Source organism: Aegilops tauschii, chromosome 3 (genome assembly GCF_002575655.3).
Source record: "Aegilops tauschii subsp. strangulata cultivar AL8/78 chromosome 3, Aet v6.0, whole genome shotgun sequence".
Classification (NCBI taxonomy): Eukaryota; Viridiplantae; Streptophyta; class Magnoliopsida; order Poales; family Poaceae; genus Aegilops; species Aegilops tauschii.
Window position 1 is genome coordinate 196,537,373 of NC_053037.3, and position 288,358 is coordinate 196,825,730.

At 46.2% G+C, this 288,358-nt stretch overlaps 1 protein-coding gene, 1 long non-coding RNA gene and 1 pseudogene across 2 annotated transcripts; 1 reads left to right on the plus strand and 2 right to left on the minus strand.

Moving 5' to 3' along the window:
• Positions 1–121,062: 121,062 nt before the first annotated feature.
• LOC141020967 (uncharacterized) lies at positions 121,063–121,657 on the minus strand. The gene is made up of 2 exons (XR_012180963.1): positions 121,505–121,657; positions 121,063–121,413 (listed from the first exon to the last, which is right to left on the minus strand). It is a non-coding gene; the product is annotated as an uncharacterized lncRNA (long non-coding RNA).
• A 330-nt stretch (positions 121,658–121,987) lies between these two features.
• Positions 121,988–125,993, plus strand: LOC109762590 (pto-interacting protein 1). Its single transcript, XM_020321459.4, has 8 exons — positions 121,988–122,262; positions 122,772–122,862; positions 123,781–124,031; positions 124,118–124,244; positions 124,468–124,741; positions 124,825–124,957; positions 125,032–125,118; positions 125,588–125,993. Exons 2-8 carry the CDS (start codon positions 122,778–122,780, stop codon positions 125,729–125,731), a joined length of 1,101 nt encoding a protein of 366 aa, XP_020177048.1. The 5' UTR covers positions 121,988–122,262; positions 122,772–122,777; the 3' UTR covers positions 125,732–125,993.
• A 104-nt stretch (positions 125,994–126,097) lies between these two features.
• Positions 126,098–240,947, minus strand: LOC109778341 (probable receptor-like protein kinase At5g18500; annotated as a pseudogene).
• Between the last annotated feature and the right edge of the window lie 47,411 nt (positions 240,948–288,358).

Genomic DNA, 288,358 nt, shown 5'->3' on the forward strand with positions numbered 1-288,358 from the left:
AAGTGACCAGCAATAACGTCCACCTCTCATCGATAAGCCGCCATAAGTGGATCATTGGAATCCCAAGTACCAGAAACTTCTTGAGCCACTAAATCTGAGTCGCCACAGCACTATACCCTCCTTAAGTTCATCTCCTTAGCCATCCGAAGACCGTGGAGTAAAGCCTCATATTCAGCTGCATTGTTAGTGCAAGGGAACATCAAATGGAGAACATAACAAAATTTATCACCTCGAGGGGAAGCTAGCAGAACTCCAGCCCCCGAGCCCTCCAATTGCCTGTACCCATCAAAGTGAATAGTCCAATACGCGTTGTCTGGCTTTTCCTCGGGCATCTGCAGCTCTGTCCAGTCATTGATGAAATCCACCAGCGCTTGAGACTTGATGGCCATGCGAGGCATATACTTCAAACCATGAGGTCCAAGTTCAATGGCCCACTTGGCTATCCGACCTGTGGCTTCTCTGTTCTGAATAATATCCCCCAACGGAGCAGAACTGACCACAGTGATGGGATGACCCTGAAAATATTGGTTAAGCTTCCGACTTGCCATGAAAATGCCATACACGAGCTTCTGCCAATGCAGATATCTCTGCTTGGACTCAATAAGCACCTCCCTGATATAATAAACCGGCCGTTGAACCGGATATTCCTTGCCTGCCTCCTTTCGCTCCACCACAATAGCCACGCTGACAGCCCGGGCATTGGCAGCCACATATAACAGCAATGGCTCTTTATCAACAGGGGCAGCAAGAACAGGTGGCTCGGCTAACTGCTTCTTCAACTCCTCCAATGTTGCATCAGTGGCATCACTCCAGACAAAGTTGTCTATCTTTTTCATCATCTGATACAGAGGGATAGATTTCTCTCCCAACCGGCTTATGAACCGGCTCAGCGTCGCAATACGACCCGCCAGACGTTGAACATCATTGATACACGCCGGTTTCGGTCTGGAACGACACCTATGGGATCACAAGTATCCCTAGTATAGTTGTCGGGGCGCGGGGTTGCGAGAAGAGCAGGGCTAGTAGACAGCACAAAGATTGTTTACCCAAGTTCGGGCCGCGAGGTTGCGTAAAACCCTAGTCCTGCTTTGGTGGGTGTATTTCAGAGAGTTCTTGAGCTCTCGAACTAGCTGTGGTCAGGGCGTGGTTCGAAAGAGCCGAATCCTTCTCCAGTATGCCATGGGCCTCCTTTTATAGTCGAAAGGGGCTACCATAGTGGCACACAGGAGGTGGAAAGGCGTACAGTGCCCTGAGCTTATCGCTCGTATTACAGGACAAGACACATTTAATGCGTAGCTTAGGTGTCCCCTTGCTTTATTGGGGACAGGGGCGAGGCCCGTCCCGTCCGTCGCCGCTCCTCCTTGCTTTGACACGCGCCCTGGCCAGCGATGCATGCGGCGCCATGTAGGCAGGCGGGAAGCTGAGGTGGCGCGGTGGTGGAGCCTTCACGAAGATCTGCATGCCGCCACGCAGGCGCTCGATGAGTTGGCCTAGGAGCTGCATGTTGCCACGCAGGTACCAGCCCAGCTGGTTGGGCTGGCATCTGCATGTGAACGGCGGTGGAAGCTTGGTTGGCGCAGGCCTGGCGGTGGCCCCGCTGGCGTCCTTGGAGAGGGCCTTGCCGGGTGGCCTGGCAAGGGTCTTGCCATGTGGCTCGGCAAGGGTCTTGCCGCGGCGCGTTGTCGTCCCCGGCAAGGACCTTGCCGGGGGTCTGGTGGCCTTCATCGGCAAGGATCTTTCCGAGGATCGTCGTCTTCTAATCTTCATCTGATCTTGAATATGTCTTCACAAAGATCTGCATGCCACCACAGAGGTGCCTTCCCGAGCCCTGGCCCCATGTGGATGATGGTGTTGGGGACCGTGGGCTCAAGGGTGGCTCGCTCTGTTGGTGTGGGGCGAGCTGCCCCGGCAAGGGTCTTGCCGGGGGAACCTGCTTCGTCCCTCTGCTGTTTGTTGTATTGGCCTTGGTGTTGCTCTGGTTATCTTGGGCTTTGGTCTAACCTTGGCTCACCTCCCCTGTTCTGCTTGGCGTTACCGTGGGCACAGCTTCGACTGCCCATGCATAGGTATTGGGGTACAAAAACGCACCCCTCTTTTTGTACACCGACAGGAGCCCTCGGGCCTGGGCCACACATAAGCGCGACACGTTGTTGGGCCAGGCCCAAAACAGTGCGCGGGCAGGCAGGGCGGTTTTTACCGCAGTAAGACATTTCGCACGCTACGCTTCCCACGATCTGCGTGCGCGGCGCGGCGTGGAGGGGTGTGCGTGACGTGGGCGGCATGTGTGGGGCGGTTCCTGCACGCATGCGTCACATCGCAGTAAATGGGCAGCGCGACCCGCGGCTTCCCCATAAAAAGGGATAACCGCGGGCGCACTGTTCCTTTTACCCTTCGCGCAACCCCAATCTCAGAAACCTCCGTCTGCCTTCCTCTTCTTCTTCAAGCTTTGTTCCTGCTCGCTGCCATTGCGCTTCCACTGCCCTCTGTCCTGCCCTCCTCCCCCAGCCGCCAACAACAACAACAACAACAACAAAGCCTTTAGTCCCAAACAAGTTGGGGTAGGCTAGAGGTGAAACCCATAAGATCTCGCAACCAACTCATGGCTCTGGCACATGGATAGCAAGCTTCCACGCACCCCTGTCCATACCTAGCTCTTTGGTGATACTCCAATCCTTGAGGTCTCTCTTAACGGACTCCTCCCATGTCAAATTCGGTCTACCCCGCCCTCTCTTGACATTCTCCACACGCTTTAGCCGTCCGCTATGCACCGGAGCTTCTGGAGGCCTGCGCTGAATATACCCAAACCATTTCAGACGATGTTGGACAAGCTTCTCCTCAATTGGTGCTACCCCAACTCTATCTCGTATATCATCATTCCGGACTCGATCCTTCCTCGTGTGGCCACACATCCATCTCAACATACGCATCTCCGCCACACCTAACTGTTGAACATGTCGCCTTTTAGTCGGCCAACACTCCGCGCCATACAACATTGCGGGTCGAACTGCCGTCCTGTAGAACTTGCCTTTTAGCTTTTGTGGCACTCTCTTCTCATAGAGAATGCCAGAAGCTTGGCGCCACTTCATCCATCCGGATTTGATTCGATGGTTCACATCTTCATCAATACCCCCATCCTCCTGCAACATTTGGCGGAGAGTGCGCTGGCGGTGCAGCGGACGCAGTCCGCCTTCTTCCCCTCGACAGTTGACGTGTTCGAGCTTCGGGACTCCTTCAGGCCCCTGTGGGGAATGAAGACGGGGGGGGGGGGGGATTCGGGGCATCCGACCACGTGTGTCATCCCCGCCGACTGCGCCGAGGCTGCCCCAAATCGGTACCCCTTCTTTGTTGATTATTTTCCCGCGGGCTCTGTCCTCCCTTCTCCGATTTCTTCAGCGACGTCATGCATACCTTTGGCTTCCGCCTCCTGGATTTTACTCCGAATGCGGTGGCGTGCATGGCCCTTTTCGCGCATCTCTGCGAGGGCTTCGCCGGGGTGCACCCCAACACGGCGCTCTTCCGCCATTACTTCTCCCCTCGGATCCAACCAGGGGGCGCCATCTCTGGTTGCATCGCCTGGGTCTCAAGATCCAAGGGAGCGTATCCGGAGGGCGCCATGAAGGAGAGGTGGGAAGAATGGCGGGGCCGGTGGTGCTGGATCGAGGAGAAGGACCCGCCGGCGTTCTGCGAAGTTCGCCGGGCGCCGCCGGTCCACAGAAGCGATTGGAGCGACGTTGATGCTGATGACGAGTAGCTCACGGTCGCCACCACCAGGATCCTCCGGCTCACCGAGGCCGGCCTCACCCTTGAGATGATCGGGGCGGACTTCATCCACCGCCGGATCGCTCCACTGCATAACAAGGGGAGGCCATCCTGGCTCTTCACGAACCCCGCCAACATCATGCGGCTTCGTCCCGGCCTCGGCCACAATTTCACAGTGATGGGGCACGCCCATTTCTGCCAGCGGCCCTTCCAGCTTGACGTGGGCCACGACGGCGAGGTCGAGCGGACCGGCAAGGTCGCGAGGGCCGCTGCGAAGGCCGGCAAGGTCCTCAAGGAGCCTCTGTTCAAGCTGCCGACTAGGGTGGTCCCGTTGTGCAACAACTCGCGCCGGTCCAATATCATTGCCATGATGCCGGACTGCAATGCGCATGGCGCTGACCCGAGCTGGAAGGAGCCGGAGGACGCCGAGGTGCAGCAGCTCTTTGACACCCTGCATGAGGGGTACGTCAACGCCGACGCCGAGCGGCTGCTTGTCCAAGACACCACCCAGGCGGAGCTGGACTACATCGCCACCAGGGCGAGGGAGGCACAGTTTGCCAGGGAGGCCGGCAGCGCCGGCGGTGTGGAGGACAAGGCCGCGATGGCCGCGGAGGAGGAGGAGCTCGCCCGGTGGGCAGCGGCCGCCGGGGGAGCCAGCAGTGCCGGCACCGAGGCTCCTCTGGTTCAAGATGTGACCGACGAGTCATCGTCGGAGGAGGCCGAGACCGCATGCCCGACGCCGGCCGTGGGGAGAGGGCGAGTCCTGCGGCGGGCCAGTTCCAGCGAGCCGGTCCGGTCCGGCAGGGCTACGCGGCCACAACTGACCTTGGAGGGGTCCGGGCGCCACACGAGGGCCGCAGCGGCAAAGAAGCCGGCGAAGTCCGCGGTGAAGAAGAAGACAGCCGCCCCTTCTTTGTCCACGCGTGCCCAGATGCCACCTCCTTCTCCTCCTCCGGCGGATGTTGATACGGAGGCTACTTTCCATTATGGATCCCTCAGCCCGATGAGGAAGAGGAAAACAGCAGAGGAGGAGGCGGACGACGAGTAAGTATCTAGTTCCTTTTCGTTATCTCTGCCTCCTCAATCTGTGTTGCTCGTCTTGACTTGTCTTCATCTTTGCAGGGATGTGGAGACGCTGGCCCAGAGAGTGAAGAGGCCAAGGTCTCGGCGGGTGGCCATCCCCAGTTGGTACTTTGGGGGCGCCATTGGTGGTGTTGAGCAGCCCCGACAGCAGCCCCCAGCATAGCCCCCAGCGTACGTTCATCACTCTTCCCCCGTCGACATGTGTCAGGGGCACAACACTTTGGTGCTGACCTTGCCAGGTATGCAGGAGGAGAGCAGCAGCAGGAGGAGCCACAGAGGGCTACTCCCAACACGCCGCCCCCACGACCACTCCGCTCGGAGGGGCGTCCCCGGCATGGGCGCCAGGCACCGGGCCCACGCACATGGAGGAGGAGGAGGAGAACTTGGGCGCCGGCGGCTTTGCCTCGACGCCAAATGTTGGCGGGGAGGGGACTTCCATTTTCCAGCCGGGTACCGGCACAGTCTCTTGCCACCATGCAGTACGGCGGGGACTGGGACGGCTCCAACGTCCATATGGACCACATCGAGTTCCTCCGCAAGACGCGGCGGTTGCCCGGCGTGGACCAGGTGCGGGTCCGTCTCGCGCCTGCGAAGGAGATCACGCCGGAGCCGGAGGAAGGCGAGCGGGTAGTCTTCCGCTCGCATTTCCTGCGTGGCATTGGCTTGTCGGCGAGCGCTTTCTTCCGCTCCTTCCTCGACTTCTATCAACTCCAGCTGCACCACCTCACCCCGAACACGGTGGTGCTGCTGTCCGCCTTCGTCACCTTGTGCGAAGGCTTCCTTGGTGTTCTCCCCACCCTCGAGCTCTGGGGGGAGTTCTTCCAATCTAAGCTGGGCACCCGCATGCAGGGCGTGCCGGCCCAGAGCGGCGCCTTCATCGCGATGCGGAGGCCGGCGGCCGACAACCCCTTCCCCGTCATCACATTAATCCAGTCGGTGAAGCGCTGGCATAAGTCATATTTCTACGTGAAGAATGTCGCCCCACAAGGCGACTACGTCAACTTGCCGGCTTACGTAGCTGGCCCACCGGCTGTGAGGCGGCCCCAATGGTCCTATCGGGCCGTGACGCTGACGCCGGCTGGAGCCGCGGCCGTCGCCCGACTCCGGGTGATGATCCAGTCGGAGGGCCTGACTGGGTCCGACTTGCTGGCCGCGTTTGTTGCACGCCGGGTGCTTCCGCTTCAGAGCCGCCCTCAACTGATCTGTCAGATGAGCGGCCAGCTCGATTCGAGTTGGATGTGCACCAAGGACATGCCGCACGACGAGGTGGCCCACATGGTGAATTACCTTGCGAACTGCAAGCTCTCCGCAGACTTGCGGTTTGGCAAGGAGCCATATTCCCGTGCACATCCTCCGCCCACGGTATGTTCTCTTTTTCCTTTTCTTTTCTTAGTTTTGTCGCCGAAATCCTTCTGGCCGTCTCTGACCAGTCGGCACGCCTTGGCAGAGCCCTCTCCTTTGACCTGTAGCCAGGTCGGAGGCGGAGCGCCGATTCCTCCCCGACTGGGCGGAGCATGACCTGGAGGACCACGACTTGGGGGCGGCCGCCATGGATGACAACACCGAGGCGGGTGGCGGCGAAGCAGGCGGCTCCGGGCTTGGAGCCAGTTTCGACGACTGGCCGGATAACGACGAGGCGGAAATCTTCCCACGCCGCCAGCCGGCATCCGGCCACGGCGCGGGTTCCTCCGCCGCGCCGCCTGCTCAGGGTGGCGGGCAGAAGCGCCGTGCCGCGTCGGGCTTGTCCGGGAGCCGGCCGAAGAAGCCCAAGGGCGGGGCAGCGGCGACCAGGCGGAATGAGGCGGCGGCGAAGGCGGCGCGCTTCCGCAAGGTGGTAAAGCAGCCGCAGATGGTGTCGGCGTAAGTGTATATTCCTTTGTACATTCTTTCTTCTTTTCTTGGTGATTTCTGAATCCTTGCCCTTTCTCAAAAAATCAGGGCTCCGCTTTCGCTCGAGCGGGTTGCTGCCGCCTCCGTCGTTGGATCGCCGGGAGGATCCGGGAGCACCCGCCGCGTGGAACCCCGCGCCGAGCTTCAAGCGGCGACGGAGCGAAACGCGCGGGAGGCGAGGGAGGAGCTGGAGGCGGAGGAGTTGAGGGCGGCTGCCGCCAAGGCGGCATAGGAGGAGGAGGCGGCGAAGGCGCGCGCCGACGCAGCGGCCAAGGCCCAAGCGGAGGCTGCGGCTGTGGCAACAGCGAAGGGGGCCTTGCTCGTCACCCCTCTGCATGTCGCGGCGCCCGAGGTCCCGGAGCCCCCGCCAGAGGAAGCCGGCGGCGACCAGCCGGGATTGGAGAGGGAAGACGACGTCATTGTCCCAAAGAGGGAGGCGACACCGGCCCCGCCGACTGGGGCGGCTCAAGGCGCCCGGCCTAACGTGCCGCCTGCGCAATCGGCTGGGGGCGAGCCGGCCGCGAGGATGGACCTGGTGGTCTGGTCGCCATCGCGCCAGCGCACGGGGAAGGCCGCATTGGACCCGCAGAAAGCCGCGGGCCCCAGTTCGTCGGCCCAGGACGTGGAGGCGGCCAGCGCCAGCTCGGGGTGGACGCCGGTTGGAGGGACGGCTGTGGTGAATGTGGCAGCGCAGGACGTCCGGAACCGGCTTCAGTCCCAGGCTGCGGCGCTGAGGAAATACAATGACGAGTTCCTTGCGACGCGGGCGGCCATTCGGGTTAGTCTTCCTATTTTTGCTTTTTTTATCTTGGTTTCTTCCGTGGGGGCGCGTCAGCGCACCCACTGGGTGTAGTCCCTGAGTTCCGAGTCGGCTGCTGAGCAGTCGGCTTGGAACTTCTTAGCGGGCTTTGTTTTGCTATCTTGTTCTCATTCGCTCCTCTGCCTGACTTTGTAGGACTACCACAACCTCCGTGCGGCTGCCTTCAACTCCCAGGCTCGAGAGCTGACCCAGAAGAATGCTGACCTATCTGAGAGCCGGGGTAAGTGCTTCATCTTTTATCTTACGTGGGGGTGCGTCAGCGCACCCACTGGGTGTAGTCCCTGAGATTCGGGCCGACTGCTGAGCAGTCGGGTCGGATCTTCCTTGACGACTTCTTCCTTATTGCTTCTTTCTTTTGTGTTATCCCTGTAGCGGCCAACGCCAGTCTGAGGGAGCAGCTGGGCGGGGCTCAGGCCGCCCTCCGTGTTAAGCAGGCCGAGTTTGATGCCTTGGCACAGGAGCGTGACCGCCTGGCCAAGAGGTTGGCCGACCAGGAGAAGAGCCACAAGGCGGCCCTGAAGGCAGTGCAGGACAGCGAGGCTGCCCTCCAAGCCGAGTATGAGACAGAGGCGGCCAGCTGGGCCCAAGCGAAGCAGACACTGATCAACGGCTATGGCTAGATCGAAGACTTGGTTGACGGTAGGCCGCCTTCTTTTTCGTCCTTACTTGCCGCTTGCCGTTTGGCTCATTTTCTGACTTGGTGTTTTTCTCTTCTTTCTCTTTCTTTCTTGCGCAGAGTACTTCCCTGGCTACTCTACCGCCGCCAACCAGGTCGTCGAGGCCCACCGCGAGGCAGGAAGGCAGGCTGGCGCCGAGATCGCGCCGAACGCTTGCCGGTCGCTGGAGGAGCAGCTTTTGGCGATTCAGGCCCGCCTCCAGCCGGCTCATCGCATGCTCCGCCGGCTTCATCGTGTTGGGGTGCAGGTGTTGGCCGCTCTCTGGCCTGGTGAGGTGATTCCCCGCACCCCCAGTCGGACTGCCGACTGGCTGGAGGTGGCGGTCGGCCGCTTCGAGGCCTGGAAGGCTTCTGCGGCTCGGTCCGGCGCCAGGCGGGCGCTGGAGTTCGCCAAGGCCTGGTATCCCGAGGTGAGTCAGGACCAGCTGGCCACCTGGCGGTAGGAGGCCGACACGGAGCTAGAGCTGGCGTGGCCGGCTATCATTCAGCGGGCTTCGGCGATTGCCGACTACACCGACACCAGCGCCTTCGCTCCTGAGGTGGACGACAACGGCGTTGCCCAGCCGGAGGAGTGGTTCGGGCTGAACCCGGCAGACGGCGAGGACTCGGCGGAGGAGATCGACTCCAGCGACGAGGGCGAGGAGGAGGTGGAGGGTGAAGACGCCGCGCCAGATGGTGGAGCGGCCGGTCAGCCTCAGCTTGACCGTGCCTCCAGCAACAAGGCACGCGCGGGCGCACCGCCTGCAGCCGGCGATGATCAAGCCGAGACCCGCCAGCCGGCCACTCCTCCAGCCGGCGGCGCCGTCTCGACCGACCAGCCCGGCTCCCCTGCTGCGCCCTTAGTCTAGTCTGCTGCCTCTACTTTCCTGTTTCACCATTCTTGGAACAGTATTTTGTTAAGTTTGCACAATTCCACCCACTGGGGGTGTATTCGAACTATATTGACTGCGGCCTGTTGGGGGCCTTATGTGTAAATATAATTATGCATGCGTTTGGCTTTCCCTTGTCCTTTGCTTTTCATCCTTCGGCTGTTTCCTTTGCCACCCTCCCTTGGTTGCCGCCTTCCCAGCCGGACAACTGCTCTACAATCTGTGGCTGGGGAAGTGCTTGGGAGGGCAAGTACTCTAGCTTTGTTGGATTACAGCGAAGTGATTGGGAGGCCGGCCAGCCGGCTGTTTTGACAGCCGGTAAGCGTGGTTGGAGGCCGTCTTTGCGTTATATAAGTTCGTTGGTCCTTAGCCGTTTTTCGTGTGGGCATGCTTTCTGCCTTTGGCTCTTGCCAGTCGGACAGTCGGTTCTTCGAGCTGCGACTTTCGACAAGAGAGGGCTCGGGTGCCGGCACACTACTTGTCTGACTTCTGGTAGAACTTTTAATATAACTTAAGGCGGCCAGTCCCCGGGCGGACTAGTCAAACCCGGTGCCAGACAAAAAATCAAATGTAATAATACATTCATGAGTATGACACTCGTCATTCATAGATAAAGGAGGGCAGTTCCTGAGTGTGCCTCGGGGGGCCCGTTTGTCTCATATTTAATAAAAACGGTAGCATGATACATACTGCTTTCAACTGTAAAATCTTCTCAGGAGGTTTGCGTTCCATGGTCGCTCCGACTCCTTGTCGGAATCATCCCTCTTGCGTGCTCTTGGTTTTTGTGCGTCGATCAAGTAGTAGGAGTCATTGCCTAGTGCCTTGCTGATGACGAAAGGGCCTTCCCAAGGGGCCGAGAGCTTGTGCTAGCCGGTTGTTCGCTGGATCAGCCGAAGCACAAGGTCGCCCTCTTGGAAGGATCTTGGCTTGACCTTCCGGTTGTGGTAACGGCGCAAACCCTGCTCGAGATGGCGGACTGGCTGAGTGCTAACAGCCGGCCTTCTTCCAGCAGGTCGACACCGTCCTCTCGCGCTTCCTTAGCCTCCACCTCTGTGTACATGGTGACCCGAGGCGAGTCGAACTCGATGTCAGTCGGGATGACAGCCTCACCACCATATGCAAGGAAGAACGGAGTGAAGCCGGTTGACTTGTTTGGGGTAGTACGCAGACTCCAGAGGACAGCCGGCAGCTCGTCGAGCCAGCAGCCGGCCGAGCGCTCCAGTGGTACGACCAGGCGGGGCTTGATACCGGAGAGGATGAGGCCGTTTGCTCGCTCGACCTGGCCGTTTGACTGTGGGTGGGCAACGGACGCTAAGTCCAGTCGGATGCCTTGTGTCGCGTAGAAACGTGCCAGTGTTGCTTTGGCAAAGTTTGTGCCGTTGTCAGTGATGCTGCTGTGCGGCACGCCATACCGAGTAGTGATGTCGGCAATAAATGTCACGGCGGTCGGCCCGTTCAGCTTCTTGATCGGCTTCGCTTCGATCCACTTGGTAAATTTGTCGATGGCGACAAGCAGATGTGTCAAGCCGCCGCGGGTTGTCTTGAATGGGCCCACCATGTCTAGCCCCCAAATGACAAAGGGCCAGGTAAGGGGGATGGTCTTGAGTGCGGAAGCCGGCAGGTATTATTTGGAACTGAAGACTTGGCATCCTTTGCAGCATTTGACTATCTCTTTGGCATCTTCCAAAGCAGTCGGCCAGAAGAAACCGTGGCGGAAGGCTTTGGCCACAAGTGATCTTAAGGCTGCGTGGTGGCCGCATTCGCCTTGGTGGATATCCTTGAGGAATTCTACACCCCTTTCTGGCTCGACGCAGCGCTGGAAGACCCCAGTGACGCTGCGCTTGACAAGTTCTCTGTTTATTATTGCATATGCTCTGGCTCGGCGTTGCATTAGTCTTGCCGAGATCTCATCAGTCGGTAGCTCTCTGTTGACTAGGAAGTTGAGGATGGGCTGGGCCCATGATGGAGCTGTGACTTCTTCTACTGTTAGTACGGCCACTATGACTCGGGTGGGTGGGTTGGGTGGTGGAGGGTTGGAGTCGGCCACCGCTTCTTGTGTCGCTGCAATCCCCGGGCCGGCTGTTGTAGTCTCCGGGCCGGGTTCTGAAGTCCCCGAGCCGGGTGCGACTACGGCAGTCCCCGGGCCGCTTGTTGAAGTCCCCGAGCCTCCTGCTGGGTTCCTCCTGTCGGATCCGGCTGCATCGGGGGCGGGTGGTACGAAGATAGAGTCCGATTCTGGAGACGGCTTGATAGATGGTTTGAGGAGGCGCTGGAGAGAGACACCGGTTGGTATAGCCTGTCGGGTGGAGCCGATCCGTGCCAGAGCATCTGCTTGGTCGTTGTCGGCCCGTGGCACGTGAAGGAACTCGCACCCTTCGAAGTACCCATTGATCTGCTGGACGAGGAATCGATAGCTCGTCATGTTTGCATCCTTGGCGTCCCAGTCGCCAGATGACTGCTGGACCACCAAGTCAGAGTCGCCATAACACAGGATACGGCGTATGCCGAGCTCTTTGGCTAGCCGGAGCCCGTGTATGAGCGCCTCGTATTCAGCCAGGTTGTTGGAGGCGGCAAAGTGGATTTGCAGCGTGTATCTGAGCTTGTTGCCTTTGGGAGAGGTGAGGACGATGCTGGCTCCCAAGCCGGTGCGCATCTTGGACCCATCGAAGTGCATCCGCCAATGAGTAGAGTCGGGAGCCGGCGGTAGGTACTGGGTCTCGGCCCAGTCGACGAGGAAGTCGGCCAATGCTTGGGACTTGATGGTGGTGCGGGGCTGGTAGAAGATTGTGTAAGGTGCAAGCGCAATGGCCCATTTAGCCACCCGGCCGGATGCATCCCGGCTGCCTATGATCTCGGAAAGCGGGGCGGTGCATACGACCATGATGGGATGCTCTTGAAAGTAGGGCTTCAGCTTCTTGGTGGCGAAGTACACTCCATAGCACATCTTCTGGTAGTGTGGGTAGTTTTGCTTTGAGCTGGATAGTACTTCGCTTAGATAATATACCGGCCTCTGGACTAGCTGGGCTCGGCCTTCTTCTGGGCGCTGGACAACGACGACTGTACTGACCACTCGGCTAGTTGCGGCAATGTAGAGGAGCATGGGCTCCTTCTCAGTCGGCGCCGCCAGGACAGGTGGAGTGGTCAGCATCTTCTTCAACTCATGGAAGGCTTGGTCTGCTTGGTCATTCCACTCGAAATGAGTGGATTTCTTCATGAGTCGGTACAGGGGGAGAGCCCTCTGTCCTAGCCAGCTGATAAAGCGGTTTAGGCAGGCCAGGCACCCGGTGAACTTATGTACGTCTCGCAACTTGGTGGGAATCTCCATTCTCTCAATGGCCTTGATCTTCACAGGGTTGCACTCAATGCCGCGTTTGGAGACCAGAAAGCCTAGAAGCTGGCCGGCTGGTACTCCGAACACGCATTTCTCGGGGTTGAGCTTGATCTGGAATCGGCGCAAGTTGGCAAATGTTTCTTTGAGGTCTTCCAGCAGGGTGCCGCGCTTTTCTGTCTTCACCACAATATCGTCTACGTAGACGTGGGCATTTCTGCCGAGTTGCTTGAGGAGGAATTTCTACATGCAACGCTGAAAAGTGGCACCGGCATTCCTCAAGCCGAATGTCACAGTCAGGTAACAGAAAGCTCCGAATGGTGTGATGAAGGTGGTCTTCAGGCGGTCTGCTGGGTCCAACTTAATCTGGTGGTATCCTGTGTAGGCATCCAAGAAACTCAACAACTCGCATCCGGCTGTGGAGTCTATTACTTGATCAATCCGTGGCAGAGCAAACAGATCTTTGGGGCAGGCCTTGTTGAGGCGAGTGTAGTCTATACACATACGCCATTTGTTGTTCTTCTTCAACACCAAGACTGGGTTGGCAAGCCACTCTGGGAAAAACACTTCCATAATAAAGCCGGCGGCAAGGAGCCTGGCTATCTCTTCTCCAATGATTCATCTCTTCTCTTCGGACAGTCGGCGGAGAGGCTGCTTGACCGGCTTTGCGTCCACTCAGACGTGTAACTTGTGCTCGACGAAATCCTTCGGAACACCCGGCATGTCCTTTGGGGACCATGCAAAGATGTCTCGATTCTCACGGAGGAAGTCGACGAGCTCGCCTTCCTATTTACTGTCCAGGTTCGCACCAATGACTGCAAACCTCTCCGGGTTCTCCGGGTCCAGAGGTATTTTCTTCGTCTCCTTGGCCGGCTGGAAGGAGCCCTGCGCATCATATTCCTTGGGGTTGGGGGACAAAGCCGGCTGTTTGCCGGCCATGACCACAACTCGCTCCAGCATCTTCTTCTCTTCTGCCACTATGAGGGACTCGGCCAGCCGGCTGCTGGCTGCCGCGCACTCGATGGACTTTTTGTAGTCGCCGGCTACAGTGATGATCCCCTTCGAGCTCGGCATCTTCATCTTCAGGTAGGCGTAGTGGGGCACAGCCATGAACTTGGCCAGAGCAGGTTGGCCAAGCAAGGCGTGGTAAGGGCTTTCCAGATCCACTACCTCGAACCAGATTGCTTCTCGGCGAAAGTGATCCTTGTCTCCGAAGAGAACATCCATCTTGATCTTGCCGATCAGGGAACAGGACAGGCCGGGTACGATGCCATGGAAAACGGTCCGACTTGGCATGAGCTGCTTCGCCTTGAGGTTCAACTTCTCCATCGTGTCGCGGTACAGTATGTTGATACTGCTTCCGCCATCAATCAGAACGCGGGAGAATCGGGCAGCCCGCCTCTCTGTTGCGAGGGTGACATCCAACACCAATGCGTAGGAGCCAGGGGACGGCATCACCTCTGGGTGATCGCCTCGGCTCCAATTGATAGGCCTTTCGGACCAATGCATGAACTCGGGGCTGCTGGAGGCGACTGCGTTGACCTCTTGGTGCTGTCGGCGCCGGCTGCGCTTGTCTTCAACCTGGCTCGTGAAGACGACGTAGGCGGCGTGCTCATCAGGGAACTCATCTTGAATGGCTCCGATGGCTGGTCGAGCAGCCGGCTGCTGGGGGGCTGGAGGCGGCGGGCCGGGAGGCGGAGGCGGCACCAGCCCCTCGCCCTTGGAGATCCGGGTGAGCCAGTGGCACTTTCGGGTCGTGTGGTTGGATGGCTTCGCACCACTGTGGAACTTGTAGGGGGCATCGAGAGTCTGCTCGTAGGAGAATGCCGGCTGCCAAGCCGGCCTGCCGCCCTTCTTCTTGGGAGCGGGCCGCTCTTCGGGCTGCTCGTCTTCGACTGTGGCCACCTGCCGATTGGTGGAATGCGGCATAGGGGCCTTGCGCTTCTGGTCGTTCTGGTAGGGGCGCCGATTGGAGTCGCCAGCCGGCGTCTTAGGAGCCGGAGCGAGCACCTTCCCAGAGGCGTCCACTCGGAGCTCGGTCTTCATCGAGGAGTCGGCTGTGGCGTACTTGTTTGCAATGACCAGCAGCTCGTCGAGGGTAGCCGGCTCATCGCAGAGGAGTCGGTGCTTGAGGAGGGTGCCCTCTCGGCATCCGGCGGTGAAGTATTCGATGGCGTGCACCTCGTGCACCCCTTCGCAGGAGTTGCGGAGCTCGGCCCACCGCGTGAGGTAGTCGCGGGTCGATTCACTGGGCCCTTGGACGCATAAGGAGAGCTGGCGGGGCTTGGGAGGCCGCTTGTACATGCTGGTGAAGTTGCGGACAAAGACTTCCGTGAAGTCCAGCCAGCTGTTGACGCAGTAGGGCTTGAGGCTGTTGAGCCAGGTGCGTGCCATGCCTTGCAGCATGAGAGGGACGTACTTCACTGCTACGCGCCTGTTGCCATTCGCTATACTGACGGCGGTAGAGTAGTCGATGAGCCAATCTTCCGGCTTCACAGAGCCGTTGTAATTGGGCGTGTCTCTGGGGAGCGAGAACCCTTTGGGGAAGGGCTCGTCGCGGATGCAAGGGCCAAAGCATGGCGGGCCGACATCGTCTTCTTCTTCTAGCGCCAGGGATCGAGCTAGGCGGTCGATCCGGTGGCGGGCATCGTTCTCGCCGACTCCCTCGCGGCGGCCTAGTCGGCCACTGAGAGTCGGATGCGTGACAGGCGGCGGGGTGGGACATCTCTCTCCACGAGGCGGCGGAGGAGGCGGATTGCCTTGGCGCTCCATCGCTCGAGGGCGGCCTTCCGCGTCGCGCTCGATGGTGATTCGAGTCCGGCTGCAGCTAGCAGCCGGCTCCTTGTCCTTCCTTGCGCGGGCGCCGCTCGCAGTCGGCGACCGGGATGTCGCGGCGTGCTCTCGGCGCGGGGGAGGATTCTCAGCGTTGGCGCCGGCTTCATGCTGTTCTGCGGCCGCATCGATCAGCTGCTGGATGCGCCTTGTCATGTAGGGGAGCTCATCAGCCCCCAGCCCATTCAGCTCTTCTGCTGCCGCCTGAGCAGCTCGTAGATTTTCGAGCGGTGTGGCGTAAACTGGGCGGTCCGCCCCTAGCATGCTGGCGATGGCCACGCCGTGCTTCTTGACGAGGCCGACTCAGTTCGGCCCGTCGTGAGGCGGCGTACCAAAAGCGGCGCAGTCGACTTCGCGCTGGTGGGCCTCAGTGAGGCGTCTCATGGAGGCTATCTTCTGGCCCTCCGCGATGAGGGCGAGATGACGTGCCTCCAGGGTCTCGGCGTCGACATGGGCCGGGATGGGGACGGACAAGTCATGCATCGCCGCCTGTAGGGCGTCGTGGGCGCTCTTGCCCGAGTCGGCGACGTGGCTGATGACCAGCACCTCAGTGACAGTGCTGCTGCCGCTGTCAGCTCGAGGGAGAGGGTCGTCAAAGACTACCACGTCGGAGGGGTAGGCGTCGAACGATGCCGTGTCGGAGTCGACAAGCATTGGGTCGGTGGAGCCGACCGACTCCAAGTCTACAGCAAGCTCGCTGGAGACGTGAAGCTGGTCGAGGAGGCTGACGAGGCGGCTCTCGGGGTAGTCCGTGCCCGCGTCGGAAGCGGGCTCGTCGGAGATGCGAGTCTCGCCAAGAAGATCGGCGAGGCAGCTTGCCGCGTAGGCGTCGTCGACGCCTTGCAGCGCGTTGGGGCAAGCGCCGTCGGGCGTAGCAGGCTGGCTACGCTCGCGGGGGAGAAAAAGGGTTCCCGTCCAGAACAGGTCTCTGGACGACGGTGCATCTGGCCCCACGGTGGGCGCCAATTGTCGGGTGGTAGGTACGACATATGCCAACGGGTGGCTTATCATTGTGGGAGCGAGTAAAACATCGCCGGTGCCTGGAAACGGGATGAGGCGAAGACATGCACGCCGGCGGATCTTACCCAGGTTTGGGGCTCTCCGTGGAGATAACACCCCTAGTCCTGCTCTGCGGGGTCTCCGCATGATCACTAGATCAATACAAGTTGCTACAAGCGCTCCTTGAGCTGTTTGGATAGAGGAAGAGGAAGGGCGAGGCTAACTCTCCTTTTCTCTCTAGGTGGTGTGTGGAATTCTATTAGATCCACCCTTTGCATGGGTGCCCTGGGGGGTTTATATAGGCCTACCCCCAGGGGTACAATGGTAATCCGGCTGGGCGCAGGTCCCCACCGTCAGTGTCTAGGCTCGCCGGCTTCTCTGCTGGTGATTGGGGCCCGCCGACTGGTGGGTCCCGCCTGCTGCCGGCCTCTTGGCCGGCAGGCCGGCCCCACCGCTTGGGGGCTTTGTCGGTGGTTGGTTACTGTTGCCTCGCCTATGATGACGAGGGCTTCGTCGAGGTAAGCGTGGCTACAGTGTCGCCGCCTTGCAAGCTCTCACTGTAGCCTTACCTCGTCTTGTCCCCTTAATGAGGCGCAAGCTTCGAGGGAGGGAGGTAGCCGGCTATTGGAAGCCGGCCACACCCTTGGCCGACTAGGGGAGGCCAGGCCGCCTTCGGATGTCTCTCTGCCGAAGGGGCCCGCCGCCCACGGGCCGTACTGGCGCCTGTCGTGGGTGACATCGAGGCCAACATGGCTACAGTGCCACGCCGGACGGGGGATGGCTGGCCCGTACGGCACCCTGTGGCCATGCCTGTTCCGGGATTCGGGGGTAGTGAGCTGTACGGCGGCCACACCCCATCCTATCGCCGCCATGTGAGTACAGTCTTAGTGGGTGCAGTCTTGGCCGGCTTCTGGGAGCTGGCTTTCCTCGCGGCCGGCTCCTAGGAGCCGGCTTTCTTTATGGCCGGCTTCTGGGAGTCGGTCCTCTCAGGGCCGGCTCCCTGGAGTCGGCTGTCTCGTATCTTTCTTGGAGAAGGTTTCTGAGGCTGGGTCGCCCTCTGGGAGTCGGCTCTCGGCCGGGGGAAGGCGATCCTACGCTTTGTATGCTTGAAGGCTCGAACGGCCTGGTAATTTTTCGAAGAGCTAGGGGGAGTCGGTTAGGCTACCCGTGGCCATTTACTCCGACACGTGGGCTCAAGGGTGGCTCGCTCTGTTGGTGTGGGGCGAGCTGCCCCGGCAAGGGTCTTGCCGGGGGAACCTGCTTCATCCCTCTGCTCTTTGTGGTTTTGGCCTTGGTGTTGCTCTGGTTATCTTGGGCTTCAGTCTTACCTTCGCTCACCTCCCCTGTTCTGCTTGGCGTGACCGTGGGCGCGGCTCCGACTGCCCGTGCACAGGTATTGGGGTACAAAAACGCACCCCTCTTTTTGTACATCGACAGCCGGTTTAGCCAGAGAAGTAATGGCTTTGATCTTCTCCAGATTAGCTTCAGTGCCCGTGTTAGACACCAGAAAGCCCAAGAGCTTGCCTGCCGGTAAACCAAAGACACACTTGGCCGGGCTCAGCATCATCTTATAGACCCGGAGGTTATCAAAGGTTTACTTCAAATCATCTACCAATGTTTCCTTCTTCCTGGATTTTACCACAATATCATCCACATAAGCATGAACATTGCGCCCAATCTGATTATGAAGACAATTCTGCACACATCGCTGATAAGTCGCCTGGGCACTCTTGAGCCCAAAAGGCATAGACACATAGCAGAAGGCTCCAAAGGGGGTTGTAAAAGCTATTTTCTCCTGGTCCTTAACTGCCATCTTGATCTGACGATAACCAGAATAAGCATCCAAAAAACTCAACAGCTCACAACCCGCCGTAGCATCAATAATCTGATCAATATGAGGGAGAGCAAAAGGATTAGTCAAACAAGCTTTGCTTAAATCTGTGTAGTCCACAGACATGCGCCAAGTGCCATTCTTCTTAAGTACTAGCACCGGGTTAGCCAACCACTCAGGATGAAACACTTCAACAATGAACCCAGCCGCCAAGAGCTGGGCTACCTCCTCAGCAATGGCTTTACGCCTTTCGTCATTGAAACAACGAAGAAACTACTTGACTGGTTTAAACTTAGGATCAATATTGAGAGTGTGCTCAGCGAGTTCCCTCGGTACACCTAGCATGTCAGAACGTTTCCATGCAAAGATGTCCCGGTTCTCACGGCTGAACTCGATGAGCATGCTTTCCTATTTCGGATCCAGATTAGCGCTCATGCTAAACTGCTTGGATGAATCACTAGGAACGAAATCAACTAGCTTAGCCTCGTCAGCCGATTTAAACTTCAAGGCCAGATCATGCTTCGTAGTGGGCTTTTTCAAAGAAGTCATATCCGCCAGATCAACATTGTCCTTATAAAACTTTAACTCCTCTGTTGCACAAACCGACTCAGCATAAGCTGCATCGCCCTCTTCACACTCCAAAGCTATCTTCTGGCTCCCATGTACTGTAATGGTCCCCTTGTGCCCCGGCATCTTGAGCTGCAGATAAACATAACAGGGTCTGGCCATGAACTTAGCATAAGCCGGCCATCCAAATAGAGCATGATAAGGGCTCTTAATTTTCACCACTTCAAAGGTCAAGGTCTCTGACCTAGAGTCATGGTCATCTCCAAAAGCCACTTCCAGAGCTATCTTACCAACTCAGTATGCTGATTTACCAGGCACCACGCCATGGAAAACAGTGTTCGACGGTTTAAGATTTTTATCTGTCAACCCCATGCGACGAAAAGTCTCATAATAGAGAATATTGATGCTGCTCCCTCCGTCCATGAGTACCTTGGTGAACTTATACCCTCCAACCTGAGGTGCCACCACCAACGCCAGGTGACCCGGATTATCAACCCGGGGCGGGTTATCTTCCCGACTCCATACGATGGCCTGTTCAGACCAGCATAAATAACGAGGAACTGTCGGTTCAACGGAGTTCACTGCCCTCTTATGAAGCTTTTGGCCACGCTTGCATAAGCTAGTGGTGAAGACATGATACTGTCCACTATTCAACTGCTTCGGGTTGCTCTGATAACCCGACTGTTGCTGCTGTTGACTCCCCTGATTATTCTGCTAGTTGTAACCACTTTGGTTGCCATGACCCGCCTGATTTCCTTGGAACCCGGAGTTAGAGCCGCCGTAACCCGGTCCATAAGAGCTGGACCGTGAACCGCCGCCTGGCCCATGACTGTCTTGAAAAAGATTTGAAGTTTTGAACTCCTTCATGATGAAACAATCCTTCCAGAGGTGGCCAGATGGTCTTTCTCGCGTACCATACGTTGGGCAGGGCTGATTCAACAGATGCTCAAGATTAATGCCTGACCCTCCAGTCTATGGGGGCGGTTTACCCTTACGACGCTGGCCATTATTCTGCGTATTAGCGTTAGCTACGAACTCCAAGCTATTATCAGCCTCGCGTTTACCGTTACCTCCCTGATTCGTCAGGTTATGCTGCTGTCCTCTGGTGCTGCTGCTCTTCTTTACCTTTCCCAGCTTTTCATCATCAGACTCGGGGTCCTTGCTAGCATCAGAGTCAGCATACTTAACCAAAGCTGCCATGAGGGTCCCCATGTCATTGCAGTGACGTTTGAGCATCCCAACTTCTGCTTTAGGGGTATGAACCGGCAATTGTTCTCCAGCATCAACACTGCTGAGTCGGCATTGATGCGAACTGACGAGTGCAGAATTGTTGAGACCCGGCGCACCCAATGGGTTGTTGACTCACCTTCCTCCTAGACACAGGAGGCTAAATCCACAATTGACATAGGCTGCTTGCATGTATCCTTGAAATTCTGGATAAACCCGGCTTTTAACTCGGCCCATGACCCAATGGAGTTGGCAGGGAGCCCCTTTAACCAAGTACGGGCCATCCCTTCCAACATCAGGGGGAAATATTTAGCACATGCTGCATCACTAACATCTAGCAAATCCATGGCCATCTCATAACTCTCGATCCATGCTTCGGGAGGTAAATTGGCTGTATAGTTAGGAAACTTACGGGGACCCTTGAAATCCTTGGGCAGACGCTCATTACGTAGAGCCGGCACTAAACACGGCACGCCCAAATTCCAGAAGGTTACACCTGGCTCCACCGAAGTTGTCGGACGAACTGGAGAAGGTTGACGGGCTGCATACTGCGCCTCTAACTCGGCCTCTCGACAGGCTCTACCTTGATCCACTACGTTCTGTGCATCGGCACCACCGCCCGCCGGGTTATGCCCACCCGGCGGGTTACGGTTCCGCGCACTGCTTGACACAGCCGGTTCATCCATATGCCTGCTGTAACTCCGGCTTGGGCGAGGAGTGGAATGAATTCTGTCACGACTGTAAGAATAAGTCTGCTGCTGAACCAAAGCTGTCTGAAGGAGCTCTCTAGCCCTCCGTGTTTCAACCGCCGTCAGAGACGCACGGCAAAGGTGCTTACCAAATGTTTCCTTACCAAATTCCACTTACCAAAGGCGCTTCACTACCCGGCAACGGCGCCAGAAAATAGCCTCGATGACCCACAAGTATAGGGGATCAATTCTAGCTCTTTTCGATAAGTAAGAGTGTCGAACCCAACGAGGAGCAGAAGGAAATGACAAGTAGTTTTCAGTAAGGTAATGTCTGCAAGTGCTGAAATTGTAAGTAGCGGAGTAGTTCGATAGCAAGATAATTTGTAATGAGCAAGTAACGATAGTAGTAACAAAAGTTCAGCAAGGTAGCCCAATCCTTTTGAGGCAAAGGACATGCCAAAATGGTCTCTTATGATAAGCAAAGCGTTCTTGAGGTTACACGGGAATTTCATCTAGTCACTTTCATCATGTTGGTTTAATTCGTGTTCGGTACTTTGATAATTTGATATGTGGGTGGACCGGTGCTTAGGTGCTGTTCTTAGTTGAAAAAAACTCCTACTTATGATTAACCCTCCCACAAGCATCCGCAACTACGATAAAATTATTAAGAATAAATTCTAACCATAGCATTAAACTTTTGGATCCAATCGGTCCCTTACGGAATAGTGCATAAACTGGGGTTTAAGCTTCTGTCACTCTCGCAACCCATCATCTAATTGCTACTCCATAATGCATTCCCTTAGGCCCAAATATGGCGAAGTGTCATGTAGTGCACGTTCACATGACACCACTAAGGGAATCATAACATACATACTATCAAAATATCGAACACATATCAAATTCAGATGATTACTTGCAACATGATTTCTCCCGTGACCTCAAGAACGAAAGTAACTACTCACAAATGATAATCATGCTCAAGATCAGAGGGGTATTAAATAGCATATTGGATTTGAACATATAATCTTCCACGAAATAAACCATACAGTAATCAACTACAAGATGTAATCAACACTACTAGTCACCCACAAGCACCAATCTATAGTTCCAGTAACAAGATTCAACACAAGAGATGAACTAGGGCTTGAGAAGAGATCGTGATGTTGAAGATGTTGATGGAGATTGCCCTCCCGAAGATGGGAGAGTTGTTGGTGATGATGATGACGATGATTTTCCCTTTCGGGAGGGAAGTTCCCCCAGTGGAATCGCTCTGCCGGAGGGCAAAAGTGCTCCTGCCCAAGTTCCGCCTCGAGACGGTGGCGCTCCATCCCAAAAGTCCTCTCCTTATTTTTTTCTAGGTCAAAATGACCTATATACCAGAAGATGGGCACCGGAGGTGGGCCTGGGTGAGCACAACCCACCAGGGCGCGCCTGGGCTGCCTGGCGCGCCCAGGTAGGTTGTGCCCACCTGGTGGGCCCCCTCTGGTAGTTATTTGCTCCAATATTCCATAAAAAATCTCCGTGAAGTTTCAGCTTGTTTGGAGTTGTGCAGAATAGGTGGCCTGATGTAGCTTTTCCATGTCTAGATTTCCAGCTACCGGAATTCAACCTCTTGGTGTGTACCTTGCAAATTATGAGAGAAAAGGCATTAGAATTACTCCAAAAAGCATTATTATGGATAAAAACATCATAAATAACAGTAAGAAAACATGATGCAAAATGGATGTATCAGTAATATTTGTTTGAACCTCTCTGATATCCATGTTCAGCGGATCAGCGCGAGCCTTTGTAGCTGATGAGCTGAATTTCATTTCTAATATTAGTTTGAACCTTGTAATCTTTGAATTTGAGCCATATAACTCTGGAATTTGAACCTTGTAATATTTTGAGCTTTTGTGGTACAATCGTTGAAATGGCATCATATGAGACTCGTATATTGGTAGCACTATTTTGACCTTAATGTGCAATGTTCTAAGATTTTATTAACCATTCTCGAATCTGTTTACCTTGTCAATTTCATAGCACACGATCTATATAGCTAACTTAACTGCGATCTTTGACATTATTGCACACAGTTGGTTTCTTCAACTGTGTGCCCTGTAGAGCGCAGAATTAATTATCGCACTCGAGTGTCCATCATCACCCTTCTTTGCAACTTTGACCTCATCACCCACGGGTAAACTTATGATCGAAGTCATTCCACACACTTTGTTTTTACAAAGCTTTTTGCCAATAAACACCCATGATTTGTCCCTCTTCTAGCCGACGCGTGGCCAAACTAGCCGGGCGGGAAGCTTGCACGGTAAACTGCACGGTAGCGCGGTAATAGGCTCACCGATGATACATTTGGCGCCTCTTCGAGCCCACGCGTGGTCAAACGAAACGCTTGCCACTGGTGCACGTCGGTCCTGAACAAACGGTTTTTAACCCCTTTCCTCGACGGCATTTGGAACCGTCGCCAAGTGAGTGTGGGCGATACGGGGGTCCTTCCCACATGACCCAGAAACCGTCAGGGATAGGGAGCCTTGATGCATACAGTTGTCCCTATATAACTGTTTCTGATATCTCGAATATCCCGAACGCTTCATCCTTGCTAGTCGTTTGTGCTTATATTGCCATCACAGCCGGAGTTTTGTGGTTTTACCTAAAACCAGGCAGATTCTATGCACGGGAGCTTTCCAGGCAGATTCCAGGCAAGGGAGATTTACGATGCCTGGCACATCACAAACAGTTCATGATATAAACTGTGTACGATAGGTAGACAATCACACAAATTTAGTTTTCCCGCACCGTATGTGATAGTGTCTGACATAACACACGCTTTGCGAACGACAAGTATGTGCATGCTTGCACACGTTTCCTCTCTGTGAACCGTCTCGGATTATGGTGTATATTGCAAACGTTTGTGTTTTACCCACCGTGTGTGCCGTAATGACCCGCATAACGTAATTTCGCCCTAATTTAATTGCTGCTATTTAAAATTGTACCTAATTTAAACTTGAAAGTAGGCTATACCTTTATTCATATCCATCAGGTTCGAATAACCAATGCATTATTCGATTCACAGGTACATATGTTTAAGAATTACATAAGCACCAAAGAAAGAATGATGTACCAGGGTTCTATACTTGTACTATTACAGATGGTAAAGAAAGAGACATTCCAGTTGCTGAACAAGGTGAAGCGGAATGGTCCTATTGTGCTCTCCTGGATGCAGAAGGCATGCGGGACTCTAGTCCAACCCCTTGTGATGGTCGGCCGCCAATCATGTAGTTTGAGAGGTAATCTTGAGTAAACTGCTTCAGGATCCACTACAAAAGAAAAAAGATTCAGATATTGTCATCTAACACAACTCATTACAGGCAGTAAAAAGAAGGCTACAGGGTTCTTACTTACCATCCTGCAGTTCACTGTTGTCTTGCATAAAGTGTAAACAAATAGTTTGATTGACATCTTTTGACCCATTTTAATAACAATCTTTATTAGTTTCCTCACTTGATGCTGGTACATGAATTTCTCATTGCCCCATACGCATAAAGGGTTGAAGTGTGGATCTTTGGCAATTATATATGTACCTAAAAGCACCAAGTTAATATTAGAAGCTAAACAACAATTGAAAAATGATGTAGTACAACACTCCATCCATCCCATTATATAAGATTTTATTACATGTATATCTAGACATCATCAGAACATTAATGTAACACTCTTCCTTGTTGCTATGTAGCCTGGGATTACATACTTAGTCATTCCGTAAAATGCATGTTGCTAAAGAACAATTGAAAAACGAAAAGGCATGTTAACTGCAATATCCTTAGCAGCAACCAAATATCGTAATTCATAGTGGTATTGTTGAAACTGTTATTGATGAAATTGAACTGCATGGAAAATAGTGGCACATATAGAGCATCACATTGTGAAGAACTGAAATAAACAAGTCATAAGGACATCTCTAGGCGATCCTTAAAAAGTTAAAGGACTAAAACCCTTAGTGGATATATATATACTCCAGCAATTTTTGGCCTTTTCTTGTCGATCCCCTAAACTTAAGGTTGTAAACTTCAATTTGATCAAGTTCAAAGCAGGTTCAACCGAAAGTAGCATGTATTCAAACATAAACATAGATAGTTTTGCCTAACCGAACATAAAACATAAATTTACACTAAGCTAAACTACTTTCGGTCGAAGTAGAGGTCGAGCCAATCCTTCCTCGTCATGTACGGAGTGCCGCGAGCCGGGTCCGGGCCAGTACCATCGTCGGGGTCGTTGGGGAAGGCACTCCTCCATTTGTCGACGTCGCTCTCCTCGTCTTCGGGCCCCACCTCGACACCCTCCGTGCCGACGTCGCCGCCGCCTTCGACCTCCTCATCAGCGGAGAGCGCGATAACCTCGTCGCCCTCCACACCGTCGTCCTCGCCGCCTTCGACCTCGTCATCGGAGGAGAGCGCGATAACCTCGCCGCCCTCCACGCTGGCAAAGATCGCCCGCTCCGCCTCCACGAGCTCCGGGTGTTGCCGGCGGAGCTCTTGCATGTAGGCCTCGTCGGCGGCCTTGGCCTCGAGGCACTCCCACGCCTCGCGGTGCTCCCGTGCCATAGCCGAGCTCACCACCCCTGGCTCCAGTGGAACGAGGTGGACCAGACATGTGCCGAAGGGGAAATTGAGCCTAGCCGCCGCACCGTGGTAGCGGACCTGCCAGCGGTCGTACTCCATGGCCGCGAGCTAGGCCGTGTGGAGGCTACCGAGCCACCGGTGGGTGTGGGTCTCTCGATCTGTAATCTCGGCGACCCACGTCCCCCACCGGCACTGCCGGACCCCGAGGTAGGACTTCGTCGGCTGCCGGGTCTGAGGGAGGACGGGGAAGTCCACGAGCCGGCGTAGGGGCGCGGTGGCGGGCGGATCGGGGGACCGACGACGGCGGATCGGGCCCGCGGAGGACGACGGGGACACCTCGACAACCACCTCGCCGGCGTCGGGCGAAATGGCCGCGATAAACCTATTTTTCGCCATTGGCTCCTCGAGCTCCCTGGCACACAGGCAGTGGTTGAGGATGGAGGCGCCGGCGATGGCGGCGACCTACCAATGGTTTCGAGGGTTGTCTGTGTCTGTGTGAGCGGAGGTTTTGGGATGTGTGTGGAAGGGGGTGCAAGGTTGTGTTTGAGGAAATACTGCGGCAACTGAAAATTTTACTAGGCGGGAGTAACAAGGTGGGGTTACTGAAAATTTGGATCAAGGGCGAGCATATATTTTTGAGATTGCAAGGGATGCAGAGGCGGGAGTAAAATGCCGGGGCTACTGAAAATTTAAATCAAGGGACTGAAGCAGAGAGGGAGTGACAGACATCGCACACGGTCCGCACAGACTAATCGTGTGCTATCAAACATTAATACCTTCCATGTGGTAGATATTTTCGAGATTGCGAGGGATGCAGAGGCGGGAGTTTTTGGGGAGTGAGCTAGTGTGCTTGACATGCCGGCTGTGGACTGTAGCCGATGCACGTTCTCGCATAAGCCATAGGCATATTATACACCGACGGTGCTTCAAGATATTTTGTACTACATCTCACACGGTTGGTGATAATAAACTGTGTGGGATCTACTTGATTTGAATTACAAAATGGGGTCACAGCGGCAATGGACGATGTTTGAATTGCTAGACCTTTTATCTGCAGTGAACATGCAACTATATGTGTGTCATGAAAGAATTGGAATTATTCAGGGTTTGTTTGGACATTTTATACAATAAACTAGTTTTCTAGCCATTTCACGTGCACAACTCAAAATTAAACTACATGCACATACTCCGGTGCATACAAATTGGTTGAAAAATCAAATATGTGACCTTCAGTGCATGCTTAGGTCCCATGCAAGAAATGGGAATGAATTTTTCGGGGTTCGTTTGGCCTTTTTAATACATTAACTGGGTTTTCTAGGCATTTTATGTGCATAATTCAAATTTGAACTACAAGCACATGCTCCAATGCACCAAAGTTGGTTGAAAAATCACATGTGTGTCCTTGGGTGAATTTCTGGGTCCCATGCAAGAGAAGGGAATGAAATTCAAACACGAGGGCACTGTTGATTGCCGGCAAAATGTTGAGATGTGTGGTTTTTAAATTCTAGTAAATCCAAAACTCGTCTGGAATTCATGAAACTTGGCATGCTATCATGGAGCGGCATCAACATGCGTGGTAAAAAAATTGTCCCATTCGGGGCAGTTCGGGCATATGCTTCTCACAAACCAGAGCTTCTCACAACAAGCATGATGGTTTCGATAGGGAACGTCCCACCTTTGGGGACGAAACGATGTCCATTGCCTCTTATTGCTTTCAAATTTTTTCCCGTGTCAACATAGAACAACAGGAGTGTTGTGTCAATTTTCGGGATTTTTCGGGGTTCGTTTGGACATTTTTATGCATTAACTATGTTTTCAATGCATTTATGTGCATAATTCAAATTTAAACTACATGCACATGTTCCAGTGCATATAAATTGGTTTAAAAATCAAATCTGTGTCCTTGCGTGCAGGCTTAGGTCCCATGCAAGAAATGGGAATGAATTTCAAACACCAGGCGACCTTTGATTGCCGGCAAAACATTGAGATGCCTGGTTTTTAAATTCTAGTAAATCCAAAACTCGTCTGAAATTCATGAAACTTGGCATGCTATCATGGAGCGGCATAAACATGCCGTGGTAAAAAAATGTCCCATTTGGGGCAAGTTTGGGTATATGCTTCTCACAAACGAGAGCTTCTCAAAACAAGCCCGATGGTTTCGGCAGGGAACGTACGTCCCACCTTTGGGGACAAAACGATATCCATTGCCTCTTATTGCTTTCAAAAAAATTCTCATGTCAACATAGAACAACAAGAGTGTTGTGTCAATTTTTGGGATTTTTCGGGGTTCATTTGGACATTTTTATGCATTAACTGAGTTTTCTAGGCATTTTATGTGCATAATTCAAATTTGAACTACATGCACATGCTCCCGTGCATATCAATTGGTTGAAAATTCACATGTGTGTCCTTGGGTGCATGCTTAGGTCCCATGCAAGAGACAGGAATGAATTTCAAACACCAGGGCACTGTTGATTGCCGGCAAAATGTTGAGATACCTGGTTTTTAAATTCTGGTAAATCCAAATCTCGTATGAAATTCATGAAACTTGGCATGCTATCATGGAGCGGCATCAACATGCCATGGTGAAAATTTTGTCCCATTTGGGACAGGTTTGGGTATAAGCTTCTCACAAACCATAGCGTCTCACAACAAGCATGATGATTTTGATAGGGAATGTACTACCTTTGGCGACGGGACGATATCCATTGCCTCTTATTGATTTCAAAAAAATTCTAGTGTCAACATAGAACAACAGGAGTGTTGTGTTTAATCTTGAAATTTTTCGGGGTTCGTTTGGCCTTTTTTATACATTAACTGGGTTTTGTAGGCATTTTATGTGCATATTTCAAATTTGAACTACAAGCACATGCTCCAATGCACCAAAGTTGGTTGAAAAATCACATGTGTGTCCTAGGGTGAATTTCTGGGTCCCATGCAAGAGATTGGAATGAAATTCAAATACCAGGGCACTATTGATTGCCGGCAAAATGTTGAGATGCCTGGTTTTTAAATTCTAGTAAATCCAAAACTCGTCTGAAATTCATGAAACTTGGCATGCTATCATGGAGCGGCATCAACATCGTGTGGTAAAAAATTTGTCCCATTTGGGGCAGGTTCGGGTATAAGCTTCTCACAAACTAGAGCTTCTCACAACAAGCCTGATGGTTTCGGTAGGGAACATACGTCCCATCTTTGGGGACGAAATGATATCCATTGCCTCTTATTGCTTTCAAAACATTTCTCGTGTCAACATAGAACAACGGGAGTGTTGTGTCAATTTTTGGGATTTTTCGGGGTTCATTTGGACATTTTTATGCATTAACTGAGTTTTCTAGGCATTTTATGTGCATAATTTAAATTTGAACTACATGCACATGTTCTAGTGCATATAAAAATAGCTGCCACTTTAATATCTCATAGGTTTGTAGAATTCAAACCGTGTGCATTCTTTTAACCATTCACATGACGCCATGTGTCCTGGTTTTAATGGCCATAGGAGGGGCCGTGCGGACAGCTGATTGACCTTGACTGAACAGGAGGCGTGCGAGCGCAGTTCGATGCACAGGCTGGCCGAGAGGCGTGCAAGCTGTCCTCCAATGCGCATGCTCACCGGGAAGCGTGCAAGCTGTACGCTGTGCAGGCTCACGTGGAAACGAGCCCTTTGACTTACATGGCCGCCCGCCTTCATCTCCATTAATGGCGCCCGAGCCGTTGTTTAATACGGGCGGCCTTACTATTCGCCTCCCATTCCCCTCCCTCCCGCAGACCTCCACCAGCGCCATGGTGCAGAACGATCATCTGCCACTGGTCCTCAAGTTTGGTGAAGTCAACTCCGAGCCGAAGGAGATAGAAAATAAGGAGGAATGGGGCCTCATGGACATGGCCCAGAATGAGTTGGCCGTGGCGGTTGCTGCCCCCTCTCCCGTCCCAGCTCCCATCCTCGCGCCCGCGCCAGCGACCATCCCCGTAACATTGACGGGCTAGTCACCGAGCACTATCGCAGAGCTGGAAGCCGCGGGCGTCAGCGAGGTCTCCGCGGACCCCCACGAGCTCGTGTACATGCCAGCACTAGCGCCCGTGCCCGTGCGTGCCCCTCCATCCACCATGGTGCCGGCCCCCGTCCGTTTAGCTGCACCCGCCGCGCCCGTGCCTGTGCCTGATCGCGCGACGACATGATGTTTGATTTGAAAGTGAAGAACATTTTGTGCTGCCTTGAAGACTTCAACAACGGCGTCCCGGAGGACGACAACGACAATGACGGCGCGGCACGCCGTCTCCGCCGTCGCCGGAAATAGTTTTTTTGGTGTTTAATACTGTATCTCGAATTCTCGATCATAAGAATATAATTTCGCAGTGTGACTGAATGAAAGATATGGTTTGAACGAACTTGCGTTTTTCTCTCTTAATGTATAGACTTATCAAACGATTATCCTTTGAGAAAAACATCAATTTTTTAAATATAAAACACTCATCGCAAACGTTTTAGTTAGAACACCCGGATGCAAACCGATAGCTTCCCCAGGAAGCCAAGGGAAAATGTGTCGAGCAGGATTTCTGCATCCCTTAGACGCAAACGGTTGTTTTGCATGACCCGTGTGCAACCACGTACAAACAATTGGGTAAGATTTGCATATCTATCATTTTGGGTATGTTGCCATTTGTCAAACTGGAAAGATTGACATTTGTTTATCTAGTAACATTGCCATTTGTCAACCTTGTAACACTGTGATTTGTCAAAATATGCAGCTAAAAATCACTAGCACTATCTAATTTTTGCAACTAAAATCACTAGCACTGTTCATATGGACACCACTAGCAGGCGTGAGTTGATGGATGCATGTGCAAATGTACCATTGATTACATATAACAAGTCATCAGCCCAGAACGACAACGAGGATACACGTTGGATAATAGATCATTTCCAACAAAACATTCTAGTAAAGTTTTTCTCACACAACAAATAACAAAGAGGTGAAATGAACTTCAGCTCAACCACTCGTCGGCGTTGGAAACGCTTGCTTTGAACCAGAAGTGATTCTCTGAGAAGGGCCAGCTACTGTCAATCTCGAGACCAACGCAGGACTGATCATCCAGGCTGAAGTGGCCTATGTCAGGACCCATATTGGGACGGTAGGTAAGCATAGCAATGTCTGGGGTATAGAGACAGTTGCTTCTCATAAATGGTAGTAACATTGTGCCAACAGTAGCTGGATCGCCTTCCACCATCATTGGATAGTTTTGTCCAAGGAAGAGCGAGTTTCCTCCAAGACTTTCAATACTGAACCAGGGAGAAGGTGTTGGCGCTAGTACACTAGTGTCCATCCCGAATACCCTGCAACAGATGTTGGAATAGGTCCGGAGAGTGCGACCATGCGAGACAACACCTGCTGCCTTAGTAACAACAGTAGTGCCCTGTATAAAAACAAGAAGAGGTGATCCATCGGAATAAGTTGCCAAGCGCCACTGAGTATATGGGTCCAGCTCGTCCTCATGCTCGTGATCATCAGCATCGTCATCTCCCCCTTGGTTATAAATTTTTTCAAGTATAGGTGGTGGAATGTTCACAGGACCTTGGAAACACAAGGAGGTTAATTAATTCGTAAAGGGAAACTAGCTAACCCGCATGCATGTGGATGAAACAATTATAATTACGATGGAAGACAAACGTACCGAAAGCATGATGATTCCATGCAAAAACAGTGCCACGAGTGGTGGCAGCAAACACAAGACCCTCATATTGAATTGCATCACAGTACTCATCCGTGTACAGAAATTGATTTTTGAGCAATATCCATCGAGGCGTGGAAGTAAGGAAGGCAACAAGCTTGTCGAAGATAGCAACAACTTCATAGTTCGAGTAATCCCAATAGCGGTTGGGAACTCGACAAATTGCTATCTTCCGTAGAGAACAGTCACCATGATCGTATTTGAACTCACGTAGAATACCGGTGTACTCAACCTCTAGGCAGTTGTCTGAGATTTTTGGAAGTGGAACCCGGTGACGAGTGTACACATTCACAAGTTCCCACTCGCAGTTGTACCCAATATAAACAACCCAATCTCCATTTGCGCCTGCCCAAGCCTTGCCCTCAAGCGATGGCATCTTAACATCATACGTATCATTATCAAGCGGCATCAACTTGCACAAGGCGAGGCTTCCCTCATCCCCGCGCCAATCAGCAGGGTCACAGCGAAGAAGATAGGGGAGATCAAATTGCTCCTGGACCCTTGGGTTCCTTGTAATGATGTTATTAGTTGAGTCGAGAATGGTCTTAAACGAACCTGCCATGCTAGCCGAGGTGATGACGTCGCACCGATCAATGAGTTCCTCCAGCACGTCATCTTTTAGATCGGGGCAAGAATAACGGGGTCGTTTTCGGCCTATTGCCTCCATGGAGAAGATGATCGAACAATGGAAGAAGGAAGGGTGAAGGCAAATGGAGGGAGGAAGAGCATGCGACAGCAGTTCCAAATCAAGAGGGAAAGGCGAAGAGGCGGTGGACGGTTTCCACGGTACACGAAGAGGCACCTGGGGAGCGAACGGTTGCCACAGAGGTCACACACTGACGACAAGGGCCGAGTGAACCGCATGTGTATATCGCACACACCTTGATCTGACTGACCGTTTCTTTTGTGTTGCCTAATCACAAACAGTTCATCCGAGTGAACCGTATGTTGTATATCGCACACACCTTCATCTGGCTGCCCGTTTCTTTTGTGTTGCCTAATCACAAACAGTTCATCCGAGTGAACCGTATGCTATGTATCGCACACCCCTTCATCTGGCTGCCCGTTTCTTTTGTTCCTCCTCATCACAAACAGTTAATTGAACTGAACCGTATGCCCTTCATTGCACACGCAACTAAAACCTGAACCGTGTTTGATGCATCCGTCATCGCAAACGTTTTATACATTTCTGACGGTTTTCATACAGCACCGTTTGTGATTATTGCATCGCACATAGTTGCTCGAAGGGTGTCTGATCGTAGTGTCGCGTTAGCAGCATCCTGCAGTAATGTGCGGTGTGGTGTTGTCAAGCACGCATTGGAAACCTCCGCTATGAACGCCGTGACAAGACGTGACGATTACAGGCCGGCCGGCCCCCATTTATTACAGCAGACATTTCACCCTTGTGTCTTCGATCGCGCCCCACCATTGCAAGAAGCACACCCACCATGACAAATTCTTAGAGGGTATCCTGCTGTAACATCCCAAAATTCTAAATTTTGGAATGTTATATTAAATAAATAGTTTTGATTGTTTGCTTGATTGTGGTGTGGTTGCTTGTGTGAAATTGAGTGAAATTTGAAACTTTTTGAAAGTTGAATGAGAGGGAATCAAATGACTTTCCCGAACTTTTATTATCTCCATGAATTCAAATTCTTTTCATCACAAAACCCTAGAGAGAATATTACATGACTTCTTCCATTTAAAATGAAACGGGTTTTTGAAAATATTTGAATTTCATTTGGAAATATTTCAAATTCAGAAACTTTATGCAACTCAATGAGTTTCATGAGAGAAGATAAAATGACTTCTTCAAATGTTAAGAAAGAGAGTTGGAAGTTTCAAATCATCAAATTTAGAGTCCCTTTGGAATTATTTTTCAATTTGGAGTTATTTGGTTTTATTCAAATTATTTTTCTCCAAAAACAATATATAGGGAAAATAGGGTAAAATGATTCCCCACATTAGAAAATTGGAGAGAAACGAGTTTGAAATCATTTTGGTATTTTGAAAATATTTTATTTGGTTTTTAAATAAACCAGTAGCACTGTTTGCTTTATATAAATTTTTGTGGAATTTATTTAATGCTAGAAAAATGTCATGTTGTAGAAAATCTTTTTCTGAAAATTTTGATATATAATATGCCTATATTATATTTTTATTTCTTTTTTTAATTCTTTTGTCTGTCTGTGTTTTAAAAAAAGTTTCGGGGCGACCGAACTGGGCCGCGCCCAGCCCAGCCAGCCCGCCCGCTCGTCCCCGAGCTCGGGAAAGAGTCCCGAGCGATCCCGCACCACTGCCGTGTCGCGGCCGGACTCCGCCGTCTCCTCTACTTGCCCCCTCCTCCACATCACCTTGCCGCCTCCCCTGGCCTTTAAATAGTCACGCCCCCACAACCTCTCCTCCTCGCATCGCATCTCGCCGCCCCGCGCCGTCGAGTCGCACCGTCGTCGCCCTCGCCTCGCCGGCCGCCCTCCCCGCTTCGACGATCGGAGTGCCGCCCCGATCGGATCCACCGCCGCCGCCGTCCGAAGCTGCCATCGTCGAGGAACCGCCGCTGCCGGTCGACTGGCAAAAACCGCCTCTGACCGGTTTGATCCGAGATCTTTTTTAAAATAAACCGTTTTGTTTTTATTATTTAGCGAGCGTTGTCTGTTTAGGAAGTTTTAGTGAATGTTTTCGTTCTGTAGATTTGTTTAGCGAACGTTCATTCGATATATTTTTCTTTTTCTGTTTATTTTCGGCCAGGGAGCTATCTGTAAATATTTTTCTTCGCAGTTTAGCCCGTGATCTTTAATCGCTCGCGACTTTTTACTCGTTTGTCCAAATCCAATGAAACCAACGCCAACTTCTTCGACATGATCCCATCTATCCAGTAAACCAACTCAAATATATTTTTGAAAGTTTTAAAATTTGAATTTATTCAGATCTGATTTAAACTTGTTTTAGTTATAATTCGAGTTTCTTAACTCCGTTTTAATTGATTCTTTTTGCAAATCAAAGCTCTTGACATGTACCTTCTGTTAAGCTCAAAATCACATAATTTTGCTGTTGTTAAAAATATGTTTATGTCCGTGAGTTTTATTTGATGGTTTTGAAATTTTCTGAACTATTTTCTGCGTTCTTTTGGATCTTTGAGTGATTGCTTATGTGTGGTTATAATTGATTTCTTATGATAGATTGAACGGAGTGTGACGAGTAGAACTATCAGGAATTATGAGTGCGAAGAATCTTCATCAACAATACAAGGCAAGTTCACACTTTGATCATATTTTTCATACCCAGTTTTACTTGCATTAGTTTCACCCTCAAAGATTGCATGAGTAGGATTGGGAATATGTGGGTATTGCTATGTAGTTGACGAGGTAGGAACCTATTACCGATCACCCTGGGAATATACGTTATGCTCATATTGCTTAGCCATGCTCATAGACGGGGATTGATATGTGAGATTCATGATAGATGCGAGAGATAATAACTAAGGAAACTTAAGGTGGCTACTTTAATACACATCTGGGTGGATTGGTTGGCTTACCCTGGAGCACCCAGTGGTTTGCCCGGGCACCTGGAGAACCCAGTGCTTGCCCAAGGGGATCCCGGAGTACCCGTGTGATCACCCTATGGAATGCCACCCAGGATCAAAGGGATCATAAGATTATTCATGCTAGGAACTTCCGTGTGCAGCCACAAGCCATTATGGGCTCTGGCATAGTTGAGTATGTTGTGTGACCTCTTTCAGTGGTAGGCTAGCAGATGTAGGGGAAAGTAGGTGGTATTGTCTACCCAGAGTAAAGAGTTAATGCTTCAAAAAGACTGTGTCTCGATCATCCGTTTCTCAAACATCATGTAGTGCGAGAAATTCAACAGAGGAGATCGAGTCTTGTGGGGAAAAGTGCGCAAACCTCTGCAGAGTGTACAAACTAATCATGATTAGCCGTGTCCCCGGTTATGGACAATTTTGTGTATCTGGTATTTGAATTATTGGTTGATCTCATCAGGTTACTTAATTAATGTATTGGGTTATTAATAATTTTGGGATTGAGTTGGAGGAACCTTCTCAATAACGACATCAACTTGGTAGAAAAATAAAATGTATTCCTTTGTTATAGGAAAAAATTGGCTTTATGCAAAATTAAACTTAGAGCCTCCACCCGCCAGATATGCATGTAGTGATAGCTATTATTCATCATTGCACTATGGTGTGAATTTGCCAGTACATTCAATGTACTGACATACATGGCTGCAACGTCTCATGTTGCAGGAATCTTACGACGAGTAAGTGATACGTTAGGGTTACGATGTCTACACTCAACTTTGCCGTTGGTGTTGTTGGGACTCCACAATCTTGTTGTTACTTCCGCTATATGGATTGAGGTAATAGTATTTACGTTACTTTATACATGTGATTTACCTCTGTTATAAATCCTCAAGTACTGTGTGTGTCAGCATACCGATCCAGGGATGGCACTTAAGCACAGAGACTTGATCCATTTGGGTCGGGTCGCTATAAGATGGTACCAGAGCACATGTTGACTATAGGACGCACTACAAAAAAATACACGTTCGTGATGATACGTGTTTGTCACAGTAGGTCGCGTTTTTTGTCATGCATGTACATCCATGGCAATTTTATGAAAGAATCAAGGTAGTCATACATGTGCTATCGTAGAAGTGTTCCATGACATTACCAAAATTATCATCATGGAAGTGTCCACTTCCATGACGATAAATCGCGCGTCACAGAAGTGCTTTCGTCAAGGGTGACTGACACATGGCATCCACCGTAACGGAACGCCGTTAAGCTATCGGGTCTGATTTTGGATCCGATAACCAGCTAACAGCCCCGACCAATGGGGATTTTCCATGTGTAAAATCATCATTGGCTGGAGGAAACACGTGTCGGCTCACCGTTGGGACAGATGGCATCCACTCATTGGACCGAAGTTGCCTATGATACATCGAATCGTGGCACGGCCGAACAAAGGCCCATTCCTGTAAAAAGGCCGGCCCGTTTGACTTGGTCAAAAGGTGGCGGGCCGGCCCATGGAAAGCATGTTAACGGCTTGTTCGCATATAGCCCATTTATAGCCCGCTAACCCAGGGCCCGTTACGACCTATCCGAATTAGGCCCAGTAGCGTCATCTGGGCCGTCCAATATGATTCCAGCCCATTTTAAGTTCCGGCCCATGTATGGCCCATGACGTCTTTCGGCCCATATGAGGCCCTTTGTAACTCTTGGCCCATTAACGGCCCGTGGTGAAACTGGCACGTAATGAACAGTGCATCACTTTATACCCATTAACGGCTCCTTAATCCATTGGGTTGTTTGCAACCCATGTTATCTTTCGACCTTCTCAGGGCCCATTTATTCTTGGGCTCATTTCTAGCATTCGGTTACTTACAGCCCGTTACTGCCATTTTCTGCTTGTGGGCCAATTCAGTCTGTGGTTACAGTCGGCCCATTTGTGGCCCGTTAATACGTTGGGCCGTTTTCATAGCGTCATCAAATACGGCCTATTAACGACGACCAGTTATGGTCGGCCCATGAACGGACGACTCCAACTCTAGCCCATTTACGTCCATAATGCGGTCTATTTTTGGCCCATGTTTGGCCAATCGATCATACAGCCCGTATAAGGCCCATTGATGATACGGCCCATAGAAGGCCCATTGTTTCTACGGCCCGCAGAAGGCCCATTGTTTCTACGGCCCGTAGAAGGCCCATTGTTTCTACGGAGCGTAGAAGGCCCATTGTTTCTACGGACCGTAGGAGGCCCAGTGTCACTACACTAAATATGTAGCCCATGGTTATTGTGGCCTAGTTTTAAAAAATAGGTTATTGTAGCCACTAGCAGACCGCGGAAAAAGAACTGCACTGACTACGCTAGGCTATCACGGCTATTACACATATTACATCCACTGGGCATCAAAGTTCGCCACCAGTGCAAGTAAATGCGCCGACAAAAGAATATACAAAACTGAGAGCACTTCAGAAGGCACTAGGCCTGGCAAGGTTGGGCCCCCCAAACAGTCGAACAAGCTGATTAGACCTTAGTTGTGTCAATGATAGATGCATCACCCGTAGCTGTATGGCATGATGGTGCGCAAGGCAGTCCTCTGACATCTTCATTACATCTTTGACTTGAAGTCAGAGCTGAGCTGAAGCAAGCCTTTCCGCTTTAAGTTGAGACTGAATAAGTTGAACTGATTGAGGCAGCGACTGCACAGAGGTTGCCTCACACCTGCTGGTGAGTAGCTTCAACTCACTATCTTCATCAAGACAGGACCTTGGGGTCATCTCGCTATCCTCAAGATGGTTTGGCTGACTATCTTCCCTAAAGTTTTTCCTGACATAAAAGATACGACTCTGAAAGAGAAACAAGGAGACACGTAACATGTTTCACAATTATATAAGCAAATAAATGGATCTGTTCTGCATAAGGAACATGTTTTTACAACTACAATTTGAAACTGGTAGTTGTTACAAACATCCAATAAGATGTAAACAGCAAAGCAAACATCAGTGGAGGAAATGATGCCTATCCAAATCTATACTAGAACAAAGTTTGAAGGCTTGAGAAGGATGAACTTACATTACATGTTAACACGGGCTTGACAAAGCCCTTCTCCATGTTGATGGAAGGATAATTCAATAAATTCCCCAAAGAAAAATATTTATAAGCGTTGCCATTATTCTACATTTTGCAAAGATTAAATATAGATCAAATAATATTGGAAGAAACAGAGGATAATGAAGCTCAGGTGCAGACTGATGATACATAATCAAATAGCAATTAATTAAGTACAACATTACAGGGCAAAAGGGAGAGAGGTACTGACAAGAGCAATGCAGAGCCCAGTATTGTTGTGAGATCGTATGATCCTTTGAGCAAGGAGATTCATCTGAAATTAGTTTTCATACAATAGAGAAGGTAAGGCACATGCAGAAATATAGGAGTTCAAATTTTGAATTGATATCATAGACAGTACCTGACGCTGGGCTCCCAGCAGTTCTAATAGGGGTTTGGCCACTCGAGTAGGGCTAAAGTGTGGTACAGTTGGGCCTATGTTTTCTGTGGCTGCTGATCTATCTGATTTAACAGGTATCACTACCTTTTCCAAATACCTAGTTTGTACTCCTTGAGGACCTGCACTCACCCTCTTCCTTTTGGACATCTATTACGAAAGAACAATATTTGACTGGAAAAAACATAGTATGACAACACATGGAATAGGTACAAAAAATGGATAGGTATGGCATATACTCATATATGATGCTTAAACTAAGCAGATGGTGTAACAAAGTAGAAGTAATGCAAGAGGTCAGATGCAAAATATGTGCGACCAATACAACCTTGCCAAGTTAGAGCAAGCACCTTGATGGGTGAATAAGATAGGCCATCCTCCACCATGCCAATTTTGTTAGCCAGTGGATTGTTCCGCAATATTCCTCTTGTGCGTCCATTCTCATATTCATTTTGATAATGTTCAATATCTGACATGCTTGAAAACATAAAAACAAGTGAGATTATCTTTGTAATGCAGAAGTGATTCTAATCCAATACTGCCTCCATGTAAACCCCTTTGTGCTATCTCTGCAATTCTTTTAAGAGATGCCATGCATGCTGTAATTTGGTTTGTGCACTAATATAATGTGGCCTACTACTCAAAATATGAGAGCTCCAGAAGTGATGACACTTCGTAGATGACAGCTTCAACATATAGTAAAGAAGAACAAGTTGACCTGACCTGACAGATTCAAAATACACTAAGGGAGAACAACTCGACCTGACCAGTCGACCGCAAGAGAAGAGGATCATCTTAAAGAAGAGCAAACAGATTGAAGATATTACAAGTCTTTCAATACAATGTCGGTTGGCCACCCATGATGAACTAGAGGGCACAGAGAAATACTATTCTTTCCGGTCTCTCCATATGTGGCTCACATGCATTCCGAAACTAAAGTAGGAACATTTAGCTGACCAATTAAACATCTCTCAGTTGTACTAATATCAGCATAATATCATATATGAATTTGTACAACTAAGCTTGTTTAGCTCGATGGGTGGAGCAGTGCTATTATGACACGAACCACGTAGGCTGATCGTGGTCATCATAAAATGGGGAAACTAGAAGCATGATGAGTACAGTGTTGACCATGGCAGTGGGTTGGCAGATCTGAAGCTGCAAACCACGCAAAGGGTAGTTAGCAACCGATGTTTTCTTTGAAATAACAACTAAGATTTTGTATGGACAAGAAAGTACAGTCAACAAGTAACAAAGAAATGCAATTCTGTTGTCTCTCTATATGTCGCGACATGCATTTGGAAACTCAAGTGGGACATTTAGCTAACCAATTAAATGTGTCTGTTAACTAATATCGGTATCATATCACAATCATATTTGAACAACTAAGCTTTCGAATTTTGAGTGTTGTGTTGTTTAGCTTGAAGGGTGGAGTAATGTTAGTACGACAGAAAGCACCTATGCAAATCATAGTAGAATAGATAAAAGGGGAAAACCCTAAGCATCAAGAGAAAAATTAGGAAAGTGGAACTAGCTGGACCAGTGGGTGGCGCACATTCTTTTCGAAACGAATATAGGAACATTAGGTGACCAATTAAACGTTCTCTGTTTTAGTGATATGAGCATCATATCAGATTCGTATTTCAACATGTAAGATTTGGGTTGAGGTCTTGAGGAGCAATGCTAGCACGACACGAAGCACCTACAATGATGGTAGTGAACATAAAGGGGGGAAACCATAAAATTTACGAGTATAGTGCCCGTGCCATGGCGGATCTGAAGGTGCAAACCGGACAAAGCTAATTCGCAACCAATGTTTGCTTTCAACTAGCCACTACAATTTGGTACGGACAAGAAAAGTACAGTAAACAAATTATGATCTATTTTCTAGGTGAGATCAATAACTTAAGCACATATGGAAGAGTACCACCTCTCTTGCGACGCCGTGTAGGCCTCTACTGATACGTTCAGGGTGCTGCGGGTGCGATGGTTGTCTGTGGCGGGGAAGAAGACTTTAGACAGCTGACGGCTGGGTCGGGGGATAAATCCTGTTGTCGTGGACGAGGCGGTCATAGGAGCGGCAACGGCAAGGTGGAAAACGGCGCCGATGAAGCGAGAGGACGCGATGAAAGGATTCTGGTCCAGCGCCGTCGATGAGAGACGTCCATCTCTTGCAGTGGAAGACGGGGTAGGGGTAGCGGCTCTGGCAAGGTGGAGGATGGGGTGGCGGACGGAGGAGGGTGGCAGTGGGGAGGTTGTCATGGCGTCGACGGTGTATGAATGGGTAAATGGAGGGGAGGGGGATCTCAAACTTTGGGACGCGCTTCTCTAAAATGTGGGAAAGTTACGAACTTATCCCCCGTTTAAAATTTTGGTCATCGCGTCGGTTGGGGATAGGACGGTAATATCGCATCTCCCAAATATTTGCCGGTAACTATTTCGGGCGAGGAGAGGGTGTTTGGCCGCCCACGGTTGGCGCCCACGGTGTATGAATGGGGCTGACAGGTAGGGCGGTTGTGTCACGTCTGAGGGAAGTTACACATCTGCCCCTATTTAAAATATTAGCCTACATCGATTTCGGACGATGAGAGTTTGTTTTGCCGCCCACCGTGTATGAATGGGGAAATGGAGGGAGAGACACATGTCTTTCGGACGAGCTTGAATCAAATGTGTTTTGCCGCCCACGTTTGGCGCCCACCATGTCTGAATGGGCTCAGAGGCCGTCGTGTCACGTCTGATTGAAGTTACTAGTCTACCCCTATCGACAGCAGTGTAAATCCGGTCGATAAGGATGTAAGTGTCAGGGGTAGACAGTAATTTCCATCTCGCGAACACTTGCTTCAGGAAGCCCACAAATTATAGTGGGTGTTTAGCCGCTTCGTTCAAAACTTGGGAGAATTAGCATTCACGTTTGCCCTGGGCCCTGGCAAACTAAATTCAAATCCAATTTGTATTCGATTACAAATATCCATAGATAATTCTATATTTTGTTATTTATTTCTTCAAAACCACAACAAAGATTTATTCCACCTTTATATATGATTATGATTTAGAAATGCCGTGATCTTCGAATTCAGTAGGTTGGATACACTTTGAGTCAAATAGTTATTTCATCCAATACAATATGCTCACACGAAAAATAGTTCAGCTTATGTCAATCATTACAACACATGGACAACATAGGGGGTCTTACAACATAATCCATTCAGAGACATGACACAACATGCAAGTACAATAATCTAATGACAATTTGGACTGGTATCTCAAGAAGAACCGGGAGTACCCTGGGCTTCAGATAGCAGAAACAGCAGGACCTCCTCCGTCTTCAAATGCAACATTCTTACTTCCTCCAATTCTTGGGTTGCTTGCATAATGCGTGCCGCTAATTCCATAATTTCCAGCCTACCTCATTCATGGCAGCCACAACATCTCCTTCTGCCTCTAGTAGAGCCTCAAGAACTATAATATCTATGCTCAGACTATTCTCCGGCGGTGTTGCCTCTTAACTGCAACCATCTGGTAACATGGATGGCGCACTGCTTCCAAGAATAGATTCTGGGGTTGTACATTGTGTCCTAGTGTAAACGGCATCCTGAAAGGTTTCCGCTGGACATAAGTAAGAGATAGTTATCGCATGATCCAGGCAGTAAGCTTACATGGTAAACGACATATGAATTATTGCCGAGCTTGGAAAGCTCAATTTAAATGGTTCGAAGCAGCATCAGCCGAAAATAAAATAAAATGGTAAGATGAAAGTTGAAAGGGAGTGTACCACCGCTATATTTGAGTTGCCAAGGCATCTAAGCAGTTGAAATAATCTGAGAAAGCACTTAACAGTGTGGCCTCATATAAACTACGAAGACAATCTTGTGATGGAGTTCAGAGGAAAAGTTAATGGCTCAAATGAACTAGGCATGCATTTCTTTACGATAGTACAGTAGGCACTGCTGACCTATTGGCCAACTCAGGTATGGCGTAACAACAAACAAGCATTCAAATCAAGCAATACAGCAAAGCAGACAACTGAACTATTTGTAATTCTGTAGGATTACAGGTTGAGGGCACAAGCCAAGAAAGCAGCCCACTCGCATTACATTTCACATGTACTAAAACACACTGGCTTACCATATGTTGCTGTGAAGCCTTGTTGTTGTTGCAATGTTCTTTGAAGATATCGTCAGCATCCCGTGGTTGCAAGTCTAGTTGTTGTAGTTTATTCTGCACCCTCTATTTAGGTAAAATTAATTTTAATCGCATGCACTGGTCCGAATTGATCATCAATGGTTCGTCTAAACTAATGAAAGAAGGGTGTGTGCATACACGACAATATATCTTCTTCCCTCTATTTTTATGCTTGTTCGAGGTGCCAGCCCCAAAAGAACAAATATTTTGCTTGATGGGGTTGGCAGCTCCATAAATAATAGAAGCATCAAATTAGTCATGCAACTTGGGAAGATCAAGAACACACAAACAAGTAATGAATAGAGGCTTGGAGCAGTGATGTAATAGCTAGCATCAGAAAATGTAGGGTAAAACGAACAAAAGCAGCGGAACCACATGCTAGTTTGCTGATGTGTAATTAAGCATAGAGAACATTAAGCAGTCTGATGGAACCAACAGGTGGCTTGAGAACAACACCATTATCATAAATATAGCATTCAAGAAGTAAAATAGTAGGTAGTGATATCTAGGAAGTACAGTAATACTTAGGACAAAACTAAAGCATATTAACTATATGTGCACTGGTATGTAATTTAGCACATGTAACATGTTCACTGCCAGAAGTATGGCCCTACGGGTGCAAGCAGAATAATGCGTCTCATGAAAAACTGAATGATGCCCTGAAGAAATTCAAAGGTGCGGTGCTTATGCTAAGAAAGTGAACGTAGGCGCCGGCCGTTGGACAATAGTACCTGATTCTCGGCGGCGTATGGGTACCGTTGTCATACTTGATAGCTAAGGATCGTCGATGGTGCTCGTGTTGCGGTTGAGTTAGGGCCGGCTGTCGCCGTTGCTGAAGCGGCTCCGGTGCTATGGTTGCGGCGCCTGTCGACATACAAGAAAGCTCATCTGTGGTAAGTGAACAGTTGCACGATAAAGAGAAAAACCGAAGGAGTACAAATCGAAATAACCTGATGAGGCTGCGGCGTCGATAAAGCAGGGCCGGTGGAGTTGAATATGGCGTCCGTGGAGCGGGTCCGGTGCATGCACGACCGGTTTTTCAATAATATAATTATTGAGAGACCAATCCCCTTTACAGACCAGTAAGGAAGAATTCCTTCTCACTGGTAGACAATATCATGGTCACAGAAAAAAAATACCAGGAGTACTGAATATAATACAAAGTTGAGCGGAAACTGCCCAACAATTTATTACATGCACGCCGATAAAACAAGACGGCGGATAGGGTGGCATAACTACTAACTCACGATAATAACGGTGGTGGGAATATCACTGCGAAGTGAGTGATATGACTCCTGAAGACTACAGCTCTTCGAGCGTCGGAGTGAGGCTCGAGGAGACTTATAACGGGTGGCGGAAGCGTATATAATACAAGTGACCAATATCCGGGATCGCGCAGGACTGACTGGGACTCCTCTAGGCGTCGAACGCGCTATCAAACTCTTCATCCAAGAGATCGCCTTCGTCAACATCTGGCCAATTCAACAAGCCAGGTGAGTACTATGAAAGTACTCGCAAGACAGTTCGGACATAAGATATAACAAATGTAAACATGAAGCATATGAACAAGTTAACCAGTGCGTTCAGACATAGAGATAATAAATACTGGGTGCCAAGCGAGGGTCTGAATGACTCCTCGAGCAGAAACTGCAGAATAGTAGTACTGGTGCCAAACGAGGGTCTGAATGACTCCTCGAGAGGAAAATGCAAGAATAATAATACTTGTGCCAAACGAGGGTCTGAATGACTCCTCGAGAGGAAAATGAAAGAATAATAATACTTGTGCCAAACGAGGGTCTGAATGACTCCTCGAGAGGAAATTGCAGAATAATAATATTGGTGCCAAACGAGTGTCTGAATGACTCCTCGAGAGGAAACTGCAGGAATAATAATAATGCCACAGTCGGACGTCTGAGCGACATCACATAAAGGGCTTATAACAGAAAATAAAAGACGAACATGCCACAGTCGGACGTCTGAGCGACATCACATAAAGGGCTTATAACAGAAAATAAAAGACGAACATGCCACAGTCGGACGTCTGAGCGACATCACATAAAGGGCTTATATTGTAGCTCAAAAATTCATTAGCTCGAGAGTATAAATTATCACAAGTACGAGACAAATATAAGGTTAGTCCATCCCCAGAAATAATAATTAAACTGGGTTTACCACTTGAGTTTGTTCACCGGGGACAAGTTTTCCACGCAGATAGATATGGACATACTGATTACACTACTTGATCATGGATACGATGACTTGGAAGGATTTGACTCTGCAGAGTTTGTACTTAACCACAGCCAACGGATTTCAGTAGTCACGGGGACTAGTTCCGTTTATGGTGTTTTAGAAGAAACACGTCTAACCAGTACACACCCATTCAACAATTCCGAAGCCAGGGATCACCCTTGGCAACGTTCAAGAAAAACCTTGAGACGGGGAGGCTACAACCTCGCGTAGCATGGGATCAAATTTCTATACGCGCGCTCTAAGGGGGTGCCCCCCCTCTCGGTCCCAACCGGAAACACCCATGCCCCCTGACCGGATGACTGGCATTAATCCTGGGCCAAGGTACCATCATCCCGGCCCCTCTATTTGGTGTGTACACGGAAAGAGGTTACCAACTTACTAAACCGCATCCTGGCAAATGAAACATGTGGCAGCACGGAGGGGAAAAGAACGATAACGTGACTTCGTCCACGTTAACGTCGGAATTTGTCGGATGACGCAAGGCTGGCATGCTACAACAGTACCACCTTGCTGCCCTTCATGTCACCACATGATTTGGCCATCTCTCACCAGAGATCATCGCGACTTCGGAAAAATGCGGGTAGTTGCCTCACAAGCAACGGGGAACTCACCGATACTCATATGCCACGCACAAACTTTCACGCAAACATGCAAAACACCTGTCGTATCAAAGGTTCAAACATGCTTGCCTGGTTCGGAGAAGTCGGAGTCTAGCTCGACGAAGTTCGCGGCTCCGTCACCTCTTCCGGAACCTACGGCAATAACGAAAACGGGCACTAACGTGAAAACCAACGCGTGCACAGAAGTTCTCCAAAAAATTCCCAAATAAATCTCATAAAAACTAGACAAAATTTTAAGACTGTCAGAAAAAGAATCACTCAAAAATCCCTTTTTATTAAAAAGTTATAAAGGTTTCTGTCCAGGGACCTATCTGTAATGAAACAGAAAAGTTCCAGGGTTTTAACTGAGAAAACAGAAAACGGTTCGATTGGAAATGCGCAAGCTCAAGAGGGAAAGCCTATTTGCCCGAAGGCGCCAACAGAAAACGGTTCGCGAGTGGAAACAGAAGAGAGGCTGACAGGGGGTCCCACGTGTCAGGTTCGAAAACCTCGCCGGCGCCCGAAGACTGCGGTGGACGCCGACGTCGAACCACGGCGAGTCAGGGAGATCGGAGGGTACCAAGAGCTTCAACGTGTCCTTCCGCGTCGGTGGGTGGTGGACTCGACCAACGGGGAGCACCACGTCGGCGGCGACACTTTCTCCGGCGGACGGCGGCTCGGGTGGTGGTGGAGAACTCCGGTGGAGGGCTGCAAACTTCGAATTGAAGTGCGGGTCAGAAGGAGGGATGCATAGTGAAGCTACTTGCAAGAGATGGGAGGCAGAGGCGCACGCATGGGAGCGAATCGAGCTGGATCCCGTGGCGGGTCGCGGCGGCCGGAGTCGAGGAAGGAGACCTCCTCGAGGCTCTTCTAGTGGCTAGGCGTGCTCTAGGTGGAGTGCAGGGATGGTGTGGGTTCGAGTCGAAGCTCGGGGCCTCTATTTATAGGCGGATCGACGGGGTGGCCGTGAACGGAGAATCTCCGGCGAGCAATTACGGCGATGCAGTGGATTGGCAGGAGGTTTCAGTGGCCAGGCAGCATCAGTGGAGGTTACTGGTGTCGTTCCTCCGCTAATCCCGGCTGGTCTTGGCGTAACGGCGCCGGTCCACGGTGGGGTGGCCGCACGGGCACGTCGGCGGCAGAGAGCGCGCTCCGCGCCCTGCGGTTCACGACGAAGATGGCAGCGCGTTCTGGGGAGTGGAAGGCCACGCGGCGAGCTCCGGTGGCTTGGGCGGCGCTGGGTGGTGCCGTCGGCGCTGCGCCTCTCTCTGGCGGCCGCAAAGCCGCCGCTGGCGTCGGTCACGGGGCGGCGCACCTTCTGCTGCTCGTCGCCGACGTCCGCAAGGTGCCAGGCGTTCGTGCGGAGCAGGAACAAGGAGGAGGGGACGAGGAGCAAGGTGCCAACGCGGCACTGTCGAGATCGACAACATGTTCTGAAGAAAACGACAGTAGGGCGCTGAACTGAATTTCTAAATCTCTGAACTTGACATTGACATAGCACTGCAGGTGTTCAACAGAATGATTAGGCAAGCAGATTTTTTTTTCTGGAGCTGGTACTTGGTGAGGTGACCACTCAATGCACCCAGAGGCTGCCTGATTTTACTTGGAATTTTTGGAAAAGGATTTGAATGAATTTCACCAAATTTGACAAATCTGGTCCAAACTTGCAGCAAGTGTAGTTTGAAAATTTTGAACTGAAGGCCAGTGGATCTTCATGGATCTTGGTTGAGGGTTCAAATGACTAGGGAGGGGAATTGGTTTGGGGGCAAAAATCCACATAGAAAGTGGGGTTCCTTTGTAAATCACCAATGGCTAGAATAGAAGACAGAAATTTGTTTGAATAAGTTTTGAATGGAAAGAATTATATGGAGAGGTACAACTTGCTGGAGTTGATGCAAAACATGATCCAAAGATGAGGGAAGGTTTAGCAGAGTGGATTTGCACTAAGGCCATGGCAAGAAAGAAATGTTGAAAGTGGCAAAGGATTATTCCAAAAGCCATAGTGCATTTTCAAGGAGATTTTCAAAAGCCATTTTTCTCAAGTGAAAAGCATTTTGTCTTGAGTTAAAACAAAAAGGCAAGGACCTCCAATACCAAAAGCAAGTCTTGGGTGAATCCAAATAAAACTCTTGTCATGAGAAAAATATTTGAAAGGGAGAGTTCTTTTGAAGAAAAAATTTAAATCACCTCCCTCAAGTCAAATAAAATCTTTTGAAAAATCCAAATAAAAATTTGGGTGTCACAGTGCAGTGGACGAAGGCTTCAACGGGCGCGTTGTACAGTGCTTTCCGTGAGGCGGATCTGTTGTGGCGGACGAGGGCTTGTATGAAGGGCCAGCGAAGGGGCGGACGAGGGAGTCAGTGAAGGGCCTACACTGGTGGACGAGGGCGCCAGTTAAGCAGATCCGGTGCGGTGGACCATGATGGCGGTCAAGGAGATCTGGAGCGGTGGACAAGCCAGTCGCTGAAGCGGCTCCAGTGAAGTGGTGAGTTGGTAGTTGGGGTTCCAAGGTGCGGAAGGTAGATCCGTCGGTGTGTGAGGTCCACCGCTGCGGCAGAGGACTAGATTCGGCGGCTTGCCGTGGTTGGGGGGTCAGGGAGGGGAAGGGGAGGGGCTCTAGGGAAGAATGTTGGGGGCAAAGAGGGGAAAACAATGGAGTTACAAAAGCAGCCCTTTTTCGTTCGTGTGGCAGGGGTAAAACAGCAATATCGCAGGGCTAAACTTTCGGGCGCGAGATATTTCGATGTGAGCGGGATGTTTGAAAGATTTTGGTGCCTGAAATTATATTCTGCTCTTGTACGGCCGACTATGATATCATGGCCAAGAATTTGTTTGTTTTGCACGCAAAAAAAGTGCAAGTTTTGAAAATCAATGTCTCCAACTCGAAACTTAGATTGTCCATTCAATTCAAATATGGATCATGGAGCTACTACAAGCAAATACCATCATACGGTCCAATTCAAATGAAATTCCAAACGTGTTTATCCTAAATATGATGACAAAAGCAAAAATGTGTATGTGTATGAATAAAGTGGATGATTATGAAGTTTGAACATGCCCGTATGTGTATATCTCTAGGTTTGATATATGAATTTGAAAACACGAAATCCCGGCTTAAAAAATGTACCTCTGTTTAAATGAATTACAAAAGCTAATGATGGAGTCGAATTCCAAAATTCCAATCTCAGGTTTGTAATTCTGGTACATCAAGGTATATCACGCATGTTCAAAAGTATCGTTATCTCATAGTCCAAACTGTGAAACAAATTGATCAACCATGAGTGCACACACTATTGACCATGTATATCTCAATTACGCTAAAGTCCCTCAAATATAGACACCTCACACAAATTTAGTTAGTCCCCTGCAATACAGGAATGATCCTCTGTCCGGCTTTTCTTTCCGAACACCGGACAGTGTCTCAGGGGCTACTGTCTATATGGGGATGTTCTCTTTTTGCATCGCTTACCTCAAAACCTGTCAGCATGCTGCTGCAGGCTTCGGTTAGTCCACTCTTGGCAAACTGAACCCTTTCAATCACCGTGCCCATAAGAACACGATGCTCATCCACAATGGAAGCGCCTCGTAGCGCTTCCAGCATATCATCTGGTGCCCCTGGTTGGACAGGGGTCACCGGTGGAATAGGCATACCCCCTTCTTTCGAAGGAGGTGGCGTGCCGGATTCCGGAGCCGTATTGGTCTCCGAAATCAAGTCCGGTTAAGGGCCGAACTCAGTACGACCCTCCTTCCCAGTCTCCCGGGGGATTGGTTCCCCCTGGTGTCCGGCGATAGGGGGTTCACCTTCGGGTGCTTCTCGAGACTCTCCCTGGCCTGGGAAGGTCCGTTGGGAGAGCACCTCATCGTCCCCTTTGGCCTTGGGAGAGTAAGCTGCTGGCGGTGTCTCGCTGGCCATCTCCCTTGGGTCCAACGAACCTCTTGATGAGGATCGCTGGGAGCTGTCGTGCGCCGTACTGTAATAACATGACTGATCACGTCAATACGACAAGGAGGAAAGGTCAGATCTATGGGCATGTACGAGTCTTAGCACTTACGATGCGGCCCGGGGCTTAGTGCGGGAGCATCGCTCCGGACTGCTGCTAACGTCCCACGCGGTGTTGACCGCAAGGGCGCTCTTCCCCTTCTTGGGCGTTCCCGCCTCCAGATTCGTGGAAGCGTCCTCTTCTTCTTTCCCTCCTCGGGGGGAGGGTTGTTCTCCTCCTCCTCCTCCCCTTCCTCATCGTTGTCCTCAGGGACGGACGAATGAGTCTCTTCGTCTTCGGACGTCACGCCCAAAGCACCCTTGACACGGGAGCCGCTTTTGGCCCCCTTGGCCTTCTTCTCCGGCGCCTTATAGGGTGCCGGCACCAGCATCTTTGCTAAACGCGGGATGACTGGTTCTTCAGGCAGCGGGGTCAGACACTGGATCTGCTTCGCCCTCTCCATCCAGTCCTGAAGAAGCAATGATAAAAGCTCAGACATCATCCTCGAAACAGGCAAGTAGGGGAGGCGTTAAAAAATAACATACCTCGCCGGCGAGATGGTTAATGTCGTGTCCGCGGCCTGAATCTGTGACCGGCGGCTTCTCGTTGCCCTTAAAGAGCAACTTCCAGGCGCCTTTGTGAGTGGTCTCGAAGAGCCTCTTCAGAGTATGGTGCTTCTTCGGATTAAACTTCCATAGAGGGGGGCTTCGGCTTTGACACGGAAGAGTCCGGTGAACTAGCATCACCTGGATTATATCGACAAGTTTGACATCCTTGTCCACCATGCTTTGAACGCGCGTCTGCAGCGCTATCAGCTCGTCTGACGAACACCAGTTCGGGCTCTTCTCGACCCATGAGGTGAGCCGCATTGGGGCACCGGGGTTGAATTCGGCAGCCGCGGCCCAGTTGGTGCCATGGGGTTCTGTAATGTAGAACCATTCTTTCTGCCATTCCTTGACAGTCTCCACGAAAGTGCCTTTCGGCCAGGAGACATTGGACAGCTTACTCACCATGGCCCCTTCGCACTCCGCGTGCTGTCCATCCACCACCTTCGGCTTCACGTTGAAGACCTTGAGCCACGCCTGAAGTGGGGTTGAATGCGGAGGAAGGCCTCACACACGACAAGGAACGCCGAGATGTTGAGGAAAGAGTTCGGAGATAGATCATGAAAGTCTATCCCGTAGTAGTACATCAGCCCGCGGACGAAAGGGTGGAGAGGAAACCCTAGCCCACGAAAGAAATGAGGGATAAATACCACCCTCTTGTTGGGCTTCGGCGTGGGGACGATTTGCCCCTGGGCTGGAAGGCGGTCGGCGATTTCCTTCGCCAAGTACTCGGCCGCCCGAAGCTCAGTAATATCCTTCTCCTTAACGGAGGAGGCCATCCACTTGCCCTGACCTCCGGATCTGGACATGGTTGAGTGCTAGCTTGAGTGGGAAGAAGAGGAGAACTTGGGCACTAGAGCTCAAGATCGGAAGGGCGGAGAAAGAAGGTGTGGGAGAAGAAGGGAATCCTTATCCCCTTATAAAGGCAGTGAATATTGAACGCCTCCCCATTTGCCTTGAAACTCGCCTATTCCCAAGGCCTGTGCAAATGACACGGTTGGGTTACCCACGCCCGTATTGATGAGAATCCCGCGATAAGGGGACACGATCTCTGCTTTGACAAGACGTGCCAATGGCAACCGCGTTTCGGAACATGGAACGGCAGAACAAAACGGTCCGAAATTATGACCGGGCAGACGTGATGTCACGTGGTAAAAAGTTGTTAGCTGATTGGACCCGTGGAATATTGTATTCTCTCCGCGGTTGTGTGTGGTGTGTGTTATAGGTCCGGATACAATCATCACGTCCGAAGACTATCTTGGAATTTGGAAAGAAGGGAACCCGCCTTGCAATGCCGAAGACAAGTCTGTGCACCGGACTCCTCGTCATTGAAGCCAGGTTCAGGGGCTACTGAGGGAGTCCTAGACTAAGGGGTCCTCGGGCGTCCGGTCTGTTAGCCATGGGCTGGACTGATGGGCTATGAAGATACAAGGACCGAAGACTGCATCCGTGTCCGGATAGGACTCTCCTTGGCGTGGAAGGCAAGCTTGGCGACCAAATATGTAGATTCTTTTCCTTTGTAACCGACCTTGTGTAACCCTAGATCTCCCCGGTGTCTATATAAACCGGAGGACTTAGTCCGGAAACGGAGAGAGGCTCAGTACCATAGTCATACAGGCTAGACTTCTAGGGTTTAGCCATTACGATCTCATGGTAGATAATCTCTTGTAATACTCATATTCATCAAGATCAATCAAGCAGGAAGTAGGGTATTACCTCCATAGAGAGGCCCGAACCTGGGTAAACATCGTGTCCCCTCTCTCCTGTTACCATCGACCTTAGACGCACAGTTCGGGACCCCCTACCCGAGATCCGGCGGTTTTGACACTGACATCGGGGCTGGGAGACCTTGGACGACGATCCTCTGGGAGAAATCGCATGCCGCTCCGACATCCTCACCGCCGCAAGACTTGGTGCTTCCTGCACCAACTTTTTAAGACGGTGCTTAAACATGCTTGGGAAAAGGCCATGCTTGTTGGTCTTCCATGCGTCCTCGAGGAGAAGGTTCTTCCGTGGGACAATCCTTCGAACAGTCCACCGCTCGCTGGCCATGGTTGCATGTTGACTCCGCTAGAGTTGCCGACATTGAGAGGTAGTCGGATTTTGTCCGATGAGCAGGTCAGTAATGGAGTTTGATCATGTAGTACTTAGTTATTCAATTTCCATCCCATAATTTCTCCGCAGCCCACCGTCTTATATATAGGTCTGGGTCGGTGCCAATGAAGATTGTCTTGCATACCTTTGGCCGGATACCACCATCATTTTGCACAACATCCACAGCAGTGCGGCCGTTCCGGTAGACCCCTTCTCCACCATTGGGATCGGCCTTCCGGACTAGCTGGGCTTGAATACGTATGATGATGCCTACATGAGATTGAAGAAGATAGCAATTGCGGACCCACCGACAAAGTGACGCCGCTACGATGATTACTATCTCATCGTGGTGTTCGACATAAGGATTGCCATCAATGCAAGAGGCAGTAACGGCAGAGGCTGGCGCATGCTGGCGGCGGCAGATTTGTACCCCTACACGTTCGAAGACGCCGTGCACCATCTAGGCCGCATCTTTGCGGTGACAAGCCAGGGGACTTGTTTCATATGGTTGCTATCCAACGGTACGAGAGATTACAAACGGAATGCACAAACCATCATTTGCATCCCTAACGGTACTCCATTATTTTGCAGGGACCAGTCATCCCCCGATCAAAATAAGATCGCCGATCCTGGATGTGCATTTGCATCCGCGATTCGGTCTAACCTGGAACATTGTAGATGACTTTGGCATATTGGGATCAACTATCTTAGCAGTCGTTACCCATGGTACCACTGATGTGCAACATGGTCACACAATCTACCACGATCGGACCGTCACCATCTACCCAGGTATTCCATTTTTTAACCCTCTCGCCTTCTCATTCATTGTTGTACTAGTACTCTACTTACTAGTACTAGTAGGAGTACTTTTTACCTTGGAGGACGCGTATAGCTAGCTAGGCCCTTGAAGACTTGAACCCACTAGCTGCCACCATTTTTGTTTTTCCATGTCTTACTATCTCATCCATGTAGCCAAGAGTGGCTATATATAATAAGCCGGTTATTTTACTTCCTCTATACCGGAGTAGTACTATTTTCTGCACAGTATTACTGACCGCCATATTTCAGCACAACATTATTATGCATGGACCTTGACTATGTACGCCACCATGTGTCCAGATCTGAGATGCCGCGTGTACCAGATGAACGGCGCCGAGTTCGACCCCCGTGATGCTACGTGGGTTCCGAGGAACACTCTTGGAGAGTACTCACTTTTCATTGGGGACAGGTACCCCATTGTGAAGTGGATGCCACCTTCCATGCACGACACGGAAGGCCTGCCGTTCATGAAGCATGGTTGTGTCTTCAGTGCGCACCACCGGATGAACGACATGCTGGGACACGCTATCCCTGATTTATGCCGCGTCAGCTTGGATGAGTCTCCATCGTGTGGAACCGGACTAGAAAGCCGCAACAATGATTCCCGTTGCCCACCACTATGGATCGTGCCATCCATGAAGGACACCTGGGACTGGAACCTGGAGGAGGACATGTACCCCATCTATAACGTGTAAGTGGAGTACGGTAAATTGTGAACGGTAGCGCTATGAATATGTGTAGACTAGTCGTGCACAAATTTATCACATGAATTGGAGATGAACTTGTGTGGCATACTGGCATTTTTCCTTTAGAATTTATTACTAGTAACTTGTGTGGTTGTTGCACGGGCTCCAACACACTCTTTGAGAAAAAAGGTGGCACAACTTTGGATATACGTGACGTGGCGGCATCATACAGTAGCATCGTTCGCTATAGTTGTAGTACACTCCTACTAGGACAACAACTCCTATAAAACCTTGTGCTTGGCTCTTTGCCTCTTCGGGAGGTTCAATAGTTCGTACTCGTGTGAACCTTGCACTTGGCTCTTCCCCTCTTCGGAAGGTCTAACAATGATGATACTACAGTACAATATGCTTCTGGCAATCTGACACCGATTGAACTGTTGCACGTCCACCGCGAGGGCAAGGGTGAGGGAGAGGGAGAGGGCGCTATAGTCAAAACCCTCTCCTCGTCCTGCGAACCACCGCGCGCTTGGGCGAGGGAGAGGCGTAGTAAGCAAGCTTCTCCTCGTTCGGCGAGTTGACGGCACACATCAAAGCAGTACTAGTACTAGTCCATATTGCGTCCTTTCCGGTTAATATGGCTTAATTTGAAGCGAGAAAAATACACTGGCGGTCAACGTATGTAACAATACGCTCTTTACAATCACTATATATAGTTTTGCGGTGATTATACGATCACTAGCTCATCGTAGAGCACCATAATGCACCCTACTGACCGGCCACATAGTCGACGTGGCACTTTGTTGACTGGTTAAATTGTCACCTGGTTTCTGGGTCCCACCTGTCAGTTGGCAGAGCAAAGAAATCAACTAAAAAACAAAGAGTGTAGTACATCTACACTTCCGATGCATTTAGCCTTTAATCTAAATCGATATTTATTAACTAATCACCAACTTGTGCTCTAGGTATAGGCTACATGTCTATCCTTTATTACAGCATGCAACGACCTTCATTTAATCTTCTTCTCTCAATGGTCTCATGCACACATAAGTCTGCTACTTTTGGGCGTTAATTATCCCTTGGTCAATGTGTAAATCTCTAAATGTACAGTCTTTCACGGACGTAGGGAGTAGGTTGAGCACTTGAGCATGAGCGTGTGAGTTGCGTCATGTGCTGTGTGCCGCATGGGTGCGTGAGTGTTGCGTGCGTCCATGTGTACGTGTGAGTGTTGCATGTTGCATGCATGCATGCATGGGGCTTACTCCCTCCCATTGACATGTTCATATTTCAAGCTTCCTCTGTTCCCTCCATATGGTGATACTCCCTCTGTTCCCAAATACGGAGTAAAATCCTCCCTCTGTTCCCAAATAAGGAGTATTTGTCTTTCTAGAGATTTCAACAAGTGACTACGTACGGAGCAAAATGAGTGAAGTGAGCGTAGATGCATAGGGATAATGTAGAAAGGAAGTCTTCACAATCCATTATTCCCCATCTCGTTCAGAGAGAACTATTCAACTAGTCTTTGCAATGAAGTGACAATACATGTTGCAGCAGATGGGACACTTAATTAATAAGCTGAGCCAGCGTGTTGGTGTTACTAAATCAGCCTTACCCAGTACTTCCATCATGTTTGCCAGTAGAGCACGCTTCTGTCCTCCATTAACTGACATATGGGCCCTCTTGTGGTTGACCCACATGTCATCAGTGTAACTATTTACACTCCGAAGGACAGTATATCCTGGTGGTAGTACTAGTAGAATTGAGATTTAATGCACTTTATTCCCTGTCTTCCACTCTTCTTCCTCCTCTCTTCTTCTTCCTCCTCTCTTCCCCATCGTCGGCCGCACACCATTTCCCCCCGCTCACTGCTCACCTGCCCGTGCTATCTTCCTTGGTAGCTCGCGCGTACCATATCCCCCCGCTCACTGCTCGGCACACGAGGAGAAGCTTCTTCGCTCGCCCGCCCGAATCCACTTCCCCGCTGGCTCGCAGGCACCGAAAACCCCAATGGCAGAACCGACTGACATGTAGAGCCGTGATTGGAATTCCCTCCCCGATGTTCTCTTGGAGCAGATCTGTAATCGTATGGACCTACTCAGCACCGTCCGTTTGGCCGCATGCTCGGTGTCTTTGTACCATCTACTCGTCTGCAACCGGCCGGCTCTTTTCAAGACACCCTGCTTGCTGATGCCCGATCCTCGCAGGTGGCCCAGACACCGACTTGACGATCCTACGTTGGTTGTCGTGGTGCCCCTAGACATGCTACCACTACCCGTCCACATGTCCTTCATGCGCGGCCACTACTAGGCGGGCATGAAGGCCAACTGGATCGTCCTTATCCACCAATCCGGTGGTCCGTGGCGTCTCGTGGATATCTACACCCAGCGAGAGATCACCCTTCCATCGTTGGATACTGCCGCCATCGAGCCTCGCGGCCCGCCGGACACTCCTGCCTACTACGCACGAGACGCGTCAAGCTTTTGGCTCAACCTCTGTTTGCTGAAAGTTGTAATATGTGAAGTGCCCACGCCATCAGAAGACTACATGGATTACAAGCTCATTGCCTTGTTCAACATGGGATTAGTCTATCTGGAATCTGGTCGCCATACATGGTTATGGCTCATCATCAATCCTGTTGAGGCAACATTTCTGTCTGATGCTATAGTGCACGATGGCATCGCTTACGCGTTCGACGCACAGATTGGCTGCATATACTGGTGGAATCAATCGTCGTGTAATTGTTCTATCTCATCTCATCTTTACCTTATGAATACGACTGCCTGTTCATTGTTACAAGTTTAGAATAGATAGTATGTCTATAACCACATCATTGCTATATGTTCCTCTCATTTCCTAGATTTTTATGACCACACATGTTATTGTTAGAGTATGGCCGGACACCACCGAAGATGGCCGGACACCACCGAAGATGTTGGCCTCGACTGTAATCATCCGGACACCACGGTAAGTATTCGATCTCCGCACACCCTTTATTCGAGTATCTCTTGGTAAGATATTGAACAATCCGTCCCTTCACAGGACTGGATAAAGAAAGCGGTGTTGATCTGGTGTCCGGCGCCCCTTCCCGAAGACTCTGCGAGCGCCCTACTAATGAGGATGCTGACTCCGACACCGTACCAGGTGTCTGCAGAGGAGGGCGAGGGCAGGGAGGCCGGAGGTGGTCTCTGCCCCAAGGATAAGTCAGACATTATGTTCGGGGAAACCGAAACCCTCTTGCCCGAGGGCAAGGTGCAGAGGAGGCCTTCCATGGCAAGAAGAGGGCCGCTTCTGAAGGTCAGGAGGGGAAACCTTCCAAGAAAGGGAAAACGCCATCGACGGGCAGCTTGAGCCGGGCAAGCGATGTTGACGTGGAGCTTTATGATGAGGATAAACCTCTGGCCAAACCGTAAGTGTAGCAGGGTACTTTAATCATACATCCTTCCTTTCTTATTACTGAAGTAATCCTCCCACATACGTATGTCTTCGCAGGTTAACGCCTGGGGTTTCCCAATCGTCCTCCTCCTCGGGAGACCTTCTTCCCAAGATGATGGAGCGTGACACGCCTTCTCCGGCCCCCTCGCCCAACATGGCGGATGATTCTGAGGTATCGTCCCGGGGGGCTCCTCCTGGTCGACAAGTAGTGCAGGAAACGAAGCGGGCATTACCCGAAGGTGGTGCCTCTGTCACTCAGGGTTCGGGAATCAAGCGTGGCGGCCCCACCCTATCCGGTTTAGAGCCGGAGACGATCCCGGGGGCGAGTGGGCGGATTTCTTCAAAGGAATACCGTACTCCGGCGGCGGCTTCTGAAGACCTAGAAGTGCCGGAAATGCTGACGGACATGCTGCGACAAGCGTCCATTTTGGAGGAACACCGTGCCTTGATGGTTATGGTAGTCAAAAAGGTTCTATCTGCGAAGAGCTGGTTGAACGAGGCCTTCACGAGCCTCCTAACGGGTTTTGAGGTTTGTGATGTAGTTTTGCCAATTGAATAATATTGACAGAATGCACCTGTTGTATATGTAGTAGCCCTTGAGACTTGGATTGCCTTCCGACGGAAGCGATCGGAGGATCAAAAAGATATGCTCAGTTGCTAACCTTGATTTAACTTGGAATACAGGCTGCCTGCCCTCCTGCGGCTACCCGAAATACGGAAGTGGCCGAACTGCAGCTAAACCTGGATATTGCGGAAGATGACATTGCATTGATCAACAAGCGTCTTGACGACTCGCAAGGTATATATGTCGAGCATTCCTTACACCAATGTGCTTGTAATGTAGGCCTAACGCCGAAAAGCGTTTATATGAAATGTGCATGATTGCAGATGGTGCTGCCGCCGTTGAAGCTCTTCGGGCGGAGCTAGCCCGGGCCAAGGAGCAGGCCCAGCATAGTGATGCAGCTGTCGAGAAGGCATCGGCTGATCTAAGAGCCGAACAAGCAGCTCGGCGCCAAAGTGAGGAGAAAATATCCGCACTGGCGCTTGAATTGAAGAATACTGCCAGCCGCTGTGAATTCCTTGAGAAGGAGAATATAGCCAAAATGGCTGAGCTTGATAGGTCCGTACGAGAGGCGAGTGAAGCTCGGTATGAATCTAGGGCAGCTCGTGAAGAGATTCGGCAGGCTAAGGAGATAGCGGCCGGTAAGCCCTTTTTGCTTCAGACCAAGTTTGGCGATCTGGACTATGCTTTTGGACTTGCCGAAGAGTTCTTCTGATGTGGCACAATTTTACCACGCACAAGAGGCGTATGCAACGGAGAAGCTTTTCTGGTCACAATTCAGCGCGTCGAAGCGCCCTCTGTTGCTCAATGAACAGATGTCCAAGTGGGCTGAGCTTCATAGGATATCTGGCGACGCCATGAAGAACGTCATAATCCGGTTGTGGCCAAGTGAGCCTATTCTGAGTAGTTATTTTGGCCTGGTGCGGCGGCTTGTTGACGCAGTGCCACATATCGATGTTGTGAAGCGGTCGGCGTGCATTGAGGGTGCACGGATGGCCTTTGCCCGAGTCAAAACATTTTGGGGAAAGATGAAGGCCATTGATGTTGCAGCGAGTAGTCCACCCAAGGGCCAGGACCGTAATGAGCCGGAGCACTATTTTGAAGACGTCTTAGATGCCGCCCGCTTGATAGAGGGTCAATGCTAGAAAGATATAATGTTCGAGTGATTTATATAATGATGTAATAGACAACTTTATAGTTAATCTATTTATAGTTTGCTCAAAAGCTTGAATTCCTCCTCTGTGGCCGTTTTAGTATAATCTGAAAGTTTTCCAGTCATCGGCTTCAGCCCCCTCGTAGGAAGTACGGGGGTGTTTGGAAAAGCATTTAATCACTCTTTATCCAATGTCTTGGTCCATAAAGGAGGTGATAATGCGGCGAACCAGGCAATCGGAGTATAGGGTGTTAACACTTTCACTTAGCCATAGGAGTTTTATGGTGGGGCTACGACATAGCCCCTGGTATGTATACAACACATAGTGCTTTACATATGTTGATCTGAAAAAGATCCCTCGTGTGACACAGAGAATCACTAAAGATTCGAATAAGTCGTCAAGTGGTTGACCAACTCTCGCTGCATCATGACAGTCAGTTTTTGGCTTTCTCTACTGAGGTGCTCATCTGGTCTAAGCCAGGGCACAATCGCAGTAGTTCTCCCTTTACTACCCTAGCCGATAGAGCGGATCGTAGGGTAGCAAGCACAGGAGCCGGGCAACCCAACTATTGACCAAAGACAAATTCGGAGCAGATGCATATAAGGCCAAGCTTGTGACGCCGAAGTACGCTATAGAGTTGTTCGGACTTTTACTGGCGGCTCGTTTGTTCCCATACTGGACCCCTGGCAAGTTATGCCGAGGCGCGTCTTGTAAGGCAGCCGTCACGGCCGGACTCATTGTAGAAAGAGCATAAAAGATTAGTTCGGATAAAGTTTACTGGGAGCGGAGCAATATGCCAATGATAAATATATATATAAAGAGTAAAAACCACAACCCAGCTATTTGACATGCTCGGGGTTGGGAACAGAGGAAAAGGGCATGGTACAGGCTCAAAAGAAAGAGTGCGGTCTACAAAAGCTTATTTTGGAACTCCTGTCATATGTCTGCGCCGCCCGTCCTCGGGGAGGGGAATCCTTAACGGGAGTGGCCTCGTAGGTGAGTGTGCGGATCCGAACTTCGAGAGAGTCCGATGTAGATGCTGTCCTGATGGTCACCTGTTTTTAAGAAATGATACAGAAAAATGAGAAAGACGGATAAGAACGTTACGGGGATTCTTGCAGGGTTGTCCATATTGTGCTTCCGCCGATGCCCATGGTATCTTGACTGCATAGTGATGTACGCGTGGTGTGAACTTTGCCAGTACAGTAACTGGGTGGCGGAAGCCGAACTGCTATTTTCGTTCTGGGAGTGGTCGAACTTCAGAGGGAAAGTGTTTCTGGCCCCTGGTGTTCGGTGATACGTCTCCGTCGTATCTACTTTTCCAAACACTTTTTCCCTTGTTTTGGACTCTAACTTGCATGATTTGAATGGAACTAACCCGGACTGACGCTGTTTTCAGCAGAATTGCCATGGTGTTATTTATGTGCAGAAACAAAAGTTCTCGGAATGACCTAAAACTCCACGGAGATTATTTTTGGAGATAATAAAAAATATTGGCGAAAGAATCAAGGCCAGGGGGCCCAAACCCTGTCCACGAGGGTGGGTGGCGCGCCTGCCGCCCTGGGCGCGCCCCCTGCCTCGTGGGCCCCCTGGAGCTCCACCGACCTCAACTCCAACTCTATATATTCGTGTTCGGGGAGAAAAAGATTCATCGCGTTTTACGATACAGAGCCGCCGCCACGCCCTAAACAATCCATCGCCGTAGTCATCATCAACCTTCCTCCATCACCAATTTCATGATGCTCACCGCCATGCGTGAGTAATTCCATCGTAGGCTTGTTGGACGGTGATGGGTTGGATGAGATTTATCATGTAATCGAGTTAGTTTTGTTAGGGTTTGATCCCTAGTATCCACTATGTTCTGAGATTGATGTTGTTATGACTTTGCTATGCTTAATGCTTGTCACTAGGGCCCGAGTGCCATGATTTCAGATCTGAACCTATTATGTTTTCATGAATATATGTGAGTTCTTGATCCTATCTTGCATGTCTATAGTCACCTACTATGTGTTATGATCCGGCAACCCCGAAGTGACAATAATCGGGACCACTCCCGGTGATGACCATAGTTTGAGGAGTTCATGTATTCACTATGTGTTAATGCTTTGGTCCGGTACTCTATTAAAAGGAGGCCTTAATATCCCTTAGTTTCCATTAGGACCCCGCTTCCACGGGAGGGTAGGACAAAAGATGTCATGCAAATTCTTTTCCATAAGCACGTATGACTATATTCGGAATACATGCCTACATTACATTGATGAATTGGAGCTAGTTCTGTGTCACCCTATGTTATGACTGTTACATGATGAACCGCATCCGGCATAATTCTCCATCACCGATCCAATGCCTACGAGCTTTTCACATATTGTTCTTTGCTTATTTACTTTACCGTTGCTACTGTTACAATTACTATGAAACCCAAAAATATTACCTTTGCTATCATTACCGTTACTTCCATACTACTTTTCTACTAAATACTTTGCTGCAGATACTAAGTTATCCAGGTGTGGTTGAATTGACAACTCAACTGCTAATACTTGAGAATATTCTTTGGCTCCCCTTGTGTCGAATCAATAAATTTGGGTTGAATACTCTACCCTCGAAAACTGTTGCGATCCCCTATACTTGTGGGTTATCAAGACTATTTTCTGGCGCCGTTGCCGGGGAGCATACCTCTATTCTTTGAGTCACTTGGGATTTATATCTTCTGGTCACTAAGAAGAACTTGAAAGACGAGAAAACAAAAATTTATCCCTCTACTACGAGGGGAGGTAAGGAACTGCCATCTAGCTCTGCACTTGATTCACCTTCTATTTTGAGTAAGCTTGCGACACCTAAACCTGCTTCTGCTATTCATTCTGATATGTTGCATGTTATTGATGATGCCACTTCTGCTATGCATGATACTTATGATGAAACTACTTCTATGCTTGATACTACTGTGCCACTTGGTGAATTTCTTGATGAACAACTTGCTAGGGCTAGAGAGAATGAAATTATTGAAACTGATAATATTGATGAAAGTGATGATGAAGGCTCTCCCAATAAATACGAATTTCCTGTTGTGCCTGAGGGCTATGTTATGGATGAAGAAACTAAAAGAGACTTTCTTGCTTGCAATGATAGAAGTGATCTTAAGAAATTATTAGCTAAGCTTAAACAAAAAACTTTGAATGCTAGGATGAAATATGATCCTGCTTATGCTACTTCACCTATCTTTGTTACTGATAAGGATTATGAATTCTCTATTGATCCTGATATAATTACTTTGGTTGAATCTGATTCTCTTTATGGCTATGAATCTGAAACTGTTGTGGCACATCTTACTAAATTAAATGATATAGCCACCCTGTTCACTAATGATGAGAGAACTCGCTACTTTTATATCCTTAAAATATTTTCATTCTCATTAAAGGGTGATGCTAAGATATGGTTTAATTCTCTTGATCCTGGTTGTGTGCGTAGTCCCCAGGATATGATTTATTACTTCTCTGCTAAATATTTCCCTGCTCATAAGAAACAAGCTGCTTTAAGGGAAATATATAATTTTGTGCAAATTGAAGAAGAGAGTCTCCCACAAGCTTGGGGGAGGCTTCTCCAATTACTTAATGCTTTGCCTAATCATCCTCTTAAGAAAAATGAAATACTTGATATCTTTTATAATGTACTAACCGATGCTTTCAGAGATTACCTGCAGAGTTGTGCTGGTTCTGTTTTCAGGGAAAGAACAGCGGATGAAGCTGAAATTCGATTGAATAATATGTTGACCAATGAAAATAATTGGACACTTCCTGAGGCAACTCCTGAGCCTATTCCTAAACCAACTCCGAAGAAGAGGGGTGTTCTATTTCTCAGTCCTGAAGATATGCAAGAGGCAAAGAAATCTACGAAAGAAAAGGGTATTAAAGCTGAAGATGTTAAGAATTTACCTCCTATTGAAGAAATACATGGTCTTAATTTACCGCCTGTTGAAGAAATATATGATCTTAATCCCTCAACTATTGAAGAAACACATGGTCTTGATAACGCGACACAGGTAGTAAAGGTAAATTCTCTCTATAGATATGATAAAGGTAAAATCCCTCCTACCAAGTTTGCTAGCCAATGTTTGGATGAGTTTGATAACTTTATGGTTAAGCAAGAAGATTTTAATGCTTATTTTGGTAGACAATTAAAACAAAATGCTTATATGATTGAACACTTGGGCGATTATATGTCTAGAGTTAAAGGTGAACTTAAACTCATTTGTAAACATGCTTCTATGGTTACCACTCAAGTAGAACAAGTACTTAAGGCTCAAAATGATTTGCTCAATGAATTGAATAGTAAGAATAATGACTATGATGTTAGAGTGGCTACTAGAACTGGTAAAATGACTCAGGAACCTTTGTATCATGAAGGCCATCTAAGAGAATTGAGCAAGATTCTCAGAGAAATAATATTGATGCACCTAGTCCTTCTAAGAAGAAGAAAAAGGAAAATGATAGGACTTTGCATGCTTCTAGTGAACCTATTGCTGAACCACCTAAGAATCCTAATGATATTTCTATCTCTGATGCTGAAACACAGTCTGGTAATGAACATGAACCTAGTGATAATGTTAATGATGATGTTCATGTTGATGCTCAACCCAGCAATGATAATGATGTAGAAATTGAACCTGCTGTTGATCCTGATAACCCACAATCAAAGAATCAACGTTATGAGAAGAGAGACTTTGTTGCAAGGAAACACGGTAAAGAAAGAGAACCATGGGTTGAGAAACCCATGCCTTTTCCTCCCAAACCATCCAAGAAAAACGATGATGAGGATTTTGAGCGCTTTGCTGAAATGATTAGACCTATCTTTTTGCGTATGCGATTAACTGATATGCTCAAAATGAATCCTTATGCTAAGTACATGAAAGAAATTGTTACTAAAAAAGAAAGATACCGGAAGCTGAAATTTCCACCATGCTTGCTAATTATACTTTTAAGGGTGGAATACCTAAGAAACTTGGAGATCCAGGAGTACCCACTATACCATGCTCCATTAAAAGAAACTATGTTACAACTGCTTTATGTGATCTTGGAGCCGGTGTTAGTGTTATGCCCCTCTCTTTATATCGTAGACTTGATTTGAATAAGTTGACACCTACTTAAATATCTTTGCAAATGGCTAATAAATCAACTGCTATACCTGTCGGTATTTGTGAGGATGTACCTGTTGTGGTTGCAAATGTTACTATTTTAACGGACTTTTTTATTCTTGATATTCTCGAGGACGATATTATGTCTATTATTCTTGGGAGACCCTTTTTGAATACTGCAGGGGTTGTTATTGATTGCAACAAAGGGAACGTCACTTTTCATGTTAATGGTAATGAGCATACGGTACACTTTCCGAGGAAACAACCTCAAGTTCACAGTATCAACTCTATTGGAAAAATTCCATCGATTATTTTTGGGGGTTTTGAATTTCCTCTTCCTACTGTCAAAAAGAGATATGATATTCTTATTATTGGGGATGTGCATATCCCCGTTAAGGTAACATAGTGTTATTCGAAATTTCTCCGGTTCCATGTTAGTCGGAATGAGTTTGTTAACAAGACTTGATCAACCTTGTTAGTGGATTCCTTTTGATGAGCATGAGATGGATGAAACTAGAAAGCAGAACCTTCTGTACCCTCCTTTTACTTTCTGTTATTTAGTTGAAATAAAGTAAAAATAGTATTTTCTGTCTGTTTTCTGAATTATCCGTGCAATATAAAAATACCCCGAATTAGAAGTTCTCGAAATGCCCTGTCAATTTAATATGATTTTTTCTGGAATATTTGGGAATATTTGGCACTAAGAACACAGCAGCGGGAGCTAGCACCTGGCCACGAGGGTCCAGGGCATGCCCACCCCCTGGGCGCGCCCCCTGCCTCGTGGGCCCACGGTGGCCCCCATCCACTTATTCCTGCACCCACACACTTCTTCTTCCTCCCAAAAAAATCACCATCCAGCTCAAGCACGAGTTCTAGCTCATTTTGCTGCAATTTTTGATCTCCTTGCTCAAAGCACCTCTCACAAAACTGCTTTGGGGGGATTGTTCCTTGGTATGTGACTCCTCCATTGGTCCAATTAGTTTTTGTTCTAGTGCTTTATTGATTGCAAATTTGTGCTGCCTAGGTGACCATGTTCTTGAGCTTGCATGTCAAATTTATATGGTTCCAAGTAGTTCTAATGCATGATATAGGCTCTAGGCACTTGTAGGAGTAGTTGCTATCAATTTTGTTGAGCTTGGTTCACTTTTATTTGAAGTTATTAAAAAATTTAGAAATTTTCAGAAAACGATGAAGAGATTTTTGAGGGGCTCATCCAGCCGAAGCTCAAAGGAAAAGCAAAGTGAAGAAGCAGAGAGGCCCAAATATAATCTGCCTCGCACCATAGAGGTTCGGCCGCGTGAATGGCCTTCCGATGATTTCTTGAGAGCAGCCGGGATTTATGATGATTTTTATGAATTGGCTGAGAATGCAGGCCTCACCGACTTCCTCCGCGACCAATGCGAACAGTATCTCTTACTCATCAATACTTTTGTGCCAAACTTCTACTATTATCCTAAGGAATCACCTCCTTCAGTAGAGTTCCATTTATATGATGTGGTTAAGAAGATGTCACTATATGAATTTTGCAGGGTTTGCAAAGTACCTTTCGAGGGTAGCTTAGAGGAACCACATCGTAAAGATGTGGATGGGTTTATTGATACTTTTACTGTGGGGGAAACTAGGAAGGTTTCCGATGCAAGAATCACTAGCATACATTTTCCTGTTTTACGCTACTTTGCAATATTTGCTAGTTGTTGCTTAATTGGTCGCGGAAACTGTGGAAACCTTAGTGTTCCTGATATTATTATTTTGTTCCATGGTTTATTCCGTGATGACTCTGTTAGTATGGGTGGTATTATTGCCAAATGGTTAAGTCTGAACCGTACAAAGGGCCCCATCTTTGGAGGTGTATATGCTTCACGCCTTGCTGCATACTATAACATACCTATTAGGCACTATGAAAAACAAGAAAAATTGATGCCTACTGTTTATTTAGATTATAAGAGTATGGTAGCGCATGATTTTATTGTTAAGAATAGGGAAACGGAGCTTAAATACAAATTGTTCTTTGATAAACATCACTCTGAGACTATTACCTTGCCTGCTCCTTCCTTGTTTGATTTATCTGCAGGTCAGTATCTCGTTCCGCTGGCGGCCATTCACGCCTACCGGAACCCTACGTCAGCGACAGAGCCAGAGCCGGAACCACAATTTGATCCTCCACGACAGTCTAATTACCAGTGGGATCTGGAGATGATTGCCAACCAGTGGCAATCAGAGTCTTCCTCATCTCAGTACGACCCCAACTACAACTTTGGATATCTACTAGGCCATCCGTGGCAATAAACCAACTTAGGCCAAAAGCCTAAGCTTGGGGGAGTACGTATTTCTCACCGACATTACATTCATGTTTGCACACTCATTGCTAGATGTCGGTGCTCATACTTTTTCACTATAATATCCATGCTAGTTTATTCTCTTTTTATACTTTCTTCTTGTGTGTTTGATAAACCTTAAAAAACCAAAAAATTAGTAATAGTTTTTAGCTAGTTTATTTTCTTGTTGTAGTAGTAATAATTAGAAGAAAACCCAAAAAGATTTCCCATTCTTCTTTTGCTTGTTGGGAGCTTTGCCATGTAAATAGTTTTATTTCTTTTCTTTTCTTTGGGGGTCGATAGGAGAAGACCATGATGAAATTGTTTGTAACATCCCAAATTTTTAATTTGGAATGTATTACAATTATTAGCTAAGCATCTATGCATTTTGTTTGAATTGAGTGGCATTTGAAATTTCAGAGGCATTTGAGTTTCATTGGAATTTGAATTTGAATTTGGCAATTGAAATTTATTTCAAAAATACCTGACAAATACTTGTGCAAAAGTATGAGAGGAGCAAACATGACACTCCAAAAAAAATGTCAGAAGAAAATATTGCCAAAAGGTTTGAATTCAAATTTGAATTTTATTTGGAATTTACAGAAAATATTTTTTTTAGTTTCTATTTTGCCTCCGGAAAAATGTTGACGTTGTAGGATTTATTTTTCTGATTTTATTGATATATATTTTCTATATAAAAATAATATAGGTTTCTCCATAATTTGTTTTCTCTCTCTGCCTTAATTCAAAAAAAAGGGAAAAGCCCCCGAGCTGGCCAGGCCGACAGCCCAGCCAGCGAGGCCGCAGTCCAGCAACGGCCGAGCTGGCCTGCCCCAGCGACCCGACCCGAAATTGGTCATGTCTCTGTGTAGCTGTACCATCCCAAGATCATGCTGGCACACACAGTACATTGATGAAAAGATTCAAAGTTCAACCACACCTGAATTTATTACACGATTCTCATATCGAGTCTTTATTACATCATAATAAATTCGGCCGAAGGCCAACTCATGAGAAATAAACTAAATAAAGTTGCGGAAGCATAGACGAATAGCGAGTCCATCCGACTCCATAGGGCAATCGCCAAGCGTGGATCGTAGCCTCACTCTTGGTCGGAAAACTCCTCTGCAACATAAGACGTTGCAGCCGTGTAGGTCAGCATTTTGAATATGCCGGCAAGTCATAGAGAGAACGACAATAATAATGCTAACAGTATATGCAATTTGGCTGTGGGGATCTAAGTTTCATTGTTTTGCGAAAAAGCCGGTTTTTCCCTACAACAAGGACTTGTTTGCAATTACGACAAAATGTTGGTAGTTATTATGATGGTTCCGCCAACCAATGTCTCATTCCCAATTATTAAATAACCCCCTCAATTAATTTATTAAGTTCAGTGTTGAGATATCCGAAATACTCCAAGTTCCAGAGGCTCAAATTGTCCGTAAGAGAAATTGGTTGGCGGAACCATCTCAATAACTACCAACATTTTGTAGTAATTGCAAAAAAGTCCTTGTTGTAGGGAAAAACCGGTTTTTTCACAAAACAATGAAACTTAGAGCCCCACAGCCAAATTGCATATAGTGTTAGCATCATTATTGTTGTTCTCTCTATGACTTGCCGGCATATTCAAAATGCTGACCTACACGACTGCAACATCTTATGTTGCAGAGGAGTTTTCCGACCAAGAGTGAGGCTATGATCCACGCTTGGCGATTGCCCTATCGAGTCGGATGGACTCGCTATTCGTCTATGCTTTCGCAGCTTTATTTAGTTTATTTCTCATGAGTTGGCCTTCGGCCGAATTTATTATGATGTAATAAAGACTCGATAAGAGAATCGTGTAATAAATTCAGGTGTGATTGAACTTTGAAACTTTTCATCAATGTACTGTGTGTGCCAGCATGATCTTGGGATGGTACAGCTACACAGAGACTTGACCGATTTTGGGACGAGTCGCTACAGAGATGGTATTCAGAGCACACGCTGACCATTGGACGTAACCCCTAGGATCGGAAAGCCATAGGAAGAGACTATTTTATTTTATGTCCTTATCATTCCGTAATTCTTCCCTGTTCATTACTGACTTCTCATCCGATTTTCAACATTCTAGATGGCCGCCGAGTTCACCCCAGTTCTGCTACCGGAGTTTTGCAAGCCAGATGAGACGATGCTTCTCGGCAAGAAGCTGGTTCAGATCGTGAAGAAGCTGAAGATTGCTCTGCCCTCAATCACTGGGAAGCCTATCAATGCACTTCCGACGGATACCCGCTACAGGATTAAGGTGCACATTCCAGGGAGGACCTTTGGAGGACATTCAGAGCCCATTGACTTTGAGTTTACCGATTTCACTTGGATCCTCAGAAGAGACATGGCGATTTATCGTGCACTTGGACATCTCCGAGAAGAGTACAGGGCCGAGCTCGACCCATCAGACCTCGCCATAATTTCTTGCAGAGCTAGGAATGGAGATATCATCCGTACCATAGAGGACGACTCCATTCTTTCATATGTCCAAGACTTGGAGAGTCTCATCAGGAACCGGGAAATCCAGACGCGCCGAAACTCGAAGGTACACAGGAGGCTGTTGTTCCGTGAACTGGAACTGGAGGAGAAGGCACGTGCGGACTTCCTTGAACATGAAGAAGAAGTCAAGGATTTTATGGATAGAATCAAGTACTGGGATAAATATATTGCCACACTGGAGGAGAAGATGGACCTGGGAGAAGACCTTTTTCCTAGTGGAGATGATGGACCCCTCATGAGCAATGACCAGGATTATGAGGGGAGCTCCACCGAAGGAAGCCGCAAGAGGAGACGCCGCACCAGAGGACAACGCACCAGATGACGCCGCACCAGAGGACGCAAGGATAATTGATGAAGACATTTAGTCGACCGCCATGTTATATAAATTTTTTCTCGTCGATCAGTTAGGCCGTTATTTTTGATTAGTCGCGAGATTTTGTAATCCGAGATGGAACCTTGTTTGAGATGAATGAATGAATGATTGGTGTGATTATGATTGTGCATTCATATGGGTAGTGCTATTTTCTCATTAGACCCTTGTTCTATTCTAATTTCTCATCCACTCCAAAACACCAGATGCCTCCGAGACGTGACCCCGGTTTCAACTTTCCGCCAGAGCTCACCCAGCTGATCCAGCAGCAGAATGCCCTGATGCAGATGCTCATCCAGAACCGGAACAACAACAACAACAACAATCCACCGCCACCACCCCCTGTTGACAACTTGACCCGCTTCCTAAGGCTGAATCCGCCAATTTTCTCTAGCAGCACTGAGCCGATTGTGGCCGATGATTGGCTCCACAAGGTCGGAAGGGAGTTAGCCACTGCTGGGTGCACAGATGCAGAGAAGGTGCACTTTGTGACATCAGCTTGATGGACCTGCAGCCTCTTGGTGGGAGAACTACACCGCTACTTATCCGGTCGCCACCATGACATGGGATCAATTCCAGCGGGCTTTCCGCACCGCTCATGTCTCAGCTGGAGCCATGAGTCTGAAGAAGCGTGAGTTCCGCAACTTACGCCAGGGGAACCGTACTGTGGGGCAGTATGTGGATGAGTTCAGCAAATTATCTCGCTATGCCCCAGATGATGTGGCCACAGATGCCGCAAAGCAAGAGAAGTTTCTCGAGGGACTCAATGATGAGCTAGGAATGCAGCTAATGGTGGCTACCTTCAACAACTACCAGGAGCTGGTAGACAAGGCCACCATACTTGAAGGCAAGTAGCAGCAGATTGATAGCCGCAAGCGGAAATATGGCCAGGGAAAGTACAACTCCAGAGCTCAGCAGAAGCCCCGCTATGCCCCATACTCGGGAGGACATACCCATCACACCCATGGAGGACATAATCATGGAGGACATAACCATGGAGGGAATGGGAACAATCGCAACCACGGCAACAACTCCAAGTCAGGCAATGGAGGCAATGGCAACCAACACCGCCCTGCTCCGGCTCAGAAGGATCTGAGTCATATCACCTGTTTCAAGTGCCAGAAGACAGGACACTATGCCACCGATTGTCCGGAGGCCAAGCAGAGGAATGGAAACGGCAACGGCAATGAAAGCTCAGCAAAGAAGCCCAACCCTTTTCCTCGTGCTCAGGTGAATCATCTTGACGTGGAGGACGTCTATGATCAGCCAGACACTGTGATTGGTAAGTTTTTATTAAATTCACATCCGGTATTGGTACTCTTTGATTCCGGTGCAACGCATTCATTCATATCAACGGTAGTTGTGGAAAAGTACGGGTTGCCCACTAGAACCCTTAGAACCCCGCTTCACGTCACTTCCCCAGGAGGAGAGATGACGGCAGGCTTAGGCTGTCATTCGACCCTTAGCATTGGAAATCATGATTTTCCCGCAGACCTCATAGTATTGGAATCCCAGGGATTGGACGTAATCCTAGGCATGGATTGGTTGACCAAGTTTGAAGGAAACATCGACTGTGCCCGCAAGACGATTTTGCTCACCACCCCGGAGCAGAAGAGGATCAAGTATGTATCCAGACGCACACCGATGAAGAATCGGGTGAATTTCCTCACGGGTGTTGTTCAGGAGGAAGTGCCCGTAGTGCAAGATTTTCCCGATGTGTTTCCAGAGGAATTACCAGGAATGCCACCAGATAGAGACATTGAGTTTTTGATTGAGTTATTGGCTGGCACAGCCCCAATATCCAAGAGACCCTATCGGATGCCCCCGAATGATTTGGAAGAGATCAAGAAGCAAATTAAGGAGCTGTTGGAGAAGGGATATATTCTGCCAAGCTCGTCACCTTGGGGAGCCCCAGTTCTTTTGGTAGAGAAGAAGGATAGAACCCTGAGAATGGTTGTGGATTATCGTTCATTGAACGATGTGACCATCAAGAACAAGTACCCTCTGCCGATGATTAATGATTTATTTGATCAGCTAGTTGGAGCCAAGGTATTCTCCAAGATCGATCTTCGATCAGGGTATCATCAGTTGAAGATTCGTGAACAGGATATACCCAAAACAGCTTTCACCACCAGGTATGGTTTATATGAGTATACCGTCATGTCATACGGATTGACTAATGCCCCTGCGTATTTCATGAGCATGATGAACAAGGTATTTATGGAATATCTGGACAAGTTTGTCGTGGTGTTCATCGATGACATTGGTTTTCTCCAAGAGCGAGGAAGAGCATAAGGAACATCTGCGTCTAGTTCTGGAGAAACTCCGAGAACATCAGTTATATGCCAAGTTCAGCAAATGTGAATTTTGGCTGAAGGAAGCCGGATTCCTCGGACATGTTATTTTAGGGGAAGGAATAGCAGTCGACCCCACCAAGGTCGAATCGGTCACCAACTGGCAGTCCCCCACCTCAGTCAAGGAGATCCGCAGTTTTCTCGGACTCGCAGGATATTATCGGAGGTTTATTGAGAATTTCTCCAAGATTGCCAAGCCCATGACTGAGCTGTTGAAGAAGGAAGCCAAGTACATTTGGACCGAGGATTGTGAAGCCAGTTTTCAAGAACTGAAGAAACGTCTGGTATAGCCCCAGTGCTCATTTTGCTGGACATACACAAGGATTACCAGGTATATTGTGATGCTTCTCGTCAAGGACTCGGAGGAATGCTCATCCAGGCAGGAAAAGTTGTAGCTTATACCTCCAGACAGCTACGACCTCACGAGATGAATTATGCCACACACGATTTGGAGTTAGCAGCCGTAGTGCACGCACTCAAGACCTGGAGCCATTTCCTTGTCGGAAACAGTTGTGATGTTTACACGGGTCATAAGAGCCTGAAGTATATTTTCACGCAGAAGGAATTGAACCTCAGGCAGAGGAGATGGCTTGAATTGATCAAGGACTATGACATGAGATTGCATTATCACCCAGGGAAGGCAAATGTTGTAGCAGATGCCTTGAGCCGTAAAAGTTATGTGAACACCCTCATAGGTGGAGGATTACCTCAGGAATTAGCCGACGATCTCAGAGAGCTCTGACTGGAGATAGTACCGAGAGGATTTGTCGCCACCTTGGATATATAGTCCACTCTGACCGAAAGAATCCGTGAAGCCCACAAGACAGACAAGGAAATTGCAGAGATAAAGGAAAAGATGAGTAACGGAAAGGCTAAAGGTTTTCATGAAGATGAGCACGGAACTTTATGGTTTGAGGATCGCATATATGTGCCTAATGACCCAGAGGTCAGGAAGTTAATTCTTCAGGAGGCCCAAGATTCACCGTACTCGATTCACCTAGGCAACACCAAGATGTATGTGGATTTGGAGGGAGGTTTCTGGTGGACAGGTATGAAGAAGGATATTGCCGAGTACGTAGCAGTATGCGATGTTTGTCAACGAGTAAAGGTGGAACATCAGAAGCCGGCAGGGTACTTCAACCTTTGCCGATACCCGAGTGGAAATGGGAAAAACTTGGAATGGATTTTATCACAGGATTACCGAGGACCCGTTCAGGTTATGATTCTATTTGGGTAGTGGTTGATCGCGTGACCAAGGTAGCTCATTTCATTCCCGTGAAGACCACATATACCAGAGCTAAGTTAGCCAAGATATACATGACCAGGATCGTATGTCTGCATGGAGTTCCGAGGAGTATCGTGTCAGATAGAGGAACGCAATTTACCTCAAAGTTTTGGAATCAGTTGCATGAAACATTGGGTACGAGGCTGGAGTTCAGTACAGCTTTTCATCCGCAGACAGATGGACAGACCGAGAGAGTCAACCAGATTCTGGAGGACATGTTGAGAGCTTGAGCTCTAGACTATGGATCTAGCTGGGATGTCAATCTGCCATACGCAGAGTTCTCGTACAACAACAGCTATCAGACCAGTCTGAAGATGGCCCCTTTCGAAGCTCTATACGGAAGGAGGTGTAGAACACCATTGCTGTGGGATGGTGTTGGAGACCGAAAAATTTTTGGTCCCGATCTTATCAGAAACTCCGAAGAGAAGGTCAAGCTGATTCAAGATAGACTCAAGATAGCCCAGTCGAGACAAAAGAGTTACGCAGATAGTAAACGCAAGGAGATAACGTATGAAGTTGGAGACCGAGCATATCTCCGTGTGTCCCCACTTCGAGGAATCAAGAGGTTCGGTGTTAAAGGAAAGTTAGCACCCCGGTTTATAGGCCCATACAAAATCCTCGAACATAGAGGAGAAGTTGCATACAAGATGGAATTGCCAGAAGGATTGTCAGGAGTTCACGATGTCTTCCATGTTTCCCAGCTGAAGAAATGCCATGCTGAGATGGCCGATATTCCTTTGAGAGACACAGTGCCCCTAGAGGCCATACAGCTTGACAGTGATCTGACTTACGAGGAGAAACCCATCAGAATTCTCGAGACTGCGAACAGGGTTACCCGCAGCAAGATCATCAAGTTTTGCAAGGTTCTGTGGAGTCATCATTCCGAGGAGGAAGCCACCTGGGAGCGAGAAGAAGTTCTCCGCCGAGACCACCCGCACCTATTTGCTAGCCAACCCGAATCTCGAGGGCGAGATTCATCTTAAGGTGGGTAGGTTTGTAACATCCCAAACTTTTAGTTTGGAATGTTTTACAATTATTAGCTAAGCATCTATGCATTTTGTTTGAATTGAGTGGCATTTGAAATTTCAGAGGCATTTGAGTTTTATTGGAATTTGAATTTGAATTTGGCAATTGAAATTTATTTCAAAAATACCTGACAAATACTTGTGCAAAAGTATGAGAGGAGCAAACATGACACTCCAAAAAAATGTCAGAAGAAAATATTGCCAAAAGGTTTGAATTCAAATTTGAATTTTATTTGGAATTACAAAAAATATTTTTTTTAGTTTCTGTTTGCCTCTGGAAAAATGTTCACATTGTAGGATTTATTTTTCTGATTTTATTGATATATATTTTATATATATAAATAATATAGGTTTCTCCATAATTAGTTTTCTCTCTCTGCCTTAATTCAAAAAAAAAGGGAAAAGCCCCCGAGCTGGCCAGGCTGACAACCCAGCAACCGAGGCCGCAGCCCATCAACGGCCGAGCCGGCCTGCCCCAACGCCCAACGCCCGAGCCGCCTTCGCTTCGGTCGCCCGTTCGCTCCCCTCTCTCTCCCCCTCACTGACCCGCGAGGCCCGCCCTCTCTCTTTCCCCTCGCCCACGCTATGCCGCTCCGGAGCACGCCCGAGCGCCGCCGCGGTTCCGATCTTCCTGGGATCGTGATCCCGAGTCGACCCCTCGCCCACACTTATGACCTATATAAACCCCTCGGCCTCCTCTTCCGAACCCCCCAAAAACCGTACCCCAACTCCCACCATAGCTCGCGCCCTCGCCGTCCCGATCTCGCCCCAGCCACCGTAGTTCACCGCCGTTTGGTTTCACCGGTGAGCATCCCCAACCTCTCTAACCTCTGCTATCGGTCTATCCCAACCTCACAAACCTTTTTGACATGTTTTTTGTTCGTCTTCGTCATCTACAGAGGCCACCCCCAACCCCGCACGCTCCACCGGAGCACCGAGCTCCACCACCTCGTCTTCGTCGTCTCCGCCGTCCCGGCCATCCCCTCAACTCACCGTCCACAGAAAATCGGACGCCCCCGAACTCCCGCATCACCTGGACATCCTCGTCGACGACCGGAGCCCTACCACCCACCGGCCTCTTCTTCCCTCCCATGCCAGGCTCTTCTCTGTAAGCACGAGCGCACCTCCTCTGTTCGCTCATTTTCTTTCGAACCGTTAAGTTAGATTAGATCGATATGTAGATCGTTTTATTTTCATTAGATCGGTTTTAGTTACAGGTTTTTTTAGCGGTTTAGTGCGGTTCAGATCAAACCAGTAGATCAGTTTTAGTCTTAAAAAACAAACGCACGTGTACGTCCTGTTAAGTTGCGCCTGGGCGCTGTTTAGTTTCAGATCGCGCACCCCATAAGCCCAGTAGCGCCCGTTAGTTTTTTTCCTGTTATTTTAGTTTCTGTTTTTAAAACAGAATAGTTCTGTTCTTGTAAAATCTATATCTTTTAGGTTATTTAATATTTTTAGTTGATTCTTTTTGCTCTAGTTTGGAAATTTCCTATAGTTTCTGTAGAAAATAGATTCGGCCATGTTTAAGTTTATAAAAATAGTTTTATATTAGTTTTAGTCAGATTAGTATTTCTGCTATAAATTGAGTTAGGATTATTTTTGTCACTGCTTTGTTTTGACCTTGCCTAGCAGTAGGAATTTATTTGGGTATTTTTAGTCTTTATTAAAAATAGTTTTTATGCGAAAACAAGCTTTTCTAGTTTTTTTTAGCTTGCTACTGTTTTCTGTTGTTCTAGTTATTATAAAATTTTATTTTACCTCGATTATAATTTATTTTAGATTAGTTTCTATTGTTACAGAGGGTGCACTTTTATTTACAGAAAAGAAAATGTTTATTTTATTTTCTTGCTAGTTGTTGGCTTGGAGTTCTTCGAGTTTTCTTTGGTTTTGGTTTGATTGTTTTCGTGTGATTTATGTTAGAATGCTGTTATGTTAAGTGATTGTATGTTTGTATGCTTATAAGATTATTGTTTTCTTCGATAGAATTTCCGGAGTGCGAAGCCTGCTATTTCGAGTCGCTAGCTTTCGAAGACCGTCAGCCAGGCAAGTCATTTGATCATGTTTTACAATACCTATGATTTTGTTGCATTAGAATTATTCCTCCCACCATGCATGCAGTAGGAGAATTTTAAGTTATGTTCTTGAGTAGTATCATGAGGTAGGATGAACCCAATTCCCCTTGTTACCATTGCCCGGGACGATGTAGTTCATTTTGCTATGCTCGTAGACGGGGTTGGTTGAGAGATTCATAAGAGAGATGTGAGAGTCAAGATGATGACAACCCCATGACTTCAAGCTCAAGATGGACTTCACATTCACTACTGGGTGGAGGACGGTTGACGGGCACCCTGGAGAAACCAGCGGATGGCCGGGATGCATGGAGAAGCGCCATGACATCTTGCGGAAAGCTTCACCCAGCCATGAAGAGACGGATGGATACCCCATTGACCGGAAGCTTACATGTGCAGCCGCAAGCCATTATGGGCTCTGGCTTGGTCGACCCTAGGTGTGACTCTGGCCGGACGGTGCTACGAGATGTAGAAGAATGGTAGGATTGGATGGGCACCGGCAGTGGCCCAGAGGAACTCTTCGGAAGACCATGTTTCGTTCGTCCCATCTTCAAACACCAGGCAGTGCGAAGACTAAAAACGGAGGGAACGATTCTTGCGGGTAAAGTGCACAAACCTCTCCAGAGTGAAGACCTAATCGATTAGCTGTGTCCTCGTTTATGGACAATTTGAGCCTCTGGAACTTGGAGTATTTTGGATATCTCAACACTGAACTTAATAAATTAATTGAGGGGGTTATTTAATAATTGGGAATGAGACATTGGTTGGCGGAACCATCTCAATAACTACCAACATTTTGTAGTAATTTCAAACAAGTCCTTGTTGTAGGGAAAAACCGGCTTTTTCGCAAAACAATGAAACTTAGAGCCCCACAACCAAATTGCATATAGTGTTAGCATTATTATTGTTGTTCTCTCTCTATGACTTGCCGGCATATTCAAAATGCTGACCTACACGGATGCAACGTCTTATGTTGCAGAGGAGTTTTCCGACCAAGAGTGAGGCTACGATCCACGCTTGGCGATTGCCCGATGGAGTCGGATGGACTCGCTATTCGTCTACGCTTCCGCAGCTTTATTTAGTTTATTTCTCATGAGTTGGCCTTCGGCCGAATTTATTATGATGTAATAAAGACTAGATATGAGAATCATGTAATAAATTCAGGTGTGATTGAACTTTGAATCTTTTCATCAATGTACTGTGTCTGCCAGCATGATCTTGGGATGGTACAGCTACACAGAGACTTGTCCGATTTCGGGTCGGGTTGCTACATTGTTGAAGTGGCTCTTATATGCATTATTGTTGATTTAACCAAGAGCCCATACTGTCTTGTCTTCTCCTGTTTATTGAATGCTTGCAGATTCCAGTTTAGTCCAATGCAAGTGCACTATTATTATTATTCACATCGTTCGGTCGTGCAAGTGAAAGGCAATAATGACGATATATGATGGACTGATTGAGATGAGAGAAGCTGGTATGAACTCGACCTCTCTTGTTTTTGTAAATATGATTAGTTCATCGTTCCTGATTCAGCCTATTATGAATAAACATGTTTGCAATGACAATTAGAGATTATAGTTACTTATGCCATGCTTAATTAGCTAGGAGTTTATAATGGTTTACCTTGCGTTCCAACATGCTATTAAAATGGTTGTGATGTGGTATGATAGGATGGTATCCTCCTTTGAATGATTCAAGTGACTTGACTTGGCACATGTTCATACATGTAGTTGAAACAAATCAACATAGCCTTCACGATATTTATGTTCATGGTGGATTATATCCTACTCATGTTTGCACTCAATGTTTATTAATTTCAATGCATGTTCATGACTGTTGTCGCTCTCTAGTTGGTCGCTTCCCAGTCTTTTTCTAGCCTTCACCTGTACTAAGCGGGAATACTGCTTGTGCATCCAATCCCTTAAACCCCAAAGTTATGGTATATGAGTCCACTACCTTCCTATATGCGCTATCTACCTGCCGTTCCAAGTAAATTTGTATGTGCCAAACTCTAAACCTTCAAATGAAATTCTGTTTTGTATGCTCGAATAGCTCATGTATCAACTAGGGCTGTCCGTATCTTCCATGTTAGGCGGGTTATTCTCAAGAGGAGTGGACTCCGCTCCTCACTCGCGAGAAAATGGCTGGTCATCGGGATGCCCAGTCCCATGCTTTATGCAAATCAAATCAAATTAATTGCAAACGAAACTCCCCCGGGACTCCTGTTAGTTGGAGGCACTCGTTGTTTCGAGCAAGCCATGGATTGATGCTTGTTGGTGGAGGGGGAGTATAAACTTTACCATTCTGTTTGGGAACCGCCTATAATGTGTGTAGCATGGAAGATACCGCCATCTCTTGGTTGTTGTGTTGACAATGAAAGTATGCCGCTCAAAATATTATTTATCTCTGCTTTAAAATCGAGCTCTGGCACCTCTACAAATCCCTGCTTCCCTTTGCAAAGGGCCTATCTATTTACTTTTATGTTGAGTCATCACCCTCTTATTAAAAAGCACCAGCTGGAGAGCACCGCTGTCATTTGCATTCGTTACTATTAATTTATATTGGGTATGACTATGACTGGATCTCTTTTACCATGAATTACAATGTCTAGTCAGTCCTTGATCTTTAAAGGTGCGCTGCATTTATGTTTTGCGGTCTCAGAAAGGGCTAGCGAGATACCATCTTGTTATATCATATCATGATTGTTTTGAGAAAGTGTTGTCATCCGAGATTTATTATTATTTCTCGCTAGTTGATTATGCCATTGACATGAGTAAACATGAGACCTAAATGTTATTGTGAATATGGTTAGTCATAATCTTTGCTGAAAACTTGAATGCTGGCTTTACATATTTACAACAACAAGAGCAAACAGAGTTTGTAAAAGTTTTTCTTTATCACTTTCAGTTTATCAACTGAATTGCTTGAGGACAAGCAAAGGTTTAAGCTTGGGGGAGTTGATACGTCTCCGTCGTATCTACTTTTCCAAACACTTTTGTCCTTGTTTTGGACTCTAACTTGCATGATTTGAATGGAACTAACCCGGACTGACGCTGTTTTCAGCAGAATTGCCATGGTGTTATTTATGTGCCATGGTGTTATTTATGTGCAGAAACAAAAGTTCTCTGAATGACCTGAAACTCCACGGAGATTATTTTTGGAAATAATAAAAAATATTGGCGAAAGAATCAAGGCCAGGGGCCCACACCCTGTCCATGAGGGTGGGGGCGCGCCTGCCCCCTGGAAGCGCCCCCTGCCTCATGGGCCCCTGGAGCTCCACCGACCTCAACTCCAACTCTATATATTCGTGCTCGGGGAGAAAAAAATCAGAGAAAAAGATTCATCGCGTTTTACGATACGGAGCCGCCGCCAAGCCCTAAACTCTCTCGGGAGGGCTGATCTGGAGTCCGTTCGGGGCTCCGGAGAGGGGAATCCGTCGCCGTCGTCATCATCAACGATTCTCCATCACCAATTTCATGATGCTCACCGCCGTGCGTGAGTAATTCCATCGTAGGCTTGCTGGACGGTGATGAGTTGGATGAGATTTATCATGTAATTGAGTTAGTTTTGTTAGGGTTTGATCCCTAGTATCCACTATGTTCTGAGATTGATGTTGCTATGACTTTGCTATGCTTAATGCTTGTCACTAGGGCCTGAGTGCCATGATTTCAGATCTGAACCTATTATGTTTTCATGAATATATGTGAGTTCTTGATCCTATCTTGCAAGTCTATAGTCACCTACTATGTGTTATGATCCGGCAACCCCGATGTGACAATAATCGGGACCACTCCCGGTGATGACCATAGTTTGAGGAGTTCATGTATTCACTATGTGTTAATGCTTTGGCCCGGTACTCTATTAAAAGGAGGCCTTAATATCCCTTAGTTTCCATTAGGACCCCGCTGCCACGGGAGGGTAGGACAAAAGATGTCATGCAAGTTCTTTTCCATAAGCACGTATGACTATATTCGGAGTACATTCCTACATTACATTGATGAATTGGAGCTAGTTCTGTGTCACACTATGTTATGACTATTACATGATGAACCGCATCCGACATAATTCTCCATCACCGATCCAATGCCTACGAGCTTTTCACATATTGTTCTTTGCTTATTTACTTTACCGTTGCTACTGTTACAATTACTACAAAACCCAAAAATATTACTTTTGCTATCGTTACCGTTACTTCCATACTACTTTGCTACTAAATACTTTGCTGCAGATACTAAGTTATCCAGGTGTGGTTGAATTGACAACTCAACTGCTAATACTTGAGAATATTCTTTGGCTCCCCTTGTGTCGAATCAATAAATTTGGGTTGAATACTCTACCCTCGAAAACTGTTGCGATCCCCTATACTTGTGGGTTATCATTCGGCTAGGAAGCCGATCCGTCGTCTCTATCGCCTGGTGGCCTCCTCCCCTTGTGATCGGTGTTGAGCTTGCCTGCCTGCTTGAGGACCCAACAGTTTCTGTTGGTATGATTAGCTGGCCTATCAGGGTGACCGTGAATCTGATAAGGTCGGTCCAATATCCTGTCAAGGGTGGATGGTCCATCCTGGTTTGCCTCTAGTGGCTTCTTCTGTTAACCGAGCTTCGGATTGTGAAATCCGGCGTTCACTGTTGTGTCGCATGTATTACTGCAACTGTTGTGTTCGGTTCGTCGTGGCTTACCGCTGCCGTCTCGAATTTCGGAAGTGCCCGGGTCGCTGGCGTTTTGCTTTTACGAGCGATTCAGTTGTCTTCTCCCGCACAAAAGCGAGTCATTAGAGCGGTAAGGGCTTTCATGGACTTGGGTCCTTCCTGGCCGAGGTGACGCGCTAGCCATTCATCCCGGACGCCATGTTTGAAGGTTGCGAGGGCTTCTGTGTCCGGACTGTCGACAATTTGGTTCTTTTTGACTAAGAACCTAGTCCAGAGCTCCCTGGCTGACTCGCCGGGCTTCTGGAAAATATGACTTAAGTCATCGGCATCTAGAGGTTGGACATATGTTCCTTGGAAGGTGTCTCGAAAGGCGTCTTCCAAGTCTTCCCAGCTACCAATATAATTTGTCTGGTAAACTGTTTAGCCAGTAGCGAGCTGGGCCCTTACGCTTGAGAGGTATGTATTTAATGGCATGAAGGTCGTCTCTGCGAGCAATGTGAATATGGAGGAGGTAATCCTCAATCCGTACCGCGGGTTCTGTTGTTCCATCGTCTGATTCGATGTTAATGGGTTTGAACCCGTCTACGAATTCGTGCTCCATTACCTCGTCGGTGAAGCAGAGAGGGTGTGCGGCTCCTCTATGTTGGGCCACACTGTGAAGCACCTCCGGCGGACTCCGCTTACGGAGTTCGGACCGGGCGTGGTCGGCTCTGTAGTGTCCGAATGGGTGACCATCATAGTCGGTCGGGGTGAATCTCCGTGATCTGTACATCGATCTTGTGCGCCCTGCTCTATCCTCCGGGTCATGGTTGATGTCGCGAGTGTTCCCTCGAGCTGTTTTGCTCTTGATTTGACGGCCGGATGGGTTGGTATGTTGCTCTGTTTGGGCTGCTGCTTTGTCTGGACCGAACTGTGGCCGGCCCGCCGCATTGTTCGATGGTGGTGTGGGCTCCAGCGCCCTGCCATGTATTGAGGGATCCACCTACCCTTTGGGTGGCTTTTGTCTGGGCTACTAAGGCCATATTCTACGACGGCCAAGACCTCGGTCCATCTATCATTGAGCAAATCTTGGCTTGCTTAAAGTTGCAGCTGCTTCTTCCTTAAGCTCCTTGAAGTGGCTATAAGCCGGCGTTTGAAACGCTCGTGCTTGAGAGGTTCCTTAGGCACGATAAAATCCTCGCTGCTGAGGATTAATAACCCACAAGTATAGGGGATAAATTGTAGCCTCTTTCGATAAGTAAGAGTGTAGAACCCAACGGGGAGCTAAAGGTAGAACAAATATTCCCTCAAGTTATCGACCACCGATACAACTCTACGCATGCTTGACATTCGCTTTACCTAGAACAAGTATGAAACTAGAAGTACTTTGTAGGTGTTGTTGGATAGGTTAGCAAGGAAATAAAGAGCACGTAAATAAAAAGTATGGGCTGTTTAGATAAAGATACAACTAAATTAGTTTTATTAAAGAGCTTTTTGTCACAAGAAAGTTATTTGTCCCTAGGCAATCGATAACTAGACCGGTAATCATTATTGCAATTTTATTTGAGGGAGAGGTATAAGCTAACATACTTTCTCTACTTGGATCATATGCACTTATGATTGGAACTCTAGCAAGCATCCACAAGTACTAAATATCATTAAGGTAAAACCCAACCATAGCATTAAAGTATCAAGTCCTCTTTATCCCATACGCAACAACCCCCTTACTCGGGTTTGTGTTTCAGTCACTCACGCAACCCACTATAAGCAAAGCTTGAACGTATTGCAACACCCTACAACGGGAATCCCTCACGCTTGCGCGACACGGAGAGCACCATAGGACAACACCAATAATAAAACATGCAACTCAAACCAATCTTGATCATCAAATAACCCATAGGACAAAACAGATCTACTCAAACATCATAGGATAGCCATACATCATTGGGAAATAATATATAGCGTTGAGCACCATGTTTAAGTAGAGATTACAGCGGGTAAGAGAGAGGTTACACCGCTGCATAGAGGGGGGAAGAGTTGGTGATGATGGCGGTGAAGTTGTTGGTGAAGATGGCGGTGATGATGATGGCCCCCGGTGGCACTCCGGCGCCACCGGAAGCGAGGGGGAGAGAGCCCCCCTCCTTCTTCTTCTTCCTTGACCTCCTCCCTAGATGGGAGAAGGGTTTCCCCTCTGGTCCATGGTCTCCATGGCGTGGGAGGTGCGAGAGCCCCTCCGAGATTGGATATGTCTCTCTGTCTCTCTCTGGTTCTGCGTTCCCAGATTCTGCCCTGGCACCGTTTCTTTTATATCCGGAGATCCATAACTCCGATTGGGCTGAAACCTTCGCCGTGTTTTTTTTACCAAAAATTAGCTTTCTTGCGGCGGAAGGAGGGCATCAACCGCCTTACGGGTGGCCCACGAGGGTCAGGGGCGCGCCCCCTGCCTCGTGGCCACCTCGGGCACCGTCTCCCGTTGATTCTTCTTCCGGAATTTTCAAAATATTCCAAAAATAAGCTCCGTCTGTTTTTATCCCGTTTGGATTCCATTTGATATGGATATTCCGCGAAACATAAAACATGCAACAAACAGGAACTGGCTCTGGGCACTGGATCAATATGTTAGTCCCAAAAATAGTATAAAAAAATTGCCAAAAGTATATGAAAGTTGAATAATATTGGCATGCAACAATCAAAAATTATAGATACGATGGAGACGTATCAAGGATCTCCACTTCCTCGGAGGGTGGGAGATAATTGCTGTCCTCAGAGTCTCCATATGTGGCTTGTTCATCAGGGCTGTCTTGCCTGCTTTGCTGTTCCTCCTGTTCGGATTCTACCTCAACAGGGTCTTCATTGTCCGGAGTGTTGTGTTTTCTGGTGCTAGCAGTGTTTTCTCTTGGGCGATGTGGCTTGGAGCGGCGCCGTGGGCGCCGGTGTTCGGACTGTGTACCAGGAGGTTTATTCTCCACTGGATCCTTCTCATCATCGGGTGTGTCTATCATACACACATCATACGAGGAAGTGGCCATCCCGTGTCTAGCAGGTAGCGAGCTCTGGCCCGGCCCCTCATCGTCGTCCATACCGGCGATGCCTTCGGAGCGGGGGTCAGGCGTGTTGGTTGGGTCTTCGACGGTGGCTATAAAGTGGGTGGCGGGTGGGAAGCAAAATTCTCCATCATCCGCTGTAAGTTCGAACCGAACATAGTTCGGCGACGAGCCATCTGCCAGGGATAGATTTTTTAATGAGTTTAGTAGGTCACCCATGGGCGAGTGTTGGAAGACATCAGAGTGTTGGAAGGTATCCGCGGGCTCGCAGGGTTCGGAACCCGATGCCGGAGAAGAGTCCGGGGTTCCGTTGATGCAGATGTCGTACGCAGTGGAATCTGCGAGCGGCTCCAACGCCGCAGAATCGGTAGCCCCCGCGATGGGGTTAAGCTTCCCATCTTCGGGGACTCGATCTGCTCCGGATCTAAGGCCAGAGTTGTTGCAGGAGCTCTCTCCTGGATGTGGCCTGATGACAGGTTTAAGTCATGTCCATCGGGTCAGCGGGGAGCGATTCCCGCGGTCTCGAATCCGTTGAAGATCAAGTCTCCACGGATGTCCGCAGCGTAGTTCAAGCTTCCGAATCTGACCTGATGGCCAGGGGCGTAGCTGTCGATCTGCTCCAGATGGCCAAGCGAGTTGGCCCGCAGTACGAAGCTGCCGAACACGAAGATCTGTCCGGGGAGAAAGGTTTCTCCCTGGACAGCGTCATCATCGACGATTGAAGGGGCCATCAAACCTTTTGACGATGGCACAGTGGAACTCTCAATGTAAGCACCAATGTCGGTGTCAAAACCGGCGGATCTCGAGTAGGGAGTCCCGAACTGTCCATATAGGATCGACGGTAACAGGAGACGGGAGACACGATGTTTACCCACGTTCGGACCCTCTCTATGGAGGTAATTGTTGGGGAACGTAGTAATTTCAAAAAATATCCTACGCACACACAGGATCATGGTGATGCATAGCAACGAGAGGGGAGAGTGTGTCCACGTACCCTCGTAGACCGAAAGCGGAAGCGTTATAACAACGTGGTTGATGTAGTCGTACGTCTTCACGATCCGACCGATCCAAGTACCGAACGCACGGCACCTCCGAGTTCACCACACGTTCAGCTCGATGACGTCCCACGAACTCCGATCCAGCAGAGCTTCAAGGGAGAGTTCCGTCAGCACGATGGCAAGATGATGGTGATGATGATGCTACCGAAGTAGGGCTTCGCCTAAGCACCGCTATGATATGACCGAGGTGGAATATGGTGGAGGGGTTCACCGCACACGGCTAGGGAAGATCAACAGATCAACTTGTGTGTCTATGGGGTGCCCCTTGGCCATGTATATAAAGGAGTGGAGGAGGGGAGGGGCCGGCCCTCTCTATGGCGCGCCCTAGGGGAGTCCTACTCCCACCGGGAGTAGGATTCCCCCTTTCCTAGTAGAACTAGGAGCCCTTCCAAGTATTAGGAGTAGGAGATAAGGAAAGTGAAAAGAGAAGAGAAGGAAGGAGGGGGCGCCGCCCCTCCCCTAGTCCAATTCGGACTAAGCCTTGGGGGCGCGCAGCCTCCTCTCTCTCTCTTTCCCCTAAAGCCCAATAAGGCCCATATACTCCCCGGCGAATTCCCGTAACTCTCCGGTACTACGAAAAATACCCGAATCACACGGAAGCTTTCCGATGTCCGAATATAGTCGTCCAATATATCGATATTTACGTCTCGACCATTTCGAGACTCCTCGTCATGTCCCCGATCTCATCCGGGACCCCGAACTACCTTCGGTACATCAAAACACAAAACTCATAATACCGATCGTCACCGAACTTTAAGCGTGCGGACCCTACGGGTTCGAGAACCATGTAGACTTGACCGATACACGTCTCCGGTCAATAACCAATAGCGGAACCTGGATGCTCATATTGGCTCCCACATATTCTACGAAGATCTTTATCGGTCAAACCGCATAACAACATACGTTGTTCCCTTTGTCATCGGTATGTTACTTGCCCGAGATTCGATCGTCAGTATCTCAATACCTAGTTCAATCTCGTTACCGGCAAGTCTCTTTACTCGTTCCGTAATACATCATCCCGCAACTAACTCATTAGTTACAATGCTTGCAAGGCTTATAGTGATGTGTATTACCGAGTGGGCCCAGAGATACCTCTCCGACAACCGGAGTGACAAATCCTAATCTCGAAATACGCCAACTCAACAAGTACCTTCGGAGACACCTGTAGAGCACCTTTATAATCACCCAGTTACGTTGTGACGTTTGGTAGCACACAAAGTGTTCCTCCGGCAAATGGGAGTTGCATAATCTCATAGTCATAGGAACATGTATAAGTCATGAAGAAAGCAATAGCAACATACTAAACGATCAAGTGCTAAGCTAACGGAATGGGTCAAGTCAATCACATCATTCTCCTAATGATGTGATCCCGTTAATCAAATGACAACTCATGTCTATGTCTAGGAAACATAACCATCTTTGATCAACGAGCTAGTCAGGTACAGGCATACTAGTGACACTCTGTTTGTCTTTGTATTCACACATGTATCATGTTTCCGGTTAATACAATTCTAGCATGAATAATAAACATTTATCATAATATAAGGAAATAAATAATAACTTTATTATTGCCTCTAGGGCATATTTCCTTCAGTCTCCCGCTTGCACTAGAGTCAACAATCTAGAGCACATCGCCATGTGATTTAACATCAATAGTTCACATCACCATGTGATTAACACCCATAGTTCACATCGTCATGTGACCAACTCCCAAAGGGTTTACTAGAGTCAATAATCTAGTTCACATCGCTATGTGATTAACACCCAAAGAGTACTAAGGTGTGATCATGTTTTGCTTGTGAGAGAAGTTTAGTCAACGGGTCTGCCATATTCAGATCCGTATGTATTTTGCAAATTTCTATGTCTACAATGCTCTGCACTGAGCTACTTTAGCTAATTGCTCCCACTTTCAATATGTATCCAGATTAAGATTTAGAGTCATCTGGATCAGTGCCAAAACTTGTATCGACGTAACCCTTTACGACGAACCTTTTGTCACCTCCATAATCGAGAAACATATCCTTATTCCACTAAGGATAATTTTGACCGCTGTTCAGTGATCTACTCCTAGATCACTATTGTACTCCCTTGCCAAAATTAGTGTAGGGTATACAATAGATCTGGTACATAGCATGGCATACTTTATAGAACCTATGGCTGAGGCATAGGGAATGACTTTCATTCTCTTTCTATCTTCTGTCGTGGTCGGGCTTTGAGTCTTACTCAATTTCACACCTTGTAACACTGGCAAGAACTCTTTCTTTGACTGTTCCATTTTGAACTACTTCAAAATCTTGTCAAGGTATGTACTCATTGAAAAAATTTATCAAGCGTCTTGATCTATCTCTATAGATCTTGATGCTCAATATGTAAGCAGCTTTACTGAGGTATTTCTTTGAAAAACTCCTTTCAAACACTCCCTTATGCTTTGCAGAATAATTCTACATTATTTCCGATCAACAATATGTCATTCACATATACTTATCAGAAATGTTGTAGTGCTCCCACTCACTTTCTTGTAAATACAGGCTTGACCGCAAGTCTGTATAAAACTATATGCTTTGATCAATTTAGCAAAGCGTATATTCCAACTCCGAGATGCTTGCACCAGTCCATCGATGGATCGCTGGAGCTTGCATATTTTGTTAGCACCTTTAGGATTGACAAAACCTTCTTGTTGCATCATATACAACTCTTCTTTAATAAATCCATTAAGGAATGTAGTTTTGTTTATCCATTTGCCAGATTTCATAAAATGTGGCAATTGCTAACATGATTCGGACAGACTTAAGCATAGATACGAGTGAGAAACTCTCATCGTAGTCAACACCTTGAACTTGTCAAAAACCTTTTTGCGACAATTCTAGCTTTGTAGATAGTAACACTACTATCAGCGTTCGTCTTCCTCTTGAAGATCCATTTAATCTCAATGGCTCACCAATCATCGGGCAAATCAATCAAAGTCCATACTTTGTTCTCATACATGGATCCCATCTCAGATTTCATGGCCTCAAGCCATTTTGCGGAATCTGGGCTCATCATCGCTTCCTCATAGTTCGTAGGTTCGTCATGGTCAAGTAACATGACCTCCAGAACAGGATTACTGTACCACTCTGGTGCGGATCTTACTCTGGTTGACCTACGAGGTTCGGTAGTAACTTGATCTAAAGTTACATGATCATCATCATTAGCTTCCTCACTAATTGGTGTAGGAGTCACAGGAACAGATTCTGTGATGAACTACTTTTCTAATAAGGGAGCAGGTACAGTTACCTCATCAAGTTTTACTTTCCTCCCACTCACTTCTTTCGAGAGAAACTCCTTCTCTACAAAGGATCCATTCTTAGCAACGAATATCTTGCCTTCGGATTTGTGATAGAAGGTGTACCAAACAGTCTCCTTTGGGTATCCTATGAAGACACATTTCTCCGATTTGGGTTTGAGCTTATCAGGATGAACCTTTTTCACATAAGCATCGCAACCCCAGACTTTAAGAAACGACAACTTTGGTTTTTTGCCAAACCACAGTTCATATGGTGTCGTCTCAACGGATTTAGATGGTGCCCTATTTAACGTGAATGCAGCTGTCTCTAATGCATAACCCCAAAACAATAGTGGTAAATCGGTAAGAGACATCATAGATTGCACCATATCTAATAAAGTATGGTTATGACGTTCGGACACACCATTATGATGTGGTGTTTCCAGGTGGCATGAGTTTGTGAAACTATTTCACATTGTTTTAATTGAAGACCAAACTCATAACTCAAATATTCGTCTCTGTGATCAGATCGTTGAAACTTTATTTTCTTGTTATGATGATTCTCCACTTCACTCTGCAATTCTTTGAACTTTTCAAATGTTTCAGACTTGTGCTTCATTAAGTAGATATACTCATATCTGCTCAAATCATCTGTGAAGGTCAGAAAATAACGATACCCGTCACGAGCATCAACACTTATTGGACCGCATACATCGGCATGTATTATTACGAACAAGTCAGTAGCTCGTTCCATTGTTCCGAAGAACAGAGTTTTAGTCATCTTGCCTAAAAGGCACGGTTCGCAAGTATCAAATGATTCATAACCAAGTGATTCCAAAAGTCCATCTTTATGGAGTTTTCTTCATGCGCTTTACACCGATATGACCCAAACGGCAGTGCCACAAATAAGTTGCACTATCATTATCAACTTTGCATCTTTTGGCATCAATATTATGAATATGTGTATCACTAAGATCGAGATCCAACAAACTATTTTCATTGGGTGTATGACCATCGAACGTTTTATTCATGTAAACAGAACAACGATTATTCTCTAACTTTAAATGAATAACCGTATTGCAATAAACATGATCAAATCATATTCATGCTCAACGCAAACAGCAAATAACACTTATTTAGGTTCAACACTAATCCCGAAAGTATAGGGAGTGTGCGATGACGATCATATCAATCTTGGAACTATTTCCAACACACATCATCACCCCGCCCTTAACTAGTTTTTGTTCATTCTGCAACTCCCGTTTCGAGTTACTACTCTTAGCAACTGAACCAGTATCAAATGCCGAGGGGTTGCTATAAACACTAGTAGAGTACACATCAATAACATGTATATCCAATATACCTTTGTTCACTTTGCCATCCTTCTTATTCACCAAGTATCTAGGGGCAGTTCCACTTCTAGTGACCAGTCCCTTTGCAGTAGAAGCACTTTAGTCTCAGGCTTAGGTCCAGACTTGGGCTTCTTCACTTGAGCAGCAACTTTCTTGCCATTCTTCTTGAGGTTCCCCTTCTTCCCTTTGCCCTGTTCTTAAAACTAGTGGTCTTGTCAACCATCAACACTTAATATTTTTCTTTATTTCTACCTTCGTCGATTTTAGCATCACGAAGAGCTTGGGAATCGTTTCCGTTATCCCTTGCATATTATAGTTCATCACGAAGTTCAAGTAACTTGGTGATAGTGACTAGAGAACTATGTCAAACACTATCTTATCTGGAAGATTAACTCCCACTTGATTCAAGTGATTGTAGTACTTAGACATTCTGAGCACATGCTCACTAGATGAGCAATTCTCCTCCATCTTGTAGGCAAAGTACTGTCAGAGGTCTCATACCTCTCGACACGGGCATGAGTATGAAATACCAAGTTCAACTATTGGAACATCTTATATGCTCCGTGGCGTTCAAAACATTTTTGATGTCCTGGTTCTAAGCCGTAAAGCATGGTGCACTAAACTATCAAGTAGTCATCATACCGAGCTTTTGTCAAAACGTTCATAACGTCTGCATCTGCTCCTGCAATAGGTTTGTCACCTAGCGGTGCATCAAGGACATAATTCTTCTGTGCAGCAATGAGGATAATCCTCAGATCACGGATCCAATCCGCATCATTGCTACTAACATCTTTCAACTTAGTTTTCTCTAGGAACATATCAAAAATAAAACAGTGTAGCTAAACGCGAGCTATTGATCTACAACATAGATATGCAAATACTATCAGGACCAAGTTCATGATAAATTAAAGTTCAATTAATCATATTACTTCAGAACTCCCACTTAGATAGACATCCCTCTAGTCATCTAAGTGACCACGTGATCCAAAGCAACTAAACCATGTCCGATCATCACGTGAGATGGAGTAGTTTTCAATGGTGAACATCACTACGTTGATCATATCTACTATATGATTCACGCTCGACCTTTCGGTCTCCAGTGTTCCGAGGCCATATCTACATATGCTAGGCTCGTCAAGTTTAACCTGAGTATTCCGCGTGTGCAACTGTTTTGCACCCGTTGTATTTGAACGTAGAGCTTATCACACCCGATCATCATGTGGTGTCTCAGCACAAAGAACTTTCGCAACGGTGCATATTTAGGGAGAACACTTATACCTTGAAATTTAGTGAGAGATCATCTTATAATGCTATCGTCGATCTAAGCAAAATAAGATGCATAAAAGATAAACATCACATGCAATCAACATAAGTGATATGATATGGCCATCATCATCTTGTGCTTGTGATCTCCATCTCCGAAGCACCGTCATGATCACCATCGTCACCGGCACGAGACCTTGATCTCCATCGTAGCATCGTTGTCGTCTCGCCAACTATTGCTTCTACGACTATTGCTACCGCTTAGTGATAAAGTAAAGCAATTACAGGGCGATTGCATTGCATACAATAAAGCGACAACCATATGGCTCCTGCCAGTTGCCGATAACTCGGTTACAAAACATGATCATCCCATCCAATAAAATATAGCATCATGTCTTGACCATATCACATCACAACATGCCCTTCAAAAACAAGTTAGACGTCCTCTACTTTGTTGTTGCAAGTTTTACGTGGCTGCTACGGGCTGAGCAAGAACCGTTCTTACCTACGCATCAAAACCACAATGATAGTTCGTCAAGTTAGTGTTGTTTTAACCTTCTCAAGGACTGGGCGTAGCCACACTCGGTTCAACTAAAGTTGTAGAAACTGACACCCACCAGCCACCTGTGTGCAAAGCACGTCGGTAGAACCAGTCTTGCGTAAGCATACGCGTAATGTCGGTCTGGGCCGCTTCATCCAACAATACCGACGAACCAAAGTATGACATGTTGGAAGCAGTATGACTTGTATCGCCCACAACTCACTTGTGTTCTACTCGTGCATATAACATCTACGCATAAAACCTGGCTCGGATGCCACTGTTGGGGAACGTAGTAATTTCAAAAATTATCCTACGCACACACAGGATCATGGTGATGCATAGCAACGAGAGGGGAGAGTGTGTCCACATACCCTCGTAGACCGAAAACGGAAGCATTATAACAACGCGGTTGATGTAGTCGTACGTCTTCACGATCCGACCGATCCAAGTACCGAACGCACGGCACCTCCGAGTTCAGCACACGTTCAGCTCGATGACGTCCCACGAACTCCGATCTAGCAGAGCTTCGAGGGAGAGTTCCGTCAACACGACGGCGTGATGACGGTGATGATGATGCTACCGACGCAGGGCTTCACCTAAGCACTGCTACGATATGACCGAGGTGGAATATGGTGGAGGGGGGCACCAAACACGGCTGGGAAAGATCAACAGATCAACTTGTGTGTCTATGGGGTGCCCCTTGGCCACGTATATAAACGAGTGGAGGAGGGGAGGGGCCGGCCCTCTCTATGGCGCGCCCTAGGGGAGTCCTACTCCCACCGGGAGTAGGATTCCCCCTTTCCTAGTAGAACTAGGAGCCCTTCCAAGTAGTAGGAGTAGGAGATAAGGAAAGTGAAAAGAGAAGAGAAGGAAGGAGGGGGCGCCGCCCCTCCCCTAGTCCAATTTGGACTAAGCCTTGGGGGGCGCGCAGCCTCCTCTCTCTCTTTCCCCTAAAGCCCAATAAGGCCCATATACTCCCCGGCGAATTCCCGTAACTCTCCGGTACTCCGAAAATACCCGAATCACTCGGAACCTTTCCGATATCCTAATATAGTCATCCAATATATCGATCTTTACGTCTCGACCATTTCGAGACTCCTTGTCATGTCCCCGATCTCATCCGGGGCTCTGAACTACCTTCGGTACATCAAAACACAAAACTCATAATACCGATCGTCACCGAACTTTAAGCGTGCGGACCCTATGGGTTCGAGAACTATGTAGACATGACCGAGACACGTCTCCGGTCAATAACCAATAGCGGAACCTGGATTCTCATATTGGCTCCCACATATTCTAGGAAGATCTTTATCGGTCAAACCGCATAACAACATACGTTGTTCCCTTTGTCATAGGTATGTTACTTGCCCGAGATTCGATCGTCGGTATCTCAATACCTAGGTCAATCTCGTTACCGGCAAGCCTCTTTACTTGTTCTGTAATACATCATCCCGCAACTAACTCATTAGTTACAATGCTTGCAAGGCTTATAGTGATGTGTATTACCGAGTGGGCCCAGAGATACCTCTCCGACAATCGGAGTGGCAAATCCTAATCTCAAAATACGCCAACTCAACAAGTACCTTCGGAGACACCTGTAGAGCACCTTTATAATCACCCTGTTACGTTGTGATGTTTGGTAGCACACAAAGTGTTCCTCCGGTAAATGGGAGTTGCATAATTTCATAGTCATAGGAACATGTATAAGTCATGAAGAAAGCAATAGCAACATACTAAACGATCAAGTGCTAAGCTAACGGAATGGGTCAAGTCAATCACATCATTCTCCTAATGATGTGATCCCGTTGATCAAATGACAACTCATGTCTATGGCTAGGAAACATAACCATCTTTGATCAACGAGCTAGTCAGGTAGAGGCATACTAGTGACACTCTGTTTGTCTATGAATTCACACATGTATCATGTTTCCGATTAATACAATTCTAGCATGAATAATAAACATTTATGATGATATAAGGAAATAAATAATAACTTTATTATTGCCTCTAGGGCTTATTTCCTTCAGTAATACCCTACTTCCTGATTGATTGATCTTGATGAATATGAGTGTTACAAGAGTTGATCTACCACAAGATCGTAATGGCTAAACCCTAGAAGTCTAGCCTATGTGAATATATGGTAATGAATGTGTCCTATCCGGACTATGCTCTCCGGTTTATATAGACACCGGAGAGATATAGGGTTACATGGAGTCGGTTACATAAGAAGGAATCTTCACAGCTGGTCGCCTAGCTTGCCTTCCACGCCAAGGAAAGTCCAATCCGGACATGAGCATGGTCTTCGGTCTTCATGTCTTCACAGCCCATCAGTCCGGCCCATGGATAGCAGGTCGGACGCCCGAGGACCCCTTAGTCCAGGACTCCCTCAATCATCTTATAATGCTACCATCAAACAAAGCAGAATAAGATGCATATAGGATAAACATCACATGCAATCAATATAAGTGATATGATATAGCCATCATCATCTTGTGCCTTTGATCTCCATCTCCAAAGCACCGTCATGATCACCATCGTCACCGGCGCGACACCTTGATCTCCATCGTAGCATCGTTCTCGTCTCGCCAAGTATTGCTTCTATGACTATCGCTACCGCTTAGTGATAAAGTAAAGCAATTACAGGGCGAGTGCATTTCATACAATAAAGCCACAACCATATGGCTCCTGCCAGTTGCCGATAACTCCGTTACAAAACAAGATAATGTCATACAATAAAATATAGCATTATGTCTTGACCATATCACATCACAACATGCCCTGCAAAAACAAGTTAGACGTCCTCTACTTTGTTGTTGCAAGTTTTACGTGGCTGCTATGGGCTGAGCAAGAACCATTCTTACCTACGCATCAAAACCACAACGGTAGTTCGTCAAGTTAGTGCTGTTTTAACCTTCTCAAGGACCGGGCGTAGTCACACTCGGTTCAACTAAAGTTGGAGAAACTGACACCCGCCAGCCACCTGTGTGCAAAGCACGTCGGTAGAACCAGGCTCGCGTAAGCGTACGCGTAATGTCGGTCCGGGCCGCTTCATCCAACAATACCGCCGAACCAAAGTATGACATGCTGGTAAGCAGTATGACTTGTATCGCCCACAACTCACTTGTGTTCTACTCGTGCATATAACATCTACGCATAAACCTGGCTGGGATGCCACTGTTGGGGAACGTAGTAATTTCAAAAAAATTCCTATGCACACGTAAGATCATGGTGATGCATAGCAACGAGAGGGGAGAGTGTTGTCTACGTACCCTCGTAGACCATAAGCGGAAGCGTTTATAAACGTGGTTGATGTAGTCGTACACCTTCACGATCCGTCCCGATCAAGTACCGAACGTACGGCACCTCGGCGTTCAGCACACATTCAGCTCGATGACGTCCTCGCCTTCTTGATCCAGCAAGAGGGGCGAAGTAGTAGATGTGTTCCGGCAGCACGACAGCGTGGTGACGGTGTTGGTGAAGAACAATCTTCGCAGGGCATCGCCTAAGCACTACGAAAACTATGACGGAGGATAAACTAGAGGGGATAGGGTTGCCGGCACACGGCTTGGTTTTCTTGATATCTCTTGGGTGCTAGCCCTACCCCTCTATTTATATGTTGAGCCTTGGGGTCGAAACTTGGAGTAAAAGCCTCCACAAAGTGGGTTTCACCACGGAAGGCAAGAGTCCTTCTCGGACTCCAGGACCAGACGCCAGGGTTCCCGCCGTCTGGACCCAGACGCCAGGGACCCTGGCGTCTGGCCCCTAGACTCTGCAAAACTTCCTTTTGCACTTTCGAACAACCTTGTGGGCTTTCCCCTTTGGCCCAAATAAAGTGTTCTCATACCAAAACATTTCGGGAAACATCTGGAACCCCTTCCGGTGAATTCCGGAACCCTTCCGGAGACCAAACACTATTATCCCATATATCAATCTTTATCTCCGGACCATTCCGGAGTTCCTCGTCATGTCCGTGATCTTATCCGTAACTCCGAACAACATTCGGTCACCAACATACATAACTCATATAATACTATATCGTCAACGAACGTTAAGCGTACGGACCCTACGGGTTCGAGAACTATGTAGACATGGCCGAGACACTTCTCTGGTCAATAACCAATAGCGGAACCTGGATGCCCACATTGGCTCCTACATATTATACGAAGATCTTTATTGGTCGAACCGCATAACAACATACGTTGTTCCCTTTGTCATCGGTATGTTACTTGCCCGAGATTCGGTCGTCGGTATCTCAATACCTAGTTTAATCTCGTTACCGGCAAGTCTCTTTACTCGTTCCATAATGCAACATCCCGCAACTAACTCATTAGTCACATTGCTTGCAAGGCTTATAGTGATGTGCATTACCGAGAGGGCCCAGAAATACCTCTCCGACAATTGGAGTGACAAATCCTAATCTCGATCTATGCCAACTCAACAAGTACCATCGGAGACACCTGTAGAGCACCTTTATAATCACCCAGTTACATTGTGTCGTTTGGTAGCACACAAAGTGTTCCTCCGGTATTCGGGAGTTGCATAATCTCATAGTCATAGGAACATGTATAAGTCATGAAGAAAGCAATAGCAATATACTAAACGATCAAATGCTAAGCTAACGGAATGGGTCAAGTCAATCACATCATTCTCTAATGATGTGATCCCGTTAATCAAATGACAACTCATGTCTATGGTTAGGAAACATAACCATCTTTGATTCAACGAGCTAGTCAAGTAGAGGCATACTAGTGACACTCTGTTTGTCTTTGTATTCACACATGTACTAAGTTTCCAGTTAATACAATTCTAGCATGAATAATAAACATTTATCATGTTATAAGGAAATATAAATAACAACTTTATTATTACCTCTAGGGCATATTTCCTTTAGGTAGAGGATGTACCAAACCATCAATGGATGGCAAAGAGTAACCACTTGGGAAGAATTTAAGTTGACTCTGCTAAAGTCTCGTCTTGTGTCCCAGAAATTGAAGCCTTATGGAAATGATATGAAGAAACCTTGTGCATGCAAGCTCTATGGAGAAATAGGACACAACCATAAAGAACACAAGGATGAAAGCCCTCATTCTGAAGAATGTCACCCAGCTAAAGAATGCCCAACTAGGCAGATTACTTGTTTCTTGTGTGAAGGGACTACCCACTACCCTGCTCAGTATCACATTTACCCCATGGTACAAAGAACCATCCAGCAGAAGAAAGAAGCAATGAACGGAGCCCTCATGGAAATTTTAGCAGAACCTGTGATGAAGGAAGGGGTGAGGGAGTCCTGGACTAAGGGGTCCTCGGGCGTCCGACCTGCTATCCATGGGCCGGACTGATGGGCTGTGAAGACATGAAGACTGAAGACCATACTCGTGTTCGGATTTGACTTTCCTTGGCGTGGAAGGCAAGCTAGGCGACCAGCTGTGAAGATTCCTTCTTATGTAACCGACTCCATGTAACCCTAGATCTCTCTGGTGTCTATATAAACCAGAGAGCATAGTCCGGATAGGACACATTCATTACCATATACACATAGGCTAGACTTCTAGGGTTTAGCCATTACGATCTCGTGGTAGATCAACTCTTGTAATCATATTCATCAAGATCAATCAAGCAGGAAGAAGGGTATTACCTCCATAGAGAGGGCCCGAACCTGGGTAAACATCGTGTCCCCCGTCTCCTGTTACCATCGATCCTAGACGCACAGTTCGGGACCCCCTACCCGAGATCCGCCGGTTTTGACACCGACATTGGTGCTTTCATTGAGAGTTCCACTGTGCCGTGGGCCCCTTCAATCGTCGATGATGACGCTGTCCAAGGAGAAACCTTTCTTCCCCGAAAAATCTTCGTGTTCGGCGGCTTCGTACTTGGGCTAACTCGCTTGGCCATCTGGAGTAGATCGACAGCTATGCCCCTGGCCATCAAGTCAGATTCGGAAGCTTGAACTACATTGCGGACATCCGTGGAGACTTGATCTTCGACGGATTCGAGACCGCGGCAATCGCTCCCCGCTGCTACGATGGACATGGCTTAAACCTGTCATCAGGCCGCATCCAGGGAGAGCTCCTGCAGCAACTCTGGCCTTAGATCCAGAGCAGATCAAGTCCCCCGAAGATGGGAAGCTCAACCCCATCACGGGGGCTACCGATTCTGCGGTGTTGGAGCCGCTCGCAGATTCCACTGCGTACGGCATTGGCATCAACGGAACCCCGGACTCTTCTCTGGCATCGGGTTCCGAACCCTGTGAGCCCGCGGATACCGAACTCGATCGGTTATCGATCTTCAAGTTCAGCGCCGCAGATGTCTTCCAACACTCGCCCATGGGCAACCTACTAAACTCATTAAAAAACCTATCCCTGGCAGATGGCTCGCCGCCGAACTATGTTCGGTTCGAACTTACGGCGGATGATGGAGAATTTTGCTTCCCACCCACCACCCACTTTATAGCCACCGTCGAAGATCCAACCAACACGCCTGACCCCCGCTCCGAAGAAATCGCCGGTATGGACGACGATGAGGGGCAGGGCCAGAGCTCTCTACCCGCTAGACATGGGATTGCCACTTCCTGGTATGATGTGTGTATGATAAACACACCCGATGATGAGAAGGATCCAGTCGAGAATAAACCTCCTGGTACATAGTCCGAACACCGGCGCCCACGGCGCTGCTCCAAGCCACATCGCCTAAGAGAAAAAACTCCTAGCACCAGAAAAGACAACACTCTGGACAATGAAGACCCTGTTGAGGTAGAATCCGAACAGGAGGAACAGCAAAGCGGGAAAGACAGCCCTGATGAACAGGCCACATATGGAGACTCGGAGGACAACAATTTTCTCCCAGCCTCCGAGGAAGAGGAGATCCTCGGCAGCGAGGATTTTATCGTGCCTAAGGAACCTCTCGAGCAGGAGCGTTTCAAACGACGGCATATAGCCACTGCAAGGAGCTTAAGGAAGAAGCAGCTGCAACTTCAGCAAGCCAAGATTTGCTCAATGATAGATGGACCGAGGTTTTGGCTGTCGGTGTCAAAACCGACGGATCTCGGGTAGGGGGTCCCGAACTGTGCATCTAGGATCGATGGTAACAGGAGACGGGGGACACAATGTTTACCCAAGGGTCGGGCCCTCTCTATGGAGGTAATACCCTACTTCTTGCTTGATTGATCTTGATGAATATGAGTGTTACAAGAGTTGATCTACCACAAGATCGTAATGGCTAAACCCTAGAAGTCTAGCCTATGTGAATATGGTAATGAATCTGTCCTATCCGGACTATGCTCTCCGGTTTATATAGACACCTGAGAGATCTAGGGTTACATGAGGTCGATTACACAGGAGGAAATCTTCATAATAGGTCGCCTAGTTTGCCTTCCACGCTAAGTAGAGTCCAATCCGGACACGGGTATTATTTTTGGCCTTCGTATCTTCACAGCCCATTAGTCCGGCCCATGGATAACAGGCCGGACGCCCGAGGACCCCTTAGTCCAGGACTCCCTCAGTAGCCCCTAAACCTGGCTTCAATGACGAGGAGTCCGGCGTGCAGATTGTCTTCGGCATTGCAAGGCGGGTTCCCCTTCTCCTGAACTCCAAGATGTCTTCGCACGCAACAATTGTATCCGGACCTATTACACACCATGCACAACCGCAAAGAGAATATATATATTTTACACGAGTCCCATTTGCTAACAGCTTTCTGCATTACGTCCGTTCGGTCACAATTTCGAACCGTTTGTCCCACGTTTCAAGATGCGGTTGCTATTGGCACGTCTTGTCTAAGCAGAGATCATGTCCCCTTATTGCGGGATTCTCATCAATGCGGGCATGGGTAACCCAATCGTGCCGTTTGCACAGCCTTTGGGAATAGGCGAATCTTAAGGCGAGCGAGGAGGCATTTAATGTTTGCTGCCTTTATAAGAGGATAAGGATCCCCTCTTCCTCTTCTCATGCTTTCTCTCCGTCTCCGCCTTCCCGACCTCGAGCTCCAGCGCCCAAGTTTCCATCTCCTTTCCACTCAAGCAACCATGTCCGGATCCGGTGGTCAGGGCAAGTGGATGGTCTCCTCCGTCAAGGAGGAGGACATTACTGAGCTCCGGGCAGCCAGATATTTGGCGAAGGGAATTGCCCACCACTTGCCAGCCGAGGGACAAATTGTCCCCATGCCGGAGCCCAACGAGAGGGTAGTATTCCTCCCTCATTTATTCCGCGGGCTTGGGTTTCCACTCCACCCTTTCGTCCGCGGGCTAATGTATTACTACGGGGTAGATTTCCATGATCTGTCCCCAAATTCCTTCCTCAACACCTCGGCGTTTATCGTCGTGTGTGAGGCCTTCCTCCGCATCCAACCCCACTTTGGGCTGTGGCTCAAAGTCTTCAACGTGAAGCCGAAGGTGGTGGATGGCCAGCACGCGGAGTGCGGAGGGGCAATGGTGAGTAAATTGTCCAACGTCTCTTGGCCCAAATGCACCTTTGTGGATACGGTAAAGGAGTGGTGAAGCAGTGGTTCTACATCACAAAACCATGCGGCACAACCTGGGCCGCAGCTGCCGAATTCCGCTCCGGCGCTCCTGTTCGACTCACCTCTTGGGTCGAGAAGAATCCGGACTAGTGTTCCCCTGACGAGCTGATAGCACTGCAGACGCGTGTTCATAGCATGGTAACCAAGAGCGTCAAGCTCGTGGATGTGATCCAGGTGATGTTAGTTCGCCGGATCCTTCCGTGCCAGCTCTGAAGCCGCCCGCTGTGGGAGTTCAGTCCGAAGAAGCACCAGACCCTGGTGAGTCTCTTTGAGACTATGCACGAAGGCGCATGGAAATTGCTCTTCAAGGGCAATGAGAAACCACCGGCCACGGATTCAGACCGTGGTAACGATTGTACACACCCTGCCAGCAAGGTATGTTATTTCGACCGTATCCTCAACCTAATTGTTTCGAGGATGATGTCTGAGCTTTTGTTATTGCTCTTTCAGGACTGGATGGAGAGGCTGAAGCAGATCCAGTGTTCGGCTCCGCTGCCTGAAGAACCAGTCATCCCGCGTCTGGCGAAGATGCTGGTGCCAATGCCATATAAGGCGCCGGAGAAGAAGGCCAAGAAGAAGGCAAAGGGAACCAAGAGTGGCCTCCGCCGCAAGGGTACTTCGGACGTGGCGTCCAAAGACGACGAAACTCATTCCTCTGTCCCTGAGGACAATGACGGGGAAGAGGAGGAGGAGGAAGAAAACAATCCTCCCCCTGAGGAGAGGAAGAAGAAGAGGGCAGCTCCGGCGCATCTGGAGGCGGAGACGCCCAAAAAGGGGAAGGGCGTTCCGGCGGTCAACACCGCGTGGGACGTCGACAGTAGTCTGGAATGACGCCCCCGCACTAAGCCCCAGGCCGCATCGTAAGTGATATGGCTTATTTATGCGCGCATCCAGCCCTTTCTCTCCATTATCTTGATGTAGTTAACTGTACCATTGCAGTCCGGCCCGCGACCTAATCCAGCGATCCTCGTCTGGAAGTTCGTTGGCTTCGTCGGAGATGGCGAGCCAGTCGCCACCGCCTGCTTATTCCCCCGGGGCCGGGGACGATACCGAAGTGCTGTCCCGGAGGGCTGATCTGAACCGGGGGGAGCCCAGGACGCTGTCCGGGAGGCGCCACGAGGCGAAGCCTCCACTGCCGGACACATGGAGGAAACGATCCCCATGGGGACTGGTGAAGAGGGCCGCACCCAGCTTGGCCCTCAGCCGAATACGATTCCGGAGACCCATATGGCTCCAGAGTCGGGCGGGCAGCCCTCTTCGAAGGAGGGGGTGCGCCGGATAACCTAATGGAGGCGCTACAAGGCGCCTCCGTTATGGACGAGCACCGTGTTCTTATGAGCGCGGTGATCGAGAAGGTTCAGTCCGCCAAGAGTGGACTGAACGAAGCCTGCAGCAACCTGTTGACAAGTTTCGAGGTAAGTGACAGAGAAAAAAAACCTATAGTCAGTAGCCCCTGAGACATTGTCCGATGCTCGGTAAGAGGAACCGGACGGAGGATTAGTCCTCTAGTGTAGGAGACTAACGTGATATGTGTGCATGAACACGCGTCGCTGTTGGCCGCGACCTCACATGCTGCCAAAGTCTCTGAACTGAAGCAGAGGCTGGAGCGGACCAAGAACGAGCTCGACGAGGTTAGAGTGCGGCTGGAGGAGAAGCAAGGTAAGTAACGTCTTGCTGTGTGTTCGGAAAGCGGAGACGTTGTGTATTGACTGTAATGTCGAAATGTATGCAGGGGCCGCGACCAAGGTCGAGGCCCTGAGGAAGGCCCTGGGCGAGGCCGAGGAGAAGGCTGTCCAACAGCAAGCCGCCCGTAAGAAGCTCAAGGCCCGTGTCAAGGAAATCCAGCAGGAGCTCCAAGATGCAATGAAAAAATGTGAGACCTTGGGGAATGATGCATCAGCTCAGGAGGCCGAACTCACCAAGGCTCGTCAGGGCGCGGAAACCGGGTGGAATGAGGCCCAGGCCGTCATCCAGGAGATCCGAGAGGCCAGGAAGATCACGGCGGGTAAGGCTTTTAAGATGCAAAGCAAGTATGCGGAGAGGCAGTACCTTTTACTAACCCGGGTTGGGAGTTCCCCAGGAGCTTTTGCGGATCTACCACGCAGCGTATCAGACGCTGCAGCGTTCTACCGAGCCGAAGGAGGAGGTTCTACGGAGAAGCTATTCTGGTCGCAGTATGCGACGCCAGAGCATCCCGTGTCCTTCACCGATCAGCTGAAGCAGCTGGTGGAGCTGCACAGGGTGGCAGAACTAGCCATGAAGGATTTGACAATCCGGCAGCTACTTCGGACTCGTGAGGCGGCTGGTGGAAGCCTGTCCGTGGCTGGACGTCGTCAAGCACTCTGCATGTATTGAAGACGCCCGTATGGCCTTCGCTCGCTGCAAGATGTGGTGGGCAAAGATGAACGCTGTTGAAGTGGCCAGCGGGCCGCCAGAGGGCAAGGAGCACCGCACACCCGAGAAATATTTTGCGGATGTCATAGAAGGGTCTCGACTTGTGGCAGCTCAATATTCGCAGGACGTTATTTTCGAATGAATACATTCGTGTTGTCCTTTGCCTTGTGTTATAAAGACGAAGCTTTGTTTTGTAATGTAATTTCGTTATGCTTTAAATTGTTTCCTCCTGTGCGGCCGTGTTATATGCAATCTGAGGGTTGGCCAGTCATCGGCTTCTGCCCTCAAGTAATTAGTACGGAGGTGTTCGGGATGGGATCTAAACAATCTTGATCCAATTATATGGTCCTTGGAGGAATTTTTTAGCGCAACGAACAAGGCAATCAGACTATACGGCTTAAACACCCTCACTTAGCCATAGGAGTTTTATAATTAAGCAAGTGCGCAGCCCCGGTCCAAGCCAGGGTGCTGTCAGCATCTGATCGGGAAGTGCCGATCCTTCGCGTGATGCGGAAAATATCTCCAACGATTTTGTAACCCTCGAGCAGCTGACCGGCTCTCGCTGTATCATGACAGTCAGTTTTCGGCTTTCTCTACTAAGGTGCTCATCCGGTCAAGGCCAGGGCAAAATCACAGTAGTTCTCCCTTTACTACCCGAGCCGATAGAGCGGAGCGTAGGATAGCAAGCACAGGAGCCGGGCAACCCAACTATTGACCAAAGACATGATTCAGAGCCAATGCATATAATGCTAAATTCGGGGTGCCGAACTTATATATAAGAAGTGTTCGGACTTTGCTACCTATTGCGGGGTGATAGGCAGCCCCTGGCGAATATGAAACGTACAAAAGAGTACCCGATGTAGCTAATAAGAAGATCGAAATGAAATGGAGTAAGGGGCAAAAGCCACAAAAACTGGGCCGCACATCATTTTTATTATAGCTGAATGGATACGTCAAGGCGTATCTTATACAAATAGTGCGATAAGAACCCGGACTATTTAACATGCCGGGATCAAGAGGGAGCAGCGTGCGGGTCCTGGGAAATAAGTAAAAATACCGTCAAGAAGAACGTATGGAGGTTACCCTGCACACCTATGATGCATGCCCCCTTTGTATGCCGATCCTTCAAAGGGGCTGGTGATCAGGCTCGCGGGAAAAGGAACCTGAAACAGAAAGGAAAAAGTGTGTCCAGGGTCGGTCTAGCCAAACTGTAGATCCCGGGTTAGCTCATGCCTCCGTCGATGTCCATGGAATTTCGAGTGTGTAATTATGTACGCGTGGTACGAATGCCACTACTTCATCGGGACTGGGACGAAGGCCAAATTGCTAGTCAAGCTCTTGACGAGCCTTGCTGTCCTTCTGCAGTGTAGTTCGGAACTTCTTGATGGTGTCCAGGGGCTCGGCAGCCGCACTATGGTGCTGCTTGAGAAGGCCGCTCTGTACCTCTGCTGCTAGGGCGGCGGTGTGCTCCTCTGTTCGGAGGGAGCGTTCCGTGTTGCCATTGACTGTTATGACGCCGCGTGGGCCGGGCATCTTGAACTTGAGATAAGCGTAGTGTGGCACTGCGTTGAATCTAGCAAACGTTGTTCGTCCGAGCAGTGTGTGGTAGCCGCTGCGGAATGGGCGATGTCAAAGATTAACTCCTCACTTCGGAAATTGTCCGGAGAACCGAAGACCACTTCCAGCGTGATTGAGCCCGTACAGCGGGCCTCGACGCCTGGTATGACTCCTTTGAAGGTAGTCTTTGTTGGTTTGATTCGTGAGGGGTCAATGCCCATCTTTCGCACCGTGTCTTGATAGAGCAGGTTGAGGCTGCTACCACCGTCCATCAGGACTCGTGTTAGGTGAAACCCGTCAATAATTGGGTCCAGGACTAGTGCGGCTGAACCGCCGTGGCGGATGCTAGTTGGGTGGTCTCGTCGAATGAAGGTGATCGGGAATGACGACCACGGATTGAACTTTGGGGCGACTGGCTCTACCGCATAGACGTCCCTGAGTGCTCGCTTGTGCTCCCTTTTGGGGATGTGTGTAGCGTATATCATGTTCACCATTTTGACTTGAGGGGAAAATTTCTTCAGCCCTCCAGTGTTCGGCTGCCGGGGCTCTTCGTCCTCGTCCTCACTTTGTGCCATTTTCTTTGTTTTCGGCATTTAACTTGCCAGCCTGCTTGAAAACCCAACAATCCCTGTTGGTATGATTGGCTTCCTTATCCGGGGTGCCATGTATTTGGCACAGACGGTCGAGTATGCGGTCTAGGCTGGAAGGTCCTTCATTGTTTCTTTTGTAGGGCTTCTTCCGTTGGCCGGACTTGGAGCCACTGAATCCGGCGTTGACTATGGTGTCATCGGTGTTGTTATCATTGCTTCGGCGTTTGTGCCTATTGCGCCGAAGCTTGCCAGTGCTATTCTTGGCCTCAGAGGGCCTATCTCGCTGGCTATGTTGTTACTACGGGCCAGCCAACTGTCCTCTCCCGCACAAAAGCGGGTCATGAGTGCCGTGAGGGATGCCGTGGACTTCGGCTTTTCTTGGACGAGGTGGCATGCTAGCCATTCGTCACGGATGCTATGTTTGAAGGCTACTAAGGCCTCGGTGTCCGGACAGTCAACGATCTGGTTCTTTTTTGTTAGGAACCTAGTCCTGAATTTTCTGGCTGATTCTCCAGGTTGTTGAACTATGTGGCTTAAGTCATCGGCGTCTGGTGGCCGGACATAAGTTCCTTGGAAGTTGTCCAGGAAAGCTTCCTCCAAGTCCTCCCAGCTGCCGATAGAATTTTCAGGCAGGCTGTTAAGCCAGTGCCGAGCTGGCCCTTTGAGCTTTAGTCGGAGGTATTTAATGGCGTGGAGGTCGTCTCCTCGAGCCATATGTATGTGGAGAATGAAATCCTCAATCCATACCGCGGGATCGGTTGTGTTGTCGTATGATTCGATGTTGACGGGCTTGAACCCCTCGGGGAACTCATGGTCCAGTATTCATCTGTGAAGCAGAGAGGGTGTGCGGTGCCTCTATATCGGGCCGCGTCGTGGCGTAGCTCTGATGGAGTTCGTCTGCGGTGTTCGGTTCGGGCACGGTTAGATTTATCATGTCCGAATATGTAGCCTTCCTCGTGCCTCGAGGTACACCCTCACGATCCGTAGATCAATCTTGTGTGTCCTGGTCTATCATCCAGGATTTGCCGGAGGTCGTATGTGTGACCCCGAACTCTTTCGTCTCTATTTTTACGAGGCGGTGGGGCAGGCTGTTGTTCGGCCTGAGTTGCCGCTTTGTCCCGGCCGCGGGGTGGCCGGTCAGCCGCCCTGTCTCGACCACGCGGTGGTCGTTCCACATTACGCGAGGGAGATGTGTGCTCTGGTGCTTCCTCGTCGAATTGAGGTAGCAGTCTGCATTTCGGGTAGCTCTTAGCTGGGCGCTTTAGGCCGTATTCTTTGGCAGTCAGGACATCAGTCCATCTGTCTACGAGCAGATCTTGTTCGGCTTGAAGCTGCTACTGTTTCTTTTTCAGGCTCATTGCAGTGGCTATGAGCTGAAGCTTAAAGTGTTCCTGCTCCACAGGGTCCTCTGGCACGATGAAGTCTTCGTTGCTGAGGCTTGTCTCGTCCTTGGAGGGTGGATGGTAACTATCGTCTTCCGAGTTATCTTCTGTGGCCTGTTCATCAGGGTTGTTTTTCATGTTGTCATGTACCTCATGTTCGGATGCCGCACCGACGGGGTCTTCATTGTTTTCGGCAGCCCCCGGAGTGCTATTTTCTCCAGTACCAGTGTTGCCATCCTTTGAGCGACGAGGCTTAGAACGGCGTTCGGGGCACTGACGCTTGGACTGCGTCTCAGAGGGTTTGTTCTTATCCGGCTCTTCTTTGTCATCGCCAGATCCTTTGGGTGTATCAACCTTGTACACGTCGTACGAGGAGGTGGCTGTCCAACGTCCGGTGAATGGCGGGTCTTTGCCTTGCTCCATATCGGCATCGTCGTCCATACCGTCGATGTCTTCGGAGCCATAGTCAAGCACGTCGGTTAAGTCGTCGACAGTGGCTATGAAGTGGGTGGCGGGTGGGAAGCAAAATTCCTCGTCATCCGTCTCTAGCTCGACCCGAACATAGTTCGGCTGTGAGTCCTCATCCAAGGATAAGTTCTTTAAAGAATTTAGTATGTCACCAAAAGGTGAGTGCTGGAAGAAGTCTGCCGCGCCGAATTCGAAAATCGACAACCGATCCAGCTCGGTGTCCGCGGGCACGTCTGATCTGGAACGTGCAGCCGAAAACGAGTCCGGAGTTCCATTGGCGCGAATATTGTAGGATGTCGAGTCTATGTGTGGCTCCAACGCCGTGGACTTTGTGGCCTCGGAGGGCACGATCTGCTTCGGTTCTGAGGCTGTTGCAGCAACAGGATCCGTCTCCAGGGTGTGCTCCGATGACAGATTTAAGTCATGTTCATCGGAGAAAGGGGGAGCGATCGCCGCGGTTTCAAATCCCTCGAAGATCAAGTCTCCACGGATATCCGCGACGTAGTTCAAGCTTCCGAACCTGACCTGGTGGCCAGGGGCATAACTATCGATCTGCTCCAGATGGCCAAGCGAGTTGGCCCGCAGTGCGAAGCCGCCGAACACAAAAACCTATCCGGGGAGGAAGGTCCCTCCCTGGACAGCGTCATTATTGACAATTGAAGAAGTCATCAAACCTTTCGTCGACGGCACAGTGGAACTCTCAATGAAAGCACCAATGTCGGTGTCAAAACCGGCGGATCTCGGGTAGGGGGTCCCGAACTGTGCGTCTAGGATCGATGGTAACAGGAGATGGGGGACACAATGTTTACCCAGGTTTAGGCCCTTGATCTTGGTGAATATGAGTGTTACAAGAGTTGATCTACCACGAGATCGTAATGGCTAAACCCTAGAAGTCTAGCCTATGTGAATATGGTAATGAATCTGTCCTATCCGGACTATGCTCTCCGGTTTATATAGACACCGGAGAGATCTAGGGTTACATGAGGTCGGTTACAAAGGAGGAAATCTTCATAATAGGTCGCCTAGCTTGCCTTCCACGCTAAGTAGAGTCCAATCCGGACACGGGTATTATTTTCAGCCTTCGTATCTTCACAGCCCAGCAGTCCGGCCCATGGATAACAGGCCGGACGCCCGAGGACCCCTTAGTCCAGGACTCCCTCATTGGCCGCCGAAGAATACGGCCTTAGTAGCCCAGACAAAAAGCCACCTAAAGGGTAGGTGGCTCCCTCAATACGATGGCAGGGCACTGGACCCCACACCACCATCGAACAATGCGGCGGGTCGGCCACAGTTCGGTCCAGACAAAGCAGCAGCCCAAACAGAGCAACATACCAACCCATCCGGCCGTCAAATCAAGAGCAAAACATCTCGAGGGAACACTCGTGACATCAACCAAGACCCGGAGGATAGAGCAGGGCAGACAAGATCGATGTACAGATCACGTAGATATACCCCGACCAACTATGATGGTCACCCATTCGGACACTACAGAGCCGACCACACCCGGTCCGAACTCCGTAAGCGGAGTCCGCCGGAGGTGCTTCACAGTGTGGCCCAACATAGAGGAGCCGCACACCCTCTCTGCTTCACCGACGAGGTAATGGAGCACGAATTCCCAGACGGGTTCAAACCAATTAACATCAAATCATACGATGGAACAACAGATCCCGCGGTATGGATTGAGGATTACCTCCTCCATATTCACATGGCTCGCGGAGACGACCTTCATGCCATTAAATACATACCTCTCAAGCTTAAGGGGCCAGCTCGCTACTGGCGAAACAGTTTACCAGAAAATTCTATTGGTAGCTGGGAAGACTTGGAAGACGCCTTTCGAGACAACTTCCAAGGAACATATGTCCGGCCTCTAGATGCCGATGACTTAAGTCATATTGTCCAGAAGCCCGACGAGTCAGTCAGGGAGCTCTAGACTAGGTTCTTAGTCAAAAAGAACCAAATTGTCGACTGTCCGGACGCAGAAGCCCTCACAGCCTTCAAACATGGCGTCTGGGATGAATGGCTAGTGCGTCACCTCGACCAGGAAGGACCCAAGTCCATGACATCCCTTACCGCTCTAATGACTCGCTTTTGTGCGGGAGAAGACAACTGGCTCGCTCGTAAAACTAATAGCGCCAGCGACCCGGGCACTTCCAAAATTCGAGACGGCAACGGTAAGCCACGACGAACCAAACACAACAGTCGCAGTAATACATGCGACACAGCGGTGAACGACGGATTTCACAATCCGAAGCCCGGTCAACGGAAGAAGCCACTAAAGGCAAACCAGGATGGACCATCCACCCTTGACAGGATATTGGACCGACCTTGTCAGATTCACGGTCACCCTGATAGGCCAGCTACTCATACCAACAGAAACTGTTGGGTCCTCAAGCAGGCAGGCAAGCTCAACGCCGATCACAAGGGGAGGAGGCCACCAGGCGATAGAGATGACGGATTGGCTCGCCAGCCAAACACCGGGGCCAGAAACACTTTCCCTCTGAAGTTCGACCACTTCCAGAACGGAAATAGCAGTTCGGTTTCCGCCGCCCACCAACTGTACTGGCAAAGTTCACACCACGCGTACATCACTATACACTCAAGATACCATGGGCATCGGCGGAAGCACAATATGGAAAACCCTGCAAGAATCCCCGTAACGTTCTTATCCGTCTTTCTTATTTTTCTGTATCATTTCTTAAAAACAGGTGACCATCAGGACAGCATCTACATCGGACTCTCTCGAAGTTCGGATCCGCACACTCACCTACGGGGCCACTCCCGTTAAGGATTCCCCTCCCCGAGGACGGGTGGCGCAGACGTGCGACAGGAGGTCCAAAATAAGCTTTTGTAGACTGCACTCTTTCTTTTGAGCCTGTACCATGCCCTTTTCCTCTGTTCCCAACCCCGAGCATGTCAAATAGCTGGGTTGTGGTTTTTACTCTTTATATATATATTTATCATTGGCATATTTTAAGGCGGCGTAACGGCTGCCTTACAAGACGCGCCTCGGCATAACTTGCCAGGGGCCTGATATGGGAACAAACGAGCCGCCAGTAAAAGTCCGAACAGCTCTATAGCGTACTTCGGCATCGCAAGTTTGGCCTTATATGCATCAGCTCCGAATCATTGTCTGGTCAATAGTTGGGTTGCCCGGCTCCTGTGCTTGCTACCCTACGTTCCGCTCTATCGTCTAGGGTAGTAAAGGGAGAAATACTGCGATTGTGCCCTGGCCTAGACCGGATGAGCACCACAGTAGAGAAGCCGAAAACTGACTGTCATGATGCGGCGAGAGCTGGTCAACCACTTGAAGACTTATTCGAATCTTTACTGATTCTCTGTGTCACACGAGGGATCTTTTTTAGATCAACATATGTAAAGCACTATGCATCGTATACATACCAGGGGCTATGTCGTAGCCCCACCATAAAACTCCTATGGCTAAGTGAAAGTGTTAACGCCCTATAGTCCGATTGCCTGGTTTGCCGCATTATCACCTCCTTTACGGACCAAGACGTTGGATAAAGAGTGATTAAATGCTTTTCCGAACACACCCGTACTTCCTACGAGGGGGCTGAAGCCGACGACTGGAAAACTTTCAGATTATACTAAAACGGCCATAGAGGAGGAATTCAAGCCTTTGAGCAAAATATAAATAGATTAACTATAAAGTTGTCTGTTACATCATTATATAAATCACTCGAACATTATATCTTTCGAGCATTGACCCTCTATCAAGCGGGTGGCATCTAAGACATCTTCAAAATAGTGCTCCGGCTCATTACAGTCCCGGCCCTTGGGTGGACTCCTCGCCGCAACATCAATGGCCTTCATCTTTCCCCAAAAGTTTTGACTCGGGCAAAGGCCATCCGTGCACCCTCAATGCACGCCGACCGCTTCACAGCGTCGATATGTGGCACCGTGTCAACATGCCGCCGCACCAGGCCAAAATAACTACTCAAAATAGGCTCACTTGGCCACAACCGGATCATGACGTTCTTCATGGCGTCGCCAGATATCCTATGAAGCTCGGCCCACTGGGACATCTGTTCATTGAGCAACAGAGGGCGTTTCGACGTGCCGAATTGTGACCAGAAAAGCCTCTCCGTTGCATACCCCTCTTGTGCGTGGTAAAATTGCGCCGCATCGGAAGAACTCTTCGACAAGTCCAAAAATTCAGCCGGAGAACTCCAGACCTGGTTTAGCTGAGCATAGTCCGGATCGCCAAACTTGGTCTGAGCAAAAAGGGCTTACCGGCCGCTATCTTCTTAGCCTGCCGAATCTCTTCACGAGCTGCCCTAGATTCAGACTGAGCTTCACTCGCCTCTCGTACGGCCTTATCAACCTCAGCCATTTTGGCTTTATTCTCCTTCTCAAGGAATTTACAGCGGCTGGAAGCATTCTTCAATTCAAGCGGCAGTGCGGATATTTTTCTCCTCACTTTGGCGCCGAGCTGCTTGTTCGGCTCTTAGATCAGCCGATGCCTTCTCGACAGCCACATCACTACGCCGGGCATGCTCCTTGGCCCGTGCTAGCTCCGCCCGAAGAGCTTCAACGACGGCAGCACCGTCTGCAATCATGCACATTTCATATAAACCCTTTTCGGCATCAGGCCTACATTACAAGCACATTGGTGTAAGGAATGCTCGACATATATACCTTGCGAGTCGTCAAGACTCCTGTTGATCAATGCAATGTCATCTTCCACAATATCCAGCTTTCGCTGCAGTTCAGCCACTTTCGTATTTCGGGTAGCTGCAGGAGGGGAGGCAGCCTGTATTCCAAGTTAAATCAAGGTTAGCAACTGAGCATATCTTTTTGATCCTCTGATCGCTTCCGTCGGAAGGCAATCCAAGTCTCAGGGGCTACTGCATATACAACAGGTGCATTCTGTCAATATTATTCAATTGGCAAAACTACATCACAAACCTCAAAACCCCTTAGGAGGCTCGTGAAGGCCTCGTTCAACCCGCTCTTCGCGGATAGAACCTTTTCGACCACCGTAACCATCAAGGCATGGTGTTCCTTTGAAACAGACGCTTGTCGCAGCATGTCCGTCAGCATTTTCGGCGCTTATGGGTCTTCGGAAGCCGCCGCCGGAGTACGGTATTCCTTTGAAGAAATCCGCCCACTCGCCCCCGGGATCATCTCCGGCTCTAAACTGGATAGGGCGGGGCCGCCACGCTTGATTGCCGAAGCCTGAGTGACAGAGGCACCACCTTCGGGTAATGCCCTCTTCGTTTCCTGCACTACTTGTCAACCAGGAGGAGCCCCCCAGGACGATACCTCAGAATCATCCGCCCTATTGGGCAAGGGGGGCGGAGAAGGCATGTCACTCTCCATCATCTCTGGAAGAAGGTCTCCCGAGGAGGAGGACGATTGGGAAACCCCAGGCGTTAACCTGCGAGGACATACGTATGTCGGAGGATTGCTTCAGTAATAATAAAGGAAGGAGGTATGGTTAAAGTACCCTGCTGCACTTACGGTTTGGCCAGAGGTTTACCCTCAATAGAAAGCTCCACGTCAACATCACTTGCCCGGCCCAAGCTGCCCGTTGATGGCATTTTCCCTTTCTTGGAATGTTTCCCCTCCTGACCTTCAGAAGCGGCCCTCTTCTTGCCATGGAAGGCCTCCTCTACACCTTTGCCCTCGGGCAAGAGGGTTTCGGTTTCCCCGAACACAACGTCTGATTTATCCTTGGGGCAGAGACCACCTCTGGCCTCCTTGTTCTTGCCCTCCTCCGCAGACACCTGGTACGGTGTCGGAGTCAGCATCCTCGTTAGTAGGGCGTTCACAGAGTCTTCGGGAAGGGGCGCCGGACACCAGATCAACACCGCTTTCTTTCTCCAGTCCTGTGAAGGGACGGATTGTTCAATATATTACCAAGAGATACTCGAATAAAGGGTGTGCGGAGATCGAATACTTACCGCGGTGTCCGGATGATTGCAGTCGAGGCCAACATCTTCGGTGGTGTCTGGCCATTGCTCTCGTTCCCCGAAATATAATTTCCACATTCCCTCGTGCGTAGTGCCGAGTAAGTGCTGAAGAGTCCACCGTCCTTTGGATTAAACTCCCACATACGGAGAGGCCGCCACTGACATGGCAGGGTCCGGCGGACTAGCATTACTTGAACGCCGTTCACAAGACCGATGCCCTTCTCGGTAAGGCTTCAGACGCGACCTTGCAGAGTCTGCACTTCATTGACGGATCCCCAGTCCAGTCCCTTATTGATCCATGAAGCAAGCTGAATTGTAGGGCCGGGTCGGAACGCAGGCGTAGCCGCCCACTTGGAGCCACGCGGCTCGTAGATATAAAACCACCCCTGCTGCCATAGGTCGGAAGACTTGGCGAAAGATCCTTCAAACCAAACCGCGCTGGCAAGCTTGCCTATTGTGACGCTGCCGCACTCTGCCTGCTCCTCCTCTGTCACCTACGGCCTCACGTCAAAGGTCTTGAGCCACAAACCAAAGTGCGAAGGAGACCGGAGGAAGGCCTCACATGTGACGATAAATGTCGAGATGAGGAGAATAGAGTCGGGGGCAAGATCGTGAAAGTCTAGCCCATAGTAAAACATGAGCCCCCGGACGAAGGGGTTAAGCGTGAACCCTAACCCATGGAGGAAGTGGGACACAAACACTACCCTCTCGCCGGATTTGGGGGTAGGAACGACCTGCCCCTGTGCAGGAAGCCGATGGAGGATTTCCGTGGTCAGATACCTCGCTGCGCGGAGCTTCGCAATATCCTCCTCTGTGACAGAAGAAGCCACCCACCGGCCTGGACAGCTAGATACGGACATGATTGGGGCTGGTGGCGATGGGAACTTGGGGTGCCTAGGGTTGAGGAAGAAGCGAGCGCAAAGGAAGAAGACGAGTCTGGGACCCTATATAAAGACCCCAAGTACTAAGCGTATCCACCTCGGTCTCGAAACTTACCAATCTCCAGAGAGTTCTACCCGGGGGACGGTTGGGTTACCCATGCTTGCATTAATGAAAATCCCGTGAATAAGGGAACACGATCTCTGTCTTGGCAAGACAAGCCAGTAAAACCGCGTCCCGAGACGTGGGGCGACGCGCCAGCCAACGGTTGGAAATAGTAACCGAGCAGGCGTGATGTCATAAACAGTTACCAATAAATTAGGCTCGTATATTTTCTGCAACTATATATACAGGTCCGGATATATCTACTACATCCGAAGACTATCTTGGAGTTCGGAGAAAGGGGAACCCGCCTTGCAATGCCGAAGACAATCTGCGCGGCGGAATCCTCGTCATTAAAGCCAGGTTCAGGGGCTACTGAGGGAGTCTTGGACTAAGGGGTCCTCGGGCGTCCGGCCTGCTATCCATGGGCCGAACTGATGGGCTGTGAAGACATGAAGACTGAAGACCATACTCGTGTCCGGATTGGACTTTCCTTGGCGTGGAAGGCAAGCTAGGCGACCAGCTGTGAAGATTCCTTCTTGTGTAACCGACTCCATGTAACCCTAGATCTCTCCGGTGTCTATATAAACCGGAGAGCATAGTCCGGATAGGACACATTCATTACCATATACACATGGGCTAGACTTCTAGGGTTTAGCCATTACGATCTCGTGGTAGATCAACTCTTGTAACACTCATATTCATCAAGATCAATCAAGCAGGAAGTAGGGTATTACCTCCATAGAGAGGGCCCGAACCTGGGTAAACATCGTGTCCCCCGTCTCCTATTACCATCGATCCTAGACGCACAGTTCGGGACCCCCTACCCCAGATCCGCTGGTTTTGACACGGACAAGGGGTGGAGGACACACCCAAACAAGACCCAATTAAACCCTACACCAAGTCATGCTATTCATGTGGAGAAGAAGGACACATCTCCCAAAATTGTCTGAAGGGGGGTCTAGTAGCATTCCCGATAGTGGAAGTAGAGTATGACCCACAGGAAATAGAAGCCCTGATTTCCACGGAAAAGTCCAGGAAGAGAAATAGATTGGATTCCAGGAACAACCCAATTTCTACAAAGAAGAACCTGAGTCATATCACATGTTTCAGGTGCAAAGTTTTAGGGCACTACTTCGGCGGTTGCCCAAAAAGGAGGCCGAGGACCCAAGGAGGCTATGTAATCACCAGGAAACCTCAACACTGGTCAGAAGTAATATGTTTTCGTTGAAATGAAGCAGGGCACTTTGCCAAAGATTGTCTCAAAGAGAAGGAGACTTGTGCTAAATAGTTGTGTCGAAAAAGAAATATAGTAGTAGTAGTGGGAACAATTCTTTTATATTGAGGTGTTGAGTTGAGGCATGTAATGGAAGTGCAGGAGATTATATTTGAGAATCAATAAAGTTAGCATCATTGGTACTGATTTGAATATTATGAGTTGTTACTCTATGAAGAAAAAAAATTGACCATTTTCGAGGATATGAGAAATATGGTCTATGGTTGAATTTGTGCATTTCAAGGGTGGTAGTACCCTGTGAGGAAACTTGACCCTTGGAAAAGATAATGGTATTCCACGAAATGGATTTCGGACAAAATAAGTATGAGTTTTGACTCGATATGTGGGATACCCCAAGAGTTTGAAGGGATGAAGTACTGTTGGATATAAAGGAGGTATAATGTTGGTAGTATGGAGCAATTGTAACTCCATGATGAGTCTGAGTAATCACGTCTTAGTTTGGTACCAATAGAAGGAAGGGAGACAGTAGAATTGGATGGATTTAAGAATGCTAGGAATCTGGATGTTGGAATAATGATCAGTTGCCCCCGATGATGAGTTCAAGGTTTACAAATGATGAGATGTGCCATAACCCACAGGCCCCAGGACCTGCCAAGAAGCAAGCACACTCTTGCTGAAGGAAAAACCCTGGAAGAAGATTACAACTTTATCCACACACGATCTTATAGGAGTAACGTAAAACCTGAGAGTTGTGAAGGAACGATAGAAGTTTGTTTGGCTTGCGGAATCAATGGATTTATCCGAACTTAGTTCATCGACAAGAGAAATTCTGCAATGCTTGTGAGGATGACCGAGTGTTAGAATGCGAGATTCGCTAAACCATATACAAGGTAATGATTTGGGTGCGGGATGGATTGATCACCATACCGACTTACTCCTACTATTCGCCTTGCTATATGGGATGGTAAATCTGAGTGACTAATCCATAGTAGAGACACGACGATCAAAACCTTGTTTAAACCTTAGAATGGTATCACGATTTCCCTTGTACCAGGCAGTTGTTGCCAACCGTAGGTCATACGGTGAGAATGAAGCCCAGGCCCGTTTTCTGCAGGGACCTAGTTAAATTGTTGACCGCCATGAGATATCGATAGTTGTTTAGTATTGGCGCCAGACCAGTTAGCTAAGAAGACCCAGTCCCGGAAGAACCCTACCAAGATGAAAGGACACAAAAATTGAGGAAAAGGTTATGCCACTACCGGAAGAGGCAGAGAAGGAATTATCCTGAAAATCTGAGAAGATCAACCCTGTCATCAATAGTGATGGAGTATATGAGTTTCGATGGAACCGTAACCATGCTTCTAAGGGTGGTAGCACCCCAAACCCCCTGTGACGATCGATGGATTTTGAGGAGACCCCCGAACCTAACCTATTTCTTTCTAGCCTCTCCGAATCTCCAGGGCGAGATTCATTTTAAGGGTGGTAGGTTTGTAACACCCCAAAATTCTAAATTTTGGAATGTTATATTAAATAAATAGTTTTGATTGTCTGTTTGACTGTGGTGTGGTTGCTTGTGTGAAATTGAGTGAAATTTGAAACTTTTTGAAAGTTGAATGAGAAGGAATGAAATGACTTTCCCAAACTTTCATCTTCCTTTTATGATCTCCCTTAATTCAAATTCTTTTCATCACAAAACCCTAGAGAGAAGATGACATGACTTCTTCCATTTAAAATGAGAAGGGTTTTTGAAAATATTTGAATTTCATTTGGAAATATTTCAAATTCAGAAACTTTATGCAACTCAATGAGTTTCATGAGAGAAGATAAAGTGACTTCTTCAAATGTTAAGAAAGAGAGTTGGAAGTTTCAAATAATCAAATTTAGAGTCCCTTTGGAATTATTTTTCAATTTGGAGTTATTTGGTTTTATTCAAATTATTTTTCTCCAAAAATAAAATATACAGAAAATAGGGTAAAATGATTCCCCACATTAGAAATTTGGAGAGAAATGAGTTTGAAATCATTTTGGTATTTTCAAAATATTTTATTTGGTTTTTAAAAAAACCAGTAGCACTGCTTGCTTTATTTAAAATTTTGTGGAATTTATTTGACGCTAGAAAAATGTTCATGTTGTAGAAAATCTTTTTCTAAAATTTTTGATATATAATATGCCTATATTATATTTTTATTTCTTTTTTTTTATTCTTTTGTCTGTCTGTGTTTAAAAAAAGTTTCGGGCCGACCGAACTGGGCCGCACCCAGCCCAGCCAGCCCGCCCGCTCGTCCCCGAGCTCGGGACAGAGTCCCGAGCGATCCAGCGCCGCTGCCGTGTCGCGGCCGGACTCCGCCGCCGCCTCGACTTGCCCCCTCCTCCACGTCACCTCGCCGCCTCCCCTCGCCTTTAAATAGCCGCGCCCCCGCCGCCTCTCCTCCTCGCTTCGCATCTCGCCGCCCCGCGCCGCACATTGCCCCGATGCCGCACAGCCGCGCCGTACTTCGCCCCGCCGTCCAAAGCTGCCGTCATCAATGAACCGCCGCTGCCGGTCGACTGGTAAAAACCGCCTCCGACCAGTCCGATCCCAGATCGGTTTTTTTAAATAAATTGTTTTGTTTTTATTATTTAGCGAACATTGTCTGTTTAGGAAGTTTTAGTGAACATTTTCCTTCTGTAGATCTGTTTAGCGAACGTTCGTTTGATAGATTTTTCTTTTTCTGTTTATTTTCAGCCAGGGACCTATCTGTAAATATTTTTCTTCGTAGTTTAGCCCGTGATCTTTAATCCCTCGCAACTTTTTACTCGTTTGTCCAAATCCAACGAAACCAACGCCAACTTCTTTGTCATGATCCCATCTATCCAGTAAACCAACTCAAATATATTTTTGAAAGTTTTAAAATTTGAATTTATTCAGATATGATTTAAACTTGTTTTAGTTATAATTCGAGTTTCTTAACTCCATTTTAATTGATTCTTTTTGCAAATCAAAGCTCTTGACATGTACCTTCTGTTAAGATCAAAATCACATAATTTTGCTGCTATTAAAAATATGTTTATGTCCGTTAGTTTAGTTGATGGTTTTGAAGTTTTCTGAAGTATTTTCTGCGTTCTTTTGGATCTTTGAGTGATTGCTTATGTGTGGTTATAATTGATTTCTTACGATAGATTGAACGGAGTGTGACGAGTAGAACTATCAGGAATTATGAGTGCGAAGAATCTTCATCAACAGTACAAGGAAAGTTCACACTTTGATCATATTTTTCATACCCAGTTTTACTTGCATTAGTTTCACCCTCAAAGATTGCATGTGTAGGATTGGGAATATGTGGGTATTGCTATGTAGTTGATGAGGTAGGAACCTATTACCTTTGATCACCCCGGGAATATACGTTATGCTCATATTGCTTAGCCATGCTCGTAGACGGGGATTGGTATGTGAGATTCATGAAAGATGCGAGAGATAATAACTAAGGGAAACTTAAGGTGGCTACTTTAATACACATCTGGGTGGATTGGTTGGGGCACCCTAGAGCACCCAGTGGTTTGCCCGGGCACCTAGAGAACCCAGTGCTTGCCCAAGGGGATCCCGGAGTACCCGTGTGATCACCCTATGGAATGCCACCCAGGCTCAAAGGGATCATAAGATTATTCATGCTAGAAACTTCCGTGTGCAGCCACAAGCCATTATGGGCTCTGGCATAGTTGAGTATGTTGTGTGACCTGTTTCAATGGTAGGCTAGTAGATGTAGGGGAAAGTAGGTGGTACTGTCTACCCAAAATAAAGAGTTAATGCTTCGGAAAGCTGTGTCTCGATCATCTGTTTCTAAAACATCATGTAGTGCGAGAAATTCAACGGAGGAGATCGAGTCTTGTGGGGAAAAGTGCGCAAACCTCTGCAGAGTGTACAAACTAATCATGATTAGCCGTGTCCCCGGTTATGGACAACTTTGAGTATCTGATATTTGAATTATTGGTTGGTCTCATCACGTTACTTAATTAATGTATTGGGTTATTAATAATTTTGGGATTGGGTTGGAGGAACCTTCTCAATAACGACATCAACTTGGTAGAAAAATAAAATTTATTCCTTTGTTGTAGGGAAAAATTGGCTTTATGCAAAATTAAACTTAGAGCCTCGACCCGCCAAATATTCATGTAGTGATAGCTATTATTCATCATTGCTCTATGGTGTGAATTTGCCAGTACATTCAATGTACTAACCCTACATGGCTGCAACGTCTCATGTTGCAGGAATCTTACAACGAGTAAGTGATACGTTAGGGTTACGATGTCTACACTCAACTTTGCCGTTGGTGTTGTTGGGACTCCACAACCTTGTTGTTACTTCCGCTATATGGATTGAGGTAATATTATTTACGTTACTTTATACATGTGATTTACCTCTGTTATAAATCCTCGAGTACTATGTGTGTCAGCATACCGATCCAGGGATGACACTTCAGCACAGAGACTTGATCCATTTGGGTCGGGTCGCTACACCTGCGTGGCTCCAATGGCGCTCCGAGTGGCTGCCGACGACGAGCAGTAGTTCACCATGCATGCCGTGGTGGACACCCACAAAAGGTTCATGGAGCTCTCAGTGGTGTACACCAACAACCCGGTCTGGGTGGAGCACTCCATCCACATCATGGAGCTATTGCGTGCCGAGGAGAAGTACAAGGTGGTCGGGTTCGACCTCGAGTACACCCGCGCTCATGTCGGGTCTCGTCCCAAGGTCATCGTCGCCCAGATGTGCGTGCGCAACCACGTCCTTGTCTACCACTACTGCCTGGCCACAAGGCCTTGCGAGCGTTTAGCCAGGTTTGTCAACAACCCCCACTACATGTTCGCTATGGTGGAAATCACCAACGATGTAAAGGTGCTCGAGAATTCGGGCATCGCGTGCCAGAATCTTGTCGACATCCAGGGCCAATACAAGATCTGGGGAAGCAAGGAGCATGAGAAGGACTCACTGGTTCACCACGCCGAGGCCATCATCGACCCCTACTACAGAGACATGAAGTATTCCTGCAACAAGGACAAGTGTGTCTGGCACTCGGCCTGGATGGAGAAACTCGACAAAGCTCACGTCGTGTACGCAGCCAACGAGGCGTACACGAGCTACGATATGTACAGACGGATCGTTGACATGAGGAAGTGCCTCCTTCCCCAAAACGGCCAGGGATCAAGCCAGAAGCAGAGCAATGGCAAGCGTCGCCGCAACAATAAGTAGATGATTAGATCCTCGTTTCTCCTAGTTTAGTATGCATGTAATTGCTTACTTTGGTGTGTGGAAATGTTATGTGTGTAGTCACGTGTGTAATTGTATACTTAATTTGGTTTTGCAATGTTGTCTTTTTAAATATATATGTTGATGCTCTGTAGACATAGCAAATCACATCGCACACGGACTAAACAATGGAACCTGTCGGTGATGATTTCATCAATCACTGACAATTGTATACCAGCAATCGTTTGCTCACAACACAGTCGGCTTGTTAACAGGAATCGTCTGTGTTGTTATTGGTCTTCCCACACATTTCCGATTACAGACCTGTTTGCTGCGTATCACACACATCTTGTTAAGTTGAACCGTTTCTGTTCTCTTGGCTCAACGCAAACAATTCATCCGAGTTAACTGTATGTCGTATATCACACACACCTTCATTTGGCTGCCCATTTCTGATGTTCCGCCTCATCACAAACAGTTCATCCGAGTGAACTGTATGCCATATATCGCACACGCCTGCATCTGGCTGCCCGTTTATGTTCTTCTTCCTCATCGCAAACAGTTAATTGAACTAAATCGTATGCCCTGCATCGCACACGCAACTAAAATGGGAACCATGTTTGATGGCTCCAGCATCGCAAATGTTTGCATCTTTTTTCACAGTTATTCTACATCATTGCTTGCGATTAATGCATCACACACAGTTACGTCAAAGGGTCTCTGATCGTAGTATCGCGTTAGCAGCATCCTGCAGTAGTGTGGGTTCTTCCTCCTTTTTTTCCCAGGCTTGCCAACTTGCTTCTTATATTTGGGTGGTGCCATTGGAGGGCCATTTGTTTTTGGCCACACTCTAGGATCACTCTAGGACCATTGAAAGCCTAAATGTTGTAGCACTTGTTTACCACATCTTCTGGCTTAATCCTCTCATACCTTAGACATGCCACTCCATGTCTACATGGAATTCCACACAGCTGTTAAGCCCTACATGAGCACTCTTCCTTTTGTCTGTTCACTTCCATGTATCAGTATATTCCACTTCAACTATGGCAATTGCAATGGGAAAGATACAATCATTGGGATCAACTCCAACAGTTGTCAACATCACTCCACCATACTTGTTCTTAATGTGGCACCCATCAATGCATATAATTGGCATGCAAGCAAGTAAGAAACCTCTCTTGCATGCATCCAATGACATGTAACAATTCTCAAAAAACTCCATCTTTTGCATTCACAAACATTGTACTTCCAGGATTTGACCTTCTAACTTTAGCTGCAAAGTCCCAAAGTAAATTGTACTGTTCTAGTTCATCTCCATTTATTTGCTTCAGTGAAATTTTTCTTGCTCTTGCTAGATTGCTTCTAGTAGGAAGCACATTGTAGTCCAACTGAACAAGCTTGGCAAAGTTCTGCAAGGACATCTTCTCATATGTTCTGAATGTCTCCACATACTTGGTAGCCAGATATCTTGTTGTGAATTGCTTCAGTGCCCACTCTCTTCACATGTATGTTGTCCCACATACTTCTTCACAACTCAAGATTTTGTCCTGCTATCAGGTGCAGCAAATAAGAACCAGGGACAATCACCAACACAGCCTGCCCTTACTATCTGTTTATTATTTTTTATGTACTGCATTTGCACTCTTTGTTTCACAATGTACTCTTGAATTGTTGCCCTCAGTTCCGTCACAGTCAAGAACACCATGCCTATGTGAAATTTCACTTCTTTCATGTTCTCTGGCCTCCACCTTTTGAGCTCCATTTTCTTCTTCCTTTTTTCCTTCCTTGAGCATCAACTACTTCCACTTCCTCTGCTGAATCACTCTCTTCAAGCTCCGAATCTTCTAACTCTTGCAACTCATCAGATTCATAGTCATTGTCCTGCTCCCATTTGGATTTCTTCTTTTTCTTCTGCTCAAATTTGCCATCCACCCATTCTTCATAAAGATCATCATCATCTTTACCTACTTCATTGTCAGAGTCAACCCAGTTTGAATCCCACTCACTGTCATCACTGTCACTGTCTTTTTCATTGGGTATTTCTTCTTCTACCACAAGCTTTCTCCTGCTTCTTCTGAGCTCATGGCTAACACTTTGTGCCATTGGTGGAACACTGTTACTGCCTACATTGTTGTTGCCTGCATGACACTGGTTGAGATTGCCTTTCTGAGCTTTAACATTAAACCTAGGACTGCCCCTAATTCCAGTATTAAATTGATGAGACTTAGGGCTTAGTACAGGAGGAAGATCAGATGTACCACTAACATGAATGTCATCAATTACATTGTCAAATGTCATATCTTTATGATCGACAAACAACTGAAAATACTAAAATTTTGGGACAACTGTTGTCATGTGTAATGTGTCAGTATCGCAGTCCACAATCCAAAGACCATCAGCTAGATTCTTTCCAGGGAGCAACTAATACAAAGTGAAGTTCGATTGGTCACTATACACTAATTGTTGCATAAAATCAGTGAGCCTGAGAGGAGACCATGTATCTACTTCACATCCATTGAACACAGCATCTTTGCCATCAACATATGATTTGGACTTGCCAAATCCGCAAAAAAAACATCATAGTTTATTTCTACACTGAAAAGCTCCTCTTGTGGTCCTAGATTTCAAGGATTCGGTCATTGATTCAGACTAAATGAGAAGAAGGGGAACGAAATGGTAGGATTGGGATTAGGGTTACGAGCACTTACCATATCGCGGAGGAGGATCTCCGGTCGCCGCAGATGTGGCGCCATCCTAGCGCCTCCGTCGCCGGACGATAGCCGGCAACGACCCCTCTTCTTACTGGAGTAGCGTCGCCGCCGTCGATCCCCTTTTTTCGCTAGAGAGGGAGAGGAGAGGGGGGGGGAGAGGAACGGACCGCGAATGAAAGGGAATTAGGGTTAGAGGGTTCTTCTGCAAATATTCACGGTCGGTCGTTATCCCGCCTGGGCCCTCTGCTGTCGACGTGGCCTGGTCAAAGCGCCACGCAAGCTGGTTAGCGGGGGGCAGACGGGATTAGGACCTCGGATGAACAACTTAAAAAGATTTGAGACTCAGATATGCATTTTGAAAGAATTGGGACCCAATCAACTCTTTTAGAAAAGAATTAAGACCGCACTTGCATTTTTTTACTCAAAAAACATATGTGTGGTATGTAAATAACCATGCACATGGATGATGGCAAGAATAGCAGGGGGCGGTGGGTTTTTCAATTGGCGGGTGGTGGCGGAAAGGGGCTCCGTTAGAGGAGAGAGGATATTGATCGAGTAATAAAAAGGAAACGGCCGGACAAATCAAACAAAAACCAACAAGCAAGGAGAGAGAGGGTGGCAACGCAGCAACCAACTGGGGAAGGGGAAGGGCGAGGAAGACCGCGTCGTGTTCCTCGTCCCGTCTCCTCTCCTCTCCACCCCCTTCGCATTGCTCCTGACTTCCGATTAGATCAAGAAAAAAGGAGGAAGGGAAGGTATCCGCCTCCGCTCTTCTCCTTCTTTTGCTCGCGTGCTCGTGCCGGTGGATTCTTTTTCGTCTCCCATCTCATGCACCACTGCCCTTCGATTCAGGATTTGTTTGTTTTTTTCTTTCTCGAATGTGCCAATTTTTGCTTGCGCGATCAGCCCATGATGTGGCCGGCCAACACAAATAATGAGATGATATAACCGTCGAGTTGGTGAAACGGCGCAAACAAATACTCCTAATCCCCAAGAACGGGTCCAATTTTTGTTTACCGGTTTCATCATTCATCTTTTTTAGTATGATGATCATTCATCCCATCGCAAATGCTGCCAGCGTTCATATTTACACCATTGATGGATGGCGATTTCTCTATTCGTCTTCCCCTAGGACAAGAGTAAAGAAAATAAATTCCGTTCTGGAAGCAATACCAATATGTTTTGCTTGGCTGGAAGGATCTAATGCCGGATTCACGCAATCTATTTCGCACATCCGTTTTGTTGATTTTTTTTTTAATTCTAGGAAGCGATGGGGTGCTTTTCCTGCTGCGGAGCCGATGATGTTGGCAAGAAAAAGAAGCGCGATGATCCTTATGTTCCGGTCCCTGCCCCAGGTTGTTACTTACTCCCATCTTTGCTTCATCACATATTTCTCATGGTCGCAAAGATTGCTCTGTAGTGATTCGCACTATGAATCCAGTTTGGTTCTTCGATTGTAGATTTCATAGGTAAGTGTAGAGCTAATTGAGCAATGGAAAGGAATAGTGTCTTATTCATCGTCCTATGGGCAGATGCATGATGTAACTCTAAATGTGCAAACAATTCTTTCCCATAATAAATACAATTAGCAGCTTCCAGCTAGTTTATTTAGCTGTCTCCAGAAAAATAATAATTCCACTTTCGGCCATGCAACTGTGAAAATATTGACATTATGCATCGCATTTAGCAACGCAAATCCACAAACTGACAGGTTGAACCAGATTCAGTATAGGATTTCAGCTGTAAAATTTGTTGAATTTTGTAAAACCTGCTACCCGTAAATTTGCCTGCAAGCGATAGCAGAACAAGTGCTTACCAAGGGTGCTTGATATACTCAACTGGCTACATAATTTTGTACACTCCCAAGTGCTTCTGGAGCAAAGTTGACAAGATCACGGGAAGTTTCATATGGCAGAAAGACGACCAAGAGAAGGCTTCGGGTGGACACACCTTGGTTAACTGGAAAACTGTGTGTCGCCCAAAGAAGTTGGGGGGACTCGGCATTGCCGAACTTCATAGATTTGGGAGAGCTTTGCATCTTAGTTGGCCATGGCGGCAATGGACCGACCCTGGCCGGGAACCCAAGTGGGAACAACAACGTGCACTGAGCTGCCCCCTTTTTTTATTCGATGCAAATCTAAACATCTGTGAATCAACAAATTTTGGAAGTGCACCTTGTTTGTTAAAATGTGCATCTTCTGCACCAAATGGCACCACTGAAAGCAATACTTTCCTGAGTACTTTAATTTATTACCTATTTATTTTGAATGCAGGGGGTAACTATGGTTATAACCGGGGGCCAGCACCAACCAATGCCATCCGTACCAGTAGAAGCCAGCCAATTGAAGTACCAGCCATTCCCCTAGACGAAATTAAGGAAATAACCAAGAACTTCAGCAGTGATGCTGTTATAGGAGAGGGTTCATACGCAAGAGTTTTCCTTGGTGTACTGAAGGATGGCAAGAAATCTGCAGTGAAGAGGCTTGACTCCAGCAAACAGCCTGACCAAGAATTCCTTGTGCAGGTTCAAGGCTTCTTTCCTTCCAAGATAATCTCTCTTCATGTAGGTGTCCCCTACGGGCTGCCGTTTGACTTTCATTTCTTTTGCAGGTCTCGGCTGTTTCAAGACTCAAGCATGACAATGTGATCCAACTTCTCGGGTACTGTGCTTTAGGGAGCACCCGTATTCTTGCTTATGAGTATGCAACAAGGGGCTCCTTGCATGATGTTCTCCATGGTGAGGAACAATTTAAGACTTCTAATTTCGTAAATTATTACGGCATGTTTGTTTGGGCCTTTTAGCTTGATGCATTTATTAAAGAAGATTTCAGCCCCTATTGAGTAACAATACTCACGATGGGATCAGATACCATTTATAGCTGACCTCATTTCTGTCAGTAATATAGAGCCATTCAAGACTATAGCAAAGATGATGAATCTACGGCTCGTGGTCATTACAGGTAAAAAGGGCGTCAAGGGATCCCAACCAGGACCAGTCCTATCCTGGATGCAGCGGGCGAGGATCGCTGTAAGCGCCGCAAGAGGGCTCGAATTCCTCCACGAGAAGGCAGAGCCACCTGTCGTCCACCGTGATATCAAGTCCAGCAACATACTGCTCTTTGACAACGATGTTGCAAAAATAGGAGATTTCGATGTGTCTAATCAGGCCCCTGACATGGCTGCACGCCTTCATTCTACACGTGTTCTTGGCACCTTTGGTTATCATGCTCCTGAGTATGCAGTCAAATAGTTTGAGTGCTTATAGATTGAGATGGGCAAATTGACATGTCCTCTTATACGTGTCGTTTACTTCTCAGGTATGCAATGACTGGGCAGCTAAGCGCAAAGAGCGATGTATATAGCTTTGGAGTGGTGTTGTTGGAGCTTTTAACTGGCCGCAAACCAGTTGATCATACACTTCCCCGTGGCCAGCAGAGCCTTGTGACATGGGTATAGAGCCTTTTCAGATTCTACACTGGTTCCTGACAAGATGAAAAATAAAATCAAGTGTTTGGTATGTGCAGGCTACACCAAGGCTAAGTGAAGACAAGGTGCGGCAATGTGTAGATCCAAAGCTTGGTGTGGATTACCCTCCAAAGGCTGTCGCCAAGGTAAAAACAAAAGAAAAAATTAAGAACACGATGATACTATATGTATATCAAGCAATGCAAACTTTGATGTTTAACTATAGTTTACAGCTGTTGTTAAATATAATTTTGTTCCAATTACATCGTACACAGAGAAGCTTGTTTAAAACACATGTCCTTGTGAAACCACAACAAAGCTTTGTTATGCTGGAAGTAGACCTGAAACGCATTATTTTGTTCCATATTCACCGTAATGCACATTGATTATTGTTATAACAAGGAACCTTTCTCTTGTGGTTGACAAAGTAGTACACCCAATTAAATTGTCAAAACGTCTTACATCTAGAAAACGGAGGTAGTATGTTGTACTCCCTTCGTCTCATAATGTAAGATGTTTTTTGACACTACACTAGTGTCAAAAAAGTCTTACATTATGGGACAGAGGGAGTAATTAGCAGTGAGAGTGAGACTGACCATATGTTGTGGCAAACAGATGGCTGCAGTGGCTGCCCTGTGCGTGCAATACGAGGCAGATTTCCGGCCAAACATGAGCATCGTCGTCAAGACTCTGGCCCCGCTGCTGAACACCCGGACAAGCAACCGACCTGCCGGCTCGGCCGCCGTCGCCGTCGAGTGATCTCCAACCGACTGCATTCGCACGATTGCGAAGATCTGGTGATGCTTAGGGCGTTTTGCCCTGGCTTTTGCGGCGTGGTGTTGTACATGTCAACATGTGTGGTGATGTGAGGTGAGGTTTGGTGTGGTCTGGTGTGGTGGGATCTCATTTTCTTCCTCCTTGATGGGGGCTCGCGCTGTTGTACGTTAGGCAGGCAGGCATGGTGGCCTCTCGACCTCTCCTAGTGAGCAAAGCAATGGACGATGTGCTTCTTGCTTGGTCACTCTTTGCCTTCCTTGAAATGCCAGCAATTTGGGATGGCTATTTGAAAAAAGGACGGACAACAACTTTGCATTAAATTCACACACAAGAGTGCCACTAATGATCCTACAACTGTACTGTACACAGCACTGTTAACAACTTACAGCAGCACATCGTCAAGACAACCGGTGTAGGTACAGATAAATTGATAAGTAGTAGAAACCAATAGCCCCTACAAATAAATCGTACATAAAAATGTTACAACCATCCAGAAACAACACGAAATGCTAGTTTTCTCATCAGCCCTTTCGTAGTCAAAGCTCCCATCGTTGCTAGTTTGTTGGAGAAATGTGAATGCTTGCGTGCTCATTTGGAAGATGATGCTCTGCTCCTGCTCGGTTTGGAATCTGGGTTGTCACTCTTGTCAGAGTCGGAGTTGTCCCGTTGCGAGTCCATTTCGGTGCTCCCCCCGGGGTTACGCCTCGATCTTCTGTCCTGCTCACATCATTTTTCTGCTTTCAGTATCATAATCAATCAATGGTCAACATATCCTTTATAGCACTAAGATTTATAGCACTAAGAGCAACTCCACTCGTTTAAAAAAAAAGAGCAACTCCAACGGGGCGACCCAAACGACGGCGTTTTTGTCCGCTTTTCGTCCGTTTGGGTTGGCCGTCCGCTCGGCGTCCGCCCCGTTTGAGATTTGGGTCGGCTGTGCGGCCAACGCGCCGACCCATTTCATGTCCGCACACTATTTTTTTTTAAAAGGCCCGCGACCATAGCTCATGCCAGCGGCCATGTCGTTGCCCGAAAGTTCATGCCGACACCATGCCAGCGCCGGCATACAAATGCCAGTTTCAGAAAACACTGCACAATTCGGCTGGCACACATGCTAGCACAAAAAAAAGGGGCGGTAGTTCGACCACACCATCACAGCTGTGGTCATGCCAGCACACTTGCCGGCATACAAAAAAGGATGGCGCTCGCCGCCATTGGTCACTCGTCGTCGAATTTGAGCATGTCGGCCTGCATCTTCTCGAACCACAGCCTCTTCCTTGGCAACACGGTGTTGAGATCCACCTTCATGATCTCCGCCCCGGTCATCATGCTCGCGAGAGCCACTTCTTTCCCCTTGGTCTTGGCGTTGGCGGCCTCGATCTCTAGCATCTTGGCTTGCTTCTCCGTCTCCATCTCATGCATCTTGGCTTGTTTCTCCGCGTCCATCTCAAGCCTCCTCCTTTGGATCTCCATGAAGGCGTTCATTTGTTCTTCTTTGTATCACCGGCGCTCCTCCTTCCTTGAGTCCTTCTTAGTCATCATGCCCTCCACGCTTGCGATCAAGGCGTTGGTGTTGGGAAACGTTGCATGGAAAACAAAAACAAATTCTACGCACACGCAAGATCTATCCATGGAGATGCATAGCTACAAGAGGGGAGAGCATCTTCATACCCTTGAACATCGCTAAGCGGAAGCATTTATCAACGCGGTTGATGTAGTCGTACACCTTCACGATCCGCCCCGATCAAGTACCGAACGTACGGCACCTCCGCGTTCAGCACATGTTCAGCTCGATGACGTCCTCGCCTTCTTGATCCAGCAAGAGGGGCGAAGTAGTAGATGAGTTCCGGCAGCACGAAGGCGTGGTGACGGTTGGTGATGAAGAGAAATCTCCGCAGGGCTTCGCCAAGCACTACAGAAACTAGACGGAGGATAAACTAGAGGGGACGGGGTTGCCGGCACACGTCTTGGTGAATCTTGATGTGTTGGGTGCTAGCCCTGCCCCTCTATTTATATGTTGAGCCTTGGGGTCGAAACTTGGAATAAAAGCCTCCTCAAAGTCGGTTTCGCCCACAAGGAAGAGTCCTTCTCGGACTTCCAAGACCAGACGTCACAGTCCTTGGCGTCTGGCCCAGACGCCATGGGCCTCGGCGTCAGGCCCTGGGCCAGACGCCATGGTCTCCGGCGTTTGGCCCCCTGGCCTCCGCAAAACTCCTTTTGCACCGACCTAAAGCCCCATGGGCTTTACCCCTTGGCCGAACCATATCATCCTATATATCAATCTTTACCCTTCGGACCATTCCGGAGCTCCTCTTCATGTCCGTGATCTCATCCGGGACTCTGGACAACATGTCACCAACATACATAACTCATATAGTACTATATCGTCAACGAACGTTAAGCGTGCGGACCCTACGGGTTCGAGAACTATGTAGACATGACTGAGACACCTCTCTGGTCAATAACCAATAGCGGAACCTGGATGCCCATATTGGCTCCTACATATTCTATGAAGATCTTTATCGGTCGAACCTTATGACAACATACGTAATTTCCTTTGTCTATCGGTATGTTACTTGCCCGAGATTCGATCGTCGGTATCTTCATACATAGTTCAATCTCGTTACTGGCAAGTCTCTTTACTCGTTCCGTAATACATCACCTCGTGACTAACTCCTTAGTCGTTTGCTTGCAAGCTTATGATGTGTATTATCGAGAGGGCCCAGAGATACCTCTCCGATACTCGGAGTGACAAATCCTAATCTCGATCTACGCCAACCCAACAACCACCTTCGGAGATACCTGTAGAACATCTTTATAATCACCCAGTTACGTTGTGACATGTGATAGCACACAAGGTATTCCTCCGGTATCCGGGAGTTGCATAATCTCATAGTCGAAGAAATATGTATTTGACATGAAGAAAGCAATAGCAACAAAACTGAACGATCATTATGATAAGCTGGCGGATGGTTCTTGTCCATCACATCATTCTCCTAATGATGTGATCCCGTTATCAAATGACAACTCATGTCCATGGTTAGGAAACCTTAACCATCTTTGATCAACGAGCTAGTCAAGTAGAGGCTCACTAGGGACATGGTGTTTGTCTATGTATTCACACATATATTTAGGTTTCCGATCAATACAATTTTAGCATGAATAATCTTTATCATGAATAAGGAAATATAAAATAACAACTTATTATTGCCTCTAGGGCATATTTCCTTTAGTCTCCCACTTGCACTAGAGTCAATAATCTAGTTCACATTGTCGTGTGAATAACACCCATAGTTCACATCGCCATGTGATTAACACCTATAATTCACATTGCCATGTGATTAACACCTATAGTTCGCATCGTCATGTGACCAACACCCAAAGGGTTTACTAGAGTCAATAATCTAGTTCACATCGCCATGTGATTAAGACCCAAAGAGTAATAAGGTGTGATCATGTTTTGCTTGTGAGAGAAGTTTAGTCAACGGGTCTGTCATATTCATATACGTATGTATTTTGCAAATTTCTATGTCTACAATGCTCTGCATGGAGCTACTCTAGCTAATTGCTCCCACGTTCAATATGTATCCAGATTGAGACTTAGAGTCATCTAGATTAGTGTCAAAGCTTGCATCGACGTAACTATTTACGATGAACTCTTTATCATCTCCATAACCGAGAAACATTTCCTTAGTCCTCTTTAAGGCACCTAAGGATAATTTTGACCGTTGTCAAGTGGTCCACTCCTGGATCACTCTTGTACCCTCTTTGCTAGATAAGTGGCAAGACACACATCAGGTGTGGTACACAACATGGCATATCGTATAGAACCTATGGCTGAGGCATAGGGAATGACTTTCACTCTCTCTCTCTATCTTCTGCCGTGGTCAGGCTTTGAGTCTTACTCAACTTCACACCTTGTAATACAGGCTAGAACTCTTTCTTTGACTGATCCATTTTAAACTCCTTCAAAATCTTGTCAAGGTATGTACTCATTGAAAATCTTATCAAGCGTATTGATCGATCTCTATAGATCTTGATGCTTAATATGTAAGAAGCTTCACCGAGGTCTTTCGTTGGAAAATTCTTATTCAAGTATCTTTTTATATTATCTAGAAAATCTATATCATTTCCAATCAGCAATATGTCATCCACATATAATATCAGAAATGCTACAGAGCTCCCACTCACTTTCTTGTAAATACAGGCTTCACCGTAAGTCTGTATAAAACCATATGCTTTGATCACTTCATCAAAGCGTATATTCCAACTCCGAGATGCTTGCACCAGTCCATAGACGGATGGCTGGAGCTTGCACACTTTGTCAACACCTTTGCCTCATATACAACTCCGAGATGCTTGCACCAGTCGACAAAACCTTCTGGTTGCCTCATATACAACTCTTCTTTAAGATATCCATTAAGGAATGCAGTTTTGACATCCATTTGCCAGATTTCATAATCATAAAATGTGGCAATTGCTAACATGATTCGGACAGACTTAAGCATTGCTACGAGTGAGAAAGTCTCATCATGGTCAACTCCTTGAACTTGTTGAAAACCTTTTGCGACAAGTCGAGCTTTGTAGATAGTGACATTACTATCAGCGTCAGTCTTCTTCTTGAAGATCCATTTATTCTCAATGGCTTGCTGGTCATTGGGCAAGTCCACCAAAGTCCACACTTTGTTCTCATACATGGATCCTATCTCAGATTTCATGGCCTCAACCCATCTATCAAAATCTGGGCTAATCATAGCTTCTTCATAGTTTGTAGATTCGCCAGGTCTAGTAACATGACTTCCAGGACATGATTACCGTACCACTCTGGTGCGGAACGTGCTCTGTTCGACCTACAAGGTCCAGTAGTAACTTGATCTGAAGTTTCATGATCATCATCATTAGATTCCTCTCTAGTTGGTGTAGGCATCATGGTAATGGATTTCTCTGATGTGCTACTTTCCAAATTGAGAGAAGGTACAGTTACCTCATCAAGTTCTACTTTCCTCCCACTCACTTCTTTCGAGAGAAACTCCTTCTCTAGAAATGTTCCATTCTTGGCAACAAAGATCTTGCCTTCGGATCTGTGGTAGAAGGTGTACCGCTGGTACGCATCGGTGCTATACAAACAGTTTTTAACCCCTTTCCGCGACGACATTTAGAACCGTCGCCAAGTGAGTGTGGGCGATAGGGGGGTCCTTCCCACACGACCCAGAAACCGTCGGGGATAGGCCCTCCTGGCACACAAGCTGGGGCAAAATGAGCTCGTGTGCGATTAGGCGAGGCATCGAGACCCAATCGTTTCCGTTCGTATGTATATCCCACACGGTGAATCCCAGAAAAACATTTCCGTTCTTATGTATATCACACAGAGTCAATCCAAGGAATACGTTTCTTTTCTTATGTACATCCCACACAGTCAATCCAGGGAAAACGTTTCCGTTCGCATGTATATCACACACAGTCAATCCAAGGAATACGTTTCCGTTCTTATGTACATCCCACACAGTCAATCCAGGGAAAACGTTTCCGTTCGTATGTACATCCCACAAAGTTTATGTATAGGCTCGTGTGTGAAAGGTGTAACTATCACACACGCTCTGCCTTGGTTAACCATTTGCTTTTATCAACTGCATCACACACGATTTGATGAAGAAAACTGTGTGGCATTGGGCTATCCACATCAAGCGCTTTTACTGCCAAAACCGTTTGCAAAGTTCCATGACCCATTTAGCAGGTTTATTAGTTTACAATTAATAATTCCAGTATTACGCAAATTCACATTTCATATCGAACAGCTGGTGCCAATTTCATATCAGGCACATAAATATATTTTAACATCATAGTACGATAGCTACCTGAAAACAGCACATTACAGCATATAGCTAGTTCAACTTCATAAGAACAATATTAGAACAATATATACATTTCCCTAATCGAGATCATCCAGGCACGTCTTATCCACCTTTGCTTTCAGTTTAGTAAGAAACTGTTTTGCACTGTCCAACTGAGAAAGTGCCTCCTCCTTCGCCAACACTATCTTAGCAAAGTCTGATTTAGAAAATCTGAGCTCATTCTCCACCTTCCTCTTTTTATCCTGCATCTACAAATATTCTTCAGTGTTGACAACACTTTCTCTAAGCCTACATCTATTCTCTTCCTCATACATGCTCCAGAGCTTTGCTAGGCACATCTTCAAAGAATGTGACCACTCTTGATCAACCCACTCCAAGTAAGAACATTTCCTTTCATCCTATAATATTTAAAACTAGATCAGTAAAAATTGTAGGGGAAATGGGTTTATAGCAACATAGAAAATCACCAATACTTATTTTGAAAAACTGAAGAAACAGGTTAATTATGACATATCTTCTCAAAAAGATCAATGTGCAAATGAATTAATTGCTACTGAGACAACAACCAAATACTGAAACATCAGAAGCTATAATTAACTAGAACAATGCTACAAGTTTTTACTCATGTACTATAAATAACAAATTGAACATTTTATGAGGAAGATAAATATAACTACAACAGCATAGCGACAGTGTTTGGATGACAGCAAATTGATACTAACAGGTGTGTACATGCACAAATTTAGTAACAGAGAACTAATAGCACTAAGGCCGTCCACTATGTATGCCAAAACCGGTGTAAAGACAACTGTTGCTACATCTCGCACCGGTGCCCTGCACTGGCGAGCTGATGCAGCGGAAAAAAATCAGGGACCTGGACTCCGGAGCACCTAGTTGCTCCGATGCCCGGTTCCTTCGTGCCATAAAGATTTAGTATTTTACTGCTTGGCTGCTCGGATGTGTAGACCAAAGTTGGCTGCACAAACTGCTGAAGCGGTGCCAAATAATTTTCTAATGGCACCGTTGATGAGATGGCAACATTTTTAGATACTAGGTACAAACTGTGACACTGTCTTAGGATGCGTTTGGTTGAAGGTGTGGTATGAATGGGTTGGGACCGTGACAGTGTCTGAATCACATCTAACAAATGATTTGTAACAATGAAAGAGGGTATCACCTTCTCTGCACATGCCAGAAACTTTCTCCCACTATCCACACATTCAAACGCAACTAGCTTCAGGCATGAAGATTGATGGTGAAAACGAGCAGACAGATCTTCAGCCACCCCGCTCCATTCATTGCAACTGATGGTCCTAGGGAGCTACAAGAAATGACTCAAATTGACCGCCGGGTTAAAATCCTTCATTCCAAGTCATAGCCTGAGAGGGAGAAGAGAGGCATACCCGGGTGGTGAAGGAGTCGTCCGAGGAGGAGGAACCGCTGGAGAGGTCATTGAAGAATACCATGGTGACCCCGGCGGTAGGATGCGAGACGACAAGAGCGAGGAAGCAAGCAAGGAAGCGGCTATAGCTTAGGAAGGAAGGAAGGAGGAAACAGCGGAAATGTGACTTGTGGTCGGGGAGAAAAGGGGTGGGGAAGGGGGAGGGGGCGGGGGTAGATATTTTAGCGGTAGGAAAAAATATTGGAAATGTGGAGGGAAACTTTGCGCGCGGTGCCGCTGAACACCATTCACTTTGAACGATTTTGTGCATCGCAAACGATTCTTCTGCTTTACGCGCATGGGATGAGTTTGATAATTCAAATTTTGGTGGAAATTTCCCCGGGTACGTCATTGCATAATTTAACATCGCTTGCTAATTTGGGCACACAAAAGAGCGTATAGCACACCGACCACACTTACTAAATCGAGCAATTTTAGTAAATAAACAGAGCCAGTTGACCTAAACATTGCTCTAACAAAAGACCAGCATTAAAAACAAAGCCTAAGTACGCATAATTTTAACAAATCGCCGCCGCGCCGGCCTATGCATCGCCGGTGTGAGATGAGATGTCAATGACTTGTCTTGGCGAAATGCTGCTGTTGGTGGACTCCGCGTCCCCTGCTAAAGTCGACCGCGTCCTCGTCCTCGGCACCGTCCTCAAGGTTGTAGTACTCGTAGTAGTGGCTGCGTCAGAGCTCACGTTGGTACTCCATTGCCGATTCCTCGACAGACAGACTCTTCTCTACGCGACCTCGGCCACGCGCAACTCCTCCTCCCGACGCTCCTCGATCTCCGCCACCTCCTACATCTCGAGCTCCTTCTCGGAGATCTCATGAGGAAGCAGGTGCTCCATGGCCACCGCCTATTTTCGTACGTGGGTTGCTTGCTGGATTCCGAGGTGGCCTGGAATATCTTGGAGTGTGCGTCCTCGATCTTGGCATGGATGGCCTCGACCCGGGACAGGGCGACATCGGCGGCATGGATGGCAGCTCGAGCACTCTCGGCGTTTGCAGCCGCCATCGCAGCAGCAGCTGCAGCTGTCTCGGCTGTTGCAGTTGCCCTGTCGGCTGTCGCAGACGCCCTCTCGGCGGATGCAGCCGCGCTCAATGCGGATGCGGCGTCACTCTCGGCATAGGCGGTCGCGCTCTCGACGCATGCGGCGGCGCTCGGGGAGGACGTGGCCATCGCACGGGCCTTCACGAGGCGTTTGCATGACGTCATCTTTGCAAGAAGGGGGTGCGGGAATGGGGATTGGGATTCGTGGATTCGGGTTTGCCGGCACTGGAGTAGATGAGCCGGCGAAGGTTAAGGATGAAGACTTAAATAGACCCAGAAATTTTCATCGCAAACGGTTCCTACAAAAAAATTGTGTGTGATGTTGTGGATATTTTTTATTAGCTGTGAAAGACGAATTTGGAGTAAAGTGGCAACGAATGGTGTTTTAAATGTACGAGAAAATTTGTACTACTAATACAACTGTCATGTAAAATTTTGGAAAATTTCAGGGGTCATTTGACCTTTTAAGACATTATAAGTGATTTTATAGCCATTTAATGACCGTAATTCAAATTTGAACTATATGTACATGCAACAGCTAACCATAATGGTTTGAAAAGTCATAGTTTGTGTACTTGTGTGCGATTTAATTCCGTGTGCAGTAAATTGGAAGGAATTTTCAAACATATTGGTCTAACGGCTATGACACAATTAAGCATGGAGTGCCATGGCATTTAAATTCTAAAAAAAATAAAAAAAGATCAGAAACACATGAAACCTTACTTGATGTAATGTCATGCCACCAAGATGATGTGGTAAAAAATTTGCCATGTTTGACGAAAGTTTGGACACACACCCCTAACAAACCGAAGCAACTCACTAGAGGGTTCGTGTTTCCGAGAGGGAACAATGCATGTTTGATGACGAACGGGAGATAGCTTCCCCTTACGGCCTTCAATTTTTTTCTATATTTAACGTGCACTAATACAATTGTCATGTGAAAATTTGGAAAATTTCAGCGGCCATTTCACCTTTTAAAGACATTTAAGTGATTTTCTAGCCATTTAATGACCATAATTCAAATTTGAACTACATCTACATGCAACGGCTAACCATAACGGTTTGAAAAATCATATTTGTATACTTGTGTGCGAGTTAATTCCATGTGCAGTAAATTAGAAGGAATTTTCAAATATATTGGTCTCACGACATGGACACATGCATGGAGTGCCATGGCATTTTAATTCCAAAAATTAAAAAATGGTCAGAAAAATATGAAACCTTGCTTGATGTAATGTCATGCCACCAAGATGATTTGGTAAAGAAATTGGCATGTTTGACGAAAGTTGGGACACACACCCCTCACAAACCGGAGCAACTCACTAGAACGATCGTGGTTCCGAGAGGGAACAATGAGTGTTTGATGATGAACAGGAAATAGCTTCCTCTTATGGCCTTCAAATTTTTTATATGTTTATTAACGTGCACTAATAAAATTGTCATGTGAAAATTTGAAAAACTTCTGGGTCATTTGACCTTGTAAATGAATTTAAGTGATTTTCTAGCCATTTAATGACCGTAATTCAAATTTGAACTACATCTACATGCAACGGCTAACCATAACGGTTTGAAAAATCATATTTGTGTACTTGTGTGCAAGTTAATTCCGTGTGCAGTAAATTAGAAGGAATTTTCAAACATATTGGTCTCATGACATGGACACGTGCATGGAGTGCCATGGCATTTAAATTCCAAAAAATACAAAAAATGATCAGAAACACATGAAACCTTGCTTGATGTAATGTCATGCCACCAAGATGATGTGGTAAAAAAATTGGCATGTTTGACGAAAGTTTGGACACACACCCCTCACAAACCGAAGCAACTCACTAGAAGGCTCGTGTTTCTGAGAGGGAACAATGCTGGTTTGATGACGAACGGGAGATAGCTTCCCCTTACGGCCTTCAAATTTTTTCTACATTTAACGTGCACTAATACAACTGTCATGTGAAAATTTGGAAAATTTCATGGGTCATTTGACATTTTAAAGACATTTAAGTGATTTTCTAGCCATTTAATGACCATAATTCAAACTTCAACTATATCTACATGCAACATCTAACCATAACGGTTTAAAAAAAATCATATTTGTGTACTTCTGTGCGTGTTAATTTCATGTGCAGTAAATTAGAAGGAATTTTCAAACATATTGGTCTCACGGCATGGACACGTGCATGGGGTGCCATGGCATTTAAATTCCAAAAACTAAAAATGATCAGAAAAACATGGAACCTTGCTTGATGTAATGTCATTCCACCAAGATGATGTGGTAAAAAAATTGGCCTATTTGACGAAAGTTTGGACACCCCCCTCACAAACCGGAGCAACTCACTAGAAGGCTCATGGTTCCGAGAGCGAACAATGCATGTTTGATGAGGAACGGGAGATAGCTTCGCCTTACGGCCTTTAATTTTTTTTTCTACATTTAACATGCACTAATACAACTGTCATGTAAAAATTTGGAAAATTCCAGGGGTCATTTGACCTTTTAAAGACATTTAAGTGATTTTCTAGCCATATGATGATCCTAATTCAAATTTGAATTACATCTACATGCAACAGCTAACCATAACGGTTTGAAAAATCATAGTTGTGTACTTGTGTGCAAATTAATTCCATGTGCAGTAAGTTAGAAGGAAGTTTCAAACATATTGGTCTCACGACATGGACACATGCATGGAGTGCCATGGCATTTAAATTCCAAAAAATAAAAAAACGATCAAAAAAACATGAAACCTTGCTTGATGTAATGTCATGCCACAAAGATGATGTGGTAAAAAAATGGCCTGTTTGATGAAAGTTTGGACACACCCCCATCACAAACCAGAGCAACTCACTAGAACACTCGTGGTTCCGAGAGGGAACAATGCATGTTTGATGACGAACGGGAGATTACTTCCTCTTACGGCCTTCAATTCCTTTTCTAAATTTAACATGCACTAATAAAACTGTCTTGTGAAAATTTGGAAAATTTCAGGGGTCATTTGACCTTTTAAAGACATTTAAGTGATTTTCTAGCCATTTAATGACCTTAATTCAAATTTGAACTACATCAACATGCAACGGCTAACCATAACGGTTTGAAAAATCATATTTGTGTACTTGTGTGTGAGTTAATTCCATGTGCAGTAAATTAGAAGGAATTTTCAAACATATTGGTCTCACGGCATGGACACATGCATGGAGTGCCATGGCATTTTAATTCCAAAAAATTAAAAAATGATCAGAAAAACATGAAACTTTGCTTGATGTAATTTCATGCCACCAAGATGATGTGGTAAAAAAATTTGCCTGTTTGACGATAAGTTTGGACACACACCCCTCACAAATAGGAGCAACTCACTAGAAGGCTCGTGGTCCTGAATGGGAACAATGCATGTTTGATGACAGACAGGAGATAGCTTCCTCTTACGACCTTCAAATTTTCTATGTTTAACGTGCACTACTACAACTGTCATGTGAAAATTCGGAAAATTCTAGGGGTCATTTGACCTTTTAAAGACATTTAAGTGATTTTCTAGCCATTTAACGACCGTAATTCAAATTTGAACTACATCTACATGCAACGGCTAACCATAACGGTTTGAAAAATCATATTTTTGTGTACTTGTGTGCGACTTAAAAAATCATTAGATGATGTAAATATCTGGTGTTCAAAAAAAGAAAATGTAAAGATCTGGCAAGACAACCGGCCCCCACACGATTGGCACTCTATTTCGCGGCTCGAGGTTTGGTTGGTGAGTGGCGGGGGTCCTTAATCAGACACGGTTCTGTATTGGAAATCGTCAGCTATTAAGTTCTCACACGGATTTTGCTGCGGGAATGGTGTGTAATTCAAACTACAGTACTCGTAAATCCGGCGACCGGCGTGTGTACTATTCTCGTCGATCTAGATTCCAGCCGCCAATAAATACTACCTAGCTCACGTCGTCCCACCTGCATTCTCATGTACATCCTCCCCTCACTTGCCCTCTCTCTCTCAAATCTCTGCCATGGCGCCGCCGGTCTGCCCACGCACCGACGAGGAGTCACCGCCCCCAAGGACGCTCACTCGAATAGCAGCGACGAGGACCCCTACACGCCGCCGGACGAGGTTGCGCCGGACCCCCCAACTTTGGATTGGTTTTGGGCCAGTACAATCTTTGTCTATGGAAGTCGCTGCCGCCGACTGAGGAAGCCAGGCAAGTGGCATTCAAGAAGGAGATGGCAGAGGAGGAAGCCAGGTACCAGGCGACCTGTGAAGCCCGTGATGCCGCCTGGAAAAAGGAGGTGGCGGAGCTTTGGGGGCGGGTGCGTCATCATGCAGAGGAGGTGTACGAAGACAGGTACTTCGCGAGGAAGGTCAAAGGAGCTGGGCGCCTCATCGCTGCGTGGAGTGCTACCTCTCGAGCATGCGTTGGTTTTCCTTGAAGAGGAAAGGGTGATGCAGCAAAGTAGCGTAAGTATTTCCCTCAGTTTTTGAGAACCAAGGTATCAATCCAGTAGGAGATTACACGCAAATCCCTAGTACCTGCACAAACAAATAAGAACCTTGCAACCAACGCGATAAAGGGGTTGTCAATCCCTTCACGGCCACTTGCAAAAGTGAGATCTAATAGAGATAATAGGATAAATATTTTTGGTATCTTTATGGTATAGATTGGAAAGTAAAGATTGCAAAATAAAATAGATCGGAAACTTATATGATGGAAGATAGACCCGGGGGCCATAGGTTTCACTAGTGGCTTCTCTCAAGATAGCAAATTCTATGGTGGGTGAGCAAATTACTGTCGAGCAATTGATAGAAAAGTGCATAGTTATGAGAATATCTAGGCATGATCATGAACATAGGCATCACGTCCACGACAAGTAGACCGAAACGATTATGCATCTACTACTATTACTCCACACATCGACCGCTATTCAGCATGCATCTAGAGTATTAAGTTCATAACAACAGAGTAACACATTAAGCAATATGACATGATGTAGAGGGATAAACTCAAGCAATATGATATAAACCCCATCTTTTTATCCTCGATGGCAACAATCCAAAACGTGCCTTGCTGGCCCTGCTGTCACTGGGAAAGGACACCGCAAGATTGAACCCAAAGCTAAGCACTTCTCCCATTGCAAGAAAGATCAATGTAGTAGGCCAAACCAAACTGATAATTCGAAGAGACTTGCAAAGATATCAAATAATACATATAAGAATTCAGAGAAGAATCAAATATTGTTCATAGATAATCTTGATCATAAACCCACAATTCATCGGATCTCGACAAACACACCACAAAAAGTATTACATCGAATAGATCTCCAAGAGAATCGAGGAGAACTTTGTATTGAGATCCAAAGAGAGAGAGAATAAGCCATCTAGCTAATAACTATGAACCCGAAGGTCTGTGGTAAACTACTCACACATCATCGGAGAGGCTATAGTGTTGATGTAGAAGCCCTCCTGAAGGAAATATGCCCTAGAGGCAATAATAAAGTTATTATTTATTTCCTTATTTCATGATAAATGTTTATTATTCATGCTAGAATTGTAATAACCAGAAACTTAGTACATGTGTGAATACATAGACAAACAGAGTGTCACTAGTATGCCTCTACTTGACTAGCTCGTTGAATCAAAGATGGTTAAGTTTCCTAGCCATAGACATGAGTTGTCATTTGATTAACGGGATCACATCATTAGAGAATGATGTGATTGACTTGACCCATTCCGTTAGCTTAGCACTTGATCGTTTAGTATGTTGCTATTGCTTTCTTCATGACTTATACATGTTCCTATGACTATGAGATTACGCAACTCCCGAATACCGAAGGAACACTTTGTGTGCTACCAAACGTCACAACGTAACTGGGTGATTATAAAGGTGCTCTACAGGTGTCTCTGATGGTACTTGTTGAGTTCCCATAGATCGAGATTAGGATTTGTCACTCCGATTGTCAGAGAGGTATCTCTGGGCCCTCTCGGTAATGCACATCACTATAAGTCTTGCAAGCAATGTGACTAATGAGTTAGTTGTGGGATGATGTATTACCGAACGAGTAAAGAGACTTGCCGGTAACGAGATTGAACTAGGTATTGAGATACCGACGATCGAATCTCGGGCAAGTAACATACCGATGACAAAGGGAACAACGTATGTTGTTATGCGGTTTGACCGATAAAGATCTTTGTAGAATATGTGGGAGCAAATATGAGCATCCAGGTTCCGCTATTGGTTATTGACTCGAGATGTGTCTAGGTCATGTCTACATAGTTCTAGAAACCGTAGGGTCCGCACGCTTCATGTTTGATGACGATTTGTATTAAAGAGTTATGTGATTTGATGACCGAAGATAGTTCGGAGTCCCGGATGAGATCACGGACATGACGAGGAGTCTCAAAATGGTCGAGACATAAAGATCGATATATTGGAAGGCTATATTCGGACATCGGAAAGGTTCCGAGTGATTCGGGTATTTTTCGGAGTACCGGAGAGTTACGAGAATTCTTATTGGGCCTTCATGGGCCATATGGGAAAGGAGAGAAAGGCCTCAAGGGTGGCCGTGCCCCTTCCCCATGGACTGGTCCGAATTGGACTAGGGAAAGGGGGTGCCCCCTTCCTTCCTTCTCCTTCTCCCTTCCCCTTTTCCTATTCCATGTGGGAGGTGGAATCCTACTAGGACTAGGGAGTCCTAGTAGGACTCCACACTTTGGGCGCGCCCTATGAGGGCCGGCCTCCTCCTCCCTCCATCCTTTATATACTTGGCCAGGGGCACCCCATAGACACACAAGTTGATCACTGATTTCTTAGCCGTGTGCGGTGCCCCACCTCGGTCATATCGTCGTAGTGCTTAGGCGAAGCCCTGCGCCGGTAGCTTCATCATCACCGTCATCACACCGTCGTGCTGACGAAGCTCTTCCCCGACACTCTGCTAGATCGTAAGTTCGTGGGACGTCACCGAGCCAAACATGTGCAGATCGCGGAGGTGCCGTACCTTCGGTGCTAGGATCGGTCGATCGTGAAGACGTACGACTACATCAACCGCGTTGTCATAACGCTTCCGCTTACGGTCATGAGGGTACGTATACAACACTCTTCCCTCTCGTTGCTATGCATCACCATGATCTTGCGTGTGCGTAGGAATTTTTTTGAAATTACTACGTTCCCCAACAGTGGCATCCGAGCCAGGTCTATGCGTAGATGGTATATGCACGACTAGAACACAAAGAGTTGTGGGCGATAATAGTCATACTTCTTACCAACATGTCATACTTTGATTTGGCGGTATTGTTGGATGAAGCGGCTCAGACCGACATTACATGACCGCGTTCATGAGACTGGTTCTACCGCCATGCTTCGCACACAGGTGGCTAGTGGGTGTCTATTTCTCCAACTTTAGTTGAATCGAGTGTGGCTACGCCCGGTCCTTGTTGAAGGTTAAAACAACACATACTTGACGAAAAATCGTTGTGGTTTTGATGCTTAAGTAAGAACGGTTCTTGCTCAGCCCGTAGCGGCCACGTAAAACTTGCAACAACAAAGTAGAGGACGTCTAACTTGTTTTTGCAGGGCATGTTATGATGTGATATGGTCAAGACATGATGAGATATAAATTGTTGTATGAGATGATCATGTTTTGTTAAAGTTATCAGCAACTGGCAGGAGCCTTATGGTTGTCTCTTTATTGCATAAGATGCAAGTGCCATGTAATTGCTTTACTTTATCGCTATGCGATAGCAATAGTTGCAAAAGCAATAGCTGGTGAGACGACCATATGACGACACGTTGATAGAGATCATGGTGTCATGCCGGTGACGATAGAAATCATGACGGTACTTTGGATATGGAGATCAAAGGCACAAGATGATCATGGCCATATCATGTCACATAATTTGATTGCATGTGATGTTTATATTTTATACATCTTATTTTGCTTGGTTCGGCGGTAGCTTTATAAGATGATCCCTTACTAAAATTTCAAGGTATAAGTGTTCTCCCTGAGTATGCACCGTTGCGACAGTTCTTCGTGTTGAGACACCACGTGATGATCGGGTGTGATAAGCTCTACGTTCACATACAACGGGTGCAAGCCAGTTTTGCACATGCAGAATACTCGGGTTAAACTTGACGATCCTAGCATATGCAGATATGGCCTCGGAACACTGGAGACCGAAAGGTCGAACGTGAATCATATAGTAGATATGATCAACATAGTGATGTTCACCATTGAAAACTAGTCCATCTCACGTGATGATCGGACATGGTTTAGTTGATATGGATCATGTGATCATTTAGATGACTCGAGGGATGTCTATCTAAGTGGGAGTTCTTAAGTAATATGATTAATTGAACTTAAATTTATCATGAACATAGTCCTGATAGTATTTGCATATCTATGTTGTAGATCAATAGCTCGCAGATAGCTTCCCCGTTTTATTTATGATATGTTCCAAGAGAAAACTAAGTTGAAAGATACTAGTAGCAATGATGCGGACTTGGTCCGTGATCTGAGGATTATCCTCATTGCTGCACAGAAGAATTATGTCCTTGATGTACAGCTAGGTGACAGACCTATTGCAGGAGCAGATGCAGACGTTATGAACGTTTGACAAAGCTTGGTATGATGACTACTTTATAGTTTAGTGCACCATGCTTTAAGGCTTAGAACCGGGACTTCAAAAATGTTTTGAACGCCACAAAGCATATAAGATGTTCCAAGAGTTGAAATTGGTATTTCATACTCATTCCCGTGTCAAGAGGTATGAGACCTCTGACAGTACTTTGCCTACAAGATGGAGGAGAATAGCTCAACCAGTGAGCATGTGCTCAGATTGTCTGGGTACTACAATTGCTTGAATCAAGTGGGAGTTGATCTTCCAGATAAGATAGTAATTCACAAAGTTCTCTAGTCACTATCACCAAGTTACTAGAACTTCGTGATGAACTATAATATGCAAGGGATAACGGAAACGATTCCCAAGCTCTTCGCGATGCTGAAGTCGGCGAAGGTGGAAATCAAGAAAAAGCATCAAGTGTTGATGGTTGACAAGACCACTAGTTTCAAGTAAAAGGGCAAGGGAAAGAAAGGGAACTTCAAGAAGAATGGCAAGCAAGTTGCCACTCCCATGAAGAAGCCCAAAGCTAGACCCAAGCCTGAAACCGAGTGCTTCTACTGCAAAGGAAATGGTCACTAGAAGTGGAACTGCCCTAGATATTTGGCGGATAAGAAGGATGGCAAAGTGAACTAAGGTATATTTGATATACATGTTATTGATGTGTACTTTACTAGTGTTTATAGCAACCCCTCAGTATTTGATACTGGTTCAATTGCTCAGAGTAGTAACTCGAAACGGGAGTTGCAAAATAAACAGAGACTAGTTAAGGGCGAGGTGATGATGTGAGTTGGAAGTGATTCCAAGGTTGATAAGATCACCATCGCACACTCACTTTTACCTTTGGCATTAGTGTTGAACCTAAAATAAATGTTATTTGGTGTTTGCGTTGAGCATGAATATGATTTGATCATGCTTATTGCAATACGGTTATTCATTTAAGTTAGAGAATAATTGTTGTTATGTTTACATGAATAAAACCTTGTATGGTTATACACCCAATAAAAATGGTTTGTTGGATCTCGATCGTAGTGATACACATATTCATAATATTGAAGCCAAAAGATGCAAAGTTAATAATGATAGTGCAACTTATTTGTGGCACTGACGCTTAGGTCATATTGGTGTAAAGCGCATGAAGAAACTCCATGCTGATGGGCTTTTTGAATCACTTGATTATGAATCACTTGATGCTTGTGAACCATGCCTCGTGGGCAAGATGACTAAGACTCCGTTCTCCGGAAGAATGGAGCGAGCAACTGACTTACTGGAAATAATACATACTGATGTATGCAGTCCGATGGGTGTTGAGGCTCGCGGCGGGTATCATTATTTTCTGACCTTCACAGATGATTCAAGCAGATATGGGTATATCTACTTGATGAAACATAAGTCTGAAACATTCGAAAAGTTCAAGAATTTCAGAGTGAAGTAGAAAATCATCGTAACAAGAACATAAAGTTTCTACGATCTGATCGCGGAGACGAATATTTGAGTTACGAGTTTGGCCTTCAATTAAAACAATGTGGTATAGTTTCACAAACTCATGCCACCTGGAACACCACAGCATAATGGTGTGTTCGAACATCATAACCATACTTTATTGGATATAGTGCAATCTATGATGTCTCTTACCGATCTACCACTATCGTTTTGGGGTTATGCATTAGAGACAGCTGCATTCACGTTAAATAGGGCACCATCTAAATCCGTTGAGACGACACCATATGAACTGTGGTTTGGCAAGAAACCTAAGTTGTCATTTCTTAAAGTTTGGGGCGGCGATGCTTATGTGAAAAAGTTTCAACCTGATAAGCTCGAACCCAAATCGGAGAAGTGCATCTTCATAGGATACCCAAACGAAATTGTTGGGTACACCTTCTATCACGGATCCGAAGGCAAAATATTTGTTGCTAAGAATGGATCCTTTCTAGAGAAGGAGTTTCTCTCGAAAGAAGTGAGTGGGAGGAAGGTAGAACTTGATGAGGTAATTGTACCTTCTCCCGAATTGGAAAGTATTTCTTCACTGAAATCAGTTCAAGTGATGCTTACACCAATTAATGAGGAAGTTAATAATGATAATCATGAAGCTTCGGATCAAGTTACTACCGAACCTCGTAGGTCAACCAGAGTACGTTCCGCACCAGAGTGGTACGGTAATCCTGTTCTGGAAGTCATGTTACTAGACCATGACGAACCTACGAACTATGAGGAAGCGATGATGAGCCCAGATTCCGCGAAATGGCTTGAGGCCATGAAATCTGAGATGGGATCCATGTATGAAAACAAAGTGTGGACTTTGATTGACTTGCCCGATGATCGGCGAGCCATTGAGATTAAATGGATCTTCAAGAGGAAGACAGACGCTGATGGTAGTGTTACTATCTACAAAGCTAGAATTGTCGCTAAAGGTTCTCGACAAGTTCAAGGTGTTGACTATGATGAGAGTTTCTCACTCGTATCTATGCTTAAAGTCTGTCCGAATCATGTTAGCAATTGCCGCATTTTATGAAATTTGGCAAATGGATGTCAAAACTGCATTCCTCAATGGATTTCTTAAAGAAGAGTTGTATATGATGCAACCAGAAGGTTTTGTCAATCCGAAAGATGCTAACAAAGTGTGTAAGCACCAGTGATCCATTTATGGACTGGTGCAAGCATCTCGGAGTTGGAATAAACGCTTTGATAAGTTGATCAAAGCATATAGTTTTATACAGACTTGCGGTGAAGCCTGTATTTACAAGAATGTGAGTGGGAGCGCTACAACTTTTCTGATAAGTATATGTGAATGACATATTGGATCAGAAATGATGTAGAATTTTCTGGAAAGCATAAAGGAGTGTTTGAAAGGAGTTTTTCAAAGAAAGACCTCGGTGAAGCTGCTTACATATTAAGCATCAAGATCTATAGAGATAGATCAAGACGCTTGATAAGATTTTTTCAATGAGTACATACCTTGACAAAGATTTTGAACTAGTTCAAAATGGAACAGTCAGAGAAGGAGTTCTTGCCTGTGTTGCAAGGTGTGAAGTTGAGTAAGACTCAAAGCCCGACCACTGCAAAAGATAGAGAGAAAATGAAAGTCATTCCCTATGCCTCAACCATAGGTTCTATAAAGTATGCCATGCTATGTACCAGACCGATTGTATACCGTGCCCTTAGTTTGGCAAGGGAGTACAATAGTGATCTAGGAGTAGATCACTGGACAGTGGTCAAAATTATCCTTAGTGGAATAAGGATATGTTTCTCGATTATGGAGGTGACAAAAGGTTATTCGTAAAGGGTTACGTCGATGCAAGTTTTGACACTGATCCAGATGACTCTAAGTCTCAATGTGGATACATATTGAAAGTGGGAGAAATTAGCTAGAGTAGCTCCATGCAGAGCATTGTTGACATAGAAATTTGCAAAATACATACGGATCTGAATATGGCAGACCCGTTGACTAAACTTCTCTCACAAGGAAAAAATGATCACACCTTAGTACTCTTTGGGTGTAAATCACATGGCGATGTGAACTAAGATTACTGACTCTAGTAAACCCTTTGAGTGTTGGTCACATGGCGATGTGAACTATGGGTGTTAATCACATGGTGATATGAACTATTGGTGTTAAATCACATGGCGATGTGAACTAGATTATTGACTCTAGTGCAAGTGGGAGACTGAAGGAAATATGCCCTAGAGGCAATAATAAAGTTATTATTTATTTCATTATTTCATGATAAATGTTTATTATTCATGATAGAATTGTATTAACCAGAAATTTGTACATGTGTGAATACATAGACAAACAGAGTGTCACTAGTATGCCTCTACTTGACTAGCTCGTTGAATCAAAGATGGTTAAGTTTCCTAGCCATAGACATGAGTTGTCATTTGATTAACGGGATCACATCATTAGAGAATGATGTGATTGACTTGACCCATTCCGTTAGCTTAGCACTTGATCGTTTAGTATGTTGCTATTGCTTTCTTCATGACTTATACATGTTCCTATGACTATGAGATTACGCAACTCCCGAATACCGGAGGAAAACTTTGTGTGCTACCAAACGTCACAACGTAATTGGGTGATTATAAAGGTGCTCTACAGTTGTCTTCGATGGTACTTGTTGAGTTGGCATAGATCGAGATTAGGATTTGTCACTCCAATTGCCGGAGAGGTATCTCTGGGCCCTCTCGGTAATGCACATCACTATAAGCCTTGCAAGCAATGTGACTAATGAGTTAGTTGCAGGATGATGTATTACGGAACGAGTAAAGAGACTTGCTGGTAACGAGATTGAACTAGGTATTGAGATACCGACGATCGAATCTTGGGCAAGTAACATACCGATGAAAAGGGAACAACGTAGGTTGTTATGCGGTTTGACCGATAAAGATCTTCGTAGAATATGTGGGAGCCAATATGAGCATCCAGGTTCCGCTATTGGTTATTGACTCGAGATGTGTCTCGGTCATGTCTACATAGTTCTTGAACCTGTATGGTCCGCACGCTTAACGTTTGATGACGATTTGTATTAAAGAGTTATGTGATTTGATGACCGAAGATAGTTCGGAGTCCCGGATGTGATCATGGACATGACGAGGAGTCTAGAAATGGTCGAGACGTAAAGATCGATATATTGGAAGGCTATATTCGGACATCGGAAAGGTTCCGAGAGATTCGGGTATTTTTTGGAGTACCGGAGTGTTACGGGAATTCGTATTGGGCCTTAATGGGCCATACGGGAAAGGAGAGAAAGGCCTCAAGGGTGGCCGCGCCCCTTCCCCATGGACTGGTCCGAATTGGACTAGGGAAAGGGGGCGCCCCTTCCTTCCTTCTCCTTCTCCCTTCCCCTTTTCCTATTCCATGTGGGAGGTGGAATCCTACTAGGACTAGGGAGTCCTAGTAGGACTCCACACTTTGGGCGCGCCCTATGAGGGCCGGCCTCCTCCTCCCTCCATCCTTTATATACGTGGCCAGGGGGCACCCCATAGACAAACAAGTTGATCATTGATTTCTTAGCCGTGTGCGGTGCCCCCTCCACCATAATCCACCTCGGTCATATCGCCGTAGTTGTTAGGCGAAGCCCTGCGTCGGTAGCTTCATCATCACCGTCATCACGCCGTCGTGCTGACGAAGCTCTTCCCCGACACTCTGCTAGATCATGAGTTCGTGGGACGTCACCGAGCCGAACGTGTACAGATCGCGGAGGTGTCTGTGACGCCCGGATAATTAAGCTACAGTGAACCTGCGCTAATGATTCCACGTCACATTCGTTACTTTTGATAAACTCGCGTTAGTTCGAAACCCAGTTCAAATTTAAAAGAAAGGCAAACAATAAAAGTTTTCAAATATAAAAACTAAATGTTCGGGTGGAGCCAAATAATGCATAGGTAATTATGGTGGAGAACCGACACTTTCATAAAATGTTTAAAGGCTCTAAGATAATTTAAACAGTAGTTAAAACAATTAAATAAACGCCTTTTGTATTTTATAAAATATTAAACTATTCATTTAGTTGCCCAAAAATAATGGGGCAGTAGCATAATTAGTATCGCTAACTTAGGATTTTACACTATAATTTATAAAACTAAAATAAAATAGGAACTAAAATAAAATAGTAAAAAAAGCAGAAAGAAAAAGAACTATCAAAAGAAACAAATGTAAAAGGCCTAGTGCACAGCGCACATCCGGCCTAGCCCAGCCGCCCTCCTCCCACCTCCTGTTCACAGGAGGGCGTGGAGGCCATCCATGGAGTCCCCGGCCAGGTGCCGGCCATCCACGCCTCGCCCTCAACTACAACACCCCAGCCCCTCCCTCTGGAACCCTAGCCACTTCTCCTCGCCTCCCCTGCCGCGCCCACTCGCTCACCCCCTTCTCTCGCCCTCTCTCAGATGGAGCTCGCGCCCGAGGCGCGACCGTTGTTGCCCCGTCGATGTCGTGAACCGAGGCCTCCCCAAGCACTGAGGTGGAGTCTAGAAGATGCGCGCCGCCGTCTCCGACACCGAAGAAACAGGAGCCGGACTCAGAAGCCCTCATCGACATCGTCCTCGGTCGTCTTTCTCACTACGGTCGTCGCTGTTCGTCGTCAGATTTGTCGCATCCCGACAACCTCCGGCCTCCCCGACCTCGCCTTCGTGTTCATTGTGAGCTCCTCCTACATTCCCCACTGATTTCCGCCTCGATTCGTCGACGTAGCCATCTCCCGCATCCTCCCGTGGCCGCGCTCGGAGCTCTGCTCCCCCGTGCGGCTGCGCACACTCGCGCTCACCCCACGCCGGTCGCGCCTCGCAGGTCTCCTGTCGGCGCCACGGCCGCGCCCCCAGCGCGCGTCCGGCCGCCTGTGCGTGTCCGCGTCCCGCTGCTGCTCCTTTCGCGCGTGCCGGTGCACCATGGCCTCACCCCGCTGCGGTTGCTACTGATGCCGCCGCTGCTTCGCTGCTCTGCCGGCTGTTTGGCCGCTACCTGTTTGCTATTGTACTACTGCTGCTTGATGCAACTGCTGCTAGTTGCGTTGCCGCTGCCTCTGCTGATGCCCGCTGCTGGTGTTTGCTACTACTGGTAGCCATGGCCATGGCCATGCGCTTGTGTGCTTGTGCGTGGTGCACAGCCATACCATGGCCGGCTTGTGCCACTGCATATGGCCGAGCCAAATTAGTTAGGGTCTAATTAGAGTATTAATTAGGGGTAATAAGTGTTAGGTTAGCTTGTATTCTATGGCAAGTGGAACCCCCCATTAAATTCGTTAGATGGTTTATTGACACATGTGAGAATGACATGAGGACCCACTATTAGTTTAAAGAAAAAGCAAATTAATAAAAGTCTAAGTCAATGAGATGTGGCCCCAACTACACTATTCATCTATTGACCAGTCAAATTGTTGACCGTGTCAACCCAGCCCAACTGTCATACACTGTGGCTACAATAACACTAGGTGACAAAAGTATTTTACTGTTTAATTTCGAAATATGAATAAATTCCAGAAAATCAAATAAACTTTGGAAAATCATAGAAAATAATCCGTAACTCGGATGAAAATATTTTGTACATGAAAGTTGCTCAGAACAACGAGACGAATCCGAATACGTGGTCCGTTTATCAGCCACACGTACCTAGCATAGAGAACATGCAACATTTCACCTCCGGTTCATCTATCCGAAAACGCGAAACACCGGGAATACTTTCCCGGATGTTTTCCCCCTTCACCGGTACCACCTTCTACCGCGTTAGGGCACGCCTAGCACCACACATTGTCATGTCTTCCGTCGTCATGCTTATGTTTGCATTATATTCATTGTTTCTTCCCCCTCTTCTCTTCGGTAGACTACGAGACCGACGTCGCTGCTGGTGCCCCGACCGACTACGCTGTTGACGACCCCTACTTGCCAGAGCAACCAGGCAAGCCCCCCCTTGATCACCAGATATCGCTTATTCTTCTCTATACAGCTTGCATTAGAGTAGTGTAGCATGTTACTGCTTTCGGTTAATCCTATTCTGCTGCATAGCCTGTCATTGTTGCTACAGTTATTACCCTTACCTGCTATCCTACTGCTTAGTATAGGATGCTAGTGTTCCATCAGTGGCCCTACACTCTTGTCTGTCTGCCATGCTATACTACTGGGCCGTGATCACTTCGGGAGGTGATCACGGGTATATACTATATACTTTATATACATGACACATGTGGTGACTAAAGTCGGGTCAGCTCGTTGAGTACCCGCAAGTGATTCTAATGAGGGGGCTGAAAGGACAGGTGGCTCCATCCCGGTAGAGGTGGGCCTGGGTTCCTGACGGCCCCCGACTGTTACTTTGTGGCGGAGCGACAGGGCAGGTTGAGACCACCTAGGAGAGAGGTGGGCCAAGCCCTGGTCGGCGTTCGCGGATACTTAACACGCTTAACGAGATCTTGGTATTTGATCTGAGTCTGGCCGTTTGGTCTATACGCACTAATCAACCACGCGGGAACAGTTATGGGCACTCGACGTCGTGGTATCAGCCGAAGCCTTCGTGACGTCAGCGACCGAGCGGCGCGCGGCGCATTGGACCGTAAGCTCGCACTTGCATTAAGGGGGCTAGGTCTGCTTCCGGCCGCGTACGCAACGTGCAGGTGTGCAATGGGCGATGGGCCCAGACCCCTGCACGCATAGGATTCAGACCGGCGTGCTGTCCTCTCTGTTGTGCCTAGGTGGGGCTGCGACGTGTCGATCTTCCGCGGCCGGGCATGACCCAGAAAAGTGTGTATGGCCAAATGGGATCGAGCGTGTCGGGTTATGTGGTGCACCCCTGCAGGGAAGTTTATCTATTCGAATAGCCGTGGCCCTCGGTAAAAGGACAACCCGGAGTTGTACCTTGACCTTATGACAACTAGAACTGGATACTTAATAAAACACACCCTTCCAAGTGCCAGATATAACCCGGTGATCGCTCTCTAACAGGGCGACGAGGAGGGGATCGCTGGGTAGGATTATGCTATGCGATGCTACTTGGTGAACTTACCATCTACTCTCTTCTACATGCTGCAAGATGGAGGTGGCCAGAAGCGTAGTCTTCGACATGATTAGCTATCCCCCACTTATTCTGGCATTCTGCAGTTCAGTCCACCGATATGGCCCTTTACACATATACCCATGCATATGTAGTGTAGCTCCTTGCTTGCGAGTACTTTGGATGAGTACTCACGGTTGCTTTTCTCCCTCTTTTCCCCCTTTCTCTTCTACCTGGTTGTCGCAACCAGATGCTGGAGCCCAAGAGCCAGACACCACCGTCGACGACGACTCTTACTACACTGGAGGTGCCTACTACTACGTGCAGGCCGCTGACGATGACCAGAAGTAGTTAGGAGGATCCCAGGCAGGAGGCCTGCGCCTCTTTCGATCTGTATCCCAGTTTGTGCTAGCCTTCTTAAGGCAAACTTGTTTAACTTATGTCTGTACTCAGATATTGTTGTTTCCACTGACTCGTCTATGATCGAGCACTTGTATTGGAGCCCTCGAGGCCCCTGGCTTGTATTATGATGCTTGTATGACTTATTTATGTTTTAGAGTTGTGTTGTGATATCTTCCCGTGAGTCCCTGATCTTGATCGTACACGTTTGCGTGCATGATTAGTGTACAATTAAATCGGGGGCGTCACAAGTTGGTATCAGAGCCAACTGCCTGTAGGAATCCCCCTTCCACACTCCTTGGCCGAAGTCGAGTCTAGACATTGCAAAAACTTTTACTAACATGGCTGTGTGTCTTACGGGCCCACGTCGCAATTGGGTGGTATTAGGATCTTTTATTCCTGGACCAATACTCTGGGACTCTGACCTCTCTTCTATTCGGGTGAAATGATTTTACTAACTCTGACTCTAGGTTCTCGTAACTACTTCCTCCCGGAGAGCCCCTCACTCCAGATGATTGCTTGGTGCACCGAAGGATTTCAAAGATACTCTTCGATGTTCTCGAGACTTTGTGCTCGTTGCTTTTGCAATTCCCTACCACTGATCTATCCCTATGGATAAATACTTACACTCGTCATTCTTAATTTTATTCCAAGTTGATCTTGTTAATACAAGATGCCCCGAACCGCTCTCCGTTGTTCCAAGAATCCTTTGAGCTTACTGCTATACAGTTCTTGCCTCATGAATACCCTTATGGATAATTCCTCGTGCTTATCGAGTATCCGCTCTTTCCCAGTTGTTTATGTATTTCACGAATGTTTTCGAAATACCATTCGATTTTCCGAAAATCCTCAGCAGCCCATTGCTCTTGATTTCCTTGCCTTCCTGCATTATGGTTAATTCCGTACTTCTAGTAATCTCCGTTGACATCCTCTATCACTATCATTTCGAGTCACTTGATTCGATATGTTGCGAATGCTTGCAATCCTCAATCAGATCCTAGAGTTCATCCTTCCGGCTCAGACGTCATTTTGAACATGAGCTGGTCCTCGACTAATCAAGTTGTCGTCGAATGTACCCCTAAGTCTATTCAACTTATCCATTCTTAATCAGAGCGTTTGCTTCTGATCCCTTGGTGAGAAATCATAATTTGTACATTTGAGCTTTGAATTAGTCAGTTGTTTCTATGCTCCAATGCCCTTGCATTGTTTCTTCTTCTGATTGTGTGCCGATGCTCACATCAGCTCCGTTGTGGACCGTCAGTTCCTTTGTTGGGTTTTATCCGACAACGTCCTTCCTATTCAATCACTTTGGAAGTTCTTTCCCTGATACATAATGCCATTGGTAAATCCTATTCTCGGATTTGGCCAACCATGCTTTGTTTTCGAGCTGGTGATAATTACTCTCGAAGCTTGTGGTGTATGTTTCTAAGATGCCCCGATGGGTTGAACCTATGCCTTCCTTAATCTGTGTGAACCCAAAAGTTTTCCAAGGTTCATACTCCTCTGGTAATTCACCAGGTAGATCTTCGCACTCAAATCATTTTTAGTAGAGCAGTGAATGAAAGGTTATGCATTGGAGAAGTGGGAGTCGACCTTGAACTTTGTGTTCATGCCCATGGACACGATGTAGATCTTATCATTAAAGCTTTTCTTAAATTAATTATTCCCTTGGTATAAGTTCATCTTATATCTGGGATCTGGCCTTTTGCAATTGTGGTTCCGACCGTGTTCTCCTTTAAATACCATTTCTCGTGCAAGTTTAAGCACTCTTCTTCTGCAGAGCAATACCCTAGTCCAACCTCTACTTTGATCTGTCGTCGAGCATTACCCCCCTGGTATCTCGAGATTACCATGAAACTGCATAACCTCTTATCAGTTCTTCATCAAGTATTACATTCTCACTGATTCCAATTTTTCACGGGCTCTGAGTTATGAAACACTCAAAGACATCGGTAACTGAACCGAGTCCGCACTACGGTTCAACAACTCTTAGTAATATTATTTACGTACGAGTTTGTACCCGATCATGCCATTCCTAGCCTGTTTGGCTATATCATTGTCGTGATGATTTTAACTATGCTACCTGGTCCTTCTTCTCGGAGCACAATTTTTGACGATGAGCTAACCTTACGTCGATCTTCCTCGTCCTATCGTTTCACCTCAAACAACAAGCTTGATTCCGAGTTGGTGTCGTATCCATGGTTCCAATAATCTTATGTTGCATCAGTCCTTTAACTTGATGTCATCGCCGATCGATTACATCTTCATGAGATCTCTCGACAAATGTGTAGTGATCATCATCAGCATTCCGAGCTCTTCCAGGATATCAATTGAATGCATGATGAGAAATACCAGCCTTTCCCTCGATGATTTGTTTTATCATCGACCACTTTATTGCCTTCCGTTCAACACAAACTTGTTCGTGTTTTGTAATATACCTTGAGATCCTTGCTATCCAGCATTTGTTCTTCTTTACCTTGGATTAATACCATCTTTTATGTCAAGAATGTCGTGAGAATTTCACCACCTCTTAAGAATTCTTGATACAGTTGATCCTTCTTGCCATATCCGTTCATTCCTTGGTCCCCGTGTTGCTTCTAATCGGAGAACCGATAATTGAACTATGATGTGCGACTTCAAAACTTCTAGCAACCCTATTGCTTTGGAGTTAATGGTCGATATTTCATTCTTAGACTATTGGTTATCGAATCATCATTCTAACATTGATCGTACTACCTAATCCATGTTTCGGGTGCAGTTTTCAGCCAATGTTTAATTATGTATGTTTTCCTTGAGCATACATCATTATATCATTTCATCCGACAAATGTTATCTCGTTGTTCACATAACTGTGGAAATCCACCTTTTTGGAAATCTCGAGGATTGTCGCTGACTCCATCAGCTACCCCCCTCACCCCTTTCCTTGGTTTAATGATGAACTCTTGTTTCAGAACTCGCTTCCATAGTTCTTTTCCCTGAGAACCTTGCAATGTCATCTCGACAATTTGTGTTGCACCTTTCTTCTCAGGCATCCTGAGTCTGAGGTATCCTGCCACCTATCAGAACTGAATCTCGGTCTAATATGATGGTTGGAACATATTTCCAGGAGTTATAACTTTGTTCTTTATATGACCCGGTAAGGTGGTGTCATACCTATCCCACCTGGTCGGAGGCCCTATTGTTATAGTTCCCTTTTAGCAATGTTATCCATTCTTCCATGAGGAAACTGTAAGAGTTATTCTACAAGTTGTTCCTAATGAATCCTTCGTGTATCCAAAGTACGACCTTTGCTTGAAGACCATGTCAATGCTATCTCGAAGCATGTCTATGGTAATCCATTATTCAACAAGAACATTTGAAGCACAATGGTAAATTTTCCTTATCAATTATCCAAAACACCTTTGTATGGGTAATATCATGAAATCCCTTCCCCTTACCTTAATGGTTTTCTACTTTCTATCCTATCATGGATATCATGCTCCGCTTGTCCTTGGAAAGGATATACCCTTGAAATATGTGTTTAAACACGTTTTCCTTTCCATTGTTCTATTTAATCTGATAGTCACATTTTCCTTTCCATTGTTTTGTTTAACCTACTTGAGGTTTATATGATCTAAGCAGTAATAAGTCACTACTTTTGTAAGTACCTCGGTGTACAACTCGGTCAGTAAGAACCTGTTACTATTGTTGATGACATTCCGGTATCCATCGATGGACGAGAACTTTGCCTAATGGTCCGCCTCGTTCAACGAGCAGGAAAATGGTTCTCTTCGTCCCTCGCCCTTGGTATCGATGTTGTTGCTGACATAACTGACCGGCTACCCTCTGACATGCCTTGCGTACATGATCGTGCAAGACGTCACCGCCCTTCCTACTTTTAACCCACATGGTGGGCCCATAACCCACAGTTCCACTGGATCGAAACCCGACTCTCCTGTACACCCCTGTTCCCAAGGTTGTTCCTCGCGCGTGGCCTCGTATATAATTCATGAGCCACCTTCCGAAAGATCATCAATTCTGGTATTAGACACAATACTTATTCCTGTTGCTTTGAACCCCTTTCACGCCCTATAACAGGCATCGAACGTTTGCCTGCTCGCTCAAAACTTCCCATGATAACTCCTTACTTTGCTCTCGATATTTCTTAAGTTTCAATTTGAGAGATACTTATGGTTCTTCCCCCGAGTTAATCGTCTCATGCTCAATCTTGTTAGAATCCGTCCTTATATAGTTTTTTTCCTTCTTACCCTTTCGTAAGTACGGTGAAAATCCTGAAGGAAGGACGACAACTTCACCATGATGACCTGAAGCGAAGGAACAAAGAAATCAATGTAATGGATCGACCTCCTCGAGAAGAGCAACCAGGACCGAGGAGAATCGTTAGAATTTCGTAACCAAATCCCTTCCCCCTTACCCCCCCTCTTAAATCTCGGGACGAGATTTCTTGTAGTGGAGGAGAATTGTGACACCCAGATAATTAAGCTACAGTGAACCTCCGCTAATGATTCCATGTCACCTCGGTTACTGTTGATAAACTCGCGTCAGTTCGAAACCCAGTTCAAATTTAAAATAAAGGCAAACAATAAAAGTTTTCAAATATAAAAACTAAATGTTCGGGTGGAGCCAAATAATGCATAGGTAATTATGGTGGAGAACTGACACTTTTATAAAATGTTTAAAGGCTCTAAGATAATTAAAATAGTAGTTAAAACAATTAAATAAATGCCTTTTGTATTTTATAAAATATTAAACTATTCATTTAGTTGCCCAAAAATAATGGGGCAGTAGCATAATTAGTATCGCTAACTTAGGATTTTACACTATAATTTATAAAAATAAAATAAAATAGGAACTAAAATAAAACAGTAAAATAAAAATAAAAAAAAGAAAAGCAGACAGAAAAAGAACTATAAAAAGAAACAAATGTAAAAGGCCTAGTGCACAGCGCACATCCGGCCTAGCCCAGCCGCCCTCCTCCCACCTCCTGTTCACAGGAGGGTGTGGAGGCCATCCATGGAGTCCCCGGCCAGGTGCCGGCCATCCACGCCTCGCCCTCAACTACAAGACCCCAGTGTGACACCCAAGTTTTTATTTGAATTTTTCAAAAGATTTTTTTTTGACTTGAAGGGAGTGATTTAAATTTTTTTTCAAGAAAACTCTCACTCTCAAATATTTTTCTTTATGACAAAAATTTTATTTGGATTCACCCAAGATCTGCCTTTGACCTTGGGGGTTCTTGCTTTTCACTTGGGCTCAAGACTAAATGTTTTTCATTTGAGAAAATAACTTTTGAAAACCTTTTCTTGAATATGCACTATGGCTTTTGGAAAGTCCTTTGCCACTTTCAACTATTCCTTCTTGCCATGACATAAGTGCAAATCCTCTCTCCTAACCCTCCCCTCACCTTTGGATCATGATTTGCATCAAATCCAGCAAGTTGAACCTCCTCATGTGATTATTTCCATTCAAATTTCATTCAAATATTTTCTGCCTTCTAATTCTACCTCTTGGAGATTTACAAAGGAACTCCATTTTCTGTTTGGACTTTTACCACCAAACTCCTTTCCCCTCCTAGTCCTTTGAACCCTCAACCTGGAACCATGAAGATCCACTGGTCTCCAGTTCAAAAATTTCAAACTACATCAGCTGCAAGTTTGGACCAGATTTGCCAAATTTGGTGAAATTCATTCAAAACCTTCTCCAAAAATTCCAGATAAATTCATGCAGCCCCTGGGTGCTTTGAGTGATCATCTCACCAAGTTACAGCTCCAGAAAAAATTTATCTCTTTACCAAACCTACTGTCGAACACCTGCAATGCTTGGTCACTGTCAAGTTTCAGTTAACATCGGAGTTCAGTCAGTGCTCACTGTCGTTTTCTTCAGAGACGGGCATCGATCTCGCCAGTGCCATCGCGTCTCCTTGCTCCTCGTCCTCGCCCTCTCGTCCCTGCACCGCACGAGTGCCTGGCATCTTGCGGGCGTCGGCGACGAGCAGCAGAAGGTGCGCCGCCCCGTGACCGACGCCGGCGGCGGCTTTGCGGGCGCCAGCGGGAGACACGGCGCCGCCAACTCCACCCAGCGCCGCCCAAACCACCGGAGCCCGCCGCGTGGCCGTCCACTCCCCCGAATGCGCTGCCGCTCTCGTCGTGAACCGCAGGGCGCGGAGCGCGCTCTCTGCCGCCGTTGAGCCCGTGCGGTCACCTCACCGTGGACAGACGCCATTACGCCAAGAACAACCCCGTTCAGCTGCAAATCGAGTCCAGTAACATCCACTGATGCTGCCCGACCGCTCAAACCCTCTGCCAACCCACTGCTCCGCCGTAATCGCTCGCCGGAGATTCTCCGTTCACGGCCACCCCGTCGATCTGCCTATAAATAGAGGCCCCGAGCTTCAACTCGAGCACCCACCAGCCCTACACTTCCCCTAGAGCACGCCCAGCCACTGGAAGAGCCGCGAGGGGGTCTCCTTCCTCGACTCCGGCCGCCGCGACCCGCCACGGGATCCAGCCCGATTCGCCCCAGTGTGTGCTCCGCAGCCCCCATTCTCTTGCCAGTAGCTTCTCCTTGCATCAGCCGTTCTGACCCGCGCCTTAATTCGTACTTTGCAACCCTCCACCGGAGTTCCCCAACCTCACCCGAACCGCCGTCCGCCGGAGATAGTGTCGCCGTCGACGTGGTGCTCCCCGTTGGACGAGTCCACCACCCACCGACGCGGAAGAAGACACTGAAGCCCTTGGTACCCTCCGTTTCCCCTAACTCTCCATGGTTCGACGCCGGCGTCCACCGCCGTCTTCGGGCGCCGGCGAGCTTTCAAACCTGACATGCGGGCCCCGCGTGTCAGCCTCTGTTTTATTTCCCCGAACCGTTTTCTGTTGGCGCCTTCGGGCAAAATACGTTTTCCCCTTTGCGCTTGCGCATTCCCAGCCGAAGCGTTTTCTGTTTTCTCAGTTAAAACCCTGGAACTTTTCTGTTTCATTACAGAAAGGTCCCTGGACAGAAACCTTTATAACTTTTTAATAAAAAGGTATTTTTGAGTGATTCTTTTTCTGTCACTCTCCAAATTTTGTCTAGTTTTTTATGGGATTTATTTGAAAAATATTTGGCAAAGTTTCTGTGCATGTGTTGGTTTTCACGTTAGTACCCCGTTTCGTGATTGCCGTAGGTTCCGGGAGAGGGGACGGAGCCGCGAACTTAGCCGAGCTAGACTCCGACTTCTCCGAACCAGGCAAGCATGCTTGAACATTTGATATGGCAGATGTTTTGCATGTTCATGTGAAAGTTTGTGCGTGGCATGTGAGTGTCGATAAGTACCTCGTTGCTTGTAAGGCAACGACCCGGTTGTTCCGAAGTTGCGATGACCTCTGATGAGAGGTGGCCTAATCATGTAGTGACATGAAGGGCAGCAAGGTGATACTGTTGTAGCATGCCAGCCTTGCGTCATCCGACTTTCTTCGACGTTAACGTGGTTGGAGCCACGTTATCGATCTTTTCCCGCATGTTCCAAAGTTGCGATGACCTCTGATGAGAGGTGGCCTAATCATGTGGTGACATGAAGGGCAGCAAGGTGGTACTGTTGTAGCATGCCAGCCTTGTGTCATCCGACTTTTCCGACGTTAACATGGTTGGAGCCGTGTTATCGTCCCTTCCCCTTTCCGTGCTACCACATGTCTCATTGCCAGGATACGGTTTAGTAAGTTGGTAACCTCTTTCTGTGTACACACCAAACAGAGAGGCCGGGATGATGGTACCTTGGCCCAGGATTAAAGCCAGTCATTCGGTCAGGGGGCATGGGTGTTTCCGGTTGGGACCGAGAGGGGGGCACCCCCTTATAGCGCGCGTATAGAAATTTGATCCCATGCTACGCGAGGTTGTAGCCTCCCCGACTCAGGGTTTTTCCTGAATGTTGCCGAGGGTGATCCCTGGCTTCGGATGGTTAAATTGGGTGTGTACTGGTTAGACGTGTTCCTTCCAGAACACCGTAGACGGAACTAGTCCCCATGACTACTGAAATCCGTTGGCCGTGGTTAAGTACAAACTCTGCAGAGTCAATTCTTTCCAAATCATCGTATCCATGATCAGTAATGTAGACTTTACATCCAAATCTATCCGTGTGAAATCTTGCCCCCGGTGAACAAGCTCATGTGGTAAATTCCATTTTATTGTTATTCCTGTGGGTGGACTAACATTATATTTGTCTTGTGCTTGTGATAAGTTATATTCTCGAACTATTGTATTGTTGTGTTACAATATAAGCCCTTTATGAGACGTCGCTCAGACGTCCGACTGTGGCGTGTACTCGTTTCTCACTTTAAATATAAGCCCTTTATGTGATGTCGCTCAGACGTCCGACTGTGGCATGTACTGTCTTTACTTTCTGTTATAATCCCTTTATGTGGTGTCGCCCCGACGCCCGACTGTGGCATTACTATTCCGCATTTTCCGCTCGAGGAGTCTTTCAAACACTCGTTTGGCACCAGTATTACTATTCCGCATTTTCCGCTCGAGGAGTCTTTCAGACACTCGTTTGGCACCAGTATTACTATTCCGCATTTTCCGCTCGAGGAGTCTTTCAGACACTCGTTTGGCACCAGTATTACTATTCCGCATTTTCCGCTCGAGGAGTCTTTCAGACACTCGTTTGGCACCTGTATTATTATTCCGCATTTTCCTCTCGGGGAGTCTTTCAGACACTCGTTTGGCACCCGCATTACTATTCTGCAGTTTCCGCTCGAGGCGTCATTCAGACCCTCGCTTGGCACCCAGTATTTATTTTCTCTATGTCTGATCGCACTGGTTAACTTATTCATGTGCTTCATGTTTGCATTTGTTATACCTTATGTCCGAACTGTCTTGCGAGTACTTTCATAGTACTCACCTGGCTTGTTGATTTGGCCAGATGTTGATGAAGGCGATTTCTTGGATGAAGAGTTTGATAGCGCGTCCGACGCCTAGAGGAGTCCCAGTCAGTCCTGCGCGATCCCGAATATTGGTCACTTGTATCGTTTACGCTTCCGCCACCCGCAATAAGTATTCTCGAGCCTCACTCCGACGCTCGAAGAGTTGTAGTATTCTGGAATCATGTCACTCGCTTCGCGATGATATTTCCACCACCGTTATTATCGTGAGTTAGAAGTTTGCCACCCTATCCGCCGTATTGTTCTATCGGCGTGCATGTAATAAATTGTTGGGCAGTCTCTGCTCAACTCTGTATTATATTTAGTACTCCTGGTATTTTTCTTCTGTGACCAATGTATTGTCTATCAGTGAGAAGGAATTCTTCCTCGCTGGTCCGTAACAGGGATTGGTTTCTCAATAATTATTTTATTGAAAAACCGGTCATGACAAGCTTGGTATCAGAGCCAGGCTGACTGTAGGAAGCCACTAGGTGCGATCGCTAATCGGTTATTAGCGTCTTTAGTGCTTTTTCAGCATTTTGCAATAGTAGCTATTTTCTGTTGGTCATCATAAAATTTATGACATGACTACTCAGAATTTTTGCCTACTTTTGTAGATGGCTGGCTACAGTTGTGAGAATCGAGTGTTCACCAACGTGCCCGAGGGGTTTGTCAAGCTCCTCGTCTCCATCACCAAGCTCGCGATCGGGCCAGCAGCTCGCCCGGAGTTCACCCTCTATCAGCACAAGCTCAGTGACGACGTGTCTATGCACCAGGCTGTGGTGCAGTTCAAGGGAGGACGTTCAGCTGCACGCCATTTCCGTTTTACGGGAAGGGCCATGCCTACGGAGAGGCATGCCATGCAGATGGCTGCCCGTGAGGCGATAGCTCGCCTTCGGGACATCCTTCCTACGATGAAGACTCGTCGCTACCGCTACCTCCCATGCCATGTGCCTTACACCAGCCACTATGCGTTCGCCTGCCATCGGGGAGAGCGAGATGAAGCCATCGAGATGGTTGTGGAGTATCTCAAGGCTCTGGAGGAGTCCTTCGACAACCTCGTAGATGATCTTGTGGCTGCCCGCATGGACTTAGTCCGGGGCGGTCCTGCCAGCAGGAAGGAGCTTCTCCACACGGCGCCGCCTCTGACATTCGTCTCGTCTTCAGCCTCGTATGCACCGGCCGTTTTGGCCACTGCTCGCCGTCTGCCTACCACTGAGGAGTTCGACCGAGTCATCGCTCCTACTCCAGTCAGAGCCGCACCGCCTGCCGCACGCGCTCTACCACCAGTCGCCCCCGCACCATCACCGCAGCGCAGCGTCGCACGCCAGGAGCCAGCTAGAGAGGAGGAGGTTGATTCTCCTGGACCGCTGAGCCTGGCCATCGGCAAGGGGAAGGAGATCTTCACCATATCCGACTGAGAGCACCGAGTAGCCGCGTGTTATGCCTGCTTGTACGATGTGTTGTTTTTATCTGTACGCTAGTTTGTGTTGGTGTGTTTACTGCCTTCCGGAGTAGTACGCTAGTTTTTAATAACATGTCAGGATTGTGTACGCACAACCTGAGTGCTGTATCTTGTATTTCCTTTCGCATGTAAGTTTTGTGTTAAGCACTTCTTCTCCGTGAAAATCATTTGTGTTTCTTGAAAACCTTAAAGCCTTTTTGATTATTGCCTTTGCAAGGGTTTTCCTGCGCTACACAACTTTTCTCATGGGTTTTGCAAATGATACCCCAGACTGGAAAAATGTCTCGCCCTTGGACTCGCTCTATGCCCAATCAGCCAGAAGAGGTTTACGGAACACAGACCAGCAACAATTTCACTCAGGGTCAGTCCAGCCAACAGGACAGCGAAGCGGCACTATCTCAAGTATGCCGTCTCTTCGAGCAAAGCCAGCAACAGCACCAGGAGATGATGAACCATGTCATAAACATGGGAAATCACCGTGAACCCTATCAACCACATTCCAAGTTATCTGAGTTATAGAAGACTCGCCCCTCAACTTTTGCTCACACCGACAGGCCACTGGAAGCCGATGATTGGCTTCGTGAGATTGAAAGGAAACTGATTATCGCTCAATGCTCAGATCATGAGAAGGTGCTTTATGCACCACACTACCTTACTGGAGCAGCCGCAGCATGGTGGGAAAACTTCCTACACATGCACCCCAGGGAACACAACATCACCTGGGAAGAATTCAAGGAAGGCTTCCATGGGGCACACATTCCCAGGAGCATCCTAAAGATCAAGAAGAGAGAGTTTGATGACCTGAAGCAAAGAGGCATGACCGTCACAGAATACAACGGCCAGTTTACCCAACTGTCTCGTTATGCCTACGACGAGCACATGACAGAAAACAAGAAGATGGAAAAATTCCTGGACGGCCTGGCACCAGCATTAAGATGCCAACTGATTGTACACACCTTTCCGGATTTTAAGACGCTGGTGGACAAGGCCATCACCCTGGAGAATGAGCGCCGTAGTCTGGAAGATATCCGCAAGCGGAAGAGGGACAAGACGACTCTTACCCGCAGCAACCGAGGCAAGACTGAGGTCCCAAGGACAGACGCGAGGAGATCCACGACTACTGAGCCAAGACCCGTCGGACAGTTTCATGCCAGAGACAAGGAGTTCACATACCGTCCAGGGGTCACCTGCTATGCTTGTGGTCAACAAGGGCATTATGCTAGACAGTGCCCGAAGCCAAGATACTCGGCACCCAAGCCGAACAATGGTGGAAACAATCCCGCCCCCAAGCGCAACAACTTTAATCCCAACAACAACCACAGGAAGGGTCACTTGAACCATGTGACCAGGGAAGAAGCGCAGAATGCCCCAGACATCGTGCTCGGTACGTTCCCTGTCAACACAGTACCTGCCACGGTTTTGTTTGATTCTGGAGCTTCCCATTCGTTCGTTTCGAAGAGTTTTGTTTCACAACACGGTTTTCCGATACTCCCCTTGGAAAAATCTATGATCATCAAGTCCCCCGGAAATAAGCAAATTGCTCAGGGTTACTGCCAAGGAGTGGTCATTGAGATCGAAGGACTACCATTCCACGCGAATCTCATCGTGTTGGAAAGTAAAGGACTGGATGTCATTTTAGGAATGGACTGGTTGACCACCAACAAAGGATTCATCGACTGTTTCAATCGGACAGTGATTCTCACTCACCATCACGGCAAGACTATAAGAGTTTCCGCTCAAGAAAGGCCACGATCACAGAAACCAAAACTGAACAAGATGGACATCGCATAATTAAGAAAAGTGCCAGTGGTATGCGAGTTCCCTGATGTGTTTCCGGAAGAACTACCAGGCATGCCACCAGACCGAGAGATCGAATTCAGCATCGAACTAGCACCTGGCACCGCTCCCATTTATAAGAAGCCGTATAGAATGGCACCCTCCGAATTGGTGGAGTTGAAGAAGCAGATAAAGGAATTACTGGACAAAGGATTTATTCGAGCCAGCTCCTCACCTTGGGGTTCGCCTGTGTTGTTCGCCAAAAAGAAGGATGGGACTTTAAGGCTGTGCATAGACTATCGAGCCCTCAATATGGTCACCATCAAAAACAAATATCCGATGCCACGGATCAATGATTTGTTTGACCAGCTCGCACAAGCTAAAGTATTTTCAAAGATTGATTTGAGATCAGGATACCATCAACTGAAGGTACGAACAGAGGATATCCCCAAGACAGCATTCACTTCCAGATATGGGTTATACGAGTTCACAGTAATGCCTTTTGGTCTAACAAACGCCCCCGCATACTTCGTCCACCTCATGAACAAAGTGTTCATGAAATTCATGGACAAATTTGTGGTGGTGTTCATTGACGATATTCTGGTTTACTCGAGGACACCAGAAGAACATGCTGAGCACCTTAGAATTGTTTTGGGAGAATTGAGGAAGCATCAGTTGTACGCCAAGTTTAGCAAATGCGAATTTTGGCTAAGACAAGTTGGTTTCTTAGGCCATATACTGAACCAAGAAGGCGTAGCCGTAGACCCAGAAAAGGTCAAGGCCATACTGGACTGGAAGCCACCCGCGAACATCACAGATGTGCGGAGTTTCCTAGGAATGGCCGGATATTACAGGAGATTTATTGAAGGATTCTCCACTGTGGCAAAGCCTATGACCCAACTACTCAAGAAAGACAAGAAATTCGTATGGACGGAAGCATGTGAGCAGAGCTTCCAAGAACTCAAGAAAAAGCTGACAACCGCACCAGTCTTAACTGTGCCAGACATACACAAGAGCTTTGAGGTGTATTGTGACGCGTCCCGAAAAGGTCTCGGATGTGTACTAATGCAAGACGACAAAGTTGTCGCATACGCCTCCAGGCAACTGCGAAAACATGAGGAAAATTACCCAACACATGACTTGGAACTAGCAGCAGTTATACATGCACTCAAGGAGTGGAGGCACTTTCTGTTGGGAAATCGCTGTGAAATATATACAGACCATAAGAGCCTCAAATATATTTTCACACAGCCAGAGCTGAATTTACGCCAACGACGCTGGTTGGAACTGGTCAAGGACTATGACGTCGGTATTCACTACCACCCAGGGAAGGCAAATGTAGTGGCCGATGCCCTTAGTCGAAACCCCAGCCCGGACAGTGATGGTCAGCAAAGTTTGAGGCCTGAGTTTCAGCGAGAGTTCACTCGGCTCAACATGATGTTAGTCTCTGAGGGCACCATATCGAACCTGGAGATACAACCCACCTTGGTGGAACAAATCAAGAAGGCTCAACAGGGACATCCCAGTATCGAAGGCATAAAGAAGAAAATGAACCGTAGTAAGACTTTGGAATTCGTCGCGGACAGTGAAGGAACATTATGGTACCGGGACAGACTTTGCGTACCTAACATTGAGGAACTCAAGCAACAGATCTTGACGGAGAGCCACACCGCTCCATACTCGATACATCCTGGAGGAACCAAAATGTACAAGGACATTCAGGAAAGATTTTGGTGGCACGGTATGAAAAGAGATATAGCCACATTCGTTGCTTGTTGCGATTCATGTCAGCGCATCAAGGCCGAGCACCAAAAGCCAGCAGGGCTACTCCAGCCTAACAGGATACCGGAGTGGAAATGGGATGAAATAGGAATGGACTTCATTGTCGGGTTACCCCGATCACAGCGTGGAAATGACGCCATATGGGTCATCACAGACCGACTAACCAAGGTTGCTCACTTCATTCCTGTGAAGACTACCTACTCCACTCAAAGGCTGGCAAAGCTCTATCTATCTCGTATAGTTTGCTTGCATGGAGTCCCGAAGACTATAATATCTGACCGAGGCACCCAATTCGTCTCCAAATTTTGGGAACACCTACAACAAGCTCTGGGCACGCAACTAGCTTTCAGTACAGCATACCACCCTCAGACAGATGGACAAACAGAGCGTGTAAACCAAATCCTAGAGGATATGCTAAGAGCCTGTGTGCTCACCTATGGAACCAATTGGGAAGAGAGTTTGCCGTATGCCGAATTTGCGTACAACAACAGTTACCAAGCCAGCTTGCAAATGGCACCCTTTGAAGCATTGTACGGACGGAGGTGTCGTACCCCATTGAATTGGTCAGAAACAGGTGACAGCCGTATCTTCGGCCCAGATATGCTTAAGGAGGCCGAGGAAAAAGTTAAACAAATCAGGGACAGACTCAAAACAGCACAGAGCCGACAAAAGAGCTACTATGATCAGAAACATCGTGAGGTCAGCTTTGAACCTGGTGATTCCGTATACCTCCGAGTATCTCCTATGAGGGGTCTGCAACGGTTCAAAATAAAGGGGAAACTAGCCCCAAGATTTATTGGACCATTTTGTGTGAAGGCACGAAGAGGCACGGTAGCCTACCAACTAGACCTCCCCAAGGAGCTGTCAGACGTCCATGACGTATTCCACGTCTCGCAGTTGAGGAAATGTGTGAGTAACCCGGAGAAACATGTACCTCATGAGGACATTGATATACAACCAGATCTCACCTACAGAGAAAGGCCAGTAAAGATTTTAGAAGAGTCTGAACGGAGTACCCGTCAGAAAACGACAAAAAATTTCGGGGTCCAGTGGAGCAACCACACCGAGGATGAAGCCACCTGGGAAAGGGAAGATTTCCTCCGAGCAGAGTATCCATATCTATTTGAGGACCAGCAGAAATCTCGAGGACGAGATTTTTCCTAAGGGGGTAGGTGTTGTGACACCCAAGTTTTTATTTGAATTTTTCAAAAGATTTTTTTTTTGACTTGAAGGGAGTGATTTAAAATTTTTTTTCAAGAAAACTCTCACTCTCAAATATTTTTCTTTATGACAAAAATTTTATTTGGATTCACCCAAGATCTGCCTTTGACCTTGGGGGTTCTTGCTTTTCACTTGGGCTCAAGACTAAATGTTTTTCATTTGAGAAAATAACTTTTGAAAACCTTTTCTTGAATATGCACTATGGCTTTTGGAAAGTCCTTTGCCACTTTCAACTATTCCTTCTTGCCATGACATAAGTGCAAATCCTCTCTCCTAACCCTCCCCTCACCTTTGGATCATGATTTGCATCAAATCCAGCAAGTTGAACCTCCTCATGTGATTATTTCCATTCAAATATCATTCAAATATTTTCTGCCTTCTAATTCTACCTCTTGGAGATTTACAAAGGAACTCCATTTTCTGTTTGGACTTTTACAACCAAAATCCTTTCCCCTCCTAGTCCTTTGAACCCTCAACCTGGAACCATGAAGATCCACTGGTCTCCAGTTCAAAAATTTCAAACTACATCAGCTGCAAGTTTGGACCAGATTTGCCAAATTTGGTGAAATTCATTCAAAACCTTCTCCAAAAATTCCAGATAAATTCATGCAGCCCCTGGGTGCTTTGAGTGATCATCTCACCAAGTTACAGCTCCAGAAAAAATTTATCTCTTTACCAAACCTACTGTCGAACACCTGCAATGCTTGGTCACTGTCAAGTTTCAGTTAACTTCAGAGTTCAGTCAGTGCTCACTGTCGTTTTCTTCAGAGACGGGCATCGATCTCGCCAGTGCCATCGCGTCGCCTTGCTCCTCGTCCTCGCCCTCTCGTCCCTGCACCGCACGAGTGCCTGGCATCTTGCGGGCGTCGGCGACGAGCAGCAGAAGGTGCGCCGCCCCGTGACCGACGCCGGCGGCGGCTTTGCGGGCGCCAGCGGGAGACACGGCGCCGCCAACTCCACCCAGCGCCGCCCAAACCACCGGAGCCCGCCGCGTGGCCGTCCACTCCCCCGAATGCGCTGCCGCTCTCGTCGTGAACCGCAGGGCGCGGAGCGCGCTCTCTGCCGCCGTTGAGCCCGTGCGGTCACCTCACCATGGACAGACGCCATTACGCCAAGAACAACCCCGTTCAGCTGCAAATCGAGTCCAGTAACATCCACTGATGCTGCCCGACCGCTCAAACCCTCTGCCAACCCACTGCTCCGCCGTAATCGTTCGCCGGAGATTCTCCGTTCACGGCCACCCCGTCGATCTGCCTATAAATAGAGGCCCCGAGCTTCAACTCGAGCACCCACCAACCCTACACTTCCCCTAGAGCACGCCCAACCACGGGAAGAGCCGCGAGGGGGTCTCCTTCCTCGACTCCGGCCGCCGCGACCCGCCACGGGATCCAGCCCGATTCGCCCCAGTGTGTGCTCCGCAGCCCCCGTTTTCTTGCCAGTAGCTTCTCCTTGCATCACCCGTTCTGACCCGCGCCTCAATTCGTACTTTGCAGCCCTCCACCGGAGTTCCCCAACCTCACCCGAACCGCCGTCCGCCGGAGATAGTGTCGCCGTCGACATGGTGCTCCCCGTTGGACGAGTCCACCACCCACCGACGCGGAAGAAGACACTGAAGCTCTTGGTACCCTCCGTTTCCCCTAACTCGCCGTGGTTCGACGCCGGCGTCCACCGCCGTCTTTGGGCGCCCGCGAGCTTTCAAACCTGACATGCGGGCCCCGCGTGTCAGCCTCTGTTTTATTTCCCCGAACCGTTTTCCGTTGGCGCCTTCGGGCAAAATACGTTTTCCCCTTTGCGCTTGCGCATTCCCAGCCGAAGCGTTTTCTATTTTCTCAGTTAAAACCCTGGAACTTTTCTGTTTCATTACAGAAAGGTCCCTGGACAGAAACCTTTATAACTTTTTAATAAAAAGGTATTTTTGAGTGATTCTTTTTCTGTCACTCTCCAAATTTTGTCTAGTTTTTTATGGGATTTATTTGAAAAATACTTGGCAAAGTTTCTGTGCATGTGTTGGTTTTCACGTTAGTACCCCGTTTCGTGATTGCCGTAGGTTCCGGGAGAGGGGACGGAGCCGCGAACTTCGCCGAGCTAGACTCCGACTTCTCCGAACCAGGCAAGCATGTTTGAACATTTGATATGGCAGATGTTTTGCATGTTCATGTGAAAGTTTGTGCGTGGCATGTGAGTGTCGATAAGTACCTCGTTGCTTGTAAGGCAACGACCCGGTTGTTCCGAAGTTGCGATGACCTCTGATGAGAGGTGGCCTAATCATGTAGTGACATGAAGGGCAGCAAGGTGATACTGTTGTAGCATGCCAGCCTTGCGTCATCCGACTTTCTTCGACGTTAACGTGGTTGGAGCCACGTTATCGATCTTTTCCCGCATGTTCCAAAGTTGCGATGACCTCTGATGAGAGGTGGCCTAATCATGTGGTGACATGAAGGGCAGCAAGGTGGTACTGTTGTAGCATGCCAGCCTTGTGTCATCCGACTTTTCCGACGTTAACATGGTTGGAGCCGTGTTATCGTCCCTTCCCCTTTCCGTGCTACCACATGTCTCATTGCCAGGATACGGTTTAGTAAGTTGGTAACCTCTTTCCGTGTACACACCAAACAGAGAGGCCGGGATGATGGTACCTTGGCCCAGGATTAAAGCCAGTCATTCGGTCAGGGGGCATGGGTGTTTCCGGTTGGGACCGAGAGGGGGGGGCACCCCCTTATAGCGCGCGTATAGAAATTTGATCCCAAGCTACGCGAGGTTGTAGCCTCCCCGACTCAGGGTTTTTCCTGAATGTTGCCGAGGGTGATCCCTGGCTTCGGATGGTTAAATTGGGTGTGTACTGGTTAGACGTGTTCCTTCCAGAACACCGTAGACGGAACTAGTCCCCGTGACTACTGAAATCCGTTGGCTGTGGTTAAGTACAAACTCTGCAGAGTCAATTCTTTCCAAATCATCGTATCCATGATCAGTAATGTAGACTTTACATCCAAATCTATCCGTGTGAAATCTTGCCCCCGGTGAACAAGCTCATGTGGTAAATTCCATTTTATTGTTATTCCTGTGGGTGGACTAACATTATATTTGTCTTGTGCTTGTGATAAGTTATATTCTCGAACTATTGTATTGTTGTGTTACAATATAAGCCCTTTATGAGACGTCGCTCAGACGTCCGACTGTGGCGTGTACTCGTTTCTCATTTTAAATATAAGCCCTTTATGTGATGTCGCTCAGACGTCCGACTGTGGCATGTACTGTCTTTACTTTCTGTTATAAGCCCTTTATGTGGTGTCGCCCCGACGCCCGACTGTGGCATTACTATTCCGCATTTTCCGCTCGAGGAGTCTTTCAGACACTCGTTTGGCACCAGTATTACTATTCCGCATTTTTCGCTCGAGGAGTCTTTCAGACACTCGTTTGGCACCAGTATTACTATTCCGCATTTTCCGCTCGAGAAGTCTTTCAGACACTCGTTTGGCACCAGTATTACTATTCCGCATTTTCCGCTCGAGGAGTCTTTCAGACACTCGTTTGGCACCTGTATTATTATTCCGCATTTTCCTCTCGAGGAGTCTTTCAGACACTCGTTTGGCACCCGCATTACTATTCTGCAGTTTCCGCTCGAGGCGTCATTCAGACCCTCGCTTGGCACCCAGTATTTATTTTCTCTATGTCTGATCGCACTGGTTAACTTATTCATGTGCTTCATGTTTGCATTTGTTATACCTTATGTCCGAACTGTCTTGCGAGTACTTTCATAGTACTCACCTGGCTTGTTGATTTGGCCAGATGTTGACGAAGGCGATTTCTTGGATGAAGAGTTTGATAGCGCGTCCGACGCCTAGAGGAGTCCCAGTCAGTCCTGCGCGATCCCGGATATTGGTCACTTGTATCGTTTACGCTTCCGCCACCCGCAATAAGTATTCTCGAGCCTCACTCCGACGCTCGAAGAGTTGTAGTATTCTGGAATCATGTCACTCGCTTCGCGATGATATTTCCACCACCGTTATTATCGTGAGTTAGAAGTTTGCCACCCTATCCGCCGTATTGTTCTATCGGCGTGCATGTAATAAATTGTTGGGCAGTCTCTGCTCAACTCTGTATTATATTTAGTACTCCTGGTATTTTTCTTCTGTGACCAATGTATTGTCTATCAGTGAGAAGGAATTCTTCCTCGCTGGTCCGTAACAGGGATTGGTTTCTCAATAATTATTTTATTGAAAAACCGGTCGTGACACCCAGCCCCTCCCTCTGGAACCCTAGCCACTTCTCCTCGCCTCCCCTGCCGCGCCCACTCGCTCACCCCCTTCTCTCGCCCTCTCTCAGATGGAGCTCGCGCCCGAGGCGCGACCGTCGTTGCCCCGTCGATGTCGTGAACCGAGGCCTCCCCAAGCACTGAGGTGGAGTCTAGAAGATGCGCGCCGCCGTCTCCGACACCGAAGAAACAGGAACCGGACTCAGAAGCCCTCATCGACATCGTCCTCGGTCGTCTTTCTCGCTACGGTCGTCGCTGTTCGTCGTCAGATTTGCCGCATCCCGACCACCTCCGGCCTCCCCGACCTCGCCTTTGTGTTCATTGTGAGCTCCTCCTCCATTCCCCACTGATTTCCGCCTCGATTCGTCGACGTAGCCATCTCCCGCATCCTCCCGTGGCCGCGCTCGGAGCCCTGCTCCCCCGTGCGCCTGCGCACACTCGCGCTCACCCCACGCCGGTCGCGCCTCGCAGGTCTCCTGTCGGCGCCACGGCCGCGCCCCCAGCGCGCGTCCGGCCGCCTGTGCGTGTCCGCGTCCCGCTGCTGCTCCTGTCGCGCTTGCCGGTGCGCCATGGCCTCACCCCGCTGCGGTTGCTACTGATGCCGCCGCTGCTTCGCTGCTCTGCCGGCTGTTTGGCCGCTACCTGTTTGCTATTGTACTGCTGCTGCTTGATGCACCTGCTGCTAGTTGCGTTGCCGCTGCCTCTGCTGATGCCCGCTGCTGGTGTTTGCTACTACTGGTAGCCATGGCCATGGCCATGCGCTTGTGTGCTTGTGCGTGGTGCACAGCCACACCATGGCCGGCTTGTGCCACTGCATATGGCCGAGCCCAATTAGTTAGGGTCTAATTAGAGTATTAATTAGGGGTAATAAGTGTTAGGTTAGCTTGTATTCTATGGCAAGTGGAACCCCCCCATTAAATTCGTTAGATGGTTTATTGACACATGTGAGAATGTCATGAGGACCCACTATTAGTTTAAAGAAAAAGCATATTAATAAAAGTCTAAGTCAATGAGATGTGGCCCCAACTACACTATTCATCTATTGAGCAGTCAAATTGTTGACCGTGTCAACCCAGCCCCACTGCCATACACTGTGGCTACAATAACACTAGGTGACAAAAGTATTTTACTGTTTAATTTCGAAATATGAATATATTCCAGAAAATCAAATAATCTTTGGAAAATCATAGAAAATAATCCGTAACTCGGATGAAAATATTTTGTACATGAAAGTTGCTCAGAACGACGAGACGAATCCGAATACGCTGTCCGTTTATCAGCCACACGTCCCTAGCATAGAGAACATGCAACATTTCACCTCCGGTTCATCTGTCCGAAAACGCGAAACACCGGGAATACTTTCCCGGATGTTTTCCCCCTTCACCGGTACCACCTCCTACCGCGCTAGGGCACGCCTACGCTGTCGCTGCTGGTGCCCCGACCGACTACGCTGTTGACGACCCCTACTTGCCAGAGCAACCAGGCAAGCCCCCCTTGATCACCAGATATCGCCTATTCTTCTCTATACAGCTTCCATTAGAGTAGTGTAGCATGTTACTGCTTTCGGTTAATCCTATTCTGCTGCATAGCCTGTCATTGTTGCTACAGTTATTACCCTTACATGCTATCCTACTGCTTAGTATAGGATGCTAGTGTTCCATCAGTGGCCCTACACTCTTGTCCGTCTGCCATGCTATACTACTGGGCCGTGATCACTTCGGGAGGTGATCACGGGTATATACTATATACTTTATATACATGACACATGTGGTGACTAAAGTCGGGTGAGCTCGTTGAGTACCGGCAAGTGATTCTGATGAGGGGGCTGAAAGGATAGGTGGCTTCATCCCGGTAGAGGTGGGCCTGGGTTCCTAACGGCCCCCGACTGTTACTTTGTGGTGGAGCGACAGGGCAGGTTGAGACCACCTAGGAGAGAGGTGGGCCTAGGCCTGGTCGGCGTTCGCGGATACTTAACACGCTTAACGAGATCTTGGTATTTATGGGCACTCGACGTCGTGGTATCAGCCGAAGCCTTCGTGACGTCAGCGGCCGAGCGGCATGCGCCGCATTGGACCGTAAGCTCGCATTTGTATTAAGGGGGCTAGGTCTGCTTCCGGCCGCGTACGCAACGTGCAGGTGTGCAATGGGCGATGGGCCCAGACCCCTGCGCACATAGGATTTAGACCGGCGTGCTGACCTCTCTGTTGTGCCTAGGTGGGGTTGCGACGTGTCGATCTTCCGCGGCCGGGCATGACCCAGAAAAGTGTGTCCGGCCAAATGGGATCGAGCGTGTTGGGTTATGTGGTGCACCCCTGCAGGGAAGTTTATCTATTCGAATAGCCGTGTCCCTCGGTAAAAGGACGACCCGGAGTTGTTCCTTAACCTTATGACAACTAGAACTGGATACTTAATAAAACACACCCTTCCAAGTGCCAGATATAACCCAGTGATCGCTCTCTAACGGGGCGACGAGGAGGGGATCGCCGGGTAGGATTATGCTATGCGATGCTACTTGGTGAACTTACCATCTACTCTCTTCTACATGCTGCAAGATGGAGGTGGCGAGAAGCGTAGTCTTCGACAGGATTATCTATCCCCCTCTTATTCTGGCATTCTGCAGTTCGGTCCACCGATATGGCCCTTTACACATATACCCATGCATATGTAGTGTAGCTCCTTGCTTGCGAGTACTTTGGATGAGTACTCACGGTTGCTTTTCTCCCTCTTTTCCCCCTTTCCCTTCTACCTGGTTGTCGCAACCAGATGCTGGAGCCCAGGAGCCAGACACCACCATCGACGACGACTCTTACTACATTGGAGGTGCCTACTACTACGTGCAGGCCGTTGACGACGACCAGAAGTAGTTAGGAGGATCCCAGGCAGGAGGCCTGCGCCTCTTTTGATCTGTATCCCAGTTTGTGCTAGCCTTCTTAAGGCGAACTTGTTTAACTTATGTCTGTACTCGGATATTGTTGTTTCCGCTGACTCGTCTATGATCGAGGACTTGTATTCGAGCCCTCGAGGCCCCTGGCTTGTATTATGATGCTTGTATGACTTATTTATGTTTTAGAGTTGTGTTGTTATATCTTCCCGTGAGTCCCTGATCTTGATCGTACACGTTTGCGTGCATGATAAAGTGTACGATTGAATCGGGGGCGTCACAGTGTCGTACCTTCGGTGCTAGGATCGGTCGATCATGAAGACGTACGACTACATCAACCGCGTTGTCATAACACTTCCTCTTGCGGTCTATGAGGGTACGTAGACAAAACTTCCCCCTCTCGTTGCTATGCATCATCATGATCTTGCGTGTGCATAGGAAATTTTTGAAATTACTACGCTCCCCAACACCTCCGTGATCGATTCCCCCTTCGGCTGAGAGCCGGAAAAGGCCCCAAGATGGGATCTCATAGGTACAGAAGGTTGCGGCGGTGGAAAAAGAGTTTCGTGGTGCTCCTGGATGTTTTTAGGGTTTTAGAGTATATATAGGCGAAGGAAGTAGGTCGGTGGAGCCACGAGGGGCCCATGAGGGTGGGGGGCGCGCCTACCCACTGGGCGCGCCTCCCTACCTCGTGGCCGCCTCGTTGCTTCCTTGACGTCCACTCCAAGTCTCCTGGATCGCGTTTGTTCAAAAAACGATCCTCGCGAAGGTTTCATTCCGTTTGATATTCCTTTTCTGCGAAACACTGAAATAGGCAAAAAAACAGCAATTTGCACTGGGCCGCCGGTTAGTAGGTTAGTCCCAAAAATAATATAAAAGTGTATAATAAAGCCCATTAAACATCCAAAACAGATAATATAATAGCATGGAACAATAAAAAATTATAGATACGTTGGAGACGTATCAAGCATCCCAAGCATAATTCCTACTCGTCCTCGAGTAGGTAAATGATAAAAACAGAATTTTTGATGTGGAATGCTACCTAGCATAATTCTCAATGTAATTTTCTTTATTGTGGCATGAATGTTCAGATCTGAAAGAATCAAGACAAAAGTTTAATATTGACATAAAAATAATAATACTTCAAGCATACTAATAAAGCAATCATGTCTTCTCAAAATAACATGGCCAAAGAAAGTTATCCCTACAAAATCATATAGTCTCGCTATGCTCTATCTTCATCACACAAAATATTTAAATCATGCACAACCCCGATGACAAGCCAAGCAATTGTTTCATACTTTTGATGTTCTCAAACTTTTTCAATCTTCACGCAATACATGAGCGTGAGCCATGGACATAGCACTATATGTGGAATAGAATGATGGTTGTGAAGAAGACAAAAAAGGAGAAGATAGTCTCACATCAACTAGGCGTATCAATGGGCTATGGAGATGCCCATCAATAGATATCAATGTGAGTGAGTAGGGATTGCCATGCAACGGATGCACTAGAGCTATAAGTGTATGAAAGCTCAACAAAAGAAACTAAGTGGGTGTGCATCCAACTCACTTGCTCACGAAGACCTAGGGCATTTTGAGGAAGCTCATCATTGGAATATACAAGCCAAGTTCTATAATGTAAAATTCCCACTAGTATATGAAAGTGACAACATAGGAGACTCTCTATCATGAAGATCATGGTGCTACTTTGAAGCACAAGTGTGGTAAAAGGATAGTAACATTGTCCCTTCTCTCTTTTCTCTCATTCATTTTTTTGTTTGGGCCTTTCTCTCTTTTTTATGGCCTCTTTTCTTTCTCTCTTTTTTTATTTTCAGTCCGGAGTCTCATCCGACTTATGGGGGAATCATAGTCTCCATCATCCTTTCCTCACTTGGGACAATGCTCTAATAATGATGATCATCACACTTTTATTTACTTACAACTCAAAAATTACAACTCAATACTTAGAACAAAATATGACTCTATGTGAATGCCTCCGGCGGTGTACTAGGATATGAAATGAATCAAGAGTGACATGTATGAAAATCATGAACGGTGGCTTTGCCACAAATACGATGTCAACTACATGATCATGCAAAGCAATATGACAATGATGGAGCGTGTCATAATAAACGGAACGGTGGAAAGTTGCATGGCAATATATCTCGGAATCGCTATGGAAATACCATAATTGGTAGGTATGGTGGATGTTTTGAGGAAGGTATATGGTGGGTGTATGATACCGGCGAAAGTTGCGCGGTATTAGAGAGGCTAGCAACGGTGGGAGGGTGAGAGTGCGTATAATCCATGGACTTAACATTAGTCATAAAGAACTCACATACTTATTGCAAAAATCTATTAGTTATCGAAACGAAGTACTACGCGCATGCTCCTAGGGGGATAGATTGGTAGGAAAAGACCATCGCTCGTCCCCGACCGCCACTCATAAGGAAGACAATCAATAAATAAATCATGCTCCGACTTCATCACATAACGGTTCACCATACGTGCATGCTACGGGAATCACAAACTTTAACACAAGTATATCTCAAATTCACAACTACTCAACTAGCATGAGTCTAATATCACCATCTTCATATCTCAAAACAATCATAAAGAATCAAACTTCTCATCGTATTCAATGCACTTTATATGATAGTTTTTATTATACCTATCTTGGATGCTCATCACTTTAGGACTAAAATTATAACCAAAGCAAATTACCATGCTGTTCTAAAAGACTCTCAAAATAATACAACTGAAGCATGAGAGATCAATAATTTCTATAAAATAAACCACCATCGTGCTCTAAAAAGATATAAGCGAAGCACTAGAGCAAAATTATCTAGCTCAAAAGATATAAGTGAAGCAAATAGAGTATTCTAATAAATTCCGATTCATGTGTGTCTATCCAAAAGGTGTGTACAGTAAGGATGATTGTGGTAAACTAAAAAGCAAAGACTCAAATCATACAAGACGCTCCAAGCAAAACACATATCATGTGGTGAATAAAAATATAGCATCAAGTAAAGTTGCTGATAGACGAAGACGAAAGAGAATGCCTTCCGGGGCATCCCGAAGCTTAGGCTCTTTCCACTCCTTGTTCCATAATCCATCAAATCTTTACCCAAAAACTTGAAAACTTCACAACACAAAACTCAACAGAAAATCTCATGAGCTTCGTTAGCGAAATAAAACAAACCACCACTTTAACGTACTGTAATGAACTCATTATTTATTTATATTGGTGTTAAACCTACTGTATTCCAACTTACCTATGGTTCACGCCCCCCCCCCAATACTAGCCGTAGATTCATCAAAATAAGCAAACAACACACACAAAACAGAATCTGTCAAAAACATAACAGTCTATAGTAATCTGTATCAAACGCAAACTTCTGTAACTCATAAAAGTCTGAAATAAATTGGTGGACGTGAGGAATTTATATATTAATCATATGCAAAAATAATCAACCTAAAATCACTCTCCAGTAAAAAATGGCAGCTAATCTCGTGAGCACTAAAGTTTCTGTTTTTTACAGCAAGATCGCAAAGACTTCACCCAAGTCTTCCCAAAGGTTCTACTTGGAACAAACACTAATAAAAATATAAAACCACATCTAAACAGAAACTAGATGAATTATTTATTACTAAACAGGAACAAAAAGCAAGGAACAAAAATAAAATTGGGTTGCCTCCCAACAAGCGCTATCGTTTAACGCCCCTAGCTAGGCATTGAGATTTCAATGATGCTCACATGAAAGATAATAATTGAAACACAAAGAGAGAAACATAAAACATGTGACAAACATATTTAAGTCTAACATAATTCCTATGCATAGGCACTTTATAGGCAAACAAATTATCAAGGCAAGCAAATCCTAGCATATGCAAAGGAGAAGAAAGAAACAAGATCAATCTCAACAAGAAGAGAGGTAATTTAGTAACATGAGAATTTCTACAACCATATTTTACTCTCTCATAATAATTACATGTAGAATCATAAGCAAATTCAACAACATATCTATCACATAAAATATTCTCTTTATGAACCACATGCATGCAAAGTTGACACTCTTCCTAAATAGTGGGATTAACATTAGCTAAAGTCATGACCTCTCCAAACCCACTTTTATCAAAAATGTCATAAGATTGAATATTCTTCAAATATGTGGGATCTAAAGTTGACACTCTTCCAAACCCACTTTCAATATTATTTCAAGCACTATTATCAGTCTCATATTCATCATGGGGCTTAAATAAATTTTCAAGATCATAAGAAGAATCACCCCAATCATGATCATTGCAACAAGTAGTAGACATAGCAAAACTAGCATCCCCAAGCTTAGGGTTTAGCCTATTATTAGCACAATTGAAATCAAGAGAATTTATAGTAAAATCATAGCAATCATGCTTTTTTATTCAAGGAGCTATCGTGAATCTCTTCATAAATTTCTTCATCACAATTTTCAGATTCACGAATTTCAAGCAAAACCTCATAAAGATAATCTAGTGCACTCAAATCACTAGAAATTGTTCATCATAATTGGATCTCTTAAAAAGATTAGCAAGGGGATGAGGATCCATAAACTTTTAGCAAGCGAAGATGCAAGCAAAAAGAAGGCACATGGTAACACGAGATCGAACGGAAGGAGGGCGAAGAAAAGGCAAATGTTTTCGAAACTCGTTTTAGAAGTGGAGGAGAGGAAAACGAGAGGCAAATGGCAAATAATGTAATGCGAGGGATAAGAGTTTGTGATGGGTACATGGTATTCTTCACATGAGCGTAGATCTCCCCGGCAACGGCGCCAGAAATGGCTAGTTGCCAGGAGATCAAATCTTGACTTGACTTGGTGCAAATCGCCCCAGCAACGGCGCCAGAAATCCTTCTTGCTACCTCTCGAGCATGCGTTGGTTTCCCCTTGAAGAGGAAAGGGTGATGCATCAAATTAGCATAAGTATTTCCCTCAGTTTTTGAGAACCAAGGTATCAATCCAGTAGGAGATTACACGCAAATCCCTAGTACTTGCACAAACAAATAAGAACCTTGCAACCAACGCGATAAAGGGGTTGTCAATCCCTTCACGGCCACTTGCAAAAGTGAGATCTAATAGAGATAATAAGATATATATTTTTGGTATTTTTATGGTATAGATTGGAAAGTAAAGATTGCAAAATAAAATAGATTGGAAACTTATATGATGGAAGATAGACCCGGGGGCCATAGGTTTCACTAGTGGCTTCTCTCAAGATAGCAAATTCTACGGTGGGTGAGCAAATTACTATCGAGCAATTGATAGAAAAGTGCATAGTTATGAGAATATCTAGGCATGATCATGAACATAGGCATCACATCCGCGACAAGTAGACCGAAACGATTATGCATCTACTACTATTACTCCACACATCGACCACTATCCAGCATGCATCTAGAGTATTAAGTTCATAAGAACAGAGTAACGCATTAAGCAAGATGACATGATGTAGAGGGATAAACTCAAGTAATATGATACAAACCCCATCTTTTTATCCTCGATGGCAAAAATTCAATACGTGCCTTGCTGCCCCTGCTGTCACTGGGAAACGACACCGCAAGATTGAACCCAAAGCTAAGCACTTCTCTCATTGCAAGAAAGATCAATCTAGTAGGCCAAACCAAACTGATAATTCGAAGAGACTTGCAAAGATATCAAATCATACATATAAGAATTCAGAGAAGAATCAAATATTGTTCATAGACAATCTTGATCATAAACACACAATTCATCGGATCTCGACAAACACACCGCAAAAAGTATTACATCGAATAGATCTCCAAGAGAACCGAGGAGAACTTTGTATTGAGATCCAAATAGAGAGAAGAAGCCATCTAGCTAATAACTATGGACCTGAAGGTCTGTGGTAAACTACTCACACATCATTGGAGAGGCTATGGTGTTGATGTAGAAGCCCTCCGTGATCGATTCCCCCTCCAGCGGAGCGCCGGAAAAGGCCCCAAGATGGGATCTCACGGGTACAAAAGGTTGCGGCGGTGGAAAAAGTGTTTCGTGGTGCTCCTGGATGTTTTCAGGGTATAAGAGTATATATAGGCCAAGGAAGTAGGTCGGTGGAGCCACGAGGGGCCCACGAGGGTGGGGGCGCGCCTACCCCCTGGGCACGCCTCCCTACCTTGTGGCCGCCTCGTTGCTTCCTTGACGTCCACTCCAAGTCTCCTGGATCGCGTTTGTTCCAAAAACGATCCTCGCGAAGGTTTCATTCCGTTTGATATTCCTTTTCTGCGAAACACTGAAATAGGCAAAACAACAGTAATTTGCACTGGGCCTCCGGTTAGTAGGTTAGTCCCAAATATAATATAAAAGTGTATAATAAAGCCCATTAAACATCCAAAACAGACAATATAATAGCATGGAACAATAAAAAATTATAGATACGTTGGAGACGTATCATGGAGGTGGGTCGATAAGCTCCAGCGTGCCACCGACGTGGAGCTCCGGTGGGTGCCCAACGAAATGGCAAGATCATTCGCGCTCGTCCGCCAGCAAGAGGCAGATCGGTACATCAAGCGCTACGAGGCGGAGGAGGCGGAGTACTGCCTCCGCACTGGGAAGACGCCGTGCACCAGGGAGCTGCTGGCGAGGGGCTGCCGGAATACTGGCCCAGGAGGGATTGTTAGTTTTAGTATTGTTCATTTTCAATTTTATGCATTGTACCTAGCAGTTAAGTATCATCACGTATATGTGATGATATTATATATATTCTGTGATGAACTAATGAACAATTAATATATATATATATATTATGAATTCCATTTTCTATCTATTTTTGTATACTAATTTGAATCTAGTTGTTATCATCCACATATACATAATGGAAAGCGTATATACACACATTGAAAACAGAACATATAAGAACGGAAAACAGAGTACACACATTGAAACAGAGCAATAAACAGAGCAATACTATGATTGCTGTGAATACATAGCTATCCACGTCAAAATGACTCAACAAAATAAAACGCGTCCATGAGACCATGACCAGCAGCCCTTGCCTACGGTAGCTCTTGGCTCTGCCTGAACTCGTGCAAGCATTCGTCCAAGTGGTCGACACGCTCGTGGTACATCTGGAGCGCGATCTCGAGCTCCAAGTTGGCTATTTCATCGGAGATCACCAGCTCGAGGATGCGACGGCCATGTTCCTCTACTACGCCCAGGTGGACACGTGGGCCAAGGAGACAGTCGAGCCTACCGACCAGCGTGTTGGCATCGAGCGGGTCGCGGACAAGGCGAATGACGCGACCCATGCGAACGACGTGGCGGGTGTCCGGTGCGAGTACAGCGCAGCCGGCCTCTGGTGCAAGTATGACGCAGAGGGCCTCTGCCCAGGCGAGGAATGGGGGTACTGACGGGACGTGTACCCAGCTGCGACGCCCTGTCGACAGCAGGCAAGCACCGATGGATCTGCTCTTGCTGGGCGGCGCGCTGCGCCTCTCGCTTTGTGGTGCTCCAACGATCTTGCCGTGCGGCAAGCCACAACCTATCAGAGCGGATGCGCTTAGCTTGCTCTGCGGCATGCCATCGATCATGTTGTGCGGCGAGCTGCAGCAGTCGGTGCTGACATGCCTATCTTGATCTGTGGTGCCGAAGCGCCATGCGCCAAGGGCCTGCTCAACCCTGGCGATGACGCTCATCACGGTGTCGTCCATCGCATTGCCGGGGAGCGCCTCGGCCTCGACAGGTCGTGGCGCCTACTCATTTTTCTCGTCGACGAGGTTGATGGCAGAGGCGGCGCTTTGGTGGGTTGGCATGCTTGGAAAAGGTTGATGTGCTACAGGCTGCGCTTGTTGCCTCCGTGCGTCGCGCGCCGCCTAGGTTTATGCACAATATCACTGGGTGGCAGGAAACCGGTGAGGAAATGGCGGGAAACGGTGATGTGTTCATAAAATGGCATCAATTAATGGAAACTTAGTATAGAAGGAACATCGAGCTAGCACAAGAAGTAGATGATAATTAGATGATCGTTTATCCTAGTTAATTATGCATGTAATAGTTTACTTTGGTGTGTGGAAATGTCATGTGTGTATTAGCCACCTATGTATTTGGATGTTTGCCGCGTATTACACATATCTTGTTTATGTGAAACATTTCTGTTCTCTTGGATCAATACAAACAGTTTATCAGAATGAACTGTATGCCCTCCATTGCACACACCTTGATCTGGTTGAACCGTTTCTGTTGCGTTGCCTAATCGAAAACAGTTCATCCGAGTGAACCTTATGCCGTATATCGCACACACCTTGATCTGGCTGACCATTTCTTTTGTGTTGCCTAATCACAAATAGTTCATCCGAGTGAACCGTATGCTGTATATCACACACACCTTCATCTGGCTGCCTGTTTCTTTTGTTCCTCCTCATCGCAAACAGTTCATTGAACTGAACCGTATGCCCTGCATCGCACACGCAACTAAAATCTGAACCGTATTTGATGCATCCATCATCACAAAAGTTTTGCACCTTTTTTGATGGTTTTTTACACCACCGTTTGCGATTATTGCATCGCACACAGTTTCGTCGAAGGGTCTCTGATCGTAGTGTCGCATTAGCAGCATCCTACAGTAGTGTACCCAATAGTTTCCTTAGGGTATCCTATGAAGACGCACTTCTTCGATTTGGGTTCGAGCTTATCAGGTTGAAGCTTTTTGACATAAGTGTCACAACCCCAAACTTTAAGAAACAACAGTTTAGGTTTCTTGGCAAACCATATTTCATACGGTGTCGTCTCAACTAAATTAGATGGTGCCCTATTTAACATGAATGCAACTGTCTCTAATGCATCCCAAAACGATAGTGGTAAATCGGTAAGAGACATCATAGATCGCGCCATATCTAATAAAGTACGCTTACGATGTTCCGACACACCACTACGCTGTGGTGTTCCAGGTGGCGTGAGTTGTGAAACTATTCCACATTGTTTTAAATGAAGACCAAACTCGTAACTCAAATATTCGTCTCCGCGATCAGATCGTCGAAACTTTATTTTCTTATTACGATGATTCTCCACTTCACTCTAAAATTCTTTGAACTTTTCAAATGTTTCAGACTTGTGTTTCATTAAGTAGATATACACATATCTGCTCAAAACATCTGTGAAGATCAGAAAATAACGATACTCGATGTGTGCCTCAACACTCAATTGACCGCATAAGTTGGTATGTGTTATTTCCAATAAGTCATTCACTCGATCCATTGTTCCGGAGAACATAGTTGTAGTCATCTTGCCCACGAGGCATGGTTCGCAAGTATCAAATGATTCGTAATCAAGTGATTCCAAAAGCCCATCTGCCATGGAATTGTCATAGCAGATGTCCTAGTGAAAGGACTTAGTCGTGGAGCCATCACAACTAGGAAGCAAGAAGGGGTTAATCGGGACAAAGGACACGAGGTTTATACTGGTGCGGCCCCTTGCGGTGAAGGTAAAAGCCTATGATCCAGTTTTGAGTGGGATTATGTATGTCTCGATAAACAGGGAGCGAATCCTCTTGACCTAGCTCTCGATTTGATGTTACTTGCCCTAAGCCGCCGCTGGGTCGTCCCCTTATATACACGGGTTGACGCCCTATAGCCTACAGAGTCCCGGCCAGCTCATATACAGTGTCCGGCTCAGTGACTAGTCTTGCCTTATAATACAAGTCATACCATTACGGCGGTTTATCACTACGGGCCTTAAGTCGCCTTTTGGCTTTGGGCCCTTAACTGAACCGCCATCTTCAAGCTCGGTCTTGGGCTTCGAGAGTCTTCGTAGGTATAACCCGGCCCCTCCTGGGCGGGTCATACCTAATAGTTATATCCCCAACATTAGGCCCCAGATTGATTTGAACTGGTTCATGTCAATCTTCAATACTTAAGCAAAATCTTCTGCTCTTCTCTTGTATAAATTTTTTGTAACCTGCCATGACGTCATCCTTTGGATTTATGGTGACCCGCCATGACATCATCTGCCATTAATGCATGTTTTGCCCAACGTATCTCAACAGATCTTTATCTTAATAACCATCCCGAGAATCGAGGCGTCTTTGTAGTTGAATAATTATGTTTTTGGCCTCCTCGTTTTTCGCGCCCACTTATTAGCCTTCCCCTATAAATAGGCACGACCAGGTCTTTCCTCATTCTCCCCAATCCTCGTCTTCTTCCTCTCGCAACCCTACTGCCACTCGAGCTCCGCCGCCGCCGCAGAGCACCTCGTCTTCCTCGACCTCGGCCGCTGCATCAACCTGAATCAGTCCAGAGAACGGCGGCGACCCTCCGCGGTAGATCTGCAGCTGTAAATCTTCGCCTCCCGCACCTCAGATCCGCATTAGGGTTTTCAAGTTCCTCTATGTTCTTCATAGTTCATCGCAGTTTCTTCATAGTTCCTCCATCGCAGCCTCTTCTGAGCCAAAAAATAATATATAACTCATGCGGTAGTTGTTTTGCGTCCATATTTTTATCATAGCAGATCCCTTTTTCTTGTACAGAGGCCTCATTACAACTCACGAACTCATCTGTACTAGATTTTTAGGTCTAGAATATTTTCTTCTCTGAACAGCCATTTGATCCAAAATAATAGCTGCAACCTGTGAAACTTGTTTGTGCAACACTTAGGCAAAAACTGTATTTGTTAGATCCACCTAGCCATGGCGACTCTTATCACCGGTTTAAAAAAGGCAATGCTCACTCGATAATCCTGACCACCCATGGCGGTTTAAATAACTTAACTGCTTATGACTCTCATGGCGGTTTAAATAACCTGACATAATAAGCCATATACCATTAGGCCCCTTTGTAAGCCACCACTTTGAATATGTATTGTAATACTTGTTCTCCAGCTTAAGTTTAAACCGGCAATTTCACTCTTTGTTAGGCTTCCGTCTTCACAATGCCGCCCAAAGCACCCGTTACATGCAATTGGGTCAAATCCATCGTCACAGAAAACACACTTGCCGATTTTGTGAAGACTGGCTATCTGCCAAAGAAGGAAATCATGTCCTACCGTGCTCCTGATCCAACAGAGGAAAAAACTCAACCCATAGAAGGGGAAGTCATCGTCTTTACTGATCACATGAACCGGGGTTTTTCTCCACCCGACTCAAAGTTTTTTAGAGACGTCCTACACTTTTTTGACCTCCGACCTCAAGACATTGGGCCCAACTCTGTGTCTAACATCTGCAACTTCCAAGTGTTCTATTAGGTGTACCTTGGAGAAGAACCCAATTGGCTGCTCTTTAGAGAATTATTTTACTTGAACCGCCAGAATGAATGTGCCAACGGGCCTAGCTTGGAACTTGGTGGGATCTCAATCCAGCGACGGGGAGACTGCATTTTTCTGTATGCCAATCCACCGAGTCACCCCAAGGACTGGAACCAGACATGGTTCTATTGTCAAGATACTTCTCCGGCTGGTGAGAACCCTCTGCCCGGCTTTCGCGCCCTGCGCCTCGAGTCTACCCATCCTCTACCGGATAAACTGTCTCCTGCTGAACGCCAGAAACTTGCCCCCACCCTGAGTAAAGTCAAGGCTCTTTTGGGGAATGGTTTAGATGGCATCGATCTAGTCCGGGTATGGCTTGCCTGGCTGGTTATCCCATTGAGCCGCCGCCCTGGTTTGATGTGCGACTACACAGGCCAGAAAAATGATCCTTTGCGGCACAACCCTGATGATTTACCTGAAGACGTCATTGATGATATGAAAAAGTCACTCCTGAATGAAAGCCTGGCAGACTGTGGCAAAGTAGGCTTAATTCCTTTCTGCAAAGCTAACCCGGCTCCAGCGGTAAGCTGCTAATTTTAAGCATTTTTACTTTCACCTTTGAAGGTTTTATCCTTACTCAAAACTCTTGTTGTAATTTACAGGCCACTGACGAATTTTGGAAGGCCAAGTATGATCATGAAGCTGCAAAGAGAGCCAGAAAGGCCAAGAAAGCCGCCCGGAAGGCCGCTGCCAAGAAGAAGGGGAACAAGCCCAGCGCCTCAGATTTGCTTCATTTAGAAGATACCTCTGAGTCGGAGGTAGCCCTTGACTCTCTTGGCTCCTTTTTTAATTACCTTATTGACACCGATTATCAGCAGGAAGACACAGGAACCAGTATGGAAAAGCTGAAGAGGTAACTATCATTTCTTTCGACTCCGAGCCTTTGCCAAGACAGAAAATCCGAAGAGTAACCCAGAAAGTAAGATTTTCACATCCCTTAGCTTATCACGATCCTCAATTTCTTTTGAAGCGGCAGATTCATGAGAGCCGGAGGCAGACCCGGACCAGTAAAGATGCGGAACTCTCCTCCGGCTTACCCAATGCACCAAGAAAACGTCGGAACGAGGTCACCTCTAATTTATATCCCTTTTATCCTTTGGCGGGTCTCACTCGTCAACCACTCAATTCTTCTGACTCAAATTATCAGGAAACTTCACCTTCTTCCGGCGAATCAATGCAGTCCAATTTGCCGGCTTTTAAAACCGCTCCAGGGTAATGATAACCTGCTTAATTTGTGCTTAGTTTGATTTGTTGTATTTTTACTAACCTTTTGATTTTATGCAGCGGTCAAGCCAAGCCCAGCAAAAGGGCGAAGAAGAACAAGCCGACCGAAGAGCCGATTTTAAATGAGCCGGAACTTGGAACGGCCGCCCCTGAAACCTCTAGTCATGAGCCGCCGCCTGAGCCAGCTCATGATATACCAACGCCCACTGCTGACCCGCCTATCGAGCAAGCCGTCGATAGTTCTGAAAACCCGAAAGTCCGTAGCCCTGCCAGGACGGATGATCCTCAAGATGCTGATGTCGAAATCACCAAGACCGGCTTTACTAAGCCGGGGAGACCAACCGCGCTGGCCAAATGTTCTGCCAAGGAGGAACTTCTGGAACGCCGCCGGGTTAAATTTGACGTCACTAATTATACTCACATGAGTATTAGCGAAGTCTTTTCTGGCTATATGAGCTAAGTGCACAAAAGTCGTGACACCGTAATTGATATGGTGAAGCAAATGTATCAGAAATTTGAGGTACAACCTTTTCTCCACATTCATTTATCCTTACCATGCCAGCCCCGAAGTCTATTGCTTATGATGAATATGCTGGAGACTTTAGAAACAAATTTAGCAATATTAGTAACTTATATGAATTTAAGATACGGAAGAAATCCGGCTTACTCCGTAGTCCCCAAGGGTCGGCTTAAGCAGCATGTTTGAGCCGGTCCTTATCATACTTGAAGTAAATCAAACACTTTGTAACCGCAATCTGCATTAGCCCCCAGTGCCAAGTATCTTTTCTTGCAAAGTGCTTGGGACTTACTATCATGAACCGCCACTTTAAGCAAAAATTCTTCAGTATACATTAGTCCCCAAGTGCCAAGTGTTATTGCTTGCAAAAGACTTGGGACTTAATATTGCGTCTTAAAAATCCTAATTTTGACCCGGTATTTGCACATGCCACCAATAGTGAATTTGAATCGGAAATATCTGACTTGAAGAACTGCCTGGAAGCTTAGGAGATTGAAACTGAAAAAGCCAACTCCAAATTTGAGTTCAGCGTATCTGAACAAGAAAAACTGAAAAAACGCTTTGAAGTGGAGAAGAAGGCCCGGGGTGATGAAAAGATCGCCTTGATCAACCAAGCTGAGAAGGCAGAGGCAGCTCTTGCAGAAACGACCGCCGAACTATCCGGTTTAAAACGCCATATATCTCAGATGGTCTCGGCAATCTTTGGTAAGCCATTCTCCTAGTGTTATATATGTGAGTCTGTCAAATGAGCATAATATTGTCATCAACTGACCTAACATTGTAATGTAGGCCCCAGGAGTTCCAATCTTAACCAAAGCATGTTGATAAAGCTGAAGGCGGTTTATACGCTGGTGGAGCAACTCTACACCGGGCCTCAGCGTGCTTTAGCCGCAGTGGCCCTGTCAAATGAAGTTCCCACTCTCCTGTCAGATGTATTAAAGCGGCTTGCTGTGCTACCTCAGCGGTTTAAGGAATTAGGGCGATCTTCTGCGAGAGCCGGAGCCGTAGCTGCATTAAGCCGGGCCAAGGCGTGGCTACCAGAGCTAGACCCGGCCGACATCGCCATTGGGTATCCAAGCTTAAAGGAGGACAACACACCTTTTGGACAGGAGGACTTCACCACTTGTGTTAAGGAAATACGCCCTGTGGCGACCCTGATTGCTGATGACACGGATCTTACCAAGTATCATCCGGGTTATGACGCTGAAAATTGGAGGATTCCAACGCCGCATTATGAAGTGATCAGCCTGATCCCTCCAATTCCTAAGCATACCTTCGCCCCTGAAGTTGACCCGGCCGGATTAATTGATGATGAAGCTGAATTTGAAGCTTTAGTGGCATTGACTGGTCATCATCAACCTTCCAGGACAGGGAACAGGATGGAGGAGCGGAAAGGGATGATCCGGAAGCTTTAGGCCAACAACACAATTGATCCGTCGGGCGGGTCATATTTATACTTTGCTGAAAAAACAATGTTAATCATTTGGACTCGGGGAGTCATGTAATAGGATAGATATAACTTGGTTTTGCCGTGCCTTCGTGCACGTGTTTGGTGCTCAATACTATTAAGCCGCCATCTTATATTCATCCATATTATGCTTATCATCTGTTTTCCTTATGCCTTAAGAAAGCTTTTAAACTGTCCTGCATACAAAATAAATTACAAGCCCCTTGGTGGCTTACCTCAGGACGGGTCATATATCTTACATAGAACCCGGAATATGAAAAAGAGTCATAGATAAGCCGATTATCAATTATAGCTTTGAAATATAACTATAATATCATACCTGCGATCCTTTGAGTTATACTACCGGTTTATGTGACCCGAACAGTTAAGGGTAACAACCCAATCCTGTAGAAGCCGGTACTTCCACACATATGATTACTATTGTATGCTGGCGACTTATTGATTAAGGCCAAGCCGGGTTAAATAGAAGCTACTCATTATACGCTTTCCACAGGATCAAACTCTTAAGACAAACTCAAAAAAGACTGTTTGCAGACAACGTCAGAAGAAATAAACCAAATTTGGAGGCTTCTGATTCGGATACGATCAGTAAACCATTCCAAAGGGGTTAAGCTAGGATTCGAATACGATCTTGTAGCCCCTAGTGGCTTTGGCGTTGCGCCGATCAAGAGGGTACCGACAGCTATGTTCTCTTTGGTTCGAATACGACCTATGTTTGAACAGGAAGCCCCCAAATGACCTTGAGAGTTTTTTGACGATGCTGATTCGAATACGATCAACGTCGGACCCAAAACGGGTTGAGCTATGATTCGGATACGATCAAGAAGCCCCCTAGTGAGTTTGGCAGTGTGCCGATCAAAATGGTATCGACAACTATGTTCTCTTTGGTTCGAATACGACCTATGTTTGAACAGGAAGCCCCCTAGTGACCATGAGGTTTAACGGCTAGATTCGAATACGATCATGAGCCGGACCAAGAGAGTTAAGCTAGATTCGGATACGATCAGCCCCCAATTGGTCGTTTATGGTTAGAATGATAACAACCTATCATCATTGAGGATGAAAAGGATAGAGGTCCTGCTTTATTATTTATCATAATATATACATCTCAAAATATGTACATCATGAGAGCCGGTGGCTCAAGTGTAGTAAGGCCGAAGATGAGCAATGTTCCACGGCCGGCGGGTCTCCTCCTCCGACTTACGTGAGTCTTTGTGCTCTCGAACATCGATAAGGTAGTATGACCCGTTGTTCAGGTTCTTGCTGACCACAAAGGGTCCTTCCCAAGGTGGGGATAGCTTGTGCGCATCAGACTGATCCTGGATGAGCCGGAGCACCAAGTCACCTTCTTGAAAGGTTCTGGATTTAACCCGGCGGCTGTGATAACGGCGCAGGTCCTGTTGATAAATCGCCGAGCGGGCTACTGCTAAATCATGCTTCTCATCCAACAGGTCAAGTGCATCCTGATGGGCTTGTTCATTACCAGCTTCAACATAAGCCGCCATACGGGGCGAGTCATGACGGATGTCACTCGGTAGAACCGCCTCTGCGCCGTAAACCATGAAGAAAGGCATATAACCCGTGGATCTGTTAGGTGTAGTATTGATGCTCCATATCATAGAAGGCAACTCATCCACCCAACAATCCGGCGTCCGCTGCAAAGGAACCATAAGCCGGGGTCTGATGCCATTCAAGATTTCCTGATTGGCTCTTTCAGCCTGCCCATTGGATTGGGGGTGAGCTACTGATGAAACATCAAGCTGGATATGCTCACGTTGACAGAACTCTTCCATGGCACCCTTAGACAGATTAGTACCATTGTCAGTTATAATACTGTGTGGAAAACCAAAGCGAAAGATCACCTTTTTCATGAATTGAACCGCCGTGGCTGCATCACACTTACTGACTGGTCTGCCTCAACCCACTTTGTGAACTTGTCAACCGCCACCAAGAGGTGGGTCTTTTTATCTTTGGACATTTTGAAAGGCCCAACCATGTCAAGTCCCCAGACTGCAAACGGCCAAGTAATTGGAATCATCCTCAATTCTTGAGCCGACACATGAGCCCGTCGTGACAATTTCTAGCAACCATCACATTTACTGACTAGATCTTCTGCATCAGCATGAGCCGTCAGCCAATAAAAACCATGACGGAAAGCTTTGTCCATAAGAGATTTTGATCCGGCATGATGGCCACAATCTCCCTCATGAATCTCACGAAGAATTTCTTGACCCTCCTTAGGAGAGACACAACGTTGAAATGCTCCAGTGATAGTGTGATGATGTAACTCCCCATTGACAATTGTCATTGACTTAGACCGCCGGGTTATCTGCCTGGCCAAGGTTTCGTCCTCAGGCAACTCGCCCCGGGTCATGTAAGCCAAATATGGCACTCTCCAATCTGGGACAACGTGAAGAGCCGCCACCAGTTGTGCTTCCGGGTCAGGAACAGCCAAGTCTTCATCTGTATGTAACTTGACAGAAGGGTTATGCAAAACATCCAAAAAGGTGTTAGGTGGTACCATCTTACGCTGAGACCCCAGCCGGCTTAAAGCATCGGCTGCCTCGTTCTTTCTTCGATCAATGTGTTCCACCTGGTAACCCTTGAAGTGTCCAGCAATGGCATCAACTTCACGGCATTAAGCTTCCATAAGGGGATCCTTAGAATCCCACTTGCCTGATACTTGTTGAGCCACCAAATCTGAGTCGCCAAAGCACCTTACCCGACTTAAGCTCATCTCTTTAGCCATCCGAAGACCATGGAGCAAGGCCTCATACTCAGCTGCATTGTTAGTACAGGGAAACATCAACCGGAGCACATAACAAAATTTGTCACCTCGAGGGGAAGCTAAAACAACTCCAGCCCCCGAGCCTTCCAATTGCCCGGACCCATCAAAATGAATAGTCCAATATGTGTTGTCCGGCTTTTCTTCAGGCATTTGCAGCTCTGTCCAATCGTTGATGAAAACCACCAGTGCTTGAGATTTAATAGCAGTGCGCGGCACAAACTTCAAACCATGAGGCCCAAGTTCAATGGCCCACTTGGCGACTCGTCCCGTGGCCTCTCTGTTTTGAACGACATCACCCAAAGGAGCAGAACTGACCACAGTGATGGGGTGACCCTGGAAATACTGTTTAAGCTTCCGGCTTGCCATGAATACCCCATAAACAAGTTTCTGCCAATGTGGATACCTTTGCTTGGACTCAATCAATACCTCACTGATGTAATAAACCGGCCATTGAACCGGATGCTCCTTTCCAGCCTCCTTGCGCTCCACCACAATGGCTACGCTAACGACACATGTGTTAGCAGCCACATACAGCAATAAGGGCCCCTTATCAATAGGAGCAGCAAGGACCGGCGGCTCAGACAACTGTCTCTTCAAATCTTCAAAGGCAGCATTAGCAGCATCACTCCTGATGAAATTGTCCGTCTTCTTCACCATCTGGTACAGTGGTATGGCCTTCTCACCTAACCGGCTTATGAACTGGCTTAAAGCAGCAATACGGCCCGCCAGACGCTGAACATCATTGATACACGCCGGCTTAGCCAAAGAGGTGATTGCCTTGATCTTCTCCGGGTTAGCCTCAATGCCTCTGTTAGAGACCAGAAAACCCAAAAGCTTGCCAGCTGGCACTCCAAAAATGCACTTCGCCGGGTTAAGCATCATCTTGTTGACCTGGAGATTATCAAAGGTTTCCTTCAGATCATCTATCAAGGTTTCCTTCTCTCTGGACTTCACCACAATGTCATCCACATAAGCATGAACGTTGCGCCCAATCTGATTGTGGAGACAGTTCTGCACACATCGCTGATAAGTCGCCTGGGCCCTCTTAAGCCCAAAAGGCATAGACACATAACAGAAGGCTCCAAAGGGAGTGATGAAAGCCGTCTTCTCCTGGTCCTTAACTGCCATTTTGATCTGATGATATCTAGAATAAGCATCCAAGAAGCTCAAACGCTCACAACCCGCCGTAGCATCAATGATTTGATCAATACGAGGGAGAGCGGAAGGATCAGCTGGGCAAGCCTTGTTTAAGTCCGTATAATCCACACACATACGCCAGGTGCGGTTCTTTTTGAGCACAAGCACCGGGTTAGCCAACCACTCTGGGTGAAAAACTTCAACAATAAACCCGGCCGCCAAGAGCCGGGCCACCTCCTCACCAATAGCTTTACGCCTCTCCTCATTAAACCCCCGAAGAAACTGCCCGACCGGCTTAAATTTTGGATCAATATTAAGAGTGTGCACAGCGAGTTCTCTTGGTACACCCGGCATCTCAGCCCTGGAATCATGCTCATCCCCAAAGGCTACTTCCAGCTCAATCTTACCCACTGGGTACGCCGACTTACAGGGCACTACTCCATGGAAAACAGTGTTGGATGTCTTGAGATTTTTATCAGTCAATCCCATGCGACGAAAGGTCTCATAATAGAGGATGTTGATGCTGCTGCCACCATCCATGAGCACTTTTGTGAATTCGTATCCACCAACTTGAGGTGCCACCGCTAAGGCCAAGTGACCCAGATTGTCAACCCGGGGAGGGTGATCCTCTCTACTCCATGGGATAGACTGCTCAGACCATCTCAGATAACGAGGGACCGCCGGCTCAACAGTGTTCACGGCCCTCTTATGAAGTTTCTGGTCCCTTTTGCTTAGACTGGTGGTGAACACATGATATTGTCCACTATTCAGTTGTTTCGGGTTACTCTGATACCCGGATTGCTGCTGCTGCTGACCTTCCTGGCCAGATTGCTGATTATAACCACCTTGGTGACCTTGAGGGCCCTGGCCATGAAAGCCGCCACTACCTGAGCCGCCGCCCGGGCCATGAAAACCGCCACCGCCCGAGCCACCGCCCGGCCCGTGATTGCCGTCGAACATGTTAGAGTTCTTGAAAGCCTTCATAATCGTACAGTCTTTCCACAGATGAGTGGCCGGCTTCTCCCGGGTGCCATGCCTTGGACAAGGCTCATTCAGCAACTGCTCAAGGGTGGGACCTGACCCGCCAGACCGAGGAGGTGGCCTCCCCTTGCGTCGTTGATTGTTGCCCTGTGTATTCACCACAAACTCCGAGCTACCATCAGCCTTATGTTCATTATTGCCTCCTTGATTCGCTGGGTTATGCTGAAGACCCTTAGCGTTACCGTTCTTCTTTCCCTTCCCTGTCTTCTCTTCATCAGACGCGGGATCCTTGGTACTATCAGAATCGGCGTATTTGACCAGAGCCACCATCAGCTGGCCCATGTCATTACAGTCGCGCTTGAGCCGCCCCAACTTCTGTTTCCGAGGTTCAAAACGGCAATTTTTCTCCAAAATTAAGACTTTAGAGCCGACATCCATCTTATCAGATGAATGTATTATTTCCTTCACCGGGCGCACCCAATGGGTCGTGGACTCACCTTCCTCTTGCTTGCAATTAGTCAAGTCCACAATCGACATGGGCTGCTTGCATGTGTCCTTTAAGTTCTAAATGAATCGGGCCTTTAACTCGGCCCAGGGACCAATGGAATTAGGTGGCAGTCCCTTTAACCAAGTGCGGGCCGTTCCATCCAGCATCATAGTAAAGTACTTGGTCATTGCTGCGTCACTGACCTCCAGCAATTCCATGGCCATCTCGTAACTTTCAATCCACGCCCCGGGCTGCAAGTCAGCCGTGTAGTTAGGCACCTTCCGAGGTCCCTTAAAATCCTTGGGCAAACGCTCATTACACAGTATCGGCACTAAGCAAGGGACACCTTCGGTTCTCGTGGTCGCGCCTGCCTCAATAGAGGTCGTCGAATAAACCGGAAAAGGTTGGTAAGCCGCCCGCTGAGCCGCCTACTCCATCGCCTACTGAGCCGCCCGCTCAGCCTCTTGGCGTGCTCTATCCTGGTTAGCCAAGTTAGGGGCTCCATCTCGCGCCGGGTCTCGTCCTCCTGGCTGATCACGGCGCCGGACGTTGCTTGAAACTGCCGCCAAGTCCATATGCCTGTTGTAATTCGGGCTCCGGCTTGGACGAGGGGTCGAATGAATCCTGTCTCAACTGTAAGAGTATGCCTCCTGCTGCACCAGAGCCATCTGAAGAAGTTCTTTGACCCTTCGTGTTACAACCGCCGTCGGAGAGTCGCCCTCCACCGGGAGAGCCGCCAATCGAGCCGCCGCAACGATCATGTTCTCCAGCGGGTTAGAATAATGACCCGGTGGTGTTGGCACATACTGAGGTGGAGCAGTGTTCACTCGGGGAGGTTCTGTCACCCGTGATTGAACCGGCGCCCCAGCTCCAGGTGTCGCAGCCGGGTTTACCTCTGGTGGATTACTGGGACCTACACCGGGTGTGCGAAAAGATTTCTAGGATCGTAAATCAAAGGCAGACGGAATTGGGAATTCTGGTGCCTTCTCCTCATGACCTCATTTGATGCGTTTAAATCCATCGTAAGCTGGAACGCTTTTGATTGAAGCTGTTGAGCTTGAGCATCCAAAGCTGCCCGTTCCGTGGCCAATCTGGCACCCTCAGCTGCTAGGTTTTCCTTAGCTTGCGCTATCTCCTCACGCAATTGAGCCACCTCTGCATCATGTTCAGCTTGATCCGCCGGATTAACTATGGCGGTTAACAGGGTTGTCAGCCTATCCGTGAGATCAATCAGCACCTGAGCCGGTGGGCGAACAGGGCCTCCTGCCCCGGCTACCGTTGACCCGGAGGTTATTGCTGCCGCAGCTATAGAGTTTTGACCTGGTTGAGTGCCAGCCATGAAGATCCCTACTCTGTTTGGCGGCTCAAAGGGGTCCGGAATACTGCTGCCATCGGAACAGCCCCCAAGCCCGCCGTCTTGTAATTGATACAACGAATCCGTCTCACCCATGGACGACTCACCGTCAGAATTGATGGCCGTCTCACCGCCAGATTCGGATCCTTCAGGAAGTTCTCCTCCATGGATGCATCCCACGAAGGAACGCTTCACGGCGAGCGGAGCCTGGGCGGGTCTCGCACGCTGAGCCGTCTCGACGATGTCGGTGCAGATGTCCGGCTCAGGGCCCGGCTCGCCGATCCGGCCGATGAAGACGTGAATTCCGCCGAAGGGGACCCGGTACCCATACTCAATTGAGCCGGCGTCGGGGCCCCAGCATGCGTCGTCGATGTCGAGCTTGCCGCGACGACTCTTGGTCATCTGGCCCACAGCGTATCCCCTGAGCCCTTCGAAGCTGCCCTTCAAGAACTCAAATCCACCGTGCACTGGCCCCACGGTGGGCGCCAACTGTCATGGAATTGTCACGGCAGATGTCCTAGTGAAAGGACTTAGTCGTGGAGCCATCGCAACTAGGAAGCAAGAAGGGGTTAATCGGGACAAAGGACACGAGGTTTATACTGGTTCGGCCCCTTGCGGTGAAGGTAAAAGCCTACGATCCAGTTTTGAGTGGGATTATGTATGTCTCGATAACCAGGGAGCGAATCCGCTTGACCTAGCTCTCGATTTGATGTTACTTGCCCTAAGCCACCGCTGGGTCATCCCCTTATATACACGGGTTGACGCCCTGCGGCCTACAGAGTCTCGGCCGACTCATATACAGTGTCCGGCTCGGTGACTAGTTAATCTTGCCTTATAATACAAGTCATACCATTACGGCGGTTTATCACTACGGGCCTTAAGTCGCCTTTTGGCTTTGGGCCCTTAACTGAACCGCCATCTTCAAGCTCGGTCTTGGGCTTCGGGAGTCTTCGTAGGTATAACCCGGCCCCTCCTGGGCGGGTCATGCCTAATATTTATATCCCCAACACCATCTGTATGGAGTTTCTTCATGCGCTTTACACCAATATGACCTAAACGGTAGTGCCACAAATATGTTGCACTATCATTATCTACTTTGCATCTTTTGGCATTAATATTATGAATATGTGTATTACTATGATCGAGATTCAATAAACCATTGACATTGGTTGTATGACCATAGAAGGTTTTATTCGTGTGAACAGAACAACAATTATTCTCCGACTTAAATGAATAACCGTATCGCAATAAACATGATCCAATCATATTCATGCTCAACACAAACACCAAATAACATTTATTTAGGTCCAACACTAATCCCGAAGGTAGAGGGAGTGTGTGATGGTGATTTTATCAACCTTGGAATCACTTCCAACACACATCGTCACCTCGCCCTTAACTAGTATCTGTTTCATTTTGCAACTCCTGTTTTGAGTTACTAATCTTAGCAAGTGAACCGGTATCAAATACCTAGGGGCTACTATGAACACTAGTAAACTACACATCAATAACATGTATATCAAATATACCTTTGTTCACTTTGCCATCCTTCTTATCCGCCAAGTATTTGGGGCAGTTCCGCTTCCAATGACCATTTCCTTTACAGTAGAAACACTCAGTTTCAGGCTTGGGTCTAGCTTTGGGTTTCTTCATGGGAGCTTCAACTTGTTTGCCATTCTTCTTGAAGTTCCCTTTCTTTCCCTTTTGCCCTTTTTCTTGAAACTAGTGGTCTTGTTTAACCATCAACATTTGATGCTCTTTCTTGATTTCTACCTTCGCCAATTTCAGCATCGCGAAGAGCTCGGGAATCATTTTCATCATCCCTTGTAGATTATAGTTCATCACGAAGTTCTAGTAGCTTGGTTATAGTGACTAGAGAATTCTGTCAATCACTATCTTATCTAGAAGATTAACTCCCACTTGATTCAAGCGATTGTAGTACCCAGACATTCTGAGTACATGCTCACTGGCTGAGATATTATCCTCCATCTTGTAGGCAAAGTACTTGTCAGAGGTCTCATACCTCTCGACACGGGCATGAGTCTGAAATACCAATTTCAGCTCTTGAAACATCTCATATGCTTCGTGGCATTTAAAACATTTTTGAAGTCCCGATTCTAAGCCATAAAGCATGGCGCACTAAACTATTAAGTAGTCATCATATCGAGCTTGCCAAACATTCATAATGTCTGCATCTGCTCCCGCAATAGGTCTGTCACCTAGCCGTGCATGAAGTACATAATTCGTCTGTGCAACAATGAGGATAATCATCAGATCACGGACCAAGTCCGCATCTTTGCTACTATCATCTTTCAACTTAGTTTTCTCTAGAAACATATAAAACATATATATAGGAGCTATATCACGAGCTCTTAATCTACAAAATAATTTGCAAATACTATCAGGACTAAGTTCATGATAAATTAAGTTCAATTAATCAAATTACTTAAGAACTCCCACTTAAATAGACATCCCTCAAGTCATCTAAGTGATACGTGATCCGAATCAACTAGCCCATGTCCGATCATCACGTGAGATGGGGTAGTCATCAATGGTGAACATCTCTATGTTGATCATATCTACTATGTGATTCATGTTCGACCTTTCGGTCTCCAGTGTTCCAAGGCCATGTCTGTATATGCTAGGCTCGTCAAGTTTAACCCAAGTATTCCGCATGTGCAGAACTTTCTTGCACCCGTTGTATGTGAATGTAGAGTCTATCACACCTGATCATCATGTGGTGTCTCAACACGACGAACTGTCGCAATGGTGCATACTCAGAGAGAACACTTATACCTTGAAATTTAGTTAAGGGATCATCTTATAATGCTACCGCCGTACTAAGCAAAATAAGATGCATAAAAGATAAACATCACATGCAATCAAAATATGTGACATGATATGGCGATCATCATGTTGTGCTTTTGATCTCCATCTCCAAAGCATCGTCATGATCTCCATCATCACCAGCTCGACACCTTGATATCCACCGTTGTGTCGTGGTCGTCTCGCCAACTATTGCTTCTACAACTATTGCTAACGCACAGTGATAAAGTAAAGCAATTACATGGCGTTTGCATTTCATACAATAAAGAGACAACCATAAGGCTCCTGCCGGTTGCTGATAACTTTTACAAAACATGATCATCTCATACAATAACGTATATCACATCATGTCTTGACCATATCACATCACAACGTGCCCTACAAAAACAAGTTAGACGTCCTCTACTTTGTTGTTGCAAGTTTTACGTGGCTGCTACGGGCTTCTAGCAAGAACCGTTCTTACCTACGCATCAAAACCACAACGGTGTTTCGTCAAGTTTGTTGTTTTCACCTTCTTCAAGGACCGGCCACAGTAAAATTGAATTCCACTAAAGTAGGAGAAACAGACACCCGTTAGCCACCTTTATGCAAAACTAGTTGCATGTCTGTTGGTGGAACCGGTCTCATGTGCATGGACATGTAAGGTTGGTCCGGGCCGCTTCATCCCACAATACCGCCGAATCAAAATAAGACATTGGTGGTAAGCAGTATGACTATCACCGCCCACAACTCTTTGTGTTCTACTCGTGCATATCATCTACGCATAGACCTGGCTCATGATGCCACTGTTGGGAAACGTTGCGTGGAAAACAAAAAAAAATTCTACGCACACGCAAGATCTATCCATGGAGATGCATAGCTCTAGGAGAGGGGAGATCATCTTCATACCCTTGAAGATTGCTAAGCGCAAGCGTTTATCAACACGGTTGATGTAGTCGTACACCTTCACGGTCCGTCCCGATCAAGTACCGAACATATGGCACCTCCTCGTTCAGCACACGTTCAGCTCGATGACGTCCTCGCCTTCTTGATCCAGCAAGAGGGGCGAAGTAGTAGATGAGTTCCAGCAGCACGACAGCGTGGTGACGGTTGGTGATGAAGGGAACTCTCCGCAGGGCTTCGCCAAGCACTACAGAAACTAGACGGAGGATAAACTAGAGGGGATGGGGTTGCCGGCACACGTCTTGGTGAATCTTGATGTCTTGGGTGCTAGTCCTGCCCCTCTATTTATATGTTGAGCCTTGGGGTCGAAAGTTGGAGTAAAAGCCTTCTGAAAGTGGGTTTTTCCCGCAAGGAAGAGTCCTTCTCGGACTTCCAGGACCAGACGCCACAGTCCTTGGCGTCTGTCCCAGACGACATGGACCTCAGCGTCTGGCCCAGGGCCAGACGCCAGGGTCTCCGGCGTTTGGCCCCCGGCCTCCGCAAAACTCCTTTTGCACCGACATAAAGCCCCGTGGGCTACCCCTTGGCTGAACCATATCATCCTATATATAAATCTTTACCTACGGACCATTTCGGAGCTCCTTGTCATGTCCGTGATCTCATCCGAGACTCTGAACAACATTCGGTCACCAACATACATAACTCATATAGTACTATATCATCAACGAACGTTAAGCGTGCGGACCCTACAGGTTCGAGAACTATGTAGACATGACTGAGACACCTCTCTGGTCAATAACCAACAGCGGAACCTGGATGCCCATATTGGCTCCTACATATTCTACAAAGATCTTTATCGGTCGAACCTTATGACAACATACGTAATTCCCTTTGTCTATCGGTATGTTACTTGCCCGAAATTCGATCGTCGGTATCTTCATACATAGTTCAATCTCATTACCGACAAGTCTCTTTACTCGTTCCGTAATACGTCACCTCATGACTAACTCCTTAGTTGTTTGCTTGCAAGCTTATGATGTGTATTACCGAGAGGGCCTAGAGATACCTCTCCGATACTCGGAGTGACAAATCCTAATCTTGATCTATGCCAACCCAACAAACACCTTACCTGTAGAGCATCTTTATAATCACCAAGTTACGTTGTGACATTTGATAGCACACAAGGTATTCCCCCGGTATCTGGGAGTTCCATAATCTCATAGTTGAAGGAATATGTATTTGACACAAAGAAAGCAATATCAACAAAACTGAACGATCATTATTCTAAGCTGAGGGATGGGTCTTGTCCATCACATCATTCTCCTAATGATGTGATCCCGTTATCAAATGACAACTCATGTCCATGGTTAGGAAACCTTAACCATCTTTGATCAATGAGCTAGTCAAGTAGAGGCTCACTAGGGACATTGTGTTTGTTTATGTATTCACACATGTATTTAGGTTTTCGATCAATACAATTTTTGCATGAATAATAAACCTTTATCATGAATAATGAAATATAAAATAACAACTTTATTATTGCCTCTAGGGTATATTTCCTTCAGTTGGACGTCGCATCCCGCTTGTCCTCCTTCTTGGAGTAGGTCTTCCCCCGCGGTCGTCCCTTCTCGCCGTCCCCAACCTCCTCCACGGCTTGCTTCCCCCCACGCGAATTAAGGGCGGCATATTGCGCCTTGAACTTCTCCTCGTCTTTGATGACCCTAAAGCTATGGGAGAGGTTGAAGCACTTGCCATTGTGTTGGACCATGAATGCCTCCAGAGCTTGAAATGCCTACAAATGTATTTCATGCAAGCATATTGGCAAATGGTATGGAAATGGACACCCAAACATTTGAAAGGGCTGTGACAACTCACCCCCACGAAACAAGAATCCCATCCCAAGATTCAAGACTTGAGGTAAGAAGATAGAGGGAACACAAACTATCACAATCTCCACGGTCCAACTGTCCTTCTCGAAGATGGTGATTCATTGCTTCAAGTTGATCTTGACGTCTTTGCTTTCGAGATCTTTATCGAACATGATGACGAAAGAAGACTTACAGAAAACGATCTCCTCGAAGATCGAGCACTCAAGATCAACTCACGGAGTGAGACGTAAGAACATCTCTTGAGCTGAGACCCAAAACACACATCGAGAGCAATGGCAAGAGGTATATGACAACGGTTCGACTGGGTAAGCAAAAATACCATGCTTAAGATGATGGTGCATGGTTTCAAGATAGCGAGGAAGTAATTTCCATGATTCCATAACAGGACACCTTATGGAAGGTGACTCGTAGAAGTATTCCCTTAAGTGGCAAAAAGAATTAGTTTTGATATAGAGATCATTGAGACTCTTTATACCAGCCTAAGGCAATCACAATCGATCATTTGAAGGAGTTCAAAAGAATGACATACTCGGACTAGAATGGATGATGTGGACTACCTTGTTGAAGACAACGCAATGGATAATTTTTGCCTATCATCGGAAATGGATGGGACCCATGGTAGGACCACTTTTGGAGATGATCCTGAATAGTAATTGCTGAGAAGGGCAGCCCATGGGAGATTGGCACAATGGCGGTGCAAGCTGGGAACAAAATGCAAATGTTGGAATATTCCAACCATCATATCTGCTTGAGATTCAGATCTGGTTAGTAAAAGGATACTTCAGGCTCAACATGTCTGAAAAAGAAAGTTTGCAACACAAACCAACGAGTTGACGTTGCGAGATTCTCGGGAAATGAAATACGATAGCAAGCTCCAAAACATGAGCTGGTTCTGCTACATACATGTGAACACGTTGTCCAAGACAAGCATGACCACATAGTAGGCTTACAACAAAACACTACCGAGTTCTGGTGGGGAACCAATAATGAGGATGTCGAAGTCCTTGCATAAGTCATGATTAGCTCTTAAGAAGGAACTTCTTCTCCTTGAACAAATCAATCAGTGGCTTGGTGTGCTAGGGAATACATATGGAATGAAGATGATCAGTCTACCAGACCATAGAATACTTCGCACGTACATGACTGACTTGGAATGATTCCATAGGAAGAAAAACAAGCTTTCTCGGATCCACGACGACAACTTACATCAAATGCACGTGAGTTAGAGGAAGTTACTTCTTTCATCCAAACATATACCTCATGAACGGAACACAAAGGCATTGCTCACAAAGTTTCCAACACTACCTGGATGTTCAACACGAATCATGGAGAAGATAAAAAATGTTGCTGATGGGCTCAACAACAATTCATCTAGGTTTCCATATAAGTGGAATTCCACAATTGTGTGAACAAGGTGATAGCATTGGTCAGACCCAAAAGATATAATGGTGTATCCTCGAGGAAACAACCACGAGTAAGACAACATTATGAATATCGTTGGTTCTGATTTGATTTGAGGATAGCCCATACTCGAATCAAAGATTGGATAAGATGATAGATCCATTAACTGATCACGAGGGTCAATCGATGAACATACCATCTTTCTTCAACACACATATACAAAGAGTTATCCCTTTGGAATGAACTAAGTCGGATAAAGCTTTTATCTTCCAACTCTCCAAGTTGTTGTTTAGCTTAACCAACTAGCTCAGGAGTAACCAACACAGATCCTTGAAGAAAGGGGTAGTTCATAGAAAACCAACTTGATCACGAACTCAACATAGCGGTCAGGTGAGAACCTGGTAATACTTCCGAGAAGATATTCGGAAAATCACGAACCACCGATATGTTACTAAGCTCGAGAACAATCTTGCTTTTCAGGGCAAGACGATATGATCAAAAGAGCGAGGGATTGACACAATCCTAACTCATTGATCGAAGAGTGCATCGAAAATAAGGACTAGGTAGCACGATCAATCTCAAAATGGTGACTCAATAACCAACACGCTAAGAATGAGGTTATTGTCCATTAGACTACCAAGCAACAGAGTTGCTAGGAATATAGATTTCACATATCGCGATTCACTTGTCGACGTTCCGGTTACAATAACACGGGGACCGAGGAATGAATAATGATGGTGAGAAGTATCACTGTATCTAGAGTTCATAGGATGGTGTGCAATTCCCATGATACTCTTAATACAAAGATGGTAATACTCTAGGGTAGAACAGAGCAAAAGCTGGATTAGAAAATTGATCTGCAGAGTACGACTACTTTGACCCAATCCTGGAAATGGATAAGGTACTAGAGTTTTTTTCTAGTCATTCCGGAATAGAATGGCTTGACAGACCACAAGAGTAATAGGCATCGATGAACGAATGCACACATACTCTTGACTATCAATTGATAGACGAGGGCCGGAAACAACTAAAGAGGGACAACCCAAAAGAACATATGATTTTCCGAGTTGTGGATGCATGGATTAGCATGTGGAACGAAGTTCAACATTTCTTTCGGATAACCCATGCAGAAAGGTAGAACTGGCGGATTCACAATGTAGAATGGAGAACTCATTAAGAGCACTCTGGTTGTGATCTTTTGGTTCAAAGAACTTCTGCCATAAGCAGTTCATGGTATTTGGAAGAAGGAAATACCATGGACCTCGAGGACTATTGCAAAGGTTACTAATATCCTAAAGGAACTAGCAAACACTATCAACAGGAGGTGAGTGGAGTGAATCTCGAGTTCAAAACCCAGGAATAGAATACCTACTAACTAAATGGCATCACAGGATGCTTTCGAGAATGGCGGCCAGAATCATCACACTGAGAACAAAAAGCATTGCTAGATTACTGGGTGATTCTCTAGGATGCCTAGGGTCATAATACTAGCTCCAACATATATGTCAAGGCAATGGAGTACCTCAACAGACCGATTAGTGTGCTTAATCTGGCCCAAAAGGACATCAGGAATGGGAGGAAGGGATTTGCAAATGCATCATATTGTTTAGAAACCTGGGATGACTCGGACAGCATAACGGCTGTAAATGCTCAGAAAAAGATTTGAGACATTCACAAGGATTTGCATAGTCACTTAACAACATCATATCACGGTTCTGGTTCAACTGACAACATACTAAAAGTAGTAGAAACTGAACTGAGGCTTGGAACCAACAATCCTAAGATTCTACAGATTAGTAACACGTGAACCTGATAGAGAGATGAGATCCTAGTCCTTAACCCACGTAGGAAAGCAGTGGATGATTCAGATCAGAAGGGCATAAGGTAAAGGAGTAAAAAGAGCCTTACGTTCCCTTCCACAATCAATTCCCTTATATAACTAAAGAATTTATAGACTCAACTTCGACTAGTTTGGCTTGGTAATCCTACAGGTAGTCAGGCTCTGATACCAAAGCTGTCAGGACCCCGATCCTAAGCCACATTGATCTAGCATGTAACACATCATATCACTTTGCGGCCTCATGCACGGTATCCCCATGGGTGCCACCTTACCTGGCCTGGGACCGTTTGCGCCTTTTGGCTCACGTATATGATAGTGTCGCTAGCATCCATATGACAGAGAACCTGGGCCGACATGACTAGTCATGAACCCAAAGTGGCACTAACTTACAGGGACAGGCATACATGACCCAGCAATGAACATGTTGGTCATCAGCGAGTGAATTCGGGCTATAGCAACTGGGCTAGCAGGACTCCGGGAATCCGGGCTGTAGCAGGCTAACAGGAGTACGAAAGACACCGCGAGACATTTCCCTGAAGGGACAGACACAGGATCGAAGAAGGACACATGCCGGCCAGTCTAAGTGTTCCGGAGCAGTAGCAACTGGGCTAACAGGGCTCCGGTAAACCGGGCTGTAGCAGACTACCATGGATCAGTGGAAGCACTAGACTACATTTCCCCATAAGAGAGGCTACCAAGGATAGACAACTAGGTTGTCGGATCCCACACATACCAATCATTTCAATCATACACACAATATGCTCGATATGTGTAAATACAACATGGCATCACAACAAAAATCTACGACTCAAAGTATTTATTCATAAGACTCCGAAGAGTCAGATATTACAAACATGGGTCTCATGACCCAGCATTCAAGTCATACAAGCAATAGCACATGCGGAAGCTTATCTTGTCTGAGTACAGACAACTACAAATGAAAAAGGCTGAGAAGCCTGACTAACTACAAGACCCTGCCAAGGGCACAAGATCATAGCTACTGCGAGACTGAAGTCTCTCTGCAAAAATATAAATTAAGCAAACGTGAGTACAAATGTACCCAGCAAGACTTACATCAGAACTAGCTACATATGCATCAGTATCAACAAAGGGGGGTGGTGGAGTTTAACTGCAGCAAGCCAGCCTTGACTCAGTGGCTATCCTGAACTACGACTGCTAGTAACTCTTTTGAGGTGGCGCACACGAGTCCACATATTCACCATATCAATACACCACTATGGATCCGCTCCCGTCTCCCTACGAGAACGCCATCCATAGCACTCACGCTTATCTTGAGCACTTTAGAGTATCCACTTTCACTTGTCTATGAACTGTACAGGCAACCCAGAAGTCCTTTACAACGGATGCGGCTATTCGAATAGATGTTGTTAACTTTGCAGGGGTGTACTTCTTCACACACGCTCTCACCACTTATCGCCGTTTACACGACATGTACTGGGCAACCTTCAAGCGGAAGCCCAACGAGGGTGTCGGCCATGACCTGACTAACCACACAAGCCCCTAGTCTAGGTTGATCACCTATTCAGGTTCCATCCGCAGGGAGTCTGGCCAAGGTTTCCACATACGGCCCCGAACGATGTGTGCAGGGTTCCCGGGTCACCAAACGGGCGACTCAGTACACCGGGCCACGTGCCTATCGCATCACAGCCCACCCCTCGGTTCAGCGCTGCGCACGGCCTCCAGCATACTACAAACACCAAAAACTACTTACAACTCCCGGACAGAGGACAGGGGCAGTTAATAAGTCGAGAGGGTCCATTGCTTTCGGGCCCAACGCGCTATTCATGGATCACAAACACAGAACTTAGTTCCTAAGGACGGTTTCAATGAGACAACCCACCATGTACTCCTACATGGCCTCTCACAGCTACCTTTACCAAATCGTGTTCACACACTTAGCTCACACAATAGGACATGTTCATCACCATTCTAATTCATCCCTGATGAATCAGACCTGACTCAACTCTAAGAAGTAGTAGGCATGACAAACAAGCATGAATGAGTAGGCACATCAGGGCTCAAACAACTCCTACTCATGCTAGTGGGTTTCATCTATTTACTGTGGCAATGACAGGTCATGCAGAGGAAAGGGATTCAACTACCGCAACATGTAACAGATGAATCATTGTTGTCCTAATGCAGTAAAAGAGAGCAGGAGCGAGAGAGTGGGATTGTATCGGAATGAACGAGGAGGTTTTGCTTGCCTGGCACTTCTGAACATAGTATAGCTCTTCATCGGTGTCATCGAACTCATTGTCGAAACACGTCTATCGAGAGGGGACAACCACCGGCAACAGAGAAGGAACACAATCAATGCAATGCACAATATGATGCATGATCATGACATGTCAAAATGAGTGTGTTGGGCTAATGCAACTACAACCAGCTGGGTTTGAGTCATTTTGAACCAAAGGTTCAATCCCAAACTCAACTTATGAATTTAAATAGTGCCTTATCATGTTTTGCACTAAACAGCAAGGTTAAGTTGCTTAAACATGCATGAAACAAGTACAGATGGATAGATTGCATTTTTCTGATCATTTTTCATATATAACTTATTTCATTTGGAGTTACGGTTGATTTTCTATGAATTTTAGAAGTTTATAACATTTTCTGGAATTTCCTGGTTATTAAAAAAAAACTAGATCCATAAAATGCTTTATTGCATCAGCATTATGTCACTGTGACGTCAGCGAGTAAACAGGGGCGGTCCAGGTCAAACCTGACCAGTGGGACCCATTGGTCAGTGACCCAGCGTCAGTTAGTGCCACAGACAGGTGGGTCCGGTCAACGGCCACGTGAGCGAGGTCAACGCCGACGCATGGGGCCACTGTGATTAACTTAACCTAAATAGAGGTTAAACCGTGGTTAGTTAAGGGCATGGGGCCCATATGTCATCGACACGGGTCACTAACTAAACGCGATTAGCACCTAAACTAATGGTGCCACGTCAGCCACCGGAGTTTCGCCGGCGACGACCACGGCCGACGGCGGAGGTGCACCGTGCGCTCGCTACGGAGCACCATTCGATGCGCGATTTGCTCCTACGGGTTACTGGGAGTGCGGCGCATCCAAAGCAACAAACGGCAGCAGCTGGGGTGGCCGGAGCTGACGGCGGGGAGCTCTTTTGTGGCCGCCGGAGTTCGGGCATCGGCGAAACCGACGATGCAGCGCGCGGGGAAGTCAGTAGTTAGTACCTACGGGTTCTACACGTGCTCACGAGGCCAACGGGCACATGCACGGGACCAAAAGATCACCGGAGCCTCGTCGGCGACGAGCTTGTGCGGCGACGGTTCTCGGTCATCAGTGAAGTAGCAGCTACGGCATGCAAACGAGACAATAGAGGAGGTGGTTCGAGGGAGAGGCTCACGGCGGTTGCAGCGGTGCAGACGGCGAGCTCGGAGGAGGTCCGGAGCGGTCGGGGCGGTGAGGTGGATCTCCAGTGACCGAGGAGGAAGAAGGGGTCGGGGACGGTGCTTGGAGGCGTCCGGCGTCGCGTGAGTCGTCGAGAAGGCGTGGACGATGGAGGCGGAGCTCATGGGCACGTCAGAGGGGCGAGGGGGTGGCTCTTTTGACGACTACGGCGAACGGCGGCGAGGATGGTGCTCGGCCATCGTGGGAGAGGGCGAGGGAGACGTGGGGGAGAGAGGCGGGGCGGGCGGCTCGATCGGGACGGCTCTGGAGCGTTCACCCAAGCGTCCAGGGGCTCGGCATCAAGCAGGAGGAGGCGTGGCGCCTCGCGCGCGCGTGCGCTGTCCTGCCTCTGCCTACTGGCAGAGGTTAGGGATGACTGGCACCAGGCCAAGTGGGCTAGGCCAGCACAGGTGAGTGGGTCTGGTCCTTTCTCTCTCTCTCTCCTTTTGTGTTTTTGTTTATGTTTTCTTTTTCTGCTGTTGTTTTTGATTTAGCATAAATGCCAAACCATTTTATAAAATGCTGAAAATATTTATGGGCACCTTTGAAATTAATTCCAACAGCCCAAAAATACTTTCAAGATTATTTGGACATTTAAAAATATTTAGAACATTTAAATGTCCACTACTAGAAAAACGGCTATAGCTAATATGGACATTAATGACGCACCATGTATGTGGTGCGCCACTGCTATATAGTAGTGGCGCACCAGATACAGGTAGGCCACTATTGACATATTACTAATGACGCACCTGGTGTGTGGTGCGCCATTACTAGTTTTGAAAAAAAATGAAAAAAAATTGTTAGCAGTGGCGCACCACGGGACAGTGCACCATTACTAGTTGACATACTAATGGCGCACCTGTACAAAGTGCGCCATTACTATGTGTATGACTTGGTCAAAGTTAGTAATGACGCACTTTATATAGGTGCGCCATTACTAAGTTTGACCAAGGTTTGACCCAGTCATACACATAGTAATGGCGCACTTTGTGAAGGTACGCCATTACTAACTTTCTTTGCACCACCTGTGGACTGCTTTTTCAGTTAAAAATAAAATAAAATAAAATGATGGAAATGTCAAAAAAAATAAAAGAAAATAAGTTTCCCATGTGATATGTGGTCTAGTTGTTGGGAAAATTTACAAATATGAATTTCGACTTTATTTGCAAAATCTCTCTAGAATTTAGTAAAATGGGCATAACTTTTGCATACGAACTCAGATTAAAAAGTTTTTTTATGAAAAATCAACTACTCGAAAAGTTACATCCGAATTCAATCGGGGGAATCCCGTTGAAGATTTTCAGAATCCCCAAAAACCTAACAGAAAAAAAGATACAGGGCTTTTAAGATCTAGAGGGGGAAAAATGGAAAAAGTTTCAAACTTAGCAATGGCGCACCATTTGCTAGGTGCGCCACTAGTAACAGAAAAAAAATTGGTTCCAAATTTTTCTTTTAATTTTTTTCAAAATATGATATGTAATATGACCGGGAAGTTTGAAATATTTTTTCAAAATTTCAAAATTTGACTTGAGATTAAGCATATTGACCAGAGATTAAGAAAAAACGAAAAAAATCGAATTTTTTTTTGAATTTTTTTTAGTAATGGCGTACCAGATATGTGGTACGCCATTACTAAGTCAGATAGTAATAGCGCACTATTGGACATAGTAATGGCGCACTATGTGGTGTGCCACTATTATCTGGGATGGTGCGCCATTATTATCTGTTACTAGTGGCGTGAGTGCGATTTGACTTGAGATTGAGCATATTGGCCCGAGATTAAGAAAAAAAGGAAAAAAATTGAATTTTTTTAAAAAAATGTCTGAAAAAAAATTTGAATTTTTTTTAGTAATGGCGTACCAGATATGTGGTACGCCATTACTAAGTCAGATAGTAATGGCGCACTGTTGGACATAGTAATGGCGCACTATGTGGTGCGCCACTATTATCTGGGATACTAATGGCGCACCAGAGGTGCGCCATTAGTATTTGTTACTAGTGGCGTGTTAATAGTGGCGCACCTATAGTGCGCCATTAATGGCAAAAATAGGTGCGTCACTAACAGGCCTTTTCCTAGTAATGGTCCAAATGCAAATACTTTATGATTTAATTCAAAGATCCAAAGTGTCCTAGAAAAGTGAGCACCATTTTTGGCAGAGGTTCTGGACCAAGGCAAAGATGATGAACATTTTAGAAGGGCATTTCAGGTTCATTGAAAAGATTTAATTTTGACCCTAGTTGAATTTCATTTGCTGCTAGGGTTTAATAGTCCTCATTTCAAATTCATTTGAATTTTAAACATGATGACATGAAGATCAAGCAAAGACAACAGGGGCTGAGCTAGGGCTGTGACAGCGCGGGCGTGGAAGGCGCCACCACACTCACCTCGGGTGAGCACTCCCCGGAGAGGCGGGAGGCCTATGGGTAGACGTGGAAGCCGGGCATCGGGTGCAAGCCGACGCGCGGGGCGAGTCGGGCAGCACCATCCGAGGGAACGCGGATGAGCCGGTGCTGGCCGCGGCCACAGCGGCGTTGATGAGGCCGTGCTGGCTAGGGTTTAACCCTAGCATATAGAGCACCTTCCTCGTTGCCGCCGCGACGTGGGCGTTGGTGACCTCCTGCTACGCGGCAGCGGCAACGGCGGCCGCCGCGATGGCTTCGTCCCTCGCGTCCGCCGCGTGTCTCCGGCTCTTCCTCTTCGCCAGAAGCCACGGTCAACGTGTCCATGGAGGCGCAGATGCATATCTACCTCATGCCATTTTCTACCACCTAATTTGCCTCAGCACTCCACATCCTCCTTCGAGCATTATTTAATTTGCATGCGTGCTCTTTGGCCAAATCTGGTGAAGATTCGGTTACTAACTTCAGTGTTTATTGACTGATTTGTCATGATTACTTAAATGTTAGATGGCGTTGGCTTGTTCATTTTTCTTTACTTCTTCGGGCATAGTAGCTACCACTGTACATAAGCATACTACTGCAGTGAAGAAGCCCTTAAAGCATCTATGCTCCCTACGAATAAGGGGTTGTGAGTGCTTTGGGCTCCGTTGGCCATGAAGGTTAGTCAGAGGAAGTGGTGGTTGACCATTGCCCGTTTGTCAAACCCTACGCCGTGTGTCGAGCATTTGGAATTCTATTTGCTGCGCATTGCTTCCGCTACCCCACATGTCTCAGGAGAAAGGGGGCTGAATCCTATTCGGCGCCTTAAGCGCCGAATACAGGCCATTTCGTACAGGGCGCACACCCCCGTTTACACTTGGTTTCATAGCGGGCCAGCCCATCCTGCTTTGCTGTTTGTTTCTTGAAAACCCAAAAAAAGGTGCGCCTGCCGCGACTCGAACCCCGCCCGTTCGTTTAGCAACGATCGCACCAACCACTTGGACTAGTTGACCTCATGTGGTAGAATCGTTCTTTTTCTTTTCTTTATAAAACGAGAAAAAGGCATCTGTTTTTCTAGTTTTCTTTCTTTTTTTCTATCTTTGTTTTTTCTCTTTCTTAAAATTCGTGAACTTTTTCAAAGGCGACCAAAAAAAGGGTGAACTTTTTTCAAATTCGATGAACTTTTTCCAAAAATCGGTGAACTTTTTTTCAATTTGATGAACTTTTTTTCAAACTCGATGAACTTTTTGTCGAACTCGATGAACTTTTTGTCAAATTCGACGAACTTTTTCAAATCCGATGAACTTTTTTTCAAATCCGATGAACTTTTTTCAAATCCGATGAACTTTTTGTCAAATTCGACGAACTTTTTCAAATCTGATGAACTTTTTTTCAAATCCGATGAACTTTTTTCAAATCCGATGAACTTTTTTTCAAAACCGATGAACTTTTTTCAAATTCGATGAACTTTTTATCAAATCCGATGATTTTTTTTAACTTCGATGAACTTTTCTCAATTTTTGTGTTCAAATTTTGATTAACTTTTTTTAGAATTGATGAACCTTTTCAAATTAGTGAACTGTTTTTGAAGTTCGTAATTTTTTCAGATCCATGTGTTCTTGAGATTTGTGAACAAAGCAACAGAAAAAAAAACAACAAAGGAACAAAAGGTGCACGAAGGAAAAGGAGCTAGCGATCAACAGTTGACCGGTCAACCACGAGAAGTGAACCACAATGCGATCGTCCTTTTGTGTTAGAAACAGGAAGCGATGGTTGAAAGGCGCACGTTGAACGAGCTGCGCGGCTTGTTTTTGGGCCAGCCCACATAACCAGGCGCGTGGGCGCTGGGTTCGTTTGCTGGCGCATAAGGCGTCAGCGAGGAGCTCTCACAGAGGGGTGCTGATTTTGGAGAGGGTGGAGCGGTCGGTGGCTGCAGTTGTTGTGGATTGCTGGGTATGTCTGGGCTTGTGGTTGGGTTGGAGGATCTCCGCCCCTGCCATTCCTGTTGTTGACATTTCTTTGTATGGGCTTCGGCAGCTGCTCTGCTGTCCGTCCGGCCTAGTTCGTGCCTCTTCCGCTCTCTGTTTTCTGTGTGGTTCTATTTGGTTGTACTCTGTTGATTGTCATTCTCTGCCGGTGGCCGGTGTAGGGATTTACTGGGCGAGGGTTAATTTTTTCCTTTGTTTTGAGAGATCATTGCAATGTGCTTCTAAAGTTTAACATCCATAGCATTGGTGACCTCAACATGGCGATACGTTTGGTTCCTCGAAAAATCAATAAGTGTTGTTTTAATGTTTAACATCTGTTGTTTTTTCCAGATCGCTTCAATGCACAAGGTGGTGTCAGGCTGAGACGCCTAGCTGCCATCAAGATTAACCCCAAAACCATATGAGCTGACCTTCTGTCATTTAGTCTGTGCCTAGAGCTAATATATGGCGAACTATATCACGGGTGATGGTAGCAATTTGCAAATCCTATGATGTATGAAGTCTCTGAATAATCGGATAATAAAGGTGGTTACTCCTTGTTTGCTTATGTCATGTTTTGGTTGCTTACCACGAGCCCAAGAGATGTTTTGTTTTGCTACGGTGATCAGCAAATATCTCAATTTTGTTTTACATAATTGAAGCTCACACTGTGAGATTTCTCCGATAAGTATTTCGGGACTGAGGGAGTATTCATCTCTTGCATATTATTTTTAGTGATCAATAGTCTACTTTGAAATGCTCACAAAATTGTCATTTGTGTGCCACATGTACAAATTCTTTGCTAAAGAAACTAAATGGTTTGCATGCTATCAAAGCGCGTCTCTAAGTGATTTGCTTGCAAATTTGTTTTTTTACTATGTAATTTTGTTTTCTGGTAGCTCTACTTTCTGTAGTTTCCATATTTTACCTATGTTTTGAAGTAAAACGATAGAAGTCCTTTATAATTTAACTTTTAGATTATACGCAAGACTCAAGGCAGAAATCTTGTTCTGTTAAAATAGAATATAAAGATACAAAGTTTTGATGAGTGCTTGCTACATTAATAAAGCGAAGCAGCATGATAGCCAAAAATAGAATATAAAGATACAAAGGTTTGGTGAGTGCTTGCTATATTAATAAAGCCGAGCAACATGATAGCCAGAATTAGAGCTCAAGCGAAAATAGTGTTTACATATCCTTTTGATTAGCCTACGCAAGTATCAAGCTAATTTGAGTAGATGTCACCATGTGAGTATGTCATGTGTTAAACCCTATATGGATGTTGGCATGTTGCTCCCATGCAGTGAACCTAAGAGCATCTCCAGCTGTTCGGCCCCCCAGGGCGCTGAAAAAGAGCCGCTTGGGGGCGAGCCGGCGCTAGATTGGTGTGTGGGGGCTACTTTGTTTACAGTCGTTGGCCCACAGGTCGCCCCGGGTTCGGAGATATTCCGTACAAATATATGCAAACTCGGCGATTTTGGTACGAACTCGGCAAAACTTCATTGAAATTTGTAAAAGAAAAACATGAAAACATGCAAACTACGCCTAAACTATGTCTAGCCACGACCGTCGTTGTCGTCTACATGCCGAGAAGCCTATAGAAGCGGGTGTAGTCGCCGTCGTCGTCGTCGTCATCGCGTGCCTCGCCTGTGCCGCCGCCGTCCCTGCTGCAGCCTGACCAGGGTCGCCGACACGCGGTGGGCCGCTGCACAGCCCGGCCTCGTCCTCCTCGTCGCTGTCGAGGACGATGACGCCGCCCTCCTAACGCCCGCAGCAACGGGCCTGGAGCTCCGCTTACGCCCGACGTTGGCGGCTTACTTGCTCCCGGACGTAGTCCTCCTTCGCCCACTTGAGGGCGGACTCGTCGTCCGGGGCCGCCATCTCGACGTGCTCCGGCTTCACCGGGAGCAGCCCCAGCTCGGGCTTCGGCCGGACCAGGAGGAGGGAGCCGCGCGGGGAGGGCCGGGCACCCTCGTGATGTCGAGGGCGCCGCTGCGGGTGCGGCGCCCGAGCAGCGTCGCCTCCGGCTCGGGCTTGATGAGGACGACCCCGGCTCCATCTGCCGCGGCATCCAAGAGCTACCACGGCGGCGAGAGAAGGACAACCGCGGCGGGTACTCGAGGCGCTGTACGTTGCCGGTCTCGATGTGGTCGAGGACGGCCTCGAGGGTGCGGCCTGGCACGCCCCACCATTCGCGCCGCCCGTCGGCGTTAAGGCGGACACGGGGGATGATGCCGTTGGTGGAGGTGATCTGCTCCTCGCGGCGGCGCTGGAAGTACATGGTCCAGAGGGTGTGGCTGTCGGAGGCGTAGCACGGCTCGTTCCGCTGCTCCTTCGTCAGGGACGAGCGGATGCAGGCGATCTCGGCCCGCCGAGCCGCCCCTTCGGGCACCGGTGGCACTGGGATGCCGCCGGCGCTCAGCCTCCACGTCCCCGGCACTCGCATGTCCGGGGGCGCCGGGTACTCGGCCTTGTAGAGCAGGCGTGCCTCCGTCTCTTGGAGGTGGCGGCGGCCGAAGCCGTTCGCCGCCGCACCGTCGCCTGGGAACCTTTCGGCTATCTGTTCGTCGGCGGGAAGAGGGGAGAGTATTGCTTTCTGCGCCGGAAAGGGGGGAAATGAGAGCTGTGGCGTCCACCGGCGGGGAGGTCGCCTTTTATAGCCGCAGCTGGGGTGGTGACGGGCTACATGCCGGGCGACCCATGGCGGGAGAGGGCGGGACACGCGTCGTGGCGCCTTCATTGCGCCGCCCGTGAGGCATCAATGGAGGCTGACCAGCACGGCAGCGCGGCAGCCTTCGCATTGATTCCCGCGGGAACCGAGGCGACGAGGGTGACGAAGCGGCGTCTTGCTGACTCGGCGGGCCCATCCTCTTTCGCGCCAAAAACGCTCGTCCCGGCGTTCCCGGGCGCTCCCCAGCGCGTCGGGTTTGGCCTGGATCCGCCGGCGCCAGTTTCGACCCAAACCGGCGAAAAACGGGCTCCTGGATGCGCGAGTCGCGACTGGGCCTATTTTTGGGCGCCGGCGCGGAAAAATCGCCTGAGGGACCTGTTGGGGACGCGGCTTGAGATGCTCTAAACTTGCTATCTTGATTTACTAACATCACAGATGGTACACAATCTCGAGTGTACTCACATCACATGACATGAATAGGCAGTGCATAAAGGACATGAATAGGCAGTGCATAAAGTATATGACTCGCTGATGAATATGTTTTCTATTTCTCCACCAACCAAACTTTTGTTTTCTTTGCCAGTATGATGGGGCGCCGCAGCAAAGCATGGCTTTTTCTTCTAGTATGAGACCAAGTCTGAGTTCATTGAATGAATGGTTCCATCCCACCACACATTCCCATGAAATGTTTCGAAAAAAATCAATTAAAAGTAATTAAGAATACATGCATGACATAAACAAGGATGAAGTTGCTTTTTTATCTTTAAAAAAATATTACGTACCACACGAGGAATTGGGTCATCTGACTCCAGCATCCGCACAACTTGACCCATCTTCAATCTCTTTTCTGAATCCGGATACACACACTTCAAAGTTGTTAGAAGTACACGTTTGAGAACTCTTGTCGAAGACCGTGTCTCTATGGTGGGATCCACCACCTCTTCTGAATGTCTGCTAGCAACCATCATTTTTAACTAGTCAACCATATTTACCTGCAAATGCCATAAAATCATGCGTTGAGTTGGAAAAACACAAGGAATGACCCTATGATTTCACTGAAGAGACAATGCAAAACACTAAGCATCATATGAAAGATACTTATGAGCAATGTATCTTTATAATTCAGTGTGGTGAATGGTATTTTATCCTACAAGTGGTCAAGTCATGTACTTTTCACCACAACATAGACGCACAAGCGTGCACAATGCAACACGTGCACACAACGCGCGCGAGTGCGCCCCTAGCACATGCTTAGAAATTTACAAAGGCTCTGAATGACCAAGTTTGCTATTTATGCATAGATGAGCACTGTCTAGTTAACATGGGTGTAAACTGGTAAATGATAATATGGATTATACAGTATTTGTAATCAGGAAAAAAACACGATCCGCCAAGCAAGATTCACATCCAAATCAAAAGGATTGGAATACAAATTGTATCAGATACATATACAGATATGTAATCATATCCAGATCCTCAGTAGAATATCAATTTGACATCTTGATTTGGGTAAATAAGATTTGTGTTTGGTTGCGCCACTACAAGGCAAACATTAGCATGGCCTCCAGTTTTCCATTTGATGAAGTTTTACACATTCTCCAACGAAATTGTAGGATAGTCACATTTAACGGGATTCTATTTGGGGCTCCCGAAGAGAACTTTGTGTCTATGGACGAGCTCATGGTCGGGGATATTCCTCAGCTCGGGGCAGACAAGAATGAGATTTTGTCCGTACCATTCATGGAGAAAGAGGTGTTTGAGGCACTATCATAGATCAAAAATAATAAGGCGTCTGGCCGGATGGCTTCCCAGCATAATTTTATAAGAAGTGCTGGCATATTATTAAAGGTGATCTAGTACCAATGTTCCATGACTTGTTCAGTGGCCATCTGCAGCTATTCCACCTAAACTTTGGGACGATAACGTTGTTGCCAAAGGAGGGGCGGTACGCATTGAGCAGTTCCGTCCAATTTGCCTGCTTAATGTGAGCTTCAATTTTTTACTAAGGTTGGGACAAACTGACTAACGTGGATTGCACATAGTGTGGTGCAACCAACTCAGATAGCTCTCATGCTGGGCAGAAACATACTTGAGGGTGTGGTTGTCCTGCACGAAACACTTCACGAGATCCACTCGAAGAAACTGGACGGGGTGGTCTTCAAATTCCATTTTGAGAAAGCATATGATAAAGTTAAATGGCCATTGCTATAGTAGGCTTTACGTATGAAGGGATTCAACAATTCCTGGAGGAAGCAAGTCGATTCGTTTGTACAAAAATGCAGTGTCGGGATTAAAGTGAATGATGACATAGGTCACTACTTCCAGACTCACAAGGGTCTAAGACAAGGGAACCCGATGTCTCCTATCTTGTTAAACATAGTAGCGGATATGTTGGTAATTATGATAGAAAGAGCTAAATAGGAAGGCCAAGTAGGAGAACTAGTACCACATCTAGTAGATGGTGGGGTGTCCATACTACAGTACGCTGATGATAACATCATTTTCATGGAACATGATTTGGCAAAGGCCAGATATATGAAGCGGGACTGAAGATTAATTTTAATAAAAGCGAATTGTTCTATTTCGGGAGAGCCAACCATGAACAAGATGCCTATAAACAACTGTTTGGATGTGAACTGGGTACCCTTCCGTTTAGTTATCTGGGCATACCAATTCACCATTGCAAGCTATCTAACAAGGAGTGGAAGTGTACTGAAGATCGATTTGAAAAGAAACTAAGCTGCTGGAAGGGCAAGCTTATGTCATATGGAGGTCGGCTAATACTAATAAACTCAGTGCACACGAGTATGCCGATGTTCCTCTTCTCCTTCTTTGAGGTACCTGTTGGGGTACGAAAAAGGCTGGACTTCTGTCGATCACGATTCTTTTGGCAGAGTGATGAAATAAAGAGGAAGTACAGGCTTACTAAATGGGACATCATTTGTAGGCCGAAGGACCAGGGTTGTCTTGGGATTGAGTGGTTAGAGGTAAAGAACAGATGTCTGCTCAGTAAATGGCTGCACAAACTTTCTGTGGAGACCGAAGGCACATGGGTACAAATTTTACATAATAAGTACTTACAATCTAAGACCTTGGCCCAGGTTACCGTCAGACCCAATGATTCACCATTTTGGAAGGGCTTGATGAGAACGAAAGCTGCTTTCTTCCATAGAACTAAATTCACCATTGGAAACAGTAATTCGACGAGATTCTGGGAGGATACGTGGTTAGGCGAGACGCCTTTGGCCACACAATATCCATCTCTCTATAACATTGTACAACGTAAGGAGGCTTATGTTGCTGCAGTGTTACAGTCCAACCCTATAAATATCCAATTCCGGAGATCTTTGGTAGGTGACCGATGGGAAGCATGGCTACACCTTGTCAAAAGGTTGATGGATGTGAACCTCTCTAACGAGTCGGATAGTATTCACTAGAAATTAACTACGAATGACATTTTTTCAGTGAAATCTATGTATTTGGACCTAATTAATTCTGGTCCCATTCCGAAATCGCTACATATTTGGAAGATCAAGGTCCCGTAAAGAATCGAAGTCTCATGTGGTTTGTTCACAAGGAGGTGGTTCCGACTAAGGACAACTTGGCAAAACATAATTGGGAGGGTAGTCAAAGATGTAGCTTTCGTGATCAAGATGAAACAATCAAATACCTCTTTTTCGATTGTCCGCCTGCCAAACTTTTATGGCGCTCAGTTCATATAGCCTTTAATAGCACTCCTCCAAATAGTATTCACACCTTATTTGGGACGTGGATAAATGGAGTAGAGACAAATATTGTGAGGCATATTCGGATAGGAGTATGTGCTTTATTTTGGGCTATATGGAACTATAGAAATGACATCGTTTTTAACAGACAAACTCGTATAAATTTTTTGCAGGTTATCTACAGGGCCACTGCTTGGATCCGTATGTGGTCGTTACTCACCCCCGTGGAAGCCAGGGAACCTTTGGTTACTGGGTCTTCTTGATGGGAGATGGTATCTCGAGATATCTACAACCGGTTTGGATGGCGTTCCAGTAATAGGATAGGTGTTTAGTCATCTTATTCTTTCGCCGGTTGTGGCATTTTATACCTTTTTTCCGGCTCTATGTGAGCTTGTTATGGATCACAAACACTTCGGTCACTTGGCTTATTAAAGGGGCTGCATGCATCACTCTGATGCAGAGGCCGGGGGTAATCCTCTTTTTCTAAAAAAAGTAGACATTTGAATCATAACAGATGTTCCAACAATATCCAATTCTTATTTACACTCAGTAATGTTGGAACTTGTACTTGTATCCAATTAATGGACACGGAGATGGCAATGGAAAGGGAACTATCATATCCATACCAATTTGCTTCCTCATTAGTTAGTCTAGTTTGGGCTGGTATTTTCAAGCCAATAGTATCCAAGATCCTCTCCTCTCCTCAGCCACCCATTCTCTCTCCAAAACACACCCAAAAACACCACTCCGGAGTAAAATCTCTGCTACAACGCGCTTCCAGACACAGGATACACGACAAGGATGCCGGAGTCATGGAACTACCTAGAGTCAGCCTATTGGTGCTTCTTTTTTTGAATTGGCCTATTGGTGTTGATGTTGCTCCTTCACACGACACGGCCGTCAAAGTCTGCAGCACCAATGAACCAGATGGTGAGATGGACGCCGAGCGACACGCAACACTCGTACCCAAACCAACCGGGACCCGACGAGACATGGCCGCCATCACCATCCTGCCATGACCACGCAGCGGTCGACACGGTCTCAGGCTGGGTGCGGCTATGCTACCGTCCTGCTGTGGTGATATCGAGAATGAAGATCGCCATAGCAGTTGCCCTACTATCGTTAAGGATGGCATGGGAGCGTGGCCGCGTGCACAGTGGCAGCCTTATGGCAATCATAGGAGGCCCATCCCAGCATAGTGGCAACCCACTATTTGTTACTCACAGGCCTCAAAACCGGTGGTTATTTGTGATTATCCCAATTGTGTAATTACCCTAGCCCCAAATGTGGAGGTTTTGCGTAATTACCTCCATCAATGCCTAGATTTTCCAACTGAGGGACAACTCTGGTTGGAATGTCACATTCCTTAGTTAGAGAGTGCTCAAGTTTAGATGCTAGCTATGCAAATAACAAAGCTAGTGGCTCTATGCCCCGTTGCCAATTATTTAATTTAAAGCAACGACGGATTACATTATGTCAATATCCAAGGCCAATCGACAATGTTGTCATGGGCACGTATTGTGACTGAAAAGACTAGAACAATACTAGTGCAACCACTCTACTTTTGACTAATGTTAATATAGGAAGTTAAAATGACACAGAACACAACTGCATGTACATAATATTTTTGAAGTTAGCTCTGAGCATTCCATGTCCTATTAGACACAAATTAAAATTTGAGTAGGATTCAACTTGAGATAAGAAGCATCCTAATGTTATCATCCTAATCATATATTGCCACTTGATGGTATTACAAACAAGCAAAATGCATCTAACAAACAATTTTGACAACTCACAAATACCTCATTTGCCGAGCGACCATAGTCAACAAGATCCCTACCTGTAATTGCCTCTAGAATAACAACTCCAAAGTTGTAAATGTCACTGATGACCCACAAGTATAGGGGATCTATCGCAGTCCTTTCAATAAGTAAGAGTGTCGAACCCAACGAGGAGCAGAAGGAAATGATAAGCGGTTTCCAGCAAGGTATTGTTTGCAAGCACTGAAATAATAGGTAACAGATAGTTTTGTGATAAGATAATTTGTAACGAGCAACAAGTAACAAAAGTAAATAAAGTGCAGCAAGGTGGCCCAATCCTTTTTGTAGCAAAGGACAAGCCTGGACAAACTCTTATATAGAGAAAAGCGCTCCCGAGGACACATGGGAATTATTGTCAAGCTAGTTTTCATCACGTTCATATGATTCCCATTCGGTACTTTGATAATTTGATATGTGTTGGAAATATGCCCTGGAGGCAATAATAAAATGGTTATTATTATATTTCCTTGTTCATGATAATTGTCTATTGTTCATGCTATAATTGTGTTATCCAGAAATCGTAATACATGTGTGAACACATAGACCATAACATGTCCCTAGTGAGCCTCTAGTTGACTAGCTCGTTGATCAATAGATGGTTACGGTTTCCTGACCATGGACATTGGATGTCATTGATAACGGGATCACATCATTAGGAGAATGATGTGATGGACAAGACCCAATCCTAAGCACAACACTAGATCATATAGTTCGTTTGCTGAAGCTTTTCTAATGTCAAATATCATTTCCTTAGACCATGAGATCGTGCAACTCCCGGATACCGTAGGAATGCTTTGGGTGTACCAAACATCACAACGTAACTGGGTGGCTATAAAGGTGCACTACAGGTATCTCCGAAAGTGTCTGTTGGGTTGGCACGGATCGAGACTGGGATTTGTCACTCCGTATGACGGAGAGGTATCTCTGGGCCCACTGGGTATTGCATCATCATAATGAGCTCAATGTGACTAAGTAGTTAGTCACGGGATCATGCATTATGGAACGAGTAAAGTGACTTGCCGGTAACAAGATTGAACGAGGTATTGGGATACCGACGATCGAGTCTCGGGCAAGTAACGTACCGATTGATAAAGGGAATTGTATACGGGATTGCTTGAATCCTCGACATCATGGTTCATCCGATGAGATCATCGTGGAACATGTGGGAGCCAACATGGGTATCCAGATCCCGCTGTTGGTTATTGGCTAGAGAGGTGTGTTGGTCATGTCTGCATGATTCCTGAACCCGTAGGGTCTACACACTTAAGGTTCGATGATGCTAGGGTTATAAGGAAGGTTTGTATGTGATTACCGAATGTTGTTCGGAGTCCCGGATGAGATCCCGGACGTCACGAGGAGTTCCGGAATGGTCCGGAGGTAAAGATTTATATATGGGAAGTCACCATACGGTCACCGGAAGTGTTCGGGGGTATGCCGGTATTGTACCGGGACCACCGGAGGGGTTCCGGGGGTCCACCGGGATGGTCCACCTGCCCCGGAGGGCCTTATGGGCTGTAGGTGGAAGGGAACCAGCCCTAAGTGGGCTGGGAGCCAAACCCCCCTAGGGCCCATGCGCCTAGGGTTTGGGGGAACCCTAAAAGGGGGCGCCCCCCCTTGCTTGGGGGGTAAGCCACCTCCCCCTGGCCGCCGCCCCTCCCACCAGATGGGATCTAAGGGGGCCGGCCCCCCTCTCCCTTGCCCCTATATATAGTGGAGGGGTGGGAGGGCAGCCACACCTTTCCCAAGGCGCAGCCCCTCCCCTCCCCAACACCTCTCCTCCTCCGCGTGTGCTTGGCGAAGCCCTGCCGGAGAACTGTCACTCCACCACCACCACGCCGTCGTGCTGCCGTTGGAGCCTTCTTCCTCAACCTCTCCCTCCTCCTTGCTAGATCAAGGCATGGGAGACGTCACCGCTCCGTACGTGTGTTGAACGCGGAGGTGGCGTCCGTTCGGCGCTTGGATCATCGGTGATTTGGATCATGATGAGTACGACTCCATCAACCCCGTTCTCTTGAACTCTTCCGCTCGCGATCTACAAGGGTATGTAGATGCACTCCTCCCCTCTCGTTGCTAGTAAACTCCATAGATTGATCTTGGTGATGCATAGAAATTTTTAATTTCTGCTACGATCCCCTACAGTGGCATCATGAGCTAGGTCTATGCGTAGTTTCTATGCACGAGTAGAACACAAGTTGTTGTGGGCGTCGATTTTGTCAATTTACTTGCCGTTACTAGTCTTATCTTGATTCGGCGGCATCGTGGGATGAAGCAGCCCGGACCGACCTTACACGTACGCTTACGTGAGACAGGTTCCACCGACTGACATGCACTAGTTGCATAAGGTGGCTAGCGGGTGTTTGTCTCTCCCACTTTAGTCGGATCGGATTCGATGAAAAGGGTCCTTATGAAGGGTAAATAGAAATTGGCATATCACGGTGTGGTTTTGGCGTAGGTAAGAAACGTTCTTTCTAGAAACCTATAGCAGCCACGTAAAAATTGCAACAACAATTAGAGGACGTCTAACTTGTTTTTGCAGCAAGTGTCATGTGATGTGATATGGCCAGAAGGATGTGATGAATGATATATGTGATGTATGAGATTGATCATGTTCTTGTAATAGGAATCACGACTTGCATGTCGATGAGTATGACAACCGGCAGGAACCATAGGAGTTGTCTTAATTTATTTATGACCTTCGTGTCAACTGGAACGGCATGTAATTACTTTACTTTATTGCTAACCGTTAGCCATACTAGTAGAAGTAATAGTTGGCGAGACAACTTCATGAAGACACGATGATGAAGATCATGATGATGGAGATCATGGTGTCATGCCGGTGACGATGATGAACATGGCGCCCCGAAGATGGAGATCAAAAGGAGTAAAATGATATTGGCCATATCATGTCACTATTTGATTGCATGTGATGTTTATCATGTTTTACATCTTATTTGCTTAGAACGACGGTAGCATAAATAAGATGATCCCTCGCTAAAATTTCAAGAAAGTGTTTCCCCTAACTGTGCACCGTTGCGAAGGTTCGTTGTTCCGAAGCACCACGTGATGATCGGGTGTGACAGGTTCTAACGTTCGCATACAATGGGTGTAAGCCAGATTTACACACGCAATACACTTAGGTTGACTTGATGAGCCTAGCATGTACAGACATGGCCTCGGAACACAAGAGACCGAAAGGTCGAACATGAGTCGTACAACAGATACGATCAACATGAAGATGTTCACCGATGATGACTAGTCCGTCTCACGTGATGATCGGACACGACCTAGTTGACTCGGATCATGTATCACTTAGATGACTAGAGGGATGTCTGTCTGAGTGGGAGTTCATTAATAATTTGATTAGATGAACTTAATTATCATGAACTTAATTATCATGAACTTAGTCTAAAATCTTTACAATATGTCTTGTAGATCAAATGGCCCACGCCAATGTCAACCTCAACTTCAACGCGTTCCTAGAGAAAACCAAGCTGAAAGACGATGGTAGCAACTATATGGACTGGGTCCGGAACTTGAGGATCATCCTCATAGCTGCCAAGAAAGCATATGTCCTTGAAGCACCGCTAGGTGAAGCACCCGTCCCAGCAAACCAAGACGTTATGAACGCCTGGCAAACACGTGTTGATGATTACTCCCTGGTTCAGTGCGGCATGCTTTACAGCTTAGAACCGGGGCTCCAAAAGCGTTTCGAGCAGCACGGAGCATATGAGATGTTCCAAGAGCTGAAAATGGTTTTCCAAGCTCATGCCCGGGTCGAGAGATATGAAGTCTCCGACAAGTTCTACAGTTGTAAGATGGAGGAGAATAGTTCCGTCAGCGAACACATACTCAAAATGTCTGGGTTGCACAACCGCTTGTCTCAGCTGGGAGTTAATCTCCCGGATGACGCGGTCGTTGACAGAATCCTTCAGTCGCTCCCACCTAGCTACAAGAGCTTTGTGATGAACTTCAATATGCAGGGGATGGAAAAGACCATTCCTGAGGTATATTCAATGCTGAAATCAGCGGAGGTGGAGATAAAAAAGGAGCATCAAGTGTTGATGGTGAATAAAAGCACTAAGTTCAAGAAAGGCAAGGGTAAGAAGAACTTCAAGAAAGACGGCAAGGGAGTTGCCGCGCCCGGTAAGCAAGCTGCCGGGAAGAAAACAAAGAATGGACCCAAACCTGAGACTGAGTGCTTTTATTGCAAGGGAAACAGTCACTCGAAGCGGAACTGCCCCAAGTACTTAGCGGATAAGAAGGCCGGCAATACCAAAGGTATATGTGATATACATGTTATTGATGTGTACCTAACCAGCGCTCGTAGTAGCTCCTGGGTATTTGATACCGGTGCAGTTGCTCATATTTGTAACTCAAAGCAGGAGCTGCGAAATAAGCGGAGACTGGCAAAGGACGAGGTGACGATGCGCGTCGGGAATGGTTCCAAGGTCGATGTGATCGCCGTCGGCACGCTACCTCTACATTTACCTACGGGATTAGTTTTAAACCTCAATAATTGTTACTTAGTGCCAGCTTTGAGCATGAACATTGTATCTGGATCTCGTTTAATGCGAGATGGCTACTCATTTAAATCCGAGAATAATGGTTGTTCTATTTATATGAGAGATATGTTTTATGGTCATGCCCCGCTGGTCAATGGTTTATTCTTAATGAATCTCGAACGTGATGTTACACATATTCATAGTGTGAATGCCAAGAAATGTAAGGTTGATAATGATAGTCCCACATACTTGTGGCACTGCCGCCTTGGTCACATTGGTGTCAAACGCATGAAGAAACTCCATGCAGATGGACTTTTGGAGTCTCTTGATTATGAATCATTTGACACGTGCGAACCATGCCTCATGGGCAAAATGACCAAGACTCTGTTCTCCGGAACAATGGAGCGAGCAACCAACTTATTGGAAATCATACATACTGATGTGTGCGGTCCAATGAGCGTTGAGGCTCGCGGTGGCTATCGTTATGTTCTCACCCTCACTGATGACTTGAGTAGATATGGGTATGTCTAGTTAATGAAACACAAGTCTGAGACCTTTGAAAGGTTCAAGGAATTTTAGAGTGAGGTTGAGAATCAACGTGACAGGAAAATAAAGTTCTTACGATCAGATCGTGGAGGGGAATATTTGAGTCACGAATTTGGCACACACTTAAGGAAATGTGGAATTGTTTCACAACTCACGCCGACTGGAACACCTCAGCGTAATGGTGTGTCTGAACGTCATAATCACACTCTATTGGATATGGTGCGATCTATGATGTCTCTTACCGATCTACCGCTATCATTCTGGGGTTAGGCTTTAGGGACTGCCGCATTCACTTTAAATAGGGCTCCGTCGAAATCTATTGAGACGACACCGTATGAATTATGGTTTGGAAAGAAACCTAAGCTGTCGTTTCTTAAAGTTTGGGGATGCGATGTTTATGTCAAGAAACTTCAACCTGAAAAGCTCGAACTCAAGTCGGAAAAATGCGTCTTCATAGGATACCCTAATGAAACCATTGGGTATACCTTCTACCTCAGATCCGAAGGCAAGATCTTCATTGCCAAGAACGGGTCCTTTCTGGAGAAAGAGTTTCTCTCGAAAGAAGTAAGTGGGAGGAAAGTGGAACTTGATGAGATGACCCCTCTCGAACCAGAAGGTAGCGCAGCACAAGAAAATGTTTCTGTGGTGCCTGCACCGACTAGAGAGGAAGTTAATGATGACGATCATGATCAAGTTACCACTGAACTTCATAGGTCCACAAGGACACATTCCGCACCAGAGTGGTACGGCAACCCTGTCCTGGAAATCATGTTGTTGGACAACGGTGAACCTTCGAACTATGAAGAAGCAATGGCGGGCTCAGATTCCAACAAATGGCTTGAAGCCATGCAATCCGAGATAGGATCCTTGTATGAAAACAAAGTATGGACTTTCACAGACTTGCCCGATGATCGGCGAGCGATAGAAAATAAATGGATCTTTAAGAAGAAGACGAACGCGGATGGAAATGTTACCATCTATAAAGCTCGACTTGTCGCTAAGGGTTATCGACAAGTTCAAGGAGTTGACTACGCTGAGACCTTCTCACCCGTAGCGAAGCTGAAGTCCGTCCGAATCATGTTAGCAATTGCCGCATCTACGATTATGAAATATGGCAAATGGACGTCAAAACGGCATTCCTTAACGGCTTCCTTAAGGAAGAATTGTATATGATGCAACCGGAAGGTTTTGTCGATCCTAAGAATGCTCACAAAGTATGCAAGCTCCAGTGCTCAATCTATGGGCTGGTGCAAGCATCTCGGAGTTGGAACATTCGCTTTGAGGAGATGATCAAAGCGTTTGGGTTTACACAGACTTATGGAGAAGCCTGTGTTTACAAGAAAGTGAGTGGGAGCTCTGTAGCATTTCTCATATTATATGTGGATGACATACTATTGATGGGAAATGATATAGAATTCTTGGAAAGTATAAGGGCCTACTTGAATAAGTGTTTTTCAATGAAGGACCTTGGAGAAGCTGCTTACATATTAGGCATCAAGATCTATAGAGATAGATTGAGACGCCTCATAGGTCTTTCACAAAGCACATACCTTGACAAGATATTGAAGAAGTTCAATATGGATCAGTCCAAGAAGGGGTTCTTGCCTGTATTGCAAGGTGTGAGATTGAGCATGGCTCAATACCGACCACGACAGAAGATAGAGAAAAGATGAGTGTCGTCCCCTATGCCTCGGCCATAGGGTCTATTATGTATGCCATGCTGTGTACCAGACCTGATGTAAACCTTGCCGTAAGTTTGGTAGGAAGGTACCAAAGTAATCCCGGCATGGAACACTGGACAGCGGTCAAGAACATCCTGAAGTACCTGAAAAGGACTAAGGATATGTTTCTCGTTTATGGAGGTGACGAAGAGCTCGTCGTAAAGGGTTACGTCGATGCTAGCTTTGACACAGATCTGGATGACTCTAAGTCACAAACCGGATACGTGTATATTTTGAATGGTGGGGCAGTCAGCTGGTGCAGTTGCAAGCAAAGCGTCGTGGCGGGATCTACATGTGAAGCGAAGTACATGGCAGCCTCGGAGGAAGCACATGAAGCAATCTGGATGAAGGAGTTCATTGCCGAGAGTTATTCCCAATGCATCGGGGCCGATGACTCTCTTCTGTGACAACACTAGAGCTATTGCCCTTGCCAAGGAGCCCAGGTTTCACAAGAAGACCAGGCACATCAAGCGTCGCTTCAACTCCATTCGTGAAAATGTTCAAAGTGGAGACATAGATATTTCTAAAGTACATACGGATTTGAATGTCGCAGATCCTTTGACTAAACCTCTTCCACGAGCGAAACATGATCAACACCAGAACTCTATGGGTGTACGATTCATCACAATGTAACTAGATTATTGACTCTAGTGCAAGTGGGAGACTGTTGGAAATATGTCCTAGAGACAATAATAAAATGGTTATTATTATATTTCCTTGTTCATGCTATAATTGTGTTATCCGGAAATCGTAATACATGTGTGAACACATAGACCATAACATGTCCCTAGTGAGCCTCTAGTTGACTAGCTCGTTGATCAGTAGATGTTTACGGTTTCCTGACCATGGACATTGGATGTCATTGATAACGGGATCACATCATTAGGAGAATCATGTGATGGACAAGAACCAATCCTAAGCATAGCACTAGATCGTGTAGTTCGTTTGCTGAAGCTTTTCTAATGGCAAGTATCATTTCCTTAGACCTTGAGATCGTGCAACTCCCGGATACCGTAGGAATGCTTTGGGTGTACCAAATGTCACAATGTAACTGGGTGGCTATAAAGGTGCACTACAGGTATCTCTGAAAGTGTCTGTTGGGTTGGCACGGATCGAGACTGGATTTGTCACTCCGTATGACGGAGAGGTATCTCTAGGCCCACTCGGTATTGCATCATCATAATGAGCTCAATGTGACTAAGTAGTTAGTCACGGGATCATGCATTACGGAACAAGTAAAGTGAATTGCCGGTAACGAGATTGAACGAGGTATTGGGATACCGACGGTCGAGTCTCGGGCAAGTAACGTACCGATTGATAAAGGGAATTGTATACGGGATTGCTTGAATCCTCGACATCGTGGTTCATCCGATGAGATCATCATGGAACATGTGGGAGCCAACATGGGTATCCAGATCCCGCTGTTGGTTATTGGCTAGAGAGGTGTCTCAGCCATGTCTGCATGATTCCCGAACCCGTAGGGTCTACACACTTAAGGTTCGATGACGCTAGGGTTATAAGGAAGGTTTGTATGTGATTACCGAATGTTGTTCGGAGTCCCGGATGAGATCCCGGACGTCACGAGGAGTTCCGGAATGGTCCAGAGGTAAAGATTTATATATCGGAAGTCACCATACGGTCATCGATAGTGTTCGGGGGTATGCCGGTATTGTACCGGGACCATCGGAGCGGTTCCGGGGGTCCACGGGGATGCTCCACGTACCCCGGAGGGCCTTATGGGCTGTAGGTGGAAGGGAACCAGCCCTAAGTGAGCTGGGCGCCAAACCCCCCTAGGGCCCATGCGCCTAGGGTTTGGGGGAACCCTAAAAGGGGGCGCCCCCTTGCTTGGGGGGCAAGCCACCTCCCCTTGGCCGCCGCCCCTCCCACCAGATGGGATCTAAGGGGGCCGGCCCCCCTCTCCCTTGCCCCTATATATAGTGGAGGGGTTGGAGGGCAGCCACACCTTTCCCAAGGCGCAGCCCCTCCCCTCCCCAACACCTCTCCTCCTCCGCGTGTGCTTGGCGAAGCCCTGCCGGAGAACTGTCACTCCACCACCACCACGCCGTCGTGCTACTGTTGGAGCCTTCTTCCTCAACCTCTCCCCCTCCTTGCTGGATCAAGGCGTGGGAGACGTCACCGCTCCGTACGTGTGTTGAACGCGGAGGTGCCGTCCATTCGCCGCTTGGATCATCGGTGATTGGGATCACGATGAGTACGACTCCATCAACCCCGTTCTCTTGAATGCTTCCGCTCGCGATCTACAAGGGTATGTAGATGCACTCCTCCCCTCTCGTTGCTAGTAAAATCCATATATTGATCTTGGTGATGCATAGAATTTTTTTTACTTTCTGCTACGACCCCCTACAATATGTGGGTGGACCGGTGCTTGGGTGTTGCCCTTACTTGAACAAGCATCCCACTTATGATTAACCTCTATTGCAAGCATCCGCAACTACAACAAAAGTATTAAGGTAAACCTAACCATAGCATGAAACATATGGATCCAAATCAGCCCCTTACGAAGCAACGCATAAACTAGGGTTTAAGCTTCTGTCACTCTTGCAACCCATCATCTACTTATTACTTACCAATTCCTTCCTCTAGGCCCAAATAATGGTGAAGTGTCATGTAGTCGACGATCACATAACACCACTAGAGGATAGACAACATACATCTCATCAAAATATCGAACGAATACCAAATTCACATGACTACTAATAGCAAGACTTCTCCCATGTCCTCAGGAACAAACGTAACTACTCACAAAGCATATTCATGTTCATAATCAGAGGAGTATTAATGTGCATAAAGGATCTGAACATATGATCTTCCACCAAATAAACAAACTAGCATCAACTACAAGGAGTAATCAACGCTACTAGCAACCTACAGGTACCAATCCCATACTATGAGACAAGAATTGGATACAAGAGATGAACTAGGGTTTGAGAGGAGATGGTGCTGGTGAAGATGTTGATGGAGATTGCCCTCTCCCGATATGAGGACCATTGGTGATGACGATGGCGATGATTTCCCCCTCCCGGAGGGAAGTGTCCCGACAGAACAGCTCTACCGGAACCCTAGATTGGTTCCGCCAAGGTTCCGCCTCGTGGCGGCGGAGTCTCGTCACAAAAGCTTGCTTATGATTTTTCTTCGGACCAAAGACTTCATATAGCAGCAGATGGGCACCGGAGGGCCAACAGGGGGCCCACGAGGCAGGGGGCGCGCCCAGGGGGTAGGGCGTGCCCCCCACCCTCGTGGACAGGTGGAGGCCCCCCTGATGTATTTCTTCCGCTCAGTATTTTTTATTATTTCCGAAAATAACTTTCGTGGAGTTTCAGGACTTTTCGAGTTGTGGAGAATAGGTCTCTAATATTTGCTCCTTTTCCAGCCCAGAATTCCAGCTGCCGGCATTCTCCCTCCTTATGTAAACCTTGTAAAATAAGAGAGAATAGGCATAAGTATTGTGACATAATGTGTAATAACAGCCCATAATGCAATAAATATTGATATAAAAGCATGATGCAAAATGGACGTATCAACTCCCCCAAGCTTAGACCTTGCTTGTGCTTAAGCGGAAGCCGATAACGATAAATATGTCCATATGTTTAGAGGTAGAGGTGTCGATAAAATAAAATACGGACATGAGGGCATCATGATTATTCTCATAACAGCAACATATATGGATAATGCATATGATTTCTTATGCTTAAGTAATAATCTATTCACAATGCAAAGTATGAATCAGAAACTTTATTGAGAACTAACAAACTATAATCTCAGTCATTGAAGCAATTGCAATTTATCATAACATCAGAAAGAGTCTATGTCAGAGCTTTCTAGCAAGTCCACATACTCAACTATCATTTAGTCTTTCATAATTGCTAACACTCATGCAATACTTGTTGTTACGGAGTTTTAATCGGACACAGAGAAAGATAGGGGCTTATGGTTTCGCCTCCCAACCTTTTACCTCAAGGGTAATGTCAACAATAATAACTCATGCTAACTTACATCCAATTAGATATATATATATATATATGAAGATCTTTCCAACATCCTGTGCTTGCCAAAGGATAAAATGTAAAAAGGGAAGGTGAAGATCACCATGACTCTTGCATAAGGTAGAAGATAATAATAAAAGATAGGCCCTTTGCAGAGGGAAGCAGAGGTTGCCATGCGCTTTCAGGGTTGGATGCACAAAATCTTAATGCGAAAGAACGTCACTTTATATTGCCACTTGTGATATAGACCTTTATTATGCAGTCCGTCGCTTTTATTTCTTCCACATCACAAGATCGTATAAAGCTTATTTCCTCCACACCAATCAATCATACATATTTAGAGAGCAATTTTTATTGCTTGCACTGATGACAACTTACTTGAAGGATCTTACTCAATCCATAGGTAGATATTGTGGACTCTCATGGCAAAACTGCTTTAAGGGTATTTGGAAGCACAAGTAGTATCTCTACTTGGTGCAAAGAATTTGGCTAGCATGAGGGGGAGAGGCAAGCTCAACATGTTGGATGATCCATGACAATATACTTTATCTCAGATATAAGAAAACATAACCCATTACGTTGTCTTCCTTGTCCAACATCAACTCTTTAGCATGTCATATTTTAATGAGTGCTCCCAATCATAAAAGATGTCCAAGATAGTATATTTATATGTGAAACCTCTCTTTCTTTATTACTTCTTATTAATTGCAACGATGACCAAAGCTATGTTTGTCAACTCTCAACAATTTTTAATCATCATACTCTTTTTATGTGAAGTCATTACTCTTCATAAGATCAATATGATCTCTTTATTTCTTTTTATTCTTTTCTCATTTCTTTTATTCACTCAAGATCATGGCAAAATAATCAAGCCCTTGACTCAACACTAATCTTTATTATATATAGCTCACAGACTCGATTACATAGAAAGATCATAAAGCAAAACTCAAAACTAGATCATACCAAAACTTTATTCTACTAGATCAAGATGCTACTTAAAGGATCGAACTAAGAAAAACGGTAAAGGTAGGAGTGTGATGGTGATACGATACGATACCGGGGCATCTCCCCCAAGCTTGGCAGTTGCCAAGGGGAGTGCCCATACCCATGTGATTATGCCTCCTTTGCTGGTGAAGGGATTGTTGATGATGTAGGCTTGTCGTCCATCTTCCAAGGCATAGGCTCACCATCATAGAAGGATGATCGAGTCTCCTGGATCCTTAAATCTGCAGCCAAACTCATCCTCTCGAATCTATATTCATACTCACAGTTTTGGTTTTGCAGGTCATAGATTTGGGCTTGAAGGTGCTCGATTTTCTCGTGGACCTTGAAGATGGCCTCCCCAATGTCCTTGGCATCCAGCTTGTGGTTGTTGGTGAACTCCGTGATCATTATGTGATTGGAGTCAAGTCCACGCCCCACCATCTCCTGACACTTGAAAACTTGTTGCTCCATTGCTTCAAGCCTTGTCTCCACGCTTCCGGTACTTCGTGGTCCCTCAACATCACGGATGTGCAGCAACCCATCACGCATCTTAATGGTTTGAGGGTGTTGCAGCACCTCCGCGAGGTAGGGGTTGATGACCTTCTCGAAGAACTTGTCCTTGGGGGTGCTTGGAGACGTCATGATGATCTAGATCTGTCAGAGAAATAGCTCGAAACAAGAACAGAGGATAATTGCGTGATACATGAGTCAAAACCTTCGGGAGATTATATAATGAATTTTTACCGACCAAAATATGTATCATGCAAGAAAACGGAGTCCGGAGAGCACACGAGGTGCCCACGAGGCAGGGGGCGCGCCGAGGGGGTAGGGCGCGCCCTCCACCCTCGTGGAACCCTCGTGTCCTTCCCGGACTGGTTATTATTTTTCTATTTTTCTAAATATTCCAAAACGGAGAAAAATTGCCATTAGAACTGTTTTGGAGTCGGTTTACTTACCGTACCCCGTACCTATTCCTTTTCGGAGTCTGAAACGTTCTGGAAAGTGTCTCTTATGTATTCCTCCGGTGTTACGGTTTCAATAACATTAGTTTCAACATTTATAGGATTACCTGAGATATAATGTTTGATTCTTTGACCGTTCACCACCTTCGAATTTGTGCCTTCGAAGTTGTTGATTTCTATGGCACCAGAATGATAGACCTCCTCAATAATGTAAGGACCTTCCCATTTAGAGAGAAGTTTTCCTGCAAAAAATCTTAAACAAGAGTTGTATAGCAATACATAATCACCTACATTAAACTCACGCTTTTGTATTCTTTTGTCATGCCATCTTTTGACTTTTTCTTTAAACAACTTGGCATTTTCATAGGTTTGGGTTCTCCATTCATCAAGTGAGCTAATATCAAATAACCTCTTCTCACCGGCAAGTTTGAAATCATAATTGAGCTCTTTAATAGCCCAATAAGCCTTATGTTCTAGTTTGAGAGGTAAGTGACATGCTTTTCCATAAACCATTTTATACGGAGACATAACCATAGGATTTTTATATGCAGTTCTATAGGCCCATAATGCATCATCAAGTTTCTTGGACCAATTCTTTCTAGATCTATTAACAGTCTTTTGCAAAATTAATTTGAGCTCTCTATTACTCAATTCTACTTGACCACTAGACTGTGGGTGATAAGGAGATGCAATTCTATGATTAACATCGTACTTAGCAAGCATTTTACGATAGGCACCACGAATAAAATGTGAACCACCATCAGTCATTAAATATCTAGGGACTCCAAACCTCGGAAAAAGTAACTTCTTTAACCATCTTAATAGAAGTGTTATGATCAGCACTACTAGTTGGAATAGCTTCTACCCACTTAGTAACGTAATCAACAGCAACTAAAATATGTGTATATCCATTGGAGGCAGGAAAAGGTCCCATATAATCAAAGCCCCAAACATCAAATGGTTCAATAACAAGTGAATAGTTCATAGGCATTTCTTGACGTCTACTAATATTACCAATTCTTTGACATTCATCACAAGATAGGACAAACTTACGGGCATCCTTGAAGAGAGTAGGCTAATTAAAACCGGATTGCAATACCTTATGTGCAGTTCTATCTCCAGCGTGGTGTCCTCCATAAGCTTCGGAGTGACACTTGCGTAGGATCTGTTCCTGTTCATGCTCAGGTACACAACGTCTAATAACGCCATCTAGTCCTTCTTTATAAAGATGTGGGTCATCCCAGAAGTAATGTCTCAAGTCATAGAAAAACTTTTTCTTTTGCTAGTATGTGAAACTAGGTGGTATAAATTTAGCAACAATATAATTAGCATAATCAGCATACCATGGAGCAGTACGAGAAGCATTTATGACATTCAGTTGTTCATCAGGAAAGCTATCATCAATAGGTAGTGGGTCATCAAGAACATTTTCTAACCTAGACAAGTTGTCTGCAACGGGGTTCTCAGCTCCCTTTCTATCAACAATATGCAAATCCAATTCTTGTAGCAAGAGAACCCATCTAATAAGTCCAGGTTTATCATCTTTCTTTTCTATAAGATATTTAATAGCAGCATGATCCGTGTGAATAGTTACTTTAGAATCAACAATATAAGGTCTGAACTTATCACAAGCAAATACAACTGCTAAGAATTCTTTTTCAGTAGTAGCATAATTTCTCTAGGCATTGTCTAGAGTTTTACTAGCATATTGAATAAAATTTAATTTCCTATCAACTCTTTGCCCTAGAACAGCACCTACAGCATAATCGCTAGTATGACACATAATTTCAAAAGGTAAATTCCAATCAGGTGGCTGAACAATAGGTGCAGAGATCAATGCTTTCTTAAGTATTTCAAATGCTTCTACACAATCATCATCAAAGACAAATGGTATATCTTTTTGTAATAAATTAGTCAGAGGCCGAGAAATTTTTGAGAAGTCCTTAATGAACCTCCTATAAAAACCGGCGTGACCAAGGAAGCTTCTTATAACTTTGATGTCCTTGGGACATGGCATCTTTTCAATAGCATCAACCTTGGCTTTATCAACCTCAATACCTCTTTCAGAAACTTTATGCCCCAAGACAATACCTTCATTATCCATAAAGTGGCACTTTTCCCAATTCAAGACAAGATTAGTTTCTTCACATCTCTGCAAAACTCGATCAATGAAAACCTTAGAAATCTTTTCACAAAAGTCAGAGAATATAGCCATCATGCATCTTTGAAAGGTAGCAGGTGCATTACATAAACCAAAAGGCATACGTCTATAAGCAAAAGTACCAAAAGGGCAAGTAAAAGTGGTCTTTGATTGATCATCGACTGACACAGGTATTTGAGAGAAACCAGAATAACCATCTAGAAAGCAAAAATGTGTATGTTTGGATAATGTTTCTAGCATTTGATCGATAAAAGGTAAGGGGTAATGATCCTTTTTAGTAGCCTTATTTAATTTGCGGAAATCAATTACCATCCTATAACCTGTAATAATTCTTTCCGGGATCAATTGATCTTTATCATTAGGAACGACGGTAATACCTCCCTTCTTAGGGACACAATGGACAGGACTTACCCACTGACTATCAGCAACGGGATAAATTATACCTGCCTCAAGGAGCTTTAGTATTTCCTTTCTTACCACTTCTTTCATCTTAGGATTCAGCCATCGTTGGTGATCATGAACTGGTTTGGCATCTTTCTCCAAATTTATTTTGTGTTGGCATAGAGTGGGACTAATGCCCTTAAGATCATCAAGAGTATATCCAATAGCAGCACGGTGCTTCTTCAGAGTTTTCAATAGTCTCTCTTCTTCATGCTCTGAAAGGTTAGCACTAATAATAACAAGATATATATTTTTCTCATCAAGATAAGCATATTTAAGAGTATCAGGTAATGGTTTAAGCTCAAATACGGGATCACCCTTGGGTGGAGGAGGATCCCCTTGGATTTCAACAGGCAAATTGTGTTTCAGGATGGATTTCTGTTTAAAGAATACTTCATCTATTTCCCTTCATTCATTCATAAACATATCATTTTCATGGTCTAGCAAATATTGTTCTAAAGGATCACTAGGAGGTACGGCAATAGAAGCAAGACCAATTATTTCATCCTTACTAGACAATTCCTCTTCACGGTGTTGTCTACGAAATTTAGAGAAATTAAACTCATGAGACATATCACCTAAACCAATAGTAACGACATCCTTTTCATAGTCTATCCTAGCATTAACAGTGTTCAAGAAGGGTCTGCCAAATATAATGGGACAAAAGCTATCTTGTGGGGAACCAAGAACAAGAAAATCAGCAGGATATTTAGTTTTCCCACACAAGAGTTCAACATCTCTAACAATTCCCATTGGTGATATAGTATCTCTATTGGCAAGTTTAATTGTGACATCAATATCTTCTAACTCAGTAGGTGCAATATCGTGCTTAATTTCTTTGTATAAGTCAATAGGTATTGCACTAGCACTAGCACCCATATCACATAAGCCATGATAACAATGATCTCCTATTTTAACAGAAATAACAGGCATGCCTACCACAGGTCTATGTTTATCTTTAGCACAAGGTTTGGCAATTCTAGCAGTTTCATCACGGAAATGAATAACATCCCATCAATATTATCAGACAAGAGATCTTTAGCAATAGTAATATTAGGTTCAACTTTAATTTGCTCAGGAGGTGTATAAGTTCTAATATTGCTTTTACGAACCACAGTTAAAGCTTTAGCATGATCCTTTATCCTAATAGGGAAAGGTGGTTTCTCAACATAAGAAGTAGGAACAATAGGATCATTATAAGTTATAGTCTTTTCTTCAACTTTAATAGGTGAAGCTACTTTTACTTCTATGGGAGGATGATATTTAAACCACTTCTCCTTAGGGAGATCAATATGAGTAGCAAAAGATTCACAGAAAGAGGCTACTATCTCAGAGTCAAGTCCATATTTAGTGCTAAATTTACGGAAAACATCGGTATCCATAAAAGATTTAACACAATCAAACTTAGGTGTCATACCTGACTCCTTACCTTCGTCGAGATCCCAATCTTCAGAGTTGCGTTTAATTCTTTCCAATAAATCCCATTTGAATTCAATAGTTTTCATCATAAAAGAGCCAGCACAAGAAGTATCGAGCATGGTGCGATTGTTATCAGAAAGCCGAGCATAAAAACTTTGAATAATTATTTCTCTTGGGAGCTCATGATTGGGGCATGAATATAACATTGATTTAAGCCTCCCCCAAGCTTGAGCAATGCTTTCTCCTTTGCGAGGCCAAAAATTATATATATAATTGCGATCACGATGAACAAGATGCATAGGATAAAATTTCTGATGAAATTCCAATTTCAATCGTTTGTAGTTCCATGATCCCGTATCATCACATAGCCTATACCATGTCATTGCATCTCCCTTCAAAGATAAATGGAAGACCTTCTTCTTAATAACATCATCGGGTATACCTGCAAGCTTAAATAATCCACAAACTTCATCCACATAGATTAGGTGCTCATCAGGACTTTGTTCCGTCTCTTGCAAAAGGATTAGCTAGCAGTTTTTCTAACATACCCGAAGGAATTTCAATGTAGACATTTTCATTTTCAGTACGGTCAGTCGGTTGAGGAGCAACTCTTTGCTCTACTGGTCGGGGTGAAGATACCCCGAACAAGCCCCTTAGCTGATTACTTTCCATAGTAACAAGTGACAGTAAATTTCAGCACACTATATAAACTTTTCCTTACCAAATTCCACCTACCAAAGGCGCTTCACTCCCCGGCAACGGCGCCAGAAAAGAGTCTTGATGACCCACAAGTATAGGGGATCTATCGCAGTCCTTTCGATAAGTAAGAGTGTCGAACCCAACGAGGAGCAGAAGGAAATGATAAGCGGTTTTCAGCAAGGTATTTTCTGCAAGCACTGAAATAATAGGTAACAGATAGTTTTGTGATAAGATAATTTGTAACGAGAAACAAGTAACAAAAGTAAATAAAGTGCAGCAAGGTGTCCCAATCCTTTTTGTAGCAAAGGACAAGCCTGGACAAACTCTTATATAGAGAAAAGCGCTCCCGAGGAGACATGGGAATTATCGTCAAGCTAGTTTTCATCACGTTGATATGATTCGCGTTCGGTACTTTGATAATTTGATATGTGGGTGGACCGGTGCTTGGGTGTTGCCCTTACTTTAACAAGCATCCCACTTATGATTAACCTCTATTGCAAGCATCCGCAACTACAACAAAAGTATTAAGGTAAACCTAACCATAGCATGAAACATATGGATCCAAATCAGCCCCTTACGAAGCAACGCATAAACTAGGGTTTAAGCTTCTGTCACTCTAGCAACCCATCATCTACTTATTACTTCCCAATGCCTTCCTCTAGGCCCAAATAACGGTGAAGTGTCATGTAGTCGACGTTCACATAACACCACTAGAGGATAGACAACATACATCTCATCAAAATATCGAATGAATACCAAATTCACATGACTACTAATAGCAAGACTTCTCCCATGTCCTCAGGAACAAACGTAACTACTCACAAAGCATATTCATGTTCATAATCAGAGGAGTATTAATATGCATAAATGATCTGAACAAATGGTCTTCCACCAAATAAACCAACTAGCATCAACTACAAGGAGTAATCAACACTACTAGCAACCTACAGGTACCAATCCCAGACTATGAGACAAGAATTGGATACATGATATGAACTAGGGTTTGAGAGGAGATGGTGCTGGTGAAGATGTTGATGGAGATTGCCCTCTCTCGATGAGAGGAGCGTTGGTGATGACGATGGCGATGATTTCCCCCTCCCGGAGGGAAGTGTCCCCGGCAGAACAGCTCTGCCGGAACCCTAGATTGGTTCCGCCAAGGTTCCGCCTCGTGGCGGCGGAGTCTCGTCACGAAAGCTTGCTTATGATTTTTCTTCAGACGAAAGACTTCATATAGCAGAAGATGGGCACCGGAGGGCCAATAGGGGACCCACGAGGCAGGGGGCGCGCCCAGGGGGTAGGGCGTGCCCCCACCCTCGTGGACAGGTGGAGGCCCCCCTGACGTATTTCTTCTGCTCAGTATTTTTTATTATTTCCAAAAATAACTTTCGTGGAGTTTTAGGACTTTTGGAGTTGTGCAGAATAGGTCTCTAATATTTTCTCCTTTTCCAGCCCAGAATTCCAGCTGCCGGCATTCTCCCTCCTTATGTAAACCTTGTAAAATAAGAGAGAATAGGCATAAGTATTGTGACATAATGTGTAATAACAGCCCATAATGCAATAAATATTGATATAAAATCATGATGCAAAATGGACGTATCAGTCACTTTTCTCATTCACAATCTAGTGTTTGCATATTCTGGTGCCACATAACTGCAATGAGTAAATGCAGGACATTATTAACCACCACTAACATAGTGTAACTGTACTCTAGCTCATTAGTTGCCCAACATACCCAAAGTAGTTACATGACTCTTACCGGCACCAAGAAGCTTGGCTAAACCAAAATCTGATACTTTAGCGTCAAAATCACCATCAATCAAAATAGTGCTAGATTTGATATCATGGTGCACGACTTTCAGTTCAATTGCCTCATGCAAGTAAGCATGCCTGCAATGAATTGAATGAAAGTATTGAATTGAAGTGTTACATAAGATAGACATGGTATTAGGAACTCGTTCAGCTTAAGCCTCACTTCCATCGTGAATGACAATATGTTATAGAGAAATTATTATTTAATGTGGAATTAGTTCCAGGTAGAGATAAGATGCAATTTCGGGACCTTTATGATTGCATTACCAATTGGCAAGATAAAGAATAAATGACACGACATTAGCAGAAAGAAAGGGCATTCCAGGGAGAACTTACGCTTTACCTGTCCCTAGAAGAATCTTTATGTGGGCCTCCCATGTAAGGGAGCCCCGGTGACTCATATCTCCATGAAGCCATTGCCCTAGGTTTCCATTGGTCAAATATTCATAGAAAAATATCCTGAAAGGTCACTTGAAGTAAGGAATGATGCAACAGAATTCCATACAATCATTTGCTTGGTAATACATGTACCAAGGATATGTAACCAACCTTTTCTTTTGTGAATGCGACATGCAATCAATGATAACAAAGGTATAACATGAATATGATAGTGAAAGACGGTACAAGTACCTCTGAGTACCCTCCACGCAGTAACCAAGAAGACGGACTAAGTTCTTGTGGCGAACATGACCAATAGCTTCAACTTCTACTCTGAATTCCTTCTCAGCTTGCCCTCTGCAAGATGAAAAACATCATTTGGTTCAATATAAAGCAGGATATTCTGTTACGAAGGAACATGTATGGGCAGTGTAACATTGTGATAATACAAGTCTTACAGGTTATAAAGAAGCTTTTTGACAGCAACAGGAGTGCCATTGATGATCTCGCTGCGATAAACTACACCATATCCATCCTCACCAATAATGTTATCTTGCAAAAATGATTGGTGGCAAGTTCCAAATCCCTCAAAGTGAACCAATGACCCCAGAAAAGGTAGGAGAACTCTAGCAAGCCAACCAAAGTTGAAGGGGAGGTTATCCCATGAGTTGAAGCTTGCCGAAAAGTTCTCGGCCCTCCTTCTTCAGCTGATTGAAAGCCTACATCCTTGTCCATGTAACGGAATGACCCTGAGTGGCTCTCATCCCCATGTCTCGATTTTCTTACACCCAAATGGACCATGACCTTGTCCGATTCCCGGTCACTAGGCTTGTCCTGGATCGTTAGCAGGACCCCATCATGCGCCCCAAAGTCACTTGCTGGGACTTGCTCCACCCTCACTTCCTTGATTTCCTTGGAAATGGCAAGGATTTGGGTGACTGGGATATTTGCAGATGCTCGTCTGGTCCTGGTACTTGTGAGCTATGTTGGGATTTCCCCAAAGAGGAGAGGATGATGCAGTACAATAGAGATACATATTTCCCTTAGTTATGAAAGGTTATCAATCTAGTAGGAGAACCAAGCAACGACTCGTTAACAACACCTGCACACAAACAACAAATACTTGCAACCCAATGCGAACAAGGGGCTATCAACCCCTTGACGGTTACGAGCAAGATTAAATAGTATATAGTTGCAGGAATTCGAGGATGTCACCACGAAGTCAGCGAGCTCCCTAGGGTCAAGCTGCTGCTCCCTAGGCTCTCTCTAGGCGCTCCCTAGGCGCTCCCCGCCGGTGGCCACTCCGACCCCGGCGGCCACCCCTCCTCCCGCCGGCTGCCACTCCGGCGCCGGCGGCCACCTGGCTGTCTCTGGGCCCTTTGTGGGTAGTTTTTTGGCCCTGCGTGGCCATGGATCCTCCCTCTCTCAACTTTGCTCGAGGTAAAGATTTTCAGTTCTCTATGAGACAAAAGTTTGGTCATCCGGTGGTGTTTTCACTTAGTTTTCGTCAACGTGAATTCACTTTGGTGGTTTCTTTTTGCCGTGCTCGATTTCGGTTGGATTGTCACACAGTCAGTGTCACGTTGCAATCTTGCTTTGGTGGTTATCCACAGGGGTTTCGTGTGCTACATCTCAAGGACAGATCCTTCAAGTTTTCGGTTGCCTCCAAAGCAGTGGGTTTTGAAATTTATAATCAAGGGCGGGTGGTTGAGAAGGATTTTGAGTTAGTGTTCAATCTTTGGGGTTTTGGAGGTCCGAACTGGTTACGTGAAGAACAACTTTTTTATCGCGAGGAAGAAGCTTCTTGGACTTTGGTTAGGTCTGGATCACGCCCACGCTCCGCCGCCGGTAGTTTTTTCGGCGATCAACCACGACAGTCGGTTTTTGCTCGTTTAGCAAAGTTTCCGACCGTCAGCAGTAATGTGGCCTCGGGAAATAATGTGCACTCATTGCCCATTACTCACTCTTCGGGCGAGGATCCCGCTGCGGGTTCGTCGGGCGGGAATCTGGCTCGCTCAAATTCTTCTTTTCAGTGCTACGCATGTGGCAAGTTGGGCCATTTTGCTAAGGAGTGCAATGCCTTTCGCCTACCTGGGCTTTTTCCTTTCCTCAGATTTGACACTTTCCCCAGCCCATCGCCTGAGGCCTGGGACCTAGATGCGGTCCATGACTGGTTCCAATCAGTTGGCCCAGCCCGCGAGCCTTCGCTCGTTTCCTCTTTTAGTGAGCTTTGTTTGGGATCTTTTCCTAATTTCCAGCCTCATCGCCCCCTTGCCTCCTCAACTTCTCCGCTCTGTTCCTCTGTCTCACCTCTGTGCACAAGCTCTGCTTCTAGTGCTTTGCGCCTCCCTTCGCCGGTGATCTCGCGTTCTTCGGCGACGCCGATGGCCAACATCCCGATCGACCCACGCCCCTTTGTGCCACAAGGCTTCAACATTCAACAGGTTCCTGGGCGCAATGGTGTGGCTCGGGTGGTGCTTCCGCAGCGCCCTCTTCGTCATGAGGACTGGGCGATTGCGACCATCCACCCTCTCCCTGCAGATGCTCCGTTCCCCAATGTAAGAGATGTTCTTGAGGATTTTATTGTAGAGCATAGACAGCTGGGACTGCGAGATATCCAGCGGTGTCCGCTCGGTGAAGCATATGTTCGTCTCGCGCGGGTTAGGGATAGGGACAAGTTGGTCCTTGATAGCCCCCACGAGTTTGGAGATGTGTTCATTAGCTTTGCGAGGCATGATGAGGGAAGGAATCACAGGCGGGTTCATCTTAACAGAGTGGTGTGGTTGCTTCTGACGGGAGTCCCTTTTGATTTCCGCACCACTAAAGATCTTGCTTGTGTTGTTAGTAAGTTTGGCCGCATGATTTCCTGGGACAAGGAGGACGACCACATGGGTCGCATTGTGGTCAAGGCAAGAGTGCTGAACTTGGATACCATCCCAAAAAGTTTGCGTTGGTCTGAAGGGGATGAATTTGAGGGAGATGGCTGGTCTTCCTCCATCGAAGTGCTGGCCAGTGAGCTCCTTGGTGGAGGACCTGCAGATGAGGATCCTTTCCCTCCTGCTAATGAGGACCCGCACCCTTTACCCGAGAATGCTGTGCCTGCTGAGGGTTTGCATGTTGTTGCCGCCATAAATAATGAGATGGATGTTCAGGTTGCTGCAAACTGGGATAATTGGGACGATAACCATCAGCATGTTCCTAATGCTGAGTTGGAAGATCTACTGGATGATGTACAGCAGGAGGAAATGGCCTGGGCAGATGGTGAGGAGCTGCTTCCAGCTCCCAGTAATAGCAGTTTCTCTTCAGGCATGTCTTTTTCTGAAGGAGACAATTCTCATATGTTTTTACCTTCAGCTACTGTGGAAGCCATTCATGCTAGGTCTGATATTCCTGCAATTGCCCAACCTGATGCTGTTGTGATGGCTACTGGACTGCAGAACATAATTCAAGCTTACCAGTCAGATGATGAGGAGCCTCCTGTATTGCAGGAGCAAAACCAGGAAATGGATGCTTTGCATGATCAGCCTCCTGCAAACCCACTGCAACATGTTGCCCCTCTTGCAGCACAGGCTGCTCCTGATGTTTCTCCTCCTTTGGAGGTCGCTTCTGACCAACCTGCACTTCTGGAAGCAGCCTTGGAGCCTGTCATGTTTTCTGATCTTCCTATGACAACTGCTGGATCTTCAGCTCCAGTCTTGAAAGACAATGTTGAACATGTTATTATTGCTAGAGGAAGTCTACAGCCTGTGGAGAATTTAGAGGACCTCCAGTCAGGTCTCCAAGGTAACTGGGTTAACCAAATCAATGATCGCTTTAACATGGCACCTTCCCTCCTTGGTCTGAAAAGTATTCAGATGGCTGCCACTGCTAACACTGAACTATCTGTTTCCGAAGAAGGCCTGTTACTGTGGAAGCAGCACTTTAAAGAGCAAGCATTGGACAACAGGAGCTCTTTCTCTACCAACATTCCTGTAAGTTGGTTTAATTTTATTGTCCACTTGCTCCTGTCCCCTGATAAGTTTTGCTGGACTGTCAATATGTTAAAATCTGGAATGTGGGATCTGTTCACTGCTGTGGAAAATATGGACCAAGCTTTTCTGTTCCATATACCTGACAAATGTCCTACCTCTCATGCACCAATCTGTCAGGCCATGGAGGAAGGTGTACAGGACAAGGGTAAAGAGAATATTGGGGTAGCTGCAAATCTGCATGATGTGGAGTCATAGGCCTTGCTGCAACCTTTTGGCCAGGAAAACTTAAGGAAGAGGAGAAGTGGAAAAACTCCACTTGTGGAAACAAAGGTAAGAAGAAGTGACAGAATTAAGAAAGACAATGCTGGTTACAAGAGAAATTCTTGCCCTAATAATAATTGCTTACCTTGCAATGCTGCCCCTCCCATCATCAAAAAATCAGTTGTTAAAAATCTCACTGCCTCTTTTTGTAAGTTTTCTGAGGGGGAACTGGAGGACATGCTGGCCAAGAAGCCCAAGAGAATGGATGAGGAGGTTTTGGACAAGGTGCCCTTGGCCAAAGGAGAAGGACATGCTACCACCTCTTCTTAATGTTTAGGGACCCCTCTTGGAGTGTTATGTGGTGGGATTGTGTCTGTAGTCTCACACCTCTTAGTTTGTCGCTGCTTTTGCCAACTGTAAGACTTGGGTCTTGGTGCTTTCTGAACCTTGTATGTCTGTGGCTGTACTTTCCTGCTAGTCTTTTCATGTGTCATCTTTGGTTGCACTGCTGGAATTATGTTCTGTTGTGGATCAGGGCATTATGCCAGCTTCTTCCCTTCTTGGATGATGATCAAGTGGTGGTGCTTGCTCACTGGTACAAAATCTTTTTTTGTTTCCATGAATAACAACAACAGAAACTGGAATATCTTAAATTGGAACATTAGAGGTATGAATTCTGAGGACAAATGCTTGGCTTTAAGACAGAAGATTGATGAGAGTGATTGTAATATTGTGTGCCTTCAAGAAACCAAAAGAGAGACCTTTGACACTGCCTACTTAAAAAAATTCTGCCCCTCTAGAATTAATAACTTTGCCTTCCTCCCCTCTGTTGGAGCTTCTGGGGGGCTTCTTGTGGCCTGGAATGGCTCACAATTCTCTAGGGAGATCATTGCACAAAACAGGTTCTCACTTTCCATGCAGTTCACCAGTTTTCTTTCCAATCAGTCTTGGATTCTTTCAAATATCTATGGCCCATGTGATCCTCAAGACAAAATGGTGTTTATTCACTGGTTTCTAAATATTCACATGCCTGATGATGTTGACTGGATATTAATGGGTGATTTCAACCTTATGAGGGCTCCATCAGACAGGAACAGACCTGGGGGAGATGTTAATGATATGCTTATGTTCAATGAGGCCATTAGTAACCAAGGTTTGGTTGAATTACCTTTGCATGGTAGAAAGTTTAGTTGGAGTAACATGCAGCATGATCCTTTGTTGGTCAAACTTGACTGGTTTTTCACTTCTGCCTCCTAGATGACTTCTTTCCCTAATACAATTGTACTACCACTTGCAAAACCTATATCTGATCACTTGCCCTGTGTAATTAAAATTGGCACTTCTATCCCAAAGGCAAGAGTATTCAGGTTTGAGAACTATTGGCTGCATCATTCTGATTTCAAACAAGTTGTTGCCTCTGCTTGGAGCATCCCAGTTGGAAACCTTGATTCTGTTAAGTCTTTGAATGCTAAGTTCAAGATTTTAAGAAGAGCTTTGAAGCTGTGGGCTAAATCTCTGTCCTGTCTGAAATCTACAATTGTAAAGTTAAATGAACTACTCTTCATGTGGGATTTCTTTGAGGAATTTAGAGAACTGGATACTCATGAATGGAGCTGCAGAGCTATTCTTAAAGAACAATTGCTTATTTTACTGAGGAACCAACAGATTTATTGGAAGCAGAGAGGGAAAATCAAGGGGGTGAAGTTTGGAGATGAAAACACAAAAAAATTTCACACAAAACCTTCCATCAATTACAGGCATAACCATATTGCTATTCTTCACAATGAGGACCAAATGGAGATCTCAGATCCTGCTGGTAAAGCTGCTATTCTCTTGGATGCTTTCAAGAAAAGAATGGGCACATCCCAAGAAACCACAATGCACTTTGATCTGGGTTCTTTGTATGGGCAGAGACAACATTCAGATATTTTTGCTAATCTGGAATTGCCTTTCACTGCTGAAGAAATTGAAGCTGTTGTCCATGCTCTCCCAAATGACAAGTCTCCTGGCCCTGATGGTTTTAACAATGAATTCCTCAAGTCTTGCTAGGATATTATTAAAGAAGATGTGCTCAAATTCATTTATGATTTTCATGCAGGGCACATCTCCCTTGAGAGTTTGAACACTTCTTTCATAAATCTCATTCCAAAGGGTAATTCTCCATTGACTGCAAATGATTTTAGGCCTATCTCTTTACTAAATAGCTGTCTGAAAATTGTTACTAAGTTGCTGGCAAATAGACTGCAAAAGGTGATTCTGGAATTGGTACACATCAACCAATATGGATTCCTTAAAGAAAGATCTATTCATGACTGTTTGGGGTGGGCTTATGAGTATTTGCACCAATGTCATAAGTCAAAAGAGGAAATCATTGTTCTGAAATTGGATTTTGAAAAGGCTTTTGACACCATTGAACATCAGGCTATGCTGGATATTTTAAAAGCAAAGGGCTTTGGGGACAGATGGCTTACTTGGATCAAATTATTGTTTACTTCTGCATCTTCTGCTATACTACTAAATGGTGTTCCTGGAAAAAAAATTTATTGCCTTAGAGCTGTAAGGCAGGGGGATCCTCTGTCCCCTCTTCTCTTTGTGCTGGCTGTTGATCTACTTCAGACAATTCTCAATAAGGCAATGCACCTGGGTTTGGTAACTTCTCCCTTGCAAGTAGAGTCATGCCCTGATTTTCAAATTGTCCAGTATGCTGATGACACCTTGGTTATTCTGCAAGCAGATGCAAAGCAATTACATTGCCTCAAAGCCCTTCTCAATACTTTTGCTGATGCCACATGCCTGAAAGTGAACTACAATAAATCAAGTATGGTTCCAATAAATGTGCCAGAAGAGAAGATGGAGATTTTAATAAATACTTTTCATTGCAAGAAGGAATCTTTTCCAATCAAGTATTTGGGAGTACCCCTAGGCCTCCATAAGCCTACTATTGAACAATGTTTTCCCCTTGTCCCAAGACTGCAGAAGAAGATTGTGGGTTTGTCCACCTTTATGACTTTGGCTGGGAGATTATTGCTTGTGAAATCTGTCCTCAACTGTTTATTGATATATCTCATGGGATGCCTTGATGTGCCTGTTACCATCCAAAACCCAAGCCATAAAGTACTTGAGACATTGTCTTTGGAGAGGCCCTAATTTGGAGGACCATAGACCTGCCATGGTGGCATGGAGTACTGTGTGTAGACCTAAAAATCAAGGTGGGTTAGGAGTGATTGATATTTTTGTCCAGAATAAAGCATTGCTTCTCAAGAACCTGCATAAGTTCTACAACAGACACAATATTCCCTGGGTCAATCTGATTTGGGAATCTTACTACAGCAATGATTCTCTACCTGGTAATAGCTGGCTGGGATCTTTTTGGTGGAAGGCAAACCTTAAGCTGCTTGATAACTATAAATCCTTGGCCAGATGCAACATAGGTGATGGAAAGAGTGCTTATTTTTGGACTGATCTTTGGCACTCACACTGCTTGCAAGACATGTCCCCCCACCTATTCTCATTTGTGAAAAACAAGGATGCTACTGTTCACACCTTTCTCCAAACTGAATACTTAGAGGACCTATTTCATCTGCCTCTGACTGTGCAAGCTTCCCAGGAATTTGAGGCTATAGAGGACATCTTCATTACTTTAAGGGCCTCTGATACTTTGGATTGCACAGATACATGGAGCTACATCTGGGGAACTGAGCAATTCTCTGTGGCTAAGGCATACAAAGTGCTGATGGGAGTCAAAGTTGTGCCACAGCAGTTCAATTGGATCTGGAGCAGTTCTTGTCAGCCAAAACATAAGGTGTTCTTTTGGAGGCTACTTCATGACAGGCTCAATACTAGAAATCTTCTGAGAAGGAAATCATTTCAGCTGGGCAACTATAACTGTGCTGTCAACAATTGCCCACAGGAAGAGACTCTCCAGCACCTTTTCTGGACTTGCCCTTTTGCTGCACAGTGTTGGGATCTGATCTGCCCTTCAAGACAGGCAAATGTTTCAATCATGGAAGCTTTTCTTGATCTCAAGCAGAAACTTCATGTTCCTTTCTTCATGGAGATAGTCATCCTTGCCTCTTGGGCTATTTGGATCTCCAGGAACAACATGATTTTCCAAGCAATTCAACCCAGCATTCAAAGGTGGAAAGCCATCTTCAGGGAGGAGCTTTCTCTTCTCAGATTCAGAATTAAAAAGAGCTATGCTGGAGCATACTGTTTTTGGCTGGATAATCTTGTGCTGTAATCCTTGTTTTTTCTTAGTTGTTTAGTTGTTTCTTTCTTTCTTTCCTATGTCTTTTGTTTTTTCCTTCTTGGCTTATCTCAAGCCTTTTGTACTCTGGTTCCTTTCTGGGACTTTACCTTTTTTAGATTAATATAAACAAAAAATTGCAATGGGGTTTTGCCCTACTGTGTACAGTCAAAAAAAAGATTAAATAGTATAGTTTTTGATAGATAGATCGAACAAAAATACAAAATAAAATAAATAAAAGAAATTGCAGCAAGGTATTTTTGGTTTTAATATATGATAAAAGATAGACCCGGGGGCCATAGTTTTCACTAGAGGCTTCTCTCTTGAAAATATCATACGGTGGGTAAACAAATTATTGTTGGGCAATTGATAGAAAAGCAAATAATTATGACGATATCCAAGGCAATGATCATATATAGGCATCGTGTCCGAGACAAGTAGACCGAAACAATTCTACAACAACAACTACTACTACTCCACACATCTACCGCTATCCATCATACATCTAGTGTATTAAGTTCACGGAAAAATAGAGTAATGCCTTAAGCAAGATGACATGATGTAGACAAGATAAACTCATGTATGAAAACCCCCTTCTTTTTACCCTTAATAGCAATGATACATACGTGTCATCACTGGTACCGTAAGGTGCTATACAAATGGTTTTTAACCCCTTTCCGCGACGACATTTGGAACCGTCGCCAAGTGAGTGACTGCGATAAGGGGGTCCTTCCCACACGACCCAAAAACCGTCGGGGGTAGGCGAGCGGCTACTGACGATCGCCATAGAATAAACGTAACAGAAGCCGCCTCAATCCCACACGTTACATCTTGACGTTACGTTTCTGATCCGAGAGACATCCCAAACAATTACACCGCTATAGTCGTGTGAAAAAGGTGGACATCAACATTTAATCTACCAATATGTTTGCGATAGGTACGTTATCGCACACAATTCAAGAATATAAAATGTGTGTGGTTCCTCTACTAACGCCAATGTGTCCATTTTTATAACTGTGTGCGATTGGTATTCCTATCCCACACGCACACTGGTTTGAAATATTTGCCGCATTACCATGAATCGCACACACATACGAGATGAAACCGTGTGTGCGTCCGTCGGGCATCGCAAACGTTTCAGGTCAAGGAACCATCTGTTCTCTATTTTTCACTACACACGCTGTTTTCTTTCTAACCGTGTGCACATTATTTTATTCGCTCATGTATAATTTTATTTTTCCTTGTAATTTATTATTCAAATTGGAAATTTTGAAATACGAAACGTGGAATCGAAATTCTCAGCACAATGGTTCAACAACAAATCCATAAATAAAATTGGCAGTATAATATGTTCAGTAATTATAGGATTAGACAACAATTAACTATGATGAACCACAATATTTAGAGGTGGTAAAGGTGAAGAGATAAGTGCAAATCATTTTGACTGCCGATGGTGTTGAAGAAGCGGAATGCCGATAATGTGCCTTCCTGCATGCCATAGGCACGGACAACTTTTGTCCAACCCCTTGTGACAATCGCTCGCCCATCCTTCACCGCCTTCAGGAAGACTTCTAAGCATTATCATGGTAGCATGAATTATATACTTTAACCTTAGTTGCCTCCACTCCGATCATGTAGTTTGCAAGGTAATCATTAGTAAATAGCTTCAGAAACCACTGAAAAGAGAAAAATTTCAGATACTAAGGTCTAATAAAGTAACTTGTTGTGGGCAGGTGGAAAAGGCAACACATTACTTACCATCCCAAAGTTAACTGTTGTCTTGGACAAAGTGTAAATAAAGAGCTTAATTCCCATCACTCGTTTCTTTCGCCTAACAATCTTTCTTAGTTTCCTCACTTGACGCTTGTTCATGAATATCTCATTACCCCATACACAAAAGGGATCGAAGCGTGGATCAGTACCGCTCATATATGTACCTACAACCAACCAGTAAATGTTAGAAGCTAAACTGAGATTGCACAAATGATGTAAATAGAACTAACTATGTTCCTAAGTACAAGTATTTTTAGAGATTTCAGTATGAACTACATACAGATGTATATAGAATTATAGATATAGTTTAGATTAGAATCTAGATTCACTCATTTTGCTCCATATGTAGTCTATATTGGAATCTCGAAAAATACTTATATTTAGAAACAAATGGTGTATAAGACATGGGATGCAGCTAACCTCGATGGTAAACAATAACATCGCCCATTGTAGCCCCGTGTAAGTACAAGGAAAGCCAATGTTAACTACAACAGGGTTAACATCCACCAAAAATAGCAAATGGTAACAAAACGACAGCATCTGTAGTGATATATATCTTCATTGCGAAAGAGTAGCACGGTAGCAAAGGGACGGATTAAAAAATGGATACAACTATTAATTGCACCAGGCTTAACAACATCCTAAGTCATGTTTTGTAAGTTTGTAGCCATTAAAATTACACTGTTTAAAAATGGATACAATTGTTAATTTCAACAGGCTTAATAGCCATTGAAACCGGTACTGATGAAAATGCAATTGGCAGAGTTAAACATCACAAGGCAGGTGCTGCCAGAGCAGAGAATGGCCCAGTTGTCTATAAAAAGGTAGGGAAAATAGCTAAAACATGGGAAAATAGATAAAACATGCTCGACATGTTTACTACAACATGCTGAATACATCGACCGTACAAAACATAGCCATTAATTGCAACTGGTATTGGTAAGATTGAACTGGTGAGTTCATACTTGGTAAGTCATGAGAGATAGTTGCTGGGGCACTTCATCTTGGCCAGAGCCCGTCCAAAGTCAACGGCGGCGGAGGCGAGCTCTTCCTCCGGGTTGAAGCATGGATCAGTGCCGCCGACATGTGTACCTACAAGAAGCAAGTAAATGTTAGAAGCTGATACATCTCCAGTGTATCTATAATTTTTTATTGTTCCATGCTATTATATTATCTGTTTTGGATGTTCTACATGCATTAATATGCTATTTTATATTATTTTGGGACAAACTTATTAACCTAGAGCCCAGTGCCAGTTTTTGTTTTTTTCCTTGTTTTTGAGCTTCGCAGAAAAGGAATACTAAACGGATTCCAAACGGAATAAAACTTCACGATGATTTTTCTTGGACCAGAAGACACCCAGGGGACTAGGAGTGCAAGTTAGAAGAGCTACAAGGCGGCGGCAAGGGTGGAGGGCGCGCCCCCTACCTTGTGGGCCCCTTGTGACCTTCCTGACCTAGTTCTTCTTCCCATATATTCACATATATTCCAGAACCACCAGAAGCATCCACGAAAACACTTTTCCACCGCCGCAACCTTCTGTTCCATGAGATCCCATCTTGGGGCCTTTTTCGCCATCCTGCCAGAGGGGGAATTTGATCATGGAGGGCATCTACATCAACCCTATTGCCCTTCTGATGAAGCGTGAGTAGTTTACCACAGACCTACGGGTCCATAGCTAGTAGCTAGATGGCTTCTTCTCTCTATCTCTTTGATTCTCAATACCATGTTCTCCTCGATGTTCTTGGAGATCTATCCGATGTAATCTTCTTTTGAGGTGTGTTTGTCGAGATCCGATGAATTGTGGATTTATGACCAGCTTATCTATGAATATTATTTGAATCTTCTCTGAATTCTATATGCATGATTTGATATCTTTGTATTTATCTTCGAATTATCGGTTAGGTTTGGCCAACTAGATTGGTTTTTCTTGCAATGGGAGAGGTGCTTACCTTTGGGTTCAATCTTGCGTGACTTCACCTAGTGACAAAATAGGGGTAGCGAGACACGTATTGAATTGTTGCTATCAAGGATAAAAAGATGGGGTTTTCATCATATTGCATGAGTTTATTCCTCTACATCATGTCATCTTACTTAAGGCGTTACTCTAGTCTTTATGAACTTAATACTCTAGATGCATGCTGGATAGCAGTCAATGTGTGGAGTAATAGTAGTAGATGCAGGCAGGAGTCGGTCTACTTGACATGGACGTGATGCCTATATTACATAATCATTGTCTTGGATAACGTCATAACTTTGTGCTTTTCTATCAATTGCTCGACTGTTATTTATTCACCCACCGTATTATTTGCCTTCATGAGAGAAGCCTCCAATGAAACCTATGGCCCCCGGGTCTATTTTCCATCATATTAGTTTCCGATCTACTATTTTGCAATCTTTTATTTTCAGATCTATAAACCAAAAAATCCAAAAATATATTATCTTTTGTTTAGTTTTATTTATCTATCTCTATCAGATCTCACCTTTGCAAGTGACCGTGAAGGGATTGACAACCCCTTTATCGCGTTGGGTGCAAGTGTTTGATTGTTTGTGCAGGTATTGGTGCTTTGCGCGTTCTTCTCATACTGGATTGATACCTTGGTTCTTAACTGAGGGAAATACTTATCTCTACTGTGCTGCATCACCCTTTCCTCTTCAAGGAAAAAACCAACGCAAGCTCAAGAAGTAGTAGGAAGAATTTCTGGTGCCGTTGCCGGGGAGATCTACACCAAGCTACCAAGTACCCATCATAAACTCTCATCTCTTGCATTACATTATTCACCGTTTGCCGCTCGTTTTGCTCTCCCCCACTTCTAAAACGATTTTTGAATTTTTTTGCCTTTTTATTCGCCCTTCTTTTGTTCGTCTTTTCGTTTGCCCTTATGTCTTACTTGGTTTGTTTGCTCGTTTTCTTGGTATAATTGTGTGCTTATTAAAAATCAGAACCAAAGATTTATGGATCCTCATCCACTCACTACAAAAAATACACTTCTGCGATGATACGTGTTTGTCACAGTAGGTCACGTTTTCAGTCATGCATGTACATCCATGACGATTTTATGAGAGAATCAAGATAGGCATACATGTGTTGTCGTAGAAGTGTTCCATGACAATACCAAAATTATCATCATGGAAGTGTCCAATTCCATGACGATAAATGGCGCATCATAGAAGTGTTTTCGTCAAGGGTAACAGACACATGGCATCCACCGTAACGGGTCGCCGTTAAGCTATCAGGTTACGGTTTGGATATGATAACCCGTTAACAGCCCCGACCAATGGGGATTTTCCACGTGTAAAATTCTCATTCGCCTGAGGATCCACGTGTCAGCTCAACGTTAGGATAGATGTCATCCACTCATTGGAAATGAGGCGCCTATGATACATCGACACGTGGCACAGCCCAACAGATGCCCATTCCGGGGAATAGACCGGCCTGTTTGACTTAGACAAAAAGTAGCGGGCCAGCCCACAGAAAGCCTATTAACGGCCTGTTTGCATCTAGCCCATTTACAGCTCGCTAACTCATGACCCATTATGGCCTATCTTAATTAGGCCCAGTAGCGTCATCTGGGCCGTCCAATATGATTCCAGCCCGTTGTAACTTCTGGCCCATGTGTGGCCCATGACGTCTTTCGGCCCATATGAAGCCCTTTGTAACTCTTAGCTCATTAACGGCCCGTGGTGAAAATGGCCCGTAATGAACAGTGTATCGCTTTATACCCATTAACGGCCCATTATTCCGTCGTCCATTTCCAGCCCGTGTTCTCTTTCGGCCTTCTAAGGGCCCATTTATTCTTGGGCTCATTTCCAGAATTCAGTTACTTACGGTCCGTTACTGGCCTGTTCCGCTTGTGGGCCAAATTCAGTCTGTGGTTACAGTCGGCCCGCTAACCCGTTGGGCTTTTTTCATAGCGTCATCAAATACTACCTATTAACGGCCCGTTATGGTCGGGCCATAAAACAGACGATTTCCACTCTAGCCCGTTTACGGCCCATTTTGCGGTCCATGAATAGCACGGCCCAAGTTTGGCGGAACAATTATACGGCCCGTAGAAGGCCCATAGATTGATTAGACGGCTCGTAGAAGGCCCATGGATCCTACGGCCCGTAGAAGGCCCATGGATCCTATGACCCGTAGAAGGCCCATGGTCACTACAGCAGGTAGCAGGACCATGGTTACAACAGTCCGTGTGTTTCCATGGTTACTGTGGCCTAGTTATAAAAATAGGTTATTGTGGCCACTAGAAAAACGTGGAAAAAGAACTACAGTGACTACAAGCAAACAACTAAACAAGATAATAAGGAAATAAATAAGCAAGCAACTAACGCTAGGCTATTATGGCTATTACACATATTACATCTACTGGGCATCAAAGTTTGCCACCAGTGCAAATATAGGGAACAAAGCAGTATATTACATACACTGGCCATCTAAATTGGCCACCAGTGCAAATAAACGCGGCAACAAAACAAGTCCATAACAAAAACAACTTCAGACAAGCTCAAGAAACGCTATCCTGGGTATCCACCATGCTGGCAATAAGCTTAGCAAGCTTATTAGCTTTCTCTTGTTTGGCGCTAAAATCCTCCAACGCTTGCTGTTGCACCAGAAAGTATGCATCTGAATGCTCCACGGACTTCCGCAGTCCTTTGGCTTCTTGTCGCAGCATAGCTGATCGATGTCTTTCAGCTTGTAGTTGAGGCTCAAGAAACCGAACTAATTCAGACAGTGAGTTTGAATAGTTTGTGCCAGTGGTAGTGGCCAGTAACTCGAACACTCCACCAAGACAGGACTTTGGGGTTGTCTCACTGTCTTCAAGACAGTTTTCCTTAGCTATTTTATCAGCTTTGTTGGAGACCAACAATGATGTCTCACTATCCTGAACCTTATCTGCATTACTTCCTTTACCATTGCTTAATAAGGCACTCTTCCCTAATATTCTGTCAGCATTCTAAAAGAAGAAACAAGCAGACACATAACAGATTTAGCATGTACTAGTATATGAAACTCATTTCGGTGAACCAGTTCGTTAGTAAGGTGGAAAGGATTAAACTACCAAGTCTTCTATTGCCAAGTAGTACATAATAAAAGCATCAAACAAACATATATCTATGTCCTATGGTCACTGCATTGTCTTGCCAAATCAAAATAGATACATGGTTCAAATCATATCAGTTCAACACAAAGCAGCATTGAAAGAATACAAAGCGTGGGAAACTACACGGCACAACAACATTTCAGATGGGTACCACAGGTCTACATGTACAACAACACTATTGGCTCTCTTGTGATGCTAGTAATGTGCATGATATGAGAAGTCAACTGTATACACAATTGAAATTGAAACCAACAGAGCTATTTATAAGAGCAAACCTGTTAAAGAAACATGCGTAAACATACATGTTGTGCCATTGAAGTTTCGATTGGATCCTTCAATTTAAAATTAAGTTTGTATGAGTAAATATAGTGATACAAGAGCAAAGCAGTATGCACCATAGCAATGGAATCTTAAATGAGAACAGTTGTTCTTCAGGTTTAAGAACTTGTTCTACATGAATAGAGTACAGTAAGACGCATGCATATAGTACTTAAAAATAAAAAAAATGAGCTCATAGACCTTACTGCATTCTTGGTTTGGAACCAGTACAGAACAAGGCGTTCCCAGTCATCGTCTAGTAAATGTGTCGCAGGAGAACGTAAGGGAATTTGAAGAGTTTCTTTGCCAGTGAAGTATGTTTTCTTCAGGTAATTCCGATACTTCCACCAAGCATTCTTGAAGATAGCAGAGGTATTAGCACATGTTACCTCATCCCGAGTTTCCAAATCAGTCCTTCTCTATAGAGAAAAATGGGAAAATTTGCTGTATTATAACCATCATGGAGGTAGAATGTATGGGACAAAGCAAAGTAATTTCCATGAATAACATTACTTACACATAACTCCTAGACAGACACCTGCAACTGGCATTTTCCTTCATCTTCAGTATAATATTTCCATGATGGGAAGATACGCACATAGGATTTAACAACATCAAATGCGATAGATGCTAAACTACGAATGGTTGGTTGTGCTTCCTCCACAGGAATAGGTGTACTAACTGGTGGAGTTGGGGTCCGCCGTGGTAGTATGGGCGCTTTGGGCACTGGAGCTGCCTTACTAACTGCTCCTGTTTGAGAGCTCTGTGGTGGAGATGGTGCTGTGTCAACAGGATCTAGGGTACTATCTGCTGGGGTTGCGGTTAGATTGGGTGAAGCTGGTTCTCTGTCCATCGCAGTAGGGGTACAATCTGTGAGAGTCTGGGTTATGTGTGGTAGGGCTGGTTCTCGTGCATGTACAACCGGGGTTCTATCTCCACCAAGAGGTAGCACTGTTTTATTCGAAGACTGTGTTTTTACTCCGCTAGATACTGCCATCACCCGCTCCAATTCAAATCGTCGATAAATAGGAAACATATTTGAATGTACAGACATTGTATGAGAAACAGATGCAATAGATAGTGTAGAAAAATGAGGGCATGAAATAGTTGACATGTATATTGTTTAACTAAAAAGGATAGCATGACATAATTTCACATATATGATGTCTATCTAAACTGGATAGCATAGCATGACATAATTCAAAGATATGATGACTAACTAAACAGGATGGCATGAGATAATTATATGATGTCTTTAGTAAACAGGTTCGCATGACATAATTCACATACATGTTATCTAAGTAATCAGGATCGCATGATTTAATTCACATATGTGATTTATATGCTAAGTAGAGGGCATTCACATATATGATGTCTGAACTAAGAACATGGTGTTGAACATTGTGTATATGATGTCTAAACTATGCAATGCAAGACACCATATGCATGATATGAGCAGTATAACCGTGCCAAGTTAGAGCATACACCTCGGTGGGGGAATAGGACTGGTCATCTGTCTCTGAATCCATCTCTGAGGAGCTATCGGGACCCAGCAAGAGATCTGCTTCGACAAGTCGCACTTTCTGCTCTAAAGACCTTGTTTTCACTCCTGATTTTTCCATCACCCACTCAAATGGCTGATTCACAGGAAGAGTAGTTTAATGTACAAAAATTGTCAACAAATGGAAATGTACTGAAGAAAAGAATGGGCAAGATATCATTCAAATATATAATGCCTGGTTAAACAGTATGGCATTGCATATTTCACATATATTATGGCTGGCTAAAAGAGATGAGACTGCATAATTCCCATATATGATATAGAAACTAAACATGTGGCATTACACAACATGTCTAAACTAAGCAAATGACATATATGATGTCGAAAGTAGGCACTACAAGGCAACATATGAATGATATGACCAACATCATCATGCCAAGTTAGAGCAAACACCTTGGGGGTAAATTGGAGTGGCCAGCTGCGTCTGAATCCGCCTCAGAACAGATATCTTCCTCTGGATTATAATCTGGAGAGGGGGGGTTGCCATTGGACCCACCATGGAGCGATGTCTGCATGACATTGTATTGTCGTGCAAAACTCTTCTCTTTTTCTCTACAAGTTCAACATGACTGTGTACAATATCTGACATGCATACGAAAAAATATAGCGAGATTATGTAAGGAGAGCATGCAGAAATCTAGAGTGATGGTAACAACCAGTGGATGGATCCAAAAATAATGATAGCAGGCTGATGATAGCTTTAATTTAATAAAAAAAGAGATGATGATTGCTTTACTATTTGTTTCCCACCCAAGATGAACAACATAGGCATACCCTAGGTGAACCAGATAATAGACACAGACACTATTCATTGTTGCCTCGATATGTGCCACACAAGTAATTTTAAAACTCAAGTTTGAACATTAATTTGGACCTAACTTGGAGTCTAAGAGGTGAACAAGACGATACAGTAGCAGGTAATATTAAGCAATGCATAACATAAGCAGAAACAAAAGAGTGCGACCTCTCTTGTGGACGCGTGTACTCCTCAGGTTCATCTGCTGAGTCGACGATGGTGATGCAGTTGCGGTGGGTGCCGGCGGCAGGGAAGGAGATCTGAGGCGGCAATAGACAGTCATGAGTCGCGATGTTTGGTTTGGTGGATGCTTATGTTGATGGGGCAGCTTAGGTGAGGTGGACGATGTCGCGGCAGGAGCAGGACAAACCACACAAAGTTTTCTTCGACACCTACCTGTAACTGAAGTAATTCTGTAAGGGCTCCTTTGGCTTGCAGGATTCTAAAAATGGAGGGATAGGAAAAACACCGGAATATGATAGGAATGCACATGGGAAACATAGGATTTCTATCAGCTTGGGTGTTTGGTTCACAGGAATTGGAAGAGCAGAGGAATACAAAGAAACATGGCAAAATTAAAGTGAAACCATATGAAAGCGTGTATAGTTAGAATATTATTCTGCCACTAATGCACTTGGTCTTGTTTTCATGCATAGGATTTTGAAAAGTAGGTCCAGGTGGCTGTTTTGCTCCATTCCTTTCAACAAAATGCATGAATAATTGAATAGTAGAGTGCCGTAGGAAAATTTCTTATTGCTATGTTTTTCCTTCACTTTTTCCTTTGAACCAAAATAGCCCTAATGGATCGACATGAATGTAGGGGCTGTTTGGTTTGCGACTAAGATTGCAAAAGATTGCCACACCTAAGGTCAGGCAAGTTTGACTAACTTAGGTGAGTGTTTGGTTCAAGCCACACCTTAGGAAAGCCACACTAGGGCCCCACATGACATACACACAAAAAGTGTGGCAAGGTTCCCTTAGGCTTGCCAACTTGTGGCCCTCATTTTGAAGAACTAACCTTAGGCAAGTTTGGCAACATTGTATGGCAAAGTGTGGCATTGCTAGGCCTAAAACCAAATGTCCCCACAGAGTAACAAGTGATGCGACAAGTGTACAACCTCTTTGTCGTAGCCGTGTCGAACTCAACATCATTGGATTGGTCGCTGAAGAAGTTGAGGCAGAGGTGGCTGTCGGAGGTGTGGAGGAAGATCTGAGGAATCTGTAGACGGCATCCAGGCTCTGTTGTGATGGATGGTTCCGTCGTTGGAGCAGCTCCGGCGAGCCGTAAGACGTCGAGGCTGAAGCAGTACAAGACAGACATCATTAATCTCAAGTGGGATTCTAATAGCATCTCCAATAGATGATGTACAATACATTACCAACAAGTGATAGATGTCAAATTTACATCACCAAAAAACTATTGACTATGAACTTAACCGTCGAAACTGAAATTTACTGTGGAATCTGAATGTTACTGTCAAAACTGAACGCACTGGTAGCAGAGAGGCACTTCACATGTAGTTTAGGCCGCTCGAGCACTAGTAGTAGAGAAACAGTGATCTAAATCGGCAGGCGATCGATGGGGAACATAATAGCACATAGAAGCCGGAGCAGCATCGCTTGGAGGAGCAGCGTGAACTAGAGCCAGAGCAGCAAATCGTGTAGCTATAGCAGCCCGTGTACCAGCATCAGCAGCGCGAGCGAGAGCAAGAGCAGAGCAGCAGCACGAGTGGGGGGAGCATAGCAGCAGCACAACCGAGCGAGAGATGGACCAGCAGCAGCGCGAGCGAGCGAGCGAGAGTCGGAGCAGCAGCAGAAGCGAGAGCGAGCGAGCCGGAGCAGCAGTAGCTGCACGAGCGAGTGAGCGAGAGCCGGAGCAGCAGCAGCAGATTCGGCTGGTAGACGCAGCCGCCGAAGGGAGCTCGCACTGGGGGAGAGCCACCATGGAGATGTCGCCCGCGGCGCCGGCTTCATGGTAGCCGCGCCATGGGGGTGCGGGATGGAGCACCGTCAGTGCCGGGAGGTTGAGTTAAGGAGAAGGTGCGATGCGATGAGTGTACAACCTCTTTGGTGGCGCCGAGTGATAACCCACAAGTATAGTGAAACCCAAATTTATTAATTCGACACAAGGGGAGCCAAAGAATATTCTCAAGTATTAGCAGCTGAGTTTTCAATTCAACCACACCTGAAAGACTTAATATCTGCAGCAAAGTATTTAGTAGCAAAGTAGTATGGAAATAGCGGTAACGGTGGCAAATCTAATAGTAGCAGTTTTGTAGCAATCGTAACAGTGGCAACGGAAAAGTAACTTAGCAAAGATCAATATGTGCAAAGCTCATAGGCAATGGATCAATGATGGATAGTTCTGTCGGATGGCATTCATCATGCAACGGTTATAACATAGGGTGACACAGAACTAGCTCCAGTTCATCAATATAATGTAGGCACGTATTCCGAATATAGTCATACGTGCTTATGGAAAAGAACTTGCATGACATCTTTTGTCCTACCCTCCCGTGGCAGTGGGGTCCTGGTGGAAACTAAGGGATATTAGGGCCTCCTTTTAATAGAGTACCGGACCAAAGCATTAGCACTTAGTGAATACATGAACTCCTCAATCTACGGTCATCACCGGGAGTGGTCCCGACTATTGTCACTCCGAGGTTGCTGGATCATAACACATAGTAGGTGACTATTGACTTGCAAGATAGGATCAAGAACACAAAGATATTCATGAAAACATAATAGGTTCAGATCTGAAATCATGGCACTTGGGCCCTAGTGACAAGCATTAAGCATAGCAATGTCATAGCAACATTAATCTTAGAACATAGTGGATAGTAGGGATCAAACCCTAACAAAACTAACTTGATTACATCGTAAATCTCATCCAACCCATCACGGTCCAGCAAGCCTACGATGGGATTACTCACGCACGATGGTGAGCATCATGCAATTGGTAATGGAGGATGGTTGATTATGACGATGGCGATGGATTCCCCTCTCTGGAGCCCCGAACAGACTCCAGATCTGCACTCCCGAGGAAGAACAGGGCTTGGCGGTGGCTCCGTATCGTAAAATGCGATGAATCCTTCTCTCTGATTTTTTATCCCCGAAAGTGAATATATGGAGTTGGAGTTGAGGTCGGTGGAGGTCCAGGGGGCCCACAAGATCGGGAGGCGCGCCCCAGGGGGGTGGGCGCGCCCCCACCCTTGTGGCCAGGGTATGGGCCCCCTTCCGTTGATTCTTTCGCCAGTATTTTTTATATTTTCCAGAAATAATCTCCGTTGATTTTCAGGTCATTCCGAGAACTTATATTTCTGCACAAAAATAACACCATGGTAGTTCTGCTGAAAATAACGTCAGTCCGGGTTAGCTTCATTCAAATCATGCAACTTAGAGTCCAAAACAAGGGCAAAAGAGTTTGGAAAAGTTGATCCGACGGAGACGTATCAACTCCCCCGAGCTTAACCCATTGCTTGTCCTCAAGCAATTCAGTTGACAAACTGAAAGTGATGAAGAAAAACTTTTACAAACTCTGTTTGATCTTGTTGTTGCAAATATGTAAAGACAACATTCAAGTTTTCAGCATAGATTATGAACTAACCATATTCAAAATAACGTTTAGGTCTCACATTTACTCATATCAATGGCATAATCAACTAGCGAGAAATAATAATAAATCTCGGATGACAACACTTTTTCAAAACAATCATGATATAATATAACAAGATGGTATCTTGCTAGCCCTTTCTGAGACCGCAAAACATAAATGCAAAGCACCTCTGAAGATCAAGGTCTGACTAGACATTGTAATTCATGGTTAAAGAGATCCAGTCACAGTCATACTCGATATAAATTAATAACAATGCATACAAATTACAGTGGTGCTCTCTAACTGGTGCATTTTATAAGAGGATGATGACTCAGCAATAAAAGTAAATAGATAGTCCCTTCGCAGAGGGAAGCAGGGATTTGCAGAGGTGCCAGAGCTCGAGTTTTGAAATAGAGATAAATAATATTTTGAGCGGCATGCTTTCATTGTCAACATAACAACTAAGATATCTCGGTATCTTCCATGCTACATACATTATAGGCGGTTCCCAAACAAAATGGTAAAGTTTATACTCCCCACCACCAACAAGCACACTCCACGGCTGGTCCGAAACAACGGTTACCATCCAACTAACAACAATCCTGGAGGAGTTTTGTTTGCAATTATTTTGATTTGATTTGAGCATGGGACTGGGCATCTCGATTACTATCCATTTTCTCGTGAATGATGAGCGGAGTCCACTCATCGTGAGAATAACCCACCTAGCATGGAAGATATTTGACAGCCCTAGCTGGTACATGAGCTATTCGAGCGTACAAAACAGATTATTATTTGAAGGTTTAGAGTTTGACACATGCAAATTTACTTGGAACGGCAGGTAAATACCGCATATAGGAAGGTATGGTGGACTCATATGGAACAAATTTGGGGTTTATGGAAGTGGATGCACAAGCAGTATTCCCGCTTAGTACAAGTAAAGGCTAGAAAGAGACTGGGAAGCGACCAACTAGAGAGCGACAACAGTCATAAACATGCATTGAGATTAACCAACATTGAGTGCAAGCATGAGTACGATATAAATCACCACGAACATAAATATCATAGAGGCTATGTTGATTTTGTTTTAACTACATGCGTGAACATCTGCCAAGTCAAGCCACTCGAATCATTCAAAGGAGGATACCATCCTGTCATACTACATCACAGCCATTTTAATTTCCATGTTGGCACGCAAGGTAAACCATTATAAAATCCTATCTAATTAAGCATGGCATGAATAAATATAATCTCTAATTGTCATTGCAAACATGTTTCATTCATATAGGCTGAATCAGGAACGATGAACTAATCATATTTACAAAAACAAGATAAGTCGAGTTCATACCAGCTTTTCCTCATCTCAATCATTTCATCATATACCGTCATTATTGCCTTTCACTTGCACGACCGAACGGTGTGGATAATAATAATAGTGCACGTGCATTGGACTAAGATGGAATCTGCAAACATTTATTCAAAGGAGAAGACAAGGTAATATGGGCTCTTTGTTAGATCAACAATAATGCATATGAGAGCCACTCAACATTTTGATTGTGGTCTTCTCCTCTCGGCCCCCAAAGAAAAGAAAAGAATTTCAAGGAAACACTGAAATATTTTTGGAGTTTTTGTTTTTCTGAAGAAAGGTAAAACAAGAACGAGAAAAATTATTTACACGAGAAAGCTGCCAACAAACACGAGAAATCTATTTGGGTTTTCATATTATTACTACATCTAAGCATGCATGGAAAGTAAACTAACTGCAACTAACTAATTTTTTGGTTTTCCTTTAAGTTTATTTAATTACACAGGAAGAAAGCGGAAAAAGGAATAAACTAACATGGATAATACAATGAAAAAGTATGAACACCGACAACTGAAATGAGTGTGTGGACATGAATGCAATGTCGGTGAGAAACACGTACTCCCCGAAGCTTAGGATTTTGGCCTAAGTTGGTCTAGTGCCATGGCTGGCCTGGTGGATATCCAAAGTTGTAGTCAGGGTTGTACTGAGATGCAGCAGCTACTGCCTCAACGGCTGCAACATGAAGGCGAGCGGCCTCCGCCGTTCTCTCATACTCGTTTGCCTCCTCTCTTGTTATAAAATATCGCCTATTTTCCTGAAAAGTAAAAAAAGCAGGAGCAGGAAGGGTAACAAGGAAGACACACCGTCTATCAAAGATTAGTCTGTATTGGAGGATTTGTGCGTTCGTCTTAAGAAACTGGTAGCGTACCATAGCCTCACAAACCAGAAAAGCAGGTGAAAATTCAATATCATAACCTCTAATAGGTATACCCAAGTAGTTAGCTAAACGAGTTGCATAAATCCCACCAAATAAATCTCCATCTTTAGCATTAAGATGTAGCCTTCTAGCAATAATGGCCTGCAAGTCATATCATTTATCACCTAACATCGCACCCTTGAGGACACTAAGATCTGGAACACAAATATGGCTATGCTCATGTTTACCATTAATGCATCTTCCTATAAAGAGAGGAAAGTAATGTATGGTAGGAAAGTGAATGCTCCCTATAGTAGCTTGTGTGATATTTCTAGTTTCTCCAACAGTGCTAGCAAGGAAATCATTATATTCATATTTGTGAGGCTCACTAAGACTACCCCATTATGAAATTTTGCATGCATCACAAAAATCTTCTAGGTCCATGGTATAAGATTCATCATAAAGATCAAATAAGACAGTATGAGTATTACGCTTAGATGAAAACTGAAACCTCCGCACGAAGGAATCACTGAGATAATAATATTGTAAACACTTGTCCGACACGAAGTCCTCAAGGTCGGCATTTTGCACGTATGCGTAAAACTCATCCTTGAAACCGGCACGATCCATAAATTCATCCGACGGCCATTCACAAGGTTGCACTTGAGCTTCCCTTGGTGGTTCAGGGTCCAGTTCGCGTATCGCACGCCTTAGTGCTTGCTTCCTTGAAGAACCACCTTGGTACATTCTTGTAAACATTTTTCTTTTTCTGAAAAATTTCTGAAATTTTTAGTGATTCAAAATAAAAGTGAACCAAACTCACTAAAATTGATAGCAACTACTCCTACAAGTGCCTAGAGGCTAAATCATGCATCAAAACTACTTTGGACCATATAAATTTGACATGCAAGCTCAAGAACATGCTCACCATAGCAGCAAAAATTTGCAATGAATAAAGCACTAGAACAAAATCTAATTGGACCATTGGAGGAGTCACATACCGAAGAACAATCCCCCAAAGCAGTTTTGTGAATAGGACTTTGAGCATGGAGATAAAAAATGGTAGCAAGATGAGCAAGAACACGAGTTTGAGCTATGCAGTGATTTTTTCTGGAGGAAGAAGGAGAGGATGGGTGCTGGAATAAGTGGACGCGGGCCACGTGGGGCCCACAAGGTCAGGGGCGCGCCCTCTGTCGGTGTCAAAACCAGCGGATCTCGGGTAGGGGGTCCCGAACTGTGCGTCTAAGGTTGATGGTAATAGCAGACAGGGGACACAATGTTTACCCAGGTTCGGGCCCTCTCTATGGAGGTAATACCCTACTTCCTGCTTGATTGATCTTGATGAATATGATTATTACAAGAGTTGATCTACCACGAGATCGTAATGGCTAAAACCCTAGAAGTCTAGCCTGTCTGACTATAATTATGATTGATTGGCCTCTACGGACCTAGCCCTCCGGTTTATATAGACACCGGAGGGATCTAGGGTTACATAAGGTTGGTTACAGAGAAAGGAATCTTCATATTTGGACGCCAAGCTTGCCTTCCACGCCAAGGAGATTCCCATCCGGGCACGGGTAGATTCTTCGGTCTTTGTTTCTTCACAGCCCACCAGTCCGGCCCATGTCTAATAGGTCAGACGCCCGAGGACCCCTTAGTCCAGGGCTCCCTCAGTAGCCCCTGAACCAGGCTGCAATGACAAGTTGTCCAGCGCGCAGATTGTCTTCGGTTTTGCAAGGCGGGTTCCTTCTGCGAATACTCCAACTCAGTCTTCGGACGCAACGAACGTGTCCAGATCTGCAACACAAGTACCACACACAACCGCAAAGAGTATAATATTTCGCAAGTCCAATCCGCTGACAAGTTTTTGTAAGGTGACATCATGTCTGCCCGGTCATTATTTCGAACCGTTTTCATCTGCCGTTCCATGTTTCGAGATGTGGTTTTCATTGGCACGTCTTGTCAAAGCAGAGATCGTGTCCCCTTATTGCGGGATTGTCATCAATACGGGCGTGGGTAATCCAACCGTGCCATTTGCATAGCCCTTGGGAATAGGCGAGTTTTAAGGAGAGTGGGGAGGCGCTTGATATTCACTGCCTTTATAAGGGGATAAGGATTCCCTTTCTTCACCCACGCCTTCTCTCTTTCTCTGCCCTTCCATTCTCGAGCTCCAGCGCCCAAGTCCTCATCTTTTCTGCCTCAAGAAAGCACTCAACCATTTCCGGATCTAGAGCGCAAGGCAAGTGGATGGCCTCCTCCGTTAAGGAGAAGGACATCACCGAGCTTCGGGAGGTCGGGTATCTGGCAAAAGAAATCGCTCACCGGCTTCCGGCCAAGGGGCAAGTCGTCCCCACCCCGAAACCCAATGAGAGGGTGGTGTTCATCCCCCATTTCGTCCGCGGGTTAGGGTTTCCTCTCCACCCTTTCGTCCGCGGACATATGTTCTATTACGGGCTAGATTTCCATGACCTAGCCGCGAATTCTTTCCTCAAGATCTCGGCTTCATTGTCGTGTGTGAGGCCTTCCTTCGCATCCAACCCCACTTCAGACTATGGCTCAAGATCTTCAACGTGAAGCCGAAGGTGGTGGATGGCCAGCACGCGGAGTGTGGAGGCACCATGCACTACAAAAAAATACACTTCCGTGATGATACGTGTTTGTCACAGTAGGTCGCGTTTTTTGTCATGCATGTACATCCATGACGATTTTATGACAGAATCAAGATAGTCATACCTATGCTGTCGTAGAAGTGTTCCATGACATTACCAAAATTATCATCACGGAAGTGTCCACTTCCATGATGATAAATCACGCGTCACAGAAGTGCTTTCATCAAGGGTGACCGACACGTGGCATCCACCGTAACGGAACGCCGTTAAGCTATCGGGCCGGGTTTTGGATCCGATAACCCGTTAACAGGCCCGACCAATGGGGATTTTCCACGTGTAAAATCATCATTGGCTGGAGGAAACACGTGTCAGCTCACCGTTGGGACAGATGTCATCCGCTCATTGGACCGAAGGCACCTATGATACGGCGACACGTGGCACGGCCCAACAGAGGCCCATTCCTGTGAAAAGGCCGGCCCGTTTGACTTGGTCAAAAGGTGGCGGGCCGGCCCACGGAAAGCCTGTTAACGGCCTGTTCGCATATAGCCCATTTACAGCCCGCTAACCCAGGGCCCGTTACGCCCTATCCGAATTAGGCCCAGTAGCGTCATCTGGGTCGTCCAATATGATTCAGCCCATTTTAACTTCCGGCCCATGTGTGGCCCATGACTTCTTTCGGCCCATATGAGGACCTTTGTAACTCTTGGCCCATTAACGGCCCGTGGTGAAACTGGCCCGTAATGAACAGTGTATCACTTTATACCCATTAACGGCCCATTATTCCGTTGGGCCATTTCCAGCCCAAGTTATCTTTCGGCCTTCTCAGGGCCCATTGATTCTTGGGCTCATTTGCAGCACTCGGTTACATACGGCCCGTTACTGTCATTTTCTGCTAGTGGGCCAAATTCAGCCCGTCGTTACAGTCGGCCCGTTTGCGGACCGTTAATACGTTGGGCCGTTTTCATGTCAAAAAAACCAGTTGGGCTGTTTTCATAAAGTTATCAAATACGGCCTATTAACGGCCCGTAATGGTCCACGAATAGTACAGCCCATGATTGGCGAAATGATGATACGCCCCGTAGAAGGCCCATGGATCCTACGGCCCGTATGAGGCCCATGGATAGTACGGCCCGTAGAAGGCCCATGGATCGTATGGCCCGTAGAAGGCCCATGGACCCTAAGGCCCGTATAGAAGGCCGATGGATCCTACGGCCGGACGAAGGCCCATGGATCATACGGCCTGCAGGAGGCCCATGGTTACAACAGTCCGTGTGTTGCCATGATTATTTTGGCCTAGTTACCAAAAATAGGCTATTGTGGCCACTAGAAAAAAACAGAAAAAGAACTGAAGTGACTACAAGCAAACAACTAAACAAGACAATAAGGAAATAAATAAGCAAGCAATTAACGCTAGCCTATTACCGCTATTACACATATTACATCCACTGGGCATCAAAGTTCGCCACCAGTGCAAATATAGGGAACAAAGCAGCACATTACATACACTGGCCGTCAAAATTGGCCACCAGTGCAAATAAATGCGGTAGCAAAACAAGAGCATAACAACTTCAGAAGAGCTCAAGAAACATTATCCTGGGTATCCACCATGCTGGCAATAAGCTTAGCAAGCTGATTAGCTTTGTCCTGTTTGGCGCTAAAATCCTCCAATGCTTGCTGTTGCACCAGAAAGTATGCATCTGAATGAAGGAAATATGCCCTAGAGGCAATAATAAAGTATTATATATTTCCTTATATCATGATAAATGTTTATTATTCATGCTAGAATTGTATTAACAGGAAACATAATACATGTGTGAATACATAGACAAACAGAGTGTCACTAGTATGCCTCTACTTGACTAGCTCGTTAATCAAAGATGGTTATGTTTCCTAGCCATAGACATGAGTTGTCATTTGATTAACGAGATCACCTCATTAGGAGAATGACGTGATTGACTTGACCCATTCCGTTAGCTTAGCACCCGATCGTTTAGTATGTTGCTATTGCTTTCTTCATGACTTATACATGTTCCTATGACTATGAGATTATGCAACTCCCGTTTACCGGAGGAACACTTTGTGTGCTACCAAACGTCACAACGTAAATGGGTGATTATAAAGGTGCTCTACAGGTGTCTCCAAAGGTACTTGTTGGGTTGGCGTATTTCGAGATTAGGATTTGTCACTCCGATTGTCGGAGAGGTGTCTCTAGGCCTACTCGGTAATGCACATCACTATAAGCCTTGCAAGCATTGTGACTAATGAGTTAGTTGCGGGATGATGTATTACGGAACGAGTAAAGAGACTTGCCAGTAACAAGATTGAACTAGGTATCGAGATACCGACGATCGAATCTCGGGCAAGTAACATACCGATGACAAAGGGAACAACGTATGTTGTTATGCGGTCTGACCGATAAAGATCTTCGTAGAATATGTGCGAGCCAATATGGGTATCCAGGTCCCGCTATTGGTTATTGACCGGAGACGTGTCTCGGTCATGTCTACATAGTTCTCGAACCCGTAGGGTCCGCACGCTTAAAGTTACGATGACAGTTTTATTATGAGTTTATGTATGTTGATGTACCGAAGGAGTTCGGAGTCCCGGATGAGATCGGGGACATGACGAGGAGTCTCGAAGTGGTCGAGACATAAAGATCGATATATTGGACGACTATATTCGGACTTCGGAAAGGTTCCGAGTGATTCGGGTATTTTTCGGAGTACCGGAGAGTTACGGGAATACGTATTGGGCCTTATTGGGCCATACGGGAAAGAAGAAAAAGGGCCTCAAGGGTGGCCGCACCCCTCCCCTTGGTCTGGTCCGAATTGGACTAGGGAAGGGGGGAGCCCCCTTCCTTCCTTCTCTTTTTCCCTTCCTCTTTTCCTATTCCATATGGGAGGTGGAATCCTACTAGGACTAGGGAGTCCTAGTAGGACTCCACACTTGGTGCGCCCCCTCCTAGGGCCGGCCTCCTCCTCCCTTGCTCCTTTATATACGGGGGCAGGGGGGCACCCCAGAGACACAACAATTGATCCTTGAGATCTCTTAGCCGTGTGCGGTGCCCCCCTCCACCATATTACACCTTGATAATACCGTTGCGGAGCTTAGGCGAAGCCCTGCGTCGGTGGAACATCATCATCGTCACCACGCCGTCGTGCTGAGGAAACTCTCCCTCAACACTCGGCTGGATCGGAGTTCGAGGGACGTCATCGAGCTGAACGTGTGTAGAACTCGGAGGTGCCGTGCGTTCGGTACTTGATCGGTCGGACCGTGAAGACGTACGACTACATCAACCGCGTTGTGATAACGCTTCCGCTGTCGGTCTACGAGGGTACGTGGACAACACTCTCCCCTCTCGTTGCTATGCATCACCATGATCTTGCGTGTGCGTAGGAATTTTTTTGAAATTACTACGTTCCCCAACAGTGGCATCCGAGCCTGGTTTTATGCGTTGATGCTATGCACGAGTAGAACACAAGTGAGTTGTGGGCGATATAAGTCATACTGCTTACCAGCATGTCATACTTAGGTTCAGCGGTATTGTTAGGTGAAGCGGCCCGGACCGACATTACGCGTACGCTTACGCGAGACTGGTTTCACCGTTTGGACCACTCGTTGCTTAAAGGTGACTGGCGGGTGTCTGTCTCGCTCACTTTAGTTGAACCGAGTGTGGCTACGCCCTGTCCTTGCGAAGGTTAAAACAGCAACAACTTGACAAACTATCGTTGTGGTTTTGATGCGTAGGTAAGAACGGTTCTTGCTAAGCCCGTAGCAGCCACGTAAAACTTGCAACAACAAAGTAGAGGACGTCTAACTTGTTTTTGCAGGGCATGTTGTGATGTGATATGGTCAAGACATGATGTGATATAATGTGTTGTATGAGATGATCATGTTTTGTAACCGAGTTATCGGCAACTGGCAGGAGCCATATGGTTGTCGCTTTATTGTATGAGATGCAATCGCCATGTAATAGTTTTACTTTATCACTAAACGGTAGCGATAGTCGTAAAAGCAATAAGTTGGCGAGACGACAACGATGCTACGATGGAGATCAAGGTGTCGCGCCGGTGACGATGGTGATCATGACGGTGCTTCGGAGATGGAGATCACGAGCACGGGGCTTCGGAGATGGAGATCACAAGCACAAGATGATGATGGCCATATCATATCACTTATATTGATTGCATGTGATGTTAATCCTTTATGCATCTTATCTTGCTTTGATTGACGGTAGCATTATAAGATGATCTCTCACTAAAATTTCAAGATAAAAGTGTTCTCCCTGAGTATGCACCATTGCAAAAGTTCTTCGTGCTGAGACACCACGTGTTAATCGGGTGTGATAGGCTCTACGTTCAAATACAACGGGTGCAAAACAGTTGCACACGCGGAATACTCAGGTTAAACTTGACGAGCCTAGCATATACAGATATGGCCTCGGAACACAGAGACCGAAAGGTCGAGTGTGAATCATATAGTAGATATGATCAACATAGTGATGTTCACCATTGAAACTACTCCATCTCACGTGTTAATCGGACATGGTTTAGTTGCTTTGGATCACGTAATCACTTAGATGATTAGAGGGATGTCTATCTAAGTGGGAGTTCTTAAGTAATATGATTAATTGAACTTAAATTTATCATGAACTCAGTCCTGATAGTATTTTGCAAATTATGTTGTAGATCAATAGCTCGCGTTGTTGCTTCCCTGTGTTTATTTTTGATATGTTCCTAGAGAAAAATTATGTTGAAAAATGTTAGTAGCAAAGATGCGGATTGGATCCGTGATCTGAGGATTATCCTCATTGCTGCACAGAAAAATTATGTCCTTGATGCACCGCTAGGTGACAGACCTATTGCAGGAGCAGATGCAGATGTTATGAACGTTTGGCTAGCTCAATATGATGACTACTTGATAGTTTAGTGCACCATGCTTAACGGCTTAGAATCGGGACTTCAAAGACGTTTGAACGTCATGGACCATATAAGATGTTCCAGGAGTTGAAGTTAATATTTCAAGCAAATACCCGAGTGAGAGATATGAAGTCTCCAACAAGTTCTATGGCTAAAAGATGGAGGAGAATCGCTCAACTAGTGAGCATGTGCTCAGATTGTCTGGGTACTACAATCGCTTGAATCAAGTGGGAGTTAATCTTCCAGATAAAATAGTGATTGACAGAATTCTCTAGTCACCATCACCAAGTTAGTAGAACTTCGTGATGAACTATAATATGCAAGAGATGACGAAAGTAATTCCCAAGCTCTTCGTGATGCTGAAATTCACGAAGGTAGAAATCAAGAAAAACATCAAGTGTTGATGGTTAACAAGACAACTAGTTTCAAGAAAAGGGCAAAGGGAAGAAGGGGAACTTCAAAAAGAATGGCAAGCAAGTTGCTACTCAAGTGAAGAAGCCCAAGTCTGTACCTAATCCTGAGACTAAGTGCTTCTACTGCAAAGGGACTGGTCACCGGAGGCGGAACTGCCCCAAGTATTTGGTGGATAAGAAGGATGGCAAAGTGAACAAAGGTATATTGAATATACATGTTATTGATGTGTGCTTACTAATGTTTATAGCAACCCCTCCGTATTTGATACTGGTTCAGTTGCTAAAGAGTAGTAACTCGAAAACGGGAGTTGCAGAATAAACAGAGACTAGTAAAAGGCGAGGTGACGATGTGTGTTGGAAGTAGTTCCAAGATTGATATGATCATCATCGCACACTCCCTATACTTTCGGGATTAGTGTTGAAACTAAATAAGTGTTATTTGGTGTGTGCGTTGAGCATGAATATGATTTGATCATGTTTATTGCAATACGGTTATTCATTTAAGTTAGAGAACAATTGTTGTTCTGTTTACATGAATAAAAACCTTTTATGGTCATACACACCAACGAAAATGGTTTGTTGGATCTCGATCGTAGTGATACACATATTCATAATAATGAAGCCAAAAGATGCAAAGTTAATAATGATAGTGCAACTTATTTGTGGCACTGCCGTTTAGGTCATATTGGTGTAAAGCGCATGAAGAAACTCCATACTGATGGGACTTTGGAATCACTTGATGCTTGCGAACTGTGCCTCATGGGCAAGATGACTAAAACGCCGTTCTCCGGAACTATGGAGAGAGCAACAGATTTGTTGGAAATCATACATACAGATGTATGTGGTCCGATGAATATTGAGGCTCGTAGCAGGTATCATTATTTTCTGACCTTCACAGATGATTTGAGCAGATATGGGTATATCTACTTAATGAAACTAGAGTCTGAAACATTTGAAAAGTTCATATAATTTCAGAGTGAAGCAGAAAATCATCGTAACAAGAAAATAAAGTTTCTACGATCTGATCGTGGAGAAGAGTATTTAAGTTACGAGTTTGGCCTTCAGTTAAAACAATGTGGAATAGTTTCACAAATTCATGCCACCGGGAACACCACAGCATAATGGTGTGTCCGAACGTCATAACCGATACTATATTGGATATAGTGCAATCTATGATCTCTCTTACCAATTTACCACTATCGTTTTGGGGTTATGCATTAGAGACAGCTACATTCACGTTAAATAGGGCACCATCGAAATCCGTTGAGACGACGCCTTATGAACTGTGGTTTGGCAAGAAACCAAAGTTGTCGTTTCTTAAAATTTTGGGGTTGCGATGCTTATGTGAAAAAGTTTCATCCTGATAAGCTCAAAACCCAAATCGGAGAAATGTGTCTTCATAGGATACCCAAAGGAGACAGTTGGGTACACCTTCTATCACAGATCCGAAGGCAAGACATTTGTTGCTAAGAATGGATCCTTTCTAGAGAAGGAGTTTCTCTCGAAAGAAGTGAGTGGGAGGAAAGTAGAACTTGATGAGGTAACTGTACCTGCTCCCTTATTGGAAAGTAGTTCATCACAGAAATCTGTTCCTGTGACTCCTACACCAATTATTGAGGAAGTTAATGATGATGATCATGTAACTTCAGATCAAGTTACTACCAAACCTCGTAGGTAAACCAGAGTAAGATCCGCACCAGAGTGGTACGGTAATCCTGTTCTGGAGGTTATGTTACTAGACCATGACGAACCTACGAACTATGAAGAAGCGATGGTGAGCCTAGATTCCGCAAAATGGCTTGAGGCCATGAAATCTGAGATGAGATCCATGTATGAGAACAAAGTGTGGACTTTGGTTGACTTGCCCGAGGATCGGCAAGCAATTGAGAATAAATGGATCTTCAAGAGGAAGACGGACGCTGATAGTAGTGTTACTATCTACAAAGCTAGAATTGTCGAAAAAAGGTTTTCGACAAGTTCAAAGTGTTGACTACGATGAGAGTTTCTCACTCGTATCTATTCTTAAGTCTGTCCGAATCATGTTAGCAATTGCCGCATTTTATGAAATATGGCAAATGGATAAACAAAACTGCATTCCTTAATGGATTTATTAAAGAAGAGTTGTATATGATGCAACCAGAAGATTTTGTCAATCCTAAAGGTGCTAACAAAATATGCAAGCTCCAGCGATCCATCTATGGACTGGTGCAAGCATCTCGGAGTTGGAATATACACTTTGATAAGTTGATCAAAGAATATAGTGTTATACAGACTTGCGGTGAAGCCTGTATTTACAAGAAAGTGAGTGGGAGCACTACAGCATTTCTGATAAGTATATGTGAATGACATATTGTTGATCGGAAATAATGTAGAATTATTCTGCAAAGCATAAAGGAGTGTTTGAAAGAAGTTTTTCAAATATAGACCTCGGTAAAGCTGCTTACATATTGAGCATCAAGATCTATAGAGATAGATCAAGACGCTCGATAAGTTTTTTTCAATGAGTACATACCTTAACAAGATTTTGAAGTAGTTCAAAATAGAACAGTCAAAGAAAGAGTTCTTGCCTGTGTTACAAGGTGTGAAATTGAGTAAGACTCAAAGCCCGACCACGGCAGAAGATAGAAAGAGAATGAAAGTCATTCCCTATGCCTTGGCCATAGGTTCTATAAAGTATGCCATGCTGTGTACCAGATCTATTGTATACCCTACACTGATTTTGGCAAGGGAGTACAATAGTGATCTAGGAGTAGATCACTGGACAGCGGTCAAAATTATCCTTAGTGGAATAAGGAAATGTTTCTCGATTATGGAAGTGACAAAAGGTTCGTCGTAAAGGGTTACGTCGATGCAAGTTTGGACACTAAATCTAGATGACTCTAAGTCTCGGTCTAGATACATATTGAAAGTGGGAGCAATTAGCTAGAGTAGCTAAGTGAAGAGCATTGTAGACATAGATATTTGCAAAATACTTACGGATCTGAATGTGACAGACCCGTTGACTAAAATTATCTCACAATCAAAACATGATCACACCTTAGTACTCTGTGGCTGTTAATCACATAGCGATGTGAACTAGATTATTGACTCTAGTAAACCCTTTGAGAGTTGGTCACATAGAGATGTGAACTATGGGTGTTAATCGCATGGTGATGTGAATTATTGATGTTAAATCACATGGCGATGTGAACTAGATTATTGACTCTAGCGCAAGTGGGAGACTGAAGGAAATATGCCCTAGAGGCAATAATAAAGTATTATATATTTACTTATATCATGATAAATGTTTATTATTCATGCTAGAATTGTATTAACCGGAAACATAATACATGTGTGAATACATAGACAAACAGAGTGTCACTAGTATGCCTCTACTTGACTAGCTCGTTAATCAAAGATGGTTATGTTTCCTAGCCATAGACATGAGTTGTCATTTGATTAACGAGATCACCTCATTAGGAGAATGACGTGATTGACTTGACCCATTCCGTTAGCTTAGCACCCGATCGTTTAGTATGTTGCTATTGCTTTCTTCATGACTTATACATGTTCCTATGACTATGAGATTATGCAACTCCCGTTTACCGCAGGAACACTTTGTGTGCTACCAAACGTCACAACGTAAATGGGTGATTATAAAGGTGCTCTACAGGTGTCTCCAAAGGTACTTGTTGGGTTGGCGTATTTCGAGATTAGGATTTGTCACTCCGAATGTCGCAGAGGTGTCTCTAGGCCCACTCGGTAATGCACATCACTATAAGCCTTGCAAGCATTGTGACTAATGAGTTAGTTGCGGGATGATGTATTACGGAACGAGTAAAGAGACTTGCCAGTAACGAGATTGAACTTGGTATCGAGATACCGACGATCGAATCTCGGGCAAGTAACATACCGATGACAAAGGGAACAACGTATGTTGTTATGCGGTCTGACCGATAAAGATCTTCGTAGAATATGTGCGAGCCAATATGGGCATCCAGGTCCCGCTATTGGTTATTGACCGGAGACGTGTCTCGGTCATGTCTACATAGTTCTCGAACCCATAGGGTCCGTACGCTTAAAGTTACGATGACAGTTTTATTATGAGTTTATGTATGTTGATGTACCGAAGGAGTTCGGAGTCCCGGATGAGATCGAGGACATGACGAGGAGTCTCGAAATGGTCGAGACATAAAGATCGATATATTGGACGACTATATTCGGACTTCGGAAAGGTTCCGAGTGATTCGGGTATTTTTTGGAGTACCGGAGAGTTACGGGAATACGTATTGGGCCTTATTGGGCCATACGGGAAACTAGAAAAAGGGCCTCAAGGGTGGCCGCACCCCTCCCCTTGGTCTAGTCCGAATTGGACTAGGGAAGGGGGGCGCCCCCTTCCTTCCTTCTCTTTTTCCCTTCCTCTTTTCCTATTCCATATGGGAGGTGGAATCCTACTAGGACTAGGGAGTCCTAGTAGGACTCCACACTTGGTGCGCCCCCTCCTAGGGCCGGCCTCCTCCTCCCTTGCTCCTTTATATATGGGGGCAGGGGGGGCACCCCAGAGACACAACAATTGATCCTTGAGATCTCTTAGCCGTGTGCGGTGCCCCCCTCCACCGTATTACACCTCGATAATACTGTTGCGGAGCTTAGCGAAGCCCTGCGTCGGTGGAACATCATCATCGTCACCACGCCGTCGTGCTGAGGAAACTCTCCCTCAACACTCGGCTGGATCGGAGTTCGAGGGACGTCATCGAGCTGAACGTGTGTAGAACTCGGAGGTGTCGTGCGTTCGGTACTTGATCGGTCGGATCGTGAAGACGTACGACTACATCAACCGCGTTGTGATAACGCTTCCGCTGTCGGTCTACGAGGGTACGTGGACAACACTCTCCCCTCTCGTTGCTATGCATCACCATGATCTTGCGTGTGCGTAGGAATTTTTTTGAAATTACTACGTTCCCCAACACTGAATGCTCCAGGGACTTCCGCAGTCCTTCCGCTTCTTGTCGCAGCACAGCTGATCGATGTCTTTCAGCTTTTAGTTGGGACTCAAGAAACCGAATTGATTCAGATAGTAAGTTTGAATAGCTTGTCCAAGCGGTAGTGGCGAGTAACTCGAACACTAAACCAAGACAGGACTTTAGGGTTGTCTCGCTGTCTTCAAGATAGTCTTCCTTAGCTGTTTTATCAGCTTTGTTGGAGACCAACAAGGATGTGTCACTATCCTAAACCTTATCTGCATTACTTCCTTTACCATTGCTTAATAAGGCACTCTTCCCCAATATTCTGTCAGCATTCTAAAAGAAGAAACAAGCAGACGCATAACAAGTTTATCATGTACTAGTATATGAAACTCATTTCGGTGAACCAATTCATTTGTAAGGTGGACAGGATTAAACTACCAAGTCTTCTATTGCCAAGTACTAGTACATAATAAAAGCATCAAACAAACATATATCTATGTCCTATGGTCACTGCATTGTCTTGCCAAATCAAAATAGAGACACGGTTCAAATCATATCAGTTCAAGACAAAGCAGCAGTGAAAGAATACAAAGCGTGGGAAACTACACGGCACAACAAGATTTCAGATGGGTACCACAGGTCTACATGTACAACAACACTAGTGGCTTTGTTGTGATGCTAGTAATGTGCATGATATGAAAGTCAACTGTATACACAATTGAAATTGAAATCAACAGAGCTATTGATAAGAGCAAACCTATTATAGAAACATGCGTGAACATACCTGCTGTGCCATTGGAGTTTCGATTCGATCCTTCAATTTAAAAATAAGTTTGTATGAGTAAAAACAGTGATACAAGAGCAAAGCAATCATAGTTAAAAAGGCGCGCCTAAGCGAGCGCTTAAGCGCGCCTAGGCTCTAGGCGTTGGCAAAACGCATTGCGCATAACAACGCATAATCTGTGCATAACTGCGCATAAGCATGCGCTTTGGTCAGTAAAGCGCAAGGCGGTGGAAAAACGCACAATTAACGCCTAGCGCTTTTTTGAACTATGATAGCAATGGAATCTTAAATTAGAACAGTTGTTCTTCAGGTTTAGGCACTTGTTCTACATGAACAGAGTACAGTAAGACGCAAGAATATAATACTTAAAAATAGAAAATGAGCTCATAGACCTTACCACATTCTGAAGGAAATGTGCCCTAGAGGAAATAATAAAGTATTATTTATTTCCTTATATCATGATAAATGTTTATTATTCATGCTAGAATTGTATTAACCGGAAACATAATACATGTGTGAATACATAGACAAACAGAGTGTCACTAGTATGCCTCTACTTGACTAGCTCGTTAATCAAAGATGGTTATGTTTCCTAGCCATAGACATGAGTTGTCATTTGATTAACGGGATCACCTCATTAGGAGAATGACGTGATTGACTTGACCCATTCCGTTAGCTTAGCACTCGATCGTTTAGTATGTTGCTATTGCTTTCTTCATGACTTATACATGTTCCTATGACTATGAGATTATGCAACTCCCGTTTACCGGAGGAACACTTTGTGTGCTACCAAACGTCACAACGTAACTGGGTGATTATAAAGGTGCTCTACAGGTGTCTCGAAAGGTACTTGTTGGGTTGGCGTATTTCGAGATTAGGATTTGTCACTCCGAGTGTCGGAGAGGTATCTCTGGGCCCACTCGGTAATGCACATCACTATAAGCCTTGCAAGCATTGTGACTAATGAGTTAGTTGCGGGATGATGTATTACGGATCGAGTAAAGAGACTTGCCGGTAACGAGATGGAACTAGGTATCGAGATACCGACGATCGAATCTCGGGCAAGTAACATACGGATGACAAAGGGAACAACGTATGTTGTTATGCGGTCTGGCCGATAAAGATCTTCGTAGAATATGTAGGAACCAATATGAGCCTCCAGGTTCCGCTATTGGTTATTGACCGGAGAGGTGTCTCGGTCATGTCTACATAGTTCTCGAACCCGTAGGGTCCGCACGCTTAAAGTTATGATGACAGTTATATTATGAGTTTATATGTTTTGATGTACCGAAGGTTGTTCCCAGTCACGGATGTGATCACGAACATGACGAGGAGTCTCGAAATGGTCGAGACATAAAGATTGATATATTGGACGACTATATTTGGACACCGGAAGTGTTCCGGAGATGTTTCTGATAAAACCGGAGTGCCGGAGGGGTTACCGGAACCCCCCGGGGAAGTATTGGGCCTTAGTGGGCCTTGAGGGGAGAGAGAGGGCAGCAGCCAGCAGGTGGCGCGCCCCCTCCCGTGAGGAGTCCAAATTGGACTAGGGGAGGGCGGCGTGGCCCCTCTTTCCCTCTCCCTCCCCCTCTCTTTCCTTCCCCCTCTCTCTTCCTAGTTGGACTAGGAAAGGGGAGTCCTACTCCTACTAGGAGGAGGACTCCCCCCTCTCCTTGGCGCGCCCAAGGGCAGCCGGCCTCCCCCCTTGCTCCTTTATATACGGGGGCAGGGGGGCACCTCTAGACACACAATTGATATACGATATTTTGGCCGTGTGCGGTGCCCCCCTCCACCATATTACACCTTGATAATATCGTTGCGGAGCTTAGGGGAAGCCCTGCTTCGGTAGAACATCATCATCGTCGCCACGCCGTCGTGCTGATGAAACTCTCCCTCAACACTCGGCTGGATCGGAGTTCGAGGGACGTCATCGAGCTGAACGTGTGCTGAATTCGGAGGTGCCGTGCGTTCGGTACTTGATCGGTCGGATCATGAAGACGTACGACTACATCAACCGCGTTGTGATAACGCTTCCGCTTTCGGTCTACGAGGGTACGTGGACAACACTCTCCCCTCTCGTTGCTATGCATCACCATGATCTTGCATGTGCGTAGGAATTTTTTTGAAATTACTACGTTCCCCAACAGTGGCATCCGAGCCTGGTTTTATGCGTTGATGCTATGCACGAGTAGAACACAAGTGAGTTGTGGGCGATATAAGTCATACTGCTTGCCAGCATGTCATACTTTGGTTCGGCGGTATTGTGAGATGAAGCGGCCCGGACCGACATTACGCGTACGCTTACGCGAGACTGGTTTCACCGTTGCGAGCACTCGTTGCTTAAAGGTGACTGGCGGGTGTCTGTCTCTCTCACTTTAGTTTAACCGAGTGTGGCTACGCCCGGTCCTTGCGAAGGTTAAAACAACACCAACTTGACAAACTATCGTTGTGGTTTTGATGCGTAGGTAAGAACGGTTCTTGCTAAGCCCGTAGCAGCCACGTAAAACTTGCAACAACAAAGTAGAGGACGTCTAACTTGTTTTTGCAGGGCATGTTGTGATGTGATATGGTCAAGATATGATGCTATATTTTATTGTATGAGATGATCATGTTTTGTAACCGAGTTATCGGCAACTGGCAGGAGTCATATGGTTGTCGCTTTATTGTATGCAATGCAATCGCCATGTAATTGTTTTACTTTATCACTAAGCGGTAGCGATAGTCGTAAAAGCAATAGTTGGCGAGACGACAACGATACTACGATGGAGATCAAGGTGTCGCGCCGGTGACGATGGTGATCATGACGGTGCTTCGGAGATGGAGATCACAAGCACAAGATGATGATGGCCATATCATATCACTTATATTGATTGCATGTGATGTTAATCTTTTATGCATCTTATCTTGCTTTGATTGACGGTAGCATTATAAGATGATCTCTCACTAAAATTTCAAGATAAAAGTGTTCTCCCTGAGTATGCACCGTTGCGAAAGTTCTTCGTGCTGAGACACCATGTGATGATCGGGTGTGATAGGCTCTACGTTCAAATACAACGGGTGCAAAACAGTTGCACACGCGGAGTACTTAGGTTAAACTTGACGAGCCTAGCATATGCAGATATGGCCTCGGAACACGGAGACCGAAAGGTCGAGCGTGAATCATATAGTAGATATGATCAACATAGTGATGTTCACCGTTGAAACTACTCCATCTCACGTGATGATCGGACATGGTTTAGTTGATATGGATAACGTGATCACTTAGAGGATTAGAGGGATGTCTATCTAAGTGGGAGTTCTTAAGTAATATGATTAATTGAACTTAAATTTATCATGAACTTAGTCCTGATAGTATTTTGCAAATTATGTTGTAGATCAATAGCTCGCGTTGTTGCTTCCCTGTGTTTATTTTTGATATGTTCCTAGAGAAAAATTATGTTGAAAAATGTTAGTAGCAAAGATGCGGATTGGATCCGTGATCTGAGGATTATCCTCATTGCTGCACAAAAGAATTATTTCCTTGATGCACCGCTAGGTGACAGACCTATTGCAGGAGAAGATGCAGACGTTATGAACGTTTGGCTAACTCAATATGATGACTACTTGATAGTTTAGTGCACCATGCTTAACGGCTTAGAATTGGGACTTCAAAGACGTTTTGAACGTCATGGACCATATGAGATGTTCCAGGAGTTGAAGTTAATATTTCAAGCAAATACCCGAGTTGAGAGATATGAAGTCTCCAACAAGTTCTATAGCTAAAAGATGGAGGAGAATCGCTCAACTAGTGAGCATGTGCTCAGATTGTCTGGGTACTACAATCGCTTGAATCAAGTGGGAGTTAATCTTCCAGATAAAATAGGGATTGACAGAATTCTCTAGTCACCATCACCAAGTTACGAGAACTTCATGATGAACTATAGTATGCAAGGGATGACGAAAGTAATTCCCGAGATCTTAGTGATGCTGAAATCGACGAAGGTAGAAATCAAGAAAAACATCAAGTGTTGATGGTTGACGAGACCACTAGTTGCAAGAAAAGGGCAAAGGGAAGAAGGGGAACTTCAAGAAGAACGGCAAGCAAGTTGCTGCTCAAGTGAAGAAGCCTAAGTTTGGTCCTAAGCCTGAGACTAAGTGCTTCTACAGCAAAGGGACTCGTCACTGGAAGCGGGACTACCCCAACTATTTGGTGGATAAGAAGGATGGCAAAGTGAACAAAGGTATATTGGATATACATGTTATTGATGTGTACTTTACTAGTGTTTATAGCAACCCCTCGGTATTTGATACTGGTTCAGTTGCTAAGAGTAGTAACTCGAAACGGGAGTTGCAGAATAAACAGAGACTAGTAAAAGGCGAGGTGACGATGTGTGTTGGAAGTAGTTCCAAGATTGATATGATCATCATCGCACACTCCCTATACTTTCGGGATTAGTGTTGAAACTAAATAAGTGTTATTTGGTGTTTGCGTTGAGCATGAATATGATTTGATCTTGTTTGTTGCAATACGGTTATTCATTTAAATTAGAGAATAATTTTTGTTCTGTTTACATGAATAAAACCTTCTATGGTCATACACCCAATAAAATGGTTTGTTGGATCTCGATCGTATTGATACACATATTCATAATAATGAAGCCAAAATATGCAAAGTTAATAATGATAGTGCAACTTATTTGTGGCACTGTCGTTTAGGTCATATTGGTGTAAAGCGCATGAAGAAACTCCATACCGATGGGATTTTGGAATCACTTGATGCTTGCGAACCGTGCCTCATGGGCAAGATGACTAAAACGCCGTTCTCTGGAACTATGGAGAGAGCAACAAATTTGTTGGAAATCATACATACAGATGTATGTGGTCCGATGAATATTGAGGCTCGTAGCAGGTATCATTATTTTCTGACCTTCACAGATGATTTGAGCATATATGGGTATATCTGCTTAATGAAACAGAAGTCTGAAACATTTGAAAACTTCATATAATTTCAGAGTGAAGTGGAAAATCATCGTAACAAGAAAATAAAGTTTCTACGATCTGATCGTGGAGAAGAGTATTTGAGTTATGAGTTTGGCCTTCAGTTAGATCAATGTGAAATAGTTTCACTACTCACGCCACCTGGAACACCACAGTGTAATGGTGTGTCCGAACATCGTAACCGTACTTTATTAGATATGGTGCGATATATGATGTCTCTTACCGATCTACCACTATCGTTTTGGGGTTATGCATTAGAGACAGCTGCATTCACGTTAAATAGGGTACCATCTAAATCCGTTGAGATGACATCTTATGAACTGTGGTTTGGCAAGAAACCAAAGTTGTCGTTTCTTAAAGTTTGGGGTTGCGATGCTTATGTGAAAAAGTTTCATCCTGATAAGCTCAAACCCAAATCGGAGAAATGTGTCTTCATAGGATACCCAAAGGAGACAGTTGGGTACATCTTCTATCACAGATCCGAAGGCAAGACATTCGTTGCTAAGAATGGATCCTTTCTACAGAAGGAGTTTCTCTCGAAAGAAGTGAGTGGGAGGAAAGTAGAACTTGATGAGGTAATTGTACCTGCTCCCTTATTGGAAAATAGTTCATCGCAGAAACTAGTTTCGGTGACGCCTATACCAATTAGTGAGGAAGTTAATGATGATGATCATGGAACATCAGATCAAGTTATTACTGAACCTCGTAGGTCAACCAGAGTAAGATCCGCACCAGAGTGGTACGGTAATCCTGTTCTGGAGGTTATGTAACTAGACCATGACGAACCTACAAACTATGAAGAAGCGATGGTGAGCCCAGATTCTGCAAAATGGCTTGAGGCCATGAAATCTGAGATGAGATCCATGTATGAGAACAAATATGGACTTTGATTGACTTGCCCAATGATCGGTGAGCCATTGAGATTAAATGGATCTTCAAGAGGAAGACGGACGCTGATAGTAGTGTTACTATCTACAAAGCTAGAATTGTCGGCAAAAGGTTTTTGACAAAGTTCAAAGTGTTGAATACGATGAGATTTTCTCACTCACAGCGATGCTTAAGTCTGTCCGAATCATGTTAGCAATTGCCGCATTTTACGAAATCTGGCAAATGGATAAACAAAACTGCATTCCTTAATGGATTTATTAAAGAAGAGTTGTATATGATGCAACCAGAAGGTTTTGTCGATCCTAAAGGTGTTAACAAAATATGCAAGCTCCAGCGATCCATCTATGGACTGGTGCAAGTATCTCGGAGTTGGAATATACGCTTTGATAAGTTGATCAAAGGATATAGTTTTATACAGACTTGCGGAGAATCCTGTATTTACAAGAAAGTGAGTGGGAGCACTACAACATTTCTGATAAGTATATGTGAATGACATATTGTTGATCGGAAATAATGTAGAATTATTCTCCAAAGCATAAAGGAGTGTTCGAAAGGAGTTTTTCAAAGAAAGACCTCGGTGAAGCTGCTTACATATTGAGCATCAAGATCTATAGACATAGATCAAGACGCTTGATAAGTTTTTTCAATGAGTACATACCTTAACAAGATTTTGAAGTAGTTCAAAATAGAACAGTCAAAGAAAGAGTTCTTGCCTGTGTTACAAGGTGTGAAATTGAGTAAGACTCAAAGCCCGACCACGGCAGAAGATAGAAAGAGAATGAAAGTCATTCCCTATGCCTTGGCCATAGGTTCTATAAAGTATGCCATGCTGTGTACCAGATCTATTGTATACCCTACACTGATTTTGGCAAGGGAGTACAATAGTGATCTAGGAGTAGATCACTGGACAACAGTCAAAATTATCCTTAGTGGAATAAGGATATGTTTCTCGATTATGGAAGTGACAAAAGGTTCGTCGTAAAGGGTTACGTCGATGCAAGTTTTGACACTAATCTAGATGACTCTAAGTCTCGGTCTAGATACATATTGAAAGTGGGAGCAATTAGCTAAGAGTAGCTCCGTGCAGAGCATTGTAGACATAGAAATTTGCAAAATACTTACGGATCTGAATGTGACAGACCCGTTGACTAAAATTATCTCGCAATCAAAACATGATCACACCTTAGAACTCTTTGGTTGTTAATCACATAGCGATGTGAACTAGATTATTGACTCTAGTAAACCCTTTGGGTGTTAGTCACATGACAATGTGAACTATGGGTGTTAATCACATGGTGATGTGAATTATTGATGTTAAATCACATGGCGATGTGAACTAGATTATTGACTCTAGTGCAAGTGGGAGACTGAAGGAAATATGCCCTAGAGGCAATAATAAAGTATTATTTATTTCCTTATATCATGATAAATGTTTATTATTCATGCTAGAATTGTATTAACCGGAAACATAATACATGTGTGAATACATAGACAAACAGAGTGTCACTAGTATGCCTCTACTTGACTAGCTCGTTAATCAAAGATGGTTATGTTTCCTAGCCATAGACATGAGTTGTCATTTGATTAATGGGATCACCTCATTAGGAGAATGACGTGATTGACTTGACCCATTCCGTTAGCTTAGCACTCGATCGTTTAGTATGTTGCTATTGGTTTCTTCATGACTTATACATGTTCCTATGACTATGAGATTATGCAACTCCCGTTTACCGGAGGAACACTTTGTGTGCTACCAAACGTCACAACGTAACTGGGTGATTATAAAGGTGCTCTACAGGTGTCTCCAAAGGTACTTGTTGGGTTGGCGTATTTCGAGATTAGGATTTGTCACTCCAAGTGTCGGAGAGGTATCTCTGGGCCCACTCGGTAATGCACATCACTATAAGCCTTGCCAGCATTGTGACTAATGAGTTAGTTGCAGGATGAAGTATTACGGAACGAGTAAAGACACTTGCCGGTAACGAGATTGAACTAGGTATCGAGATACCGACGATCGAATCTCGGGCAAGTAACATACCGATGACAAAGGGAACAACGTATGTTGTTATGCGGTCTGACCGATAAAGATCTTCGTAGAATATGTAGGAACCAATATGAGCATCCAGGTTCCGCTATTGGTTATTGACCGGAGAGGTGTCTCAGTCATGTCTACATAGTTCTCGAACCTGTAGGGTCCGCACGCTTAAAGTTACGATGACAGTTATATTATGAGTTTATATGTTTTCATGTACCGAAGGTTGTTTGGAGTCCCGGATGTGATCACGGACATGACGAGGAGTCTCGAAATGGTCGAGACATAAAGATTGTTATATTGGACGACTATATTCGGACACCGAAAGTGTTCTGGAGAAGTTTCGGATAAAACCGGAGTGCCGGAGGGGTTACCGGAACCCCCCGGGGAAGTATTGGGCCTTAGTGGGCCTTCAGGGGAGAGAGAGGGCAGCAGCCAGGAGGTGGCGCGCCCCCTCCCATGAGGAGTCCGAATTGGACTAGGGGAGGGGGGCGCGGCCCCTCTTTCCCTCTCCCTCTCCCTCTCTTTCCTTCCCCCTCTCTCTTCCTAGTTGGACTAGGAAAGGGGAGTCCTACTCCTACTAGGAGGAGGACTCCCCCCCTCTCCTTGGCGCGCCCAAGGGCAGCCGGCCTCCCCCCTTGCTCCTTTATATACGGGGGCAGGGGGGCACCTCTAGACACACAATTGATATACGATATTTTAGCCATGTGCGGTGCCCCCCTCCACCATATTACACCTCGATAATATCGTTGCAGAGCTTAGGCGAAGCCCTGCGTCGGTAGAACATCATCATCGTCACCACGCCATCGTGCTGACGAAACTCTCCCTGAACACTCGGCTGGATCGGAGTTCGAGGGACGTCATCGAGCTGAACGTGTGCTGAACTCGGAGGTGCCGTGCGTTCGGTACTTGATCGGTCGGATCGTGAAGACGTACGACTACATCAACCGCGTTGTGATAACGCTTCCGCTTTCGGTCTACGAGGGTACGTGGACAACACTCTCCCCACTCGTTGCTATGCATCACCATGATCTTGCGTGTGCGTAGGAATTTTTTTGAAATTACTACGTACCCCAACACATTCTTGGTTCGGGACCAGTACAGAACAAGGCGTTCCCAGTCATCGTCCAGTAAATGTGTCTCAGGAGAACGTAAGTGAATTTGATGAGTTTCTTAGCCGGTGAAGTACGTTTTCTTCAGGTAATTCCGATACTACCACCAAGCATTCTTGAAGATAGCAGAGGTATTAGCACAGGTTACCTCATCCTGAGTTTCCAAATCGGTCCTTCTCTATAGAGAAAAATGGAAAAATTTGCTGTATTATAACCATCATGGAGGTAGGATGTATGGGACGAAGCAAAGTAATTGCCATGAATAACATTACTTACACATAACTCCTGGACAAACACCTGCAACTGGCATTTTCCTTCATCTTCAGTATAATATTTCCAAGATGGGAAGATACGCACATACGATTTAACAACATCAAATGCGATAGATGCTAAACTACGACTAGCTGGTTGTGCTTCCTCCACAGGAACAGGCGTACTAACTGGTGCAGTTTGGGTTTGCCGTGATAGTACTGGCCCTTTGGGCACTAGAGCTGCCTTACTAACAGCTCTTGTTTGGGAGCTCTGTGGTGGAGATGGTGTTGTGTCAACAGAAACTGGGTTACTATCGGCTAGGGTTGGGGTTAGATTGGGTGAAGCCGGTTCTCTGTCCATCGCAGTAGGGGTACAATCTGCGAGAGTTTGGGTTATGTGTGGTAGGGATGGTTCTTGTGCATGTACAACCGGGGTGCTATCTCCACCAAGAGGTAGCACTGTTTTATTTGAAGACCGTGTTTTTAGTCCGCTAGATACTGGCATCACCCGCTCCAATTCAAATGGCTGATAAACAGGAAACATAGTTGAATGTACAGAGATTGTATGAGAGACAGATGCAATAGATAGTGTGGAAAAAAGAGGGCATGAAATAGTTGACATGTATATTGTTTAACTAAAACGGATAGCATGACATAATTTCACATATATGATGTCTATCTAAACTGGATAGCGTAGCATAACATAATTCAAAGATATGATGAATAACTAAACAAGATCGCAATAATTCACCTACATGTTATCTAAGTAATCAGGATCGCATCATTTAATTCACATATGTGATTTATATGCTAAACAGAGGGCATTCGATATGATGTCTGAACTAAGAACATGGTGTTGAATATTGTGTATATGATGTCTAAACTATGCAATGCAAGACACCATATGCATGATATGAGCAGTATAACCGTGCTAAGTTAGAGCATACACCTCAGTGGGGGAATAGGACTGGTCATCTATCTCTGAATCCATCTCTGAGGAGCTATCAGGACCCAACAAGAGATCTGCTTCGACAGGTAGCACTGTCTGCTCTGAAGGCCTTGTTTTCACTCCAGATTTTTCCATCTCCCAGCCAAATGGCTGATTCACAGGAAGAGTAGTTTAATGTACAAACATTGTCGACAAATGGGAATGTAATGAAGAAAAGTATGGGCAAGATATCATTCAAATATATGATGCCTGGTTAAACAGGATGGCATTGCACATTTCACATATATTATGGCTGGCTAAAAGACATGAGACTGCATAATTCCCATATATGATATAGAAACTAAACAGGTGGCATTACAGAACATGTCTAAACTAAGCAGATGACATATATGATGTCAAAAGTAGGCACTGCAAGGCAACATATGCATGATATGACTAACATCATCATGCCAAGGTAGAGAAAACAGCTTGGGGGGTAAATAGGAGTGGTTCGCGGCGTCTGAATCCGCCTCAGAACAGATATCTTCCTCTGGATTACAATCTGGAGAGGGGTGGGGAGGTTTTGCCATTGAACCCACCATGGAGCGATGTCTGCATGACATTGTATTGCCGCACAAAACTCTTCTCTTTTTCTCTACATGTTCAGCATGACCGTGTACAATATCTGACATGCATACGAAAAAAATATGGTGAGATTATGTAAGGAGAGCATGCAGAAATTTAGAGTGATCGTAACAACTAGTGGATCGACGTTTTTCCGTTGAACCAAAATAGCCCTAATGGATCGACGTGAATGTATAGTAATAACTGATGCAACAAGTGTACAACCTCTTTGCCGTAGCCGTGTCGACCTCAGCATCATTGGGTTGGTCGCTGAAGCAGTTGAGGCAGAGGTGGCTGTCGGAGGTGTGGAGGAAGATCTGAGGAATCTGTAGACGGCGTCCAGGGCACTGCTCTGTTGTGATGGTTCGTTCTGTCATTGGAGCAGCTCCGGTGAGCCGTAAGACGTCAAGGCTGAAGCAGCACAAGACATACATCGTCAATCTCAAGTGGGATTGTAATAGCATCTCCAATAGATGATGTAAAATGGTTGTAAAATT

Excerpts from the sequence above, each read along its gene's own strand:
- LOC109762590 (XM_020321459.4), top strand. The coding sequence starts at position 122,778 with ATGGGGTGCTTTTCCTGCTGCGGAGCCGATGATGTTGGCAAGAAAAAG. Across the intron at positions 124,032-124,117 it reads ACCAAGAATTCCTTGTGCAG|GTCTCGGCTGTTTCAAGACT; the intron begins GTTCAAGGCTTC and ends TTTCTTTTGCAG. Across the intron at positions 124,958-125,031 it reads AGCAGAGCCTTGTGACATGG|GCTACACCAAGGCTAAGTGA; the intron begins GTATAGAGCCTT and ends TGGTATGTGCAG.